The sequence below is a fragment of the Papio anubis genome, chromosome 3 (genome assembly GCF_008728515.1).
Source record: "Papio anubis isolate 15944 chromosome 3, Panubis1.0, whole genome shotgun sequence".
NCBI lineage: Eukaryota > Metazoa > Chordata > Mammalia > Primates > Cercopithecidae > Papio > Papio anubis.
Window position 1 is genome coordinate 99,183,120 of NC_044978.1, and position 243,793 is coordinate 99,426,912.

General features: G+C 39.3%; 1 protein-coding gene and 1 long non-coding RNA gene across 2 annotated transcripts; both read right to left on the minus strand.

Annotated features, from left to right (window-relative positions):
* Positions 1 to 50,664: 50,664 nt before the first annotated feature.
* On the minus strand, positions 50,665 to 97,839 carry KDR (kinase insert domain receptor). Its single transcript, XM_031664458.1, has 30 exons — positions 97,462 to 97,839; positions 93,292 to 93,385; positions 90,783 to 90,979; positions 87,459 to 87,589; positions 87,052 to 87,220; positions 86,295 to 86,434; positions 85,476 to 85,653; positions 82,845 to 82,959; positions 82,594 to 82,757; positions 79,912 to 80,068; positions 78,862 to 78,985; positions 78,014 to 78,122; positions 76,828 to 77,169; positions 74,510 to 74,656; positions 74,045 to 74,176; positions 70,882 to 70,988; positions 70,323 to 70,458; positions 69,848 to 69,952; positions 68,417 to 68,530; positions 67,744 to 67,832; positions 66,972 to 67,125; positions 64,781 to 64,878; positions 62,103 to 62,225; positions 61,838 to 61,949; positions 61,518 to 61,617; positions 61,007 to 61,112; positions 59,741 to 59,892; positions 54,683 to 54,782; positions 54,104 to 54,189; positions 50,665 to 52,357 (listed from the first exon to the last, which is right to left on the minus strand). Exons 1-30 carry the CDS (start codon positions 97,526 to 97,528, stop codon positions 52,135 to 52,137), a joined length of 4,071 nt encoding a protein of 1,356 aa, XP_031520318.1. The 5' UTR covers positions 97,529 to 97,839; the 3' UTR covers positions 50,665 to 52,134.
* An 11,653-nt stretch (positions 97,840 to 109,492) lies between these two features.
* Positions 109,493 to 224,242, minus strand: LOC108585992. The gene is made up of 3 exons (XR_004182759.1): positions 217,626 to 224,242; positions 114,723 to 114,778; positions 109,493 to 110,378 (listed from the first exon to the last, which is right to left on the minus strand). It is a non-coding gene; the product is annotated as an uncharacterized LOC108585992 (long non-coding RNA).
* Positions 224,243 to 243,793: the final 19,551 nt, after the last annotated feature.

Here is a 243,793-nt window from a genome sequence, read left to right on the forward strand (position 1 = left end):
TGGTAGCATCATAGACCTCAAAAGCATGTCGGAAGTTGACCCCAATTAACACCACTGGGCATACTCAGTTTAGCTGTAATATCATGTAACTGCTACAACATCCTTAAGACCCCAGGTTCTGTTTTCCAGGGAGACTGATGACAGTTTTGTTTTCAGAACAAACAAGTAGAGTGGGATAAGGATTCCCAGGGGATATTTAGTCTCTAGAGATGTCTATGACCCACATTTTAAGCCCTAGAAAGAAATACAGTCCACTTGCCGAAAGGTCTTCCCGTGATGTTGGTTCACAAAAAGATAAACCCAATTAGGTATAACCAACAAAGTGAGGAGGGCTGCTGAGCAGAGGAAAATTCCACACCATTAAAAAGGCAGTAAGACAAATCTAGTTTTCTATGGGTTTAAGAAGGCCTGGGGTGACTGGATTAACTCTGACATCTGTGCTCAGATTCAAACTTTTGGTGGAAGAAAAGCTTATAGCTTAATTTTGCAAGACCCAGCATGAAACCTTTGTTGGTCAGTAGGGAGATGGGATCTGAGAAAATTGGATTAGAGCTCCTGAAATAAGGACTTGAGCAATGGAGAGGAAAGTGCAATTATAAGCAACTGTATCAGACAAGACTTTTTCCTGTGTGATGGATGTTTCAATTCCAGAAAAGATCACAAGCTGGATAACCAAGTCTTTGCTGGTCTAGATTTCAACTGGATTCACAGTAACATATGCTGGCCTTGTGATTAAAATGTTCTTAATGAAAATATTTTGAACATACATTTTTATAAAACTAACAGAACCCTGCAAGTTTTAAGCTATCAATCCTTTTAAAAAAAATAAAATGTGATTTCCAGGTGCTGATTTTTTTTTAAATAAAATAAAATAAAATAAAAATGAACATGTATATTTGGGGGAAAACAGACATGGAGACTACAATTAAGAGATGTACCATCTATCGTATCAGAGTATAAGAAAGAGGTAGTAGAGAAAATGTAGAAGAAGGCAATATTCAAAGAGATGGTGACTAAGAATTTTCCCAAATTTATGAGGAAGAAATCCTAAGACATAGAAAACCAAATAAAGCAGAATAAATAAAAAGAGATTCAAGGCTAGACACTAGATACATTGTAAGATACTGCAGAATATCAAAACAAAGAAACAAAGAAAAAGGGAGGCAAATAGGGAGGGAGGAAAAGAGAAGGGAATATAATTTTTTTAATGAAAAAAAGAAAGCAAATCACAGAAGCAGCCGCAGAACAAGTCAGATTGCCGGTAGAGGTACAAATTTGATTGACATCTAACTGCTCAATAGAGAAAGTAGGGCCTATTCGCAATAGTCACAAGAAAAATCAGAAAATAATGGATTTTTCTTAAGCAGAGAGGAAAAAACCATCAACCTAGAATGGTATTGTTACAGAAATGATCTTTCAAGAACAATAGCAAAATAAAAAATATTTTTTAGAAAATAAAAATTGAGAGATTCTTTTTAAAGGAACGTCTAAAAGATTTACTCCAGAAAGAGGGAAAATGAGCCCCCAGGGAAGCCTGAGATGTAAGAAGAAATAGTGAGCAAACAAAATGTTAAGTGAGCGGATTAATCTAAAGCAACCTTGTAATTTGGGGGCTTAAAGACGACAAGAACTAAAATTCTGGATAATAATAGCAGTTACTCATAAGTTAGGATGGAGTGAACAGAATTAAGGGTGTCGTAAGTTGTTTATATTATTTGGGAAAAGAATAAGTGAATGAATCAACTTTAGCCTTTGCTAAATTAAAATACATTCTAAATTTCTAGCGAATCATTTAAACAATAAAAATAAAGATACAATTTGTAATTAATTGAAGAGGAAAATGAAATGGAAAAACAAACTCAATTCCAAAGGAAGTATTTAAGAAGAGGAAAAGACATATGAAATACAAATAGAAATAAAGACAAATAGAAAACACAATATAAAAAGTAAAATAAATCTAAATATAGCTGTAATCACAATAAATGTAAATTCTTAAATGCTCCAGTTAAAAACCAAAGGCTGTCAGACCGGATTTAAAAAAACATTCACCAGTATGTTACTTACAAGACTGCCAATTAAAAACTAGGGACATAAATAGACTGAGACTAAAAGGATGAATATTATCATGCATATACTAAATTTCTAAATTGACATCAGACAAAATCAACTTAAAGGAGCAAAACATTGTTTAAGGTAATAAATCACTACACAGTTTTTTAAAAGTTAAAGTTGCTAACAAGGTGTAACAAATATAAAATTGATACATCCATCATTATAGTAAGAGATTTTAATATATCTCCACTGGTAACTGAGTGATCAGGTAGACAAAGAAACCAGCAAGAATATGAACTTGACTAATATAATTAATTAACAGATTTGATATAATGACGATATATGAAAGAATGTATCTAAAATTTGGTAAATTGGCATTTTTTTCAAACTTACACAGAACATATATGAAAATTGAATATGTGTAAGGTCATTAAATAAATCTCAAAGAATTTCAAGAAATCAGAATTTACACAAAAGTTATCTGACTAAAATGCAATTATATCAGAAATCAATAATGAAACAACCAGACTTTTTTTAAAAAAAATTAAGCACATGCTTCTGAATAACTCCAGTGAAAAAATAAATCATTTAACAATTATTTTTAATTTTTAGTATGAAAAGAGAATAAAAACATACGTGATACAGCAAAACCAATGCTTAGGGCAAAATCTGCATTTCTCTGCTTACTTTTCTAGAAAGAAAGACTAACAAATCAGCAAGCCAAATATATAACTTAAGAAGTTAGTAACAGAATATATATATACAGTAGAAAAATAATAAATATAAAAGCTAAAGTGGAAAAAGTAGTAAATATAAAGCTAAAGCTAATGAAATAGTAAACAGATTAACTAGAGATATCATCAAAGCAAATGTGAGTTCTTTGAAAAAACTAATAAATTAACAAACCTCTGAAGATATTGTGAAGAAATGAAAAGGAAAAAATAAACAATATTTGAAAGAATTAATCCAACTGAATTACCAATGCAGAAGAGTGACAGGATAACAAGTGAACATTAGTAACAAGTAAATTTGAAAACGAAGATATATAAACACATCTCAGGGAAAAAAATGAGAAAACTAATTCAGGAAGACAGAAAATCTGAATAATCCTACATTTACTAACTAAATAAAATCAATAATTTTAAATATTCTTGCAAAGTGAAACTAATTCTTGAACATTTTACCGGTGAGTTCTACCAAACACTCAGAGAACAGATACCGGTTGAGTATCCCTTATTTAAAATGTTTGGTGGCTGGGGGCAGTGGCTTACACCTATAATCCCAGCACTTTGGGAGGCGGAGGTGGTTGCATCACCTGAGGTCAGAAGTTCGAGATCAGCCTGGCCAACATGCTGAAACTCCATCTCTACTTAAAAAAAATGTTAGCCAGGTGTGGTGGTGCATGCCCATAATCCCAGCTACTCAGGAAGCTGAGGCAGGAAAATCGCTTGAACCCAGGAGGCAGAGATTGCAGTGAGCCGAGATCACACCACTGCACTCCAGCCTGGGCAACGGAGTGAGACTCTGTCTCAAAATAAATAAATAAATAAATATATTTTTAAAATACAATGTTTGGGACCAGAAAAGTTTCAAATTTTGATTTTTTGAGGTGGAGGTGGGGGGAGTTTCAGAATATTTGCATTATACCAGTTGAGCATCCCAAATCTGAAAATCCTAAATCTGAAATGCTCCAACGAGCATTTCCTTTGCATATCATGTCAACACTAAAAAGTTTGGATTTGGAGATTCTCAGATTTGGATTTTGAATACTAGGGCAATCCCTCACTGTCCAGCATCATGTTAGGGATACTGAACTTGTGATGCTAATCTTACACAACTCTCTCAGGAACAGAAAAAAAGAAAAGAAAAAATCCACCCACCTCATTTCATGAGGTTTCATGAGGCTAGTATAACCTTCATACCAAAAGCAGTCAGGAAATAAATCTTAAATATTAAAAGTAGGAAAGCAGGAATGAAAATTTAATAAAATGTCTGAAAAATAAAATTAAGAAAAATTTTCAAAAGACATAAAGGTATAAAACGTGAAAGATAATGTTAGAAAAGATTAGAGAATGTAAAAAGTAAAGTAGAGGTTCCTCTTCAAAGACTTTCCTCTCCATTTAATTAGAAATAAATAATAACTTCTCTTAGAAGCAAAATGTATTCAAAGACCCGTGCTAACATTCCTAAATATCTGCTAGCTGTAATAAAGAAATCAATGTCTTTATGTTCTTAGCTCCCACAATTTAGCCTACATATTCATGCTTATACTGGTCCAAGCAAGCATTAGGTCATAACCTGTTCCTCTTCCTTATTTAAAGGTGTTTCTGCCTTTCTCAGCATTCCACAAGTTACTTCCTCTTTCCTTTATTCTCCTCTACCTTTGCCTCTTTTAAAAAGTTCTAAGTTGCTAGCCAATCAAGACAAATACAGAATGTTAGGTTCCGTTCCAGCCAATGGAAACTGGACACAGCAGTAGGGTGGACGTGTCAGGTTATAAATGACCCTGTCTCCTTTATTCGGTGGTATACTCTCATGGCAAAATTGCTGGCAAGTGTACCCTTTCTGCAGGAAGTAAAAATGGCCTTGCTGAGTAAATTAATGTTCAAGTGCTTTTTCTTTACGACACCAGGGAACAAGCATTTCAATCAGAAAACCAAAGAGAATATAAAAGTTATTACTAGAAAATTGAAAGAAACAGTCTACTATATACTACAGATAGAAGTTCCAAAACAGCAAACACCAAGAATGGTGGGGAAAATATTATGAAAGAAATAAAATAAGGAAATTTCCTAGAACCACAGAAACAAGTTTCCAAATTGAAAAAGCCCACTGAATATTCATTATAATGAACGAATATATAAATGAAGACACCACCACATTGCATTATTGCAAACATCAAAACACCAAGCTATGCTTAATGCTATATCCCCAATGACAATAACAAATATCGAGCTTTTTGTGAAGTGTATCATTTTAATATACAGGATCAGGAATTATAATGACATGGGATTTCTCGCAGAGACCCAGCTTCTGTTGATCCTTTCCTTGTAGTAGATGGTTTAAAGAAACAAACAAAATAAGTAAGATGTAGCTATTTTAATCTCTGGTTGGAGAAAAGTATGTTCATTGCAGCACTATTCACAATAACAAAGGCATGGAATCAACCTGAATTCCCATCAATGATAGACTGGATAAAGAAATGTGGTACATATATACCATGGAATACTATGCAGCCATGAACAGTATGAGATCATGTCCTTTGCAAGGACATGGATGGAGTGGAAGGCTGTTATCCTCAGCAAACTAATGCAGGAGTAGAAGTCCAAATATCGCATGATCTCACTTACAAATAGGAACTGAATGATGAGTTCACGTGGACACATGATGGGATACAGCACACAGTGGGGCCTGTGGGAGGGTGGTGGGGGAGGAGCATCAGGAGGGAGAGTATCAGGAAAAATAGCTAATGGATGCTGGGCTTAATATCGGGGTGATGGGATGATCTGTGCAGCAAACCATCATGGCACACATTTACCTATGCAACAAACCTACACATCTTGCACATGTACCCCCTGAACATTTAAAAAAAAAAATTAAAAAAAGGAAAAAGAAAATTATTGCTATGATCTATAAGGCTGTATGTTACAGTAAATTTTTGAAATCATAAAAAACTACATGCAATAAAAACATTAAAAATGTTAAAAAAGATATGACATACATGTTGAATTTATCTGACAAAGATTTTAAAGCAGCTATCATAAAAATATTTTAATGTGTAATTACAAGCACACTTAAAATAAATGAAGAAAACAGAATGTCTCAGCAAAGAAATAAAAGATACAACAAAGAACCAAATTGAAATCTGAACTAAAAACCACAATAACTGAAATAAAATATTCATTGGATGGGTTCAACAACACAATAGAGAGGCGAGAGGGAAGAATCAATGAACAGGAAAGTAGAACAATAGAAATTACCCAATCTGAAGAACAAAGAGAAAATAAACTGAAAACATAAAATCACATACTTAAGCCCTAACATTATTAATTACATTATCATAAATGATCTGAATGCACCAATTAAAAGGCAGAGGTTGGCAGAACAGTTTTTTTTTTTTTTTTTTTTTTAATGACCCAACTCAGTGCTCAAGGGCATTTTTGTCAGTGAAAAAAGCCAACCTCAAAAAGTCATATACCAGCCAGGCGCAGTGTCTCATACCTGTAATCCCAGTGCTTTGGGAGGCTGAGGTAGAAGGATTACTTCAGGCCAGGAGTTCAAGAACAGCCTGAGCAACATAGTGAGATTCCTATCTCTACAAATTAAAAAAAAAAAAAAATAGTGTGGAGGCGTGTGCATGTATAGTCCCAGCTAGAGGCTGAGGTGAGAGGATCACTTAAGCCCAGGAAGTGAAGGCTGCAGTGAGCCATGATCATGCACTGGGTGCATGCTTCGGTGACAGAATGAGACCCTGTATCAAAAATAAAAAAGAAGTCATATACCATATAATTCCATTTGCATTACATTGTCAAAATGACAAAATTACAGAAGTGGAAAGCGGAGTAGTGGCTGCCAGGGGCTAGGGATGATGGGGGAGGGGGCTGGATATGATTACAAAGGGATAGCCTAAGGAAGATATTTGTGGTGATGGAACAGTTCTGTGTCTTGACTTCAGTGATGCTTATGTGAATCTATATACAGATAAAACGATAAAACAGTATGAACTATGCACAGGCATTGTACCAATGGTAGATTCCTGGTTTTAATATTGCTTTATAGTTGTATAATCATTGAGAGAAACTGAGCGAAATGTAAGTGGAACCTCTCTGTATTATTTTTACAACTTTCTGTGAATTTATAATTATTTCAAAATGAAAAGATTTTTTAAAACTTATAAAGCACATCTTTTTTCCAAGTCTTAGGCACACAGAGATGAATAAAACAGAGTTACTGCCTTCAAAGTCCTGCCATCTGGTTAACTATAAAATCCTTTTGGGAGGATGGGTAAAACCCAAAGATACAAAAGATAGAAATAGCCATTTTAAAAGGAGTTGTAGCTATATGAGTGATTATAAAATCTAAAGATGCCAAGACTCCAAGCACTGGGTCTTTTAATAACAATTTAAAATTCAAAGTGTTTGCTGGGCTTAGTTGCTCACGCCTGTATTCCCAGTACTTTGGAAGGCTGAGGCAGGAGTATTGCTTGAGGCCAGGAGTTCGAGAATAATTTATTATGAAACAGTCTGTGCCTACAACAGAATATGTGCAAAAGTATGAACTCACTCTGACCCGCCAGCCGACTAAAGAAGTCCCACATTAACCATACAATTGAAGATCACCCAACTCCCATCCTCCTCCCCTCAGACATAACTGCCACCCTGAATTTTGTGTTCATCATACCCTTGCTTTTAAAAATTAGTTGACTACAATGTAAGTATTCCCTGACAGCATTTGTTTAGCTTTGCTTGTGTGTTTGTTAATACACTTTTTTTTTCCTTTTTTTGTTTTTTTTTTTTTTTTGAGATGGAGTCTTGCTCTGTCCCCCAGGCTCAAGTGCAGTGGTGCGATCTCAGCTCACTGCAACCTCCGCCTCCCAGGTTCAAGCAATTCTCCTGCCTCAGGCTCCTGAGTAGCTGGGAGTATAGGCAAGCGCCATGACCATGACGCCCGGCTAATTTTTGTAGCTAATACACTCCCATTAACAGTCTGATACGTATCTCCCGGTGCACATGTGCAAGAGTTTCTCTAGGGTACATACCTAGGAGTGAAATTGCTGGGTCATAGGAATGTCATCTTTACCTGTGATTGATAATGCCAAATTGTTTTCCAAAGAAAATGTACTAATTTACAGTTTCAACAGCAGTACATAAGATTCCGTTTTTCCACATCCTCATTAATACTTAATATTGTCAGACTTCATAATTTTTTGTACATCTAGTGGGTATAAAATGATATCTTATTGTAATTTTAATTTGCAAATCTGCATTTCTCTGCTTACTAATGAAGTTGAGGGACTTTAAATATGCTGAATAGTCATTTATATTTCTTTTGTGAATTACCTAATCATGTTTTGGGCGCACTTTCAATGGGTTATAGTCATTCTTTATATATTCCAGGTCCTAGTCCCTTCTTTGTCAGTTAGATGTAGTGTAAAGGTTTTCTTGCACTTTGAGGCTGACCATTTTACTCTCCTTGTGGTATTTTTGGTAAACAGAAGTTCTGTATTTTAATGGCATGAAATGTATTAATCTCTTCGTCTTGGTTTGTGCTCTTTGTGTCTTTTAATTCCATAGAGAAGGAAGAATTTTACTTTAGAAAAAAATATAGGGGAATATCTTTATGACCTCTGGAGAGGGAAGGATTTCTCAAACAAGATCCCAAAAGTACTCCTCATAAACCTTTGCTATTTAACAAACACTTCTAAGGATTGTGAGGATGAATCAGGAGGATACGCTGAGCTCTGGCCACCTTTATTTTCATTATTTCCTTGGAGAAGTAGGTTGCCCTGTGTTGCTGTTGAATGGGGTGGGCTCACAACAAAAGACTGTTAGCACAGCCAAGGCAACTGCCCATGCCCTAGTTGCGTCCATCCGGCCTGCGTGGCTACCACCGTTTCAGGAGAGAGGCAGAGGGACCCACCACAGTTCGTTCACCTTTAGTTCTTCTTTGTTACTAGCTTCCATGGGGGTCTGTTTCCGCTAATCTTAACTGTGGCAAAAATGCTCCAGGATGTCTATTCTTCTAGTTATATATGGAATTTCCTGGACTTCATCTGATTGCTTGGGATGGGGGCTGAGTAGATGCAGCTATTTCCAGGCATCCTTGCCTTTTCTTTCCTGAAAAACCATTGTGTTAGCAACATAGTTCTAGGTGGGGCAACACTATTCACATACATTTTGTTTTTTACTATATCATTTCAAACCAAGTTTTCTTTTTAGAAATATGCATATACACTTGCAGCTAATGCTACTTTCAACAGTCCTCTTTGTAATACTATTTGTATGTTTCTTTTAATTGTTTTTATCATTTTAAGGCCCATTTTTTTCCAGTGCAACTTCAGGAGGCTTCCTCCCCCTCCCCCACCACCCCCTCCCCACTTTCCCATATATCTGTTTATGGGTCATTATCCTCTTCTCCATCAACATCTTCTCAGCATAACTGAATGCCCTAGGGAGATTGGGTTGGTGAGGCTCTGCCATGATGAATGGATTTCTTTTCACTCTTCGGTAATTGGCTGGCTTCCACTAAGGGCAGCTAATGTCTCTGTAGCTAGTTGGATTAAGTAGATTAGGTTACCAGTATTGCTGCTTATCTCATTCTAGAATCAATGATCCAACTCACACGTTCACCACCTATAAATCTGGGGAAACTATTACACAGAAGCCCTAGTAATTGATTAGTGGGTATTTCCTGAAATGAATCATTTATAAGGTGATGCCTTGGTTCTCAGCCTATTTCTGAGGCAATTAGGACCTACTGAGTTGCTTATTTGTTTACAGTTTGATGACAGCCATTTTTTTCTGGTCTAATGTCTGAATCTCACACCCAGTTTCTTAATGTTCTGGCCACCAGCTCTTTCTCATTTCTTTGTTTGTGCTTCTTTCTGAAACCTTTTCAGCCAGTTGCCCAGTTTGTGACACAGCTGATCCCCAGTATCTATCTGTCTGTTGATTTTGATAGCGCTGAAATAGGATCATTTTGATCCTTGGAGCGAACTGTAGCCAGGACCCACCTCCTTCTGCCTTTGACTTCCCAGGGCTCACTGGCCATGCCAGAGGAAAAGCCTGGAGGGGATGTGTAGGTAGAGGACACTTGCAGAGTGCTCTGACTCTCCCTCCCAAGACCTTTATGTCAACAGAGCCTGCCAACAGAGAACAGCTTTTCTTCAACATGAGAGTCTACTTCAGGCTGGAATCCTTTTTTACAATTTATTACTTCAAATATGCCAGGCACTAAATTACAGACTGTACCTTAAAATCCGGGTGGGGTGGGAAGTCAGGTAATAATTGCTACCACACACTGAGCACTTCTATGAGCAAGGTGGTTTGTGCTAAGAGTTTTTCCTACAGTATTTCATTTAACCTTATAGCCATCATGTGTCCTGGGTGTTATCATCTCATGCAAGAAACCTAAAACTGATGGAGGTTATGTACATTTTCTGGGTCATTCAATTAATAAGTGAAAAAATTCAATCAAGCATTGACTTAGCTAACTCGAAATGGTGCTTTCAACCAGTACAGCATCCTGCCTCCCTCTTGAAAACATAAATGATTGGTCAGAATTACATGGCATTAACTAAAAGGAGGTCACAGAAAGGAAAGTTCATGTAGGCTGGATAGCCCTGGGCTATAGAGTAGAAGGAAAGGAGTCCTAGAAAGCATATAATCCCATGGTTCTCAAACTTTTTTTTCTTATTCTGGTTAAGAAAAACATAACATAAAACAAAAGATGGGATGCTTCACAAGTTTGTGAAGATACAGCAAGACAACTGTGCATCTTTGCACAGGGGCCATGGAATCTTCCCTATATTGTTGCAGTTTTAGGATATATGCTGCCAAAATGAGCGCTCCCAAACTTTTTAACTTGCAACTCACAACATGAAACACATTTTACATCATGACTCCATAGACACATCCATCTATAACCAAAATGAAATTCTACTTTATAATCCTTGCACTTCTTCCATGCAGTACACTACATTTTTCTATTACATTTTCTATTTAAAAAAACAAAAAAATCTGGCCGTAGCCTATTAAGTGGACTTTACAACTTGCAAATACTGATCTCTAAACATCAATGGATGGGGAAATGGAGGCTCCAGGATGTGTTGGATACCTGGAGCAGCGCCTGGCAAATAACAATCCTGAGTGTCTTTGCTTTATCTCCCTGTGTGACACAGCAAGCCTGTGTAGTACCTCACTGGCAGAGCTGGGATGGAATCCAGGTTTCCCAATTCCCAATTTAGGGTTTCTCAATCAAGGAAAGTTTGTCAAAGAGGAGGGATTCTCTCGTGGAAGAGTTTCTTCACAGGGGTGGGCAGAAGTGGGAAGAAACAGTGACGTCATGGAAGACTCACAGTGCCCACCATGGGCCTTGCCCAAGGGCACAGGATACTACCACAGAACTGTCTAATTCCAAAGCCCACTCTTTTTGTGGTTGTCTAGCCCGGTTGCTCCGTAAAACCACCTAGGAACTCATCAACAATACCAATGCCTGAGCTACATTCATCAATTTAATTGGATTATTTAGAGGTGGAGTGTTTTCTAAGGATCCCCAGCTGATTTTAAAGCAGAGCTACCATCTCAGTGCAGTGTAGAAGACGCCTCATAAAACTGTTCTCACCAAACTTTCAAGCCTCAGCTGCAAGGCTGCCTTCTGGACCCCAGGGAGTCCTGACTTAAAGCAAAAGACAAAAGTAACTGCCCTTCTCTTGTATCTCTCCAGCATTCACAGGTCCCTCTATCTGGTGCTTATCTCCCCTGCTACATGATGCCGGGCTTATGCCTTACTCACTGTTGTATCCAGTGTGGAATAAATATTTACAGTATGCCCTTTGCTCAGATGGCTCTTCTTTTCCAAGTCATTCAGGCTTTTCAACTCTCCTATGATTTAGCTGTAACTCCTAAAGAGGGTGATTCAATTCTCCCTATCGAAGTACTATCTCGGGTAGATTTTTTTTTAAATTCTCCCCAGGATCAGTTCCACAGAGGACAAAAGGAGCTCTCACTTCACAGTTGCAAAATCTTGACCAGTGAGGACCTGTCACTGAAGGCAGAGAGACTGCAGTGTACCTTCCCACGTGGCTGGGTTTTCTCTCCCAGTCTCTCCCCATCCAGTCATCTCCTCTAGGTTTTCAAATCCTCCAGGGTTTCTGACAAGGCAGTGTTCCCGGGGTGCAGCGCTCTGGACAGGAAGTAGGGAAGATGGACTTCCTGTCCAGGTCATGACCATCAGTGTGTCACACCTTGAGGCCTCACTTTTCTGTTTTGTTAGCTGGGAGTGAAAACATTCCTAACTCAATTGTCACCCTCCGCTCTTTTCCCCTCGGGGATTATATAAGAACACTTATACATGAAAACAAGCTTTGTTCGGGTCCTTGAGCTTTTCTGAGGACAGCTTTGTATAAATATAAGATACCTTTTGTTATTGTGTGTGGCCCAAGGGATTTCCAAAAAGAAGTCAGGAGCCAGCAATGCTCATTTTTGTAAGCAGAAAATAGCTGTTGGAAAAACAACCTGATGTGTGGAGCACAATGTTCTTATCGAGTAGACAGAATTATCTTTCCCAGGCAGCCATGAAGACGAAACACCTGGTGCACACGTTTCCTGCCTCTTCACATATTTTGAAAGAAAGAGACCTTTACCCTGCCCTGTCAAGCAATGATCTTCATGAACTTCTGTTCACAGACTCTGACTGTTATCTTGGCTTGCTTCTGTGGATTTAAATGGTAAACATAACTGATCCTCACTAATAGGGCATCTTCTCCAGATATCACCCAGACCTTATCAGATCCACACATGCATTTCTTCTTCCTTAAAATGCAGCCACTGGACAGGGCTCACCTCACTGATGTCAGGGGCTAAGAGCCAGGGCCTTCCTGCTTTCAGCCCAACACAGTGTTGGGTGCTGGTGAGGAGATCAGGACCTTGAAGACTTGACCCTGACCCGACAATGACTGAAAAATATTTTGGGAAAGAAAACAAAATAAAGCCACTGAAAACATTTAGAGAACTATACAAACCTGTAATAAAATTTACTGTCTACCTTGAAGGCTTGAAAGTGTTTAAAGAGTGTAGAAATCAGTGTAGGAAAGGTCCATACAAAAGCACCAATACATGTAGAAGGTTCTCAATAATATTAGTTAAGTCAATGAAGGAAACCTGAAGTGGATGAAAAGCATTTGAAATGGTGGAGGAAGGAGCCAGCAGCTGCAGAAGGCATGGAGCACAGTAGTTTAAGTGTTGATTGTGAAACAAGACAGATTGGCCTGAGTGTGCCACTCACCAACTGTGTGATTCTGAGCAAGCTGTGTTACCTCTCCAAGCTTCACTTTCGTCTTTCATAATAAATAACTAACAATAATAACTCCATCATAGGCTCAGGGGGATAATTGAGTGAGATAAATACAGGCAAAGCTCTTAGCACAATGCCAAGCATGGAGTAACTGTTCAAACAATGTTGAATATTATTGTTGTTTATATTATTATTAGGGAAAACATGAACAAAGGCAGGAATTACTTAGTCTGTGCATGGGAAAATCTATTTTCCTTACAATAATAAAATAACCAAAATACTTGGTACTATTATTTAAAACCCCATCTCCTAGGCTAGATGAGATGCTATAAGCCATGATGCCACAGGTCATTGGGGCTCATAGGAACTGTTGCAGGGAACATAACATGGAATTTGAGCAGAAAGAGCCTGCCCACTGCAGTATTGTGAAGGAAAGAATGTGTATATTAATGACCTCCTTCCAGCTCTGATTTCTTGCCTCTTGCCTTCTTTCCACACTCTTCCCCATCCCCACTACTTCCGTTTCCCCATGGTGCCACAGTGACCTCACATTGTCTCTTCTCAGCTCTCCCCTCCCCACTCCCTTTCCACCCTTCCACCCAAAGTTAAAATCTCATCTCCCAGGCTGGATTGACAGCCTGGTGAGTCAGGGGAAACAGGACTGCCATGGAGGCCTCTCAGGCGATGGTGATAGCATATGGGGTCAAGGGCAGAGATTCCCTTGGTTATTTCTTGATCTATCGGTAGTTGCTCACCTCTTATAGATGGAGCACTCAGCAGGAAAACTTCCAGTTCCCTTACAAATCAAATTTTCAAGTGAGAACTTAAGGAATTCTTCATTTTTCTAATAGAAGAAAACAAATGTCATAAGTAAGCCATGATATCACAGGTCATTAGGGCTGTTACATACTGTTGCATTGTTTGTGCACTGCACACAAAGGCCTGATGTAGACATCTGCTTGTCAAGCTGTGCACTGATGGGGCTATGGGCATCCACCCTGCTTCATTCCCAATTTGTCCTATGGGTGACAGTCATGGTCCCACTGAAATGGTCTTGCCCACATTTTTAGTTTCATAAGGCTATCTTGGCTCCAAGTTACCTACAGGATAAAACCCCAATTTTCTAGCCTGGCAGAGAAAGCTCTTCCTATCCATCCCTGCCTTCCTCTCCTCATCTCCTGCAACGATAAACTCCTCCTCAGTTCCAGTCCCCCCGCCGAACACTGTATCTTTTCAAAACATTGTCCTTCAATCTGAACACTATCTGTAACATTCTTCACTGATAAACTCCTCCTCCTCTACTAGAACCTCCTCCGGTATCGTTTCCAAAGTAAAAGTTTTCTGGTCTTCTCCAGCCTTTGGATTCTGCAGTTTATACCTCAAATATTTAGCACATAGTGGATGCTTAGAAATACTTCTTAAATGAGGAAGTTCTAACTTCAATAATAGCATTTATCGAGAGGTATGGGAATCGTCCTATTTTCTTACTGGTTTCCTCATCAGACTGTGAGGTTCTCAAAAGGGTGAGGGGAGGGGAGATTGTGTCTGTTATTTTTGTTTCCTCAGAACTAGTACAGTGACTCATATCATAGACTTTAAAGCAAAATTTGACAAATGAATGAAATTCTAAGGTATCTTTTGCAAAATGATTTTTTTCTCATTCTACATTCTTTCATGACTAGGCTTCTCTTGTCTCTTAATGCTGAGTTGGAAGAGAGGGAGGAGACTAGGGATTTTTTGTTATCTTACCTCTCCAGAATATAGGTGAAAATATAAAACAGGCAGGGACAGGAAGTCTCCTGTCTTAGGTTAAGATCCCTAACATCAGACGCTGCAATGGCAGAGTTGGGGGTCTTCTGCAAGCACATGCAAGTGCTTGTAAGGCAGTGAGGGAAGCAAGAGAGGGCAGGGAAGAAGCAAAGTGAGGATATGTGTTGAGCTGCAGTTCAGTCTCTGTCTGGTCCCACATATAGCACTGGAACAAGGATGGCTTCACAGAATTGTCCCAACTTGAGGCAAGGGGGCTGGGGTTTTATACCCCTGTATTAGTGATTGACTGCAAGCCATACCCAGAGGTTAGGGAACAACCTCTCACGTATTTCTGGGTGGATCAGCTCCTGTAGGCTAAGGGCAAGGCTTCAGTGAAAGGTGCAGCTGCAAGCCATTGATCACCAACACCCACAGAGTTGAGTGACAAGAGAGCTCATCTGGTAAACAGATATGAACAGCACTGCAACAGCCCCTATCAACCCCTAAAACTAAGGAAGATGATAGAAAGTGTTTACTCCAGAAGGGTCATCCAGCCTTTATTTAAAACCTGTCTGCTCCTGCTTGATCAACATGTCTAACCAACCTGGGTTATCTGAACTGGTTCCTCACTTTTTAACAAATTCGAACCAACAAGATAGAAGAGGGAGCAGAAATTCTTAAAGGTAAGTGCACAATAGAAGCAACTAAGAAACAGGAACTCCAAAAAGCACAGCAAACTGGAACCTTGTAGTGTAGAGCTTCAGAGGGTTGTGAATTAAGAAAAGACTAAAAAAATTGAGATTTACAATGATGCACTAAGAAGAAAATGTTAAATAAGCCAGATTTGGCATTCTATGCTTAAGAATACAAGGTGATGTGCAACATAATTTTAAATGATGTCATTTAAAAGTCAGAAACTTTAGCCAGGCTCAGTGGCTCATGTTTGTAACTCCAGCACTGTGGGAGGCCAAGGCTGGAGGTTTGCTTGAGGACAGGAGTTCAAGACCAGTTTGAACAACATAGTGAGACTCTGTCTCCACAAAAAATTAAAAAATAAAAATAAAAACTTTGGAAGTTTTAGGTATGCAAACAATCACGTAGACATTTTATTGTTGCAGTATATCTCCTTCTCTGCCATCCTGGATAAATGAGGCATTACTGATCTATATCTTTGAGAATTTCTGAGACCCAGGATCCCACTGAAGCTTCTCTCTTTTTTTACATATACCAAGTTCTAGGGCCATGCACAACGTAGGTTTGTTACATACACATGTGCCATGTTGGTGCATCCATTATTAAATCGTCATTTACATTAGGTATATCTCCTAATGCCATCCCTCCCCCGCTTCACAATAGGGACCCGTGTGATGATCCCTTCCCGTCCAAGTGATTCCATTGTTCATCACTCCAGCTATGAGGAGAACACGTATATTTGGTTTTCTGCCTCAAATAGCTTCTGTTGAGAATGGTTTCAGCTGCATCCATGTCCCTACAAAGGACACACAACCATCCTTTTTATGGCTGCATAGTATTCCATGGTGTATATGTGCCACATTTTCTTTTAATCCAGTCTGTCATTGATGGACATTTGGGTTAATCGCCCTTTAAGTATTAGGAATAGTGTCATGAATAAACATACATGTGCATGTGTCTTTATGAAGCAGCATGACTTACAATCCTTGGGTATATACCCAGTAATGGGATGGTTAACAATGGTATTTAGTTCTAGATCCCAGGAATCACTCACACTGTTTTCCCAATGGTTGAACTAGTTTACAGTCCCTCCAAGAGTGTAAAGTGCTCCTACTTACATCCTCTCCAGCACCTGTTTTTCCCTGATTTTTAATGATTGCCATGTTAACAGGTGTGAGATGGTATCTCATTGTGGTTTTGATTTTGCATATCTCTTGATACACATGAGCATTTTTCAAGGTGTGTCTGTTGGTTGTATGAATGTCTTCTTTTGAGAAGTGTCTGTTCATATCCTTGCCCAATTTTTGATGGGTTGTTTTTTTCTTGTAAATTTGATTGAGTTCTTGTAAAGTTCTGGATATGAGCCCTTTGTCAGATGAGTAGATTTAAAAATTGTCTCCCATTCTGTAGGTTGCCTTGTTCACTCTGGATGGTAGTCTTTATTGTGCAGAAGCCTTTAGTTAAATTAGGATCCCATTTGTCAATTTTGGCTTTTGTTGCTGTTGCTTTTGGTGTTTTAGATATGAAGTCCTTTCCCATGCTCTATGTCCCAATGGTATATTTAGGTTTTCTTCTAGAGTTTTTATGGTTTTAGGTCTAACATTTAAGTCTCTAATCCATCTTGAATTAATTTTCGTATAAGGAGTATGTTATCCAGCTCTCAGCTTTCTTACTGATGGCTAGCCAATTTTCCCAGCACCATTATTCAATAGGGAATCCTTTTCCCCATTTCTTTGTTTCTCTGGTCAAAGATCAGATGGCTGTAGATGTGTGGTATTATTTTAGGGCTCTGTTCTGTTCCATTGGTCTATATCTCTGTTTTGGTACCAGTACCATGCTGTTTTGGTTACTGTAGCCTTGTGTAGTATAGTCTGAAGTCAGGTAGCTTGATGCCCAGCTTTGTTCTTTTGGCTTAGGGATTGTCTTGGCAATGCGGGTTTTTGGTTCCATATGAACTTTAAAGCAGTTTTTTCCAATTTCAAGTAAGAAAGTCATTGGTAACTTAATGGGGATGGCATTGACCTATAAATTACTTTGGGCAGTATGGCCATTTTCACAATATTGATTCTTCCTATCCATGAGCTGCATGTTCTTCCACTCTGTTTGTGTCCCTCTTTTATTTCACTGAGCATTGTTTTGTAGTTTTCCTTGAAGTGAGGTCCTTTTGCTAATCCCTTGTAAGTTGGATTCCTAGGTATTTTATTCCTCTTTGAAGTTATTAGAATGGGAGTTCATTCATGATTTGGCTCCCCTTGTCTGTTACTGGTGTATAAGAATGCTTGTGATTTTTTGCACAATGGATTTGTATCCTGAGACTTGCTGAAGCTGTATCAGCTTAAGGAGATTTTGTGGCTGAAACGATGAGGCTTTAAATATACAATCATGTCATCTGCAAACAGGGACAATTTGACTTTTCTTTTCCTAACTGAATATCCCTTTATTTCTTTTCTTCTCTTTGCTTCGATCCCGTTCTAGCCAGAACTTCCAACACTATGTTGAATAGGGAGTGGTGAGAGGGTGCATCCCTGTCTTGTGCTAGTTTTCAAAGGGAATGCTCTGCCTTTGCCCATTCAGTATGATATTGGCTGTGGGTTTGTCATAAATAGCTCTTTTATTATTTTGAGATACTGCCCATCAATACCTAATTTATTGAGAGTTTTTAGCATAAAGGCTGTTGAATTTGTCAAAGGCCTTTCTGCATCTATATTGAGATAATCAAGTGGTTATTGTCTTGGTTCTGTTTATATATGTTGATTTACTTATTGATTTGCATGTTGAACAACGAGCCTGTAATTCTGTGGGATGAAGCCCACTTGATTAATTTGATCACAGGATAAGCTTTTTGATGTGCTGCTAGATTCGGTTTGCCAGTATTTTATTGGAAGATTTTTGTGTCAATGTTCATCAGGGCTATTGGTCTAAAATTTCTTTTTTGTTGTATCTCTGTCAGGCTTAGGTATCAGGATGATGTTGGCCTCATAAAATGAGTTAGGAGGACTTCTTTTTTCTATTGATTGAGAATAGGCTGAATGGTACCAACTCCTCCAGTACCTGTGGTAGAATTCAGCTGTGAATTCATCTGGTCCCTGGACTTTTTGGTTGTGTTATTAATTATTGCCTCAATTTCAGAGCCTGCCATTGGTCTATTCAGGGATTCAACTTTCCTGGTTTGGTCTTGGGAGAGTGTAAGTGTCCAGAAATTATCCATTTCTTCTAAGTTTTCTAGTTTATCTGCATAGAGGTGTTTATAGTATTCCTCTACGGTAGTTTGTATTTCTGTGGGGTTTGTGGTGATATCCCCTTTATCAATTTTTTGCACTACCTATTTGATTCTTCTTCATTCTTTATTAGTCTTGCTAGCGGCTCCATCAATTTTCTTGTCTTTTCAGAAAACATGCTCCTGAATTCATTTATTTTTGAGGGTTTTATGCCTCTCTATCTCCTTCAGTTCTACTTGATCTTAGTTATTTCTTTTGCCTTCTTGCTAGCTTTTGAATGTGTTTACTCTTGCTTCTCTAGTTCTTTTAATTGTGATGTTAGGGTGTCAATTTTAGATCTTTCCTGCTTTCTCTTGCGGGCATTTAGTGTTATAAATTTCCCTCTACACACTGCTTTAAATGTGTCCCAGAGATTCTGGTATGTTGTGTCTTTGTTCTCATTGGTTTCAGAGAACATCTTTATTTCTGCCTTCATTTCATTATGTACCCAGTAGTCATTCAGGAGCAGGTTGTTCAGTTTCCATGTAGTTGAGTGGTTTTGATTGAGTTTCTTCATCCCAAGTTCTAGTTTGATTGCACTGTGGTCTGAGAGACAGTTTGTTATAATTTCTGTTCTTGTACATTTGCTGAGGTGTGCTTTACTTCCAACTATGTGGTCAATTTTGGAATAAGTGTGATGTGGTGCTGAGAAGAATGTATATTCTATTGATTTGGGGTGGAGAGTTCTGTAGATGTCTAGTAGGTCTGCTTGGTACAAAGTTGAGTTCAATTCCTGGATATCCTTGTTAACTTTCTGTCTCGTTGATCTGTCTAATGTTGACAGTGGGGTGTTAAAGTCTCCCATTATTATTATGTGGGAGTCTAAGTCTCTTTGTAAGTCTCTAAGGACTTGTTTTATGAACCTGGGTGCTCCTGGATTGGGTGCATATATATTTAGGATAGTTAGCTCTTCCTGATGAATCGATCCCTTTACCATTATGTAATGGCCTTCTTTGTCTCTTTTGATCTTTGATGGTTTAAAGTCTGTTTTATCAGAGACTAGGATTGCAGCCCCTGCTCTTTTTTGCTTTCCATTTGCTTGGTAGCTCTTCCTCCATCCCTTTATTTTGAGCCTATGTGTGTCTCTGCATGTGAGATGGGTCTCCTGAATACAGCAAACTGATGGGTCTTGACTGTTTATCCAATTTGCCAGTCTGTGTCTTTTAATTGGACCATTTAGTCCATTTACATTTAAGGTTAATATTGTTATGTGTGAACTTGATTCTGTCATTATATTAGCTCGTTATTTTGCTTGCTAGTTGATGCAGTTTCTTCCTAGCATCGATGGTCCATACATTTTGACATGTTTTTGCAATGGCTGATACCTGTTGTTCCTTTCCATGTTTAGTGCTTCCTTCATGATCTCTTGTAGGGCAGGCCTGGTGGTGACAAAATCTCTAAGCATTTGCTTGTCTGTAAAGGATTTTATTTCTCCTTCACTTATGAAACTTAGTTTGGCTGGATAGGAAATTCTGGGATGAAAATTCTTTTCTTTAAGAATGTTGAATATTGGCCCCCACTCTCTTCTGGCTTGGAGAGTTTCTGCTGAGAGATCTGCTATTAGTCTGATGGGCTTCCCTTTGTGGGTAACCCGAACTTTCTCACTGGCTGCCCTTAACATTTTTTCCTTCATTTCAACTTTGGTGAATCTGACAATTATGTGTCTTAGAGTTGCTTTTCTTGAGGAGTATCTTTGTGGTGTTCTCTGTATTTCCTGAATTTGAATGTTGGCCTGCCTTACTAGGTTGGGGAAGTTCTCCTGGATGATATCCTGCAGAGTGTTTTCCAACTTGGTTCCATTTTCCCTGTCACTCTCAGGCACACCAATCAGACGTAGATTTGGTCTTTTCACATAATCCCGTATTTCTTGGAGGCTTTGTTCATTTCTTTTCACTCTTTTTTCTCTACACTTCTCTTCTCACTTCTTTTCATTCATTTGATCTTCAATTGCTGATACTCTTTCTTCCAGTTGATCAAGTTGGTTACTGAAGCTTGTGCATTTGTCACATAGTTCTCGTGTTATGGTTTTCATCTCTATCAGTTCTTTTAAGGTCTTCTCTGCATTGATTATTCTAATTATCCATTCATCTATTCTTTTTTTCAAGGTTTTTAGTTTCTTTGCGCTGGGTACGTAGTTCCTCCTTTAGCTCTGAGAAGTTTGATTGACTGATGCCTTCTTCTCTCAACTCATCAAAGTCATTCTCTGTCCAGCTTTGTTCCGTTTCTGGCCTTGAGCTGTGTTCCTTTGGAGGGGGAGATGCGCTCTGATTTTTTTAATTTCCAGATTTTCTGCACTGCTTTTTCCCCATCTTTGTGGTTTTATCTACTTTTGATCTTTGATGATGGTGACATACTGATGGGGTTTTGGTGTGGGTGTCCTTTCTGTTTGTTAGTTTTCCTTCTAACAGTCAGGACCCTCAGCTGTAGGTCTGTTGGAGTTTTCTTGAGCTCCACTCCAGACCCTGTTTGCCTGGGTATCAGCAACGGAGGCTGCAGAAGATAGAATATTGCTGCACAGCGAGTGTTGCTGTCTGATTCTTGCTCTGGAAGCTTCATCTCAGGGGTGTACCCTGCCATGTGAGGTGGGAGGTGTCGGTCTACACCTAGTGGGAGATGTCTCCCAGTTAGGCTACTCAGGAGTCAGGGACCCACTGAGCAGGCAGTCTGTCCGTTCTCAGATCTCAACCTCTGTGCTGGGAGATCCACTGCTCTCTTCAAAGCTGTCAGACGGGGGCATTTACCTCTGCCGAGGTTTCTGCTGCTTTTTGTTTAGCTATGCCCTGTCCTCAGAGGAGCAGTCTACAGAGGCAGGCCAGCCTCCTTGAGCTGTGGTGGGATCCACCCAATTCAAGCTTTCAGGCAGCTTTGTTTACCTACTTAAGCCTCAGCAATGGTGGGCACCCCTCCCCAAGCCTCACTGCCACCTTGCAGTTAGATCTCAGACTGCTGTGCTAGCAATGAAGGAGGCTCCATGGGCATGGGACCCTCTGGGCCAGGTGTGGAATATGTGCTGTTTGCTAAGACCCTTGGTAAAGCACAGTATTAGGGTGGGAGTTACCTTATTTTCCAGGTGTTGTGTGTCTCAATTTCCTTTGGCTAGGAAAAGGAATTCCCTTCCCCCTTGCACTTCGCAGGTGAGGTGATGCCTTGCCCTACTTCAGCTCTCGCTGGTTGGGCTGCACCTGCGGACCAGCATCAACTGTCTGACATGCCCCAGTGAGATGAACCCAGTACCTCAGTTGAAAATGCAGAAAGCACCCAATTTCTGTGTCACTCACGCTGGGAGCTGGAGGCTGGTGCTGTTCCTATTCGGTCAATTTGGGCACACCCCCCTGAAGCTTCTTAAGAGTAGCATAATTTCCACCTTGTTCGAAAGTTTTGGTAGTTTGTAATCCACCTAGTGTAATTAAATAATCAGGACTGATTGAAACCCTCTTGAGTCCCCACATACACCCACACATGCATCAGTCTGATATGGAGAGGGCTTTAGACTAGAATCAGATAGACTTCAAGTTCCTCCCCTGCCATTAACACATGTTACCCTAACCAAATCACTTATTTTCCCCAAGTCTCAGTGTCTTCATCTGTAGACAGAAAATAAATATTAATATTTATTATATTATTAACATTTATTGTGTTATCTTACATATACTATATATCACATATATTTACATATATATAGTCACATGTATAATCACATATTAATATATATTATTTTATACAATATATTAAATACTTATATTATAATTCTTAATACACAATAATCATATGTTACATTATTAGATTTATTATATTCACAATATTAGTGTGTCTCATCAGTATCTTGTGATGAGCAAATAAGATAATGTTTATGAAGTCACTTTGTAAGGGGCAAAATATAATCTAAATGAAAGTGAAGTATTTTGTCCCTTTCTTCCTTCCAATGAACTCTTTGACAGTTATTCTACATCCATAAAACTGGTGAGACACACATGGATGCCATTTCCTATAGATTTGGTCTGTCCCAGTCCACTACCACCTGGCCTCTTATTCTGCCATCCCAGGGGGTGGCCTGGACCCCCATTTCTAGCTGTAGTTTCAGAATGACTGTCTTTGGAGAATGGGGTTTCTCAGGAAGGACATTGCACAATCAGAAAAAGGCTGATCTGCCAAGTCTGTAACATTTTTTTTCCTGGAGCACTTTCAGGAATGTGTCACAGGAGGTGGGGGAGATAGGCAATGGAACAGAGAGTACTAGACACCAGCAACCAGGTAATAAAATGTTCAAGCATTCCTTTTCAAAATCTAATGAAGACATCAATCTTCATTAAGTCAAAGGGTCTGGGGTCCACAGTGGTGAGATGTACTGAGCCGCTTCAAAAAGCTGGAGAAACAATGACCAAAATGAAGGCCATAGAGCAACAGGCAGTGGATTCTAGAACTCGATGATGTCTATTTTCAACAAGTGTTGAATTTGCCAATAGCTATTAGCCCTAAACACAATCCTGCAGCTCAGTGTGTGCTGCAGTCAGCTTGCACTGGCTCAAGAGAACTGACTCTTCATGGCTGTTTCCAGCCATGCTCAGTGATGTCATGGTGGAGCTTGTAATTGGCCATAGTGGCACTATTTGCATCATGAAAGTCAGCAAGTGCCACAAATTTTCCCCCAAAGGACCCTCTTACCAGCACACTACTGCTTAACTGCGTATCCAAATGCCAATAAGATGCATGGAACCCTGAAATCACTTTCAGAAGAACAATGTCATTCTTGAATTTTCGTGTGACCCTCTGAAAAAAATGTATGTGTGTGTGTATATATATATAACTTTTGTGTGTGTGTATATATATATATATCTTGTGTGTGTGTGTGTATATATATATAACTTCTTTGCATTTACATTCCAAATTCACCTTCCTCACATAGCCGCTCTTCTAGGCTGAATATGGAAAGTGGCTGCTACTGACCTGAGAAAATGTCTGAGGCACTGTTTTATCCTTGACGTTGTCAACTTCTTTGCTTTTTCCATGTTTCCCAGGCTCTACCCTCTACCAGTACAGAGGACACCTCCAGAAAGCAGTTTTCTTTCACAAGGAGTATACCTTGAGGTGTCCTATAGATCAGTGTGAGCAAGATGCTGTTCTTGCTTGCAGGAATTTTGCAAAGCAGATTGGATCCAGCTGAAAGAAACCAACCTTACTACAATATAGTTTTCTTCTTTCTTTTAATATCAAGTTTGTAACATACATGTAATTACAGTCTTAGAAGGGAAAGAGAGAGAGAGAATCGGGCAAAAACAATGCTTCAAAAAATAATGACTGGAACTTTACAAATTGGATGAAAACATGAACACATGGCTCTAAGAAGTTCAACAAGTCTCATGCAAGATAAATACAGAGAAAGCCACTCCTAGACAAATGACAGCCAAATTGATCAAACATAAACAGAAAGAGAACATCTTAAAAGCAGCCAAAAAAATAAAAACATATATAGCAGGAACAATGATATGAATGGTGGCTAATTTCTCTTTCTTTCTTTCTTTCTTTCTTTTTTTTTTTTTTTTTTTTTTGGAGTCCCACTCTGTCACCCAGGCTGGAGTGCAATGGTGCAATCACGGGTTCAAGCGATTCTCTTGCTAAACCTCCAGAGTAGCTGAGATTACAGTCCTGCACCACCACACCCTGCTAATTTTGTGTATTTTTTAGTAGAGATGGGGTTTCACCATGTTGGTCAGGCTGGTCTCAAGCTCCTGACTTCAAATGACCCACCTGCCTTGGCCTCCCGAAGTGCTGAGATTATAAGCATGAGCCACCACTCCCAGTCCAGTGATGGCTAATTTCTTATTAGAATCCATGCAAGACAGAAAACATATCAGAAGACAATGGAATAGTATTTAAAGGAAATAAAACTGTTGCCATAAAATTCTATATCCACCTAAGAAAAATTCTTCAAAAATCGAGGTAAAATAAAAACATTTTCAAATGAAAGGCTGAGAGAATTTACTACAAACTGACCTACACTGCCACAAATGTTTAAGAAAAATGTTTAGACTAAAGATAAATAATACCAGATAGAAACTTGGGCATACAGAAAGAAAAAAAAAAGAGAAAAATGATTAATGAACTTCCAGTTTCCTGTGAATTATGTGAGGAACTTTGACGTCACCATTCTGTCCTAACAAGTAAAAAGCTGGACAAACTGTTAAGTAAACAACCTTTCTTAGATCCATCAGAGAAATGAAGTCACAAGGCAAATCAATGCCCTCAAAATTGAAGAAACAGGCAAATACAGAGAACCACAGCTTATTAAAGCAAAAATTCTTGAGCAGAAACCACCTTGGGTACAAGTACTGAAGTAGAAAAACCTAAACTGTAATGGATCAATTGCTGGAAACTCAGTGCAAAACAACTCTGAGAGTTAAAAACCAGCCACAGGAAGGCTCCCACACTTTTGTGAGTTTGATCTCCAGGAGATCTAGTTGAATAGAGAGGGGATCTACTCCTCCTAAGTAGATCTCCTGGAAGTCAAACTCATACAAGTGAATATTGAATATTGGGGAAAAACAATGAATATTGGGGAAAAAAATCCCCTGTGCTCTGGCAGCAGGGAGGGGAAAAGGAGTTATTTTGTAATATGTCAGAACATTCTATTCTTCATAACAAGGCTTGCCCTCAGGAGAAATTATTTTACCAGAGACTAACTTGCTGAGGTTTTATCATTACCGTAATACCAAAACCAGACAAAGACATTACAAGAAAAAAAAACCCTGCAGACCAATATTGCTCATGAACATAAATGCAAAAATCCTCAACAAAATATTAGCAAGTCAAATCCAATCAGGTATAAAAAGAAGTATACATCATGATCAAGTGGGATTTGTCCCAGGAATGCAAGGCTGGCTCAACATTTGAAAATTAATTAATGTAATCCATCACATCAACCAGCCAAAGAAGAAAAGTCGCATGATTGATCATATAAATAGATACAGAAAAAAAGCATTTGAAAAATCCAATTCCCATTCATGATAAAGCATTCTCAGCAAACCAATAATGGAGGAAAATTTTCTTTTCTTAACTTGATAAAGAACATCTAAAAAAACCTACAGCTAACATTATACTTAATGGTAAGAAACTTGTAGCTTTCCTGCTAAGATCAGGAACAAGCCAAGGATGTCCTCTCCCCTCCATCTCTGCTTTTCAACATTATACTGGAACTCCTAGCTAATGCAATAAAACAAGAAAAGAAAAGAAAACTTATATAGCGTGGGAAGGAAGAAATAAAATTGTCTTTATTCACAAATGACATGATTGTGTATACACAAAATCCAGAAGAATCAGCAAAATCTTAGAATTAGTAGGCAATTAGAAGAAGTTGTAGGATACAAAGCTAATATACAAAAATTCAATATATATCAGCAATAAACATGTGGAATTTGAAATTAAGAACACATCACCATTTACATTATCATTAAAACATATACTTAGGTATAAATATTATAAAATGTGTTCAACATTTATATGAGGAAAACTCTAATGAAATATATCAAAAAACTAAATAAATGGAGAGCTATTCCATGCAAATGAATAGGAATACTCAATATTACCACAATGTCAGTTATTTCCAACTTGATCTGTGAATCGAATATAGTCACAATCAAAATCCCAGCAAGTTATTTTGTAGATATTGACAAACTGATTGTAAAGTGTATGTGGAGGAGCAGAAGACCCAGAAAAACCAACTCAATATTACAGGAGAAAACTATGTTGGAGGACTGACATTACCTGACATCAAGATTTACTATAAAGCTGCAATAGTCAAGGCAGTGTGGTATCGGTGAAAGAATAGACAAGTAGAACAATGGAACAGAATAGAAAGCTCATAAAGAGATCCACATAAATATAGTCAACTGATCTTTGACAAAGGAACAAAGGCAAATGGAGCAGAGATAACCTTTATCATAAAAAAATTCAAAATGGATCACAGACTTAAATATAAAATGCAAAACTATAAAACTCCTAGAAGATTACACAAGAGAAAATCTGTATGTCCTTGGGTACAGTGATGACTTTTTAAATTCAACACCAAAGGCATTATCTATGAAAGAAATAATTGATAAGTTGGACTTCTATAAAATGTAAAGCTTTTGTTCTACAAAAGACACTGTTAAGAAAGTGAACAGACAATCCATAGAATGGAAGAAAATCTTTGCAAAAGACACATCGGATAAAGGATTGTTATCCAAAATACACAAAGAACTCTTAAGACTTAACAAAAAGAAAAAGAAACCTATTTTAAAATGGGCAAAAGGCCCGAACAAACACCTCACTAAAGAAGATATACAGATGGCAAGAAGGCAAATAAAAAGATGTTCAACATCATATGTCACTAGGAACACCAATGAGATATTATTACATACCTATGAGACTGGCCAAAATCTACTAACACCACCAAATACTAGTGAGAATGTAGAGCAACAGGAACTCTCATTTATTGCTGGTGGAAATGTAAAATGGTACAGACACTTTGGAAGACAGTTTGGCACTTTCTTACATAGGTAAACATACTCTAACCATATGATCCAGCAATTGCATTTATTTGTATTTATCCAAATGTATTGAAATTTTATATCCACACACAAGTCTGCACACAGATATTTACCTAATTTTTTTCAGAATGCCAACACTTGGAAGCAACCATGGAGCAAAGAGCAGCCATTGCCACTGTGCCCTGTCTGAATTCCTGATCTATTCCTGATACACCATTAGCCTTTGGAATAATTTTTTATGAAGAAATAGATAACCAGAACACTAACCATATCAATAATTATATTAAACATGAATTAACTAAACCCTTCAAATAAAGGCAGAGACTATCAGATGGATTTAAATTAGGCCCAACTATATACTCTTTACAAGAGAAACTCTTTGAATAAAATAATATTCATAAGTTAATGAAAAAGAAAAATGTATAAACATCAATCATAAAGATAGTGTGAATATATTAATATGAGGCAAAGTACACTTCAAGATAAGGAGTATTATTAGATGTAAAGAAAGATACTTCATAACAATAAAATGGTCACTCCATCAAGAAGACAAGAGAAATTTTAAATGCCTATGTGTCTAGTAACAGTTTTACAATACAGCAAAAATTGGTGAAATTAAAGGAAGAAATAAAATCACAATTATAGGTGGAAATTTTAACAGTTATTCCTTAGTACTTGATAGAACAAATCAATATAAGTAAAGATACAGGATATTTGACTAACATTATCAACCAAGAAGAAAACGGAGAAACAAACTGTGGCATATTTGTAAGGTGGAATACTACTCAGTAATAAAAACAAATTATTGACATATACAGTACAGATGAATCTTAAAAACATTATGCTGAGGTTTTTAAAGCCTCACATACAAACAGTATATGCTATATGGTTTCATTTATACACAGTTCAAAAACTGGGAAAGCTAATATAAGGTAGAAAAAAATCAGAACTGTGGTTGCCTTTGGTGAGGGAGGGAGTTGGCAGTGACTGATTGTGAAGGGCATAAAATAACTTGCTGGTCTTGATGGTACTATCTTATACTCTTAAAGTGGATTGGGTTATAAGGCTGAATGAGTTGTCAAAATCAGCAAATATACACTTAAGATTTATGCATTTTCTTGTTACTAAATTTTACATTAAAAGAAGAAACTACAGTAAATACAAAACTCAATGTTATGCATGCTGAAATATTTAAAAGAAAGCATACTGATGTCTGCAATTTACTTTGCAATACAATAAAGAAAAGATGAATTAATAGAGGGATAAATAGATAGATAGATTAATGATAAAGCAAACACAGTTTAATGTTAGTAGACTTGAGGGGGAGGGTATACAGGTGTTTACAATTCTTTCACCTATGCTGTAGCTTCAGCTTTTTCATAGTAAAATGCTAAAAACTTAAAAAAAAAAAAAAAAAGCCAAAAGTTATTTAGGAAAGGAGTAGAGGACAGGGGGTGAGTAGCTAGGGAGTTTCTTGCTCCTTTTTCTTGGCTGTGACTCTTGCTTTATAGATAGAAGAAAATGCTTCTATAAAAACTGAGTAAACAAAGAACCCAGTAGAGTGGAATTTTACAGGATATCTATATTAAGTGGTTTTCAAATCCTTCCAGAATATGTCGGAAATGCCCAGGTTCCTGAAGTTGTAGGAGATTTCCTTGCCTGAATTTGCCATGGTGTGTTCATGGCCTGTGGTCTGTTTGGGATTAACTAGAATTCCCAAATGCAACAAGCATTTGCTTCCAAAAACACTCAGATCGAGAGACCTGTTTGGAGTATAAGGTCTATAAATGGACATCTCAAAGGATCTTGTTGTTCTAATATAATCCAAAGAATGTTTCTTATATAGCCCTAAAAAGGATACAAGATGTGGGGTGAGGGAAGTCTCCTGTAATATAAACTCCATGAAGGCAGAAACATATCTACCTTGCTCACCATTTTATCCCCATACATAGTACAGTGTCTAGCACAAAGAAAACTATTAAATATTTGCCAAAAACATAAATGAATGATGATCCCTCCTATTGGAAATCGTGTGGAAACTTTTAAAATAAGTGATCACATTTCAACTGTTCTCTACTCTGAACCAGTAGAAACAACTTGCCAGCCAGCAGGATCTTGATCAAATACAGAATTTTATATCTTTGTCTAAATGGTTAGTATGTCTTCCCAATGAGAGAACAACCAAAACAACAATTCTTACTGCTATTACCATTTATTGAGCAAGTACTCTAAAACTAGTAACTGTGTTAAGCTGCTTACCTTGTTGCCAGTTCTTACAATAATGCTGAAAGGTACATATGAGATGAGAAAAGCAGCGCTTAGCCAAGATATTAATTCACCGAATGATATACTGCTAGTAAGACTCAAAGCATTCAAATATAAGCTGCCTATCTCTAAATCTTTTTGCTACAAACATCTAGCATAGCATATGGTATGCATGTTCTGTACAATATAATAAACAAATGTAGAAAGGCTACTATATCTACATTGCTTTTCCCCATGTGCATATGTGGACAGTTCACTCTTGGCAAACACCTACTGTAGACCATGGTGTGTGTGTGTGTAGTAACTGCCTAAACAATTAGAAGGAGGAAGGAAGCACATCCTCCCTGGCCTTTAGCCTCTCTCTTCCTCACTCCCTGGTCAACACAAGCCCATCTAAACCAGAAAGCTCTTTCTGCCTCTAGTAGAATTAGTGGCTCCAGAGTTATTATTCTCCACCCAGCACAGTTGTGTATTTTTTGGATACTTGTTCTCAGGAGAGGACTCCTCCTGGGGTTTGTTGTTTCTCCGTGCCCTTAATGGACACCCCAGAACACAGTTCCCCTTCTCACAGAAACTCTATCTAAGCACTGAATGTGTATGAATGCTCCTGTCCTGATCATGACCATTCCTAAACAAGAGCACAAGAATAGCACCCATGTGGGGACAAGAGACCATAGACCTGGGGAAGAAACTCATCCTGCACAGAATTGAGAAGTACTTAAAATATGTCTTCAGTGCAATCTACCACTCTTTCACTAGTGCCCCTCTTCTCCATGTTGGAAACTTTCCTATCCAGCTAGAGTCTATTAATACATGGGCCTGAATTAGGACAAGCATTATGAGGCCACTGTCAAAATGCCAAGCTATTACAAGTAGACACTCTTGGTTCATTTTATTTTATTTTATTTTTATTTTATCCAGCCTGGGTGACAAAGCGAGACTCTATCTCAAAAAAAGAACTATATATTAAAGCCTTAACCTCCAGTGTGGCTGTACTTGGAGTAAGGAAGTAATTGAGGTTAAATGAGGTCTTAAGAGTGGGATTCTGATTCAATGGGACTAGTGTCCTTGTAAGAAGAGACATCAGAGCTCTCTCTCTCTCTCTCCATCTTTGCTCATGAATGCAATGAGGAAATTCTGTGTGAAGATACAACAAGAAGACAGACATCTACAAGCTAAGAAGAGAGCCCTCACAAGCAATTGAAGTGTCCAGAACCTTAATCTTGGACTTCTATCCTCCAGAGCAGTGAAAATAATAAGTTTCTGTTATGGTGGCCCAAGCAGACTATACAATGCCTAAGTTTGCCTCCCTGAACTTATCAAACCACATGTGTCAGTTCCTTAACGCATTTTGCTCAGGATGATAACTTCTTCCTTTGATACTTTGCCACTGGTAAAAGAGAAATAATACGTTTACTTAATCTTCTCTTAGTATGAAAGTGTTTGAATTCACTGTTGTGATCATGCATAGAAACAATCAAAGTTGTACATCTCACAGACAAGGCCATACATTCTCATCTCTGTTGACTGCATTAATTTAATGCCAACAGACTTACAATAGTTATTTCATTTCCACTCTCAGGCAGCCATCAAGAGGTTTGGGGATTGACTGGATACACCTCACCTGAAACCTGTCACAGGTATTTCAGTTTCAGTCTTTTCCATAGTGAAAAATATGTAATCTTAAAACAATCCTTTCTATTTAACATTCAAGTTTCCCTCAAAGATGGAAACATTTTTCTGCAATAAGACACAGTTGTAGGTCAATGTAATATGCCACATAGATATAGATAGCCTCCTCCACCTCTCAAACACATGGAAATGATGAGTTAGAAAATATGGGATCCACAGAAGATATCTCAAAGAAAGCAAGAAAATCTTTAGGTGCCAGTACCCTGACAAGTAACTAAAGCTTAATAGATCACAGGTATTTCTGACCTGAAGGTCTTTAGAGCCTGGAATGTGAATGCCTAACAAGGATAGGAGATAAAGTACTCACATGTCAAGGAGGAAGACCTGGGTTCCCTCATGAAGTTAGGGGACAGGAGAGGTTATCTTGGTGCTTGGGAACACCAATAGAGTAAGCTGGTCATCTAGTTATGAGTGAAAAGGAGTGAAAAGAAAGAAATCACTTGTGAGAAATTAGAACCTAAATCTGCTATGAGTACTACAGGAATTTCAAGCTAAGAAACTGATAAAAATGGTCCTGGTCTAGAATATCTATAAAAAGCTGTCAGAGGCATATGTGAAACCATCATATAAGACTCCTCTACAGCAATCTTAGACTTGAACAAAAACCACAAGACAAACAAACCACTAGAGAAGATAGGTTCACAGAAAATAAAATTACTTATATAAGAATAATTCAGCAAATGGAGCAAATGGGAGAAATCACACCTAAAAAACAGAAAAAAAAAATGGAATAATCTGAAGAATAATCTGAATAAGACTGCCACAGTCTGATGTGATCTCCCTAAATTCATATGTTGAAATCCTAACCCCTAAGGTGATGATATCAGGAGGTGGGGCCTTTGGAAGGTAATTAGGTCATGGGGTGGAGACCTCATGAATAGTTTTAGTGCCCTTATAAAAGAGGCCAATGAGAAAGTGCCATCTCTGAATCAAGAAGAGAGCCCTCGCCAGACACTGAATCTGCTCATCTCGATCTTGAACTTCCCAGCCTCTGTAACTATAAGAAATAAAGTTTTGTTGTTTGTAAGTCACACAGTCTATAGTAGTTATAGCAGCCCAAACAGACTAAGACAGAGACCCCTTCCAAAATAAATACATTGATATCTACTTATCTATATTATACAACAAGATAAGTATAAGGAGACTGCTAAGGAAAAATAACAGATTTGAACAGGAATGAGATAGGAATTCTAGAAACATAGTCAAAAGCTTAATGATTGGGTTAGGTAGCAATCAGCTGAAGACAGAATTTATGATTTAGAAGATATATCAAAGTAGAATGTAATAGCATTAGAATTACTACTAGTAAGAATATTAATAACTAGCTTTTTGGAAGATTCAGTCATTATTCTAAGTGATTTATGTACAACAATTCATGTATTAGTTACCTATTGCTGCATAAAAAAATCACCTCATAACTTAAATACTTAAAGCAACAACTATTATTATCCCACAGTTTCTTTGAGTCAGAAATTCAGTGTGGCTTAACTGGGTGCCTCTGCTTCAAGTCTCTCACAAGTCTACAATTAAGATGTTGGCTGGGGCTGCAGTCTCATCTAAAGGCTCAATTGGGAAAGAATACATTTCCAGGCTCACTCATGGTTATTGGCAGATTCAGTCTCTTGTGGGCTATTGGACAGAGAGCCTCAGTATCTTGCTAGATATTGGCCAGAGGATTTTCTCAGTTCCTTAACACATTTTGGGCCCATCCATAGGGCAGCTCACAACATAACAGCAGGCCTCCCTCAGAGCAAGTAAGCAAGAGAATTAAGGACAGCAAGCAAAATGGAAATCACAGTCAATTTGTAACCTAATTTAAGAAGTGACATCCCATCCCTCCTATCATATTCTATTTATCAGAAGCAAGTCACTAGGTCCAGACCACACTCAAGGGAAGGGGATTACACAAGGGTATGAACACCAAGAGGTAGGTTACTGGAGGCCATCTTGTAGGCTGCCTACCACAACCCATTTAACTTTTCCATAAACCCTTGGTATGTGAGAACTATTTGATCTACAAGTCACAGATGAGGAAATTAAATCAAGAAAACCTCAAAAATAAAATGAAAATCTCCAGCATCCCATACATCTAATAGAAATTCCAGAGAGAATAGAAGAGAGGCAATATTCAAAGAGATTACAGGCAAAATTTTTTCTGAAAATAAAGAAATAAGACCTCAGGTTGAAGGAGAACACTATGTCCTAAATAGCATAAATAAAAACAAATTTACAACTAGGTTCATTGCAGTAGAATTATAAATATTAAACTCAAAAAGAAAAATCATGAAGTTGCAGTTAACAGTTAAAGGAAAACCAACTATCTCCAAAGAAATAGCAATTAGATAGGCAGCAAACTCTTCATTAGCAATAATAGGTACCAGAAGACAATGGAATGATAGTTTACATTATGAAAGAAAATTTTTAACAAAGAATTGTGTAACAGGCTAAACTATCACTTAAGAGTAAAAGTGAAATAAAAACATTATTAGATTAACAAAGGTTAAGGAATTTTTTTATGTGTAAATCCTCATAGAAAAGAATGTATCCAAAAAGAAATTGAAACCAGAAGAAATGTAATGTATAAGTAATGGGGAACAAAGAAAACATGGTAAATGTTGTTAAGTTTAAATAAAAATTAATTTTTCAAAAACAAAACTAATTTTAGATTTTTTTTTAATTTTTTTTGAGACAGAGTCTCACTCTGTTGAGCAGTCTGGAGTGCAGTGGCTTGATCTCGGCTCACTAAAACCTCTGTCTTTCAGGTTCAAGTAATTCTCCTGCCTCAACCTTCTGAGTAGCTAGGACTGCAGGCACGTGCCACCACACCCAGCTAATTTTTGTATTTTTAGTAGACCAGGGGTTTCACGACGTTGGCCAGGCTGGTCTCAAACTCCTGACCTCAAGTGATCCACCCACCTTTGCCTCCCAAAGTGCTGTGATTACAAGCATGAGCCACCATGCCCAGCCTAGATAATTTAAATTCTAGTTAAAAAGGGGATATGGTTTGGCTGTGTTTCCATCCAAATCTTATCTCGAATTGTAGTTCCCATAATTCTCATATGTCATGGGAGGGACCTGGTGGGGAGTAATTGAATCATGGAGTTGGTTACCTTCATGCTGTTCTCGTGATAGTAGTAAGTTCTCATGACATCTGATGGTTTTATAAAGGGCTTTTCCCCGTTTTGCTTGGCATTTCTCCTTCCTGCCCCCATGTGAAGAAAGACAGGTTTGTTTCCCCTTCCGCTATGATAGTAAGTTTCCTGAGGCCTCCTCAGCCATGCTGAGCTGTGAGTCAATTAAACCTTTTTCCTTTATAAATTACCCAGTCTTGGGTATGTCTTTACCGGCAGTGTGAGAATGGACTAATACACATGGAAAATGGATAAGGAATAGTTTAATGTTAACTTATTCTGGGGCCAGGCACAGTGGCTCATGTCTGTAACCCCAGTACTTTGGGAGGCCAACGAGGGAGAATTGCTTGAGGCCAGGAATTCAAGGCCAGCCCAGGCAACACAGCAAGACCCCATGTCTACAAAATGTAATTTAAAAATTAGCCAAGCATGGTGGCATGCACCTGTGGTCCCAGTTACTTGGAAGCCTGAGGCAGGAGGGCAGGAGGATTGCTTGAGCCCAGGAGTTTGAGGCTACAGTGAGCTATGATAATGCTACTGCACTCCAGCCTAGGTGACAGAGCAGGACCCTGCCTCAAAAAAAAAAAAAAAAAGAGAGAGAGAGAAATACATTTAGATTGTTTCCAAAAGTTTACTATTTTAATAATGCTACTAATAAAATTTTCATACAGATAGCCTTCTCCCTACTTTTGTTTAATTCAGTTTAATTCCTCAGTATAAATTCCTAGGAATAGGAATTCATACACATAAATATTTTTAAGGTTTTCAATACAGCTGGACAAATCCATGCTCTACCTAAGGGGCTTTCCTAAGGTATTGTACCACTTGCTGATAAATTAGCAATAGTTGTTAAGGATTTAGAAATGCTCTTAACCTTAATTCTGCCTCCAGGAATAGATCTCCAAAAGAAAATAAATTGACACAGTGAATGTTTATCTAATCACTATTTATAATAAAGAAAACATAGACAAGAAATAAATGTCAAACAACAAAAGATAGGTTATTACGGCACATTTCACAATGGAATCCTGTGTGACCATTGCACAGTGGCATGTGCCTGTAGTCCCAGCTACTGGTGAGGCAGACTTGAGCTGGGAAGGTTACTTGAGCCCAGGAGCTCTGGGCTGTAATACACCGTATGATCATCTATCTACACCAAGTTCAGCATTAATATGGAACAAGGACCACCAGGTTGCCTAAGAAGGGGTGAACCAACCCAGGTCACAAACCAAGCAGGTCAAAATTCTCATGCTGATCAGTAGTAGGATCACACCTGTGAATAGCCACTGCACTCCAGCCTGGGCAGCATAGTGAGACCCCCATCTCTTTAAAAAAAAAATCAGAATTTAGAAGAGTATTTAATGTTTGCATTGTATCTTTAGTGAGAAAGTAGATTTATAAAACATCATATATATTATTATCTCATGATATTTATACATATATGTGTATATATGTATGTATGTGTGTATATGTATATCTACGTGTGTATTTATATAAAGATATATATAATCATATATAAGCATATAAATATTAAATAGCTATATGTATAGTATAATGATATATATGGTTAGATGCCAAATATTAATAATGTTATCTCAAGGTAAAAAGTAGTAAGTGATTATAATATCTTGAATTTTTTTTTCTCACAAAGAACATATAGTACTTTTGTGGCCGGAAAACAAAGCAGTGAAAAGAAAAATGAAACCAAACATTTCACTCTAGTTCAACTCATCCTCATAGAAACGATACCCTGGTGAGCACTGGGTTGCCTAGTCTCATCTGTACTTCCTTTTCCTTCACAAGGAACCCCAATTTGTTTAGGCACACAGTCAAGGGCTTCATGGTGAAGCTTTAGGCTTTGGCCATCCCATCCCAAGTTCCAAGAGAAACCCTGATTGGTCTAAGGATAATCCCATTCTCCTTGCTAGTGGCAGAGTTAGCAATGGACCACCTCTGACCAGTGAACTGTGAGGTGAGGTCTGAGGTAGGGGTGAGAGCTTCTGGGGATCATTTGCTTGCTTCTGAGAGAAAGCTCAGGATGAGATGATATCTCTTCTTCCTCCAAATTTATGTGTTTTGACGAAATGCAGCCATTTTGCTCCCTGTGTGATGCTGAAACTGCCACTGAAGGCAGAAAAACAAGAGATCAGAAAGCCTGGGTCCTTGAAGGTTTCACAGAGCTGCTGATTTCAGTAAGACTGAAGCCCGCTCTACCTCCAGACTTCCTGCTTTGTGAGGTGATAAGTTTTCTTATTGTTAAAACCAGTGTTTCCCAACTTTTGCTATGACTCAGAATCCCTACAGGGATTTAAATAACACTGATCCCCAAGTTTTCCTAATGTAAAGTCAGGGTCTTCAGAGGCCAAGCACTCTGAATCAGGCTTTTCTGTTAGTGACATCAGAAAGCATCTTGACTGATATAGACACCTTTGAGGATATCTCCACCATTTTTGTTGTTGTTATTATTGTTGTTTTGGGTTTTTTTTTTTTTTAAACCTTCAAAGCAGAGATTTGCTTTGAGATTTTCACACCTAGGTTCCTCCTGGAACTGAGACCTTGGCTTCTAAAGTGCAGCATTATTGATTTCTTCTGTTTCCCGGGCCTTTATAACAAAACCCATCCAAAGCCAATTCCAGGTGACTTTGGATATTTGTAACACATTAAGGATTAAAGATGTGAAAGAACCTGCTCAGTCATTTAATAAAAGTATATATTTTATGTTTTCCAGAAATACTTTGTAAAGAGTTACCTTTTTACTGTATTTTTAGCAAATATTGAGTTTGGGTAGGACTGTCAAATGAATACAGTATTTAAATATCTCATGGTTTTGGTTGGTACATTGTGAAAAGTACAGGCCTTTACAATCTTCATACCTTGGGTTTCTATAAATTTCCAACAAGCTTCAAAAAGTTTTTTTATGCAAGTACATCCTTAAAATCATGTTTAGCAGAAGGCTATTATAAATAGTACCTGTTTAAAAGAGGGTTCAACAAGCTCTCGGATATCTACTGCAGCATCACTTCTTATTAGACACCATTGAAAGTACCATATCTAAAGAGTTGGTGGGTGCAACGGCATAACAAAGCTGTCTCTTGAGATAAATAGTGAAAAAAAGCAGAGAATCCCAAATGAGAATGACAACTCCAAACTGGTCCGCCACTCTCTCTGCCCTGGCCCCGGGAGTACACTTGCCTGAGGAGACAACCATGCACCTTTCAGGCACTAACACTTCCCAGTCACGGCTGTACCATCAGCACAAGCTGTGTGCTACCAATAAAACATAATAAGCCAGATCCCAAAACCTCACAATTACTGTGGGAACCCGGTCAAGCCCACCACACTACGGATGGTTTTTGTGCCATTAAACAGCAAGTAAGTTAATAATTGCAGCAATTTATCTCAATGCTCCCTGCTGCTTTTAGTGCTTAACTCAAATGTAACGTTCACCAGCTTCTGCCAGTAGGCAAGAGGGAGAGCTTTATCAGAAAAAGTAAAGATTGCTTTGTGATTATTATTTTGCCTTAGGGCAAAGCTATCCTTAAGTGTCCCCACACAGCTCCTGGTGGGACGTTATCTCCTGAAGGCTCTGGAAATGAGCACCATGGCATTTAGAAGATTTCCATCCATGCCTGCCCCACCCCACCCCCAACACACTTTTAAAAAATTGAATCCGGTACTGTCTTAAATCACAGAAAATGGCAATTGATAAGATATAGAGTAAGCTATATTTTCTTCCCAGCAGAGCCTGGCTGACCTGGGCACTCCCTGCTCCAGACCTACCTGGTCCTTGCTTAGCCGCAAAGGCCACTTACTGTCTTGCCATCCTATGTGTATCACTCACCTGGTGTGTAAAATGTTCAGGACTGTCATACTGTCTCCACGTATGGACTCAGTGTTTTACAATACAGAGCTTAGTTCTTGCAGACTAAGAACCCAGCAGGTTGTAGAGGCCAGGAGTAGCCTGGGACTAACTTTTAATTGAGTGTCTGGTGGGAGAATCTTTTGTTGTTTAAGAGAAATCATTTAAGCTTCCACTTAAAGTGATTCTGCCCCTAGGCATTTTTTTTCATCACATGTCAGTGGATTGAAAATTCAGATAGCATCTTAAAGAAAGCAGTGACATCACAGTTTGCCTCTCGTGAATGTAAATTGTATTTGCAAAGCAGATATTTTCAGTAGTCAAATATTTCTGAATGAAAGATGCATGGAGAAGACCAGAAGAGAAAGAGAATGTCAACTTGCGAAAAGGTCTTATCTGTGTAACAACCATCTCCCCAGAAGCAACTGCTGCTGCTCAGGCTCCCACACTCTCCAGAGAGCCTTCTACTGGAGGGCTAACTGGCCAATTCAAAGGAAAGAACCTTTCTCAAGATTTTACTTTTTTCTTTTTCTTTCTTTCTTTTATTTTTTCTGAGATGGAGTTTCACTCTTGTCGCCCAGGCTGGAGTGTAATATCATGATCTCGGCTCACTGCAACCTCTGCCTCCCAGCTGCAAGTGATTCTCCTGCCTCAACCTCCTGAGCAGCTGGGATTGCAGGTGCCCACCACCATAACTGGCTAATATTTGTATCAGTAGAGATAGGGTTTCATGATGTTGGCCAGGCTGGTCTCAAACTACTGACCTCACGTGATCTGCCCGCCTCAGCCTCCCAAAGTGCTGGGATTACAGGTGTGAGCCACCGTTCCCAGCCAGATTTTACTTTAAAATCCTGAATTTTAACTTGTGATAATCTCCCCAGCATCCCATTCCAACTGTTGGTTATTTGTTTGAGAAGTCTCATTTCTATAAAATATTGAAGAAATCCAAAGATATGATAGCAAGTGCTTTTCACAACTGCTCTGTGCTTTCACCATCTCCAGAAGTTTCCCAAATAATGTAAAGTTAATTATGACGTAAAAGCCCCAGTGAATTTCCAAAGATCAGGCTAGACCAGGCAAAGAGAGAATATATAAAAGAACATATTGTTATAAGCTCTGTCAATACATCTTTGTCACTTATTTTTGGTTAGTCTTGATATCAATTGGAATCTGAAGAATGGCAGATTTTTCCACAAGGCACTGAGAAATGTTACTAATGAGCCCCAAATTATTTGTTACCATCATAAATTCTGAAATCAGTTTCTAGAGTTAAAACCCAGATCTACTACTTACTAACTGTGTAAGTTCGGACACATTAAGTTAACGTGTCTAAACCTCAGTTTCTTCATCTGAAAAGTGGTGATAATATCAGTGGCTAGCTCATAGGGTTGTTGTGAGAAACATATTAGATAACAGGTATGTAACTGTGTATTACTCTGCCTAGTGGAATTAGCTCAATAATCTTAGGTTATTATCATTTTTGTTATTATTATTAATATTAAATCAGTGGAAATGACATTGGCTCATAAGGTGAAAGCCATTTAGTAACTGCTTGGCTAGAAATGAGACCTAGAGCCTCCAGACTGTTAACCCCATGCAAAGCTACAGCTTTAATGGGCTTGCCCGGCATCCATTGGCTGTTCTGCAGGGGAAGCAACCTTCACCAGGATCCCCTAGCACTTCCATGCAACCTAACATCACAGTGCCAAACCCTGGAATTAGCAGAAAACACTGAGTGGCTGCCATACTGTGAGTTCTTCAAAGCTGACTTTATTATGGAAATAAAAGTCCTGAGGGCCCTTGGTCATTCATGTCTGTGGCTCCTCCATGTCCTGTTTCCTTAGGACCCCGTAAGTTCACCCTCCTGATCCATCACTAGCTGCCATTCTAATGATCTATCAGGATAAGATACCTGCCATTGACTCGATTTCCCTGGGGTGTTCTCACAGTAATTTATGAACCAGCCAGAGTGCCCTCTCCTCACGGACTTAATACGCTTAACAGCTAATTACATCTGTGTAGGGATTACACTTTACATTGTCCAGCGTTATGAAAACAAACCCTGGGCTTCCTCAGATTCCCTTAAATAGTTCCTTATCTCTAAGGCTGTGATCCTTATCAGTGCCATATGTTTGAGGGCCTGTGCAGTTTCCAAATGATCCCAGGAACGTCTTCTGGGGTCTCATTAGTCTACAGGCTGAAGGACAGGCCTGAACAGGGTCCTATCCTGAACTAGAAACCAGCAGGCCAAAGCCAAGGGGGAAGATTCCTTCCTGCCTTCTATCCTCCATAAACCAGTCAAAGGTCGAGGGTCCAGGCCCAGATGACCACATGTCAGTTCTACTCACAAAGTGACCAGCACGTCCGACGTCAACCTTCATGCAATGTGGAGCTTGGGTGCTCAAGTCCCAGGGGATCATGGGACATCTTTAGCCAAAGTCAAAGTGAAGTATTTCTCTTTCCCAAAAATGCTGTGGGAGGACTATTACAATAGTAACACTTGTGTTTAAAGGATAAAAGTCTTTGGCTTTTTAACACAAGCTAGCTAAACCCTTCAACCCCCAAGGAAACAAGTCAATGCTGCTGGCTTCCTTTTGCCATCATGGCAAGGGAGGTCCCCACAGGGAAGCAAATTTGCCTCACATACTATTTTCTCAAGGCTTGGGAGATTCCCAGGCTTGGCAGACACTAAAAACACTCCTTCCCTTGGCTTATAACAATTCAGCTAAAGACCTTGTCTTAAGAAACTCATGCAGGGAGGTGATGCGGAGTGCAAAGGGCAGGAAATGTCTCCCTGTGTGAAGAGCCTGGAGCAGAGGGGCAGGCTGTCGCTTTCCAGCCTGTGACTCACAGAGTCACTTCCCTGCTTCCCCCATCCTGGACTGGGCTCCTCGGCCACTGTGTCTCAGCTCCTCTTCCTGTCTCCATTCCGCCCAGACCCCTGAACAAAGCAGAAGTCTGGAGTCCACAGCAAAGACTGAAGTGTTGTGTATATATTTGGGCGTCATCTGTGGAAGCAGCTATTTTGAACACAAAAAATAACTTTCCTGCCCTCAGAAGAATTTGGTGAGCTCTTAGAAGTGTTTCATTTAACCATTTGAGACAGAAACGTTGGTTATCACTCAATGGAAAAAGAGAGGTAGACACCCTGCATTCATTTTCATTGATCTGTAATAATAGGTAAGGCGGCCTCTAGGGTTGGCCTGGTGGATAATTGCTCCACTCTAGAGCCAAATGGCCCTGGATTTGATTCCCTACTTGTGTGCCCTAGTTCTCTCATCAGCAAAGTGGAGAAAACACATTTTCCTCATAGAATTATAGCAGAATTGACATCTTCACCACAGTGATTTTGGCTGGGCACTGTGGCTCACGCCTATAATCCCAGCACTTTGAGAGGCCAAGGAGGATCACTTGAGGCCTGGGCAACATAGCATGATCCCATCTCTACAAAAAAAAAAAAAAAAGGTAAGGCATTTATTGCTTGTTATGTGCCAGGCACTGTCCTAAGTGCTTTACATATAGTATTTTATTGAATCCTCACAACAATCTTATAAGATGTGTACTATTATTATCTCCACTTTATTAATGAGGAAACTGATGCTCTGAGAGGTTGAGTAAGTTGCACATGACCACACAGCCACTAAATGGTGGATTCAAACACAGGTCTGTCTCACTTGAGAGCCCAGTTGCTTGGTGTCCAATATGCTAATGTAAAAGGGAACTTGAACTTGGAGGCCCCCTGGTCCAAATGCCTCCCTGACTCCTTAACTCCTGGCAACTTCTTAACTCCTTTCCAGCAGCCTTACAGAGCAACCTCCTCTTACTCCAGGAGGGGAAGAACCTGAGAGACATAAAGGAAAGGGCATGTGATTGGGAATCACATGATCCAGGGTCTACCATTCTCATGGTTTCTATCCATTGTCTAACTTCGCCCTTTGGGAAGACCAAAAAAAGCCAGAATGCTTTCCTTGAAAACCTCTTCATATATTGAAAGAGAGCTCTTGCCCTCAAATCTTCCCCTTTTCTACTTCCAGCTTCCCAACCATTCTTTCTGTAAGATCACCCCGGTCAACCTCTACTGGGTATGCTGCAGCTTGTCAAGTTAACTTCTTAAATGTGAGTGCGAGCATTGAGTATCAGAATCCAAGGGGGTCTGACCAGCTTGTAGACAAATAGGATAATTCACTTTCTTGTCTCTACTTGTTTATCTAGTTATACAGTTGAAAATTTCCTTTGCTTCTTTGGAAACCCAATCATATTCTGAAAACACATTCACCAAAAGTCCATAAGTATTTTTGTTCTTGCTGGTGTCAAGGAGAGCAGCTTAAAGGTACTAAAAATCAATTTGCTGAGGGTCAACTAGCTACAATTCAGTTCACCAAAAGACCAATTTTATCATTGCATTCCACAGCTATTTATTGAGGGCCTACTATTGTTAGGCACTGTTCTAGGTCCTGGGCATAAAGCAGTCAACACAATAGACAAAACTTTCTAGAATTTCTCTAGCCACTTTTGAGTTTTTCTGACTCCTTTGGAATATCATTTTAAATTTTTTCAATATTTGCACGTTTTTACCATTCTTTCAGTGATGCCTCAACTGGTAAATAAGACTTAATTTTGCATCTCTACCAATTGGTGAGAAAAATTCAGCACTTCAATTGATGTGATCAGTTTGAGTCCTTCTATGGAATTTTCATATTAATGGAAAATATGTAACATAATTTTATATGAAAATTGATAAATTTGAATAAGTCATTGAAAATGATAAAATATATTTATGAAAGGTTTAAGGCTACATTCCTCAACTTTTGGAAAATTGAAACTTCCATAAATCCTGCTATGAAGGCAGAGTGAAAATCAGTCCATAAAAACTTCATAGAACTCTTCAATTCAAGTTGCTATAAACTTTATAAATAATTTTGAAGAATTTTGGTTTATTGATCAGTTTAATTTGTTGAGTTAGTCATTAGGCAAATTGTTCATTTGACAACCTGATCTTTAGTAAATTGATCATTGGCTAATTGATTTTTGGCAAACTGACATAACTAATTAGCAAACTAATCAACTTAAATCTGTTTCTATGCCTTGTGTCCCACTAGTGAGCTCTTTCTGAGTCTTGACTATTATACTTCAGCCTCCCCTGGCACCTGTCACCCAGCAATTTGTTCTTCATGCTATGAAAGTCTTTGTGCAGGTCTTTTAACCAAAGGAAGCAAGAAGAGCAGTATATTTCTTTGAAGGCCTCCATGCAGTTTGTTGAGGGTAGGTTAACTGACAATCTTTGAAAACTGTTGTTCAACAGGATATGTCTACCACACTTCGCTACTGCTAGCATCATCACAAGAATATAAAAGTAGCTAAGCTTTCTTGAATGCTTGCCACATATGAAGTAGTGTACTACCTGCTTTACACGCACCTCATTTAATCTTCATCCAGATGAGGAACATAAGGCACACATAGGTTAAGTAACTTGCCCAAAACCACACAGCTAGTGAGTAACACACTTTTTCCTCTAGAAGTTAGATGTTTATTACAATGCTGAGCTTTTGTGTTCAGTCATTTTTTAGTGGAATTATCTCATAGGTAAAGCTACCCTAAAGATGGGAATATTGAAGCCAAGACATATTGACTAAGACAGTTTAAGGTCCGGGTCACCTTAATACGTACCTGTCATTTGGCTGGTTGATTTATTACAGGATGCGTCTGCTCACTGCATGCCATCAAGAGAGATCTCATCCTGGCTTTTATCTCAAGTAAGAACATGTGCCCCATGTCTGCAGTAGACTGGATTCAATCCTGGTATGTGTGACCTTTCATACTGAGGCTTCAAGCCTTAACTGCCCATCTTCACTTGTAACATGGTGATAACGGCACCTAATGCAAGGGCCTTTGCAAGGATTTAATGAGAAAATATATGAGGCTCAATGCTTAGCGTGTGGCAGATGATCAATAGCAGTTCTCCACCCTTCCAGCTGCTCACGCCTGAGTGATTGCAGAGCTACTTAGATGCCTATCACCATGAAATAGAGAAAAATAATGCAAATTAAGTTCATTATATATATTTGTTTTTAAATTCTATTATGCTGTGATTAAACTTGCTCCAGCATATCTGTTGTCCAAAATTAATGCTCACTGGTATTTTTTTAAGTGAGCATTATTAACTAATTAACTAATTTTGTAAGAGCCAACTTAGGAATGGATTCTGGCATAACATCTTGCTCGTTTGTCAAAGAAGCACTAAGCCTTCCTCCAGTACAAAAGATCACAGGAAAAAAAAGCTGGACCAAACTCTGAAATTCACTGATGAATAAGATGATAAGAGAAGAATGAGGATGCTTTTTTCTCTCTTCATGACAGATCCTCAAGGTAATTTGCCAACCATATTAGACAGAGGAACAGGGGAATGGCACAGCAATACATCATGATCTATCCACAATGATTGAATTGGGGGAAAATTCATTTCTGTTGACCCAAGTACAGGCTGTTGAAAAGATTCTGAAGGTGATTTATACAGGAGTACAATTTGGTTGGTTAAACAGGTGTATTTGTGAAGTGTTGTGTGTTCCTTGATAATGTTTTTGAAATCCCCAGGAAAAAAATCATTATATGAAACAATCCCTACTGAATAATTCCTGGTAAAACTAATGAGATGATAGAATGTATTCTTTCTGTACTCTGTATGTTCATCCATTAGAAAAGTAAAATGCAGCACGAGCACGGTGGCTCAAGTCAGTAATCCCAGCACTTTGGAGGGCAAGGCGGACGGATCACTAGAGGTCAGGAGTTCAAGACCAGCCTAGCCAAATTGACGAAACCCTGCTTCTACTAAAAATACAAAAATTAGCTGGGTGTAGTGGCACACACCTATAATCCCAACTACTCAGGAGGCTGAGGCAGGAGAATTGCTTGAACCTGGGGGGCGGAGGTTGCAGTGAGCTGAGATCACACTGCTGCACTCCAGCCCAGGTAACACAGTGAGACCCTGTCTCAGAGAAAAAAAAAAAAAAAAAAGTAAATTAAAATGCAGAACAGTAGTATAAAGGACAGTACAGCACTACTTAACGATTACACCAAAGATTCCTTCCATGTTTCCATTCAGTCCCTGCCAACATAGAGTTCTTCCAGAGCAACAACATAATCTCATCTTGCTTTACAAGTGAAATGCAAATTTTGCAACATGAGGTGAACAATACAATAAGCTTAATTTCCTCAGCCTTCTGTAAGAGGGTTCTTACCTGGGTTTTTCCCATGAGCTCCCTGACTCTAAAGTCAGCTTAGGTGCCTCCATGGTAAATCTATGCATTCCGATACCTAAAGAGGTTCCTGAACTCAGATCTTTACGTAAGAATGACTAAATAAAGAATAACTGAGCCAATAGTGAGAACTATGCTCGATTCATCAAAGTAAGACCATAAAGATACGTAGACTGTTCTGGAATAAGAGTGGCCTTCCTCCTCTCTGTGGTTTTGCTGATAACCCTTAACCCATGAACCTAAGGAAATAAGTTTGACCACTGCCTAATAAGTTGTCTGGCACATAGTAAATCCTTAACAAACACTTGTGGAAATCATTAATGAGACTCTTTTTGTGCATCCTACTCTGGCCTACCCACCTGGTCTGCACTGTGATACCTACATCTTGCTTGGGGTCTCAATTACTTAAATGAGTTCATATTAATCAGTTTTGTAAAAGAATGTCTGACACATTTAATCATGTTATAGATGCAATTAAATATAAGCGAATAAATATATATACATTAAATATTACTCACTGAAAGTTTAGTATTAAGGGCTGAATCTGAACGTGACACTTGGTTTCTATGGAAGGCCTTGCTTTTCCCCACTATGCGTTTTGGGATGTCTGCCAGTTTTCTTGTTAACCTGGGGAGTGACTGTGAGATATTGCTGTTCACTTCTGTCTGGCTTGAGTTCTCTGCCTTCTATCTGGGTTTTCATTCCAGTTATGTTCTCTCTGTGGCAATGAATGGAATGTTTTCAATCCCCTTTGTCAGGATAAGTTATTTCAGCTTAAAGAGATCTCCCATGCAAAGCACCAGAATCTCGTTAAACCTCTCCTGGTAACGTTTGTTCAGAGGGCTCCTGGTGAGTCATTCCATGCCTGGATCCTGTGAGCTGCACATAGACCCAGAGTCAGACATTGTGAAAGTATCTTTAACTGGAAGAACTCAACCCACAAAATGATCTTTCTACAAATACGTGTGTTTTCTAACTAAAATCTGAAATCATGAAAAATGTAGGAAACAAGCTAGTTTGGCATTATTGCAAGTATAGGTCCTGCATCATGTGATTAAGAAAGGATAATTTTATGAGTCAGTGAGCCTTGATGGCATGCATTTCTTTGTTCTTATTGTGCTAAAGGAAAATAACGGGTTAATTTCCAGAGATATAGCTAAAAGGAAATGTGGCCACAAGTGTCTAGCTGTTCATGTCCCTGCCCATTAATTTTCTTTAGAGATAATCAAAGCTTTTGTATACATTTACACTGAACAGTAAATATATAATGAAATTTTTTTTGAATCGCTGTCTTTCCTGAATTTATTCCCTCAAAATATTATTTTGTGAAGAAAGGAAAAGATAAACAGGGCAATAAAGGAAACAAACTTGGAGCAAAAACCACTTTCTTATTGTTTTTCTACTGCAATGTCTAAAAGTTGACAGCTTCAAACAATTAAGGTATGAGGGTCCTCCATCACCAGTTTTTGGTAAGTACACTGATTATATGTTCTAAAGTGCTTGGCATGAACAACAGGTGAGTATAAAGTAAAAAATTAAGCCACATATTTTCTTTTCATGTTTTTATTTTTAAACAAAAAAAATTCAATAAAGTGCTGAATTTAATATCTTGGAGGCATTAAGTAATTACAGGAAAGTCATATGTGTGTTATAAAGCAAATAAAATCTACGGTGCAATTTGATGTCTTCTCAGTAACATTGACTTGATATCAACCACAGTTTACTGTAAACCTTGTCTTATCAGTAGTTTTCATTAGAATACTTTTTCCTAACTCAGATAATTCCCTCCTTATCTCTGAGTTAGACCTCTCCTGGGGCCAGTGTGTTCTACTACCAGAACTTCAGGTCAACTTGACTGTTAATTTCTCTCTGGGTTACTCCTCCCAGATTCTGCCACTTTTCTCCATTTCAATCAAAAGACAGAGTAAACCATATTTTACCATTTTAATTTCTTTAACACCTAAGAGCAGTCTGTAACTTTTCCGAGAGTTAAACTTAAATTTGCTTTCACAAAAACACTACAGATTTTTACTTATGCGTAAACCCTTAAATGGAAGAGATTCATTTAGAAAATGCAATCTTATAAAAATGTGTTAGAACCCCCTCTGAGCTGTGTTCACTCCATACCCAAGAATACATGGACTTGCCCAGTGCCCTTAAGGGAAAGGCCCATGCAAATGAGGAAAGATGTATATGAACAGCTATTTTTTTCAAAGACTTTAGCTTTCTGGGTTTGCCTGCATTTTATCATCTGCTAATAAATATCTGAGTCAAAGGTAGAAAGAAAGACATGCTGGGGGTACAGGAAAATTGGGTTAAGTCAGCAACTAGAAAGTTGTGGGTTGTGGTTTTTTGCTTTTCTTCCTTCCTTTTACTGAAGAGGGCAAAGGAATGTTCATTGATAGGAAAACCTAATCTGGGGTAATGAACTGAAACCCTCCCATAGCTCTCACCTCTCCTGCTGGGGTTGGGGGTGCAGAGAAGAAGGTGAGTGGAAAGAGAAATGGAAGGTGAGGAGACAAGAGGGTTTGAAGGGAGGGAGAAGGACAGAAGTGGATCAAGGGAGCGAAGGAGAGAGGGCAGGAGCCAGAGGGAGAAACAGTAGCCTCACCTAAAACACATCAAAAGCCTCCAGGGAAAGCTTTGAAAATAAGACCCTGCAGGAAGCACTTTTAGAAACCACAGATTTTTTTCTTCAATACAGGGGCAAATGAGGAGAAAAAAAAAATGCTAAGAACAAGAGGCATGGAAGACAGAAAAGAGAGGAAGAAGGCCAAACCTCACCTCCTAATCATTCTGCCTGAGGTGCTGAAAGCATTTCTTAATAAAGTGTGAAGTTTCAGCTAAATCCAAATTTCTGGCATTGGAAGCAATGCCAGGAGCCACTTATGAAAAAGAAAATCTTCTCTTTTTCTTAAAGTGAAGAAAACCCTGGGTTTTCGTACAAGATCTTCTCCATCCCAAATAACCTAGACTCTTCCACTCATTTACTGAAAGAGACTGTAACAACAGTAACAGATGAGGAACTCTCTGCAAGGACAGCCTGACCCACAGTTTACCGATGTCCTTCAGGAGACCCTAATGTTCTCATCCTCGATCTGGAAGTGCCATCCCCAAGAACACACAACAGCAACAGCCCCACCCTTCATAACATAGCTGTGCAGAATATCTCAGTAACATGATCGTTCTGAACCATGATACAATAGGGTTGTTGCCAACCATGGGGAAAACAGAGATATTTAATAAACGGTGCTGCCATGATTGATAATCTGCTTGAAAAAAAGAATAAAGTTAGACTGCTATTTCCCTTTGCTCCATATATGAAAATAATCCCAAATGGATTTAAATGCAATAAAAGAAGAAAATTTAGAATTGGAGGTTATTTTGGAATTGGGAAGACCTTCCTTAATAAAATTTTTTTAAACCTAGGAGCCATTTTTTAAAAACAGAGAGAGGCATATTTGATTAGACAAACATTTCAAAATCTTGTATTAAAAAAATCACAAAAATTTGGTCAGGCGCGGTGGCTCACGCCTGTAATCCCAGCACTTTGAGAGGCCAAGGCAGGCGGATCACGAGGTCAGGAGATCGAGACCATCCTGGCCAATATAGGGAAACCCCGTCTCTACTAAAAATACAAAATATTAGCCGGGCACGGTGGCAAATGCCTGTAGTCCCAGCTACTCCAGAGGCTGAGGCAGGACAATGGCGTGAATCGGGAGGTGGAGCTTGCAATGAGCCGCGATAGCGCCACTGCACTCCAGCCTGGATGACAGAGTGAGACTCCGTCTAAAAAAAAAAAAAAAAAAAATCACAAAAATAAGGTCACTTATTTGGGCCAATAATTTATTAAATAACTCCTCCTACTGAAGTCGGGTAATAGTCATTCATTCAAAATGGCAATAATGGATCTTATGTTCTAACTCTGTGAGTGCAGTGTAGAATATTGTTAGAGACTGTAAATCTGGTCCATGCCTCCCTGCACTGCCATGGGTCTGATCACCTGTCTCTGGGTCTTTCACCCTGAGTTTCATGACTGGCTATTCTAACAGATATGAAGTGCACATATCTCTGTTTTAACAATCTCAAAAGTGCTCAGAATATAAAATGAAAAAGTGTGGGAGTGTGTGTGTGTGTAGGGGTGTGTGTGGGAGTGTGGGTGTGGAGGTGTGTGGGGGTGGTGTGTGAGTGTGTGGGGGTGGAGTGTGGTGGATGTGTGTGGGAATGTCTGTGGGGTGGGTGTGTGTGGGGTAGTGTGTGTGCAATGCGTGGGGGTGTGATTGTGGGAGGGTGGATTGTGTGGGGTGTGTGTGTGTGGGGTGTGGGTGTGAGTGTGTGGTGTGTGGGTGTGAGTGTGGGGGGTTGGATGTGTGGGTGTATGTATGGAGGGTGTGGGTGGGTGGGTATGTGGAGGGGTATGTGTGTAGAGGTGTCGTGTGTAGGTGGAGTGTAGGTGTGTGTTGGTAAGGTGTGTGTATGTGTGTGGAGGATGTATGTGGGTGTGTGTGTTCAGGTGTGTGTAGGTGTGTGTGTGTTGAGGTGGGTGTGTATGGGGTGTAATGGGTGTTGGTATTGGGTGTGTGTGTGTTTGGTGGGTGTGTAGATTATTGTGGGGGTGAGGTGTGAGGGGGGTAGATTTGTGGTGGGAGTTGGGTGTGTCAGTATATAAAAGTCCTAAAGAAATGTAAATTATTAGAAATTATATACTTAGTGATAAATTGTATCTATGTGTATATGCATGTGTGAATTATTTGTGATGAAGAAGAGGGAAGGAGCAGTTAAACTTTAAACCAGACATACTTATCCTCAAAATAGTTGTGGTGATATTATACCCTCATACTTTGTACTACAAATACATTTACTGGTTTGTAAAATATATAACCAGGTTATGAAAATATCCCTTATAAGAAGAGTAAGAAAACCAGTAAAAATGTAAAACAACCGCATGGAAAATATGTCTGATTGCTTCTTCTCCATTTTATTTTATTTTTACCTTTTTTCTTTAAGATGGAATCTGACCATGTTGACCAGACTGGTCTTGAACTCCTGAGCTCAAGCGATCCTCCCACCTTGGCCTCCCAAAGTGTTGGGTTTTTAGGTGTGAGCCACTGTGCCCGGCCACCCCTCCTCCAGTTTAGAAATGATGGGTACGGTAATGCAACCTTGCAAAGGGATTCCTTCAAGTTTTTCAATGTTTTTTAATAAAATGACATCGATTGCTGAAAGCATTATGACCTTTGTTATGCTACATAATACTGATACAAAATGTGAATAGTACAAAGTTCATTATATATAATATAAGGCTTTAATATATTACATTTGTTTCTACATAAACAGACTATAAATATATGTGCCATAGCATGTCTTATAGTCATTGTTCCCAGCATTTCACACTATGGTACCAAACAAAAAACACATTTTCTTTTTTGAATAAAAGGACAGAAGAAGGGCAAAAATCAGTAGAAATAGCTCTATATGTTAAAAGTCTAAACAATACAATAGATGTTATAATTTGGGCTATAAAGTAATTTTGAAGTCTGGCTAATAATCATTCAGAGAGTGAACAAACTCTCTGGAGTTTGTTTACTGGAGTGTAGAGGTTTACTGGAGTGTAGAGGCCAAATAACTAAAATCCTGATGGGTTGTGGGGTGACAGTGGGTTGGGGACGGGGGGAAGAACAAAAGGGTAAAATTCTTCCTGAAGCTTTGACACTACACACAGCTTGACATTGAACCTCCCGCCTTCAGTCTCAGACATATCACATCAGGATAGATATGAGGGTATTCATCCAGAAGAAAGCAGAAGCTGGTTTGTGCAGTCAGAACTCTTCAACACGGCAGGGAGCCTTGAGCTGAATGTCCTTACTTTGTGGTGCCTGAGAGACAAGGAGCCAGAGCTGCATAATTTCCTTCCTGGGGCTTGGCCAGGAGACACGTAAGGGTCTGGAAGGAACTCTCATTAGGAGTCGGAAACAGCACAAGGAACTCTCCTTCAGCCCAACTGCGAAGAACACGCAACCTTCTAAAACCAGAAACCCCATCTGAAGCCTTTACATTTCAGAACAGACCCCATGCCCACCTCCACCGGAGCCAACACAATGCATTTGCAGGCTCCAGTACTCTCTCAAAGCGAGCTAATGTTAGTCTTCCTTTCTGTCAATCTGAATTCCACACTTAAGGCTTGGCTTGGGACCGACGTCCTAAACAAAGCCTCTTGGATAGACTGAGCCCTGCGAATCCTTCCCATCTGCAACACCCCAAACACTTACATTGCCTGGTTTTTCTTCTAGTTTTACAGAAGTGTCAACTCCCCAGGTACTGCTACTTCTTTGAGGATGGGGCCATTTCTTGAACGTCTTTGTTCTAACCCATGGTGAGACCCGCAGTAGGCGCATGATAAATGCTTTTTAAATGAATGAAAAAGAGGATCAGGTTAACACTGGGAGAATACACAGACACATTCTTGGGTCACAAGCCTCTTCCAGGATATGCCTAGAAGACTAGCTCCCTGCAGTCCGAGGTCCTTTTTTTGTTGTTGAAATGAAAATCAAATGCGGCTACTTCCTGCTGGTGGAAAGAACAACACTTGAAAATCTGAGCAGCACCTCTTATGTGATGTCCAGGAGTTGGGGGCGTGGGTGCTTCCTTTTAAACAGGAGGGGAGCTCAATGTGGTCCCCGAGTCAGGCTGGAGAATCTGGGCTGTGCTGCCGGTTTGCACTCCGATCTCTATCAGCTTTAAAAGTTCTGCTTCCTCACTGGAGTACACAGTGGTGTCTGTGTCGTCGGAGTGATATCCGGACTGGTAGCCACTTGTCTGGTTTGAGCCCTCAGATGCCACAGACTCCCTGCTTTTGCTGGGCACCATTCCACTGTGGAAGAAATGGCAAGCAAATGAGTTGGCGGAGAGAAGACAGTTCTTTTGCTGACCCCAGCCCCCTGTCTCTCCCAGTTGTTAATCAGCATATCAGGTTTACAGGGACAAGGTCTATTTTCAGGTACTCGCATGAATTAGTAGTTGCAGATAAATCCTCTTATTCAGGTCCAAGTCTTTCAAGCCTCAAATGAGATGAAAGGCAGTTCTCCCGAGTTATGCAAAGGCCCCAACCGATGGAACATGTTTATGGCCTTGCAGATTGACAAGTTTGTATACAATGACAGGCGCAAAGGGCCACTTGCATGATATTCAAGGAAACTGGGATGTTCTGAAATTTCACTTGTGCTTTTTCCATTGTGGCAATTTGGGAACTACGGGGCATGTGTGTGGTGGTAATAAAGTTCTTGAGCAACTTTAAACTTTAGTAACTTGAAGCGTGTGTGCAGTCAAGCCAGATATGTCAAACGCTGCTTTTTACTCATCAAAACCACATTCCTTGGAAGGACTGAGGACCCCAGTCACTCAGCAGCAACTAGAAAATATTTTCAATGGCATGGAATCCTGACAGATGGTAATCATGTCAAAGCCTAGAAATGTAGGCTGTGTTGATCTAAAATTTCAGGATTTACATTTTCACAAACCATTCTAAGGTGTTTTTTCCCGGTAATAGGTGTTTTACCCAATTTCTTCATGTTAAAACTGCAAAAAGGAATTTTAGTAACTCGTGTTTATACATAGTTTAAAAGTTACTTCAAATAATGAGAAATACAATTTTTTCTTTCAATTCAACCCCAACAAAACTAATGTAGGTGTCTTAAGCAATGGCATGGCGCGCTGCACATGATACTTGCCGAATAAACATTTTTTTAATTAATGAATGAAACATACCATTGACTTTCACAACTTTTTACCTTGGACCTTAAAGAAAACAATAAAATAGCACAATGGCACCTTTTAATGTGGTGGGTTTTCTTTTGTTTGTTTTCTTTTTGGTATGAGCATTATTCAAAAACCCATGAGTATTCCCATTTTATATAAAAGTTAGATAATAAGCAGATCAAAACCTCCTCTATTCTTGCCTTTAGGTAAGAACACTCTAGCAAATAAACTCCAGCAAATACATAACTACACTTATCCTATTATTCTTAAAAATATAGATTTTCAATTACTTGGTATGTTAAGAGAACATACACGTATTCAAGACAACTACAAATTCCTACTGAACCATAGAGTGGAGATTATATTTAAAACTCATTTTAATACTTTTCCCACAACGAAATACTTACGAATTCAGACAATAATATTTAAATGTCTCAAACAAATAGATATTGGCTTATTTATATATCATACTTCTTAAGCACAGAGGCACCCATTTGTATACAGACTTAAAAATTCTTCAGAGTCCACAAAGATTGCAATCATATTGACAGCTTTAGGGATCACATCCAATCACCTTTTTCATTTAGCCATTACTGACTACAGTAACTATACTCAGAAATTCCCTAGTATTCATGAATTCTCATAAAAATTGACCAAATTCTCTAATTTATTTCAGATTATTTTTAGATTTGTCACTTAATTTTATCATGTGGTTTGTTTCCTTCTTTATTTGTTAAATTGATGTTAATTTCTCCAAACAACAAAGACCCCATAGGGAAAATTCTGCACTTATATTGAAAGTCCTAAGTTGCTTCCAAAAATTCCTATTGAAATTTGTCTTTTTAATGTGGCTGAGTCTTACCTAAAAGATGGAGCTAATTTGGTTCTGTCTTCCAAAGTTTTCAGCTCTTCTGAGGCAAGAACCATACCACTGTCCGTCTGGTTGTCCTTTTTCAGAGACAATGAGATGGCACAGTTAATTGAGCATATAAAATGACCAACTATTTAATTAAGGTGATTTCTCAACCCATCTGTCATGACTATCAAATAAGGTCCTGTGGAAGAACATAAAGGTATAATAGCCACAAATTGTCCAAGCTACAAAAGGAAGCAACTGCTTCCTATGAGTAGACACAGGCCAGGGAGAAGAGAAAATGTTCACATCAGCAGCTGAGAATGCCTGTTACCATCGCTTTCTTCACCATGACACTACTGCACTTTAGTGAAATTGGTCAGAAAGCTACATTGTCTTGAACCTTGGACCAAGGACTTTACTTATGTAAAAAACAGAGTTCCATCTCCATAATGACCCCATGATACACACACTCGAGGGCAGCCTTCTAATGAGGCTCCAAGACTTTAATGCTTAGGCTAATATTTATCTAACCAGTGTTTCATCCTTTGTATTATTTCTAAGACTATTTTTAAAAGATGTACTTACATCTGGGATTACTTTTACTTCTGGTTCTTCTAATGGGATGTCTTCAAATGTTTTTACACTCACAGGCCGGCTCTTTCGCTTACTGTTCTGCAGATACTGACTGCAAAAGAACAAATATTTATATTTTAGTGGTGGTATATTTGACTGCAGATACCACAAGTGATACCTAAGTTCATTATCTTTCAACCACAAACTTAATAGCAACCTTCAAAACATCCTTTAGAAAAACAAAACAAAATAAAAATCTTTCTCTGCTAGCACACATGGAAGGCTTAATTTCCTGAGAAAGTCCATTTAAAAGTATAATATAACTGAGGAGTCTCGATGAGCCTGTTCTTTTGAACCCTACTTCTGAGGTCCAGTCCTGGACCAAAGACAACAATAGCAGAGGGAGTTATCAAGTGCCTTCTGCTTGGCTTCCTGATTGCATGGGATTCCTCCATCGAGCTCTGGATATATTACCGAGTGTTTCACATCTGTCTGGCCATCTCCCGGGAAATTTTTTCTGGATAATGCTCACAGAGCAACCATTCAATGAAAGATAGGCAGAGGAATCATCTGAAGGTCTCCTTAAAGGATACTGAACCCAGCAGTGATTTGAAGACAACCTCTTCCTTTTCTGTGTAACAGAGGCTTAGTGTGCAAAGGGAAGGTGGACTGAGTCTCACTGTCCCCTCATTTTTGCCCCCAGAGTTGCTGTCTCAGGAAAGAGCAGTGGTTTGAGAGTAACAAGATATTTTGCCTATTTCAGAATCTACCACTGACTGCAGAAACTTGAGAAAGTCATGAATATTTCCGTGACCCTCTTTTCCCATCTGTAAGATGTGTTGGCAGTAGCACTCCCTCCCTAGCTCACGGAGATGTTGAAAAAATGAATGACATGGAGAATGTTGGGCTTATTGTTCTTAGGAAGAATAATGCTCTCTCAAACAAAGCTCATTTTTCTCCTTTGACTTCCAAAGCTTCCTTCACGAGTCCAAATAATAAGACTTTTCGAACAACAGATCCTCTCCTTCTTGGGAAGGCTCCTTCCCGGCCATGTGGCTTTGGGTGAGTCTAGTTGATGCTATCAAAATCACTTACAGCCCAAGTGAGGGAAGGGAAGTCCTACTCACTGGGAGGACCCAACGAGACAGAAAATACACTCTTCATTCCTATACCAGCCTACTTCCCACTACAAGCAGCCTTCTGGAACATGCTGCATAGACCTTGGGCCACAGGAGAAGAATGGAAATTAAATCTCTCTCCCCTACCCCAAGAGGCTGGTTCCTCCCTGTACAGAGAGGAGAGAATGAGATTTACAGGTGACACCCTCACTCAGGAAACTCCACAAGTTAGAGGATATGATACACAGGGTGCGATCGGAGGCTACTTTCTTGTAAGTCCAACCCCTAAAAGTAATGGTTGTCAAAAACTACTGGTACCATAGTCAATCATTCCTGCATTCACTTGTTCAGGAAGCCCTCACTGATAATCTGCCACATGCCTGGCACTGTGCCAGATGCTGTCTAAGCAGCATTTCATGACGTGTTCACCACGGTACCACTCTAGGGGTGAGTATTACTATCCCAGCTTTTCAGATGAGGAAACCAAGGCATAGAAAGGTCAAGGAACTTATCCAAAATCACATAACTGGAATGTTTGGATTATTATTTTGAGGGCAATGAGGAGCCACTGAAGGATTTTAAGCATGGAATTGACAAGATCAGATGTGCCCTTTAGAGAATTGACTGTGGATTGAAAAGAATAAGACTAGAGGCGTAAGACCCATGAGAAAAATACTGCACTTCCTCAGGAGAAAGAAAGGCAGCTTGGCTAGAAAAATGGAATGCCCATGAGGTTTGGAGACATGGGTTCATTCTAGAGATATCTAGGGGATAGAATCAACTAGGGTTGGCAAGTTTGGAAAATAATTTAGCTGCCTTAGAAAGGACAGCTCCTTAAATTCTTAATCCAGTAATTTTTTAAATGGCATGATCCTTTCATGATTGACAAAGCATTTCCACAGATCATGGTGCATCTGTTCCTCCTAAAACGGAGAAATAGGTCTTTTAATTATTTCCCCTTTAGAGATGAGGGAGCCAAGAATTAGGGAGAAAATGGCTAATAAAGCGTAGAACTGGGACTCAAACTTAGGCCTTCAGACACCAAAGCCCATGTGAAATTTTTGTTTTTGTTTTACTCTACTCCATACAGACTCCCTTGGAAGAGTATCAGGAGGGAAAAGAAAGAAGAAAACAGCAGACACAATTGTTCAAGCCGTTATTAAGCACCCAGTATGTGAACGGTGCTGTTCTCTTGTCATGCATGCACTGATCACGCAGTAGCAGGGTCAGGGGTGTAAGTATGGGATATGAAACAGACAAAAAGTGCAGAAAGGACAGTCCCACTTCAAGCAGTCTAATGGTAGAGCCAAATTCAGGAATACCTAGCTAGCAGGCTATCCCAAGCATCAATCTACAAGAGCCATTTAATCATCACTAACAATTAACCAAAATGAAGAAAATGGTATGCACCAAAACCTTTCTCTAAGAAAGTACTACAAAGAAATTTTTGATAAGCTGCTTGATGTGGGAGGTGAAACTCCCAGAGAAAATGACAGCGATTGCAGATGGTCCCCAAACTGCCCTCAAAGAAAGACGAGTCCAGTGAGTATGTGCTTTCTTGCAGGAAGCATGCAAACTTGAGGCCAGAACTGATCCACAGGGGAAATTAGAGGCAAAGCTAAGTCTAGACATGAGTGGTCCCTCTCTAAATAAATGCTAAGTAAATATTTTTCAAATGGTTTAAAGGGGCCACAAATCATGAGGCTAGCTCCCACAGTGATGTCTCTGTCCGGCTCTATTTATAATGCAATAGGATTGAAAATTAGAAGGAGAAAGACTGCTCAGCTTTTGTACTTGGCCAGAAATGCATAAGAGGATGGAACAAGCCCCCTGAGAAGTACCCCAGCCTCAACTCATTCTCCCCAGAGAAACAGAACCCCAGGAGAGCAACAGAATGAAGCATGCCATGTGCAAATGCCTCTATCTGCTTCTCTTCGAAACCAGATGACTAAAATGTGACCATGAGTTTTATTTTATAAAAAGGAAAAAAGGTGGAGGAGGTTGAGAGGAGATGCAGACAAAAGACTCCAATTTTCATTTTATTTTTTAAATTGTGGTAGGATAAAAGAGAAACTGGACTGGAAAAACCAATTCAAAAATCACAGACAGAAAATAGGAGCCAGGCCTGTGCTGGGAGAGTGGTGTCACATTGGTCCACGCTTCTGGGGATAAATGTTAGCAGCCCTTTTATATATCCAGCATCGTATTTGGTGCTTCCATTACACAAACATGATTTCTTCTCCTTCTCAGCACCATATGCAAAGCACCCGGCGAGCCAGGAGGCTGCTAACTCGGAGCATCACTTTACTTGGTCACAGAAAACACAGGGAATATAGTTCATGATCAAATGGCTTTCCGATAAAGGGGGAGGCAATAATGGTGTGTGGGGAACAACTGTCACACTAAAAGGCTGGCTGAACTTGAACTGGAAATGTGTAAACACAGGAGTGGAACTGTAGTCTCATTTCATTACTGTTTCTCTCTGAGGGCCCTCCTTGGCATGGGAGGAAACAACATGGACTCAGGTGTCAGAGGAACTGGATTCATCTCAAGGATGTGATTTTAAGCAGCTCACTTAATAGGTATCTTTTACTGAGAGCTTTCAAGGGTCAGGTGCTTGGAAATAGATTATATCTTACAACTCTCAAAACAGCCATTTTCCAACAGCACCACTGACCTTGTGTCATTTCACAGATAAAGAAACTGAGGCAGAGGGTAGATGATTTGCCCCCAAGTTTCACAGTTGCTACAAGGCAGACTTGGGGGTCCTACTCAGTTTTATCTGACTCTAATACCTGATCTTTAGCCACAAGTTTGTACTGCCCTCAGGTAACAGAACTGAGCCTTGCATTCAATCATACATCAAAAAAAAAAGATCATTGTTTCTACCTTGCCTGACTCTGAGTGTTATGATGTTGGCAACATCTGATAATATATGGCAAAGTTCTTTAAAAATATGCCTAACGCTTTTGACTTCGGTGGAACAGTCAGCTCACTTGCTGGCTTCTAAGCTTTCTTCCTTCCAATCAGTGTTTCTGCTGCCCTGCACAACTCTAGGAGGCAAACTGTCCACCAGTTTCTCCTTAGCATCCCTGCCATGTGGCAACCTGGCCATGCTCTGGACATGAGAGAGCTCCCTGCCCCTCCCTGCAGCCCGGGCACACTCTGGCTGGCAGGCTGGACCCATGCTGTCAGGGATTCCATTAAAGCAGGAAAACATCCAAAGGGGTTGGGAAAGAAACAAAGCAAAGTGAAGTAGTCCCAGCCTTAGTAAAGGGCAATTTTAATATCATATTGTAGAAAACCACACCAACTCTTTCCTTATGCACAGGTGCTGGGAGAGAGAAAAAAGAAAGCTGCCTTCAGAACCCCTCTGCAAACCAGGAAAGGACTGCAGTGCATGTGTTTTAAATAAGCCCAGACTTCCCACTATGCAAATAAAATACTGAAAATCAGACGTGGGAGGGGCTCCTGAGATGCAGCATCCAGTCTAATTCAGGACACAGACCCATGGCATTCTGTATCCTTGCCAGAGAGCCATAAGTGTGTTCTCATGCATGCACAGAACTCTTCCTTTCTGAATCTCTCCTAAGCCATTTAATTCACATTAATAAAAGCATACATGGGGATAATTTAAATGCAGATGTCTTTGTAAAACTGGTCTCTTTATTCCGGAGATTAGCAAACTGTGGCATTCCAGCTATTGCAGCTGCAGGGCTTGGAATTCTTAAAGGCAATGCTGTGGCAGCAGCGTGGGCTACAGATGGGAGGAAGCACACCTACCCAGGCCGTCTTCTAGGAGCATTCCCCATGATGTTAACCTCAGGGCTAAGGTTATGTGGAAGTAGGATGCAGCAGCCTTAGACATGGTCTTCCTTCCACTTCCAATCCCCCTCCCCGAGATGGCCTTGAAGTTACCCTCCCCCAGGGGATGTTAGGCCATATACTGTACCTGATTCCTGCTGTGTTGTCATAATGGAATTTGGGGTCACATACTTCCTCCTCCTCCATACAGGAAACAGGTGAGGTAGGCAGAGAGAGTCCAGAATCCTCTTCCATGCTCAAAGTCTCTGATATCGGAAGAACAATATAGTCTTTGCCGTCCTGAAACAATAAACACAGAAGACTGTTGTTATGGCTTCAGTTCTTCAAGTGCCTTTTCATTAAAAACAAAGGGCACAGGGGCTTCTTGGCTACATAGGGCATGTGGCTTTCATATCTGAACACAGAACTTTAAGACAACATTACAAATCATGTGTCAGAAACAAAAAGCCGTTGAAATGGAAGGTATATTAAAGGAGAGAACTAAAAACGAGATGGGTAAGGAGCCCACAGGGAAGTGCAGTTACAAAGAAGAGAAAGCAGGCTGTGGTCACAGAGGTAACAACAGAACACACGGAGCTACATAGAACAAAAAAATTACTCCTTCACAGAGCCCTAACCGCACGAGCCAAGCCCTTCAAAGGGCATGGCATCCAGTTTTAGCTACCACATTTCAAGGCAATGGAAAAACTGATGACAGTCTAAAGAAAAGCAATAAATGGATACGAAAATGGGTCTTTTGAGAAAAGGTTGCACAACTTAATATTATTGCATCAAGAAAAAGAAATAAATGACTATTTGATATCTGTAAATGTTTGGAAGGTTTATTGATAAAAATAGAGCTGACCTATTGTCCCCTAGTTGTTCAAAAGAAAAGAAAGAGGAAATTCGCTTCCATTGTAGTAAGAAGCATTGACTGGAGATTAAATAACATTCCAACAGTAAAGACTACAACTCTAAAATCTTCCAGTGGAAGTTATAAGAACCTGGGATGATACCAAGACAGAAACCATCTCTTTTGCATAGCTTAGATGTATTTTCGCCTGCAGAATTTACTAAAAATTTCTTGAAATTTCTTCCATTGTTGATCTTCTGTGGATCAACCAGATTTTTTGTTTGTTTGTTTTAGCTTTAGAAGAGCATTTGAAGATATAACAAAAAGATAAGTAGGTAGAAATCAGAGTGGTCCGCTCCCAGGTCATAAATTAGAATCTTATCTGCCTAAAAGGGTAATTGCAGCTTTTAGAAAAGCATTATTGCTCAGATGTAGAAGAATACAGTAGATTATTCAATGGCTGAGAGGATGGCATGGTAGCCATGAGACAGTTCAGGCAGTAGGGAAGTCCTTGACATCTAAGTACTCTTTGTAGGCGCTTCTTGGATGGAGGTGACGAACCTGCTGAGCATTAGCTTGCAAGAGATTTCCCAAATGTTCCACCAACTCTGAAAACGTGGGTCTCTGACTGGGCTCCCCGTGCCAGCAGTCCAGCATGGTCTGGTACCTAGAGAAGCAAAGCACTGATTTCATTAAATGCCTCTTTCTCCCTGAATGATGAAAATAAGCACTTAAATGAGTACACATTTATAAAGAGCCCACGAGTCGAGATGCTAAATAGGGATACAAAACTGTGTAAGACACAGAGTCCCATACTCCCGAGGCTCAATGTGTATAAAAAACAAAACACTTAAAGCAACATCTAATAAAAACTAACTGGTTGCTTTGAATAATAAAGTACTATCTTTTCAAAAAGTGATAACTCCATGCTTGAAATTATCAAGAAAGGCCCCAAAGTAAAAGCAGGACACTAACTGGGCAATGAAGAAAGTCTATATAATGGAAAGTCTTCCAGGCAAGGAGAATTTGCGAGCAAAGAAAGAGAACAGAGGAACACTTCTTAAAGTCTTACATTTCTGGTGTAGTATAATCGGGGGCCCTCATTCTAGTTCCTTCTTTCAATCGCCTACAAAATTCTTCATCAATCTTTACCCCAGGATATGGAGAAGCACCTAGAATAAAACAGGGAGGAGACCTTCTTTAATTTGATTTTCTCTTATAGAAAACCCTGCGCCTGAATCTTGCATATCCTCATCACCTACGTATCTTTTTTTTTTTTTTCCAAAGCTTCCTAGAAGTTTCGCCTGATAGACGTGAAGTACAAGAGAGGAAAAGACAACTTTTGTCTTCCTCTTTGGAGTCTGGATGGAAGGACAAAGAGAAATGACTTACCCAAGGAAAATATTTCCCACAGCAACACACCAAAAGACCAGACGTCACTCTGGATTGTGTACACTCTGTCAAAAATTGTTTCTGGGGCCATCCATTTCAAAGGGAGGCGAGCCTACATGGGTAGAAGACAAGGATTCAGAACCCAAATTAGCAAATATCTGAAGAAAAAAACTTCCTTTGTTCCTGAACACAGGTCCTGAAGCTCTCTATGAGGAGTTTTAATTCTGTTACTTAACCAAGCACTGGATTCATGTTTGAAACTTACATCTCCTTTTCTGACATAATCTGGATCTTTATAAATATCCCGGGCCAAGCCAAAGTCACAGATTTTAACCACGTTCTTCTCCGATAAGAGGATATTTCGTGCCGCCAGGTCCCTGTGGATACACTGCAAAGAGAATCGTGTGTGCATTAGGTCTCGGCACAGCTGATCTCTTTCACATCTGTTGTGACCTCATGCATCAAAAAAAATCCCACATCAGAAAGCCAACTGATTAATAAGGACTGGGTTAGTATCTTTTAACAACACTTCAGGAAAAAACTCTGTGAGCTTTGCTGAGACACACATCTGCTCATTCCATAAACAGCCCCAGCCTTTGGAGTTAAATAATTAAGTTCTAATATGATGATGGAATCATAAATAGGCTCCTCTAGGACACAATTGAAAGTGTGTTTCTGGTCACATCCACACATCCCTTTTGCCTGGCCCCATATTTGGTTAAAAACGTGTTATTCTAGGGAGGTCCCAGAATGGGATTTGTTTTTTGAATGAATGCACGGAAATCAGAAACAAGGGGCTCTCATTGGTTTAGTGCTCTTTGTTGGCTTCCCCCTTGCGTATGAGGCTGAAGCCAGACTGGCTCTGATAAACAATTCCCAGTGGGGCTTCCCCTGATTTCAAAGTGCTGGGCTATCATAAATGTCTATTAAGGCAATTTCAGCCTATCACAAGTCAGGTTAGTTCTCTGGTGCATTAATAATACAATGAGATTAATCTTGACTTTCTTTCTCTTCCTTTTAGCCTCTTAGTTTCTCCTTTCTCTGTATCCTGCAAACTTCACCTAACTTCCTACTACTCGGCAGCTTTAGCTCCATGTGATATTTTGTGAGAAAATGAGTCTTGGGGAGCACAAGAAATGAATCAATGGCTTAGAAGAAAACTTTTTTCTTTTTTTTTTTTTGAGAAGGAATCTCACTCTGTCACCTAGACTGGAGTGTGGTGGTGCAATCTCAGCTCACAGCAACCTCCACCTCCCAGGTTCAAGTGATTCTCCTGCCTCTGCCTCCCAAGTAGCTGGGACCACAGGTGTGCCATCACACCCAGCTAATTTTTGGTTTTTTAGTAGAGAAAGGGTTTCACCATGGTGTCCAGGCTGGTCTCAAACTCCTGACCTCAGGTGATCCACTCACCTTGGCCTCCCAAAGTGCTGGAATTACAGGCATGACCCAACATTCCCGGCCAAGGGGAGAATTCTTAACTCATTGGAGGAGTGATCGTGTAAGCCAGGCATTGCTGACCTTCCCACACCTCAAATCTGTATGGCAGTCTCCTCTGAACAAGGCATATTCAGAAGCACATTGTCTAACACAATTGAGCAACACTGGGAATTCCGAAAAACAGACAGTATTTTTTACTTTTCCCCCCAAACAAAAAGTTTCCTTTTTTAACCCAACAACCAAGTAGATTCAAGAAGTCATCTGGTAGATATAAAACAAGTTAAAGGATTCTCACATTCATGTCCATTCTCTTCCTAGTCCCCAAAAGGAACCCTGAGTAAGTGGCAAATTCCAGCCATAAAAAAATAGTAATAATAAATCATAATCTCCAAGCAGTGTAAAGGGCCTTTCTCTTTGGGAAAACCCTATAAGGCCCCAGTTCTCCTCCTTCCCCTTGGGAGAGAGAACACAAGAGCTACCTAGCAGAAACATCAAAGAGCCTGAGGCCTTGAATGCTACGAGAAGCTTTAAACCTCAGGGGAAAACATGGGCGGAAGATTTCGTTCTAATTTAGGAAACACAAAATATATATATACAACTTAAGTCTTTCTTTCTTCATTAGGCTGCACGAATACATTCTGTCAACTGATAGTTCTTCCTGATCTTTAATTTGAAGTACTGCTACTTAATAAAAAATTACACATTTTACCCTTTCCAGGGGAGTCACTGCCACCAGCCTTGCTCCCTGCTTGGTGTTTACAACCTTTGGAATAGTTGTAACTTGTCACGTCCCCACCTCAGCCTTTGTTTGGCCTACTTTTCTAATTTTAGCTCTTTTAATCGCTCTCATCTGAAGCCTGTCCTTCCTCGTTTCTAATTATACTCCTAACAAATACTTTTTGATGGATGTTGATGAATGTAAAATAAATTAAAAATGATTCTCATGCCAAGATATCTGTAGGGCTCAGCCCCTCCCCTTTCCAGGTCATTGCTCAAATGTCAAGTTCTTAGTAAAGCCTTCCTCGTCTACCTTGTTTAAAATGGATGTACACACACAGAGAGAAGCATAAACATACACAAGTGCATTGCTCCTGTATATTCTATAACCCTTTCTTGCTTTATTTCCCCATAACATTTACTCCCATCTAACCTACAACATGTTTTACTTGTTTATATTGCTTATTGTTTGCTCTACCCACTAGAACTATAAACTCCAGGAAGGTGAAGAGCTTTGCCTGATTGTTCACCCCAGTATCCTCAGTGCTCAGAAGACTGCCTCACACTTAGTAGATGCTTGACAAGCCTTTATTATACAGCTTAATTTCATGAACTCCTTAACCACTCTTACTTAGCAGAAACAGAGCCTCCCCAGTAGAGGTCTTCTAAGAGCCGCAGAAGTGGTGAATGAATTACAATCCCAAAAAAGCACCAATGGCTGACACTGGACATCCTATTTCCAAACCTGTGATCTGAAAAGATAGCTGATTTCCCCTCAACCTGTCTTACCTTTCGTGATGCCAAGAACTCCATGCCCTTAGCCACTTGGAAGCTGTAACAGATGAGATGCTCCAAGGTCAGGAAGTCCTTATACAGGTCTTCAGGAGCTGTCCGAAGAGGCAGGAGGATGGAGATTAGTATTTTCATGAATTGGTGTGATTTGTTTCTAAGTTTGCTAGAGTAATAATCTTTTTAAGACTTGGGAGTTAAATTTTCAGGAAATAGAAACAGAGAGTCAATGCTTCTATCTTCTATAAATCTCCTGAATCCCAATATCATTAGCTTCTATCACATCCTTTAGGAACAATACTGGTTTTTCCATTTTAGCCAAATTGAACCAGTAAATCCGGGAGGTAGAATAAGGTAATATTGACCTAGATAATCTGGGAAAGAAAGAGGACATTTCCAAATTTGCCACTTACACTGTTTTTTGTCATGTACCCAGAGGGATAAACAATAGTTTAATATCAAGAACTCTAAAAATAAGACAACAATATTCAGGGTCATTGAATTGCTTCTCTCCAGGATTTGTCCTGGGACAAAGGCCAAAAGTCAAACTATAATCTGCAATAGATAACTAAAAATACTAGAAATATATTTAATTCATTTTCAAACTTTAAAAGTGCTGTAAATACATTAAATCTGGCCTGGGAGGATGTTTTTTCCTGAGAGATAACAGAAACATGGAAAGACACATTTACGTAAATTGGTGTATTTACTTCAGTGCAACTGGTACAAATAAACACTAAGATATTAAATGGGTGTTTCAAAATCATCTCTTTGGTCAGATAAGACTTATGGCTTCTTTCCTGGAGACAAAGACCAGAGTAAACAAAAACTCAGTTGTAGTAATAACCTCATAAGTACTTAAAAGGCTGTGAGCCTTTTTCTCAACAACTCAATCTCTTAGGTTTCTGGCTCACTGGCCACTGTTTCTTGAAAGAGAAAGAGCAGGGTAGAGGCAGCACCACTCGATGTGGGCCCCGCTAAATGAAGCCTAGATCACCTCCCCATGTGCTTCTAGACCAAGTCCCAGCCTCACACTGCCTTCTCAGCTACTAAGGAAAAGGAGTTAAATGCAAATTCTCTCTGTAGCCTCATGTCAAGGGAAATAGAGTGGGCTTCTTTCACTATTCCTCTAGACTTATGCCTCAAGGGGAGCCAGCCTGTCACCCATCTCTATATCCACGACGCTATCTCTGCTCCTTCTGAAGGAGGTAGAAATACAGTGTGTCCTGGAGCCGGCTGAAGTCCTGGAAGTTAGGCTTGGGACCACAGCTCGACCCATAAAGAGCACTAAAATATCACTGAGGCCGGGCGCGGTGGCTCATGCCTATAATCCCAGCACTTTGGGAGGCTGAGGCAGGCAGATCACCTGAGTTCAGGAGTTCGAGACTAGCCTGGCCAACAAGGTGACGCTCCATCTCTACTAAAAATACAAAAAAAAAAAAAAAAAAAATTAGCTGGGTGTGGTGGCAGACACCTGTAATCCCAGCTACTCAGAAGGCTGGGGCACAAGAATCACTTGAACCCAAAAGGCAAAGGTTGCAGTGAGCCAAGATTGCACCGTTGCACTCCAGCCTGGGCAACAGCATGAGACTCCACCTCAAAAAAATAAAAATAAAAGCAAATAAATAAAATATCACTGGAAACATAACTTAAAGGCCAGGATATTTATCAAGACTCCCCTGAGGAATAATGGTTGGAAGGAAGACTTGATAAGCCACTTGGCCTAGGGTAGAAACAACAGATGGCTCCTAAACTGCCTTTGGGATGGTTAGGTATAATGAAAAGAAAGACTTTTGCACAGGTAAAGCATGCAACGTGGGGCAGCTGAGCCACTCTGGGGCTCTCCAGTGCAATGGAGAGGCTACTCAACTACCAGAAAACTTGTAGCCTCTCCCGCTAATAAATGCCGAACCAGTATTTTAGGAACACTGCTGTGGTTGTAACTGACAGCTTATCCCACTTGGACCACCTAGATTTCTCAGGCTAGCCTTGCTTTGCCTCCCGGTCTAGGGCTTCCACACTTCACTTTTGGGGAGACAGAATGGAGGCAGTCTATTATAGAAATTCAGGTCTCTTTCAAATTATGAGGTAGTATTGGACTTTTCCCACGATCAAATTCCTTGTAACACCCTATCACCCTGTCTGCTCCGATGAGAGTATGCCATAGCCTGCAGGAAGCACTGGCTGGTACCTTCCTCTTCTTCTACATCACTGAGGGACTTCTCCTCCACAAATCCAGAGCTGGCTGAGCTCTGGCTACTGGTGATGCTGTCCAAGCGCCGTTTCAGATCCACAGGGATTGCTCCAACATAGTCTTTCCCTTGACGGAATCGTGCCCCTTTGGTCTATAAAAAAGCAAAGGAAAAAACAAACTCCTTGAACACAAAATAAGTCTTTAAAAGTTTACAACCTTTAAAATGTGATAAACGGTGGAGATAACAGAAACTACTAAAAAGCAGACAAGGAGGACATCAATTTCAGGATTATGCAATCTCTGAACTGAAATTTGGTGCAAGTTTTGTGCATAATAGGATTTCTTCCACAAAGCCTAACTCCTTCTTTAGCTTAAAGAGACAAATGCCACTTTGAGTTGCATTCAGACACACTCTCAGCATTAGGGTGCTCTTCACAGAGGGATTTACACTCCAGGGGCCAAATATGGCTAGGGGAGAGACAGAATAACCCAGAGCTGTCCTACCCTTCCCCCTCCCCTTTCCTCGATCATACCTGCCTTCTCCCCCATGTCCACACTCTATAATGGGTCAGTAGATTAAAATCACAAAAATAGAACAGAAACATATGGCCCCCAGAAGGTAAAAGAGGAAGTTATAACAGCCAATAGGTAATATGAGAAGACTCCTCACAAGTTCTTCACAAAATTTCAACTAAAAAATTAACCTGTACCATTTCTAGTTTCCCTTCATTTTATAATGTGGCCAGAGCAGGATTAGGAAATGACATACCTTGTAGGGGACAAATTCATTTCTCTTGCTCCTCAGGTAAGTGGATAGGTTTCCAAACTTGCAGAATTCCACAATCACCATGAGTGGCCCTGCAGGCAGCATGTCCAGGAAGGAAAATGGATATTCACTGGTGTTCCTCACTAAGTGTTTAATACAGTGACGAACCCAAAAACACCTTAGAAGAAGGCTACAACCTTTCATTGGGACAGGAGTGTAGAAATCAGCTGGTCCCAATCCCCTTATATAAACTTGTTTATATTATATATAGCTTTTCTTTTTTCCAGAAGACATTTTCACAAGATTAACCAAAATTTCAAAAGAAAACCCACCCATCTACTTGCTTTTCAATGCAATCACTTGATATCATTCCATTTTGGGGGTAACTACCCTTAAGCTTTCAAGTTTTAGGGAAGTTTACTCTTCTTCTCTGGACATCTGTTACACAAGTAGCAAACTGAATCATAGTGGCATGACATTTCTTAATTCTGAGAAAGTTTTATAATAATTTAATTCTAGTGCCAATTAAACCGCCGTGAAATATATTTATTCCTAGGAATCCGCAAAGTATTTTAAGCTAAGAAAATAAAGTCCATGGGAGTTGACTGCTTTCCCTCAAACACTATCAGAGAGGCGTGTTAAAATTGGATGACCAAAACCATCCACAGTTACTCACCTCCTGGCTTGGTACAGGCACCTAGAAGGTTGACCACATTGAGATGGTGACCAATATGAATGAGGATCTTGAGTTCAGACATGAGGGCTCGATGCTCACTGTGTGTTGCTCCTTCTAAAAATACATTACAAGGAGGGAAATCTTAGGTGTGGACATTTCCTTCGGATAACTGGGGTCCCTCCTTCCCTGCATGCCACCATACAACTTACCCTCCAGGGGTAACACAGCTGTGACCTAGTTTACAGATCACATGCATTTCCCCAAAAGTCAAGTGTAAATTCTATTTTCTAATTTAAAATAAAATTCATATTTTAACTGAGCCAGAATGTTTGATATTTAAAGGAATCCACTGTGAAATCTTTTGCAAAGTGGAGAATACATCTGCAATGGAATAATGCCCAGATTCTCTTCTTTTACAAAACTGTATTTTTGCATTTCAGGTTCACTACGATCCTGAGGGTCTGATCATTTCAGTGCTTCCTCATAAGGAAGCGACACCATGTATTAAATATCTTCATGTGTTAGGGGCTATACCGAAGGTTCCAGCCAATCTGTGCCAATCTGTGCAGGCAAATTAAGGCCAGCTGGAAAGACCAGTTGACACATGAGGCTGATGGCACTAAGACTATGTGTTTGATCCCGTTTGGACGGCTACATTTCCCTCTAATTCACAGGCATGGTCCACATCTAAGGCCCTGATGAGCCACCTCAAAATTACATACTCCCTTGGCCACCAGAGAAAAAAGGCAAATGGAGAAAGATAGCTTTGAAATGCACAAAACCTATTGGCAAAGGGTCAGTGGCACTGCCTTCATCAATGAAAGAACATCACAATTGGAGAAAGAAGCTTTATTGTCTATCCTCTTGAAATGAAAATGGCCAGACCAGAATTCCATTACTATTAGAAATAACAATTATTTATAAAGCTTTTCATTTAAAAAATATAACCCATTATATTTTATTCTAACACAACCATTCTTGTTTTGCAAATTATCTTTTACATATGAACATCTTTTACATATTCCAATTCTAGAGAACATGCTATTTTTGCATTCCACTATTTTCCTTTCCATGTCTGTAGATGGTCTATAATTATCTGATTCCACAATATATTAAGAAACAATTTTAATATAACCACAGTCCTGTTTTCCTGTAACCAGAACCACTAAGTACAACTGTGCTGGCTGAGCCCTGCACAAGGATAACCAGGCAAGAAGGTGAAACCCATCCCCAACTTTACTTGCCAGACCGTGCACCCTGGCATAAAGCTACAAAGGAGGATCCTTTTTCCAATTTGCACAAGGACATTATTTAGGCTGGCTGCATGTGTGGCTAGTAGGCCCACCTAAGCATAAAGCTACTGATACAAGCCTTGCAACATGTTTAAAGACTAGATAAAACAGAAAGATCACCACATAATTTTGCTTTTACCTTTCAGCATTTTGACTGCTACTGTCCTGCAAGTTGCTGTCTTGTCAATTCCAAAGGCATCTGCTTCAATCACTTGGCCAAAGGCACCACGGCCAAGCGGCTTACCTAGAGTCAACAACAATAGCAACAAGAAAACGGACTTGGATTACTATACAACCAAAGTGATATGCAGAGATGTCAACTAGATAGGGTGACCACACATCCCAATTTAACATGGATAGTCCAGTTTACTCCTTTGTCCTGGCTTAATTATTTAATAACTCCCCCTTCACTCTCCAAATGTCCTGCTTTGGATGATTACATAGGGACCCTACCTCTAAGTGGCTAAATGAATGACTATCCAAATTCAAGAGATGGAATTAATATTTCTAAACCAGAATCCAACATCTGAATACACCACATTTGTCATCGTTCTAATGGAGGAAGAGACGGCCTGGTAAATACAATATCAAATTAATAGCAATTGAAAATGCACCTAGCTTCAGCCGGTCTCTGGGGAATTCCCATTTGCTGGCATCATAAGGCAGTCGTTCACAGTGTTCGTCCAACGGGAGTTCATCAGGATCCATGACGATGGACAAGTAGCCTGTCTTCAGTTCTCCTCCATTGGCCTGGAAAGCATCAATCCTTCCAGTCATATACACACTGTCGTTTGGCTGTTGTTTTGTGTGCTTGTTATTGCTGTTTATTGGAGCCTCTTTCCTGTCTCATTTTCCAACAAAACTCATGGAGTTTGAGAGTGGTCCTATTATAACCCTGCTTCTAGTTTCCCTTGTCCCCCAAAGGAGCTCAGAATTAAGGTTTTAAAGTTTAATTACACTAGACAGTTCAAGCCCTTTTCCTCTCTAGTGGCTTCTATCAATTAAATCCCTGAGATCCAGCCAAAAGAAAGTGGGCAAGAATGTTATTGTATTGAAATAAAATGTGCCCATTGAGCCAATAACAATGGGAAGAAACAACTCAAAGAACCCCAATCAGTTTTCATTAATCATGAAAACCAATGTGCATGGGCAGAAGGGAAATTATTTTGTTACCCGCTTAACGGTCCGTAGAATGATGACAAGAAGTAGCCAGAAGAACATGGCAATCACTGCCGTGCCTACTAGAATAATGATTTCCAAGTTCGTCTTTTCCTGGGCACCTGGAAAGACACAATTAAATGGTATCAACAGTTGGAAACTTATATTTTTGTAAGATGACAAATTTTAGCACTAAAGCAAGATCCCAAGCTTACCAACTTGGAAAAAGCCTAGAGGACAGTAGTCACACACCCCTAACTTGAATGGAGTCTACAGAATTCTTTCTTTTAACTTAATTTTATTTTATTTATTTATTTTTAGAGACAGGGTTTCTTTCTATGCTCCAGGCTAGAGTGTCATGACACAATCATAGCTCCTTGCAGCCTCCAACTCCTAGGCTCAAGCAATTCTCCCACCTCAGCCTCCCAAGTAGCTGGGACCACAGGTGCATACCACCAAGCCCAGCTAATTTTTCTTTTATTTTCTGTAGAGACAGGGTCTCATTACATTGCCCAGGCTAGTCTCGAACTCCTGGCCTCAAGCCATCCCCTGGCCTTGGCCTCCCAAAGTGCAGGGATTACAGGCATAAGCCACCATACCTGGCCTACAGAATTGTTAATGGAAAATGTAAAGCTTGCAAAACACTGCTCATGTAAACTTCCAACAATAAAATTCTGAAGTAATTAAGCATAGAAATAGTAATGCCTTAAAAGTCAAACATAGAAAGTGTTTAGAGGAAGAGCAGTCTTTGATGGAAAGAAAACAGATCATTCTCTACAGAGAAAAAAAAAATATTTCTATTTGAGGAAAACAAAAGTCTTCTTTTAAACTGATAGTCAATATATTCATCTGTGCAGAGTTTGCAAAAGGATCATATTAGAAACCAAGTAGGGAAATAAAGTTTTTTGACCTGAGAGCTACTAATGACCACATATCTACTATGTGGTTATCACTTTAAACATGCCATTCCACTTAATCTCCTCAACAACTCTCAGTTTTCAAATGAAGAAACAGATGATCAGAGAGCTTAAGCTACTTGACTGAGGGCACATAGCTATTCAGTGGTTCAGTCAAGAGATAAAGAGGCCTGTCCAACATGAACTAACCATTACATGCACTACCCCGTCCCTTGTGGCAGAAGCCTGAGTGAGGAGAAAAGGAAGAGTCAAGATGAGCACATCATGCATGGCCTGGTAATGGGAGTTTCAAACCACTCATGAAAGGAAAGAGAAGCGGAAACTAGAGGTCAGCAAGCAAAGCTGCAGATGACCAGGGCTTCAGAGGACAGCTCTGAGTGGAAGAAACAAAATGCAGAAGCAGGCTTTCCACTAAGAGTGATTAGCAAAGAGATGATAAGGAAGCAGTCATCACTTGGGGCCTCCCATCAGAAGAGTGCAAGGAGAATCAAACCGGGCCACAAACTGTGCGGATGGCCCATTACAGCCTCAAGAGAGCAGAAGACAAGTAATAAACTGGTTTGCAAAATAAGTAATACATTGGTTTGCAAAATAAAAGTTAAGTTAACCATTGAGAGACAAGCACAATTATGCTTGGAGTAAATTCTGTTTCTCTGGTGGTCCTAGGGAAGTAATTCTCTATTTATACACACAGATTTAAAAGTCCAGTTGTACATAGAGGATAAAAAGTTCAAAGAGTCTATTTTCTATGTATTTTTATATTAATATTCTCACATAACATTTGGGAAACTAGCAGGAGTATTAAATATCTAGCTCTGCCTTTCTTAGCATTCACTCCAGGTAAGAAGTAACTATAATCTCTGTGCCAGTGTTACCTAGTTAGGCATCTGTAACTAGCTGCGGGCCTCCAACAAGAGGTAATGCAGAGCACTGGAGACAATCCAGAAGTCATTCTGTGGATTTGCCCTAAAACATGAATCACTTTGGAAATGACAAAACTGCCAAGGTCTTTGAAGTCTTTATTTGCAAGTGTAGTTTATGAAACACTAATAAGCTTATACATTTGAAAATATGTCAACCTATCTCGATGCAATACTTGGCATCATAGATTTGACAGAGTAAAGGGACCAAAATCTAGACTTTGAGAGACACGTTAGGATGAGTTCATAGAAATCTATCGATCCCTTCTATCACCATACTTCTTTCTTACTCTTGCATACCGTACTTTTACCCACACAACACAGTTTTATTCTTCCCCTGTGGGCTACAAAAAAAGTCATAGGGATGTACTTCTTAAGATAAAATATTCTGCCACAAATTACTTTTCCTAGCTAAGAAAATGACAGATTTCACATCACTCCTGCATACACACATATTGAGATAAAAACCAAAAATTTTCCATTTCAGAAGAGCAATGGTCTATTGTTCAGAAGGGAATCTTAATTATTTCCAGTCCAATTAAAACTCAGAATCCTTGTGACTATCTGGATAGCATTGACTGCCATGATTAGGCAGCAATTCTAAAGTTTTTCCAAATAAATATAAAGGCATCATTTCTATAAGTTAATCAAGCCATTCAAACAAAGACAGAATCAGGGAGAGGAGGCTATTCATCCTGCCTGGTTAAGAATTTTTCCACAATAAGAACTGCAGGGATAGGAAATGTGATGCAAGCAGAATTATAACAATATTAATGATGTTCACTGTTTAAAAGAACACATACTTACTGAGAAAATTTACAAAGTTCAAAGAATATTAAAAATCATCTGTAGTTGCCCTACTTAAAGTGAATGTGTGTCTATAAGATACAATCTAATCTTTTACAAAACCACAGGATGTATCTATGACTTCCCACTGACCTTCTTTTTTTCTTTTAAGTTCCGGGATACATGTGCAAAATGCTCAGGTTTGTTACACAGGTAAACATGTGCCATCGTGATTTGCTGCACCTATTAATCCATCTTCTAGGTATTAAGCCCAGCATGCATTAGCTATTTTTCCTGATGCTCTCCTTCTCCCCACCCCACAATAGGCCTCAGTGTGTGTTATTCCCTTCCCTGTGTCTATGTGTTCACATTGTTCAGCTCCCACTTATAAGTGAGAATGTGTGGTGTTTGGTTTTCTGTTCCTGTGTTAGTTTGCTGAGGATAACGGCTTCCAGCTCCATCCATGCAGCTGCAAAGGACATGATCAGATTCCTTTTTACAGCTGCATAGCATTCCATGGTGTATATGTACCACATTTTTTTTTATCCCACTGACCTTCTATTATGAAAAATGCCTCCACTTTTGCACAGCCAAGAACACTGCATGCCTGGCAGGTGTAGAGGCCTTCGTCTTCCTTCCTCACTCTGCGGATAGTGAGGTTCCGGTTCCCATCCTTCAATACAATGCCTAAGAGAGGAAGAAAATGATCATTCTCATTTATGATGATGTGGTCTGTGAAGTTTTTTAGGGAAATTTAGAAACTATAAATGCTGCCCTTCATCTTGTTCTATTGTCTAACTTCGTAGAGTCACATGGGATCTACTGCTGACTAATCTCCTATACGGCTTTCATGAAAATTCAGCAAGGCCCCATACTCCAATTCCAAGTCTATGAAATCAGCCAGGCCATGGACACCAATACTGCTTTTTTTCTACATTATATCAAGAAATAACATAGCTTTTTATGTCATATCCCTGGGAAAGTTCTGCAACCCAAGAGTAATAGCCAAGTTCTATTTACCTGAGTCTTCTACAAGGGTCTCATTATCTTTAAACCACATGATCTGTGGAGGGGGATTCCCAGATGCCGTGCATGAGACTTCAATGGTTTCCCCAATACTCGTCGTCTGATTCTCCAGGTTTCCTGTGATCATGGGTGCCACGCGCTCTAGACACACAAAAAGAAAATCACAGAACATGGAATTATAACTTTTGAAATGGCTCTAGTATCACCAAACTTTTAAACAGTTTAAATTTAGTAAAAAGAAACTTGTTGATTTATTAGGTTGAACATACACAGAAGTTAATAACGGCACCATTGGTCACCGGGTAAAGTTAAATGAAACAAGTCAGTCAGGACACTGCAAACAGATTAACGGCTTTTAACATTCATATTAGTGATACTAGCTGGTAATCCCATCACAAAAGAAAGGTTCAGGGTCACCTTTATGGATTTTTCCCGTAATCAGGCACAGCCTCCCCAGCTGAAAACTTCCCTCCTGTGAAGGTTCTAGTCAATGACACCCTAGAATCCCTTCAAATTTCTCTTGGAAGTGCCAAATTTTAGTATCATTCAACAAATAATGCCTTACATTTATTTGGCAATTCTTACAAAGTTTGTTTATACAATTTGTGTTCCTCACTATTGATCTTACGTAATGAGCAGAATAGGACTGTTAGCGTTATCTCACAGATGAAATAAATGATGTTCAGTGACATTAAACTACTTGTCCATGTCCCTACAACTAAGTAAACACTTGAACTGTTTACTGAATCTGGTGAGGCTAAAAGACCAGTTCAGTGCTATTTCCACTAAAACACAAGCAAAACAACAATACCCTAAGGGAAGTCATGGATTTAAAGAAAATGAAGCCCATGAGTATTTGTGTAAATGTACAAGAACACTTTAGATTTATTCTTTCTTCAGATCATCAAAGTGCTGTGGAAATATCTTGTCCCAACCAACTGAACATCAAAAGGAATCATGCTGAAAAAATCCACTTCAACGCTTAGCAAAATGAGATTACCTCAACAGCGTACTACATTGAAGTCTAAGCAAATGTACTGGATTCTAGCCTATTTCTAAGAATAGATTTTAGGAAAACAAGTTAGGAGTCCTTAAGGAAGCAAACCAGCTAACTGTGAGCACATATTTTTCTGGGCAAAGCTAGGCCAGGAGCCTACTTCACATCTCTTTCTCAATTCTTCCATAACCTTGAAGCCAGACCAGCCAACAGAAAATCCATGGTGAACTATGTGGTGTGACTTGAAGGGTCCTGGGGATGACTTGACCCCAAAGTATCTCTTCTTATGACACCTGAGTCTTAAAACTAGCGAACTTTATGCTAGTGTCTGTCAGAAGCTGCCTCTTCAAATACGTCAAGGCCTCTGATGAAGACATTACCCTCAAACAGTGGTATAGATGAATTTACTTGGGCAATTTCCTTTCTAACAGTTAAAAAAAAAAAAAACACAGAGGGCACATATATCCTAGGAATTGAAAGGGACACCAAAAGAGAAGAAAATAGAGAGAAGTGGCGCAAAGAGACGCTCCCCAAATTTGCCTGATTTTCCCACAGACAGAGCCATGGCTGCCCAGTTTTTCCACAAGGCATGAGGTTAGACAAGGGGTAGAGAGTGCCCCTATGGAGGAATTTACAGAGCTATCTGCTCACTGAAGTGATCGTCCCATTGACCTTGGACTATGCTGGACCATGTAGGTTGACCCAGAGGTACAGACAGACCCAGAGGTACAGACAGAATGTAGCTTTCTTCCCATGGAATCTTCTAGGTCTTAAACTCAGCCCATCATCCCACTCTTCATGAAGCAGGTGCCTTTTTGAGCACTTAGTGTATGCTGCTATGCTGTATGACTAGAGCTACAGCAGGGAGCAAAACAGAGAACAATTCCTGTCCTCACGGACACAGAGACCTCACTGTGCTGTGACTTCCCAGTGATTGCCTATGTTCCCCTCCTTTCCTTCATGTTTACCACTGTGAATTTCTGACACTCTCCTAGCTCATAACAGGCATTCCACAAATATGCATCTGTTTAAATAAATAGATGCCCAAGATAAGGCAGAAGTTTCCCTGGTTCAAGCTAATCCCTTGCATATACTAGTGAATTACTCCATCATCAGGTTTTGTTATTTTCTCTTTTCAATACATCATTTCATTATTAGTAGCTTCTTTCTGCCTCAGGGACTTTCAGTGAAGAAGTGTGCACCAGTTTACAACACAATCTCCTAGAGAATAGTAATCTTCACATAGCACCTGAATTGCACTACATTTAAGGCATTCCAACTGCCCCTACACAATGATCCAGAATTGTCTCCCTACCGAGGACTGTGAGCTGCCTGACCACGCAATGTCTTTTCTTGGTCTTCCTGTCTTGAGCAACGCAGACATAGTCTCCTTGGTCCTGCAAGGATGCATTCTTAAGCTCCGTGATCAAAATGTCATTTGTGCTATTAGAGAATATAGTGGCATTCAGTTTCCAAAGAGTATCCAAGTTCTTGCAAACAGGTGTGGGCAACTCTCCCACGTGGACTGGCAGAGGCTGTGGGCCAAGCTTGTACCATGTGAGGTTCTCAAATGTAGATTTGTCTGCAGTGCACCACAAAGACACGCTCTCCTGTTCAGTGGGCTGCAAGTCAGGTTGCAAAGTAATTTCAGGACCCCCTAAAATGTAAAGACCATTGTTACTGAATGGTGATTTAACTTGGTACAGCTCACTATCATCTTGCTGCTTTCAGACTACTACAAAGTACCAAAAGAAATGAAGCTCTATCAGTTCCAGGTGATGTACTACAACTTGACAAACAAACTAGACAATTCAGGTTCCAAAATATCTTATTTGGCTAAAACATATTACTTGAAAATGTAAATGAATTCCTCAGATATTTACCACATCTCCAATGTGAACTCTACGCAATGTTTAATATTTTAAAAATCCAAAGCAAAATCTCTAATCCTAACAGAATTTTTAAAATTAGGTCTTCATTAACACTAACACTCAATGATATGACAGCTACATTTATGCCAATGAATTAGCCCTGACTATAATATTCCATTCAGCACAATCAGCTAAAGCTTATCCATCAAACTAAGATGCACAGGCAGAATCAGCAGCATTGGGAGGGCACTGCTCCTATGTCATTCTGATTGCCTCCAGAAAGCCCACCCTTATCAACTGCTCCACAGCAAGCCCACCAATATGTACTGAAGCTCAATAAGCCATGCACTGTGCTAGACTCTGAAGACTGAGATGTAAATAATGACACAGAGCTTGTGGTTTAAAGCATCTGTGAAACCATTCTCTCTGCAGTGAAGTTAGAAGCACTGACTTAAGCCCAGGAGATACCTGAGGAGTTTTAATTTATGAATGAAAGCATCAATGATCAATCCAAATCCTCTTTCCTCAATGCCATGCCACTCACATGAATGGCAAAAACAACAGGAATTACACAGCTTAGTACCCACTGTGTGAGTGATCCAACCCAACCCTCCAGAGAAGAGTACTTACTGGTCACATGGAAGGAGATCACCCTCTCTCCTCTCCCGACTTTGTTGACCGCTTCACATTTGTACAAAGCTGACACATTTGCCGCTTGGATAACAAGAGTACTTACAGTCTGTAGGGGGAAAAACAAATCTCAGGCCATAAACAGTGCAGCTTGTTTGTGCACAAGTACTCAGTCCAGCAGTCTCCACAATCACTCCAACCTGCCTATGCCATTCCCACTTCCGCAGTGATTGGACACTTTTGAATTTATGCAATTACAGGTTGAGTATCCCTTATTCAAAATGCTTGGGACCAAAAGTGTTTTGGATTTTGGATTTTTCTTGATTTTGGAATATTTGCATTGTATACTTACCAGTTGAGCGTCTCTAATCTGAAAATCCAGAATCCAAAATCCAAACAAGCATTTCCTTTGAGCATCAGGTCGGCACTCAAAAGGTTCAGAATTTGAAGCATTTTGGATTTGGGGTTTTCAGGTTTGGGATACTTACTCAATTTGTATAATTATGCTGCTGTGCAGCTTACACATTATATAAAAAGGGCTTTGGAAACCATGAAACTATTGATGTGTTTTAATATATGATACACATTTTTTCATTCTCATGCTTATAAAATTAGAATCACCCTACACAGACGCATAGATTTAATGTCATAGACTTTTTATTTTTCTCTAATAAGCTATTAATAAGTTAATGGTATGGCTAAAAGTCTATGGTATTTTCAAAGTGACTTAATATGCTATTATTTTATCACCTAGACTATTTGATTATTAATCTCCAATATACCTCACATATTATTGTAGCATCCTTCCGTTAAAGAGAGATTTTCAAATTTTAAAACTTCAAACTCACTTTGTTTTTTCCTTCAATTAGAGCAAATTGATTTTTATTGACTTCAATTTTATTTCCTCCCTGGAAGTCCTCCACACTTCTCCATTCTTCACAAGGGTATGGGTTTGTCACTGAGACAGCTTGGCTATAAGAAAGAGATAACAGAGCATATTATGATTTAATTTTTCTTGAATTCTAGTCAAGAGTAAGGAAAAGATTCAGACTTTGGTTATTCTGTTCTTAGAAATAACTTCCAATGCAGCCTACCACGGTACAAGACTTGGCGCCAATTAAAAATAGGCATTGACTATGAAGGAAAAGGCTCTAGGTAGATTCATTCAGGATACGGGAGGGAAGCCGCTATTCTGGGAACAAACCTTCATTCATAAATTGGATCGACAAGACAATTCAAGTTAATTTAGTTCAAAGGAAGGCAAGGAAACTTAGAAACCACTGGGCTCCTTAAAGTAATTTCTCTTGGACCATAGTCTCTGTGAAGGAAATGATCAGCAGCTGAGGAAGAAGCTCGTAGTGGCCATTTCAAAAACAACAACAGGAAGTGGACTGCTTAGGGTGGTAGTGGGTTGGCTGCTGCTGTTGTGTTTTTCCCTAAGGATGTCTGGACATGTGTCAGAGCATGATAAGCTGGGCCTGAGACCCTGAGGACTGGGGCTGGGTCTATCACTGCCTCTCATCTACCAGCATTTCCTCTGAGAGATGGATCTTCACACAGACAAGAAGGAGCGATGTGATATTCACCAGTTGATTGGTATTGGGAAAAAAACCAAAGACTGGCAATTAGCAAACTGAGCAAATAGCCTGTGTTTGGAGAAGTGTACCTCAGGGATAACCTAACAAGGCTGAGCTTAGCTAATCCCAAAGTAGGATACTCCAAGCAAAGACATCCCTTAAAATGTAAGACACAGAGAAAGATGGATGGAGATTCAGGCTACCTCTTGAGAGAAAACTTTCTTCGGTTTAGGCTTCTCCATTTAGAATGGAGTCATATCATAGCTCAGCTGTAAGAAATGCAAGACGGCAGGAAAGCAAAGAGCGTGTGGCCTTACTCACCTGGGCTCGTTGGGGCACTCTTCCTCCAACTGCCAATACCAGTGGATGTGATGCGGGGGAGGAATGGCATAGATTGTACACGTCAGCGTTTGAGTGGTGCCGTACTGGTAGGAGTCCACAGGAGAGATCAGAGATTTCTCACCAATCTGGGGTGGGACTGAAGATAGGAAAAACAACCTTTGAATTGTCAATCAGCTTTGAAGAATGGGAAATAGAGGATTTCAGCAACTAAAGCTGACTTTCTTTAAGCATATGATTTTGCTTCCACTTCCTTTTTTGAAGAACACTTAGATGTGGAAACAAGAGACCTGAGTTCTAGTGATACTCATAAAAATAACAACTAGCCAGGCATGGGGGCTCATGCCTGTAATCTCAGTATTTTGGGAGGCCAAGGTAGGTGGATCACTTAAGCCCAGGAGATCAAGACCAGCCTGGGCCACATGGTGAGACCCCACCTCTAACAAAAAAAAAAAAAAAGAAATTGAATAAAATAACAAAATAAAATAAAAATGGCAATAAGCTAATAAACTAACAAGCTGAATGACTTTATGCAAGTGTTGGAATCCTGTGCCTCTCATCTGCATTACAGAGATAGTTCTCTCTGTCCTCTCAAGTTCACGAGATCAAGGGAAGGCTACAGAAAATAGCTGAAATAACACAGTAAATACATTTATTATGTGCCAAGCATTGTTTGAAGTGCTTTGCATGAATTCATTCACTTAATCCTCACAACCACTATTACTATCCTCAGCTTTATACACGAGAAAAAATGAAACACAGAAAAAAATGACTTGCCCAAGGTCACTCCGTTAACAAACGGCAAAACCTGGAACAAACCTAGACACTCTGACTTCTGAACCCAAACACGTAAACCACCTCATGTTAAAGGAAGGCCTAAATCTTTACAGAATGCATTACTGCCACCACCATCTGAGTCTTTCATTCCCTCTCCCTCTTCCTCCCTCCCTCCCTCTCCACTCCCTTTCCCTCTTCCCCTTTCTTCCTTCTCCCTTCTCTCACTTCCTTCTTTCTTCTCTCCCTTTTTCCTTTCTTTCTTTTTTGACTCCAAAGTCAAAACTATTTCGTTACTACTGTCAACTTAAAGCCTCAGGTTATGCTTTCAAGACTTGACTTCTTTTTTATGTTTATTTCACATAGCAGAGTATATGCTAAAGTGAATAGAATATTTAGTGGCTTCATGAACTGATGAAATGGGCTATTTGCTGTCCATGTTTTGTTTTTATTTCCCGTTCATTTTCTCCTCCCATCCTACTTATACACTTTCCAGTTTCTCCTCTCCCCAGTCCCCTACACCTATGCTGCTTCTGAACAACCTCTGTGGAACCTGTTATCTTGTTTGTTTGTTTTTTTTTTTTTTTTTTTTTGAGACGGAGTTTTGCTCTTGTCGCCCAGGCTGGAGTACAATCTCGGCTCACTGCAACCTCCACCTCCTGGGTTCAAGTGATTCTCCTGCCTCAGCCTCCCAAGTAGCTGGGATTACAGGCGCCCACCATCATGCCTGGCTAATTTTTGCATTTTTAGTAGAGACAGGATTTCATCATGTTGGCCAGGCTGATCTCGAACTTCTGACCTCAGGTGATCCATCCGCCTCGGCCTCCCAAAGTGCTGGGATTACGAATGCGAACCACCATGCCCAACCTATCTTTAAAATATTCCCTGAAAAAAAAAAATAACGCCAAGTTCAGCAGCCTACAGAAGAGTATTAGGACACATAGGGAAGCACCTTAATGTCATGGGAAAATATCCTGAAGTTTTAATATGCCATACCAGAAGGGGGAACAAAGAATTACAACAGAGAAGCATTTCTCAAACTGTTTGGAGTGAGAGATTAATGAATTTGCTCAGGGGAAAAACGATGCTCCAGTCAAATAGGTTTGTTAAACCTTGAATACTCTATGTCTCTCCCCCTAGAGAATACCAATATACATTAGTATATAAAAGGTTCTGAGAAGTCCCTGTAATAAAGAAACCTGTTACACATCTACACATCACCTTAGCACCTCTCACACTCACTTGACCATGGCACCCTTCTCACCACTCCACTCCAAACACTTATTTGTACCTTTCAGTTTCAGAAAACAAAGTTCAAATCATCTTTAAATCAAAAACGTACTATTTTGCCTTTACAGACTCAAAATCAGATCCTGAACTCCTGTCAAAAAGGAAAAAAAAAAAGCTCCCAACCAAGCCAACAATGCCAACTTCAAAAGCCTTCAGAGTTGGAATCTGCCTGTACCTCACTGATACATCAACTATAATATCAAACTAGAAGCTTTGCACAAAATCTAAGGAGAAGGGTCTTACACATCTGTGTGCCAGGTGGGCAATTCCATGAGAGGGGAACATTGTAGTATAACTTAACTTGACAACTGTCCCTGTGGGCATTATTTTTTCACAACATTTAAACTATCGAGGGTATCACTACTTTAATCTTGCATTTGACCACCACGAAGCTCATTTACATGGCCTCTTAAACAAACATGGCCAGAGCACACAGTCCTACATTTCACTTCAGCTTCACCACCCCAGATGACTTTTGTACATAGGCCCAGCCATGATGTGAGTGAAGCAGCTGGAGGCAGAGGAATGGTGGCCTGGATGATTAGGAAGACAATGTATCATAATAAATCTTGGGCAGAGAGGAAAATTGAATGGACTCACCATACACAACCAGAGAGACCACGTGACTCTGCTTCTCCTTTGAAATGGGATTGGTAAGGATGACAGTGTAATTTCCTGTGTCTCTTTCGCTCACTTCCATAATCGTCAGTACATGCCCCACTTTAACTGTGTGATTGGACTCAAGGGGTATTCCATTTTTATACCTACGAAAAAGAATTCTCAGGAATTAGTACAGTCGAAGGATCTGCTCTCACATGAAATGATGCTTTGTGTTTATTTCTAGTAGTTACCATTTTATTTCTGGGGGCGGGTAACCAAGGTACTTCACAGGGATTCTGACACGCTCCCCCACCGTGGCTTCCACCAGAGATTCCATGCCACTTCCAAAAGCAACAAAAGGTTTTTCTGCAAGAAATTTTTTTTTAAATGTCAGCTTATTGTAAATGGTCGTTTGGTTTAGTTTTTCATTTCAAGTGAAACATCAAAAACATTGAGGGTCTGAGTAGCTGCAGTTCCAAGATTCCATGTACTACCTTTTAGTGGGTCACATTTCAGCTTCTCCCACACCTCCCGTGTTTCTCCCACACCTCCTGTGCTTGCATTTGCTTTTCTCTCCCCACTAGTGCACTCCCATAAGCCTAGTGATTGCTCAAGTCTCAACTCAAACACTTGCTCCTCTGTGCAGCTTTCTCTAAGTCCCCCAGGGATGCTTGGGTGCTCCTTCTCCTCTGCTCCCAAGACACACTCCACACACCTCTTCCACCATGTGTTAATAGGCCCGAGGACTCAGTCCTCAGACCTCCTCTTTATTTACACCTTCCTCTAGCCTCAAGTTTAAAGTATCATTCACATACCTCCTAAATATGTGCCTTCTGCCCTGACTCCTCTGGGTTCCAGGTTGATATATTAAACATTTCCACTTGGATGTTTCATAGGCATCTCCAGAGAAACATATCTAACACTGTTTCCCTAAATTTCACTGCCTCCTCGATCTTTGCCATCTCAGTAAATACCACCACCATTTACTCAGTTGCTCATGCTAACACTTGGTTCAGCTTCCACTCTTTTTCCCTTATACTCCACAACCAGTGAATTGATCAGCAGACCCTGTTGACTCTACCTTTGAAATATATCCAGAAGCAGATCACTTCTCACTGTCTCTACCTCAACTACCCTTGTCCAAGCCACTCCTCAACTCTCACCTGGATAAACGTAATTAGCCTGACCTCCTTGTTTCTGCCCCTATTTCCCTGAAGTATCCTGGAGAACAAGAGTACTTCTATCAAAACATAAGCCAGAGCACGTCTCTCTCTGTGTATTTTGGCAAGTGCATCTTGGCAAGTGAAATAATTTAAATAAATTTAGGACACTTAGCGATTTCTATTTTGTTCATTCAGAAGAAACTTTCAAGTTCTTGCTAGGGATGCCACATGACCTAGAGGTCAAGAGCATAGCTTTGTAGTCAGGAACTTGAGTTCCAATCTCAACTACAAGATGAGATGAGCTAATAAAGTAAGGGCTCACTAAATCATACTTGTTGTAGTTGTTGCCACTTTTATGATTACAACTCTAATAAATAATATTATCTAAGGTATTTTTACAATTCCACTTTATTGATGCATTCTCATGATATAAAATCCAAAATCCTTTCCAAGGCTTATAAGTAGGATGCCACACAAATTACCATGTAAACTCAGACATTTATGTAAATGAAAGAGAATTAACAAAAAATTAAGGTGATTTACTCAAAGCCAGTTCAATTTAATTCCAGTTCAATTACAGTTGACCCTTAAACAACATAAATTTGAACTACATGAGTCCACTTATAAGCAGATTTTCTTCCACCTCTGTCACCCCTGAGACAGCAAAACCACCCCCTTCTCTTCCTACTTTTCCTCAGCTTTCTCAATGTGAAGACAAGGATGGAGACCTTTATGATGATCCACTTACACTTAATGAGCAGTAAATATATTTTCTCTTCCTTATGATCTTCTTAATAACATTTTCTTTTCTCTAGCTTTATTATAAGAATATGGTATATAATACATATAACATATGAAATATGTGTTAATTGACTGTTTATGTAGCAGTAAGGCTTCCAGTCAATAGTAGGTCATTATTTACATTTTGTGGAAGTCAAAAGTTATACCTTGAATTTTTTTTTTTTTTTTTTTTTTGAGAAGGCGTTTTGCTCTTGTTGCCCAGGCTGGGGTGCAATGGCACAATCTCGGCTCACTGCAACCTCCGCCTCCTGGGTTCAAGCAATTCTTCTGCCTCAGCCTCCTGAGTAGCTGGGATTACAAGCTCCCACCACCACGCCAGGCTAATTTTTTGGATTTTTAGTAGAGATGGGGTTTCACCATTTTGACCAGGCTGGTTTCGAACTCCTGACCTCAGGTGATCCACCCACCTCCACCTCCCAAGGTGCTGGGATTACAGGCGTGAGCCACCACGCCAGGCCTATACATGGATTTTTGACTGCAGAGGGAGGGAGAGTTCCCCTAACCCCTGAATTGTTCACAGGTCCAACTATATATTGCTAAATGTTTCCCCAGTTTGCAAAGCTCATGCTTATTCAAGTAGGCCTCTCAGCCTTACAATAAAACAAAAATTTTAAAACTACCCTAGCTAATACTATTTATCATAGTAATAATCCTAATAGCAGCAACAACTATAATAAGTAATACTAAGTGAGCTCTTACTATATATCAGCACATCTCATCTTTAAAGTTGAAGTTTGAACCCAAGTTCCTGACTACAAAGCTACGCTCTTGACCTCTAGGTCATGTGGCCTCCCTAACAAGAAGAACTAGGAAGTATCTTCTGAATGAACAAACTAGGAATCACTAAGTGACCTAAATTTATTTAAACTATCTCACTTGTCAAGGCACAGAATAATTTCCAAGGAGACCATAACTTACCATGGACCCTGACAAATGTGCTGTTCTTCTTGGTCATCAGCCCACTGGACGCTGCACAGGTGTACAATCCTTGGTCACTCCGGGTTACACCATCTATAGTTAAGGTGCTCAAAAATTTCTTCATCTCACTCCCAGACTGGGTTTTTAGATCACGGTTTACAAGTTTCTTATGCTGATGCTGAAAAAAGAGTTGACTGAACTTCCAAACACAGCATATAACATTACCCAATAACTTCTAGTAACACAGAGAATTAAATCTTGGCCTTTGGTAAACATTATTTAATGCTAATAACAGGGACACCAGAACTTTTAACCTCATGCAGCCAACGATGTATTTGGTTTCAGGAGAAATAAATGGAACCAACTGAATTAGGATTTTTAAAACCTCACATGGCGAAAATGAGATGGATATAAACTGCAGAAACACAAGTAAATGTGACCGCTGTTTAAGGAGCAGAGTATCTCGTGCCACCTCTTAAAGAGAAATTCCCTTAAAAGGAATGTAGATCAAAAACTTTGGAGAAAAGAGAAATGACATAATGTGGAAAGATGTAATCACCTAGAGAAAACTAATATTCATAGACTGGCTGTTGCAGAACAGGACAAAATTCCTGGTATTTCACCTTTTTGTGGGTGCTATCTGTTCTGCAATTCCCTTAACTTGTGTGTGTGTGTGTGTGTGTGTGTGTGTGTGTGTGTGTGTATGTTCTAAGACTTTTAAATTTTATCTGGCCAAAGAGGCCCCTATCTCTCAAGCAAACTTCATTGGGGCTTATTATCTAAGTATTTGGAGGTCTGGCTTTGAATCATTAGTGTTACCTTCGAAGAAGGGTATTCCCAGTTGAAGTCAATCCCCACATTTAGTTCAGTTCTTGCTGTACAATTTAAGACAAGCTTCTCTCCAACAGATAGTTCAACTCCATGAGACGGACTCAGAACCACATCATAAATCCTATACCCTAGAGCAAGTAAATAGAAAAAGCAGAACATGAGAGAGAAAATAAGCCTATAACTTTGCACAAATTTATTTTTTAAAGTAATGCAACTTTAAAACACGCCACATTGTTTTTCCCTGCAGGCCTCACCAATACTTGGTAGCTCCCAGGAAAATGGCCAACAGAGATTTACAAAGCACTACCTTCACAGATCTCAAAGATGTTGTAACCCAGTGGATAGAAAAGTAGCAAACTTTCAGTGGTCAGTAGCCCTAGGCCAGTAGGGCCAGCTTTAGCAAACTGCTGAAGTCTCCATAAAATAGGTATAATTGAAATAATTGATAGCAAGCAATGCTCTGAACATTGAGCATAAATGAGCTCCAGTAATACCATTCATTTTCATCCTTTTTTAAAAAAAAATTTCTTTTTCATCCTTGATCTTGGCAAGAAAAGAGACAACCTCAATTGCACATGGGTTTATTTGGTAGAGAAGAGCAGATGAATTGCCCAACACCATATCCTGAGTTCCTATACTTTTCAATATCCTTCTTCACTGTACATCGTTATCTCCAAGATCTTAATACAAGGAGTTACTCTCTACTATCTGTTATTAATGATATGGAAAGGAACTTTCCTCTTACCTACAACCACAACTATGTACATAATAGACTGGTAACTTTCATCATTAATTTTTGCTTCACAGAAGACCATGCCAGCATAGCTGATCATATAGCTGGGAATAGTAAAGCCCTTCTTGCTGTCCCAGGAAATTCTGTTACCATCAGGAACAAATCTCTTTTCTGGGTACCTCTGGGTAATAAAAAGAAATACCAAATATTTAATCCAGTACCAAAAATGAGAGCTATGTACAATGATCACTGAAGAATTCATCTTATTTTTAAGAATACTAATTAGTTTTATTCAGTGTATTTCGCCCTTCGTAAAGGATCCTGAAAACTCATTGTGAATATTATAAACAGGCTACCCGTCTTACTATTAGCTTAAAAATATAAAAACTTAAGAGACGATTGGAGGAGATGCAACTTACTGCACAAAGTGACACGTTGAGATTTGAAATGGACCCGAGACATGGAATCACCACAGTTTTGTTTTTGTTCTCAGTAATGTACACGACTCCATGTTGGTCACTAACAGAAGCAATAAATGGAGATCTGTAATCTAGAAGAAAATTTAGTTTTATTAATGAGTTAATGGTATTTACTAGAAAAGTTGGTCATTTTTCAGGTTCCTAAACTCTAACCAGACAAGTGAATGACTGGAAATGACACCTCACACAAGCAAAGGCATCCATAGCTTATTCTACTGATAGACATCTGGCTTCAAGACATCTGGCTCCACATTTGGATGGGTGTGTGTGTGTGCGTGTGTGTGTGCACACATGCACGTGTATGTATTTGTGTGTATAAAAATTTTTTTAAAAACTCCCAGTTGAGATTGACTCCTTTCACAAGGTTTATTGACAAGTAGAATATATTTTTATAGATTTCACATTTTAAAAGATTAATCATTATATTTTTTTCAAAAAGAAGGATAATATTTACTTTAAAATTTAAAGTTAAATCTATACACTTTACCAACAAGTTTTACTGATGTTTAAAATACTCATGTGCTCTCTCTTTAGGTAAATAATGTAAATTCCATGAAAATCAATGAATGGATCCCAAAGGATCTTTAGATTAACAGGAAACAACTAACATTTTTGAATTTGGTTATTCAAGAGGACCTTTTATGGGAGCATTTTAAGATTCTGAAGACTAGGGATATGATTCTTTCTAAAATCATGTTTAATTGTTTTTGCATTTAGTTTAACATTTAGCAGTCATTGATATCTTCAGTGACAAACATTTGAAAAGCTACTGTTCCAAAGACTGAGAAAACTGAAGAGATTCTGACCGGATTCAGTGGCTCACGCCTGTAATCCCAGCACTTTGGGAGGCTGAGGCGGGCGGATCACTTGAGGTCAGGAGTTTGAGACCAGCCTGGCCAGCATGGCAAAACCCCATCTCTACTAAAAATACAAAAAACTAGCAGGGCATGGTGGCATGCGCCTGTAGTCCCAGCTATTTTGGAGTCTGAGGCAGGAGATTCGTTTGAACCTGGGGGACAAAAGTTGCAGTGAGCTGAGATAGCACCATTGCACTTCAGCCTGGGCAACAAGAGCAAAATCCATCTCAAAAAAAAAAAAAGAAGATTTCACAGCCATTCATTACTCATACAATGTTAATATGCTGTTGGAAACTTAGTCCATTCCCCAGAGATAGAGATGATGTGGTATGGAGTCATGCTTGAAATCTCAGAGAGATAACATTTCACATTGCTATGCCCAACACATCTGATCAAGCATTTTCAGAGCGCTTCATAATAGTCAGTCAAAGTGAAGAAAGAGTTAATTAAACCACAGGGGACAAAGGCAACTAATTCCCTGCAACAGCAGAAGTTTGATTTCCTTCCCAGCTGGAAAGCACAGAAAAGCAGCCAATCTAGCCCACCACATGCCATAGTCATTATCTTATGAGGCCAGGGCTCACTTCCTGGCTCCATCCATTGCTAAAGAGAATAGGGTCAGAAGATTAGGGAAGTAAGGTGGGGACCAGAGGGGACATTAAACACCTATCCATAGAGAATACTTCAGTGTTTCCTTTCCCATTGTTTAACTTCGTGGTCAAAATCTTGGACAGCCCAACTCCTAGAACTTTAGGCTTAGACAGGAAGCAGAATTTAATGGTATACCCAAAGACAGGCAGTATACCAATAAACAGTGCTAGGGATTGCCACTTCTTAATGTTGTCTACCTTTCATCCACATGTTAGGAAATATTACATAACTTGCTTACAGAGCAAGCCTTTGGAAGCTAAATTAACCCTTTGACGTAAGACTAAACCTGTTTAGTAAATCAGTTCTATTTCGGTATCTCAAAAAAAGGAAATAAACAAAAGAAACCCAAACAACCACTCAGCCTCTCAAAATAAAATATTTACTGAAACTCATGAAATGAATTTTCACATGTCTCCAAGTTTCCTGACTTAAGAAGAAGTAAATAATGAGATATTATGGGGGAGGTTCATCTTGTAGTATTTCTAGACAGGCTGAAAGCAGGAAATCCTTGCAATCTTCTGACCAAGCTGCATCTCTCAAGACTGCCAGGTCAAAAGGAGCCAGAAATTCTCCAAGATGTGAGACTTGTCTCTTTCAAATCCTGTGGAGGGAAGGAGGAGGGCACAGAATTCTATCTTGGACAATGCTTACTCTGGGCAAAGATATTTCTCAAACGTCATGAATCCAGTGGCACAGTTTATTTTCTTATGGTCTCCACTTTTTCATTGCACTGACCATATTACACCACTGAAATGTAAGCAGAGATATGCAAGTGTGTTTCCCAAAGCTGGTGAAATTCTTGCCTTGTAAAAGCTTTTTTCTGAGAAAAAAGTCTAAGTCATCTTCACCTGTCTCAAATACTCTGGGACGTAAAGAGGCATATACATAAATACATAAAATGTCTGTTTATCTTCACTGAAAGGAAAAATATTTGGTACATGCAAGCAAACTATGATGCAACCCTTACATTCCTCAAATTCATATCATAGGGATCTCATTAGTTAAGTCAGGTTTTCACAGAAAAAATAAGATAGTGTACGATTTTTGAAACAAAAGAATGCATAACTCATTATAAATGCTGAATATGTGTGATATTTATTTTATACTATATGGACGTTAAGTCAGCCTTCATAATATCAATCCCAAATTGCACATCCTAGAAAGATACAGCGTATCATCCAAGATCTCAGACCAAACAAGCAAAGGAAAGAAACATTGTCCTGAAAAGAGTCTGAAGCAATGTCTTTATTTGCACATGAGTATGGGAATTATTTTCTATGAAGTATTAGTAAGAAAAAAGTTCCTGTGTGCAAAAAACTCCAGAGCCCTTGGCAAAAATGCTTTCCTATGCATTCTTGGGAAAATCTCCTACTCTGCTGTAGATAACTTATCTCTCCACAGAAATTTCTCCAGAATTCACCCCCAAATCTTCCTCGATTTCAAGAATTTTCAGTTTTCTTCTCAAACATAAGAAGACTTTTTATAAGTCTCAATGGCCAATAGTGAACACAGATTTACCTTAGAAACAAAGATCAGACCCAAACTAATTGGGCAAAAGAGAGATAACACAGCCAAAGCTCCAGAATCAATCAGTCTTATTTCTCAGAGGAAGCCTCAGGAGAGAAGAATTTTGTGTATTCCTCTTGGCAAACAGCCTTTAGACCAAGCCCTTTGTAGTACTCAATTCTTCTTTGAGCCTATTGTCTTTTATAACTGGTAAAGAGACGTGGGAAATGAATTTTATTCCACCACTTACCTTGAACATAGACATAAATGACCGAGGCCAAGTCAGTTTCCCGGTAGAAGCACTTGTAGGCTCCAGTGTCATTTCCGATCACTTTTGGAATTGTGAGTGTCTTACAGAAGAGGCCATCACTGCACTCAGTCACCTCCACCCTTTGCTCACTGCCACTCTGATTATTGGGCCAAAGCCAGTCCAAGTCCCTCTGTCCCCTGAAAAATTAATTTCAGGGAGGTATTAATATGAAGTGCCAGACTGTGAGGCTATTTCTAAGAAAAGAGAAAATTTGGTTTTGAAACTTAAATAAACTCTTTAACAGACACAGTCAAAGTCTTCTACCAGCCAGGCATGGTGGCTCATGCCTGTAATCCCAGCACTTTGGGAGGCCGAGGCAGGTGGATCACCTGAGGCCAGGAGTTCGAGACCAGGCTGGGCAACATGGTAAAACCCTGCCTCTACTAAAAATACAAAAATGAGCCCGGTGTGGTGTTGCATGCCTGTAATCCCAGCTACTCAGGAGGCTGAGGCATGATAATTGCTTGAACCTGGGAGGTGGAGGTTGCAGTGAGCCAAAATCACGCCACTGCATTCCAGCCTGGGCAACAGGGCAACCCTGTCTCAAAAAAAAAAAAAAAAAAAAAAAAAAGAAGTCTTCTACCAACAAGTCAGATTGACATATGATAAAAAGTTATAAACTCAGCTTCAGAAGTCACTTTTGGCATTCCTGAGTTTTCCACTAATTAATGCATTCTTTCATTCAACAAATACTTGTTAAGCATCTACTATGTGCCAAACTTGTTAAGGACTAGAGAAAGAATAGTGAACAAATCAGACAAAAATCAATGCCTTTATGGAACCTCAGTCTAACTGGAGAAAACAGGCAATTAAAAAGTAAGTAAGATTTATTGTATAAAAGATGGTATTTAGTACTATGAAGAAAAATATAGAAGATGCAAAGAAAAGGGGAAAGAATTTTGCAGGAGGTGGTCTTGATAAAGCCAGCCATAGGAACATCACGAAGAGCAGTATTACAGGAGCACAAATAGCACATGGAAAGGCCCTGGAGCAGGTGCATATCTGGAGTATTAAGGGAACAGCCAGGAAGCCAGGCCAGCCAGGTAAGAGTGGGCAAAGTGGAGTAAGAAGTGAGGTTAGGAAGGAAGGCGGTGGAAGTAACAGTCCCTCAGGACCTTGTCAGGGCCCCGCATTAAAACATAGATGGCTTGTACTGCAGCATTTCTCTACAAGGCCCCAAGGAAGATAAGACAATAGTCAATATCAAGAAGAATGTAATATTATTGGCCCTTCATTCAAAGAATTTAAAATTTCCAGGAAGTTGCAGCTAAATCAATGAAGTTACTTTTAACACACTCCATGGTTTTTTTCAGAACATAAGAAATGTTTATGCAGAGTTTTAAAAAGGGAGCGTGGGATCCTTGGGGATTTCAAATAGCCTTTGTTATCAAGGGTTGGTAAAAGGAAAATCTAATGGGAAATGTGTCTTGAACGAGTAAAGCTAGAGAAACAGCACCTGCTACTGTATTTTTTCCCAAGTGCTGGGTATTGGTAAGGGGCTAGGGTATTCTTTACACTGCAGTCTAAAATAGATGTATGTCATTCGGTTTAATGCTTAGTATTCAACAAGCATGAAGCAATGGCAATAAGCTACCCAAGGTCCTTTGTGGACCCCCAGCAGTCTTCCAGGAGGGAAACATCACCTCCTCTTTTCACAGTCTCTACCAAAAACACACAGGTCCTAAGAAGCCTCCATGCCTTTCATGTGTGATCACTATGTTAAACCCACGGGTCTTCTGTCTTTCATCCTGGGGGAAGGGCTGAAAGGCAAAATGTAAAGGCCTCTTCCTCTTGACAAAGAAGTCTATTCCTCCAGTTATCAAAAATCAATAGCATGACTTCTTGCTAGCAAATGGGGAAAGATGTATTCCAGAATATCAAGGCAGAGCCTGAGCTCCATTATTTATGCAGATCATGCACTCAGTAATATTACCCACTAGATATTAAATTACTATTAAATATTACTGCCTAAATATTAAAATTAGAGTAATAAATTTATTATAAAGCAAAGTTTTTGGAAAGGGATAATAAGATGTTCAAGAGTCATACTGAGCATAATAAATATAGTCCCCAATTTTTTCAACTCTGTTCCTTAAATGTATGCCCTCAACTTCATTTATTCATTCACATTTATTGAGTGTATGTCCAACATACGCCAGGTGGCTGTGCTGGTTATTGAAATGTGGGCGTGTGTGTGTATTCATGTGCATGTGTGTCTGTGTGTATGCATGTTAGCAGAGAATAGTATAAAAACACCAGCAAAATGGTACAGAATTTTTGAGAGAAAATTCTTCTCATTTTTCATTATTACATCAGTTCTTAGAAACCTCACCACTTATGAACAATTACTACAAGCTCTATTACAATTCTACTCTACTGGAAATTATTTCCACTCAATAAACAATCAGTTACTTAACACAAGAAATCTAGATCTAGAATGAATCCTTACCTGCAAGTAATTTGAAGAGTTGTATTAGCCTTAATTGTAAGTATGTCTTTTTGTATGCTGAGCCTGGGCAGATCAAGAGAAACACTAGGCAAACCTAGAAACAAATTAAATAAATGAATGTAGTTGCCACTGAGTTAGACCTAATAGGAAACACCTTCCATAAACAATGCATACTCTATACTTTAAAAGGCCTCTTCAGCAATTCATTGTATAAAACTGGGAATTTACTTTTACCATTCTCAGTAAAAGTTCACAAGCTGTGTCATAACAGGAAGAATGGGCAGATGGTCATAAACCAACACAACAGTTCTGCAATTCATGGAGCTAGGGTGGAGTTCCTGTTTTCCTGCATTGCCAACTTCAAGGTCTTACAAAAGGATATGGGACATTGAAACCAAATGAACCTTCATCTGATGATCTCACTCCCTTGGGAAAGGACCCACTGACATTTCTTATAAAACATAGGATGTACACATTTGACTAAATTGCTGATTAATGAATCCCACTTAGAGGGATTTCTATATAGTTCATCTATGTACCCTGAAGGGAGTGAGAGAATCTATGACCTTGTCTCATTTTCCTTTATCGATTTTCTAGTGTGCTTCCTCTGGTAACCAAACTACCACAGCTGAAATAATGGCTCAATAAAGACTGTACATTAAAAGCATGGGAGAGAAATTGAGGAAGAGAAAACATTCCCCAATTCCACACATACACGCATGTTAATATACTTTTATATATGTGTGGAATTTTCCCAATTTCACACATACATGCAAATTAATGTACTTTTCTCTCTACTGTAATTCATTAGCATTACCCTTTTTTAAAAAAGCATATGAATTTTTTGGTGAAAAATTTTCCCAATTTCACACATACGTGCAAACTAATGTACTTTTCTCTCCATTGTAATTCATTAGCATTACCCTTTTTTAAAAAAAGCATATAAATTTTTTTAAGTGTAATGCTAATGAATTACAATTGAGAGATCTGAACTTATTCATCAAAGCCCTGAACTCATCCTGACATCAAGCTTCAGACATAAGAAACTTGTCTTTACCTAAAAGGGATAAGAACCAGAAAAGTACCACGGCATAGATTCCTCATCACAGGTCACTCTACAGCAAGATAATTGAATTCTCTGTCAACTAAATGTGAAGAGCTATGAGGTGTTGAAAAAGCATGAGAGAAAGAAAAATTGTCCACTATGCTAGAGTCTTAACAAATATCAAGACTTAGAAAATACCAGCTTTAAAAAAGTAATTGATGCTGGGCAGGCACCCAAGCTTTCTAAGTCATATCAACTGAGAAAAAATGACTCCCTAGGCCTAAACTGGCATTGACCTTGCTGGGCAAATAAGAGAGTATGAACAAATATGAGGAAGTATGAGACGGTATAAATAGAGAGAGTATAAGTAAATATCCAGTGCAAACATCCAGTGCATTGAATCTGAGAACCCCAATGTGAACAAATGCAGGCAAAATGAATAAGTGACTGCACATGTTCTCACACACTGCACAGATGTGCAAAATAAGTTACTGACATAACTGGTCCATATCATGGTTTTTAAATCAATAATGTGGTTTTAAAATAACTGAAAACTAAGTTATATCAATATATCTCAGAAATTAACTGGCGTTGGTACTGACTTATGTTTAGGGCAGTTTTGTTCTTAAGACTTTAGACTGTGTCAGAATATCCCTGGGTCTACAAATCTGCATTTTTAACAAGCATTTCAAGTTACCCTAGCACAGATGGTCTATGGGCCACTCTTGGACTGCTGCTGGTCTGGGTGGTCATGTTTAATTAATTTGCACAGTACTTTGTGAGTGGAAGGGGGGTTATATTTATGTTTTAAATAGAGAATGGGATCTCACTATGTTGCCCAAGCACTTCTTGAACTCCTGGGCTCAAGCGATCCTCCTGCCTCTGCCTCCCTAAGCACTGGGATTACAGGAATGAGCCACTGCACCCAGCCTGCACAGTACTTTTTAATATGAAAGGAATGACTGCCCCCAAAACAGGCAAACAAAAAACCAAAGTGTTTAAAAGCAAAATGAAACCATCCCACTTTGTCTAAGAAAAGGAAAATGAAAACAATTCATTTGGATAACACAGATTTCAAACTTGACTGGGGAACACTAGGTTGAGAAAGATGCTGAAAACGTGATGTACAATTCACACTACAATCCAAATGAGAAAGAATCCATTATTTGGGCACATTCTTGTGAGAAAAAAATGGCAGTAAAAATAACTCAATAAGCTGTGCCCACTCGGCTACCAAAATGAGAAACTCTTGAAGGTCCCTCATCATTTATTGCCACAAATCACATTCTAGACACACTTTCCTATGTAACAAATATTTTAAAAAAGAAAAGGTATGTCCTTCATTCATAGAAAGCTGAGACAATGCCATACTACTCTAGAGACAAGTCTACGACAAAAATCTATTCAACAAGGCTCTCGATAACTTCACATTCATATTTGTAGACCAATAGTTTTTTTTGTTTTGGTTTGGTTTGGTTTTGGTTTTGGTTTTTTGGGGTTTTTTGCTCCATTTAACTTCATTCATTTCATTGGCAAGCTTGAGCTGGACTCTTCAGAAAGTTCTAAAGAAATAACTGTAAGAGGTACATATGCTACTACTCAATAAAAAGCCCTTCTATGTTCAAATCCCATAACCAATATTAATTAATTTGTGCACTGTTTCCCTTCCAGCTCAAAGACGGGAAGGAAAAACAACAGTGCCTCTGTCTCTAGAATTTGATGGCACCAATTACAGCCCAATCCAATTAAGCAAGTAATGCACTCCAAAAGGGCAAGTTCACCATTATATTCAGGGCGACCCAACTGCCGACTGCCGTTACTACTGCGCTAGGAAACACCCCAGGCTTAAAAGCAACTAACTTATTTGTGGACTACAGAGAAACCACATGTTCCAGACCTTCATTCTCTTTCCATAAAGGGGAAGAGAGAGGGTTTGTCAGGGACAAATGAATGTCCATGGTGGACTGGCCCCATTGAACCAAGTCATTATAAAGAAAATTCAATAACCATGGACAGATGATCTTGGTACTGTATTTGGGTGTGAGTGTCTTTTAAGACATGTGATTCTTGCCTTAGGAAGTAAGAAATTTTTTTCCCTGAATTATTAGACCTTTTTTTTTCTTTCTCTGACCCTTTCCCCTTTCTCACCCTGAAAGGGTGGAAATCTGGACATCAGCAAACTGGCTGCAGGAAAGAAATATTATCTAAGAGGTGGGGAGAGAAAGGGAAGTGAGGAAGAAAAGACAGACAGCTATTGCCTCAAGAACGTGTGTGTTCCTAATTGAAGGAGACAGAAATTTTAGGTGGCAGGGAGAGGAAGGAATGGCACTAAAGCTAGGTACCAAGTACCACAGGAAAGGTTTTCGGAGCTTGAACTTCTGACTATGCGCTTACTCCAAGGACCACGGCGCTTTGGAAGATGTGCAATGCTTTACGCAGGACAGTTGGCTGTTACTTGGAGACCCTTAGGGAAGCTGTCACAGCCCCCAGGACAAGTCCCTATTTCCCTCCTTCTTCTCTCTGCAAGGAGAGTGGCGTCCTGCACCAAAGAAGGAAAAAAGGTTTCTCTCCTCTCCAGACCCCACTTCACACAGTGGCTGTGCAAATGTGTTCGAGCATAAAGACAACAACGGGCCGGTTCGCGGCTCTACTCGCAAAGAGGCAGAACCGAGTGTATGGTGCGATCCGGGAGACCCGGCTTGAGATTCCTGCAAGGTTTCCTTCCTTAGGCCCGGACTAGGATGTTGCGCGCAGCCAGACAACTTTTCACCGGCTATTCTCGCCTGCGGAGGCACCTCCTGCCTGCCAGCCCGGGCACCTTCCCACCTCTGCCTGCCAAGAGCCTGACGGTGTGTCGGCATCTCAGGACACGCTCCAGCCGAGGTCCCTGTCGCAGACCAGAGTCCTGGAAAAGGAACTGGGCTAGAGCACAGGAGACCACAGACTCGCTGGATAATCGGGCCAGTCTCTGAGTCTCAGTTTCCCTACTGGTCAATGAAAGATCGCAAAGTGTCAAGTCCCCTCCAACTCTCCAGCTCTACGATTCTGGAGTTAGATCGGGCTTTCAGGTCCTCTCCGCCCTCACCCGACCTGTCCTCCTTCCTCCTCGGGAGTGGGCTCCTTACCCACAGAGGCGGCCCGGGTCTCCACGCAGAGCCACAGGGCGACGGCCAGCAGCACCTTGCTCGCCATCCTGCACCTCGAGCTGGGCAAAATGCTCAGAACTCTGGAGCCGATTCTTTCTCCCAGCGCCTGTCTAGAGAAGGAGGCGCGGAGACGGAACCCGCGCCACCGCGCAGCGCAGGACCGTTGAGCGCACACGGCTTGGGAGCCCGGGTGCCGACCGCGGCTGCAGGGGCGTCTGCGGATGCCAGTAGGAGAGGATATCCCGGCTGCCAGACTGGCTCTCTGCGGCGCGCAAGTGATGCCCGGCGCAGGCAGAGGAAACGCAGTGACCACACACCGCCTGCTCTCCCGGGGTCCCCGGACTCAGTGCGGGGTGGGAGCTGGGGCCGAAACTCTAGAGCGCGGGGGCGGGGCCATGCGGGGCGGGGCCGGGGCGGAGGAGGGGCTCTTCCATGCGGCCAGCCCCTCCCCTCGCCCGGGTGCGCAGCGGCGATCTAGAGCTCCCCAAGCTTGTTTACATCTCCCCATTTCCCCACACGCACGGACTGCGCCAGGCCTCAAGTCGCCCAGGAGAGAACATCCCGGAGCAACGGCTTTGTTTCTGGTGTAAATAAAAAGTAGTAGGTAACAGGCGCTGAGCCACTCCGAGGCTTAATCGCTTGCGGGTCCCGGAAATTTGGGGAGCATCACCAGGAGCGCAGCGAGAGGCACCGCGCCCTCACCAGGCGCGTCAAAGTGCAGGACCCTCTTCGCCATCGCTCGCGTCTAAAGTGGCCGAGAATCTGCAGCAGTTTGGAGCCACAAGGGAGAAGCGGATACTGAGCCAAATACGCCGGGTCGCAAGCTGGCAGCGGCTCCAGTCAGTAGTTTTGGTTTTTATATTAGGGTATTTTGTTTGGCCAGCATAATTGTAGTTTAAAAAGCTGAATCTGGTTGCTCTTAATCAGAAAACGCACTCGCCCTGTTCGCCAGCATTCCCGCTATTTCCCAAAATATTTGGCGGCTCCAAGTTTGAAGTGACCTGCCTAGCCCCAGGAAGGCATTTTGGTTTGGGACCCCTGCCTGGCTCTCGCCAGAAAACCTATAGCAGGGCTCCAGGGAACTGGAGTATACTGGGCCCGTCCCTGGCATGAGGCTTTCCGTAAGAGAGGGTTTTGTCCATCGTGTTCCCCAACGAAGAGCCCTAGTGAAACTGGCCAGGCCCCTTTTCAGAACAGAGCTTCCAACCAAGATATCCTTAGGCCCAGGGGAAGGAGGCCAGCTGCCAGTGGGCTTCAGTGGAGGAGCAATGAAGCAAAAGCACCTAGGACACTCTGTGACCAAATTGCACAACTGTCTCCACGTGTGTGGACTTCTTGCGGCAGCTGTTCGGAGGGGAACTCCAATTCCTTCCTGACCACATTCGTTCCTTCTTGTTTTCTGTCCGTATCTCCCCACACCTGGGGAGTGACATCAAATGTCCCTTTACTTCATTAAATATGAATCTTGCAAATGCCTATGTCTCTTACCTCCCAGAGGAGCTTTTTAATGACAACCTAAAGGACCATTCTTCACCAAGATAAACACACAGAATTATTATATCTACACCTAATTCAAACTGGATTGACTGTATACAATTAATGTAACCCGTTACTTATCTTCCTCTGTTTTTAAATATTTACTGTATTCATCCTTCTACCTTTCCAAGTTGACAGATGAAATATTTTAACACTGAAATATAATGAATGTATATGGCAAAAAAAATTTTTTTGGAAAAACACAAAAAGGTTTAGAGCGAAAAGACTTTCTTTCGGCAGAGGAATTTTTATGTTTCCTTTTTTTCCCAAGCAGATTCTTAAACACAAGTATGTAGATATGTCACCCTCCTCTTTCCACAATTGCGTGGTATAAACGCTGTTTGAGCCTTGCTTTTTTCCCTTTAAATTTTATTTATTTATTTGAGACAAGGTCTCATTATGTTGCCCAGGCTGGTCTCCAACGCCTGGACTCAGTCCATCCTCCTGCCTCAGCCTCCCAAAGTCCTGGGATTACAGGCATGAGCCACCCTGCCCAGCCTTCACTTTATAATATACATTGGAGATTCATTCTACATCAACCTTAAAAGCTCCATCATTTATTTATTTATTTATTTATTTTTAAAGAGGCAGAGTCTCACTATGTTGCCCAAGCTGGCTGCGAACAAAGCTCATCTTTCCATGTTTTCAATGTTGGCATGGTGCTCTACTGTATAGATGTACTCATATTTATCTGGGAGGTATTTATTTGGGGAGGGGAGAGAATCTTTAAAGAAACTCCTCTCTTCCTGCTAGTAAACTTAGCAAATAAAATAGGATGGACTCTGGCAGTGTTGGATAAAGTGGTGGGAGATGGAACCTGGTAAGGAGAGGGCAGTTTTTATCCATCTCCATCACCAAACAATTCCCTATCAGCCTTATTTACAATTCTTGACACTTCCTCTTCCATGTCTCATTTAAGAAGATAGCGTCTCCTCTGAATGCAAACCAGAACCTGCAGGCCGGTGGTAATAGCCCCCTTTAGAAGTCTTGGAGGAAATGATGCGTCTTTGATGGTCGCAAGACCAGAATTTGGCAGAGTCTCAATGAAATCAGTCTACCACTTTCCCTCCCACACAGCACTTAGAAGTGCCTTAGGTTCACACACACAAAAAAAAGGCAAAGTCTGTTAAAAAAAAAAAAAAAAAAAAAAGGAAAAAGAAAGATAGAAAAGTCTGTTCCATGTGCAGCACCCTCTCATTAGCCAACATTGCAAAGGAGTGACTTTTGTGAGTTAACCCAACAGTACTGCAACCACCTAGCAAAGTGCCCCAAATGTGTTGAGTGTTCCACAGATGCTATTCAGATGCGACAGCAGAATAGTAGCTAAATGCACAGACTCTGGGGCCACTGCCTGGATTTTATTCCCAGATCTACCACTTACTATCTGGGTGGTCTTTACCAACTTACTAGTAACTTATCTATGAAACACACAAAAAAATTATAATAGTACCTTTTTCACAGGGTTCTTACAAGAATTAAAGGAGTTACTGCATGTAAGGCACTTGGAATAGGCCCCAACACAGCTAGTAAGCACAAGATCTTGGACATAGTAAGTACCAGATACACGTTAAGAAATATTCTGCAAAGGTTAGTTATACTACAATGCATGGGCTTCTTCATGCTGTTGAGATCTAAACTGCAAAGAAGTTTCATTCATTCAACAGTTTTTGAGCACCTACTACATGTTAGGCTCTGAACCAGGAACTGGGGTTATGATGGTGAAAATAATGGCAAGATGAGCTTAAATGAGGAATCATTGTAACAGCCTCACCCAAGACAAATTTAATTTAATCTTTAAGCACTTCTTGTCTCCAGCTACTTTTCTGGGTTTGTACATACAGAATATACATTGTTCATATTCAAAGCACACTGCATAAATTACTCTCCATGATCTCCAAATTTGGTTACATTACCAACAGTATTTTGGACTCCATGTCTTAGCAAGTTATATGAAGATTGGTCAAAAGTTAATAACTGTGGAAGTTGAACAGTGGGTACTTAAAGATTCATTTGACTGTTCTCTCTACTTTTATGTGTTTGAACGTTTCCATGACTTAAAAAAAAAAATCGATTTTAAATGACTGTAATCAAAGGGATGCCCAGGCCAATATACCTCTAATTTTCCATTGTCTTTTCCTTGATATGGTGAAAATAAGGATTTGGAATATCCTTGAGCATTATCTTTTAATCATTTCAGTCAGAGGCTTCATCATTTGTCAATGAAAATAATAATTCTTACCTACCTTAAGAACTGCTATGAGACTCAAATGAGATCATCTCATGAAAGTGCTCTATAAACTGTAAAATGCTGATGATGGTAATAAGGATTCAATAGATGTTTAATTTTTTTTCATTAAAGTACTTGTTACCAAAGCCTTTAATTAGGTGTCTTCCACGTATACCTTCATCACCTAAGAATATCAACGGTTCAAAAATATTTCTGGCCAGGTGTGGTGGCTCATGCCTGTAATCCCAGCACTTTAGGAGGCTGAGGCAGGAGGACTGCTCGATGCCAGGAGACTGAGGCTGCAGTGAGCTGTGATTGCACCACTGCACTCCACCCTGGGTGACAGAGTGAGACCCTGACAAAAAAAAAAAAAAAAAAAATAGTATTTCCCATATTTCTTTGAGATAAAGATATAAATATAGAGAAGAGATACATGGAGACATACATGATTAACAGAAAATTTTGCAGAAAATATCTAGAAGGGTACACACCAAAAAAATACCTACCTCGGGGAAATGGTTGAGGCACAGAGGCAGAGGGATGAGAACTTGTACTTTTTGCTTCATATATTTCTATAATTTTTTTCAAACCAAGAAAGTACTACTTTTACAAATAAAAAATACTATAAAAGAGATCAGCTCTCTTTTCTAGGGGTTTTTGTATTTTTAAATATGACCATTTATTGATTATATGTTTGCATTGACACTTTCTCATGTTTACTATATTTTTCTTTCCGTGTTCATTTATTTTCAACTTACCAGAGCCTATGACTACCTCACCAGATGCTGGCTCAGTTTCATAGCCCATCCATACTTACAACTATTGTGCCTTGGGAGATCATAAGCATACCCTTTTTTTCTCATTATCTACCTTCTTTAAACGTCTAACTTTATTTTACTTCCTGTGTGATTTATACATTTAACTTAAGATATATTTGTATGTTCAAGAAAAAAAAGGCTATGTCACCACAAAGCCAAGCCTGCCTCGAATGTGTCCAACAGTGTTCGATTTTATTTATAAAGCCTTATATTCTAGTAAATATAAAGCAAATTCTCCATCTTCTTTGAGAAAGAGATTAAAGAGAACTTGATTACTTGCTCCCTGCAAAGGAAAAAAAATCTCAGTTACTATAAATATGTATAACTATGTTCCAGTCCCAAACTCTCCCATATAGTTTCTTGGAATATGTCACATAAGAATAGATATAGTAATTGTTAAATGTGTAAAAGATGCAAAGAATTTAAATAATTAACTGAAAGCCCACACAGCACCAGAGAAGGGTACTAAAAACTAATAAGAGCTAACACTTTTTGAGCACATCATTTCAGCAGGCTCTGTCCTGAATACTTTATTTCTCATTTCATCCTTATAACATCCCATGAGGTGGCAAGCACTATTAGTATTCCTTAGAAAGAAAAGAAGTAAAGAGAAAAAATATTTATTCTCAATTTAAGTAAGTGTCCCTTTGCCTTCCTAAAAGTCTTACCAAAAAAAAGTTGTTATATTTCTTTGTAAATAATCAATGAAGTTTTTCATCATTAATTAGGAATATGATAAAAGGAGGGCATTCTTTGCTTTTTTCAATAACAATAAAAAGAAGGGGTAGATTTTGGAGCACTTACTATGTGTCAAGTATTTTCCTTGGATTATCTTATTTAATGCACATAATAACTCAATAGAAAAGATACTAAAATTATTCCCATTTAAGGGAGATGGGAAAATGAGGTTTAGAAAGTTTAAGTAACTTTTGCAATGTCCCATGACTGTAAGTGGTGGAATCAGGACTTAAAAGCAGAGAGGTATTAAGCACCCAAAACAGACCCCTCCAAGCACATACAAATAGCTTTTTGTTTTTGGTTTTTTGTTTTTGGAGGACTAATCTCATTCAAGGCATGAGGCTGAGTGAATTGATGCCACTGACTTCCTCTGCCTCTCCATAACAATAGCTTCCATTTTCCTAGATGGATGAAAAGCTAAGTGACTTAGAAGAGGCACTCTGAGATGGCTGACCAAGGAAGAATGCAAAGCAGGTAATTAGATTTTGCCCTCCCCACCTGCAGAATCCCAGCCACATTGAATATTTACCTTCCACCCAACCCCCAAACCACAGATCTTCTCTTCCAAAAAAAAGAGTAGTTGCTTCTATACAAATAATCACTTGCGCATTTGGGGCATTTCTTTTCTACGATAATTTTTTGCCATTTGTTCTCCCGGACATGCCTTCCATACCCAGTGCAAATATCTGTCTGAAGTGATATGTTTTGTTTTTTTATTCAGCTGTCTGCTTCAATTCAGACGCTTCTAGAAGAAATAGGCAAAGACAAATCTTACTTGAGCAAGTAGTTAAGTTTGGAAGGATAGTTGGTAAGATCTAATAAAAATGGTTAAGGACATGATGATGGTGCCTATTAATAAAATCTATTTTGTGTACTATAGACTTATTGTGTTATGTCTAATTAAGCAAAGCTATTGTAAAGATACTTTGGGGTTAACATTATATGTGCTAGCTATGTAAAATGTACTTTATATGATTATTCTCAAATTCACATTTAGATAATAGTCATCCATTTAATAAATATATCCAGAGTTATACTGAATTTATACTTTACCATTGACAAATTAATGTGGACTATTTTGTTATTCACAGAACTAAGAAATTATTTTCCTTTTCCTGTACACACATAGCACTTATGCAACATCTGATAACATAATCACATGTTTATGCAAATGTTTCTCCCTCAAATCAGGAATTAGGTCACATTGATTTTGTATTCCCAGTGCCTAACACAGTCCCTGTGCATACTCACCTCTCGACACATTAATGATGTCCAAGTTATTTTTGTCATTTCCATTTCTGCTGCTCTTTGTTCCTCCTTTGCTTTTTATTTTTTCAGAATCACATGCCTCTGGAGTATCCATTTCAAATGTATTTACAGAGAGCAATTTGTGGGAATAAAGAGAACTATGCAATGTCAACATAGACACAACGGAATGAAAGAGTTAGTTCTTAATTTTTTAAGCAGTAGGGATTGAAGATTTTTGTTTTTGATTTTGAGTACAATGAAGAAAAAGAAATAAAGCATTTATAAGAGTTGCATGTATTCTACAAGAAATGTGTGATTGAAATGTTGCATCTGTGTCATTTGCAGACTTGTAACCATTTTCCAGTGAATTAATACCATCTTCCTCCTTAAAGCCTATCAAGTTTTCGAAGAACTGAATAGTGCAAAAAAACACTTTTAGTTCCCAGAGAAGTGCTACAGATTACCATTCCCTTACAAGAAGAATGTGTACACTTCCAGGTTAATTGTATTAGTTTGCAATACTGTTCACATTTTTATAGACTAAAGATAATGTTTCCCGGTAATGCCACTTCACCAGTGTTGAGAGCAAGATAACGACAGCAGAAAAGTTTTATGTTCTTTGTATATAAATTTAGTCTCCAGAGTTTCCAAAACATTGGTGAAAAGTTCCTGGAGGCACAAATAAAAATTTTTTCTTTGAGCAGTGTTTCTGAATATTCGTTTGTAATATATCACTGCCTTGCTTCACTTAATTAAAAAAAAAAAAAAAGAAAGAAAACTCACCAAGGAATGCCTCACAAAGAGAGAAATTTTTAAATAAACTGAAAAATACAACTTAAAATCTAATTGATAATGATCCAATAATTGGTCAGGCTGGTTATAGGCAGATGAAAGACTGTAAGGGAGTCATTTCATGCATCTCATCACACAATATAAATAGAAGATCCAGCTGTGGAGAAAATGATTCTAGTAACAAAGCACCACATCAAAAATATTCCACATTAAAATTGTCTTTGGATATATACAAAAACACTATATTTCGTTATCCTAAGAAAACTTGACCTTGCTGCTCCCTAAAGCTACTTAGTAGTCTAGTACTTTGACCTTTCCCTCAAACGAGTTCTTGAAAGATAAAATGACATCCCTCACCTTCTCTCCTCATGTGCAATAACTTCTTACTCGACTCTGCCCAGCATCTCCACAACAGCCATCCCATTGTCCACCCTCTTCTTGAACCTCCGTCTTTGCTGAAGCTTGAAATACTCATAGGTATACTCCTGCCTACCAGCCAATGCCCTTCACTGGCTGACGTTCCTTTGCTCAACCCTAAACATAAGGATCACCAAATCCATTCTTGGTCACCATCCCTTGTACTCTTCCATAACTTTCTCAGGAATTTTATTTCCTCTGTGCCTTTGACTGTCTTCCTTACGGAGAAAACTTGAAAAATTGTGCTCTTCAACTCTGATTTTCTACCCTAGCTCCAGCTTCTCATCTCTAATTCTTCCTGGACATCTCTGTGTATGTTCCACCAATTTCCTAAATTCAAAGTGCCCAAAACCGAATTCTGCCTCCTTAAGCCTTCTCAAGCTCGAAGTCCCTCTAGATGCTTATACTACATTCCATGCTGTCCCCTGCCTTTTATTTTCCTCTCAAATCCAATTTTGTCTACATTCTTTACTTCCCTTGTATCCGTCTCCTATTTTCATTCATCAGACTGCCCTGACTTATGACCAGTTTGACTTTTTCTTGGAATATTCCAGTCCACTCATCACTCTGCTGCCAAAGTTATCTTCCTAAAACACAAAGTTCATCTGTCCTTCACCTTGGACAGTTGACGACTGTACACAGCATAAAGCCCCACATCCTAAGCCTGTGTTTAAAGGTTCTGTTCTTTGCTGCTTCCTATTTATACAACTTACCTCCAAGTATACCATGGACATACTATTAGTCCAACTTTCTAGATTTCACTGGCCACCTCCAGAAAATGTGTTACATTTCGTCTCTTGCTTACTGTGTTCTCTATGCCTTGAATGTGCTTTATTCCAATATCTGCCCATACACAGTTGGTCCCTCTTTAAAAAGAGGCCCCAAGAAGTCTCTGCAATCCCTACTCATCCTCATCTCCCCATCTGACTTACTCTTTCCATGCCTGCAAGAGTAAGGATTCCTTAAGTTGTAAGAAACAAGAAAACCAACTCAATTTGGCTTGAATGTATACGATCATGTTGTTGTAAGTTATGGTCTGGCTTCAGACAGTTTTGTCCAGAGTCTCATTGTGTCATCCTACTGTTTTTCTCTGTGATTTTCTCAATTCTGCCTTCAGGCTGTCTTCATAATAGAAAAAAAAAAAAATGGCTACACATTCTCACTCCACATTGTCCACAGAAAGACAGTGTCTCTTAAGAAATAAAGGGGAAGATCCTTTGATCCTTTGACCTAAGCACATCTTAAGTCTCATTGCCTTATCCCTAAACTAATTACCAGAGGCAGGAAGGATCTAATAGGCTATGTCAATCAGAGTCCACCTTTGCAATGAAGAATAGGCTCAATAACACCAAAACTACATAATTGAAATCGAAAAGGGACTGTTCCTCAAAAAAATCTAAATATTTTTCTAGGAAGCAGGGGGAAATGCATGTTAAAGAGACAACTAACCAATGACCATTATATTCCCCATGCTCCAAGAATATCTGTTGTAGCATATAGGATATCATGCCTTATAACAGGTTTATTTGAATATGTGTGTCTGTCTTTCTCATTATATTGTAAGATGAAGGACAAGTTTAATGTGGTTTACATAATCGTTTTCTCTAAACTTCCAAATAATTGATGACAAGCTTTTCATTCTTCTTCTGAAATAGTTTTTTCTGCATCCAACAGTATCATCATAATAATGACTAACATGTATTGAGTTACCATGTGTCAGGCCCTGTTGTAAGCATTTTACGTATGTTGACTCCCTTAATTCTCACCATCAGGTTACACATTTCATAGATGCAGAAATTATGGCTAAGGGAGGTTAAGTAACTTGCCCAATCCTAAGCAACTTATGTATGGGGGAGCCAGGACTTAAGTCAAAGCAATGAGAATACAAAGTCTACACTCTGAAGCTGACTCTTATGCTGGTTATATTTATTAATCTCAATAAAATGTACCTGTTGGCAAAACAGTCACTAAAAAGCTATTTATCTTTCAGCCCACCCATTTAGACTACTACTCAATCTTGCCAATTCTTTTTTAATGTATCTGTCCTTTATGGTTTGTTCTTACATTAAATTGACCATTCAAATTCTGACCATCTCTTGGCTAGAATTCTAGACTAATATATTTAAGAATCAATCCATCTCATATTTCCACCCAAACTATACGCTTAGCCTCAATACTTTTCTTCCTGACCTGATCCCCAATATAAAGGTGGAACGTCTTTCATCTCATAATCAGAAGAGAATAAGACCATCAGAAGTTAAATATCTAGAGTGGCTTGTGACAACAAGTCTTATGGGACAGCATGGTAATTGATTCTTTGATGTTGTCCTGACTCTGAGATGGAACCCATATAACTGTGAGAGCCCTTCAGAGATTATACAATGCAGTGCCTTCTCTTCAGTCAGGAATCCATTAACCATTAAAGATTAATCTTGATTATTAGCATCTTGAAGAGGCATTGAAAAGTATGGTTGTGGAGACAAAACCATACTTGGAAATACAGAACTTCTCCCCCTAGCATGTGCCTGTGACGGGGGCGTGACATGAGGTTTCACCCAGTGCTATGTACCCAGTAGCCTGCGGCAGCGCCAGAGGCCTGCTCCTTGAGCACAGATCACAGATTGCCAAGCAGTCTCTACCAATTCATTACCTTGCTTTCTAATAGCAAGGTAATTATGACATATCTATGCAAACACCAGCATTTTAGATGTTTTAAAAGTATTACCCATGCACTAGATACGTTGTTCCTTTTCTTAGAGAATTTATGGATATGTATCATTTTATTTTTAAGTTTTAACTTTATTATTTATTTATTTATTTATTTATTTGAGATTTATTAGTGTTAAATCAGTGGTTCTCAACCCTGGCTACACATTAGAATCTGCAGAGTCTGCGGAGCTTTGAAAACCTGGTACCTGGCACCTTCCTACATCATAAATCAAAATCTTTAGGAGGAAAGATTTGATCAATAGATTTTCTTGTTGTTGTTTATTTGTTTTCTACTGTGATTCCGTTGTGCAGCCAAAGTAGAGAGACATCATGTGAAACTCTTGTTCATGAGAACAGAAATATCTTTCCAAAATTTAGAAATAAAAACTTTATAGCTTCAGGATGATTCCGTCCATTGGGTACAAATGCCACAGTGAGCTTTCCAAAGAGCACCAAAAATACATGAGATTTGAAAACCATAACACATAAGAGCAAAATAATTTATTCCTAACAAACTCAAACTTATGAAGAATACTTTTAAATACATTTTACCCCACAATATCTGTTTCATGTGAATGAATGTTAAGGTGTTTGGCATGATTCAGGGTGAGTCGTCCACATGTAAGGGCACTTGTAACAAGTTCTTAAAGCATTCTTGAGTTTTTCAAATTGCTATTTAACATTTGACTAGATGAAATGTTTCTATCTACCACTCGGAAAAAAAGTAGAAGTAAAAAAGTCTGAAGTCAACAGTCTGGTACTAATAATTCACTTTGATAAGAAGAATTACAGCTTTCCAAGTCTTAGCTTCAAACAGAAGATAAGCTTTTTATGTTTGTTGAGGCAGCTGTCTCCTTTTTTTCTGAGTTATGCTTTTTGTTAAATGCTACTATGAATGAAAGAAGACCTGCTTGAGGGGGATTGAGTGGGAGGAAAACACCAAAATTAAGTTTCAAGAAATATAGATCATCTAAATCAGTTAATCTGATCTACAAACATTGCTGAACATAATGGAGTACGTGGTGTCATCTTTTGCCCTTCCTGACTCCTAAAATCTAAAGTTAAATTCTAATAAACTATATAGAGCTAACTATATAGTATAAAATATATAGAGCTAATAAAATATATAGAGCTAACTCATATCCAGTTAAAAGAATTCTTTAGGGTCTAGAATAAGGACCCCAGAGTACAGCCACCTTTAAAATTCTTGGCCAGGCGCATGGCTCATGCCTGTAATCCCAGCATTTTGGGAGGCCAAGGTGAGTGGATCACAAGGTCAGGAGTTCAAGACCAGCCTGGTCAAGATGGTAAAACCCCGTCTCTACTAAAAATACAAAAAAAATTAGCCAGGCATGGTGGCAGGCGCCTGTAATCCCAGCCACTCAGGAGGCTGAGGTAGAGAATTGCTTGAACCCGGGAGGTGGAGGTTGCAATAAGCCGAGATCGCGCCACTGCACTCCAGCCTAGGCAACAGAGCTAGACTTGTCCCCCGACAAAAAAAAAAAAAAAAAAAAAAATTCTTTATAAGCTTATGTTTCAGAAAGTTTTAAAACATCTGTATATGTGTGCTTGTGTACAGAATACACACTAAAACCATACCCATCAGAATTTAACAGCCATTATTCCTCAGTGAGAAAAATATGAAAGACTCAAATTTTCTTCAACTATCACATAATACTTTTTATATGTATATGCATAGAAGAAAAGTCTTGAAGGGCTCATATGAAACTTAATTACTCCTGAGGAACAGAATGGGGTAGTAATGATGGAAGGGATCTCATTTATTACTCTATATTCTTTCATATTATTGAATATTTTTATTAATAATTTGTAATTGAAAATGATAGTTTAATAATAAACATATGATAAGAATTTGAATTTTAAAAGAGCCATTAAAGACCATACTCATTCTTTCCAATTGGGAAGTGTCTTTATTAATATCTCATCTGCCCAGGTGGGTAAGAGAACGTGAACAGAAGTGCTCTCACATTTTTAATATTTATTATGGCAACATCTCACTTCCAGGTACCAAAACCTGTGTTCATTTTCCATTACTGCATAACAAATGACTCCAAAACCTAGTGGCTTCAAATAAAGAGAATTTATTATCTCAGTTTTTGTAGGTCAGTGAGGGCAGTCAAACCGGGTTGTTCTCATTCTGGGTCTCTCATGAGCTTGCGGTCAAGATGTCAGTAAGGGATGTGGTCATATGAAAGCTTGACTGGGGCTGAAGAATACATTTCTGGTGCAACTCACTCCCACGACTATTGGCAAGAGGACTCAGGTCTTCACTGAAGATTGGGACTCTCTATAGGGCTGCTTGAGTGTCCTTATGTCATGGAAGCTGCCTTCCACAGAGCAAGTGACCCAAGGTAGCAAGGTGGAAGCCACACATCTTCTATGACCCAGACCTGGAAGTCATACATATACCGTTATGTCCACAGTAACCTACTAGTTCACAGTTCAGCCCTCTTCAGTGTGGGAGAACAGTAATTCCAGGACTTTCATACCAGGGGCACGGGTCACTGGGGGCCCTCTTGGAGTTTATTACAATTTCTGTCATTAGTGTTTTATAGTTTTCAATCTCCAAATCCTGACCATATTGTTATAGATGTATTCCAAAGTCTTTCATATTCTTTGATGTCATTGTAAATGGTACCATTTTTAAGTTTTAATCTCCAATTGTTTTTTGCTATTATATAGAAATACAATTCATTTTTATATTCTCCTTGTAACCTGTGCCCTTGCTAATCTCACATATTAGTTCTAGTAGGTTTTGATAGATTTGGGGATTTTCTATGTAGATAATAATGTTACCATTAATAAAGACAGTCTTAGTTCTTCCTTTCCAGTCTGTATGCCTTTTATTTATTTGTTGGCTTGTCGCATAGACTAGGATCTCTAATATAATGTTAAATAGAGGTAATGAGAATGTGCATCCTTGTCTCATATCCAAGCTTGAGAAGAAAGTATATAGTTTTACATCATTAAGTATGATGCTATAGGTTTTTCATAGATACTTTTTATCAGGCTGAGGAAGTTCCCTTCTATTTCTAATTTATTGGAATTTATGATGAATAGATGTTGAATTTAGTTAAATGCTTTTTCTGACTCTATTGAAATAATAATATGGTTGCACTTTTTTAGTCTGCTGCTATGTCAAATTGCATTGATCGATTTTTGAATGTTGAGCCAAACTTGCATTCCTGGAAAAATAACCACTTAGATATAGTGTGCTTTCTTTTTTTTAATATATGGCTAGATTCAATTTGCTAATGTTTCATTAAAAATTTTTGAACTTATATTAATGAGGGATATTAGTCTTCAGTTTTTTTTTTTTCTATTTCTGTTTTGTTATCTTGGCAATGATAGCATCGTAAAATTAGTTAAGAAGTATTCTCTTCTATTTGTTGAACCATATATATTTGCAGGTAAAATGATATTCCCTCGGACTTGCTTCAAATTATTTTGGATGAAGAGAGGGATGGATGTGAATATACATGATACAGGATAGACCAGGAGTTTATAATTATTGAAGATTAGTAATGATTATGTAAGGATGTATGACACTTTTCTCTGTGCCTCTGTATATATGTGACATTTTCAATAACAAAATGTTTTCTTTCCTTTTTTGAAACACAATATTGCCCCGTCGCTCAGGCTGGAGTACAGTGGGCATGATCTCAGCTAATTTTTATGTTTTTAGTAGAGATGGCGTTTCACCATGTTATCCAGGCTCATCTCAAACTCCTGACTTCAAGTGATCCACCCTCCTCGGCCTCCCAAAGTATTTGGAGCACAGGCATAAGCCACCATGGCTGGCCAAATATTTTCTTTTAAAAATAAACCAGTGTCGCCGGGCGCGGTGGCTCACGCCTGTAATCCCAGCACTTTGGGAGGCCGAGGTGGGCGGATTACAAGGTCAGGAGATCGAGACCACAGTGAAACCCCGTCTCTACTAAAAATACAAAAAATTAGCCGGGCGCGGTGGCGGGCGCCTGTAGTCCCAGCTACTCAGGAGGCTGAGGCAGGAGAATGGCGTGAACCCGGGAGGCGGAGCTTGCAGTGAGCCGAGATCGCGCCACTGCACTCCAGCCTGGGCGACAGCGCGACACTCCGTCTCAAAAAATAAAAAATAAAAAATAAAAATAAACCAGCGTCCTTTCCACAGCTCTATCCTACTTTCCAATTAGTATGCTAGTAGAGGAGGTCATCTCAAAAGTTCAGCAAAGGGAGAAGTAGAGATTTAGACAGAGTTCATAATCCTTTTAATGACTGTACTTAATCCTTTTAATGACTGTACATTAGCATCCAAATGTGTATTAAAAGGAGGGTAGGATACACTGAGTACAGCTTCAATTCAGAAGTAGGATTTAAGACCATCTTAATTTCTTGGCTATTTCTTCAACTTAGTTTTGAAAAACTCTATCCTATAATGCAGTGGTTGTCAAACTTTAAGGTGCATGGGAGAGCTTTTTGAATTACACATTGCTGGCTGGGTGCGGTAGCTCACGTCTGTAATCCCAGCACATTGGGAGGCCGAGGAGGGCAGATCACTTGAGGTCAGGAGTTCAAAACCAGCCTGGTCAACATGGTGAAACCCTGTCTCTATTAAAAATACAAAAATTACCTGGATGTGGTGGTGGGCACCTGCAATCCCAGCTACTTAGGAGGCTGAGGCAGAAGAATCACTTGAACACAGGAGAAAGAGGTTGCAGTGAGCTGAGGTAGCACCTCTGCACTTCAGCCTGGGTGACAGAGCGAGACTGTCTCAAAAAATAAAATAAAATAAAATAAAATAAAATACACATTGCTTAGGACAGTAAAACTCTTTTGTATGACATTACAATAATGGATTCACGTTATACACTTATCAAAACTTATAGCATATACAACACCAAGAGTGAACCCTAGTGTAAATTTTGGAATTTGGATAATAATGATGTGTCAATGTAGGTTTATCGACTGTAACAAATGCACCATTTTGGTGCAGGATATTGACAGTGGGGAAGCCATGCATGTGTGGAACTAGGAGAGTATGCCAACTCTGTACTTTTCACTCAATTTTGCTGTGAACCTGAAACAACTCTAAAATATAAAGTCTACTTAAAACAGCAGAACAAAAACAAAAACCACATTGTTGGACTCCATCTTCAGAGTTTCTGATTCAGTAAGCTTGAGGTGGAGTGTACGATTCTGCCTTTCTAATGAGTTCCCAGGTAATAATTATGATGTTGGTCCATCAACCACTGAGAACTTCTATTCTAGTATAATGCTTCTGATCTCAGAAATTTGAAGCCTTCTCACAACTTAAACTCTGGCTTCAATCCAAATAGAATAGCATTTAGTTCACAAGCTGCATTGACTCTGAATTCTGTTAGATTCATTTTAGCAAACTTTGCTTGGACATCGACTATGTACCAAGGCTCTTGTTAATCTCTATAGATTCAAGGCCACATATTAATGCACTGTCCCTGCCATTAAAGATTTTATAGTCTTATGTTCTAATCTTCAGTCTTGTTTAGTAATTTTAGAAAATATTTATGTTCAATTCTAATCTGTTTCACTTCTAATGGATTATTTTTAACTTTGCTTCTGTAAAAGAAATTAACCATTGATTTCAGCTTATAGTATAAAACATTACGATTTTTTTCTACGTCTTGCTCTATAACATAATTCAGGTCTTCCTAAGTGTCCCCCAGAAGGGACCTGAGAAATCATCCTATTCATTCACTTATTCCCGTTTTACAGTTGAGGAAAGAGAGGCTCAGAAAAGGCAACTTTTCCAGGTCACTGAGCTACTAAGTAAGAGAACTAGAACTAAATTCAAGTTGTAGGATCACTAATGCTGTGCTCTTTCCATGACATCAGGCCTCATGACTTAAATTCCAATATCAAAGAAAATTATGGATCCCCATATCTAGAAAATATTACAAATTTCAGTAGAATTTCACATTTAAATTAAATTATTGAAGATCTTTGTGAATTAAAGAAGAAAAGGTGGGGGAAAAGATGAAGGGATGGGGTAGGGGTGGTAGAAGTCATAATAGTAGTAGTATAGTAGTCATAAATAACTTTCCATGTGTTACGTAGTGTGACTTTCTTAGAATATTCATTCTTCTCAATAACTCTTGAAGTATGTACAATTATTATATCCATTTTACAGATGAGGAAACTGAAGCACAAGAAGTTTAGTAATTTGCCCAAAGAGACATGGCTTTTCAATTCAATTTCATTTAGTTTTCTTGGGTATAGTTAATCCCCCAAATGTAACCAAATTCTGCTAGGAGGGAGGTGTAAGTAATGTTGAATCATTGTGTAGAGTTTTGTACAGTTCTTCAAAGCACCAAATCTCTTTTGGGTAGCTTAGCAAATCTCAGTGAGGTAGCTGAAACATAAGGAAATTTAAAATTCTTTCTTCTGCACTTACTAAAAATTTATTTAACAGTTCTAGTTTTCTTAACAGGTCAAATATTTAAAAAAATTTGTTCTTTCCACAATCGGATTCATGAATAGGTCAAAAGGCTTCGTTGGAGTGGATGATGCAGAAGGTATACACGCATTCACACACGTAGACACACACACCCTCATTCAGTCTCATGCATAAACAAACATTACCTTATACCCTGGGGGAATATTTTTAGCTATCTTTAGCCAAACTGGTTTCACTTGGCAGACTGCAACCCCCTACAGGTGGCACCTATTTTCTGTGTAGTGTTTCCTTTTCCCAGAACTGAGACATTGGCACCACGTACCTCCTTGCTCTTCTCAACATCTGTTTCTTCTTATGTACCAGATAGTGCCACCTGACCTGTGAAGGGAAACAAAACAAACGTTCATGGCTATTGTCTATCAAAATGTCATGTTTTGGTCCACCCAGATTGGGAAACTCAGTTGGAATGCCCAGCACTGGTCTACCGTAAGAAGGGGCTATGGGAAAAAAAATATTTTCCTCATTCAACTGTTCATGTTCATTAGAAAATAAGGTAGGACTCTAGACCTTGAAGTCTAGGGAAACCAATTCATAGAAAGATTAATCATTCACTATCATTTCTAAGGCATTGCATATTGCTGCACAGAGGGTACAAAGAATATAGAAAGGCATAAAACTTGCCTTGAAGAGGTTTATAAGATTAGGAACTCAGAATTGGTACATTAGAAAATAAGTATGTAAAGCTAGATAGTGTATCCAATATACAGGACAAACAGTAAGTATCATAGGCATTCCTTGGAAGGAGCGATAACCAAGGACTGGGGTGATAGGAGAACCTCAGTGGTGATGAAACTTGAAAAAAGTAACTGATTTCATTGTCATGATAAATGAAATCATTTTCTTTTAAAAGATTACCAGGATGAAAATGACCAAGTCATAACTGTCCTAAGACCCCAATCCCATAACACCCGAGAAAATCTGTGTCCATGTTTGCTAAATATGTTTATTTTCTGCTTCTCTTATTTTTCTATAGTCAACATTCAATTTATCTGCAGTTGAGGATAGAGACTGGCAAGAATAAATCTAGGGATATAGATAGTACCCTCTATTTTTGCCTTCAGGTTTCATTTCCAGTTTTCAAAACTTTTACTAGCGTTGAGTAATATGCACCCAAATGTAATTACTTGAATATATACATGCACAAGTCTACAAGTTGCCTGTAATGAGGATATTCATTGCAAAATTAGATGATTAAAAGGTTAAAAAAATGGAAACAATCTTAATACCTACCAGTAGGGAGGAGTTACATATATTGCTCATGGAGAAAAAGCAAGCTGCCAAGCAGCAATGTCTATGATTCCATTTCGTTAAAACAACAGCCAATAAGAATACCTGTACCCCGTGCATGTACCTCACACACAAACCAATTCTGGGATGCAATATGAGAAATTGTTAATAATGCTAATATCTGTGGGATTGGCATTTGGCATTTAGTTTTTTTACTTCATTTTTTCTTTGCTGGTCAAGATTTTAAAATATATGTCACATTTATAATTTTTAAAAATAATATACATGTATATATATGTAATATTTAAATTTTTGATTTTCAGATCTTCTGTTTAACCAACAAATGACCTGGAGACTCAAAGTGAAGCAGACTCAACAAACGGTTCAGAAAAGTCAAACATTAAGCAGAGGAATGGCCAGTAGGCAGAGGTTTTTTTTAATTTAAGGGTATGGGTCATTGCCTCACAGAAAACCAAATTGTCTTCAAGCAATAGATGATAAATATTTTGGGCTTTTGATATTAATAAGTAGTTCAAAGCTTCAGTAGCTTGAATTTCAAAACTGAACAGGGCTCATGGAACTACTCATAAATTGTGAGAGGCTAATGGTTTAAGAAGTGGGAAAGACATTGCTAAGATGATCTGTTTGCTGATGGCATTCTGTGACAGCTGCCAGCCTCAAGCAAGGTTGAAGAATGCTAGATGCTGAAATGGCCTTTCTTCTCCTTTGCCTGAAGAGCTCTGAGCAAGGCAGCCAGATGACCATGAACTCTGTGTTTGGGATCTGGAGATAAGTGGGAGAGGCTCAGAGCATCCTGCTGATGCACCAGTTCAGGGAAAGTTAGTTGACGCAGCCCTTTGCCTTCCGCTTGGCTTGAATAAAATCAGGAAAAGTGGCTTAGACTCAGTACTTTCTCTGCCCTCCTCAGGGTCCACATGTTTCCTGACCCTTAACCTTTTTTTCTGTGCAGGGGCAGTCACCTGCACATGAGCTTAGCTGACAATGACATCCTGCCCATCTCTATGTCCTGTACCCATCCTTGTGGTTCATTGGGCTGCCCATGTCTTCTGCAGACAACTCACTTCACGTCTAGCCATTGTCTAACCTAAACATCACCTAACCATACAGCCAAGATGGTTTTCTTATTTAACAGGATTGGAGACCTTTGAAATGGGCAAGTTGGAGGGAGTCCCAGTAAAAACCAACTAGCTAATTTACACAAACACAACTCTTAAGAAATAAATTGAACCGCCTTCTTTTTTCTTTTTTTTTTCTGATTCCTGTTAAGGAGGGTATAATGGCCAAATCTTTTAGGCTGATGATAAAACATCTGCTCAACACTAACTGTTCTGTCTTTTCTTTCCTTTTAGAAAAATATATACAAATTTTGGAGCTCTAGTGACAGAAATGGGTCAACTCTGTGTGTCCACTTTTCTGGTTACACCCTACAGGAAGTAAATGCATATCATAAATGACACAACTCCAAATTATGATATAGTGGAGAAAGCACTGAGCTGAGGGTTAGAAAACCTGATTTTTATATCAGTTCTGCCACTAAATACTCTGGACCCTGTTTCTTCATTAGCAAAATAATGGAGATGATTGCTGTCTTATTGTTATGAAATGCTTTGCCTCCGTGGATCAGCGGCAAGTCGGAGGCAGGAATCACACTCAGTTGCATTTTCTGCTCCATCTGGAGATCTACAGTCAGTTTGTCACCTGTCACAAGTGTCCTGGAATGAGGCAAACTCCCTCATTCTAGTAAATAATCTGAATCAATTATATCACTTGTCATGTTTGCTACTCTCTGAGAGACTTAGCTTTTTTTCAGAAATTATATTGTATGGTTAATTTTCCCCACGGTAGCCTGAGAACTTTAGTGTGGCAGAAGAGAAAGGAAAAGAAAGAAGGAAGGAAGGAAGGAAGGAAGGAAGGAAGGAAGGAAGGAAGGAAGATGATAGACAACACATAAATGACAGGTAGGTAGGTAGATGAATAGATGATGGATGGATGGATGGATGGATGGATGAATAGACAGATGAATAGACGGATGGATACATGAATACATAGATAGACAGAATCAAGTTTCTAAGCATGGTCTCTAGAGTCAGACTACCTTAGTTCAAACCACAGTACTACAACTTTCTGACTGAATCATCTCAAGCAAATTATGTCACCTATTTGTGACTCAGTTACCTTAATGGAAATGACAAAATTCAGATAACAATATTTACCTCATAAGGTGGTTGTCAAGATTAAGTAGGATTATTTATGTAAAGCTTTCAGCATAGTGCTGGATGTATAGTTAAGTACTCCATAAATATTAATTATTATTGTTATTATTATTATTTAGGAAATAGTATATATGTCTCCCCTTCACCATCATTCCAACCACTAATCTCCCCGACCCCACACACACACCCACAGGTAACCACTGCTAGTGTTTTCTCTTACGTACATACATATATACACATGCTCATGCACTCACAAACACACATCCCTTACACTTTTTGTGTTACTGTTCCCAAAAGTGGGTTATATATCATATATTGTTCTGAGATGATTGTTTTATTTTGCTTAGCAGTATGCCGTATGGAGCTTTGTATGTCATGTATAGACATTATTCATACACCAAAATACACTAACTCATGCCTCTATTGATGAACAGTTAAGTACTTCCAAATTTTTCAATGGACAGCCTTTAATATGTCTTTTTTCTCCTGTGTAACTATTTCTATAAGATTGATTCCTATCTTGCTGAGTTATAACATATGTGCACTGAAATATCTTATATGTATCCTGCCCTATTATCTCCTAAAAGGATATTATGAATGTATATACTCCCATTGACAATTTATGAGTCTGTTTTTCCACACTTTTACTCTGATTGAATACAGTTGATATTTTAAAATCTGTAAATTTTATGAGCAAAATGTGCTACTTTATTTTAACTTATAATTCTCTATTTATTTATTTATTTATTTATCTATTTATTGAAATTGACCCAGGCTTTTTGTAGACATTTACTGTGTTTTCCTTCCCCCAATCCAAACATTTTTCTGAAAATGTTGCCAAAAATGTGAACAAGACACTGGACAATGCCCAAGAAGGGTATCTCCTTCCTTGTGTTAGAGCCAAGAAGATTGGAAAAAAAGAGAGAAGTTTTCCATTAGAGAAGTTACATCCTTATTCTCTTTATTTATTTCTTTTGCATTCTTTCAATAGTTTGACTTGGAAATCCAACATTTGAAATTGGAACTATTCTAATACTATCGTTTGAACAGTTTGCTTAATTACATGGGGAAAATCAAAATCCAAATGCTCTTACCATGGCAAATTTCCTTAACGATCTCATCATCAACGCTCGGTGCTAATGGGAACATGAAGAAAGGGATATTCTGATACCCTGCTGGTAGAAATCCATTGTGCTGCAGTCTTTAGGGGAAGCAACCTGTTAAGGCATCTGTTAAAATTAAAAGTATAAATACCCTTTGCCCCAGAATTTTACTCCTTGAAATCTAACTATAGAAACGATAACATTAATATGAAATGGCATATATACTAGGTCACTACTCAGTCTTCAATGTCAGTTTGAATTTCCTGAGGATTCAATTCAGTAGGCTGGGATAGAACTTAAGATTCTGCTTATCGAAGAAGCTCCCAGGTGATGGTAATGCTGCTGGTACATGGACCACACCTGACTGGCAAGGATGTTAACTGTGGTATTGTTCATTAACAAATTAAATTAAAAAACAAAAACAATGAGTGAATACTCATCAGGAGGCCCAGGAAATTATCAAATATCCACATCATTGAGTATTATGCAGGGATTTAAGGTAATGAAGTAAAAGTTTATTGGTTGATTTGGAGGGAGTTTTGTGTGTGTGCATGCTTGCGTGTATGACTTTATTATACAGAAAATATGAGAAAATATTAGTCAGGTTGTTAGTCACCTGTGGAGGGGATAAAGGTAATATAGCAGGAAAAAGACAAGCAAAAAAAAAGGGAAGGGAAAAATCCAAAAGTTTATTTACTGAAAATAGCATAGTTGTAATCATATATATATATATATTTTTGAGATGGAGTATTGCTCTTGTTTCCCACGCTGGAGCGCAGTGGCACAATCTCTGCACACTGAAACCTCCACCTCCCGGGTTCAAGCGATTCTCCTGCCTTAGCCTCCCGAGTGGCTGGGATTACAGGCATGCACCACCACACCCAGCTAATTTTGTATTTTTAGTAGGGTTTCTTCATGTTGGTCAGGCTGGTCTCGAGCTCCGGCCCTCAGGTGATCCGCCTGCCTCCACCTCCCAAAGTGCTGGGATTACAGGTGTAAGCCACCACACCCGGCCTATAATCGTATTAACATATATATTAAGTATATGTGTCAAATTTTAAATGCTTAATACAAAAAAGTTAAAGAAATAAAAAAAAAATGTGATAAAATTAAACTAGATCAAAATCTAGGTTCTGATCCATGCTACAGGAAACCTTGAAAACATTTTACTAAGTAAAAGAAGCCAGTCACAAAGGACCACCAATTGGATGATGCCATTTATATGAAATGTCCAAAGTTAAGCAACTTTATATATAAAGTAAGTAGATTGTTCCTTGCCTAGGGCTGGGGCAGGCGAGAGTAGGGATGAGGAGGTTAGGGGATGAGGTGGTGGCTAAGAGGTGCAGAATTTCTTTTGAGGGAGATGAAAATGTTCTAAAATTTATTGTGGTGATGTTTGCACATATCTGTGAATACTAAAAACCACTGAACTGTACATTTTAGGTGGCTGAATTGAACGATATGTGAATTATATCTCCATAAAACTATTTAAAACTTCTGTGGGTGAAAACAATTCTTCTAATGTGAAAGAGCAACTAACTCCTTCCATTTCTTGAGATTTTTTTTCCTAATTGTTGACTTAATAATTTTTCTCCTTCGAAAGGCAAAAATCCTAACTTCAACTTTATCAGGAATTTTTACCCATTTTTGACATAGTTTCTGGTGCACATGCCAATCTAAAAAGTATATAATGCTTTCACTGTAAACTTATGCTCACCAATCTTAACTGGACCCTGGAAACCACACTATGTCTCACTCATCCATTCTCCAGGAAACCCTCGCCAAGCCTTTTTCACTTCCCTCTATCCTTGTACCCCAATGCAATGGAAAAAAAAGAACAACCATCAGTGGGCTATCATGTAACCTGTCTACATCTGTTTCTGTCCTACTTTCGTTTCTTCTGACCCAAAAATAATCCCCTCTTCTGTGCTTTGGGCCCCATTCTCTGCCATTTCTTAGATTCCTAATGCTAACAATAATTGTTTCTTACTCCCACAGATTTTATTAATGCCCACTCTGCTTCATTTATATCTACCCGGTTTCCACAGTCATTGAAGCTTATGATGCTTGCTTATGTTATAATAGTGTTGTATATAACTTCGCATACTTTTTTCCACTTACATAATATAAGTATATTTAACAGGAAGCTCTTCATATTGTGTTTTACAAAATAAAAGGGACTGTAGAGTTAAAATATTCTTTTAATCCATTCATCTGCTGATGGATACTTAGTTTGCTTCCAAATCTTGGGTATTTGGAATACTGTTGCAATAAACATGGAAGTGCAGATACATCTTCTATACACTTACTTCTTTTCTTTTGGGTATATCCCTAGCAGCAGGATTGCTGGATTATAAGGCAGCTCTGTTTTTAGCTTTTTGAGGAACCTCCAAACTGTTCTTCATGGTGGTTACACTAATTTACATTCCCACCAACAATGTATGAGGGTTCCCGTTTCTCTACATCCTTGCCAGCATTTATTGCCTGTCTTTTTGATATAAGCCATTTTAACTGGGGTGAGACGATATTTCTTTGCAGTTTTGATGTGCAGTTCTCTGATGAAGGATGTTAAGCACTTTTTTACGTACCATTGGCCTTTTGCACATCATCTTTTGTGAAATGTCTATTCAGATCTTTTGCTCATTTTTAAATCAGATTATTAGGTTTTTTCCCTACAAAGTTGTTTGAGGTCCTTGTATTTTCTGGTTATTAATCCTTTGTCAGAAGGGTTGTTTGCAAATATTTTCTCCCATTCTGTGGGTTGTCTCTTCACTTTGTTGTTTGTTTCATTTCCTGTGCAAGAGCTTTTTAACTTGATGTGATCCCATTTGTCCATTTTTGCTTTGGTTGTCTATGCTTGTGGGGTATTCCTCAAGAAATCTTTGCCCAGGCCAATATCCTGGAGAGTCTGCCCAGTGTTTGTTTGTTTGTTTGTTTGTTTTTAGTAGTTTCATAGTTTCTGGTCTCAGACTTAAGTCCTCAAACGATTTTGATTTCATTTTTGTATATGGCAGGAGATAGGTGTTTAGCTTCATTCTTCTACCTATGGATGTCCAATTTTCCCAGCACCACTTACTGAAGAGACTGTCCTTTCCCCTCTGTATATTCTTGGCATATTTGTCAAAAATGAGTTCACTATAGATATATGAAATTATTTCTGGGTTCTTTATTGTCTTCCATTGGTCTATGTATCTGCTTTATTTGTCAATACATTGCTGTTTTGGTTACTATAGCTCTGTAGTATAATTTGAAGTCAGCTATTGTAATTCCTCCAGTTTTGTGTTAATATGCTTTGCTTTGGCGTTGGCTGTTCTTATTTTGTTTGTGTGTGTGTGTGTGGTTCCATATAATTTTTAGAATTTTTTATTCTATTTCTGTGAAGAATGTTCACTGGCATTTATTTACTTATTTTTCTGTGTCTAGCTTATTTCTTTTTTCTTTTTAATTTTTGTGGGTACACAGTAGGTGTATATATTTATGGGTTACATGAAATATTTTGGTACAGGTATGCAAAGCATAATAATCATATCAGGGTAGAGTATCCATCACTTCAAGCATTTATCTTTTGTGTTACAAACAATCCAATTATACTCTTTTAGTTATTTTTAAATGAAAAATTAAATTATTTTTTACTATATTTTCCCTGTTGTGCTAGCAAATACTGGGCATTATTTATTCTTTCTAAATATTTTTTGTACCCATTAACCATTCCCCCTTCCCTCCCATCCCAGCTTCTGGTAATCATCATTCTACTCTCTATCTCCATGACTTCAACTGTTTTAATTTTTAGCTCCCACAGATAAGTGAAACATGCAATGTTTGTCTTTCTGTGCCTGGCTTATTTCACTTAACATAATGATCTCTAGATCAACCCATGTTGTTGCAAATGACAAGATCTCATTCTTTTTTATGGCTGACTAGTATTCTATTGTGTATATGTACCACATTTCCTTTATTCATTTGTCTGCTGATGGACACTTAGGTTGCTTCCAAAGTTTGGCTATTGTGAATACCACCGCAATAATCATGGAAGTGCAGGTACCTCTTCGATACCCTAATTTCCTTTCTTTTGGGTGTATACCTAGGAGTAGAATTGGTGTATCATATGGTAGCTATATTTTCTATTTTTTTGAGGAACCTCCAAACTTTTCTCCATAGCAGTTGTACTAATTTACATTCCCACCAACAGTGTACGAGCACTTCCTTTTCTCCATATCCTTACCAGCATTTGTTATTGCCTGTCTTTTGGATAAAAGCCATTTTAATTGGGGTGAGATGATATCTCATTGTAGTTTTCTTTTGCATTTCTCTGATGATCAGTAATGTTGAGCACTTTTTCATATACCTGTCTGCCATTTGTATGTCTTCTTTTGAGAAATGTCTACTCAGATATTTTGCCCATTTTTAAATTGGATTATTAGACTTTTTTCCTATAGAGTTGTTTGAGCTCCTTCTATATTCTGGTTATTAATTCCTTGTCAGATGGGTAGTTTACAAATACTTCCTCCCATTCTATGGGTTGTCTCATCACTTTGTTGATTGTTTCCTTTGCTGTGCAGAAGCTTTTTTACTTGATGTGATCCCATTTGTTCATTTTTGCTTTGGTTGTCTGTCCATGGGGCATTGCTCAAGAGATCTTTGCCCATTCCAATGTCCTGGAGAGTTTTACCCAGTGTTTTCTTTTATTAGTCTCATAGTTTGAGGTCTTAGATGGAAGTCTTGAGGAAAATTGGAAGTTCCTCTACACGCTATTAACACTGCACATATTGCCACTATTACATATTTCTTGATCATTTGCATTTCATCCCCTGTGAATTGCCAGTTCATATGTTTTTCCCACTTTTAAATTGGACTGATTTTTATGTCATTTTATAAAAGGTTTTTGTACATTACAGATACAAACCCTTCTTCTAACAAATGAGTTCCAAATATATTTCCTTTTGGTCATTGAAGTTTTTATTTTTGTTATGGTATCTTCTCAACAGAAGTTTTTGAATATTTATGTTGTCAGATCAATAATTTACCTTCATTTTTCTGGGGTTCTTGTCTTGCTTAAGGAATTTTCTTTGATTTCAAAGTTATATAAATGTACCTCTGGATTATCTTCCAATATTGTAATGATGTTATAAAAACATTGTTTTATGCATGCAACTTTTTAATTCATCTAGAATTTGTTTATATACCATATAAACTAGGTAAAGACCTAATTTTATTGCCTGATTCAAATCCTAGCTCCACTATTTAATAGCTGTGTAACTTTGGACCAGTTACTAAATCTCCCTGTGTTTCAGTGTTCTCATTTGTAAATAGGAATAATAATAGTATCTATCTCAAAGGGCTGCTATGAAGATTGAATACATGAAAAGCCCTTAGAATAGTACCTGGCATGTAGTAAGTGCTAATTAAATGCTAGCTATTAGCTAACCCAATCCTGATACCATTTATTAAACAATGTTTATATCAATAATGCCCCTTTTAGCAATATAAAGTTAGCATATATACCTAGATCTGTTCCAGACTCTATTGTGTTCCATTGATGTATATATGAATACCACACTGTTTTATTATTAGCTTTGTAGCACACTTTAAAATCTAGGGGTAGAAATCCCTCTCCCTAATCCTTTTTCAAAACTTTCTTGGCAATTTCTCATCTATATAAGCTTTAAAATAATCTTACCCCATAATATTTATCTATATAAACTTTAAATAACTGAAAAATAATTTTGGACGGAGGAAGAGAAATAAATTATCAGCTCCACCTTGTCCAAAGGGAGCAAGTGCCAAACTTAGTACACTCTTCCATTACAAAAATCTAAAAGTTTACACTGTGAGAGGGCACACAGGCAAAACGAGCCACTTAGAGGCAACTATTTCACCAGATTGCTCTTAATCTGGAAAAGTGTTAGCTTCTTCCTACACTCTACCCATGGGGTATGACACAAGGATCCTTGTGTGTTTTCTTTAAACTGTGTTTGGCACATATGCTTTCTAGGATAAAATAGTTTATCTGGATTTGCAAAATCATTTCCTGTCGTTCCAAGATCAAGCACCATCTTAACTTGTAAACATGTACTCTTCTGTCCGCCCAAGCAGCTTAGAGGGCACCAATTCAGGTTTCCCTTCCGATCGTGACCAGGAAGAAGCCCAATAAATATTTCAAACATAAAAGGATTGTTATAACAAAGGGGTCTTAAAATCCTCCTGGGTTATCTGAACAGCTTTCCGTTTCATTTTGTTTTCACCTCTATCCCCTTGAAATTAGAAGAGTTTTTTTCTCAGAATGAAATACAAGTTTATGTACAAAAGACTGAAATTATAAAAGAAAACAAACAACAACAGCAACCAAAAAAAATGTGGGGCTCTCATAAATGAAGGTATAGATATTAAGGGGGAGAGAAATGTTATATCAGGAAGATAATCTGACCACAGGCTAGCCTTGGTAATCCTATTCAGGATGTTACTCCTGATAGCAAGCAATTCCTGCCTCAGTGACAACTCCATATATATGTGTTATAAACATAAACCCTATCAGAGCATGCATTACATACACCTTACCGTGACATGGCAGATGGTGCCTGGCTTCCAAGATAAGCTTTATGGAGAGTGAAGAAGAAGGGACAAAAGAAGGCGAAAGGCGCAGAAAAAAAACCACTTGCCTTAATCTTTTGATGTTACCAAAGTGATTCTTGATGAAAGAAGCATCAGTCTTACTTTTCTCCCTTTCCATAGACTGAAATCGGAGGCTAAATATTATCAAAAGATGGCTCCCTTGGAGGATACAGCTTCCTAGAAGCCTCAAGCCAAAACCCAAAGCAAACAACAGTGGATACATTGGCTAGACATAATTGCAAGGCATTTGTCCATCTTTAGTTCTTCAAAGTCACTCACAATGAATGCCACACCGAATGATCTCAAAGAGACTTTATTCTTTGACTCTTACATAGGTTAAAAAAGGCAAGTGATAACCCCCTGGAAATTGTTACAGAAGCCTGGCAACCCAAGGTAATTTATAAGAAGTTTAAATTCACAGAAAGTACAACTCCACAGTGGAGTATTTAGCTAACTTAGGTATCTGACCCAAATGCAGCAAATTACATTACAATGAAAGCAATGGAACAATTAATCAAGTCATCAAGTCAAAAGCATATATTACGAACAACTTTGGGCTCAGTTCTGTGAAAGGCACTGGGTGGAGAAGTGTAAGAATAAGCCCCACAACCTCACCCCTTGTAACTGTCTTTCTGGTTACAATAATACACAAGCAATAAATTCAAGTAATATGAGGCAATACACGATTACACTTTTACAAGTATGCAGAGACCATGCATGCAATTAGATTTCCAGTAAGGGAGAAAATGTTCTTTGAATTTCATTGGGATGAACTATAATGTAGAACTCAAGCTATAGGGTCAGTTCTTTAAATGTATGAATTACTCTGATTAAATACTTCTTTTTTGTTTTTTTGGAAATACAACTCTGGGCTTTTTCCTCCTCTTAGCTCTGTGATGTAGTTGTTTGGGGAGGAATTTTCTCTTTAGACTTCTCAAGTTTATGTACATATTGAATATATTTAACTTTAACTATTTGAAAATAATCTGACCTCAAATAAAGTAAATAATAAAATCAGATTTTCCCTGCTGAATAAAGTTAGTCTTACCTTGAACTATGAGACACCCTATTAAACTGTTTAATAATGTTTAATTACAGTTCTAAATAATAATGAATTAGGTGTAGGACATAGCATGGAAACAAAGCCAATTCATCGTAACACAGATGGCTTTTTCATCATAAAAAATGGAAGGTTGACAGGCAATCACAAAGAAAACGAAGTGAACCACTGGAGATGTGTCAATAATATATCCCCAAACCTCTCAAAGCTGTTGATAAAATTAGATAGGAGGTTCATGTTATTCAGATCAGTTGTCTACACTGATTACATCAGATAGACAACTCCTTGTGATAGGAATCATTCAATACATTATTAATGAAATTGTACTAAATAATTATTCAACTCTCCATTTGGGATATACTATAAATTATGAGCAGGTGGAAGAATAAATTTGAAATTCATTTAATAATTGCTAACGTTTATACCACATTTGATCATACATAAAGAACTTTCACTCATAAAAATTGCCTCATTTGGCCGGGTGAGGTGGCTCACGCCTGTATTCCCAACACTTTGGGAGGCTTAGGTGGGTGGATCACCTGAGGTCAGGAGTTCGAGACCACCCTGGCCAATATGGCAAAATTCCATCTCTACTAAACACACAAAAATTAGCCGGGTGTGATGGTGCAGACCTGTAATCCCAGCTATTTGGGAAGTTGAGGCAGGAGAATCACTTGAACCTGGGAAGTAGAGATTACAGTGAGCCAAGGTCACACCATTGCACTCCAGCCTGGGAGACAGAGTGAGACCTTGTCTCAAAAAAAAAGAAAAAAAGAAAAAAATGGAAAGAAAAAAAAATTGCCCCATTTGCCTCTAAACAAGCCTCTGGGAGGTAGCTAAGGGGTTATTGTCATCCTTACTTTATTTTTTTTTTCTTTTCTTCTTTTTTTTTTTTTTTTTTTTTTTCTGTGTACTCTTCTATAAGCATCTTCACTTTAAAGAGGAAGAAACTGTGTCCCAAAGAGATTAAACAACTCTACTCATCTGAGGTAACCCAACAACTGAGTCCAGCTGTCATGACACTACCAAGAACTCTGGCTAAGTGAGTCACAAAAGCAACCCTTAGATTTCACACATTCTGCATGGGTAATGGTTGAGTGAAGGATCTCAGTGGATCCACAGTGCATATACATGAAACGTTTGTCCTTCAAATAACTGCTACCAACTGCTTTGTAGACAGCCTCCCTCCACCTTTCCATCCAGAAAGAGCCTCCACTTAATCACTTCTCAGCCTGATTCTGTAACTTCTCATTACTTTTTGGTTAATAAAATCTAATTTCAGTTAGCTCCCTTCCTTCCTAGAACAGGCAGTCTGGGATGGCCCTGGGTTTGGAGTTGGGGCGCGCGGTCAGGTGGCGATCTCCTTCTCTGGGCTGTCAGGGTTGCGGGCGGCTGTAACCTCCTGGAGGAGGTCTCGACAGAGGGGTCCCAGGCGCAGCGCCCCCGGGCTCCTCTTGCCTCAGCGGAGCGTCCCACTGCAGGCCGGGACGCGCGCCTCTCCCGCCCGGCTCCTGCACGCCCAGCGAGCCTGCAGCCTGGGATCCTCCGCTCCTGCACCCCGGCTTGGGATGGCTGCCAGCTCTCTACCTCACGCCGGCGGGGCTACTCCGCCTCCATCTGCTCTCTGGTCTGCGCTCGCTCCTTGGAGCTCCTGGAGTATACACTCCAACTGGGACAGAAGATGTCAGTCTCGCTTTCTCTCAGACGCCCGCGAAGTTGAGACTGCATTCTTCTAAAGATTCACTACTCCCTGGTTGAGGGAGAAGTACCAGCCAGTGCGCTCGCCTCTCATCTCCATTCCTATCCCCACTGCGTCCTTGACCCAGGCGGACATCTGTGTCATATCTGGGGCCTGCCCTGGGGCTCCACGTCTTACCTGCATCACTTTTGAACCTAGTGCTGATGTCTATTTCCCGCACACCCCGGGTAACCTCTGAGAGTAGGAAAAAAAAAGATCTCAAAGTGTCTGCAGGACAACCATATGGCAGCATACATGAATATGGACGTTGGCTTAGGTAGAGGGCTTACTTTTGCCATTTATTATTTTAGCTTTTTTTTTTTTTTTTTGGTCTAGCAATGTGCATTGCACAAAAGAGGTTCTCAATAAATTGTTGCTTTTTTTCTTGTAAACCTAGGTCAGTTTTGTATAGCCTCTTTTTAAAGAATGTGACATAATTGCAATCTCTCTTTTTAATCCTACATTTTTTAGACCTTTCACCATGGATTTAAAGCAGTTCTTTAAATAGTAGGTAAGTGTTTCCAACTTTCTAAAGTAAAAATTAATTGCATCAGATATTATTAAAGTTAAGGTAATGTAAACCACAAGTTTCAGGGTGTGGATACAGTTGTTGTTGTTGTTTTAATTTTTTGTAGAGATAGGGTCTTGCTCACTATGTTGCCCAAGCTATTCTTGAATTCCTGGCCTCAAGTGATCCTCCCACCTCAGCCTCCCAAAGTGTTGGGATTACCAGCATGAGTCACCATGCCCTACTAGATACAGTCCTACTCAAGTGACAAAGTCATAAGAGCTATTAAAACATATTGCAATAATAGTATCATAACCTTCCACCCACCCGCATACTCCTTACTGTGTGCCAGGCTCTGTTCTAAATGCTGTAAGAATGTTAACTGAGTTATACAGGTTTTCTCAAAGCAGGATTTGACTCCAGGATGAGTGCTCTTAACCACCGCACAATATTGTCTCTCTGACTTTATGTTTCTGGAGAGTATGAAAATAATGCCTTACATAAATTTCTGTGATTTCAATCATAGAATTACCAGCATTTTTTAAAGCATTACCTTTTATACTGCCACTGTGTAACAGTTTTGAGAGCATTATATCATTTTATCTCAAATTCTACCCCTTCCCAGCCCACCCAAGAGGCAGACATGGAAACCACAGCTCCGTTTTACAGATGTGAACACTGCAACTTAAAGACATTAAGTTTTTTGGCCAAGGTCATGACATTAGTAAATGGCAAAGCTAGGCTACAAATCCAGGTAAACCTGACACCAGAGTCTATGCTCTAAACCACAACACTCTGGGTTCTGTTCAAAGTGAACTAAATTAGGTCTAAACACAACCCCATATTTAGTCACCTGGCACAATCATGATGCTGTATCAAATCAGAGGTTGCAAACTGATGACTCCTACTCCTGGGCTTACAGCCTCTCTGCGAAGCGCTAAAGATCTGGCACACAGGGCCCATGCTGCACCAGCAGGCACAATTGCCTCAGCTGGGGCCATTTCAGACATGCAGGCACTCAGGTCCCAACCAGTCCACTTCACCAAACTGTGCCAGTGGCCCCCACAGGCATTTGAGTTTTTGCTCCCTGTCCCAGAAATGTTCAGACCAGTGCTGCATCTCCTCTGATCATTGCAAACTGGTGCAGATTTTGAAATAAATTTATGCCAGTTGAGCAGGGGTTTCCTACAGTGTCAAGCTAGACATCTGGAGTTGGGGAATTCCAATTTTAATGCCCTCCTGGCTTTAGGCCAACTTGAGATTTTACAATCCCACATCAAGGTCTATGATATGGCTCCCAGTGACAGATGTGTGCACTAGCTCTGCTCGCTGGGGAAAATAACCTGTCTAACATAGGGCTAAATTCAACCTCTGTTCGCCATTCACTGTCTCAGCAGTCTCATTTCTCTCTGTGTAGATTACCACTGCATATCTAAGCCTTTCAAGTTTTCTCTTTCCCTCAGGACCTAGAGGGTCCCTGGAGGGTTAAAGACTGTCTGCAAATTCAGTGTGAGTCATGTTTTAGTTTCTGAAAAGAGAAATTTGGCATCCATAGAGCTGCAGATAAGAAACGGGATGTGTAGTATGACGACAAAAGAGGCAGAAGGGACACCTAGTCTTCACAAAACAGAGATACAGCTGTACATAATAAGATTGGACAGATAGAGGATTTGCACAGAAACGTTGGCTATCTGAACACCATGTGGTTGTCAGAAATACATTTGGGAAGGAAGAGAAAGAATAATGTAATTTCTCTTCCTAACATATATTGGAGACCAGTCAATAAGGAAACAGTCTCATTGCTGAGATATTTTTCTTTCTTCAACACCACGAAAGTTAATGAAATATTATAACATTTTATTTCTCTAGGCTATAAATTTGTGTATTGATAGAGTCTTCTTTTCTGGTGATATGGTTTGAATTTTGTCCCCTCCAAATCTCATGTTGAAATGGGATTCCCAGTGGTGGAGGTGGGGCCTGGTGGGAGGTGATTGGATCATAAGGGTGGATTGCTCATGAATGGTTTAGCTCTGTCTCTTTGGTGATAAGTGAGTTCTCACTCGGTTAGCTCAAGCTAGATCTGGTTGTTTGAAAGGGTCTAGGACATCCCCATTCTCTCTCTCTCTTGCTCTGTCTCTTGCCATGCAATGCACTGACTTCCCCTTTGCCTTCCACCACGAATCTAAACTTCCTGAGCCTCACTGGAAGCAGACACTGGCACCACACTTCCTGTACACCCTGCAGAACCATGAGCTAATTAAACCTCTTTTCTTTATAAATGACCCAGACTCAGATATTTCTTTAAAGCGGTGCAAGAATGGACTGACACATCTGGGTATAGAATACTTAGATTTTAGATTACTGGAGATTAAAAAGCTCAAACTGGCTTGAACAAAAAAAAAATGAGCTTATTTATTAATAAAAGAGACATCCAATTTAGCTTCAGATGTGGCTGCATCCAGATATTAATATGGAGTCACCAGGAGTTAGTATCCATCTCCTGGCTCTTTTTTCCTATATATTGGCTTTATTCTCTGGCAGGCTATCCTGTGGTGGCAAGATGGCCTCCAGCAGCCCTATATATACATTCTGCCAGGTTATCAATCCCAACAGAAAGAAATGATCTCTCAGAAGAATTTGAGCAAAATCCTCAGGACTGTCTCTGTTTGATCTGGCATTGGTCATGGGCTCACCCCAGAATTCGTTACTGCGGCCAGAGGGATGTGATGATGTGGTGTTCTCATTGATTGGTGCTGAGTCCCCACTAAAGGCAAGGGGTAAGGCCATCTTCATCCAAACCATAATATCAATGTCAGAGAGATGTGATTTTCAAGACAGAGAAAGGGTGGGGCAGGGATTCTGTGTGCAGAAGGGCAATGGGCAGGCCAAACCACAGATGGTCAATAACATTCTTCACTCAGACCTTGAGGCAGAGGGAAGGAGGAGCTTTCATTAAATGATTTTTTTCCTAGTCCTTTTGAAAAAGGACTCAGTATTGAGTTTCTCTACTTCTGGGTCCAACCCACAAATAAACCAGAAGAGTAAAAATTATTATTTTCATTGGATCACTGCACCAAATACAATCAAACAGAAACCAATATATCAGCAAAGGAACTCTTCATGAAATATCCTGGCTATCCTTAGTGACCCAATAGTTATCTCCAGGTAATATTAAGCATCAAAATGTTATTCACCCAAACTCCTACATATTAATTCTGAGGCTCCCACATTATTGGCATAGAGCCAACTCTTAATTATTGGCAGATGCAGAATATGGAAATTATGGATCAAGCCTAAGGTCTCGTTTTAGCCAAGAGATTCAGACTCTTTTCCAGATAAACCTTTACCCCAGTTGCAGCAAGCAACAACACTGACTAATTTGACTTTCACATCTGGCAAAATGGCTCCCATACATACCCAGATAAGGATGTGGGTCATACACTCCTCAACCCACTTCACAGAGTCTAATGAATTCATATCAACTCATACCAAATGCAAAAGGGGAGCATTTTTATAATTTTGGCAAGAAGATTTAATTAACCAAGAACTCAAAAAGCCAATGGTGAAAATCAAATCCAAAGCTGATATTTTCAACTTAATTCCTTCCTGCCCTACCCCCATCTAAAAGGTAGAGAAGACCCTCAACCATCTTCCCCACCAAAACATAAAATTTCTTCTTTCTCTTATATTCTTAATTATTCTGCAAGTTTCTGTAATTACCTAAGCATAAATCTTCAGGGAGAAACTGTAGATGAGAAACGGAAAAAGTTGAAGATAGAACCTTGAAGGCAGGAGGGGTAAAGGAATCAGCTCAGGAAAACAAGGAGTGATCAGAGAAGCCATGGGAGACATGGAGGGGTTTTCACAATGGACGCCAACTTAGGAGCTGGCCAGTGGTGTCCTGCTTAGGGGTCAGTTTTATTTCATCTTAAACTCTTCTCACTCCATCCACTCCAACTGCTGAATAACTTTCTTTTATTCACTAGAAGCTTGCTCCATGCTCTTTGGAAATCTTCATATGGACCACACCTTGGACCCAGCTTGATCACTAGCTACATGTCCAGTCTTGAAGGTGGCTTGTGCCACTGCCAACACTATCTGCTGATGTGTATCCAGGCCTCCTGTGTGCCAGGTATAGTATCAAACGCCATGCATGAATTATTTGGTTTAATTTTTAAAATAATTCCACAGAATAGGACACTTTTATTATCCCCATTTTCCAGATGAGGAAATTTGGCTTAAAATGATAAAGTATCTTGCCCAAGGTTAACCCATTAGTAAGTATCAGAGCAATAGTATGTCATAAAAAATGGAGGGAAGAAAGAAGAAACCTGGGAAATCTACACATTTGTCTATTCTATTATTACATGGCCAGACTGTGTTTATATTTAAGTAAGGCTATGATTCTTTTTTTAGAATATTCACCAAGCAAATGCTTGATGAGAAGATATAGATTGTATTCTTTAACATAAAGCATGCTAAAACACGAGAAATAATTAAAATTATGGAAATCATTTTTCAGGATCAAGACATTCTAGTAACACTGAGCTCCAAGGAATACTCGGGTTTTGTTTTGTTTTGTTTTCCCTAGGAGCATAAATCCCTCTTTGATTAGAGAGAGCCCTACAGTGGTGACTTTCTTGGTGGTTTACTCTTAATTCTGACTCCCAAGAATAAAACACACAAAAGAAAACCCATCGTGATTACAGAACTAATAGCTAGCATGCAGTAGAATTCACACAGGACATGGAGTCAGGCTGAGTTGGGATTTTATGTACTGATTAGCTGTGGGATTCAAGACAGGTCCTTAACCTCCACAGGTTATGAGGACGATCACAATACATATGCTCACGGGAGTATCCTCTCTATATAAATGTGTAGGAATTTTAGTTAAACTAATTTCTAGGATAATATTTGAGGAGCCATGAAAGTTAAATATGATGGTAAATAGGAATATAGGTCTGACACCTAGGAGATACTAAAAAAGGAAATTTAATTGAAATTTTAAATACACCTATTATTTGACCCAGCAATCCCACTTCTAGGAAATAACTACTCAGAAAGGAAACCACAAGCAAATAAAGGTACACGTACAAAGATATTCATTAAGCATTGAAATAGCAAAGAAGGAAAAATTAGAACGGCTGACTAAACAGTGGTCCACACATGGCAGTGGCTGCGAGTGTGGGTGATGGCAACCAATTGTATGCGCAGTGAAGCTAAACTGTGTGAGCAACAGAGCCAAATGACCTCAGTTGGGATCCTGGCTGCATTAATGTTGTATGATTCTGGGCTAATTACTTAACCTCTCAAGGTGTCAGTCTCTTACCTCTGTAAAATGAAAATGATAAAAGTGATTACCACACAGGTCATTGTGAAGATTAAAATGAGTTCATACTTGTAAGGTATTTAGAAAAATAAGTAGTACATAATAAACTGCTGAATGTCAGCAATCTTGTAACCATTTTAATTTTAATTCTTAAGTTTTTAACTTAAGTTTTTGTTTCATCAAGGTATAATTTACATATTCGCCAACTCTAGGTGTACAGTTTGACGAATTTTGGTAAATTCTACAACCAGCACGATCGAGAATGTTTTCACAGTCAAGAAAAGTTACCCGTGCCCTTTTGCAGAATATTTCCTCCTCCATTCTCAAGGAACCATTGATCTGCTTGTGGTTTTGGCTTTTCTTTTCTTTCTTTCTTTTTTTTCTTTTTTATTATACTTTAAGTTCCAGGGTACATGTGCACAACGTGCAGGTTTATTACATAGGCATACATGTGCCATGTTGGTTTGCTGCACCCATCAACTTGTAATTTACATTAGGTATTTCTCCTAACGCTATCCCTCCCCCAGCCCCCAACCCCCTGACAAGCCCCAGTGTGTGATGTTCCCCACCCTGTGTCCATGTGTTCTCATTGTTCAACTCCCACCTATGAGTGACAACATGTGGTGTTTAGTTTTCTGTCCTTGTGATAGTTTGGTGAGAATGATGGTTTCCAGTTTCATCCATGTCGCTAGAAAGAACATGAACTCATCTTTTTATGGCTGCATAGTATTCCATGGTGTATATGTGCCACATTTTCTTAATCCAGTCTATCATTGATGGACATTTGGGTTGGTTCCAAGTCTTTGCTATTGTGAATAGTGCTGCAATAAACATACATGTGCATGTGTCTTTATGGAAGTATGATTAATAATCCTTTGGGTATATATGCAGTAATGGGATTGCTGGGTCAAATGGTATTTCTAGTTCCAGATCCTTGAGGATCGCCACACTGTCTTCCACAATGGTTGAACTAATTTACACTCCCAGTAACAGTGTAAAAGCATTCCTATTTCTCCACATGCTCTCCAGCACCTGTTGTTTCCTGACTTTTTAATGATCGCCATTCTAACTGCTGTGAGATGGTATCTCATTACGGTTTTGATTTGCATTTCTCTGATGACCAGTGGTGATGAGCATTTTTTCATGTTTGCTGGCTGCGTAAATGTCTTCTTTTGAGAAGTGTTTGTTCATATCCTTTGCCCGCTTTTTGCTGGGGTTGTTTGTATTTTTCTTGTGAATTTGTTTAAGTTCTTTGTAGAGTCTGGATATTAGCCCTTTGTCAGATGGGTACATTGCAAAGATTTTCTCCTATTCTCCCAGAGTGAAGGTTGCCTCTTCACTCTGATGATAGCTTCTTTTGCTGTGCAGAAGCTCCTTAGTTTAATTAGATCCCATTTCTCTATTTTGGCTTTTATTGCCATTGCTTTTGGTATTTTAGTCATGAAGTCTCTGCCCATGCCTATTTCCTGAATGGTATTGCCTAGGTTTTCTTCTACGGTTTTTATGGTGGGTTTTATGGTAGGGTTTTCGGTCTTACGTTTAAGTCTTTAATCCATCCTGAGTTAATTTTTGTATAAGGTGTAAGGAAGGGATCCAGTTTCAGCTTTCTACATATGGCTAGCCAGTTTTCCCATTATCATTTATTAAATAGGGAATCTGTTCCCCATTTCTTGTTTTTGTCAGGTTAGTCAAAGGTAAGATGGTTGTAGATGTGTGGTGTTATTTGTGAGGCCTCTGTTCTGTTCTGTTCCATTAGTCTATATATCTGTTTTGGTAGCAGTACCATGCTGTTTTGGTTACTGTAGCCTTGTAGTATAGTTTGAAGTCAGGTAGTGTGGTACCTCCAGCTTTGTTCTTTTTGCTTAAGATTGTCTTTGCTGTGCAGATTATTTTGGTTCCATATGAACTTTAAAGTAGTTTTTTCCAATTCTGTGAGGAAAGTCAGTAGAAGATTGATGGGGAAAGCATTGAATCTATAAATTACCTTGGGCAGTATGGCCATTTTCATTATATTGATTCTTCCTATTCATGAGCATGGAATGTTCTTCCATTGTTTGTGTCCTCTTTTATTTCGTTGAGCAGTGGTTTGTAGTTCTCCTTGTAGAGCTCCTTCACATCCCTTGTAAGTTGGATTCCCAGGTATTTTATTCTCTTTGTAGTAATTGTGAATGGGAGTTCACTCATGATTTGGCTATTTGTCTGTTATTGGTGTATCAGAATGCTTGTGATTTTTGCACATTGATTTTGTATCCTGAGACTTTGTTGAAGTTGCTTATCAGCTTAAGGAGATGTTCAGCTGAGATGACGGGAGTTTCTTTTTTTTGGGGGGGGGGGGGACGGAGTCTTGCTCTGTCACCCAGGCTGGAGTGCGGTGGCCGGATCTCGGTTCACTGCAAGCTCCGCCTCCCGGGTTTACACCATTCTCCTGCCTCAGCCTCCCAAGTAGCTGGGACTACAGGTGCCCACCACCTCGCCCAGCTAGTTTTTTTGTATTTTTTAGTAGAGACAGGGTTTCACTGTGTTAGCCAGGATGGTCTTGATCTCCTGACCTCGTGATCCACCCGGACATGACGGGATTTTCTAAATATACAATAATGTCATCTGCAAACAGAGAAAATTTGACATCCTCTTTTCCTCATTGAATACCCTTTATTTCTTTCTCTTACCTGATTGCCCTAGCCAGAACTTCCAACACTATGTTGAATAGGAGCGGTGAGAGAGAGCATCCTTGTTTTCTGCTGGTTTTCTAAGGGATTGCTTCCAGTTTTTGCCCATTCAGTGTGATATTGCTGTGGATTTCTCATAAATAGCTCTGACTATTTTGAGATACGTTCCATCAATACCTAGTCTGTTGAGAGTTTTTAGCAAGAAGGGCTGTTGAATTTTGTCAAAGGCCTTTTCTGCATCTATTGAGGTAATCATGTGGTTTTTTTCATTGGTTCTGTTTATGTGATGGATTATATTTATTGATTTGCATATGTTGAACCACCTTTGCATCCCAGGGATGATGCCCACTTGATCATGGTGGACAAGCTTTTTGATGTGCTGCTGGATTTGGTTTGCCAGCACTTTATTGAGGATTTTTGCATCGATGTTCATCAGAGATATTGGCCTAAAAGTCTCTTTTTTTTTATTGTGTCTATACTATGCTTTGGTATCAGGATGCAGCTAGCCTCATAAAGTGAGTTAGGGAAGATTCCCTCTTTTTCTATTGATTGGAATAGTTTCAGAAGGAATGGTACCAGCTCCTCTTTGTACCTCTGGTAGAATTTGGCTGTGAATCTTTCTGGTCCTGGGGTTTTGTTGTTGTTGTTGTTGGTATGCTATTAATTATTGCCTCAATTTCAGAACTTGTTATTTGTCTATTCAGGGATTCCACTTTTTCCTGGTTTAGTCTTGGGAGGGTGAATGTGTTCATGAATTTATCCATCTCTTCTAGATTTTCTAGTTTATTTGCATAGAGGTGTTTATAGTATTCTCTGATGGTAGTTTGTATTTCTGTGGGAATGGTGGTGATATCCCCTTTATCATTTTTTATTGCATCTATTTGATTCTTCTCTCTTTTCTTCTTTATTAGTCTTGCCAGTGTTCTATCTATTTTGTTGATCTTTTCAAAAAATCAGCTGCTGGATTCACTGATTTTTGGAAGGGTTTTTTGTGTCTCTATCCCCTTCAGATCTGCTCTGATCTTAGTTATTTCTTGCCTTCTGCAAGCTTTTGAATTTGTTTGCTCTTGCTTCTCTAGTTATTTTACTTGTGATGTTAGGGTGTCGATTTTAGATCTTTCCTGCTTTCTCTTGTGGGTATTTAGTGCTATAAATTTCCCTCTACATACTGTTTTAAGTGTTTCTCAGAGATTCTGATACATTGTGTCTTTGTTTTCATTTGTTTCAAAGAACATCTTTATTTCTGCCTTCATTTCATTATGTACCTAGTAGTCATTCAAGAGCAGGTTGTTCAGTTCCCATGTAGTTGAGTGGTTTTGAGTGAGTTTCTTAATCCTGAGTTCTAATTTGATTGCACTGTGATCTGAGAGACAGTTTGTTATAATTTCTGTTCTTTTACATTTGCTGAAGAGTGCTTTACTTCCAACTATGTGGTCAATTTTGGAATAAGTGCGATGTGGTGCTGAGAAGAATGTATATTCTGTTGATTTGGGGTGGACAGTTCTGTAGATGTCTATTAGGTCCGCTTGGTGCAGAGCTGAGTTCAATTCCTGGATATCCTTGTTAACTTTCTGTCTTGGGGATCTGTCTAATATTGACAGTGGGGTGTTAAAGTCTCCCATTATTATTATGTGGGAGTCTAAGTCTCTTTGTAGGTCTCTAAGGACTTGCTTTATGAATCTGGGTGCTCCTGTATTGGGTGCATATATATTTAGGATAGTTAGCTCTTCCTGGTGAATTGATCCCTTTACCATTATGTAATGGCCTTCTTTGTCTCTTTCGATCTTTGTTGGTTTAAAGTCTGTTTTATCAGAGACTAGGATTGCAACTCCTGCCTTTTTTGCCATCCATTTGCTTGGTAGATCTTCCTCCATCCCTTTATTTTGAGCCTATGTGTGTCTCTGCACGTGAGATGGGTCTCCTGAATACAGCACACTGATGTGTCTTGACTCTTTATCCAATTTGCTAGTCTGTGTCTTTTAATTGGAGCATTTAGCACATTTACATTTAAGGTTAATATAGTTATGTTTGAATTTGATGCTGTCATTATGATGTTAGCAGGTTATTTTGCCCATTAATTGATGCATTTCTTCATCGTGTCAGTGCTCTTTACCATTTGGCATGTTTTTGCAGTGGCTGGTACTGGTCATTCCTTTCCATGTTTAGTGCTTCCTTCAGGAGCTCTTGTAGGGCAGCCCTGGTGGTGACAAAATCTCTCAGCATTTGCTTTTCTGTAAAGGATTTTATTTGTCCTTCACTTATGAAGCTTAGTTTGGCTAGATATGAGATTCTGTGTTGAAAATTCTTTTCTTTAAGAATGTTGAATATTGGCCCCCACTCTCTTCTGGCTTGTAGTGTTTCTGCCAAGAGATCTGCGTTAGTATGATGGGCTTTCCTTTGTGGGCAACTCGAACTTTCTCTCTGGCTGCCCTTAATATTTTTTCCTTCATTTCAACCTAGGTGAATCTGACAATTTTGTGTGTTGGGGTTGCTCTTCTCGAGGAGTATGTTTGTGATGTTCTCTGTATTTCCTGAATTTGAATGTTGGCCTGCCTTGCTAGATTAGGGAAGTTCTCCTGGATAATATCCTGAAGAGTGTTTTCTTATTTGGTTCCATCAAGTTTCAAAGAACATCTGAAACTTTCTTCCCATCACTTTCCAGTGCATCAGTGAGATGTAGATTTGGTCTTTTTCACATAGTCCCATATTTCTTGGAGGCTTTGTTCATTTCTTTTTACTCTTTTTTCTCTAATCTTGTTTTCTCACTTTATTTCATTAATTTGATCTTCAGTCACTGATATCCTGTCTTCCACTTGATTGAATCAACTATTGAACCTTGTGCATGTGTCGCGAAGTTCTCATGCCATGATTTTCAGTTCCATCAGGTCATTTAAGGTCTTCTCTACACTGTTTATTCTAGTTAGTCATTCATCTAACCTTTTTTCAAGGTTTTTAGCTTACTTGCAATGGATTAGAACATGCTCCTTTAGCTCAGAGAAGTTTGTTATTACTGACATTCTGAAGCCTACTCCTGTCAACTCATCAAACTCATTATCTGTCCAGTTTTGTTCCCTTGCTGGTGAGGAACTGTGATCCTTTGGAGCAGAAGAGGTGCTCTGTTTTTTGGAATTTTCAGCTTTTCTGCTCTAGTTTCTCCCCATCTTTGCAGTTTTATCTACCTTTGGTCTTTGATGTTGGTGACTTACAGATGGGGTTTTGGTGTGGATGTCCTTTTTGCTGATGTTGATGCTATTCCTTTATGTTTGTTGGTTTTTCTTCTGATAGTCAGATCCCTGAGCTGCAGGTCTGCTGGAGTTGCTGGAGGTCCATTCCAGACCCTGTTTGCCTGGTTATCACCAGCAGAGGCTGCAGAACAGCAAATATTGCTGCCTGATCCTTCCTCTGGAAGCTTCATCCCAGAGGGGCATCCACCTGTTTGAGGTGTTTGTTGGCCCCTACTGGGAGGTGTTTCCCAGTCAGACTACACGGGGGTCAGGGACCCACTTGAGGAGGCAGTGTGTCCTTTCTTGGAGCTCGGATGCTGTGCTGAGAGATCCACTTCTCTCTTCAGAGCTGTCAGACAGGGACTTTTAAGTCTGCAGAAGTTGTCTGCTCCCTTCTGTTCTACTATGCCCTGCCCCAGAGGTGGAATCTATAGAGGCAGTAGGCCTTGCTGAGCTGTGGTGGGCTCTGCCCAGTTCATACTTTCCAGCCTCTTGTTTACACTATGAGGTACTCAAGACTCAGCAATGGTGGATGCCCCTTCCCCCATCAAGATGCAGCATCACAGGTTGATCTCAGACCGCAGCACCAGCAGTGAGGAAGGCTCCGTGGTCATGGGACCTGCTGAGCCAGGCATGGGAGGGTATCTCCTGGTTGCTAAAACTGCAAATTATGAGTAATAATTTTTAAAGAAAGAAAACAACTCTTAGCTTAATAATTGTGCTTTGGCATACAAAGCCTTTCAAAACAGAAACACAGAACTCAAGGGATTAATAAAACGGGGACCAACAGGTCGACAAGCGGTCACTGTCTGGTGGCAGTGCTGCCATTTTTAAGCTTTCAAAAACCCCTAGGATATTCCCTTTATCAAAGGAAATGAAGGCAGCTCCTCTTGGCTGTTCCTGCCTGACACTACAAACTTTTTAAAGGCTTCAAGTCAGGTAGCAGTTTTTGCCAATTAATGACTTGATAATCTCCAGGTCTAATGTAACCTTGCCATAATCTCTCTTTTATTTTCACCAGATAGGGAGTAATAAATAATATATGTAACCTAACTTATTGGCTTTGTCTACTCTAATAAGTCATCCTGGTCCCTTCTCCCCACTGCGGCCCCGGTCTTGGCCCCTGCCTATTCAGCCCAGCATGTCTGAACATTTAGTCATCTCTTCAGAGCCACTCTTCCAGGAAAAGGCTATTGTTCCTGCACTTCCTGATCGCTTACTTCCTGTCATTTTTTTCAAAAGAGAATCAAAACTATTCTAAAATCACACAAAGGTTCTTCTTCACAGTTATAGTTTATTATATTGTCATCATTTACTTGATTTGGGGGCCATTTAAGTACACCATGACCTGCTGGACCTGATCAGCAGTGTCCCTGAGTCACAAGTAGTTTCCACATGAGCCCCAGGATGAATGCTGCCTTGTTTTCAATCACACGTGCATGTGGCTTAAACTTGTTTTTCTCCAAGACCTCAAAGAAATTTCCAAGGGTACCCACATTATTGACATTACACCAATGACCCATCTGATGAAGAAAATGATCAGGGACAGAGAGGGTGAGCATCTTCCTAAGCTGGGGAGGAAGAGGCAGGCAATGAAGACATGAAAATGTCTCCTCTCTGCTCCAGCCCTTCCTCAACTCACACAAAGATAAGAACTGATCAAAATGAGTTTTGCTGCCCAGAAGAGACTGAGTCACTAGAAGGGGGAAAATGACAGGGAGGGAGCTCAGGAAATCAAAAACCTGGGTTTTGACTGGCACACACATGTACAATACACACACATGTGAATATACATGTACACATATACATACATACATATGCACATACATAGAGACACACCACACACACATACACATTTAAGAGCTTCCTTTGGCCAAGGCACTGTGCTAAGTATTTACATACACTATCCTGATTAATTTTGACACCTTCCCATGGGGCAGGTAACTTTATTCTCCACATATTACATGTCAACATTACATGTGAATGAACTCATCCAAGTTCACACAGCTAGTACAACAGCTGAGCCACAGTTAACTCATGCTTTATCTAACAGCAAAGTTGCATAACTAACACCTCTGTTTGCTAGCTGTGTGATTTCTGGTGAGTCACTTAACTGTTCTGAAGTTCAGTGTCCTCATCTATAAAATGGCAATAACAAAGCCTACAAAATCTGCTTCCATATTGTGTTGAAGAATTAAATGAATTTATGTGTATATTTACCACACACAAAGATGTATTTCCCCTCTTTACCACAGTTTTGGTTTGCTTTTGGTAAAATGCTTATTATGACTGGGTTATTGTAAAAATTAAAAGAGGAAACATGAAAACACTTTGGAAACCATAATTAATAATTGTTATTCTCAGATATGGTTTTTCAATTTTTTTGTGGTTATTTGTGTGTGTGTGTGTGTGATGGAGTCTCGCTCCATTGCCCACGCTGGGCACAATCTTGACTTACTGCAACCTCCACCTTCCAGGTTCAAGCGATTCTCCTGCCTTACCCTCCTAAGTAGCTGTGATTACAGGTACCTGCCACCCGCCTGGCTAAGTTTTGTATTTTTAGTAGAGACAGGGTTTCACCTTGTTGGCCAGACTGACTCAAACTCTTGACCTCAAGTGATCCATCTACCTCAGCCTCCCAAAGTGCTGGAATTACAGGCGTGAGTCACCACGCCCAGCCTCAGATATGTTTTAAACAAAGATATATGACCAGGTAGTCTAGATTAACCATGTATCCTAATTTATCAGTTGTCAGATGGGCAAAGATAAAAATGTTTGAGAATACACTGTGTTAGAAGATGGAAGGGAAATGAGAACACTTATACATTGCTTATGGGTGTGTAAATTGTTACATCCTCTAAGGAGAGAAACTGGATTAATTTCTCAAGGTTAACCACGTAAATAAACATTCTTTTTTTCTTTTTTTTTTTTTTTAGATGGACTCTCACTCTGTCGCCAGGCTGGAGTGCAGTGGTGTGGTATGAGCTCACTGCAACCTCCAACTCCCTGGTTCAAGCGATTCTCCTGCCTCAGTCTCCTGAGTAGCTAGGATTACAAGCACGTACCACCATGCCCAGCTAATTTTTGCATTTTTAGTAAAGCCAGGGTTTCACCATGTCAGCCAGGATGGTCTCTGACCTCATGATCTGCCCACCTCAGCCTCCCAAAGTGCTGGGATTATAGGCATGAACCATCACGCCCAGCCTTAAATATTATTTAACCCAGTTTTTCCAACTGCTTAAGTGTGAAAAAGACAAGTTAATTTATTATAGTATTGAGAAGTGACAATGTGCTAGCAGCCCTGGTTCTCGGGACCTCCTCGGCCTCAGTGTCCACTCTGGCAGCACTTGAGGAGCCCTTCAGCCCACCACCGCACTGTGGGAGCCCCTCTCTGGGTTAGCCAAGGCTGGAGCCAGCTCCCTCTGCTTGCAGGGAGGTGTGGAGGGAGAGGCGCAGGCGCGGGCCAGTGCGAATTCTAGGAGGGCACGGGCTTGGCGGGCCCTGCACTCCAGGCAGCCAGCCAGCAACGCAGGCCCTGGGCAATGAGGGGCTTAGCACCCGGGCCGGCAGCTGCGGAGGGTGTGCCAGGACCCCTCGCACTGCCAGCCTGCCTGCACTGTGCTAGAATTCTCACCAGGCCTCACCTGCCTCCTCCAGGGGCAGGGCTCAGGACCTGCAGCCCACCATGCCCCAGTCCCCCCATGGTAGGCTCCCGCACAGCGGGAGTGAAGCTGCAGACCCTGGCAGTGAGTGTTGTGGAGGCGGGAGCCTCCCCAAGGGACGCCACCCCCTGCTCAGTTGTGCCAGTCCCATCCACCTCCCATGGGCTGAAGAGTGTAGGCCTTCTGCAGGGTACTGGCAGGCAGTTCCCCCGGGCCCTGGTGCGGGATCCACTAGGCAAAGCCAGCTGGGTTCCTGAGTCAAGTGGGGACTTGGAGAACTTTTATGTCTAGCCAGAGGATTGTATATGCACCAATCAGCACTCTGTGTCTAGCTCAGGGTTCGTGGATGCAGCAATCAGCACTCTGTATCTAGCTAATCTGGTGGGGACTTGGAGAATCTTTATGTCTAGCTAAAGGATTGTAAATACACCAATCAGCACCATGTGTCTAGCTCAAGGTTTTTAAATGCACCAATCAGTGCTCTGTGTCTAGTTAATCTGGTGAGGACTTGGAGAACTTTTGTGTCTAGCTAGAGGATTATAAACGCACCAATCAGCACCCTGTCAAAATGAACCAATCAGTACTCTGTAAAATGGACCAATCAGCAGGATGTAGGTGGGGCCAGATAAGGGAATAAAAGCAGGCTGCCAGCGTCAGCCTGCACAACCCCTGGGGTCCCCTTCCACAGTGTGGAAAGTTTGTTCTTTCGCTTTTTACAATAAATCTTGCTGCTGCTCACTTTTTGGGTCCATGCCACATTTGTGAGCTGTGACACTCACCATGAAGGGCTGCAGCTTCTCTCCTGAAGCCAGTGAGACCACAAACCCACCTGGAAAATCGAACAACCCCAGAGGCGCTGCCTTTAAGAGCTCTAACACTCACCCTGAAGGTCTGCAGCTTCACTCCTGAAGTCAATGAGTCACAAGCCCACCAGAAGGAAGACACTGCAGACACATCTGAGCATTTGAAGGAACAAACTCCGGACACACCATCTTTAAGAACTGTAACACTCACGGCGAGGGTCCGCGGCTTCATTCTTGAAGTCAAGGAGATCAAGAACCCACCAATTCTGGACACAATATCATGTGTAAAGATTTAGAGGGAAAAGTTGGAAACAATCTGAAAGTCCATCAACAAGAGCTGGTTCTATAAATGAAGCTTTTTACAACAAAATACCATAAATCATTATTTTTAAAAATCTCTTCAGTGACGTAAAACAATTGCAAAGACACATTGCTAAGTGGAAAAAGAAAGGTGCAGAACAGCGTTTCTAGTACGCTATGGCACACGCCTGTGTGTGCGTGCACACACACACTCGTGTATGTGTATTCTTATTCATGTATAGACCAGGACTGTGTGATAGAAATATAATACAAGCAACAAATGTAAGCCACATGTGTAATTTTAAATGCCCTAGTAGTCACAAAGAAATTAAACAGATAAAATGCGTTTAATGATACCCAAACTATTATTAACATGTAATCAATAAAAGAATTATTTATGAGATGTTTTACAGTCTTTCTTTCATAAGACTTTAATACGGTGTGTGTTTTACACTTGTAGCACGTCTCAGTTCAGATTAGCCACATTTCAAGTGTTGTATGGCTACACACAAATCCGCACATATGGGCACAGCTACCTTATTGGAGGTTAAAGGCATAGTCATCTCCACAAGAAAATGGTAACAGCAGTAACCTCTGGAGAGAAGAACCTCTCTGGGGATATGGGTAAGAGGGAGAACTACTCTTCACTCTATGCCTCTTTGAGCTTTTCAAATTTCATGCCTTGTGCATGTTTGCCTTTTCGGAATAAAATGAATAAAACAGTTTTACAGCAATTCTTTACAGTAACTTCTTATTCACTTTGCCATACAAATAGGAACGGATGATTCATGCAATGTGAGGACAATTATCAGCAACGAATGACTCTTTCTTATTCCCTGGAGTCTTGTCATTGCTTAGTAATTTAAGGAATCAGTGTCAGGGACAAGCAATGGTATGCCACTGAGAGACTGGAGTCAGGCTGGGGACCTGTTCCCAAACTGGAAGTTCATCAAATTAGAAACAGGGTTTTGTAACTAATTTATAGCTGAGAAAATGAAATACGAAAGGATCCGAGCTGGTGGGGATCCTCTCACACACCCCTACCATGAGCTCAGAGAAGCCTCCATGTCAGGACACAGCCGGAAACTGCAGGGGGCACGTGAAGGCAAAGACAGGAAGAAGAGGACAGGAAGGCGAGGTGAGGAAAGGGGAGGTTTCCATAAACAGGAAACCACCAGGTGGCCTTTTCACCTCTTAAATCTTGGAGACAAGCGGAGAACCCCACTCCCAACTGAGAGAGAGGACCCACCATTTCTCAATCAGCTGAATGTGGAAATGCTCAACAGGACTGAAGTGAGGTTAAATTCTCTTCCTCTAATTCTTGCCTGAGAGGCAAGGTGGGTTATCAGGAGGGAGAAAGAGCAGGGTGGGTGGGTGGGTTGAGGGGAAGGGACATGGGATGCATCCGTGGGATTTCACAGACGCTGGCAGGACATCGGATGGAGCGGGGCAGTAGTCAAGGCAAGAGCTGTGGCTGTGTAGAAAGATTAGTGATCAGGTCACTCATCAAGGCATTGTTCATGACCTGATTACACTGAAGACTGCCCCGATGTTTTCATTTGGAGGGTATTTGTGAGGTAATTCAGGGGTAAAAGCAAATTTTAATACAATAGGACACTGTAAGTTCACTCGTAGAAATAAACACACACACACGACACCTACACTCACATGACTGGACAGATATTTATTAAAACAAAAAGGAAGTGGTAGGACTAGAAATGTTTGCGAATTTTCCTTTTAGCTTTCCTGTATTTTCCAGAGTTTTCACCAGTGAGTTCATATTCATTAGCAATAATGTAGACGGGGTCACAAATTTCTCTCACAACCGTTGGGCATACAGAAAAGAGGGAGTTTCCTTATTTGAACTGTAAGTAACCCATTCTTCTTTACAACCCCCACTTGTTAGAGGAGAAACATTAACTTTTCATCCTATCTACTTTAAAATACAGCTCAATCCGGTACACCAAATAGTCCATCTAGAATATGCAGTGTCCGGTTTCACAGCCACCAATGCCTCTTTAATTTTAAATGTGAACACCTAAAATTCAGTTCCCCACACACTTATCCTATTTGACTTCCCTTTTATTTCTTAAAATAATTATTTTAAAAATGAGGTTTATTTTCACTGCTCTTTACTCAGAAATAGTTTAGCTGTCTTCCAAGATGTGCCTAGAAGTTAAATAATTAGAAGTTGATTTTTACCTTGTATGTGTTCTACGATTTTTAAAATGTAAAAATAGATATACAAGGGAGTTGTGACTCAGAGAATGTACAAATAACTTTGTGTTAGTGTGTAGGGATTAGGAGGGATACTGTTTTTATATTTTAAATTCTCTTTTAATGTTATATTATTTTTACAATTAAAAATAATGTTTAAAATAAAAAATAATAATAATTCCTATCACTGGCTACGGGTCTAGATTTTCGTAGCTACACGCGACTCATGGCTACATATTATATATTCAGAACGTTTGTATCATCCCAGAATGCCCTATTGGACACAGCTGCTCCAAACGGTGCTGGATCTCAGATTTCTCCACCATCACCCTTCCCTGGCTCGCTAGATCTGGGTAAGGTCTGGATGTGTGGAGAATGAATGTAGCTCTCCTTCCTCCCTTCCTTCTGGCTTTGGCGGGCAGGAACCCTGTGGTCTGGTGCTGGTCTTTAGTAAGGCCAGGTGCCTCAACCTTGGAGCCCTTTAGTGGTCTTTGCTAGCATACAAATATCCCTGTCTCAACTTCCTGACTTCAGGGACCTTGCAGAGGCCCAGTCTGTATGTGTCCCATTGACATAGCTCCCTAGTCCCCATAAGAAGGCCTGGGGCTTGCAGAAGGAAGTGAGCCAGGCTTGCTCACCTGACCACCTTCTGGGACCTATGCAATAGTCTAGGCCTGTGGGCTTCTCTGGACTCCCTGTCACCCCAGCCTCAGCATCTCCAGACACTGGGAACTCTATTCCCCCGGAAGCCTACCACAACCATCTCTGATCTTACATCTGCATACTACCACATTTTTTCCCGAGTCTGATGCATTGAGGGACTCTAAAGAGACTACAGTTTTCCCAGGCTGTGCCCAAGAAGAAAGGGCAAGACCCCCGCCCTCAGAACCCCTGAGACTTCTCTGGCTGGTGATGGGCATCTCCTCTTCCAGAAGTTTCAGCGCAGCGGGGGACAGGCCCAAGTGCCTGCTTCTCACCTCCCTCCCTCTCCCTTTTTTTTCTCTTAACTACTTTTCTTCTTCCCATAGCTCCTCAAGGATGAAACAGGATGGGATATTCATTGACTATCCAGTGTCACACGGCAGAGCAACAAGCCTGGTAACCAGGCTTTCTCATCCCTAGTTGAAAAAGCAAGGCCTTTTCCTTTGTGTATTTTAGAGGGAAATCAAGGAATTTTAAAAATTCCTCCTCAAAACAATGGCTGGCTTGTAAGGCCATTGTCTTCCCTCAGAATGCCGTTTTATTTTCAGTGGAGGCGAGGATTATTACTTGCACCTTTGTCTTTGCATTCTATATGTAAGATTTCTAATCTCCACATCCTCCCCTTGTGTTTTCCCACCCCACCCATGCAGGCAGAGGGACGCCCTGATCCCATGAAGGCACAGGTCATTTCCTCAGAAAGATTAACCAGAAACAGCACATGAGCAAGTTTCAAATCATCACACCCATTACAATAAGGAAGACACAATTTTCATTTTTACATTTTTTATGATAGTTGTTGGCTTAGGCTAGTCAGAAACTGTCTTTAGAGAGGAGGTATTTCCCAAGGTCACGTGTTTTATATAATTAGCGTGGGATCAAATAGATGTTAAGGAGTTGGCATCCAAAATCTCTGCCACACTACTGGCCTTGTGATCAAAAAAATCCAAATTCCAAAACACTTTTGGTCCGAACACTTTCAGATAAGGGATACTCAGCCCTTCGTGACTCAGGAAATAATCCATGATAATAATATTACTATACTACTACTTACCAATAACAATGACAACATAAACAGAAGAAGTCTTAAATCAGAGGATAACAGTAATAGTTTAGTTTTTGTTTCTAGGCCCAGGATTATGGTTTAAAATGGACATAAGTCGTGCCATTAAGTGGTTTTATTTCATAGAATCTCTAAATGCAGTAGAATCACAGGGATGACAGAAGCCTTAGAGACCACTTCCCCAACTCCCCGTGAAACATTCATATGTCCTGACAGCAGTAACAAGCTCTTCTCCAAACTCTGCTTGAACATCTCCACAGAAGAGAAGCTCACCACTCCCACAGGTGATTTTTTTTTCTTCTGAGTTTTGATGGTTCTCATTCTCTTCCTTACATTACATATTACTTTCTCTCATTATAACTTTTTCCCATTTACTCATTTTTTAAAAAGTTGTTCATGACTAATCAAGCACAGCAGTTTGTAAAGTATTATGAAGGTTTATAAAGTAAAAATTAAGGTTCCCCCACTACATCCCACCAAAGTCTATTCCCCAGAGGTGATCAGATTCTTTATAGAATTCGTTTTTTGTTTTTTTTGTTTTTTTGTTGGTTTTTTTGTTTTTGTGTCTTTGAGACAGAGCCTCAGGCTGGAGTGCAGTGGCATAATCTCGGCTCACTGCAACCTCCTCCTCCATGGTTCAAGTGAGCATGTCCAGCTAATTTTTGTATTTTTGGTAGAGATGGGGTTTCACCATGTCGGCAAGGCTGGTCTCGAACTCCTGACCTCAAGTGATCTGCCCACTTCAGTGTCTCAAAGTGCTGAGATTACAGATGTGAGCCACCACCCCCAGCCAGATACTTTATATACTTCTGACAACAGGGCTTGTTTCCTTTAGTATTGCATTGTGGACATAGTTCCACATCCCAGATTGATAGCTCTGAACGGGCAGGCTACAATTCATCTAACACATTCCTCATCAATGGGTCTCCCCTGGCCCTGGTTTGTCCTTCTAGTGTCACTTGGAAGAGTCTTAGGTTTTTTTCTGTTGTTGTTTGTTTTTTTTTTTTTTTTAGACGGAGTCTCACTCTGTCGCCCAGGCTGGAGTGCAGTGGCCAGATCTCAGCTCACTGCAAGCTCCGCCTCCCAGGTTTATGCCATTCTCCTGCCTCAGCCTCCCGAGTAGCTGGGACTACAGGTGCCCGCCACCTCACCCGGCTAGTTTTTTGTATTTTTAGTAGAGACAGGGTTTCACCGTGTTAGCCAGGATGGTCTCGATCTCCTGACCTCGTGATCTGTCCGTCTCGGCCTCCCAAAGTGCTGGGATTACAGACTTGAGCCACCGCGCCCAGCCGAGTCTTAGTTTTCAAAACATTTAAAGTCAGCTATCATGTCGTCACTGAACTTTCTCCAGGCCAAACATCCTGCGTTCCTAACATCATTTCTTATATGATGTGGTTCTAGATTCCTCCACATATACTGCACCTTTTCTGGGTCCTGAGACCCCAGCAGCAGACTCCAGGGCAGCAGCTTTGGCCTTTGCAGAATGAGAGAGGCCGTGCCTCAGTTTCTGCTGGAAGACCTAAGGGACTACTCATTTGCTAGACGGCTGGGTTCCCTCATCATTTGCAGTTGGGTGACCAAATCATTTCTTTTCTAAACCTCAACACTTTTGAGAGTGGGAGGTACACCAGTTGGATGGGACATGGAGAACCCAGGACCTTCCAGGGTGAAATAGGTATTTTTGATGCAAAAGTTGAAGTCAGTTAAAACTTGAAGGAGTTTCTTTTTTACACCAACTGCTTTTAAACTAAGCTCTCAGGTTAGTTTAGCAGAGTGCTCGATAGAGGCAAAAATGGCCTAATTTGAAGGTAGATTTGGTTTTTGAAAACAGTCAATCTTTATCACATAGAGGATACATGAGAGACCAACTGCTCTAGCTTCCTTCATGGATAAAGAACAAGACCCAGAGAGGTAAATGGTCCTGGTTTAAGGTCATTCCATTGATTAGTGACATCTTTATTTAAGAGGGAAAAATGTATTGGAGATGTAGAACCAAAATTCAAACCAGCACCTATGATGTGCCTGTCACAATGCTAGTGTTTTTAAACATATTTTTGTTAAGTCAGTATTAATTGAGCACTTACTATATGCAAGCCACTGTGTAATATGCTTGGGAGGAAATCCCTGTTCTCAAACAGTTCGCCAACTTATTGACCCATGGAATCCATCAATAAACCAGCAGAGTCAATATTCACATTTCATTTTGGGATATATGTGAAAGGATAGGGGGAAGGCACATGCATGAGAAGAAATGGAGACTCAGTAAAGTGAATTTATCTGCCAAAAGTCACAAAACAAATAAGTGGGAGAGCAGAATCCTGACTCCCTGCTTTAAACCAGAAATCATGCTACAGCCTGCTCCGTGCTAGCATCGAGTTTGGCCTTGGGAAACCTGGGGGAGTCGCAGGATTGCACCTTGATCAGTGCATGGGGTCTATGAGTCACAGCAGAGGGGGTGATGACCTCTACAAATTCTTACTACCAATGACTACACCCCTCAGACAGGGATTGTCTACTAGTGAGAAAAACCATAGTCTACTTTAGATTCCTGATGTTACTGTAAGTAGGGCAAACCATTACACAGTGTACGAAGACATATTTAACATAACAACAGCCAGCATTTGTAAGGATCTTTGCAGATTTCTAAGTGCTTTCACATGCCTCATTGCGTTGAATCTTTACTACCCTAACAGATGGGCAGCCATCATCATTTTCCCCTACAGACCAGCCAGTGAGGCTGGAGGGTGAGGCAACCTGCCCACAATTCCAGAAGCAGCGGACAAGAGCCAGTATACCAACCCAGACCTTTTCCTCTATTGTAATTAATTAACTATCTCCAGCTATTTCATGAGCAACACAGTATGGAAGGTCCTTATAGAGGGACAGCACGGAATACCCTCATGTTATTTGGTTGATTGTGGTTTATGGGAGTAATGCTATTCCTTCTTAAGATGCCTTCAGGATCATTTCAACTGTAAGGGCATATTCAATCCTCCCATCCCAGGCTGAGCGCACAAGCAGCCTGGCTCAAGTTTCCTTCCTTGGTGTTTTCTTATCTGTCTCCCACCAATGGCTTAGCCTCTATGGGTGAATGAGGTCAGGAAGTGGCATACAGTCTCTGTTTTTATTCTCTGTTTGGAAATTTTCTAATTATAGGTCACACCAAGAGTTTCCATTCCTCCCCCCACAACCCCCCATGACACTTCACCCTGTTTATGTAACTTAATAAGCAAAGACCCAAGGCTTTTTTTTTTTTTTTTTTTTTTTTAAGACTTAAACCATGAAGCTTTTAATGAGGAATCAAACTCATTCCCTTATCTTTCTGGCTAGTAAATAGCTGCCTGTTATCTGCTTAGTCTGTAGCTGAACTTACGATCTCCTTTCTGGTCAGGGGTTTTATAGTCTGATTACGCCTTAGGCTTCCTGTGCAAGCCATCAAAAGAAGGACCATTCACACACACACACTACAAAAAAGGTAGATTTAAGTTAAAGTCCTTTAAAACTCCAGCCTTCACAAAATAAAGAGATGATATATCAGAGAAGCAAGAAACAAGAGTCACAGATTCGAGATAGATCTATAATGGCACCCGACACAATGAAGGTGCCTAATCAGGGTGTAAATGAGAGCAAGATTTTAGTCGATTGTCACACTTTGGAGACTGCAAGCTAAGGGCCAACACTTAAACAATTTTATTCCAATTCTATCAAGATATTTTTCCCTAACTTAACTGCCTAAAAAAATTATAAAAGTTATGTCATCTCAGCCTAGGATCCTTTGGAATTATATTCAATAATAGTAACTTTTAGACAAAATTTGACCAGTAGCCATAAACCAAATCCATAGAACAAAATGAAAAAGATCCTACTTTTAAGAGGCAAAAACACATTCTTAAGCCAAATGTCATTAAAACAAAAAACAACTATGTAGGAAATATTCTGTGCTTCTCCCTACCAGCAGTGTTCAAGCAGAAATGACTTCTGCAGAACCACTGAACAATGAAGGCTGGAAAGGAAATATAAAAGAAGAGGCATTTTGGTAAAAAGATCTGACCCTGAGGATCTGCACTAATATTAAATGTGATAAAATCAACCTTACAACTATCATCTGGGGTCTGAAGAACACACCTAAATGAAGGAAAACTAATTCACGAAACAGGCTGCCAAGTAGGATCAAGGAAGGGGCTTGCTATTCAGGAAGCTCAAGAAACAGCACCCAAGCAGGGATGCAGGGCCCAGAAAGAAAAGATTTAACTGATTCCAGAAAAGTCATTGAGCTTTGCTAAAGAAGCAGCCGTGGCAGCCTCACCACCAAACATTTGTCCCTACCTCCTCCTCCATGTGGTGAGGAGGAGATGAGGCCTGGCACAAAAGCAAGGCCATCACCAGCATCATTATCGCTATGATCTGGGAATCCCCAGGCAATGTCCATTCAAGAGATGTCTGAAGCCTTACGCAGACATTTTCCAGACTTTGAGTTTTTTGACCTCTTTTTTTCTTTAACCTTTGTTCCATTTTGATACGTGGAAAAATCTTACTCCACTGTCTCAACTACATTTCAGTAGGTTTATCTGTGTGGGAATGTCTCTAAGTATCTCTGAGAAGTCTGTTTTCTGTTAGGTGCACCAGCAGCAAGAATTTGTTGATCTTTATTATTGTAAAATAAATATATATTTTTATTATTCAGTATAATACAGAATATTTTATGTATATAATGTTATGTTGCTTTATATTTTATTGCTTAATATATTATTGTATTGAGTACCTTTTTTCCCAAGCATACACAACTTTCTCCTCTCCCCAAAACCCTTTACCAAGCCCTTTATAAAAATCACTACGTTAGGATTTAGTCTAGGAGAATTATCTCATTTGTGATATACATTGTAGGGTGATTTTCTAAAGAAAGCAGGACTTTGTAAGCTTGTTGAATTCCTGTGAAAAGAAGTAAAATAGGAACATAAGGCTAATGTGGAGAAAAGTTGGAGGAAGGGCTAATGAGATGAATTAGATAGATAGATAGATAGATAGATAGATTGATTGATTTTAAACATAAATAAACATCAGGCTCTTTAGTCCCTCAATACATAAAAGTGGTCACTTGAGCCACCAGAGCTACAATGAATGAATCCAATACACTTTAATGTAATCACCATGTCCACCAACAGCCCACACAGTGCTTTTAGACAAATTAGCAAAGGGCACCCCCTTGCTCAAGGCACTTTACTTTCGTCTTCTGGATATCATTGTAATATACTGATATTTTTTAAGAGCAAGAAACTCCCATCTGCTTTAAAACTTGCACGTAAATTTGTACAAATCTATATTTATGATGCGAATCATGCTCTGTAGAAAGTCCTCTGTTCAGTCTACAACTTGCTCAGGGACACCCAGCTCCCCTGGCATCGCTTGTGTAATGCCCTTCACCACAACCATGAGGAGCTGTGTTTGTTTTATGCAAGGCTTCATCTAACTCAGTTCCTGGTACACAGTATGTTCTCCAGATAGCAACTGAATGATGGAATGAATGTGTGAATGAACAAACGAATGAATGAATGGCCCCTCTTTAATACAAAAATCTATTACAAAAGTGAAAAATCGGTACAGCAAATGTTTGCTGAGCACCTACTATGCATCAGGCCCTGTGCTAAGCATATATGTGCATTCTCATTAAAACCCTGCGAGGTACAGATTTTTACTCTTCACAGAAAAGTTAAGTAACTTGCTACAGTCATTCAGCTGGTGACTCACAAACCACGGGACCACGTAATCACATTCCTAACCACTACACAGGCAAGTCAGCCTGTATCCTGTCCTGCTCCAAGGGGGAGCTACACCTTTTGGAAACACAGAGTTCCTTTGTGTGGCCAGGCCAAGGAAGAGAAGGTATCCGAGATCCCATGGCCACGATGACTTCCTTTTCTGTCTGTAGAGACAAAGTTACTGTCTTCATGCAACTTAACCAGTAACGAGGTCAGATCACACAATATTCCTAGTCCTGGCCTGCATGCCCAGCCCTCACCTTTGAAATCAGTTAGCAGTGATTCATTAAGCTACAGAATAAGAGCCCTCACATCACCTGTGGGTGCAACACCTGGGCTTATAGCACCTTCTGAAATATCCTGGCCACTAGATGGCACTGAAGCTCAAATGTCACAGAACTACAGGAAACACCTCCCACCATGTTTTAGGTACGACAGTAACAGCAATAACCAGAGCAGCAACATTATTAAATACTTACTATAAGCTAGATACTCTTCCAAGGTCTCTATTTGCATTATCACTTTGAATCCTCACGACTCTATGGGGTAGATTCATTATTATCGCCATTTTGCAGATACAGAAACAGATTTAGAAAGTCAAGTATCTTGGCTTAGGTCACACCATTAGTAAGAGGCAGAGCAGAGATTTTAGCTCAGGCAACCTGACTCCAAAGCTCAACATTCTTAACACTCCACTGCCGTTTCCTGCTACACTATCATTGTCCTTTCACTTAGCTGCTGAGCACATGTTTAGTATCCACCACAGATTATTTTTAAAACTCCTTTTGGAAAATCCTCTCTCGTGGGGGAAAAAGAAAACCTGCATTCAGGCCACATAAGCACATCAGGCTCAAGCCAAGATTCAGATGTACTGGAGCTATTTGCTCAAGGGCGCAACCTCAAAAGAATATCATCTTGGTGGTGAAGAAATGGGTCACAGCCTGTGGTGCAGCAAAGCAAAGTCAGCTGGATCCAGCTGCAAGGTCTCACATGTTAGAAAGAGCCCCCAGGGGCCGGGCGCGGTGGCTCAAGCCTGTAATCCCAGCACTTTGGGAGGCCGAGACGGGCGGATCACGAGGTCAGGAGATCGAGACCATCCTGGCTAACACAGTGAAACCCCGTCTCTACTAAAAATACAAAAACTTAGCCGGGCGAGGTGGCGGGCGCCTGTAGTCCCAGCTACTCGGGAGGCTGAGGCAGGAGAATGGCGTAAACCCGGGAGGCGGAGCTTGCAGTGAGCTGAGATCCGGCCACTGCACTCCAGCCTGGGTGACAGAGCGAGACTCCGTCTCAAAAAAAAAAAAAAAAAAAAAGAAAGAGCCCCCAGGAAGATGGCCAAGTGCAAGCCCTGGCTCCTTCTTACTCATCATGGTATCTAGAGCATGACACTGAAATATCTGGAGCCTCTGGTATTGTATCTGTTAAAAGGGGGAACAATGCATGCTTTGTCCTCTCTACTGGGTAAAAATAAAATGTATAAAGTGTTCGCCGTGGTCATTTTAGAGTTAAGTAAAGCATAATATCATTAAAAGCCTTCATTCCCCCTTTTCACCTAAGCAAAATCCTTTACCTTCTTGCCCCATATTTCCTTTTATAACCCAAGTCTTGTTTCCAGAGAACTGTTCTCTGGAACAGTTCTTACCAGATCTGCTTCTCCCAGCCCTGCCAATGACTCTATCATCAATTCCAAACATGGCAGCTAAGGCCTTCCATAACCCACTTGCAACCTGCCTCTTCTTCCTCATCTCTCCCAACTTTACCCTTCCTTCACCTTATGCACAACTGGACCTGATGCTTTGCTGTACCCAAACATTCTTATTTCTCTGCCTCTGCCTCTCTGCTCAGATATTCCTTCCACCTGTCCATGGTTTGTGCTGCCCAATGCCAGAGTAATTGGGCTTTTAATTAGAGCTTATGTTCTTCCTTTAAGGAATGACTCCCCTGGCATTGCATTGGCCAGAGATGGGTATGTGGCCCATCCCCCTTACCTTGAAATTTGTACCTTAAAAGAAGTGACCCAACCCAAAAGCACTGGAGTTGACTCATCCTTATAGGCCATACTCTGGAAAAAAAAAAAAATTTCCATCAATCCCTAGTACATCAATCTATAACATGTTTCCTTAAAGGCACAGCTTTTTCTGTCAATTCAGGAGCTACTTCCACAATCCCCAACAGATTCCCCTTCGTGAATTTTTTTTATATATTTTTTCCAATTAGCCAGGGTTCATATCTACTTCTTGCAGCCACTAAATAATCCTTCAACGTTCAGTTCAAATGGCAATTCCTTCATGAAACTTTATTTAGGCACATTTTATAGCAGTTATTTGTATACATTTTTTTTTCCTCTACATTATTAGCTCCTTAAAGACAGGGATCAGGGCTTGTTCATCTTCATACCCCAACTGCCCCCAGTAGACCAGACACATGGTAATTTTTTGATAAATATTTGTTGACTTGAATGGCAAGCCAGTTAAGAAGGAGAATTTAAAGTACTTTGTAGGATTCAGTGGTACTTTAATTCTGTGTTTTATAGTGTTCTTGCATGCTGTTATCAAATAAAATTTGTTTTTCTAGAGAAATCATCTATCCAAATTCTACAACCATTATCACATTTTCAAGACAGCCTGAGGCTTACAGTGAATTTGAGAGTTCTCCTCAGATCCAGAGACTTCTAACTTTTGCCCTGTTCCCCTCTCTGCTGAAATGTCAGGGCTCTGGCAGCTGCCACTGTCAGATCCCAAACAAGCGTGTGAATAACAATGGGAAGTGTGACAATTCCCTAGGTTGTTTTTTTCTTTAAGCCTTCACAGGAAGAGCTTGACTATGGCGAATTCTATGTTTAGACTGTAGTCTTTTGTATTTAGTTTAGTAAACTGCATTTCAAGGCCGCTAGGATGCAAGTTATACTCATTATAATGCACGAATAATTTCCCCTTCAACATGATTTTCACATCAGAATGATGAAGGATAACCAAAAGATGCGAACAAACTGTTGCAGTATGAAACTGACTCACAGCTTATGTAAAACTGTAAATGAGCACAACTGAATTGTTTATTAAAGCATATTTACAAATACTGTCGAACCAAACATGATTCCTGTTATCTCTAATGAAAAAAATGATACTTTTCCTTTTTCCTGACAAGGAATCAGGGGAAGGGAAAGGGAGAAGGGAAGCTGACAGCAAGGTTTACCCTACTGCTCCCTCTCCTCCTAATTAAGAAGTCTGTTGATTGGGGCAGTCCCCATGGCAGCAGCCACCTAGCAGAAGTGCAGGGGAAGCCTTAGATCTGCTGATTACCCACTGCATTAGGCACCCCTGCTTTACATTCTATGAGTTGTCCACTCCCAATAATTACTTCTTCCTGAACACCCATCTTGATAAGAATTAAAAGCCATCACAAAAGGCTGTTTCCCGAAAGAAAAAGTTCAAATATCTTCTCTCTTCACATCCCATACTTCCAAACATTGTGTTTTAACACAGCAAGTGATAAGGTTAGACTTGGCCTATGCTCCAAGTATAAAAGCCAAGGACATTACCTACACATAAAAATAAAATGAACAGTCTGGGAAGATGAAGTAGATGTACTTTTCCCTATTCCTCCCACTAGCTACAACTAAAAACCCCAGACATTATGTATAAAGCAAATATAAAAAGACTGAAAGGTGGAGAGAAGGCAGACTGGCTGGGGATCTTAGGACCCAAGGAAAGACATGGTGGTGAGTTGCCTTATATATCGCAGACTTGGAGCTAAAGAGTTCAGCAGCCCAGAAATGCAAATGGATTCTGATTTTTTTAAACGTCTCGACAAAAGCCTGTTCTCACTAGCCAAAAGACCAGGAAAGGGACAACCTAGCAAAACAGAAAACCTTTAGACAATAACCATTCTACTTCAACCAAACACCACAAACAAAGCTGTGACCCTACTCCCACCCACACCAGCAAAGGCTGAGAGGGAAGCCTAGACTTCACCCTTAAGAGGCTGTAACACAGTGGCTGCTACGGTTTGAATGTTTGTGTCCCCTCCAAAATTCATATTGAAACTTAATCCCCACGGCAAAGTATTAAGAGATGGGACTTTTGAAAGGTAATTAAGCCCTGAGGGCTCTACTTTTTTTTTTTATCCCTTATAAAAGTGCCAGAGAGAGGTAGGTAGGCCCTTTTTGCTCTTCCATCTTTCTGCCATGTGAGGACATAGCATTTGTCCCTTCCATAGATGCAGCAATAAGATGCCATCTTGGAAGCACAGATGGACCTCTCATGAGACATCAAACAGGCCAGCATCTTGAACTTGGACTTTCAACCTCCAGAACTGTGAAAAATAAATTTCTGTTCCCTATAAATTAGCCTGTTTGTGGTATTTTGTTATAGCTGCACAAGCAGACTGAGACATTGGCCCAACACCCACTAGGGTAGTATCACAGAAAGCCAATCAGGAAGCCAGATTTCTATCCCTGCTGACGGATAGCAAGCCTCTGCCCCAACAGGGTCAGTGGAGGCCATGTGGGAGCTTGGATTTCCACCACAATCCTCTTTGCTATGTGGTATCAGAGAATGCCTAAAAAAGGATCAAGACTTCAACCATCACCAAACAGCAATAAGCCAGTTGCAGTGCATTGTCAGTGGAGATCATATACAAAGGCAAAATTTCTACCCCTACCCAGCAGTAATGAGGAGCCTCCACCTCAGGTGTCAAAAGAGGCCAAGTGGGAAACTTAGACTTCTACCTTTGTAACAAAGCAACTCCTCTCCTTCCCTGCTGGACTTGTACCACAAAAATCCAGGTAAAGCAGAAAACTTAAATAAGATCCAGAGTCTCATAATACAATATAAAAATATCTAAGTAACACGTTATAATTAAACTTTGGAAAACTAGAGACAAAGAAAAAGAAAAAACATGAAAGCAGTCAGAGAAAAACCATACCCATAGTGAAAAAAACAATTAGATTGACAGTGAACTTATCATCAGAAACTATAGAGGCCAAAAGTAATTGGCACAATATTTTTCATGTGCTGAAAGAAAAGAACAGTTGACTCGAATTGTATACTCAGAAAAAGTATCTTAGGGAATGAAAAAGAAAGAAAGACATTCTCAGATTCTCAAATGAAAGAAACCAAGAGAATTTGTCACCAGCAGACCCATTATAAAAGATTAGCCAAAGGAAGTTCTTCTAAATAGAAAGGAAACAATAAAAAAAGAAATCTTGGAGCATCAGACAGGAATAAAGAACATGATAAGGAAAAACATGCATAAATACAGTAGGCCTTTCTTCCTCTACTGAGTTCTCTAAATTATGCTTGTTAAATTAACACAAGGTGGATTAAAGACTTAAAAGTAAAACCCCAAAACATAAAAACCCTGGAGGACAACATAGGCAATACCTAAGTTGTCATAAGCATGGGCAGAAATTTTATGGACATAAGCATGGGCAAAGATTCCATGATGAAGAAGCCAAAAGCAATTTCAACCAAAAAAAAAATTGACAAATGGGATCTAATTAAACTAAAGAGCTTCTGCAGAGCAAAAAACAAACAAACAAATTATCAAAAAGTAAACAGACGACCTACATAATAGGAGAAAATGTCTGCAAACTATGCATCTAACAAATGTCTAATATTCCATATCTATAAGGAACTTAAACAAATTTACAAGCAGAAAGCAAACAACCCTATTAAAGTGGGCAAGGGACATGAACACTTTTCAAAAGAAGACATAAAGGCAGCCAACAAACATATGGAAAAAAACTCAACATCATTGATCATTAGAGAAATTCAAATCAAAAACACAATGAGATACCATCTCATACCAGTCAGAATGGCTTTTACTAAAAAGTCAAAAAATAACAGATGCTGGTGAGTTTACAGAGTAAAAGGACACTTATACACTATTGGTGGGTGTATAAATTAGTTCAAACATTGTGGAAAACAGTGTGGCAATTCCTCAAAGACCTAAAAACAGAACTGCTATTCTACTCAGCAATCCCATTACTGGGTATATACCCAACAGAATATAAATCATTCTATCATAAAGACAAATTCATGTGTATGTTCATTGCAGCACCGTTCACAATAGCAAAGATATGGAATCAACCTTAATGCCCATCAATGGTAGACTGGATAAAGAAAATGTAGTATATATGCACCATGGAACACTATGCAGCCATAAAAAATAATGAGATCATGTCCTTGGCAGGAATATGGATGGAGCTGGAGGCCATTATTCTTAGCAAACTAACATAGAAACAGAAAACCAAATACCTCATGTTTTCACTTATAAGTGGGGGATAAATAATGAGAACACATGGACACATAAAGGAGAGCAACAGACACTGGGGCCTACCAGAGGTTGGAAAGTGGAAGGAAGGAGAGGATCAGGAAAAATAACTAATGAGTACTAGACTTAATACCTGGGTGATGACATAATCTGTGCAACAAATCCTGAGTTCTAATTTGATTGCACTGTGGTCTGAGAGACTGTTATTATTTCCATTATTTTGCATTTGCTGAGGAGTATGCCTGTATAACAAATCTGCACATGTACCCCTGAACTTAAATTAAAAGTTAAAAAAACAATTTAAGGAATAAATCAGCTACTTCTATTGTCAATAAAAAAGTTTTAAATAAATGATTACGTTTGTTGAAGCAAAAAATTATAAAACTATCTGATATTGTCCTAAATGTTAGAGAAAATATTTAAGACAATAATATAAATATGGGAGGATAAAAGGAGATAAGATTTCTGTACTAGAATTGGTAAAATGATAATACCTGTAAACCTTGATAAGTCTTGTATATATAAAGTCACACCTAGAGCAACCACTTAAAGAAAAAAGAATGAAATGGAACAAACAAAGCCTCCATGAAATATGAGACTATGTGAAAAGACCAAAGCTATGACTAATTGGTGTACCTGAAAGTGACAGGGAGAATGGAACCAAGGTGGAAAACACACTTCAGGATATAATCCAGGAGAACTTTCCCAAGAGAGCAAGACATGCCAACATTCAAATTCAGGAAATACAGAGAACACCACAAAGATATTCCTCAGGAAGAGCAACCCTAAGACACATAAGTGTCAGATTCTCCAAGGTTGAAACAAAGGAAAAAATGTTAAGGGTAGCCAGAGAGAAAGGTCAGGTTACCTAAAAGGGAAGCCCATCAGACTGACAGTGGATATCTCTGTAGAAACCCTACAAGCTAGAAGAGACTGGAGGCCAATATTCCACATTCTTCAAGAAAATAATTTTCAACCCAGAATTTCATATCCACCCAAACTAAGCTTCATGAGCAAAGGAGAAATAAAATCCTTTCCAGACAAGCAAAAGTTGAGGGATTTTGTCACCACTAGGCCTGCCTTGCAAGAGCCCCTGAAGGAAGCACTAAATATGGAAAGGAAAAACTGGTACCAGCCACTGCAAAAACATGCCAAAATATAAAAACCAATGATACTATGAAGAAACTGCAACAACTAATGTGCAAAATAACCGGCTAGCATCATGATGACAGGATCAAATTCACACATAACAATATTAACCTTAAATGCAAAAGGGAACCATGCTCCAATTTAAAAATGCAGACTTGCAAATTGGATAAAGAGTCAAGACCCATTGGTGTGTTGTATTCAGGAGACCCATCTCACATGCAAAGACACACATAGGCTCAAAATAAAGGAATGGAAGAATATTTACCAAGCAAATGGAAACTAAAAAAAAACAAGGGTTGCAATCCTCATCTGTGATAAAACAGACTTTAAACCAACAAAGATCCAAAAAGACAAAGAAGGGCATTAGATAATGGTAAAGGGATCAATGCAATAAGAAGAGTTAACTGCCCTAAATATATATGCACCCAGTACAGGAGCACCCAGATTCACAAAACAAGTTCTTAGAGACCTACAAAGAGACTTAGACTCCCACACGTAATAGTGGGAGACTTTAACACCCCACTGACAATATTAGACAGATCAATGAGACAGAAAATTAACAAGGACATTCAGGACTTGAACTCAGCTCTGGACCAAGTGGACCTAATAGACATCTACAGAACTCTCCACCCCAAATCAACAGAGTACACATCTTTCTCAGCACCAAATAGCATGTATTCTAAAATCAGTCACATAACTGGAAGTAAAACACTCCTCAGCAAATGCAAAATAATGGAAATAATAACAGTCTCTCAGACCATAGTGCAATCAAATTAGAACTCAGGATTAAGAAACTCACTCAAAAGCACACAATTACATGGAAATTGAACAACCTGCTCCTGAAAGACTACTGGGTAAATAACAAAATTAAGACAGAAATAAATAAGTTCTTTGAAACCAATGAGAACAAAGAGACAATGTACCAGAATCTCTGGGACACAGCTAAAGCAGTGTTGAGAGGGAAATTTATAGCACTAAATGCCCACCTGAGACATCTGGAAAGATCTCAAATTGATACCCTAACCTCACAATTAAAAGAGTTAGAGAAGCAAGAGGAAACAATTTCAAAAGCTAGCAGAAGACGAGAAATAACTAAGATCAGAGCAGAACTGAAGGGGATAGAGACATGAAAAACCCTTCAAAAAAGTCAATGGATCCAGGAGCTGATTTTCTGAAAAGATTAACAAAATAGATAGACTGCTAGCCAGACTAATAAAGAAGACAAGAGAGAAGAATCAAAGAGACACAATAAAAAATGATAAAGGGGATATCACCATTGATCCCACAGAAATACAAACTACCATCAGAGAATACTATAAACACCTCTATGCAAATAAATTAGAAAATCTAGAAGAAATGGATAAATTCCTGGACACATGCACCCTCCCAAGACTACACCAGGAAGAAGTGGAATCCCTGAGTAGACCAATAACAAGCTCTGAAATTGAGGTAATAATTAATAGCATACCAATCAAAAAAAGAGCAAGACTAGATGGATTTACAGCCGAATTCTACCAGAGGTACAAACAGGAGCTGGTAGCATTCCTTCTGAAACTATTCCAAACAATAGAAAAAGAGAGACTCCTCCCTAACTCATTTTATGAGGCCAGTATCATCCTGATACAAAATCCTGGCAGAGACATAACAAAAAAAGAAAATTTCAGGCCAATATCCCTGATGAACATCGAGGCAAAAATCCTCAATAAAATACTCGCAAGCAGCACATCAAAAAGCTTATCCACAACCATCAAGTCAGCTTCATCCCTGGGATGCAAGGTTGGTTCAACATATGCAAATCAATAAATGTAATCCATCGCATAAACCGAACCAATGACAAAAACCACATGATTATCTCAATAGATGCAGAAAAGGCCTTTGATAAATTCCAACACCCCTTCATGCTAAAAAACTCTCAATAAACTAGGTATTGATGGAACATATCTCAAAATACTAAGAGCTGTTCATGACAAACCCATAGCCAATATCACACTGAATGGGCAAAAGCTGGAAGCATTTCCTTTGAAAACCAGCACAAGACAAGGATACCCTCTCTCATCACTCCTATTCAACACAGTACTGGAAGTTCTGGCCAGGGCAATCAGGCAAGGGAAAGAAAGAAAGGGTATTCAAATAGGAAAAAAGGAAGTCAAATTGTCTCTGTTTGCAGATGACATGACTGTATATTTAGAAAGCCCCATCATCTCAGCCCCAAAACTCCTTAAACTGGTAAGCAACTTCAGCAAAATCTTATGATTTTGCACAAAATCAATGTGCAAAATCACAAGCATTTCTATACACCAATAACAGACAAATAGCCAAATCATGAGTGAACTCCCATTCACAATTGCTACAAAGAGAATAAAATACCTAGGAATACAACTTACAAGGGATGTGAAGGACCTCTTCAAGGAGAACTACAAACCAGTGCTTGAAGAAATAAGAGAGGACACAAACAAATGGAAAAACATTCCACGCTCCTGGATAGGAAGAATCGGTATCGTGAAAATGGCCATATTGCCCAAAGTAATTTATAGATTCAATGCTATTCCCATCAAGCTACCATTGACTTCACAGAATTAGAAAAAACTACTTTGAATTTCATGTGGAACCAAAAAAGGACCTGTATAACCAAGACAATCCTAGGCAAAAGAACAAAGCTGGAGGCATCATGCTACCTGACATCAAACTATACTATCAGGTTAAAGTAACCAAAACAGCATGGTGCTTGTACCAAAACAGATATACAGACCAATGGAACAGAACATACACCACAAAAATAACACCACACGTCTACAACCATCTGATTTTTGACAAACCTGATAAAAACAAGCAATGGGGAAAGGATTCCCTATTCAATAAATGGTGCTGGGAAAACTGGCTAGCCATATGCAGAAAACAGAAACTGGACCCCTTCCTTACACCTTATACAAAAATTAACTCAAGATGGATTAAAGACTTAAATGTAAAACCCAAAACCATAAAAACTCTAGAAGAAAACCTAGGCAACACCATTCAGGACATAGGCATGGGCAAAGACTTCATGACTAAAACACCAAAAGTAATGGCAACAAAAGTCAAAATTGACAAATGGGATCTAATGAAACTAAAGAGCTTCTGCACAGCAAAAGAAACTATCATCAGAGTGAAGAAGCAGCCTACAGAATGGGAGAAAATTTTTGCAATCTACCCATCTGACAGCGGTCAAATATCCAGAATCTACAAGGAACCTAAACAAATTTACAAGAAAAAGCAAACAACACCATCAAAAAGTGAGAAAAGGATATGAACAGACACTTCTCGAAGAAGACATTTATGCAGCCAACAAACATATGAAAAAAAGCTCATCATGACTGGTCATTAGAGAAGTGCAAATCAAAACCACAATGAGATACCATCTCGTGCCAGTTAGAATGGTGATTTTTTAAACTATTATTATACTTTAAGTTCTAGGGTACATGTGCACAACGTGCAGGTTTGTTACATAGGTATACATGTGCCATGTTTGTTTGCTGCACCCATCAACTCGTCATTTACATTAGGTATTTCTCCTAAAGCTATCCTTCCCCCAGCCCCCCACACCCTGACAGGCCCAATGTGTGATGTTCCCCACCCTGTGTCCATGTGCTCTTGCTGTTCAACTCCCAACTATGAGTGAGAACATGCGGTGTTTGGTTTTCTGTCCTTGTGACATTTGCTCAGAATGACGGTTTCCAGCTTCATCCATGTCCCTGCAAAAGACAAGAATTCATCATTTTTTATGGCTGCATAGTATTCCATGGTGTATATGTGCCACATTTTCTTTATCCAGTCTATCATTGATGGACATTTGGGTTGGTTCCAAGTCTTTGCTATTGTGAATAGTGCTGCAATAAACATACGTGTGCATGTGTCTTTATAGTAGTATGGTTAATAATCCTTTGGGTATATACCCAGTAATGGGATTGCTGGGTTAAATGGTATTACTGGTTCTAGATCCTTGAGGAATCACTACACTGTCTTCCACAATGGTTGAACTAATTTACACTCCCACCAATAGTGTAAAAGCATTCCCATTTCTCCACATTCTCTCCAACATCTGTTGTTTCCTGACTTTTTAATGGTCGTAGAATGGTGATTCTTAAAAAGTCTGGAAACAACAGATGCTGGAGAGGATGTGCAGAAATAGGAACGCTTTTACACTGTTGGTGGGAGTATAAATTAGTTCAACCATTGTGGAAGAGAATGTGGCAATTTCTCAAGGATGTAGAATAAGAAATACAATTTGACTCAGCAATCCCATTACTGGGTATATACCCAAAGGATTATAAATCATTCTACTATAAAGACACATGCACAGGTACATTTACTGCAGCACTATTCACAATAGTAAACACTTGGAACCAACCCAAATGCCCATCAACGATAGACAAGATAAAGAAAAGGTGGCACATATATACCACGGAATACTATGCAGCCATAAAAAGAATGAGTTCATGTCCTTTGCAGGCACATGGATGAAGCTGGAAGCCATCATTCTCAGCAAACTAACACAGGAAAAGAAAACCAAACACTGTATGTTCTCACTCATCAGGGTGAATTGAACAATGAGAACACATGGACTAACGGAGGGGAACATCATATACCGAGACCTGTCAGGGGGTGGGGACAAGGGGAGAGAGAGCATTAGGACAAATACCTAATGCCTGCGGGACTTAAAACCTAGATTATGGGTTGGTAGGTGCAGCAAAGCACCAAAAGTACCTGTATAACAAACCTGCATGTTCTGCACATGTATCCCAGAACTTAAAGTAAAACAAACAAACAAAGCTATAGGAACAGATATACTCTAAAACGTCATAGATAAATGAAAATGGAATTCAAAAATCTTTAAGTAACCCTTAAGAAGATGAGAAAAAAATACAGAGGAACAAAAAATATTTTTAAAAGCACAGAAAACAAAAACTGAAATGGAAGACTGAGCCCTGTCAGATCAATAGTTACATTAAATGTAAATGATCTGAATACACCAATTAAAAGTGATAGCAGAATGGATTAATAAGCATGTTTCAACTATATGTTGTTGACCAGAGATTCACTTCAAATACAATGATACAGGCAGGTTAAAAGTAGAAAGATGGAAAAAGGTGTATTATGAATGGTGACTAAAGGAAATCAGGAGTGTCTATATTAATATCAGATAAAATAGATTTCAGAACATCAGCAGACAAGGACATTATATAACGATAAAAGGGTCAGTCCACCAAGAAGGTATAGCAATTGTAAATATGTCTGAACAAAACAATAAATCTGCAAATTATATGAAGCAAAACCTAATAGAAATGAAAAGAGCAAATGACAAATTCACAATTACAGTTTGAGAATTCAACACTCTCTCAACAACTAATACAACAATAGCACAGCAAATCATCAAGAATATAGAATAAATCAACACCATTAACCAACAAGATGTACTCAACATTTATAGAACACTCTAACAATAGCAGGATGCATATTCTTTGCAAATGTCCGCAAAACAGTACTTAGACCATATATTTGATCATTTTTTTAAAAAACGCAACAAATTAAAAGAAATGCAATCATATGGTGTATGTTATCTTACCACAATAGAATCAAACTGGAAACCAATAACATAAAGATAACAGGAAAACCTCCAAACACTTGGAAACTTAGCACCATACATCTAAAAAATAATCCATGGGTCAAAGAGGAAGTCTCAGAGGAAATCAAAACTGAACTGAATGGAAATGAAAACACAGCATATCAAAATTTGTGGGACATAAACTAAAGAAGTACTAGGAGGGAAATATATAGCACTAAATGTACATATTAGAATAAAGAAAATGTCTCACATCAATATACTAAGCTTCTACCTTTAAAAAACTAGGAATAGTGGAGCAAAAATAAATCCAAAGCAAGAAGGAAAAATATAATAAAGATAAGATTAGAAATCAATGAAATTGAATATAGAAAAATGATAAAGAAAATCAACAAAACAAAGAGTTGGTGCTTTGAAAAGATCAATAAAATTAACAAACCTCTAGCAAGACTGACAAACAGAAAAGATGGAAGACACAAATTGCCAATATAAGTATTAGAAATGATAAAGGAATAATATCACTACAGACCCTGCAGATGCTAAAGAAATAATAAAAGGATACTACTCAAAACGCTACACACATGTTTAACAATTTAAACAAAATGCATCAATTCCTTGTAAAACACAAACTATCACAATTCACACAATAAGAAAGAGATGATTTGAATAGCCATATTACTATTTAAGAAAACTGAGTTCACAAATCCTGGAAATCCCAACAGTCCCACCTCTCCAGGCACAGATGGTTTCACTGGAGAATTCTACAAGACATTTAAAGAATTAAGAGCAATTCTTCCAGCAAAATAAAAGAAGGGAATATTTTTCAATTCATTTTATAAAGCTCTGATATCTGACATCAAAATGATAAAAAGACAGTACATTAAAAGAAAACCATAGGCCAGTATCTTTCATGGATAAATGTAAAAATTCTCAACAAAACATTAGCAAATAGAATTCAGAAATACATTAAAAAATTTGTACATCATGACCAAGTGAGGTTTATTCTAGTGATATAATCTGGTTCAATATTTTAAAATTCATCAATGTAATCTACCATATTACAAGTTAAGGAAAAAAGTTTACATGATCATATCAACCAATAGAGAAAAAGCATTTGACAAAATTCAACACATTTGTGTTAAACACTTTCCTAAAAAAATAAGAATAGAGAGAGACTTTCTTGATAACAAAACTTATGTACAATATGTATGTGATGAAAACTACACAATACTGATGAAAGAAATCAAAGAAAATTTAAATAAAAGGATAAAAATAACATGCTCATGGATCAGAAGACTGAATATGGTAAAGATGCCAATTTTCCCAAATTGACATAATGGCTTAAAGAAATTCCTAGCAAAACCCCAAGATTGTTCTGTAGATACAAGACTATTTTAAAATTTATATAGAAAGGCAAAAAGCATTAGAATAACCAAAATAATTTTTCAAAAAGAAGAATAAAGTAGAAGGCTCAGTCTACCCAATTTCAAGGCATTATATAGCTACAATAATAAAGACTGAGAGGTATTGGATAGGGATAGACACATAAATCAAGGGAACAGAACAGCAAACCCAGAAACAGATCCACAAATATGTCCAATTTGTTTTTGACAAAAGTGCAAAACAATTCAATGAAGGGTAAATAGCCTTTTTAAGAAATAATGTTTGATAAATTGGATATACAGAGACAAAAAAAAAGAAGAAAATACCTTCACTGAAGTCTAATATGTTACATAAAAATTAACTTAAAATGGATCATAGACTTATGCATAAAATATAACACTATAAAACTTCAAAAAAAAAAAGTTAGGATGAATCTTTGAGATCTACAGTTACTCCAAGAGGGACTTGAGTCATAATCCCAAAAGACTCAATCCAGAATGTCATGATCCTGAATGCTGAAATCCCTGAAGATTAAAATTTATAAAGTCTAAAATCCCCAAAATCACAATCCTGAAAGATCAAAATTCTAAAAATACAATTCTGGAAAAAATAATTTTAAAAATTCTTTAAAATATATTTATTTATACTTTTAAAGGGGGATTTATTTCAGAAATATTTAAAAACACAACAGAATACTTTATAGGTCACTTTACACAAGAAAAAAGGCAATAATAACATGCATGTTTTGCAAACATATACACTCAGCACACTAAAAAGACAGTTGTACATGTATAACAGTTATAAGCAGATAGAACATATTTATAAAGGAATCCCTTATATAACTGTGGTCATGTGAAATACTGTGACAGACAAAAAAAACAGAAGAAAGGTCTCTCCCAGCTCTCAGAGAGAGATCAGTTCACCTTCTGTATTTGTTATCTTCAACCCCCTTGCTGATTGAGTAGTGCTTGCCGAGATTGAGGGCAGATCTTTCTCACCTAGTCCACTGAGACTCACACACTAATCTCTTCTGGAAACACACCCAAAATATGCTTTACCAAGTGTATAGGTGATTCTTAGTCCAGTCAAGTTGGCAACTAAAATTAAGGCCATGAATTCACCCCTTGTCAGTTTGGCACTCAATTGCATTTCCTCAAACCATGACTTCCAAATAAAGACAATAACAAAGTAATCGTTCTGCATAACATAATGCAACTAAAATGATGCAGCTATCCTGCAGACAATCTAAAATGCACTAACTGTGATTTTCAGGATTTAAAATTTTAGGGATTTTAGGTGTTAGAGGTTTTGACTTTTGGAATTTTGATCTTTAGAGATTTCAACATTCGGGATTATGGCATTCAAGACTGAGTCTTTTGGGATTACAATTGGTATCTCTCAAAGAGTTCTTAGACTTAACACAAAAAGCATGAGCCATGAAAGAAAAAAGCGATAAATCAGACTTTATAAAAATTAAAAACATTTGTTCTATTAAAGATCCTGTTAAGAGGATGAAAAGAGTAGCTACAGACTAGGAAAAAATGTTTGCAAACTACGAATTTATTTAAAAAAAAAACAAAAAAAACCTTCAATCTGGACTATATAAAGAACCCACCAAACTCAACAGTAAACAAAAAAAAATTTTAATCCACTATTCAAGGGACACTTCACTTAAAAATATACATAGATGGCACTAAATACATGAAAAGATGTTCACCATAGAAAATTATGCTGAGTGGAAAAAGACAATTCCAAAATGTTACACACTATATAGTTCCATTTATATAACATTCTTGAAATGACAAAATTATAGAAATGTAGAGCAGATTAGTGACTGCCAAGAGTTAATGAGGAAATGGAGGCAGGAGGGAATCAGTTGTAGCACTAAAAAGGCAACATGAGGAATCCTTGTGCTGATGGAAATCTTCTATATCTCAACTGTATTAATGTCAACATCTGATAATAATATTGTGCTATGGTTTTGCTAGATATTATCATTGGGAGAAACTGGGTAAAGCATACACAGAATCATTAATATTATTATTATTTTTTTTAGACAGAGTCTCACTCTGTCGCCCAGGCTGGAGTGCAGTGGCATGATCTCAACTCAATGCAACCTCTGCCTCCTAGGTTCAAACAATTCTTCCGCCTCAGCCTCCCAAGTAGCTGGGACTACAGGCACCTGCCACCACACTGGGCTAATTTTTGGATTTTTAGTAGAGATGGACTTTCACCATATTGGCCAGGCTGGTCTCAAACTCCTCACCTTGTGATCCGCCTGCCTCGGCCTCCCAAAGTGCTGGGATTACAGGCATGAGCCACCACATCCGGCCCAGAATCATTCCATATTTCTTACAACTGTATGTGAATCTACAATGATCTCAAAATAAAAAGTTCAGTTAAAAATGTTTTTAAGTAAATAAAGAGAATTGAAGAAAAACAAAAGAAGCTATCACAGATTAAATGTAGTTCCTGCTAACTATACTATATGGTTCCTACTCTATTTTCAAACTACTTAAACTTTTTTCTTCAGGATAACACTACAAAGCACAGTAAAAGGAAGACTTTGGAAGACAGTTTCAGACTAATTGGTTAATTGTAACATGAAGAAAGTTGAAAGTTATAGTAGGATAGGATATAGACAAAGGTGAGAAAAAATATTCCACAAAGTCAGTGGAAGGGGGGACACCTCACTTTGCCGGTTACATTTGGCCAGTGAGCCTACAAGGCCTGTGAGGGATAGTTATCACAGACAAAAAAAACCAGAAAACAAATATTTTCAATTAAGAGATTAAAAAGGAGACAGAACAGAGAAACCAAATTTCAGATTGGCATGTGATTTTCAGAGTCTTTTCTATTCTTGGCCTTTACACTTTGTTGAAGATTATGATTTTGTGATTTGAACATCTCAGTTAATTCTCAAGATTATGGCAGACAAAAGTAACTGGCTCCAACTTCAGAAAACTTGTTGCTTTCAAATAAATATTTAAAATTTTTTACAGTCAGCCTGGGAGAAAAAAATACTGTTGGTCTACGTGATGGTTAATACTGTGTGTGAACTTGTTTGGATTGAATGATGCAAAGTATTGATCCTGGATGTGTCTATGAGGGTGTTGCCAAAGGAGATTAACATTTGAGTCAGTGGGCTGGGAAAGGCAGACCCACCTTTAATTCGGGTGGGCACCATCTAATCAGCTGCCAGTGCAGCTAGATTATAAAGCAGACAGAAAAATGTAAAAAGACTAGACTGGCCTAGCCTCCCAGCCTACATCTTTCTCTCACCCTGGATGCTTGCTGCCCGTGAACATTGGACTCCAAGTTCTTCAATTTTGGGACTGGGACTGCTCCTTGCTCCTCGGCTTGCAGGTGGCCTATTGTGGGACCTTGTGATCATGTGAGTTAATACTTAATAAATTCCCCTTTATATACAGATCTATCCTATTAGTTCTGTCCCTCTAGAGAACCCTGACTAATACAGCCTGTTTTATAAAAAAGTCACCAACTCTTTCCCAGTAATCTCATTTCAAATGTGAGACATCTGAAAAAGTGTAGCTTAAACAGCTTATAAATCCTTCGTCACAAAGAAAGGGAATTAATTTATTTATTTGTGAGTTTTGGTAGTTTAACATGATTTCCCTTAGGCCATTGGTCCAGTATTCTTTCACATCACAATTCACGCAGTGGGATTTTCTCTGGGAATTCAAACAAAAACTGTTAACAACAGCATCTACAAATTGCTTCCAACAAACTTCATGAAAAATTATTACTTAAAAAAAAAGCAAATATTTTCCTTAAAAGCACCAAAAATGTTCCCTGTCATAAATAATACTGTTAAGAACTCAGCCACAGTAGGAAGACAAGATAAATGGAAAAAGGAAAAGAATATTGAGTGACATTATTTTGAGTTTATAGAGATGAGACAGCCTAGCATACAACAGTTTAATTCCTAACCTTAATGTAATCTCTGAATAAAGCAAATAATTTTAATCAATCTTTGTTTGCTTTAGGCTTCGTCAGAATTGTATTTCTGTTTCATTTTATGATGTTCAATGAGTTTGATTTTTCTATTTCAAATGAATTTAAAAATAAATACCTGAGTCTTAGTCTTAAAATAATTGTCCTATAAATGCTATCTATGATATTTTATGTGTTTTTAATACCTTACTTCATTTGTCATATATGTGGATCAGTTTAGATTTCTTACATGAATAAAGCATTATCAATGAGGAGAAATTTCTTTTCATGTGGTAGTACCAGATAAACCTGCAAGACTCTGTTGGCCTGATTCATGGTCATTGATTATAACCGATACTAAAGAACCCAGAGTTCCATGTCCCTTCACACATTTTAAAATAAATAGAGACTAATGAACAGGTGAAGAAAATGGAATCCACTTGGCCTTCTGCAGTGCATGCCTATTGTATGAGTAAAAAGAAAAGTCAGCCATGATTCAGGTAATTTCTTAAATGTCATTTTCTCAGTGTTATTTGGGACTGTATGTAACAAAAACTCTAGTGAAAAACATCTAAAAAGTACAAATCTTCTTGTCTCCCACATAAAAGAAGTCCAAATATAAGCAGTTTAAAGCCGGTGTGGAAGTACCACAGATATCAGAGATCCTGATTTCTTACAACTTTCTGCTCCACTGTCCCTTTCACATGACTTTCATGGCTGTATTAATCAGAGATCTCCAGAGAAACTGAACAAATATATGTGTCACACACAGTGGACAAAGAGGGTGGGGGAGAGGACAGACTGATTTATTTTGAGAAATTGGCTCACATGATTCCAAAAGCTGGTAAGTTTGAAATCTGCAGGGTAAGCCAGTGGGCTGTAGACCAAGGGAAGAGCTGACATTGCAGCTTAAGTCCAAAGGCAGACTGCTGGCAGAATTCTCTCTTCCTCAAGGAACGTCTTTTTTCTCGCAAGAATTTCAACTGGTTAGATAAGGCCAAATCATAACCAAAGCAGACTGTAGGTGGTAATCTGCTTTACTCAAAGTCTGCTAATTAAAATATTAATATCATCTTTTAAAAATACCTTCACAGCAACATCTAGACTAGTGTTTAACCAAATATTTGGGTAATGTGACTTAGCCAAGTTGACACATAAAATTGACTATCACAATGGCTTAATACACCAATATAGCTGCTGAAAACTCGGCCATCATGCCTATTTCAAGAATCAGGAAGGAGGTAGTGGGCAAAGATAAAGGGTGTACGACAGTGTCTATTTCTCTCCTGAGGAATTTTCCTGAAAATCCTAATTGACAACTTCTGCTTACATCTCAGTGGACACTTCTTATTGTCAAATAGCCCGAAAATTGCAATATTTTAGTTAGCTAAACTAACTGTCTGCCAAAGTAACTAATCCTCACTAAACCAAGCCCCAGAGAGAATCTTTATATTTATCCTGCTTGGGGTCCATAGCACTTTTTGTAGATGTGGCTCCATATATTTTCATCAGTTTCAGAATTCTTGGTCATTATTTAAATGTTGTTTTGCGTTATTCTTTCTTTCCTCTCCTAATCTAATCACACACATTAGATCTTTTTATTATGTCCCTGTGTCTCTTATATTCTCTTATATTTTCCATACTCAATGCTTCAGTTTGGATATTTTCTTTTGATCTATCTTCCATTTCCTTAATCTTATCTTTGGCTCTGTCTAATGTGCTCTTAAATCATCTATGGAGTTCTTCATTTCAATAATTGTAAAATTTAGTTGTAAAACTACTATTTAAGACTGGTGCCCAAGATGGCCAAATAGGAACAGCTCCAGCCTCTAGCTCCCAGTGTGAGTGACACAGAAGATGGGTGATTTCTGCATTTTCAACTGAGGTACCGGGTTCATCTCACTGGGGAGTGCCAGACAATCGATGCTGGTCAGCTGGTGCAGCCTGATCAGTGAGAGCTGAAGCAGGGCAAGGCATCACCTCACCTGGGAAGCGAAAGGGGGAAGGGAATCCCATATCCTAGCCAAGGGAAACTGAGACACACAATACCTGGAAAATCGGGTAACTCCCACCCTAATACTGCACTTTACCAACGGTCTTAGCAAACAGCATACTAGGGGATTATACCCCACACCTGGCCCAGAAGGTCCCACACCCATGGAGCCTCCCTTATCGCTAGCACAGCAGTCGGAGATCTAACTGCAATGTGGCAGCGAGGCTGGGGGAGGGGTGTCCACCATTGCTGAGGCTTAAGTAGGTAAACAAAGCTGCCAGGAAGCTCGAACTGGGTGGAGCTCACCGCAGCTCAAGGAGGTCGGCCTGCCTCTATAGACTCCTCCTCTGGGGACAGGGCATAGCTAAACAAAAAGCAGCAGAAACCTCGGCAGAGATAAGTGCCCCTGTCTGATAGCTTTGAAGAGAGCAGTGGATCTCCCAGCAGGGAGGTTGAGATCTGAGAACAGACAGACTGCCTGCTCAAGTGGGTCCCTGAACTCTGAGTAGCCTAACTGGGAGACATCCCCTACTAGGTGCAGACATACACCTCACACCTCACACGGCGGGGTACACCCCTAAGACGAAGCTTCCAGAGCAAGAATCAGACAGCAATACTCGCTGTTCAGCAATATTCTACTACCTGCTGATACCCAGGTAAATAGGGTCTGGAGTGGACCTCAAGCAAATTCCAACAGACCTACAGCTGAGGGTCCTAACTGTTAGAAAGAAAACTAACAAACAGAAAGGACACCCACACCAAAACCCTATCCGTACATCACCATCATCAAAGACCAAAGGCAGATAAAACCACAAAGATGGGGAAAAAGCAGTGCAGAAAAGCTGGAAATTCAAAAAATCAGAGCGCATCTCCCCCTCCAAAGGAACACAACTCATCGCCAGCAATGGAACAAAGTTGAATGGAGAATGACTTTGATGAGTTGAGAGAAGAAGACTTCAGTCGATCAAACTTAGAGCTAAAGGAGGAACTACATAACCAGCGCAAAGAAACTAAAAACCTTGAAAAAAGAATGGATGAATGGATAACTAGAATAATCAATGCAGAGAAGACTTTAAAAGAACTGATAGAGATAAAAATCATAACGCGAGAACTATGTGACAATTGCACAAGCTTCAGTAACCGACTCGATCAACTGGAAGAAAGAGTATCAGTGATTGAAGATCAAATGAATGAAATGAAGCAAAAAGAGAATCGTGAAGAAAAAAGAGTAAAAAGAAATTAACAAAGCCTCCAAGAAGTATGGGATTATGTGAAAAGACCAAATCTACATCTGATTGGTGTGCCTGAAAGTGACGGAGAAAATGGAACCAAGTTGGAAAACACTCTGCAGGATACCATCCAGGAGAAATTCCCCAACCTAGTAAGGCAGGCCAACATTCAAATTCAGGAAATACAGAGAATGCCACAAAGATACTCCTGGAGAAGAGCAACTGCAAGACATATAATTGTCAGATTCACCAAAATTGAAATGAAGAAAAAAATGTTAAGGGCAGCCAGAGAGAAAGGTCGGGTTACCCACAAAGGGAAGCCCATCAGACTAACAGCAGATCTCTTGGCAGAAACTCTCCAAGCCAGAAGAGAGTGGGGGCCAATATTCAACATTCTTAAAGAAAAGAATTTTCAACCCAGAATTTCATATGCAGCCAAACCAAGCTTCATAAGTGAAGGAGAAATAAAATCCTTTACAGACAAGCAAATGCTTAGAGATTTTGTCACCACCAGGCCTGCCCTAAAAGAGATCCTGAAGGAAGCACTAAACATGGAAAGGAACAACAGGTACCAGCCATTGCAAAAACATGTCAAAATGTAAAGTCCATCGATGCTAGGAAGAAACTGTATCAATTAGTGAGCAAAATAACCAGCTAATATCATAAAGACAGGATGAAGTTCACACATAACAATATTAACCTTAAATGTAAATGGACTAAATGCTCCAATTAAAAGACACAGACTGGCAAATTGGATAAAGAGTCAAGACCCATCAGTTTGCTGTATTCAAGAGACCCATCTCACATGCAGAGACACACATAGGCTCAAAATAAAGGGATGGAGGAAGAGCTACCAAGCAAATGGAAAGCAAAAAAAAGCAGGGGCTGCAATCATAGTCTCTGATAAAACAGACTTTAAACCAACAAAGATCAAAAGAGACAAAGAAGGCCATTACATAATGGTAAAGGGATCGATTCATCAGGAAGAGCTAACTATCCTAAATATATATGCATCCAATACAGGAGCACCCAGATTCATAAAGCAAGTCCTTAGAGATTTACAAAGAGACTTAGACTCCCACATAATAATAATGGGAGACTTTAACACCCCACTGTCAATATTAGATAGATCCCCAAGACAAAAACTTAACAAGGATATCCAGGGATTGAAGTCAGTTCTGCACCAAGCGGACCTAATAGACATCTACAGAACTGTCCACCCCAAATCAACAGAATATACATTCTTGTCAGCACCACTTTGCACTTATTCCAAAATTGACCACGTTGTTGGAAGTAAAGCACTCCTCAGGAAATGTAAAAGAACAGAAATTTTAAAACTACTATTTAGCTTTCTTTCATAGTGTTCAATTCTCTGCTCAAATTATCCACCTTGCCATGTAATCTCTTGAACATTAGTCTGTATCTATTTGTTTTTTCTTGAGTTTTGATCACTGGTTTTGTTTGCTAGTATGTCTGGTACATTTTTATCACATACCATAAATTGAGGATAAAAAGCTATGGAAATTACTTGAGGCTCTGCATAATGCTGTAGTCCTTCCGATATGATTTACTTTTGCTTCTGGCAAGCACTGAGTAAACAGATCACCTTAATCCAATCAATGGTGGAGCTGGCATGAAAAAAAGACTTTTTTTTGGTAAGGGCTGTCTACATGTGTTTCATCATTGCTCCTAAAATGCAGTATTTTGCAGATCCCAAATGAAAGCCCTTGCAAGATGTTTTCCAGAATCCCTCCTTCTTGGTAGACCCTATATTCCAATATGTTCATTCAGCTATATAATATTAGTAAAAACTAAACTTAGATTTTAAACCTCTCAGACACCCTTTTCTATTCAACTTTTTCATATTTTATTCTCCATTTATCAATCACCCAATGCCTCTAGAGAGAAAATGGCAACAACGATTCGGTTCATTTTTGTGCTTCTCATTTCTCCAGGATTTCAGCCCTGCAACCACTCTCTGCTTTGATAACTCACAGATGCCTTCAAAGACATATTTTTTAAGTTTATCCATCATTTCTTGTTATTGTCAATTGAAGAATTAACACATGACTCAGCATAACCAAAAGTGTCTTGACTGATGACTTTTGAAGAATTGTCCTAGCTTGAATTATAATCTCTCATAACCTTCGCTTGTCAAATCAGCCTACTGATTGCCAGATCTTCACTTCATTGTGTGTTACTTGAATAGCTGTCCCTGATGCTGTAAGGTGCTTAGGACATTCAGACTTCTTTTAAGTTAATAGAGAACAAAAGATATTACCTATACTGTTGTTACAGCACATTAACCCACCTAAATTCACTTTCAAGTAAATAATTTTATCTTGATTTTGAAATTTTGTTTTGCTTTGTGTCTGATAACTCTATCTTGTTCCAGAAACAGAGATACTTACATGTTAGCAATGTGTGGAATATAAAACAGCTTGATACGTCCATAATAATACTTGGATTGCTTTCTTTATTTAAGAGTTCCTCTCCTGTGCAAGGCATATGTGCTTCGGGTTGTAAGAGATACAAAGATTATCAAAACATAGACTTCCAGATCTGAAAGAAACTTAGAGACAATCTAACTAGATTCATTCATTTTATGGAAGAAATATTTGCTCCAAAACAAGAATTTTGGCTTCTTAACACCTACTCAATGTTCTTTTCATGATGTAGTGCTAGTGTTGATTCCAAGAAAAAAGATTCTTGATGGGTGGTTTCAAGATGGCCAAATAGGAATAGCTACAGTCTATAGTTCCCAGTGTGAGCAACACAGAAGATGGGTGATTTCTGCATTTCCAACTGAGGTACTAGGTTCACTGGGGTTTGTCAGACAGTGAGTGCAGCCCACAGAGTGTGAGAAGAAGCAGGGCAGGGCATCACCTCACCCAGGAAGTATGGGGATCAGGGAATTTCCTTTCCTAGCCAAGGGAAGCTGTGACAGATGGTACCTGGAAAATTGGGACACTCCCACCCTAATACTGTGCTTTTCCAACCATCTTAGCAAACAGCACACTAAGAGATTATATCCTGTGCCTGGCTCAGAGGGTCCTATGCTCATGGAGCCTCGCTCACTGCTAGCACAGCAGTCTGAGATTGAACTGCAAGGTGGCAGCAAGGTGGGAGTAGGGGCATCCGCCATTGCTGAGGCTTGAATAGGTAAACAAAGTGGCCTGGAAGCTTGAACTGGGTGGAGCCCATGCAGTTCAAGGAGGCCTGCCTGCCTCTATAGACTCCACTTCTGGGGGAAGGGCATAGCTGAACAAAAGGCAGTAGAAACTTCTGCAGACTGAAATGTCCCTGTCTGACAGCTTTGAAGAGAGTAGTGGTTCTCCCAGCATGGAGTTTGAGATCTGAGAACGGACAGACTACCTCCTCAAGTGGGTCCCTGACCCCCAAGTAGCCTAACTGGGAGACACCTCCCAGTAGGGGCTGACTGACACCTCATACAGCTGGGTGCCACTCTGAGACAAAGCTTCCAGAGGAAGAATCAGGCAGCAACATTTTCAGTTCTACAATATTTGCTGTTCTGCAGTCTCCACTGGTGATACCCACACAAACAGGTCTGGAGTGGACCTCCAGCAAACTCCAACAGACCTGCCACTGAGGGTCCTGACTGTTAGAAGGAAAACTAACAAACAGAAAGGACATCCACACCAAAACCCCATCTGTACGTCACCATCATCAAAGACCAAAGGTAGACAAAACCACAAAGATGGGGAGAAACCAGAACAGAAAAGCTAATAATTCTAAAAATCAGAGTGCCTTTTCTCCTCCAAAGGAACACAGTGCCACACCAGTAACAGTACAAAGCTGGATGCAGAATGACTTTGACGAGTTGAGAGAAAAAGGCTTCAAAAGATCAGTAATAACAAACTTCTTCGAGCTAAAGGAGGATGTTCCAACCCATCACAAAGATGCTAAAAACCTTGAAAAAGATTAGATGAATGGCCAACTAGAATAAACAGCATAGAAAAGACGTTAAATGACCTGATGAAGCTGAAAACCATGGCACAAGAACTATGTGATGCATACACAAGCCTCAGTAGCTGATTTGATCAACTGAAGAAAGGGTATCAGTGATTGAAGATCAAATTAATGAAATGAAGTGAGAAGAGAAGTTTAGAGAAAAAAGAGTATAAAGGAACGAACAAAGTCTCCAAGAAATATGGGACTATGTGAAAAAAACCAATCTATGTCTGCTTGGTGTACCTGAAAGTGAGGGGAGAATGCAACCAAGTTGGAAAACACTCTTCAGGATATTATCCAGGAAAACTTCCCCAACCTAGCAAGGCGGGCCAACATTTCAAATTCAGGAAGTACAGAGAATGCCACAAAGATTCTCCTCAAGAAGAGCAACTCCAAGACACATAACTGTCAGATTCACCAAATTGAAATGAAAGAAAAATGTTAAGGGCAGCCAGAGAGAAAAGTCAGGTTACCTACAAAGGGAAGCCCATTGGATTAATAGTGGATCTCTTGGCAGAAACTCTATAACTCAGAAGAGAGTGGGGGCCAATATTCAACATTCTTATTAAAAGAATTTTCAACCCCAAATCTCATATCCAGCCAAACTAAGGTTAATAAGTGAAGGAGAAATAAAATCCTTTACAGACAAGCAAATGCTGAGAGATTTTGTCACCACCAGGCCTGCCTTACAAGAGCTCCTGAAGGAAGGACTAAACATGGAAAGGAACAACAGGTACAGTCACTGCAAAAACATGCCAAATTGTAAAGACCATCAATGCTAGGAAGAAACTGCATCAACTAATGAGCAAAATAACCAGGTAACACCATAATGACAGGATCAAATTTATACATAACAATATTAACTTTAAATGTAAATGTGCTATATGCTCCAATTAAAAGACACAGACTGGCAAATTGGATAAAGAGTCAAGACCCATAAGTCTGCTGTATTCAAGAGACAAAGAAGGCCGTTACATAATGGTAAAGGGATCAATTCACCATATATCTAAATATATATGGACCCAATACAGGAGCACCCAGATTCATAAAACAAGTCCTTAGAGACCTACAAAGAGACTTAGACTCCCACACAATAATAATGGGAGATTTTAACACTCCACTCTCAATATTAAACAGATCAATGAGACAGAAGGTTAACAAGGATATCCAGGAATTGAACTCAGCTCTGGACCCCTAATAGACATCTACAGAACTCTGCATCCCAAATCAACAGAATATACATTCTTCTCAGCACCACATCGCACTTATTCCAACATTGACCACATAGTTGGAAGTAAAGTACTCCTCAGCAAATGTAAAAGAATAGAAATTATAACAAACTGTCTCTCAAACCACAGTGCAATCAAATTAGAACTCAGGACTAAGAAACTCACCCAAAACCACTCAACTACATGGAAACTGAACAACCTGCTCTTGAATGACTATAAGGTACATAATTAAATGAAGGCTGAAATAAAGATGTTCTTTGAAACCAATGAGAACAAAAACACAACATACCAGAATCTCTGGGACACATTTAAAGCAGAGACAAATGGGACACATTTGTCACTACCAGGCCTGCATTTAAAGCAGTGTGTAGAGGGACATTTATAGCACTAAATGCCCACAAGAGAAAGCAGAAAAGACACCCTAACTGTATAATTAAAAGAACTAGAGAAGCAAGAGCAAACACATTCAAAAGCTGGCAGAAGGCAACAAATAACTAAGATCAGAGCAGAACTGAAGGGGATAAAGACACAAAAAAACCTTGAAAAATCAATGAATTCAGGAGCTGATTTTCTGAAAAGATCAACAAAATTGATAGACTGCTAGCAAGACTAATAAAGAAGAAAATAGAGAAGAATCAAATAGACACAAAAAATGATAAAGGGGATAGCACCACTGATCCCATAGAAATACAAACTACCATCAGAGAATACTATAAACACCTCTACACAAATAAACTAGAAAATCTAGAAGAAATGGATAAATTCCTGGTCACATACACCACCCAAGACTAACCCAGGAAGAAGTTGAATCCCTGAATAGAACAATAACAGGCTCTGAAATTGAGGCAATAATTAATAGCCTACCAACCTAAAAAAATGTCCAGGAGCAGATGGATTCACAGCCAAATCCTACCAGAGGTACAAAGAGGAGCTGATACCATTCCTTCTGGAACTATTCCAATCAATAGAAAAAGAGGGAATCCTCCCTAACTCATTTTATGAGGCCAGCATCATCCTGATACCAAAGCCTGGCAGAGACATAACAAAAAAAGAGAATTTTAGACCAATATCCCTGATGAACATTGATGCAAAAATCTTCAACAAAATACTGGCAAACCAAATCCAGCAGTACGTTAAAAAGCTTATCCACCATGATCAAGTTGACTTCATCCCTGGGTTGCAAGACTGGTTCAACACATGCAAATCAATAAACGTAACCCATCATATAAACAGAATCAAAGACAAAAACCACATGATTATCTCAGTAGATGTAGAAAAGGCCTTTGACAAAACTCAACAGCCCTTCATGCTAAAAACTCTCAATAAACTAGTTACTGACGGGACATATCTCAAAATGATAAGAGCTATTTATGGCAAACCCACAGGCAAGATCATACTAAATGGGCAAGAACTGGAAGCATTCCCTTTGAAAACTGGCACAAGACAGGGATGCCCTCTGTCACCACTCCTATTCAACATAATGTTAGAAGTTCTGGCCAGGGCAATCAGGCAGAAGAAATAAATAAAGGGTATTCAATTAAGAAATGAGGAAGGCAAATTGTCCCTGTTTGCAGTTGACATGATTGTATATTAGAAAACCCTGTTGTTGGCCGGGCGCGGTGGCTCAAGCCTGTAATCCCAGCACTTTGGGAGGCCGAGACGGGCGGATCACGAGGTCAGGAGATCGAGACCATCCTGGCTAACACGGTGAAACCCCGTCTCTACTAAAAAATACAAAAAACTAGCCGGGCGAGGTGGCGGGCGCCTGTAGTCCCAGCTACTCGGGAGGCTGAGGCAGGAGAATGGCGTGAACCCGGGAGGCGGAGCTTGCAGTGAGCTGAGATCCGGCCACTGCACTCCAGCCTGGGCGACAGAGCAAGACTCCGTCTCAAAAAAAAAAAAAAAAGAAAACTCTGTCGTCTCAGCCCAAAATCTCCTTAAGCTGATAAGCAACTTCAGCAAAGTCTCAGGATACAAAATCAATGTGCAAAAATTACAAGCATTCCTATACACCAATAACAGACAAACAGAGAGCCAAATCATGAGTGAATTCCCATTCACAATTGCTACAAAGAGAATAAAATACCTAGGAATCCAACTTACAAGAGATGTGAAGGGCCTCTTCAAGGAGAGCTACAAACCACTGCTCAACAAAATAAAGAGGACACAAACAAATGGAAGAACATTCTATGCTCATGGATAGGAAGAATCAATATCGTGAAAATGGCCATACTGCCCAAGATAATTATAGATTCAATGCCATCCCCTTCAAGCTACCAATGACTTTCTTCCACTTTAAAGTTCATATGGAACCAAAAAAGAGCCCGCATTGACCAGACAATCCTAAGCCAAAAGAACAAAGCTGGAGGCATCACGCTACCTGACTTCAAACTATACTACAAGGTTACAGTAACCAAAACAGCATGGTACTGGTACCAAAACAGGTATATAGACCAATGGAACAGAATAGAGCCCTCAGAAATAATACCACACATCTACAACCATCTGGTCTTTGACAAACCTGACAAAAACAAGTAACAGGGAAAGGATTCCCTATTTAATAAATGGTGCTGGGCATCCCATTACTGGGTATATACCCAAAGGATTATAAATCATGATGCTATAAAGACACATGCACATGTATGTTATTGCAGCACTATTCACAATAGCAAAGACTTGGAACCAACCCAAATGTCCATCAATGATAGACTGGATTAAAAAATGTGGCACATACACACCATGGAATACTATGCAGCCATAAAAACGGATGAGTTATTGTCCTTTGCAGGGACATGGATGAAGCTGGAAGCCATCATTCTCAGCAAAATATCGCAAGGACAAAAAACCAAACACTGCATGTTCTCACTCATAGGTGGGAATTGAACAATGAGAACACTTGGACACAGGAAGGGGAACATCACATACTGGGGCCTGTCGTGGGGTGGGGGGAGGGAGGAGGGATAGCATTAGGAGATATACCTAATGTAAAAGACTAGTTAATGGATGCAGCACACCAACATGGCACATGTATACATATGTAACAAACTTGCATGTTGTGTACATGTACCCTAGAACTTAAAGTATTAAAAAAAAAAAACTCCTATAAGTTAAAATGTTTTCAACTGATGTAAGCAAACTATATGAAAATTACAATTTTTGGCCTCTTCAGTCAATCATTATTCTCTTATTTTTGTTTTAAATAATAAATGTTGGCTGGAATTTTTATTAAAAAGTTAGATAAATAAATAGGTAAATAAATAAACAGTGCTGGGAAAACTGGATATCTATATGTAGAAAGCTGAAACTGGATCCCTTCCTTATACCTTATACAAAAATTAATTCAAGATGGATTAAAGACTTAAATGTTAGACCTAAAACCATAAAAAACCCTAGAAGAAAACCTAGCCAATACCATTCAGGACATAGGCATGGGCAAGGACTTCATGACTAAAACACCAAAAGCAATGGCAACAAAAGCCAAAATAGACAAATGGGATCTAATTCAACTAAAGAGCTTCTGCACAGCAAAAAAAAATTACCATCAGAGTGAACAGGTAACCTACAGAATGGGAGAAAACTTTCATAATCCACCCATCTGACAAAAGGCTAGTATCCAGAATCTACAAAGAACTTAAACAGATTTAGAAGAAAAAGATCAAACAACCCCATCAAAAAGTGGGCAAAGGATATGAACAGACATTTCTCGAAATAAGACATTCATGCAGACACAGGAAAAAATGCTCATCATCACTGGCCATCAGAGAAATGCAAATCAAAACCACAATGAGTCACCATCTCACAGCAGTTAGAATGGCGATCATTAAAAAGTCAGGAAACAGCAGGTACTGGAGAGGACGTGGAGAAATAGGAACACTTTTACACTGTTGGTGGGATTGTAAACTAGTTCTACCATTGTGGAAGACAGTGTGGCGATTCCTCCAGGATCTAGAACTAGAAATACCATTTGATCCAGCCATCCCATTACTGCATATATACCCAAAGGATTATTAATCATACTACTATAAAGATACATGTATATGTATGTTTTTTGAGGCACTATTCACAATAGCAAAGACTTGGAACCAACCCAAATGTCCATCAATGATAGACCGGATTAAGAAAATGTGGCACATATACACCATGGAATACTATGCAGCCATAAAAAAGATGAGTTCTTGTCCTTTGCAGGGACACGGATGAAGCTGGAAACCATCATTCTGAGCAAACTATTGCAAGGACAGAAAACCAAACATCACATGTTCTCACTCATAGGTGGGAAATGAGCAATGAGAACACTTGGACACAGGGTGAGGAACGTCCCACACCGGAGCCTATGGTGGGATGGGAAGAGGGAGGAGGGATAGCATTAGGAGACATACTTTATGTAAATGACAAGTAAATGGGTGCAGCACACCAACACGGCACATGTATACAAATGTAACAAACCTGCACATTACGCACATGTACCCTAGAACTTAAAGTATAGTGAAAATAAAAATTTAAACATTTAAAAAAAAAAAAAAGATCTTTATCTTATCTCTCTGCTGTCTTCCACTATGGACCCAAAGTTTTGAAAGACTTTATAAAATAAAGTGTACTTGTGAATGATGGTTTATGTGATCCTAACATAAGAAAAGGATAATTTTTCTACCAGGCTTTTAAAAATAATTAACATAACTCAAAAGAGGACACATTATTATATTCAAGAAATTAGGGGTATTAGAAATTATCCCTCCTCACCAGAAGTTTACAATCTCTTCATAGAAAAACATAAATGAATGATCATACTCTAAAGTAGTATATGTTATATTAGGTATATGATATATGATACACGTAAACCATATGTAGTCTTTTGACACATTCATGTATGTGATATATATTATTAAGATAGTCCTGTACATCTGCCTCCCCCGATAAATTAGGAGCTCTTCATGAGCAAAAATTATAGCTTTTCATCATTAGTCTGCTTGGTGTTTACAATATTAACAAACCGTTAAATGAATGAGATCCTTTCAATCTACGTAACTGGTCAAGATAATAAATGCATCAGGAATTCCCAAAGGATAGGCAATTTGGGACTGAGATCACTGAGTAAACATGAAGATGCAGGTTGAAGTAGACTTCTATTAAAATTTGAGCTAAAGTGGATAAGGTTCAGATCAACTACAGTATGGGGTGGGATATTGTATTAGTTTCCTGTGGTTGCTATAAGAAACTACCACACATTTATCAGCTTAAGAAAACAGAAATTTATTATCTTATACCTCTGGAGGTCAGAAACTGAAATCAATCTCATGGTGCTAAAATCAATGCGTTGGTAGAGCTGTGCTCTTTTTGGAGGCTCCCAGAGAGAATTCATTTCTTTGTCTTTTCCATCTTCTCAAGACTGCCTGAATTTCTTGGTTTATGACCCCTTCCTTCATCTTCAAAGTGCATTACTCCAACCACTGCTACTGTCATCACATCTCCTTTTCCTGCCTTTGAGCCACAGATTTCCCTCTCATAAGGACCCTTGTGATTATACTGGGCCTATCCACATAATACAGAATAATCTCCCCATCTCAAGGTCCTTCACTCAATCACATCTGCAACGTTCCTTTTCCCATATTAGATAACATATACACACGTTCTGGGGATTAGATGTAGGCATATCAGGAGGGCCGTTATTCTGCTTACCACAAATGTTTCAAGCAAAGGTCTCATGCAGTGATCCTTAAAGTGCGGTCCCTGGACCAGCTAATCTGCATAACTTGGTCATTCCTTAGAAATGGAAATTCTCAGACCTCATCCCATATCTACTGAATCAGAAGCTGTGGTGAGGCCCAGCAATCTGCATTGTAACAAGCCCTCCAGGTGATTCCGATACACACTAAAGTTTGAGAATCACTGCCCTACAGTTTGGGAAAATGACAGAGCAAGGTCAGAGGTCTGTGAGTCTATAGATTTCACAGGGACAGAGAGTTTCGAAGAGCATCAGAACACAGAACACAGAGAATATGCAGCGTCAGAGCATGGAGAGTCTGGAATCTCAGGTTAAGGATCACATCACAGTTAAATGTCTGGCTCTAAATGTGAATTTGGTAATCTTCTTACACATTTCACAAAATCAATGCTTAACTGAAAATCCTCACTGATTTTATGAGGCATAAAATTAATCTGTTCAAATTCACAAATTTAACAGATTGACCTAGAAAAATAATTTCTGTTACTTTTAAAATTGTAAATCAAAAATTTATTATAAGGATTTCCAAAATAAAGACATGATCTTTTACATACTCAAAGTATTCATTAATATTTTAATTTCTAAAAGTCTTCCTCAAAATAGCTACAGCAATAGCTGTAATTCATCAGCAATTTTACTATTTTCATTTTTTTCATCTAACAAGCAGCACAGTAAGGAATTCTTAACTGTTATCTCTAGAAGGCGAGGCATTATGAAGAAAAGAATTGCAGGTGACTTCCCATGAGGGTTGATTTAGAGCAGAGGACAATTGCCTTTCCAAGGCAGAAAAGTGGGGCCATTTAGAATTGTGCTCTCCTAGAGGCAAACAGGAAACAGGAAGCTCTCTGTCAGCCATTCTTACCCTGCCCCCAGGGCAGGAAAGGCAGGAGGATGAGCCGTATCAGTTACTTTGACCCAGTCTAGGAAATAAGATGGCTTATTCAGCCTGTAGACCTGGGCTGATACGGGGGGGCACAGACAGCATCCACAGCCCACCGTAACTCTCCCTGACAACCAGATAACATCCAGTCAGCTTAACACTGAACACTGAGGAAATGAAAAGGAATGTATACCCAAAACACATTAATTAACTTTTAAACAAAAGGGAGATAACAGTTTTGTCAGGAAGCGGTAAACAAGCAGAGGACAAGCTACCTTCCATCTCTAAGAGACTTTTATTGGGTCCAAAACTCCTCTGGGCTAACATCACCCTAAGCTACCATAGCACTCAACTACAATAACTCAAAATGGACATAAACAGTCAGATGAATTACAGCAACCCCCAGCAAATTTAAGCAGAAAAGAGCTAACCTATGCCCCTATACATACCATTGTACCTAGCCTCCTGAATTTGATAGAAGACTGTAATCACAGCTTGGAAATTTGCATTAGCATTTCTTCACAAAATTAACAATACTCCAGAGTAAATCTGAGTTTGTAAAAGAAGATTCAAGTGCAGAATATGCCAAAATATATAAATGTATAAATATCATCACAATTAAACATTTTGAAACTTCTCTTCAGGGCACTGAAAAAGATCTACATAGGATCTACATCAAACAGACATAGTATAAGGGCTCTATGCTGTAAGATTATATTTGTAAAACAAAATGAACCAGAATTGAAGTCATGTATGAAGTGCTGTTAGTTAATGTAAACGCTGGTTCTGACTGCTGCCAAGTCAAGCCAACTGATCATGTGATTTAAGAAGGCTCCAAATATGTTCTTCCTTCAACCTTCTCTAATAGCAACATCAGCAACCCAGTCACCCAAAGAAGAACACGTAGAGCCATTGTCTTCATCCTCAACCTTTCCTCTACCCCACCCTCCACACACACACACACACACAGTTTCAATCACTTGAGACTCTTACTCATTCTACCTCTGAAAAGCCCTTACTTCTGTCTCTCTCCATTCCCACTGTCCTACTTTTGGCCCCAAACAACTCTTTAGACCACCTCTTGACTCATGTCCAAATCCTCCAAATCTTGACCAGATGGCTCAAACCCCTTCAGAACATTAGGTAAGATGTCTCTCGTGTATGTATCTCATTCTCCCAGAAAAAAATCTATGGTTACCTCATCAGAGTTACTGTATCACTATTTTATTTTATTTTATTTTACTTATTTTTTTAGAGATGGGGTCTTGCTATATTGCCTAGTCTGGAGCACAGTGGCTATTCATAGGCTCAATCCCACTACTGATGAACAGAAGAGTTTTGACCTGCTCTATTTCTGACCTGGGCCGGTTCACCTCTCCTTAGGCAACCTGGTGGTCCCCCGCTCCCCAGAGGTCACCATATCAATGCTGAACTTAGTGTGGACACCCAATCAGCATAGTGCACTACATCCCAGAACTCCTGGACTCACGCCATCCTCCCACCTCAGCCTCCCAAGTAGCTGGGACTATATCATTGAGCCAGTTTATTTCATTTTTAATGTAATCATTGTATACAATTATTTTATGAAAATATGCCTTACATATTGTAAAAGTACAAATCTTAAGTGCTAGAGCTTGATTAATTTTCACATGTGCACACCTGTAACCACCACCCAGATCAAGATATCAAACACTCTCAGCATCTCACCAGACTTGCGATCAATACTTGGGCACCTAAAGGTAACCACTATTATAACTTCCATCACGATAGATTAATTTTCCTGTTTTTAGGCTTTATATAAATGGAATTGTACAGTATGTGCTCTTTTGTGTAGTATTCCATTTGATGAATATGTCACAATTTATTTTTCTATTCTCCTGTGAATAGACATTTGCGTTGTTCCCATTTGAAGATTATTATGACTAAAGCTGCTATGCACATTCCCGTAAATCTCTTTTTTGTGAACATGTGCACTGAGTTCTGTTGGGGATATGTCCAGAAGAGGAACTGCTGGGTCACAGGACTGATGTATGTTTTATGTTAGCACATACTGCTAAACGTTTTCCAAAGTGGTTTTACCACTTTCTAAGTATCTGAATTATTCTAATAGTTATGCTTTTTTTTTTTTTTTTTTTTTTAAGATGATATCGCGTTCTTTCGCCTAGGCTGGAATACAGTGGCACCATCATAGCTCACCGCAGCTGTGAACTACTGGGCTCAAGTCATCCTGCCTCAGCCTTCTGATTAGCTGGGACTACAGGTGCATGCAGCCATGCCTGGCTTCTTTTTTTTTTTTTTTTTTTTTTTGGAAACATGGGGTTCTCACTATAATTCCCAGGCTGGTCCCGAACTCCTGGTGTCAAGCAATTCTCCCACCGTGGTCTCCCAATGTGCTAGAATTACAGGCATGAGTCTACGCACGCACGCAGTCAGTTTTACTTTTTTATTGTTCATTTTTGTATGTGCCCATTCCACAACCACACTTGAGCTCCTGAAACACAGGTCCCTATGTTGTCTTACCCCACACACCCAATATATGGATTATAATTACAATTAAATGTTGATATTACATACAAGTAAAAGAGTAAATGCATTTATAGAGCATGGTGGGACAGGGGCTTAGGAATGTCATGTTCACTCAAAGGAAAATCTATCACCTCTCTTCTGGACCAAGTCCAGGGATGACACATGCTTACTCCAGCCCTGCCAACACTTCAGTAGTCATCCAAAGTGTGGTGGAATATTCATATCAGCTGTCTATATTCCCCAGTCCTCACTGAGTTGCTCAAAAACCCAGTTAGGTCTATCTGCCCAGTGTTCCTGGGTTTTAAACTTGCTAATATGTATTTAGTCAATCATTAAACTGCTGGAAAATTTAGCAAGCCAGAAAACCTTCAAAGTTATACTCTTTTTTTTTTTCTGTAATTTTGTGCAGCTTCATTTTGAAATGTGCTAAGGAAACTGCACTCGTTAACTATCCCATTCAGCCTTCTAAGGTGGAATCAATTAGTGCCAGTCATCCACGTCAACCCAGAGATAGACACCATCTCCCAGAGAAACACCCTAAAGATGCGTGTCCCTTGATCTGTTTGCGCAGATGGTGGGGATTAGTTACACAAATACGGGGAGAAAAGATAGGATTACGGAGGAAGTCCTCCAAAGTCCTCCAGCTCTCCCTGAAAGTGAATTTCTTGTCCTTCCTGTTTTTGCTTCTGAGTACTAAATTTTTCACTGCTCTTATATTTCTGCAAGCGCCACGGCATGAACTACTTTCTACTCCTTTTGCAGGGACTATTTTCTGTTTTTTAATGTCTCTTTTAATAAAACACAGGCTCCAGACAGTTTCAGCAAGTACATCCAACAGAAGCCCTCTCTGCAACCCTGAAACCATAACCCTCCCTGGGCTGGAAGTAAAATAAAACTCCCAGAGATAAAGTTTCATAAAAACTGTGTGGAAAAGAAAATATATATTGCTATTATTTTCTTTTACCCAAGAGGTAAAATTAAATTAAAATGTCCTTTTGGTTTTAAATAAGGGTTTCTTTTTAATTGAGAAAAGTTCCATGCTTCCAAGTTACTTGCTATTGCTACCCTCCTCAACAAGAGAGGTCTTATGGGGAAAATTCTGATCTGGCAGCAGGCAGTCATTCTGTGAAGTAGGGGCACCTCAGCCTTCCATTTTAAGAGATGCTTCTAAAATGAGTCCAACAAATAAATGTTTCTGAACAATTTAAGGCTTTTCGCCAGCCTGTACCTCTGGTCTCCTCTCAAAATCAGTTAGTGAAATTACTGCTGTTGGAATTCATTGAAACCTGGCAAATATTGTTACTCACCTGGGCCAGGGTCAAGTTACCGTTGGCAGGGCAGGATGCACAGCGTAATAATCTGGCTGCTTCATTAGGAAAACCTTCGGCAGTTTAAATGGTTATTTGTCCTGTGACATTTTTACAGGTTTTACAAATGTCCTCCTCAATCTCCCCTGCCAAGTCACTATGCCACTCACCCCTCAGGCTTGCCAGTGGAGATGGCATGTAATCTCTAGCTGAAATACTCCTTTTTATTTAAATATCAAGAAATGGTGGCAAAGGAAATATAGATATTTGTAGAGAGGATATATTATCATTTAAAACAGTATATGCAATTCATAGCTGTCTAAATGTTTGCTACACCTTATGGTTCAAGGAAACTTGCCCTCCTGAATGTCTCTTGTCTTAGATCTTGCATCCTCCACCTCTTCCTTTTGACCCTACCTGTATCTTTTCCTCTTCCTCCTTCCCCTCAACACACATTCCACCCTTTCCTGCCAATGGAATGCTAGTCTGTGGGTGCCACGATACCACATCTAACTGATACTACTGAACTGCACAACCTCAGGATATATACCACCATGGCTCCATTTGCTCAAACTAACCCAACACTAAGCTTGTGAGTACAAGGCTGTACCAAGTGCATAGCACCTTTGCAGTTCTTCACATCTTCCTTCCAGGCCCATGGTACGCGGGAATAGCAGAGTTCACACTGTCATCAGCCATGGAACAATTACGATTTAACTGGGCACCATGTTTTTAAAAATAAATTTGACGTAGGAAGGTTAAAATAACAATAACAACATTAATAATAAGGCTAATAATAATAACTATAATAAATTATACACAATCCTACCCCACTAATAGTAACTTTATTTTGCACATTTAATTTTACATAATTGTATACATAGCATACACATGTTAATTTTACTTTCTGCCTTTCTCACTTAACACTATCTTAAACATTTGTCCATGTTTCCAGTCTGAATGTTATTTTTATGATTGCCAAATGTTTTCACCAAAATTTGTCAACTGCATATCTTATCAATTCTAAGACTACACTACTAACTTGCATAGCTTAAGATATACAATTATTAAACCTCTATAAAATGTGAAAACAGTTTCAGCCCTAGCAAAGGTGCACCATTAAACCCTGTGAGCCCACACTTTTTTTAAAAATGAAGAAATTAAGGCTTAAAGGCCTACAGTGTCAGCTGCAATAAGTGGATGGATTCAAATAGCCAGGCTACTTCTAGAATAGAACCCGGCCAGGGTGTATATTTAAGCCTGTGTGCTCTATACAATCCACTACACATGGGATGACATTGAAATTAAAGTGTCTGCAGATCTAGAACATGGTGGTAGGGTGCTTAGCATCCCAGCTACAACGGTAGGAGCAGGGTTGTGGTTGTATTGGACACAGATGAAGATGCATTGAAAATGTTTAATAGGAATGTGGAAGAGTTTGACTTAGTAAATGTTGTCATGGTTTACTGTGATACGTGCTCACAATTTAAGAGAATGTCCAAGTCATTAGATACAGTAATCATGAATTCTCACTTTGGGACCAAAAATACTAAAGTTATATTCAAAGATATAACTTCTCTGAAGACTGCTTTGGAAATGGCAAGGACAGTTGTATATATTTTGCACAAATCCTCAACTAAAAAACACGCTCAACAGTAAGTTGCAGAATAGAAAACCGAGATAGATGTTATTACAGAGTTGAGATATGACCTGCCGGCATCACGCAACTGTCATAAAAAGAGATCAGTGGATGTTGAAGCGAACTAATTCAGTTTTCTTTTCCTACAAAGACAAAGCAGCTTAAAACACAATTTAAATGAATTTTTAAAATTGTTTATTTTAAAAGCTGTGAAAACAATAAAAGTAAATATATCAAAATATTAACAAGTGGTTGCTCTGGAAGATGGAACACTGGGTGATATTCTTTTTTCCTGTTTTTGTACTTCTTAAATTTTCTATAATGAGCATGTACTTTGTATTTTAAAACTTTAATAATAAGAATAATAGTTCCATTTATCAACTATTTACTGTGTAGCAGAAACCCTTCTAAGTCCATTGTATAACTGCCAACCATTTAATCTGTATAACAGCCCTTAAAACTGGGTACTACTACTGTCTCCATTTTACAGATGAGGAAACCGAGGCATGGAGCAATTAAGGTACTTGCACAAGGTTTCAGAATTAATAAGTGGAATAGCAAAAATTTTTAACTTAGGCACTCTAGCTCCAGAGTCGCTACACTCTTACCCTATACGCTTAAAAAGACACAAGCTACATTTAAGCTATAACCATTTTTAAATAGTCCACTGCCTGGCTTCATAGTGCAATAGATGCCATTATGTTTTTGGTAATCTGAAACTGCAATATGGCCCAGTGTAGCACTATCGCTATCATTCATCACCACCGTCACCATCACCATCAATCCTAACAGCACCACCATTTAAAAACTTCCATTAAGTTTTTAGTGTGGCCGGGCGCGGTGGCTCACGCCTGTAATCCCAGCACTCTTGGAGGCCGAGGTGGGCAGATCACTTGAGGTCAGGAGTTGGATATCAGCCTGATGAAACCCCGTCTCTACTAAAAAAAAAATACAAAAATTAGCCAGGCATGGTGGCCCACACCTATAATCCCAGCTACTCAGGAGGCTGAGGCAGAAGAATCGCTTGAACCTAGGAGGCGGGGGTTGCAGTGAGCCGAGATCGCGTCACTGCACTCCAGCCTGGGTGACAGAGGGAGACTCCACCTCAAAAAAAAAAAAAAGTTTTTATTGTGTACAGAACACTGTACCAGACACCTGAAGAGATACAAAGTATGTAAAACACATGCTCTTTACTCGTGAGAACACCAGAGCTAGTCTGAGAACACCTTCAAAAGGAAAAGACTGTTAAGCATCCATGAGATGTGAATTGAGAATTTACATAAATATCTAGAAATTATGGGCAAAAAAGAAAAACTACTTCTAGCTGAACTACAAAGAAAATGGAAGGTAATGCATAATGGAGAGCTTTGATTTATGTAGTATAATAGCTTCAGATTCCCTTTCCACCCTAAATATATAGACATAAAATTTTACAGCAGAAAAAAAGTGAATATTGAAGTCAGTTGTATATTCTATACTGCTTTCTTTATGATATTTTCAGTATGGGTCACATAATCCCCTAGTTCTTATGTCAAATTTAATTTAACTATTCTCATATGTAATATATAATTGTGCTCAATGACTTTAATGAAATAAGATTCTGAGGTTTTATCTTTCAAAATATTCTGAACTATATTAGCAAAAGGAAGTGTCTAGTTCTAATCAGCAGATACTAATTGCAAATAAATGAAGCAGGTGGCAAGTCTAAAAATCAAGTAATGACTGCCAATTTATTCATATGAATGTGCTTTGCTCTTATAACCTTTTTTCATCTTTGAAATGTATCTAATTTACTTGGTATAATATACCAAAATATACATATATTTGAAGTTTATATCCATATATATAAAAATCTACTACTTTGTTACTAATTGAGAATATTTTGAAAGATTTCACAAACGTAAATTTACCTTAAAATGTATGCTAAAACCAAACTAATAAAATGAAGCTTCGTAGATGTCCTTAGGAAAGTTTTAGCAGATAATAAAAATCATCTGTAGGCTGGACACGGAGACTCACACCTATAATTTCAGCATTTTGGGAGGCTGAGGCAGGCAGATCACTTGAGGCCAGGGATTCGAGACCAGCCTGGCCAACATGGCAAGACCCCGTCTTTACTAAAAATTAGCTGGCATAGTTGTGCATGCCCATAATCCCGGCTACCTGGGAGGCTGAGGCACAAGAATCTCTTGAACCATGTAGGTAGAGGTTACAGTGAGCCGAGATCATGCCACTGCACTCTAGCCTGGGCAACAGAGCGAGACTCTGTCTCAAAAAAGAGTCATCTGTGAGAGTATATAAATTATATATAAGGTGTTTTTCTGAAACACATGGAGCCACTTAATTACGATTTGTGCTCCCAAGCACTTTAAATATCTTTTCAACATCTTTTTCAGGCTATTAAATTGTTTGGCAGTCTTTTTTTCATAGATAATCCAAAGTAAACTTCTGGGAATGTGGAATTCACAGTGTCCAAATCAGTGAAAATGACTTGAGATTAAAGTAAAATCCCAATTATATAAGGCTTTTCCATCATTTACAGCCATGACTTTGTAGGTATCCTTGACCTTGGTTCTACTGAATCCTCCCTAAGGGGGGCCCTTCCTTAGAGCTGATATATTTTCCTTTCATATTGAGTCAGTATTTGAGTCAAAAACTAGCATCGTAGTTTTTGCTGTGACTTTAATTATCACAAATCCATATAGCCAGCTTCTCATTTATTTGACTCATAAATCTCACCAAAATACTGTTTTATTCTCTTTTATTATTTAAATATAATGATGCCTTTAAGAAGTTTTCCTTATGTGAAAAACTGAAAACATTTTCACTTATTCACTTATTTTTGTAATCACCTAAGCTGCTTTTGTCTGCACAGTATGATTTCTCCTGGAAAATAAAAACAAAAACCTACAGGGTTTACAATGACCTCTCAGATACAGTCTATACTCCTTCATTTAGTATTTAAGTCTTTCCATAACCCGATCTTCATTCTGCCTTCCTAATCGTACCTTCTACTTCTTCTCAAAACTATTCTCTTCAGTACCAGAATTCAAGCCCATATTCCAGGGTCCTCATCTGTAAAATGGGTTAATAATCTTTATTTCTACTGTCGGTAAATTAAGCGTGAACACGCCTAGCACAGAGGCTAGCGCACAGCAGGTGTTCAAAAATGGGAGAAGGAACAAAAGTCATAAGAGACTGGGCTTGAGTCTGAGAGAACTGCTCATGGGAACATCATCACCCTCTCTGAACTTGGTTCCTCATCTGTAGAACTGTGTTGTGCTACCAGGCAGTGTTCAACATAGAGTAGCTAGCACAGATCTTGGCACAAAGAGGCTCAAAGTAGACACATGGTATGAATGAAAAAATGAATGCTATTGTCTTCCATGTAAAGCAAGACAAATAGATGAGAGGTTCCCAGAGATTCACTGTAAATCCCACTGAGATCAGTTCACCTCTCCAAACCAGAGAACATGTGCTCTTGAAGGGCAGAAATGAAACAACTTCATTGGAATTGCCTTCCAACATTTATTCCAGAGCTCAGTTTTGCTCAGAATAGCAGACCTGAAATCCGGCCACCTGTGAGTACTGGGCGTGAGCACAGTGAAAAAATGGACGGGGAGGTGCCATGGCGAAAGTTAGCCTGGCCAATTATCCTGTAACAATAATCAAACACAGATTAATACATTTATAAAGTTTACTAGGGCAATTCTTATCTCCAGCAGACAAAGGGATGGACCTTTCTTCACTAGGTCACCTCTCCAGGAAGAATGGGAGATGACAAGGCTAAATAAAATAAAAGATACCACCATGTTTCTTGAAATTAATATGAAACATTACATTCACTTGTAATTTAGAATTGGGAACCTAAGAATTTATGTGATAAACACAACGGTCTTAAAATGGAAACATCAATTCCCTATTTGAATCAAAAAAGACAGACATTTAGTATCAGGAAGCAGAGGAAAGGATAAATCAGAAGTCAGCTGGGGAAGGTAAAAAGGGAAGAGAAACCATCAACAGGGGAAGAGAAAAAAGACCAAAGAAAACAGAAAAACAGTCTGGGTGCAGTGGCTCACGCCTGTAATCCCAGCGCTTTGGGAGGCCAAGGCGGGCGGATCATGAAGTCAGGAGAGCGAGACTATCCTGGCTAACAGGGTGAAACCCATCTTTACCAAAAAAAATACAAAAATTAGCCGGGCGTGGTGGCGGGCGCCTGTAGTACCAGCTACTCTGGAGGCTGAGGCAGGAGAATGGCGTGAACCCGGGAGGCGGAGCTTGCAGTGAGCCGAGATCGCGCTACTGCACTCCAGCCTGGGTGACAGAGCGAGACTCTGTTTCAAAAAAAAAAAAAAAAAGAATAATGCCATGGTACCTCAAAAGAAATAATAAACTCATTTGAGAAAGTTGTGACGCTAAAGAATCTGACCCACTAGGAGAGAAAATAAACCTAATTTATTGAGTCCCAGGGGCCCAGACTGGGCACATTCACATTTGTAGTTATTACCCCCATATTTCAGATGAGAAAAATAAACTTTACAGGGTGAACAGAACAAAAATTCAGCCAAGTCTCTGACAGCAAAATAGAAAAATAATAATAATACAAATAAAATAACTCACTACCATTATTTCACTTCACATCCTCCCTCCATGATTTTTATTTCATCAGCAGTAGGACAATGAGAAGGTTTCTAATCAAAAAAGATGTGGAAGTAAATGCCTCTGCTCTCCCATTTATAGGAAAAAGCCAAGTTAATTTCTTGTTCATCTTTTTACTCTAGAACAGTGGCTTGTGCATAATAGATACGCCACAAAAAAAAAAAAAGTTGAATTTAATTGAATAAGATACACATTACTAAAGAATGTTCATATCCAATTTTATATAACAACAAAGACTTAAGTCCTTGGATATGGCCACTGTGAACTTCCGAAGGAGTCCTCTGAAAATATTCAACCTCTTCTTCTGCCTTTGGCTTCCTGCCTTGAGTTTTTGAAGTCATCAGGGTTAATAAAGCTAACAGAATTCTTCTTATTTAAAAGAAAAAAAAAAAGGATTGAGGAAAACAACTCTCCTGGAGCATTTTCTTATCAAAACCCCTTATCATGTGTAGGGCGTGGTATCCTTGGTTGTTTTCTTATGAGACTATGTCTGGTTCTTCAAACTTAACTGGGGCTTGCGAGGTCTTTTTTCTTCCAGATAGGCCTTGCAAACTCTAGCTGTGCCATAAATGCCTCGTTGATACTAACAGTCTAACGGAGTTTATAAATGCCCTTCTGATGTCTGCTTTTTAAAAATTAAATTGGTGACCTCATTCTTGAAGTATTTCTGGAAATCATCCTTTTCTAAACTAAAGGAAAGGGGAGGAGGGTGAGAGTGGGGTGAGGGATGAAAAATTATTTAATGGTTATTATGTGCATTATTCAGGTGATGTTACACTAAAAGCCCAGACTCAACCACTAAGCAATATATCCATGTAACAAAACTGCACTTGTGACTCTTAAATTTATACAAATAAAAAAAAGAATCAAGTTGATTAGGTTGTTAGAATAGTCTTTTTTCTCTTCTATAACATTCATGTTTACTATACTTGCTCCTATCTATATAGACAGTGAATCTGCATGGTCACGTGTTTTAAAAAGTAGAGAAGGGCTTACCCTGCAATTGGACTATCCCCAAATTTAGCAGAAAAAAAAATTATAAGTGGCTCAGGATTTGATAAAATAGTCTTGAGTCTCCTTTTCCTTATCTCTTGTTTGGATAAGCTTCTTACTGGCTTTTTCTGCCCACAACTTCACCCATTCTTTACAGTGCAGCCAGAATGATGTTTGTAAAACATAACTCATTCAGGCGACTGCCCTCCTCAGAAAACTTCAGTGGCTCTCCCTTGTGTGGAGAATTATGTTTCAATGTCCTTGGAATTAAATGCCTTCCAAAGTCCAACACCAGCCTACCTTTCCTGTCTCAACACCTTAAATCTGTGTATATGCCCCATGTTCCAACCTCAACTGACCATAGCAGAAGATGCCATGCATTTTCAAGCCTCAGTTTTAAGTTCATTCCATTTCTTATATCTAGATGTCCCTTCTCCCCATTCTTCAACTATCAAAATACAACTCATCTTCTAAGACCGAAATTAAGTTTCACCTCATTATGAAACCATCTCAGAGATTGTCCAGGTAGAATTGATTATTCCCTTTCTGGGTTCCCATGTACTATATATTGCTAATAAATACCTATTTTCTATGTATTTCTGTAATGCTTTGTTGTTTCAATGTATGTTTTTGCTGCTGGCCCAGAAGCTTCCTGAAAGTCAGGATCAGAAATGTACTATTTATATTTGTTTTCTTCACAGTGGTGAGCCCAGGATCTTGCACTGAATGGTGGATCGATAAACAATGGATGAATGAATGAATGGCATAAAGTAGGCAATGAACCATCAGCAGCTTCTTAAATGGAGTGAGACACTTAGAAGTTTAAGAATTGGAAAACTTATCTCAGCCCCTTCAGAGCCAAGACAGCTTAGGTGACAATAGACATTTTAAGGGAAAATCTTCTCCTGGTGAAGATAATGGCTCATCCTTATGACTGGGCCCCTCAAATATTTTTTCCTCTTTTTTTAAAGTTTAATTTTATTTTTAATTTACCAATAATAATTGTATCTATTTCTGGGGTAAAGTGTGATGTTTTGATATATGCATACATTATGGAATGATCACATCAGGCTAATTAACATAGCCATCAACCTGAAATATTTATCATTTCTTTGTGGTGAGAATATTTAAAATCCATTCTTTTAGCTATTTTGAAATACACAATGCAGTATTGTTACCTATAGTCCACGCTGTGTAATAGATCACTAAAACCTATGCCTCCTGTCTAACTGAAACTTGGTACCCTTTGACCAACATCTCTCATTTTCCTGTCCATGCCACCTGTCACCCCCACCCCCAGCCTCTGGTAAACACCATTCTAATCTGTACTTCTATAAGTCAACTTTCTTGGATTCCACATATGAGTGAGATCATGCAGTATTTGTTTCTCTGTGCCTGGCTTATTTCACTAAGCATAACGTCCACCTGTGTTGTTGCTAATGGCAGAATTTCCTACATTTTAAAGGCTGAATAGTATTCCACATTGTATATAAACCACATTTTAAAAATCTATTCATCTGTTGATGGGTACTTTGGTTGTTTCCATATCTTGGCTACTGTGAATAATGCTGCAATGAACACAGGAGTACAGACATCTCTTCAATATACTGATTTCAATTCCTTTGGAAATACATTCAGAACTGGAATTGCTAGGTCATATGATAGTTCTATTTTTAGTATCTTGAAGAACCTCCGCACTGTTTTACAAAATAACTATACTGCTTTAAAATACCACCAACAGTGTATGAAGGTTCCCTTTCTCCAAAATCCTTGCCAACATTTGTTGTCTTTCATCCTTTTTTATAATAGCCAATCTAACATGTATGAGATAATATCTCATTGTGGTTTTGATTTGCATTTTTCCAGTGACTGGAGATATTGAGCATTTTTTCATATATTTGATGCCCATTTGTGTGTTTTATGCCTCTTTATGAGAAACGTCTACTCAGGTCCTTTGCTCTTTCCTTTTTTCTTTTTCTTTTCTTTTTTTTTTTTTTTTTTTGATATGGGGTCTTGCTCCATCATCCAGGCTGGAGTGCAGTGGTGTGATCATAGCTCACTGTAGCCTCAAATTCCTAGGTTAAAGCCATCCTCCCACCACAGCCTCCCAAGTAGCTGGGACTACAGGCATGTGCCACTACTTCTGGCTAATTTTTGTATTTTTTGGTAGAGACAGGGTCTCATTATGTTGACCAGCTGGTCTCGAACCCCTGGCCTCAAGCAATCCTCCCACCTCGGCCTCCTAAAGTGCTGGAATTACAGACACGAACCACCTTGCCTGACCTTTTGCCCATTTTTTAGTAGGGTTTTTTTTTTCCTTACTATTAATTAGTTTGAATTCCTTATATATTTTGAATATTAGCCCCTTATACAACATGCAATTTGTAAATATTTTCTCCAAATCTGTGGGTTGTCTCTTCACTGTTAATTGCTTGTTTTGCTGTGCAGAGACTTTTTAATTTGATGCAATCCCATTTGCCTATTTTTTGCTTTGATTGTCTATGTTTTGGGGGTCATATCCAAGAAATCTCTGCCCATACCAATGTCATGGAGCTTTTCTCCTATGTTATCTTCTAGTACTTTTACAGTTTCAGGTCTTACATTTAAGTCTTTGATTCATTTTGAGTTGATTCTTGTATAGGGGATGAAATAAGGGTCCATTTTTATTCTTTTGCATGTGAATATCCAATTTTCCCCATACCTTTTATTGGAGAGACTGTCCTTTCCCCATTGTGCGTTCTTAGAATCTTTGTCATAAATCAATTGACCATAGGTGTGAGGGTTGATTTCTTCCAGCTCTATCCTATTCCATTTGTTGATGTGTCTGCTTTTATGCCAGTACCATGCTGTTTTGATTGCTCTGGCTTTCTAATATATTTTAAAATCCAGTAGTGTGATGTCTCCAGGTTTGTTCTTTTTGCTCAAGGTTGCTTTGGATATTTGAGGTCTTTTATGGTTCCATACAAATTTTAAGATTGTTTTTTCTATTTCTATAAATAATGACATTGGAATTATGGTAGGGAATGTATTTAATCTGTAGATTACTTTGGATACTATGGACATTTTAACAATATTAATTTTTTAAGCCATGAAGATGGCTTCATTTATTAGTGTCATCTTCGATTTTTTTCATCAATGCTTTGTAGTTTTCACTATACAGATTTGTCAACTCTGTGTTTAAATTTACTCTTTAAGTATTTTATTTCATTTTTATGCTATAGTAAATGGGACTGTTATCTTAATTTCTGTTTTATTATTATTATACCTTAAGTTTTAGGGTACATGTGCACAACATGCAGGTTTGTTAAATATGCATCATGTGCCATGTTGGTGTGCTGCACCCATTAACTCGTCATTTACATTAGGTATATCTCCTAATGCTATCCCTCCTGTTCCCTACCCTGTGTCCAAGTGTTCTCACTGTTCAATTTCCACCTATGAGTGAGAACATGCGGTGTTTGGTTTTCTGTCCTTGCAATGGTTTGCTCACAATGATGGTTTCCAGCTTCGTCATGTCCCTACAAAGGACAAGAACTCATCCTTTTTTATGGTTGCATAGTTTTCCATGGTGTATATGTGCCACATTTTCTTAATCCAGTCTATCATTGATGGACATTTGGGTTGGTTCCAAGTCTTTCCTATTGTGAATAGTGCCGCAGTAAACATATGTGTGCATGTGTCTTTATAGCATCATGATTTATAATCCTTTGGGTATATACCCAAATAGGATGGCTGGGTCAAATGGTATTTCTTGTTCTAGATCCTGGAGGAATTGCCACACTGTCTTCCACAATGGTTGAACTAGTATACAGTCCCAACAACACTGTAAAAGTGTTCCTATTTCTCCACATCCTCTCCAGCACCTGTTGTTTCCTGACTTTTTAATGATTGCCACTCTAACTGCTGTGAGATGGTATCTCATTGTGGTTTTGATTTGCATTTCTCTGATGGCCAGTGATGATGAGCATTTTTTCATGTGTCTATTGGCTGCATAAATGTCTTATTTTGAGAAATGTCTGTTCATATCCTTTGCCCACTTTTTGATGGGGTTGTTTGATTTTTCTTCTAAATTTGTTTAAGTTCATTGTAGATTCTGGATATTAGCCCTTTGTCAGATGGGTAGATTGCAAACATTTTCTCCCATTCTTCAGGTTGCCTGTTCACTCTGATGGTAGTTTCTTTTGCCGTGCAGAAGCTCTTTAGTTTAATTAGATCCCATTTCTCAATTTTGGCTTTTGTTGCCATTGCTTTTGGTGTTTTAGACATGAAGTCCTTGCCCATGCCTATGTCCTGAATGGTATTGCCTAGCTTTTCTTCTAGGGTTTTTATGGTTTGAGGTCTGGCATTTAAGTCTTTAACCCATCTTGAATTAATTTTTTATAAGGTGTAAGGAAGGGATCCAGTTTCAGCTTTCGACATATGGCTAGCCAGTTTTCCCAGGACCATTTATTAAAAAGGGAATCATTTCCCCATTTCTTGTTTTTGTCAGGTTTGTCAAAGATCAGACGATTGTAGATGTGTGGTGTTATTTCTGAGGCCTCTGTTCTGTTCCATTGGTCTCTATCTCTGTTTTGGTACCAGTGCCATGCTGTTTTGGATACTGTAGCCTTGTAGTATAGTTTGGAGTCAGGTATTGTGATGCCTCCAGCTTTATTCTTTTGACTTAGGATTGTCTTGGTTGTGCAGATTATTTTGGTTCCATATGAACTTTAAAGTAGTTTTTTCCAATTCTGTGAAGAAAGTCATTGGTAGCTTGATGGGGATGGCATTGAATCTATGAATTACCTTGGGCAGTATGGCAATTTTCACGATATTGATTCTTCCTCTCCATGAGCATGGAATGTTCTTCCATTTGTTTGTGTCCTCTTTTATTTCGTTGAGCAGTGGTTTGTAATTCTCCTTGAAGAGGTCCTTCACATCCCTTATAAGTTGGATTCCTAGGTATTGTATGCTCTTTGAAGCAATTGTGAATGGGAGTTCATTCATGATTTGGCTCTCTGTTTGTCTGTTATTGGTGTATAGGAATGCTTGTGATTTTTGCACATTGATTTTGTATCCTGAGACTTTGCTGAAGTTACTTATCAGCTTAAGGAGATTTTGGGCTGAGATGATGGGGTTTTCTAAATATACAGTCATGTCATCTGCAAACAGGAACAATTTGACTTCCTCTTTTCCTAACTGAATACCCTTTATTTCTTTCTCCTGCCTGACTGCCCTGGCCAGAACTTCCAACAGTATGTTGAATAGGAGTGGTGACAGAGGGCATCCCTGCCTTGTGTCAGTTTTCAAAGGGAATGCTTCCAGTTTTTGCCCATTCAGTATGATATTGGCTGTGTGTTTGTGATAAATAGCTCTTATTATTTTGAGGTAGGTCCCATCAATACCTAGTTTATTGAGAGTTTTTAGCAGGAAGGGCTGTTGAATTATGTCAAAGACCTTTTCTGCATTTACTGAGATAATCATGTGGTTTTTGTCTTTGGTTCTGTTTATATGATGGTTTATGTTTATTGATTTGCATATGTTGAACCAGCCTTGCATCCCAGGGATGAAGCCTACTTGATCATGGTGGATAAGCTTTTTGATGTACTGCTGGATTCAGTTTGCCAGTACTTTATTGAGGATTTTTGCATCAATGTTCATCAGGGATATTGGTGTAGAATTCTCTATTTGTTGTGTCTCTGCCATGCTTTGGTATCAGGATGATGCTGGCCTCATAAAATGAGTTAGGGAGGATTCCCTCTTTTTCTATTGATTGGAATAGTTTCAGAAGGAATGGTATCAGCTCCTCTTTGTACCTCTGGTAGGATTTGGCTGTGAATCCGTCTGGTCCAGGACTTCTTTTGGTTGGTAGGCTATTAATTATTGCCTCAATTTCAGAGCCTCTTCTTGGTCTATTCAGGGATTCAACTTCTTCCTGGGTTAGTCTTGGGAGGGTTTATGTGTCCAGGAATTTATCCTTTTCTTTTAGATTTTCTAGTTTATTTGTGTAGAGGTGTTTATAGTATTCTCTGATGGTAGTTTGTATCTCTGTGGGATTGGTGGTGATATTCCTTTTGTCATTTTTTATTGTGTCTATTTGATCTTTCTCTATTTTCTTCTTTATTTGTTTTGCTAGCAGTCTATCAATTTTGTTGATCTTTTCAAAAAAAAAGTTCCTGGATTCATTGATTTTTTAAAGGGTATTTTGTGTCTCTATCTCCTACAATTCTGCTCTGATCTTAGTTATTTCTTGCCTTCTGCTAGCTTTTGAATGTGTTTGCTCTTGCTTCTCCAGTTCCTTTAATTATGATGTTAGGGTGTCAATTTTAGATCTTTCCTGCTTTCTCTTGTGGGCATTTAGTGCTATAAATGTCCCTCTACACACACTGCTTTAAATGTGTCCCAGAGATTCTGGTATGTTGTGTCTTTGTTCTCACTGGTTTCAAAGAACATCTTTATTTCTGCCTTCATTTCGTTATGTACCCAGTAGTCATTCAGGAGCAGGTTGTTCAGTTTCCATGCAGTGGAGTGGTTTTGAGTGAGTTTCTTAATTCTGCGTTCTAGTTTGATTGCACTGTGATCTCCGAGACAATTTGTCATGATTTCTGCTCTTTTACATTTGCTGAGGAGTGCTTTACTTCCAACTATGTGATCAATTTTGGAATAAGTGCGATGTGGTGCTGAGAAGAATGTATATTCTGTTGATTTGGGGTGGACAGTTCTGTAGATGTCTATTAGGTCCGCTTGGTGCAGAGCTGAGTTCAATTCCTGGATATCCTTGTTAATGTTCTGTCTTGGGGATCTGTCTAATGTTGACAGTGGGGTGTTAAAGTCTCCCATTATTATTTTGTGGGAATCTAAGTCTCTTTGTAAGTCTCTAAGGACTTGCTTTATGAATCTGGGTGCTCTTGTATTGGGTGTATATATATATTTAGGATAGTTAGCTCTTCTTGTTGAATTGATCCCTTTACAACTATGTAATGGCCTTCTTTGTCTTTTCTGATCTTTGTTGGTTTAAAGTCTGTTTTATCAGAGACTAGGATTGCAACCACTGTGTTTTTTGTTTTCCATTTGCTTGGTAGGTCTTCCTCCATACCTTTCTTTGGGGCCTATGTGTGTCTCTGCACATGAGATAGGTCTCCTGAATACAGCACACTGATGCGTCTTGACTCTTTATCCAATTTGCCAGTCTGTGTCTTTTAATTGGAGCATTTAGCCCATTTACATTTAAGGTTAATAAGTTATGTTTGAATTTGATCCTGTCATTATGATGTTAGCTGGTTATTTTGCTCATTAATTGATGCAGTTTCTTCCTAGCATTGATGGTCTTTACAATTTGGCATGTTTTTGCAGTGACTGTACCTGTTGTTCCTTTCCATGTTTAGTCCTTCCTTCAGGAGCTCTTGTAAGGCAGGCCTGGTGGTAACAAAATCTCTCAGCATTTGTTTGTCTGTAAAGGATTTTATTTCTCCTTCACTTATGAAGCTTAGTTTGACTGGATATGAAATTCTGGGTTGAAAATTCTTGTCTTATAGAATGTTGAATATTGGCCCCCATTCTCTTCTGGCTTGTAGAGTTTCAGCCGAGAGATCCACTGTTAGTCTGATGGGCTTCCCTTTGTGGGTAACCCGACCTTTCTCTCTGGCTGCCCTTAATATTTTTTCCTTCATTTCAACTTTGGTGAATCTGACAATTATGTGTCTTGGAGTTGCTCTTCTCGAGGAGTATCTTTGTGGCATTCTCTGTACTTCCTGAATTTGAAATGTTGGCCTGCCTTGCTAGGTTGGGGAAGTTTTCCTGGATAATATCCTGAAGAGTGTTTTCCAACTTGGTTGCATTCTCCCATCACTTTCAGGTACACCAATCATCCGTAGATTTGGCCTTGTCACATAGTCCCATATTTCTTGGAGGCTTTGTTCATTTCTTTTTAGTCTTTTTTCTCTAAACTTCTCTTCTCGCTGCATTTCATTCATTTGATCTTCAATCACTGATACCTTTCTTCCAGTTGATCAAATCGGCTACTGAAGTTTGTGCATGCATCACATAGTTCTTGTGCCACGGTTTTCAGCTCCATCAGGTCATTTAAGGTCTTCTCTACACTGTTTATTCTAGTTAGCCATTTGTCCAATCTTTTTTCAAGGTTTTTAGTTTCTTTTCAACAGGTTCGAACATCCTCCTTTAGCTCAGGAAGTTTGTTATTACCAGTCTTCTGAAGCCTTCTTCTCTCAACTCGTCAAAGTCATTCTGCATCCAGCTTTGTTCCTTTGCAGTCAAGAAGCTGTGTTCCTTTGTAGGAAAAGAGGCACTCTGATTTTTAGAACTTTCAGCTTTTCTGCTCTGGTTTCTCCCCATCTTTGTGGTTTTGTCTACCTTTGGTCTTTGATGATGGTGACATACAGATGGGGTTTTGGTGTGGATGTCCTTTCTGTTTGTTCGTTTTCCTTCTAACAGTCAGGACCCTCAGTGGCAGGTCTGTTGGAGTTTGCTGGAGGTCCACTCCAGACCCTGTTTGCCTTGGTATCACCAGTGGAGGCTGCAGAACAGCAAATATTGCAGAGCGGCAGATGTTGCTGCCTGACCCTTCTTCTGGAAGCTTCGTCTCAGAGGGGCATCCAGCTGTATGAGGTGTCAGTTGGTCCCTACTGGGAGGTGCCTCCCAGTTAGGCTACTTGGGGAGGCAGTCTGTCCATTTTCAGATCTCAAACTCCATGCTGGGAGAACCATTACTCTCTTCAAAGCTGTCAGACAGGGACATTTCAGTCTGCAGAAGTTTCTGCTGCCTTTTGTTCAGCTATGCCCTTCCCCCAGAAGTGGAGTCTACAGAGGCAGGCAGGCCTCCTTGAACTGTGGTGGGCTCCACCCAGTTCGAGCTTACCAGCTGCTTTGTTTACCTATTCAAGCCTCAGCAATGGTAGGGGTCCCTCCTCCAGCCTCGCTGCCACCTTGCAGTTTGATCTCAGACTGCTGTGCTAGCAGTGAGCAAGGCTCCATGGGCATGGGACCCTCCGAACCAGGCGCGGGATATAATCTCCTGGTGTGCCGTTTGCCAAGATGGTTGGAAAAGCACAGTATTAGGGTGGGAGTGACCTGATTTTCCAGGTGTTTCTGTCATGGCTTCCCTTGACTAGGAAAGGGAATTCCCTGATCCCTTGTGCTTCCTGGGTGAGGCGATGACTCACCCTGCTTCAGCTCATGGTCCATGGGCTGCACCCACTGTCCTGTTCCCACTGTCTGACAAGCCCCAGTGAGATGAACCTGGTACCTCAATTGGAAATGCAGAAATCACCTGTCTTCTGTGTCGTTCATGCTGGGAGCTGTAGGCTGGAGCTGTTCCTATTCGGGCATCTTGGAACCTCCCCAATTTCTTTTTTAGATAGTACATCATTAGTACATAGAAAGGCTACTGATTTTTATAAGTTGATTTTATATCCTGCAATTTTACTAAATTTATCAGTTCTAACAGTTTTTTGGTGAAGTTTATAGGGTCTTTCATTTATAAAATTAGGTCATCAGCAAAGAGAGATAATTTCACATTTTCCTTTCCTATTTGGATACTGTTTATTTCTTTTTCTTACCTCATTCCTCTTTAAGACTTCCACCCATATGTTTAACAGAAGTAGTGACAGTGGGCATCCTTATCGTGTTCCTTCCTGATATTTGAGGAAAACTCTTCAATTTTTCACCATTAAATATGATGGTAGTGTGAGCTTGTTGTATACGGCCTTTATTGTTTTAAGGAACATTCCTTCTATACCAAATTTGTTGAAAATTTTTATTATGAAAGGATGTTGAATTTTGTCAAATGCTTTTTCTGCATCTATTGAGATGATCATACAGTTTTTGTCTTTCATTCTGTTAATAAAGTTGAATCACATTTATTGATTTACATGTGTTGAGCCATCCTTGCATCCCAAGAATAAATCCAACTTGATCATAGTGAATGATCCTTCTAAGGTACCATTGCATATGGCTTGCTAGTATTTTGTTGAAGATTTTTGGATCTATGTTCATCAGTAATATTGGCCTGTAGTTTCCTTTTCTGGTAGTGTCTTTTTTGGGCTTTTATATCAAAGTAATACTAGCCTTATAAAATCAGTTTAGATGTATCCCTTCCTCCTCAATTTTTGGAAATGGTTTGAGAAATATTGGCATTAGTTCTTCTTTAAATGCTTGGTAGAGTTTAGCCATGAAACCATCTGGTCCTGGTCTTTTTCTTGATGGGAGACATATGATTACTAATTCAACCTCCTTGATTTTTATCCATCTGTTCAGATTTCTGATTTATTTGTGATTCAGTCTTGGTAGGTTATATGTTTCAAAGAATTTATCCATTTCTTCTGGATTGTCAAATTTATTTGCGTTCTTAGTAGTCTCTTACAATCCTTTGTATTTCTGTGGTATCAGTTGTAATGTCTCCTCTTTTATTTCTGATTTTGTTTATTTGAGTCTTTTCTCATTTTAAGTTTAGTCTAGCTAAGAGTTTGTCTATTTTGTTTAGCTTTTCAAAATACCAATCTTATCAAAAACCAATCTTTTTGAAAAACTAACTCAGTTTCATTGATCTTTTGTATTATTTTTCTAGTCTCTATTTTATTTATTTCTGCTCTGATCTTTGTTATTTCCTTTCTTCTGCTAACTTTGGGCTTAGTTTGTTCTTCTTCTACTAGTTCCTTAAGGTATAATGTTAGGTTGTTTATTGAAGATCTTTCTTTTTTCTTGATGAAAGTATTAGTGCTATGAGTTTTCTGCTTAGAACTGCTTTTGCCTGTATCCCATAGGTTTTGGTATATTGTTTCCATTTTAGTTTAGCTCAATATATTTTTTAATTTCCCTTTTCATTTCTTCTTTGACCCAATAGTTGTTCAAAAGTATAATGTTTAATTTCTACATTTTTTAAAATTTTTCTGATTCCTCCTATTATTGATTTCTAGTTTCATACTATTGTGGTTAGAAGAAGTATTTAATATGATTTCAACATTCTCATAAATTCAATAAGACTTTTTTGTGGCCTAACATAAGATCTATCCTGGAGAATGTTCCAGATGCACTTGAGAAGAATGTGTATTCTATTGTTGTTGGATAAAATATTCCATATATGTCTGTTAAGTCCATTTAGTCTAAAATGTAGTTCAAGTCCAGTATTTCCTAATTTCTGTCTTGATAATCTGTCTATAATTGAAAGTGGGGTATTAAATTCCCTATTATTGTGTTGAAGTCTGTCTACTTTCAGATCTCTTAATGTTTGCTTTATATATTTAGGTACTCAGATATGAATTGACTCCTTTATCACAATATAATGACCTTCTTTGTTTCTTTTTGCTGTTTTTGACTAAAAGCGTATCTTGTCTGAAATGAGTATAGCTATCACTGCTCTTTTTTGGTTTCCATTAGCATGGAATGTCTTTTTCTAGCCCTTTGCCTTCAAACTGTGAGTGTCCTCAAAAGTAAGGTGAGTTTCTTACAGGCAGCATTTAGTTGAGTCTTGTTTTTTTTTTTTTTTTTTTAATCCATTCAGATGCTTTATGCCCTTTGATTACATAATCAAATCATTTATATTCAAAGTATGTTACATTATATTCAAAGTAATTATTGACAGGTAAGAATTTACTAGTGCCTTTTTGTTAATTTTTTTTTCTGGTTATTTTGTAGATATTTTGTTCTGTTCTTCCTCTCTTGCATTCTTCCTTTGTGGTTTCATGGTTTCCTGTAATGGTATGCTTTTGATCTTATCTTTTTAGTGTTTATGTATCTATTATAGACATTTGTTTTGTGGTCACCCTAGGGTTTTCATAAAACATCTTATACTTAAAAGAGGCTATTTTAAGTTGATAACAACTTAGTTTTTGATTGCATAAACAAACTCTACACTTTTACTCCCTCTCATCTTATATTTTATGGTTTTGATATCACACTTTACATCTTTTTATAATTTGTAGTTTTAGTTGCTTTTAGTAGTTTTGCCTTTTAACCTTTATGCTAAAGATGTAATTGATTTACTCACTGCCATTATAGTATTACAGTGTTTTGGATTTAACAACATTCTTACTTTTACCAGTGAGTTTTATACTTTCATATGTTCATATGTTACTAATTAGTGTCCTCTTTCTTCAGCCTGAAGGACTCCCTTTGGCATTTCTTGTAAGGCAGGTCTTATGATGATAAACTCAGCTTTTGTCTCAGGTCTTTATCACTTCTTTTTTTGAAAGATGGGATTGCCGGGTATAGTATTCTTGGTTGACTATTTTCTTTTCTTTTAGAACTTTGAATATGTCATTCCATTCTCTTCTGGCCTGCAAAGTTACCGCTGAGAAATCTGCTGATATTCTTATGAAAGTTCCCTTTTATGTGACAATTTGCTTTCCCCTTGCAGTTTTCAATACTCTTCCTGTCTTTAACTTTTGATATTTGTTATGATGTGTCTTGGTATGGGTCTTTTCGGATTCATCTTATTGTGTGTCCTTTGGGTTTTCTGTATTTGGCTTTCTATTTCCTTACCCAAGCCTGTGAAGTTTTCTGTTATTATTTCTTTAAACGTGTTTTCTGATCTTTTCTCTCTCTTCCCCTTCTGGAACACAATGTGTCAGTTGTTCTGCTTTAATGGTGTCTTATAAGTATTTGAAGTTATCTTCACTCTTTTGAATTCTTTGTTTCTTTTTGCTCCTCGGATTTGTTGATCTCTAGTGACCTGTCTTCAAGTTCACTGATCCTTTCTTCTGTTTGATCTACTCTGCTGCTGAACTCCTCTATTGAATGTGTTTAGGTTAGTTATAGTATTATTCAGCTCTATGATTCCTGTTTGGTACTCTTTTTACTTTTATCTCTTTGTTGAAGTTCTCAGTTTGTTCTCACATTGTTCTTTTAACCTCAGTACGCATCTTTATGACCATAATTTTTGAATTCCCTGTCAGGTAAATCACATATCTCTAATTCACTCAGGTTGGTTTCTGTATCTTGTCCTTTTATTTGGAATATATTTTTCTGCTTCTTCATTTTACTTGTCTTTGTGTTGGTTCTGTTCATTAAAGAAAACAACTGTCTCTTCCAGAATGGTTTTGTGAAGAAGAAGGATTTTACCAATTAAGTTAGAGATTTTAAGGTGCCTCTCAAGTCTTTGTCCATACTACTGTCTCTGTTTTTGGTAGGCCCCTAGAGATTAGGATGTGCCATGTCCTGTAAGTACCCTATAATCATTAAAGTAGAAGCCAGATCCTCCAGATGTAATTGGGAAAGTTGAGGTTTGAATGCATGTTCCAGTGTTCCAGTTTCTTCTGTCTCAATGTTGAAGCCGAGTATAGGTGTTTTTCTCCCACTTGCTCTGCAGTAAGTTTGAGAGTCTCTGTGGCAAATGCCTGTACTTGCTTTCAGTCTTCATCCTCTAATCCTGGGGAAACAGCTGCTGGAAATCAGCCCATTATATGCCTATGTCTTTGTTTTCTGTGGCCTAGAAAGTTTCGGGAATGCAAAGTCTCATTGATTCCCTTAGGTAAGAGATATAGAAGTTGTGACTTTTAGTTCATGGACAAACTCCTTCCAGGAAGAATGGGTAAACCTGGATTTATCACTGAATTGAGCCAGAGGAAAGGCTAAGGATGCATTGTTTCTGCTCAGACTGCCTGAACACTACTGTTTGTCTGCCCAATTACCTCCCTAATGCAAGTTAGTTAGAGGCCAGATCATCAAGTAGCCACTAGAAGAATATGCAGTAAACTCCTTCTGGAAAGAAAATAAAAGATGAACATTCCCGCCCCTTTTCTTCACTGTTCCCATGAAATGTAGCCCCAGAAATGTCTGTGAACCTGTTATAACTACCTCTTTCTTCTGTAATCTAAGAAGACTCACATATGATTAGTCCTTTCAGCTCCAAGAGTTAGGAGGTTTGGGATGCAGTCCCATACTGGATGGGTGGATGTTGTAAAAGTTGAGATACTCAATGTATGGACAAACTCCTTCCAGGAGAAATTAGTACAAGTTAGTCACAGGAAAAGGCTCAGGAAGTGCTGAGCTGCTGCCCTGGCTGCCAGAGTGTTACTTGTTGACTGCCCCCGTTAAGTCCCAGTGCAAGTTAGTTAGCAACTGACTGTCATGTAGCCATTAAAAGAGTGTGCCATAAATTACTTCTGGGGAAACACAGAGAGCTTCACTTTTTAAGTACCTTCTTCACACTGTTCCCAAAAGGTATAGCCCCTGAAAGTATTTGCATGCCCATTTAAAACTGCCTCAAAACCACCTCTTTGTTTAATAATCTGGGAAGAGTTACACGTGTCCATTCCCTTTTGCTGTCAAAGCTAGAAGATTTAAGATGCAATCTTTTGGGCGGAAGCTGTAAAAGTTGGGGTGCTTAATATGCGAACAAACTCATTCCAGTAGGGCTTAATAGACCTGGAGTTATCACTGAGGTGAGCAAGAGAGGAGGCTTGGCAAGTACTGATCTACTTCTCAAGCTGCTAGATTACCAGCAGTTGTATACCCCTTTAACTCTCTGGTGCAAGTTAGTTAGAATCCCAGCCGTCAATTAGCCACTGGAAGAGTGTGTCATAAACCCTTCATGGGAGAAACAGTAAGCTGTATTTTCAAGCCCCTTCTCTACTCCAGGGGCCTAAAGCCCATGGATGTGCTTGTGCACCTGTATAAAACTGCTGCTTTTTTCCTGTGATCTAGAGAGGCTTGTGGATGCCTAATGCCCTGTGCTCCCAGAACTGGTGAATTAAGAGCCGAACCATGGGGCACCTTAGAGTTAGAATGTTATATGTGAGGTCCAAACCCTCCTCTCCACAGGAAGAAGCTGGATATTGGGAATTCATTTTTCAATTGTATAGCAAAGTACCCAGGACAGAGTCCATGCCCAAATGTGCCTCAGCTTTTCCTATTCATTCCATGTGGATGTTTTCTCAATTGCCTGGTGGGTAGAAGTCTCTCACCTGGTCTCTGACTTTCTCTCAGAGGGAATTGATTCAGGAATGGACGCTCATTCAAGGGAAGAAGAGTCAAGATCCTCCTCTTCTGACCTGTGACTGGCATCACTTTGAGCCTCTTAAATATTTACAATAATGAGGCTGTTATTCCCTCCTTTTGCCTCCATCTTGTACTGTGGTTACCCTTAGCCCAATTTGCTCACTGACTAGCACCTGGGAAGTACTTAATTAACACTCACTTCAGCCCCTGCCTAGGCCTGAAGCCCAGTCAGCTGTGACTCTCAGACTGAAAAGTTTTGTGCACAGCGCTCAGGGTTTTATGCAATAGGTCAGGATCCCAGTGCCAGGCACTGACACAGCATACTCAGGAGAAATGTTGGTGCTTAGAAGGGCTGGACATAAATGAAGGAATCAGGGAAAGTGGTGGAGACTTTTGAAGAGACGAGGATGGGTGGGCAGTGGAGAGTAGAGATTAGCAGACCATCCTCTATGAGGGTTGCTGAGCTGTGGAATATTCCACTTAGAGGATGACTCTGCATTTGACTCCTAAGCACACTCCTGTAACTTCTGGTGAGTCCTGGCAAGCTGAGGAGCTTGGAGCTCAGCTTAGACTAAGCCTTCCCTTCCTAGAGCCAAACACAGTTAAAGCCATGAAGGAAGAGAAACTTGTTTTCAATCATGCACCATACCTTCCTGGTGAGCACCCTGGTGAGCCAAAAAAGGAAGGTAAGGGAAAGGTTGGAGAAATAGAATGCCTTTATCTTCCTTATTGTGTCAACATATTGTAATGCTTTTAATAGCATTAATTTTAGCAATTTTTAAATTGGCATGATACAGGAGAAGATTTCCAAGAGGACAATGCCAAGTATAATCATGATCTTGTTACAATTGGGATGGCAAGGTATTCTAAACTGGATAGTGCCACGGATTAGAAGCTTAGCCCCTCTGTTCAGTTAACCTAAGCTGAATGTAAAAGGGAAAGTGTAATTCCTGTTCTACATTGTAGAATTTTGAGTATAAATAATTAAATTCACAATAAATAAATACCCATAAAACAGCCTCAGAGCTCCCTGATTATGTGGGGAGTGGCCACTTCTGCTTCCTCAAAATAGTCCCGGAAAATCAATCCTCTGGGGCAGCAGAAAGGAAGACCCTTAACATAACTAATGATCAAAGTATCTGGCTGCCTGTGTGGGGAAGCTCTCCAGGCTGTATTTACCGACGCCCTGCCTTTCTTCCTTCTAAACACAGAAGAAAAACAAAGAGGAATCCTGAAGTGCATTTTAGAAAACCCCAGGCAAATTTCAGGATTAAAATCAGGGACACTCAGAGCTATAGAAACAACTGAGTTACAAAGCTAAGATGGATGCTGACAAATAAGTACAGGAAATGTCAGAGACGAGATCCACAATGTGAGGAAAAGAAAAACAGGTCTTTTAAATGTTAATATTTTTGATTGAGTTTTCCCCAAACCTTACAGAATTATAGTTACATATTTAGATGAGTGTTCTCCTTCTCATTAAGGAAGACAAGTCATTTATAAAAATAACCGTGGGAGACCACATGGGGAGAAGATAAGTTCTCTAAGATTTATATGCAATGCGTGTTTGATGCATCTAAGAGGGAGAGACTTTCCTGGCTGGGGGAGTGGGGACGACTTCATCGAGGGGAAGACATATGGACTGTGTCTTCAGTGGTTTTGACAAGCGGAGAGGAGGATGAAGGGCATTCAAAGAGGAAGAGAGCAATATTAACAAAGGCGTAGAGGCAGTTCAGTTTGATTAATGGGTAAGATTCAAGAATTATGAGAGTAATACAAAATTGGAATGAAAGAGTGAACTGGGAACAAATTATGAAAGGCCTTGAACACAGTAACCAAGAAGCTGAGACTGTATTCAATAAGCAATGTGGCATCATTGAAGGTTTACAGGTGGCAATGTGATCCAAGCTATGATTTTTTTGATTGGTTGATTATTTTCCAGGTGAAAGGCCAAGAAATAGATTAGCCTAGAGAGGAGAGTAGGGAAGAAAGACCATTTGGGAAACTTTTGCAATAATCTGCTGAAAGGAGATGATGCTTTAAACTAGTGAAATAGAGACTTCTAATGATGCTGCTACTGACATTGATGGTCCAGAATAAGCAAAAAGACCTTTAAAGGTGATTGAATGAAGCAGAACTGTCAGTATAAGCATCTCAAGTAGGTATGATAGTAAGACACAAAATGTTTTTGTAGTTCAGGGAACTAAAAGGCAAAGTATGCAATGCTTGGTTATCTGAAAGGCTGACACAGCTATTAATGAAAGAGCCAAGTGCCTACTCCCAATCAGAAAAAGTTACTCTGGAAGCCACAGGGCTGGGGCAGCATCTTCAAATAAAAACAAATGTAAACATCAAATGTACTTAGAAAGAGAAGATTAAATAAAGAACTCTTCTAGAGGCCAGGCATAGTGGCTCATGCCTGTAATCCCAGCACTTTGGGAGGCCGAGGCAGACAGATCACTTGAGGTCAGGAGTTTGAGACCAGCCTGGACAACAGTGAAGCCCTGTCTCTACCAAAAATACAAAAATGAACCAGGCTTGATGGTGGGTGCCTGTAATCCCAGCTACTTGGGAGGTTGAAGCAGGAGAATTGCTTGAACCCAGAGGCAGAGGTTGCCATGAGCCAGGATCACTCCACTACACTCCAGCTGGGGTGACAGAGGGAAACTCTGTCCAAAAAAAAAAAAAAAAAAAAAAGAACTTCTCTGCCATTCATAAAAGAAGAAATAACAATGGCTTATATTACTATTACTTTTTTAAATCTTCATTCTCACTAACAGCAAAGAAAAACAAATGAAAATGTAAAAGATTTTGCCTATTAATTTTACAAAGATTTTTTAAACTTTTAATATTCAAGTTGGTGAGAAAACAAAGCCATTTGGCAATATGTATCAAAATTCTTAAAACTGTTTATACTCTTTGGCCCAATAATCCCACTTCTAGAAAATTATTCTAAGGAAATAATCATTGATATTTGTAAACACTGAATTTGTTTACATCATTGAAAATTAGAGGTAACCCAAATAGTTCATAATTGGGGATTTCTTGAATAATTTTTGGTTCCTCCACTATGAAATAGTAGGTAACCATTTAAAAATATTAATTTTACAACTGATGTATAATGAAACAATTTTGAAATCATTGCAAATATACTATAGTGATTTCAAACTTGGTTTATTTATTAAATAAAAAATTAGTGAGCAAAAGAATATATTAGATACAATCTCATTTTTAAAACATATGTGTGATACGTGATTGAAAACCATACCATTCTCTAAAGTTAACCATGCTTATCTCTGAAGGGTAAGGTAATAAGTGATAGGTTTTTTTTTTGTTGTTTATTTTTTTTTGTAAAGTTTCTATAGCAAATATTTACTACCATATAAGAAAAATGGATATCCTTAAAACACCTAGTCAATGGGCCTCATTAGTGTAATTATTGTAATAAACATTTATTGAGCACACACTGTGGGCCAGGCACTGATCTAGGTGATGTGACAGCAGGCACTATCCCTCCTCTCATGAGACTTACCATTCAGAAGATTTACTTCTCTTGTTCAGTCAGTTAAAATGGGAAAGATACGTGCCTTTGTATCTGGACTCCTTCTGTTGCAAATGACAGCATCCAATTCAAAATAGCCTCTGCAAAAAAATAGAAAATAGAGTATTTGGGAGTTCATGAAACTGAAGTCCATGAGTAACTGACTTCACACGTGGCTAAGATCATTTGGAATCTTCAGAACTTGGCATCTCACAAAATTTCACCCTACTTGTCTTTGTGTTTGCTCCATTTTCAGGATCTCCTGATAATGTCAAGACGACTGCCAGCAACTCCAGACTTATATACATTGTCCTCAACAGACAGTAAAAATACAGATACTTTCTTCCCAATTGTTTTTAAAAAAAATGCTCAGATGGTTCTAATGGGGTCATGTGCCTGTCCCTGAACCATTGTCGATGACCTGAGAAATGTGATGCACTAATCAGTGAGTCTGAGGTCATGTAGGCTCCCCTAAATATGAACTGAGGGTGGAGGAGAGATTTTCCCCAAAGAAAATCGTGAGGCAGGGACTGGAGGCTGAGACTGCAAAATAACAGATGTCCACTATGGTCTCATAGCAGAAGCATGGAGCCAGATGAGCAAGTTGGAGTCCGGGCTTCAAGTATAAAACTTAATTCAAAAAACAAGCTGCATTTTCACACTATATTTAGTATAAGTAGATGACTTGAGTGTCACTAGGCAAATTTGCTTTTAGATTCACGTCAACCTAATTGCAGAAAATATACTTACTTACATGTAGGAAATATGCTTACTTACATGTATGTTTTGACATATAAATTCTAATCTCATACATATTACAGGCGAAAAGAGAATTATCCATGTCAGAAATCTTCTCCTTTGGCAGGTGATGTGAGCGGGGCCCAAACAGCACACATGGTAGACCCAGTGTCTTGCAGGCCAGGGCTACAGCCCTGACTCATTTCGACTCCCAGTGATGCTGCTGCACCTTAAAGACTCTCTACTCCATATAACTCCAGCCAACAACAAACTCTACAGACTTTGAAGATTTCACTGTTTAAATGAAGCACACTTAAAACTTTAATAGATCAGCTCGTAAACACCTTGTTTTTGCTCTGGTGAACGATTAAACAGTGGTTATCTGCAGGAATAGCTAGCTAATTAGCAATATATGTCCCCCATTTAAGTAAGTGCTTCCTTATTAATTATTTTTCATAAATATTAACATTTCAAAGCTCATACTTAAGACTAAGAAACCAAGCTTACCAAGTATACTCATGGTAGAACATCTGTCATTCTGAATCTAGTTACACCCTCTGCTAACCACATCACTCCATAACTGAGCCTTTTGATATATTTTTTCCAACACTGCACATACACATACACACACACTCACTCACTCACACTCTCACAGACTCAGATTTATTACAGGCCTACTCCTACTGATTACTTGGAGCAATGTGTTGAGAACTGTGAAGCTGGATTCAATGGGAAAGGAGCTATGATCAGTTAATGATGCCTGCCATGAGCCCAGGAGGGGAATTTGGTATCATGTTCTCCTAGATTTCCAGTCCCATCCAGATTTAATCCTAATCTTAGACTTAAGAGACTCCCAGGAGGACCCATCCAGGGGACTCAGTGTCCAGTCTCTCCTCCCAGACAAGCAGGAGGCTGGGCCACTGGACACAGGTTACCCTAAGCCCAACTGGAATCTCCAGGGCCTGGGTGAGGCACAGGGAAAAGGCAGGGAAGGACTGGCCACGAGCTGCAGAACATATTATTAAAAGCCCGAGATGGAGCAAGGCAACCCAGGCAACTCAGTTATCAACCCAAAGGGAATAAGTAAAGAGGGAAAATCCAGATTCAAGGAAACAGGAAGGAACCAGGGAAACCAGACCAAAACAATAGGGTTCAAAGTAAAGAATGGGAGGTAGAACCTGAAGGAAGTCCCTGAGCCGTGGAATCATAGACGCAGCTGCATATAGGGTCTTTGACCAAGTGCACAGGTGGAAAGGAAGCTATTTATTTTTTAAGGGCAATGACTTTGACTGCCCTCGGCATCAAATCAGACTCACTGTTGGACCAAATACTAGATCTTGACCTTATTTCCAAAATGAAGCCCCTCTGTGTAAGCAAGTCCTGGAATCCAGCATTAGTCATGTTCCCAGCATCTGATTCCCTATCTCACCTTGCTTTGGCCAACTCCTCACCTTCACCACCCCAGGAACAGGAATTTTACACCTGAAGCCCAGCTCTGCAGCTGGAACCTGCTAGCTTCCAACTGTTAACCACACACCTTTGGTGTTAACAGCACACCTGGCTTCAATCATTTTTTCTACAAATTATTGACATACTGTGTTGAGTGTCAGGAATACATTAGTAAGTGTTCTTCCAACTGTGGAGCTTTCAGGCTATTGGGATAATAGACATTAATCAAAGAACCATACAAATAAATGCCAAATTATAACTGTGAAAAACGTTGTAAAAGGAAAGTGTATGATGCCTTTAACGGAGGCATCTACCCTAGACAGAGAGGTCATGGAAGCCTCCCCTGAGGAAATAAGACTGAACCAAACGAAGGTCAAGAATTCACTCATTCACTCAATTGTTCATTTATTCATTCAGTCAACAGACACTAATTGGGCACCTGCTATGTTCCAGACACCGCTCTAGGTGCTAGGGATATGGCAGTGGACGAAATAAGACCTCAGGCCTCATGGAGCTTATAGTCTAAATAGAGAGTGAGAAAAACAAATGTATAAGAAATTAGTCAAAATAATAATGATCACAAGTCAGGTTAGGATTGTGCTGTAGTGAAAATAAAACATGGTGATGTAGACAGATTCTGGGGAGGTCAGGGAAGACCTCTGTGAAGGCAGATATGAGTGACAAGAAGGCAGAGCTGGTCGCTGGTCTCCAGAAGATTTGGGGAAAGAAAATTTTGATGCAGAGGAAGCAACAGATATACAGGCCCTGAGGTAGGAATGAGCTTAGCATCTTTCAGGGATGCTAAAAAGGTCATCAGGAATGGAGCCCAGAGACAAAGCCATCATCAGCAAATAAATAATTGGCTTTAAACATGAAAGTGTCCTTAGAAAGCCAGCTTAAAAATGTGCAATTTTTCTTCCTGATTCAACTAGGACTGTGACTTAAATATGACGCATATTGCTACATGTTTGCTTGGGCACAAATCTTATTGGCAGTTCTGGTAAATAAATGTAGGACCAGTTTGGGTCTCCCTGACGCCTCTCACCACTGTGAACACAGCGTCTGATAACATTGTTTTGTCACTCTTCACTCCCACCAGCAATGAAGACAGATAAATGGCTTCCTGACAAATGGCCCCACTTTCCAAGGTCTGGGGCTCTGAAGGAAGGAGACATGAGCCTTGAAACACTTCTGGATTGAACTCCTTGGAGGGTTTGTGGCCGTGAGCTCTCTGGGGCTACTGCATAAGGAGTCACTGCATTATTTCTGCTGAAAAATTAGATTTTGCTTGCAACCCATTACAATTTCCAAAGGTTCATGAAATGGATTCCAGACTATGTATCATTGTAATTTGCAACATACAATGCCTGATCATAGAAATAATAGAGATTTAAAGTGAAATATGTTTTGCCTATGTCTAGCCACAATGCCCTGGAAAAGGCTGAAATATGTCCTTTCTGATGTATTCTCACCCAGGTAAAATTCATTCCCAGAGATAACGACTGAATAATGTCCCCCTAAAATTCACATCCATTTAGGATCTCACAATGTGACTTGATTTGGAAATAGAGTCTTTGCAGATGTAAGTAGTTAAGATGAGGTCATATTGGATTAGGGTTGGCCCCAAATCCAGAGACTGGTATCTTTATGGGGAAAAGGAGAAGGAAATTTAGACACAGACGCACACACAGGGAGGGAGCCATGTGGAGATGGAGGCGGCTACTGGAGTGCTGCAGCTGTGAGCCAAGATCTCCAAGGATTGATGACAACCATCAAAAGCTAGGAAGAGTCTACAGCTGAACCACACTGAACGTGCCTGATCTCAAAAGAAGCTAGGAAGAGGCAAGAAAGAATTCTTGCCCGGAGCCTTCAAAGGGAGCATGGCCCTGCCAGTACCTTGATTTCAGACTTCCAGCCTCCAGAACACATTTTTGTTGTTTTAAGCCCTCCAGTTGGTAGTGATTTGTTACTGCAGCCCTGGGAAACTAATACAACAGCCATGAGCACATATGACCTAGCACACAAGGAGAGAGGGAACCAGCCCAGGAAACTGCCAGATGATGAGAATCAATGGTACCTACTCTAGCAAAGCAGAAATGAAGCAGTTGTTTGATGAATTTGACTACTGATAATTTGGGAAAAAGTACTTCAATTGCACAATGGTTAAAAGTTGAGGCTTTGCAGCAATCCCATTACTGGGTATATGCCCAAAGCAAAATAGATCATTATACCAAAAAGACACATACCCTCATATGTTCATCACCAAGCTGCCCGTCAATGTTGAATTGGATAAAGAAAATGTAATACATAGACACTGTGGGATACTACACAGCCCTAAAAAACAATGAAATCTTGTCCTTCACAGCAACATGAATGGAGCTGGAGGCCCTTATCTTAAGCAAATTAATGCAAGAACAGAAAACCAAATACCACCTGTTCTTACTTATAAGTAGGAGCTAAACACTGAACACATATGGATATAAACATGGGAACAACAGACACTGCAGACTACTGGAAGTGGGAAGGAGCAGGAGACATGGGTTGAAAGACTACCTATTGGTTACTGTGCTCCCTACCTGGATGCAGTATACCTATGCAGCAAACCTGCACATGTACGTCCTGTATCTAAAATAAAAGTTGAATTAAACAAAACAAGTACACATCCATGTGCTGGGAGGCTGACACACCCCAGCTCCATGAGGACAGAAGTTCCTGTCTCCAGACACTTCCAGACCTATTCTATGTACCTCTTCATCTGGTCGTTCATCTGTATGATTTCTCATAAACCAGTAAACATTAAAAAAAAAAATGGGGGTTTTGGAATCAGAAAATTCAGGCTGAGTCCCCGGCCTGTCATTTACCTTGTACAAGTTACTAAATCTCTCTAAGCCTCTGCTTTTCATGGATAAAATGAGGACTTACCTCATAAGGTGGCTGTGAGAGGTAAGAGGGGAAACCCCTAAAGAGCTTAGTGAGTGCCTACCCCATAGTTAAGCCCCCAGTAAAGGGGAGCTGCTATTACCATTATTACCATTACCATTATTATCACTCTTCCAGCCTCAGAAAGGCTTCCTCTCCCTAGAAAAGGAATGACTGATTTTATTCAAATGTGCTTTTAGAATGTATTCATCGGCTTTTGTTCCACCACCACTAAGCTAAAAGCATTAAATGTTCAATTCTGAATGATAGATAATCTTGCTATGTTCATAGTGAGTCCAGATCCAAGAAAACATATTTTTAAACAATTTCTTGCCTATCCCAAGATATAAATTCTTTTCCAAAAAATAAATTTTAAAGACCGTAGTATTTTTTCACAACAAAATTTATTGAGAGCCCACCATCTGCCAGGTCCTTTCATCTAGGTTTTGCAACTCTGCAAACAAGGCTACAGTAATCTTGTTCTGCAGATGAAGAGGCTGAGGCTCAGAGAAGCTTCTGACTGAGGACTCTGGACTGACTCCAAATTAAAAGAGGAGATAAAAGCAGTACTGGGGAAAGGCATTAGGGAGGCAGGAATGTTGCTGCAAATGCTCGCTTCCCAAAAGGCAGAGTGAAATACTCACTCAGAGCTATAACTCGGTATCAGGGGGCCTGTCTGAGTTCTAGTCTGGGGTCCACCATCACCCAACTGGGCAAAGCACTGTCAATCTCTGGGCCTCAGTTTCCCTAGATGTGAATCAAGGGATGTGGACTAAAGGATTCCTCACAACACTCTCATCTCCAAAATTGTATGAATATGTGGTATCCTTCATTTTAGTCTTTTTAGGCAATTTAATGTGAAAAAAAATTAAAGATGCTGAAGTTGATGTTTTCCAAATTCACAATATTTACAATACAGTATTGTCATTTTAGTTTTCATAAAACTGATCCTACTCCTTTATTTCTGCAGCTAGCTCATAGCAAAACAATATGGCAACATTTTTCACTAAAACCATACATTTTTTTCTTCTTACATAGGAAAGTCTGAGTAATACCAAAAATAAAAATAATAATGTTTCACATTTAAACAGTATCTTCGATCCGAGGCCTTCCTGTACGGTATTTTTACAAGCCATGCATGTTGTTGTTTTTCAGTCACGTTAAAGCACTAGGATGTCTAGACCACTGATATTGTGGGAGCTCTTCAAAGTAACACATGACATTTAATAATAAACTCAGCTTTTTGCTTCATTGTACCTTACATCCAGGAAGTGTTGAACTTTTTAGTCTTAAGTAATGTTTCATCACCCTTTTTTACAGATAGGATTTTTCAGATAGGAAAACAGAATCGAAGCAGATTCTAAAGAAAAATCCATTTTGGCTTAACGTGATGCTTATTAGAAATAGCAGCTCACGCCTGTAATACCAGCACTTTGGGAGGCTGAGGTGGGTGGATCATGAGGTCAGGAGTTCAAGACCAGCCTGGCCAAGATAGTGAAACCCTATATGTACTAAAAGTACAAAAATTAACTGGGCATGGTGGTGGGCGCCTGTAATCCCAGCTACTTGGGAGGCTGAGACAGAGAATTGCTTGAACCCGGGAGGCGGAGGTTACAGTGAGCCGAGATCACGCCACTGCACTCCAGCCTGGGTGACAGAGCGAGACCCCGTCTCAAAAAAGGAAAAAAGAAAGAAAGAGTGGCAAGCATTTGTTAGGTATTTATAGCTCAGTTTTACAGATGAGGAACTAAGGCACAGAGAAGGGATAATCTGGTACAAGGAGTGACTGATGATCACTTACAAAACTGGGATCAACTCCAGAAGCCTGGCTCCAGAGCCCACAGTCATCACCACCAATCTGATGTGGGGAAACTGAGGCTGAGAATAGTGTAGTAACTCGAACATTTGCAGATAATCTGCATACACTCACTACCTTATGGTGAAATTCCATCAGCTTGCCCCTTTCAAGAGGAAATTATCATCCTGTCGAAACGCTCCACCAACTTGCATTGTTTTCCCCCTTAGCAAGTACCACGCTGAAGACTTCACCAGACCACATCCATCTCTGATGGTAACTGCTTCAGCTGTCACATACTTGATCCTCACATCTTATTAAAATATACAGCAAGAAAGAGCAAAGTTTGTGCTAGTCTTTATTTCTGAGCAGATTGAGTTTCACATCAAATATTTAATCTCCTTCCAATATATAAGCCAACCTCTTCCAAAAATCCATTACTGTTTTCATTGTATATTCATGCATTGTAAGAAATATAAAAATAAAAATAAAACTGAAAAAGCCCTAAGCATTGGATCAAATTCATTCTGTGCTATTTTTTATTCCTTGAAATCACTCTAGGTCACCTTGGCTAAAATTGCTATCATCTGTGAAACATTTTAAATCCCTTGACTCAGAAGTGCATTGGTCAAACTTGATTTTTACTGAGTTATTTTAGCAGACATTGCCTTATTTCTATGATGTCGACTCTAGTTCAGGGGAAACAGACCTCATTTCTTCCCCAGAGGAAGATGGAATAAACTTTGAAGCTGATGTAACTGCCACTAAGGAGCTGTGATAATGGCTGCTCTTTAATTAATAAGTTCTAGACCATTTAATTTTTAAAAAATTATTTGATCATGTATGTCTTTATTCTGTACCTGTTCCACAAAAGATTCAAACCTCATACGTTTTTAAAGATACATTGCTTAAGAATTTTTATCTTCCATGTGGCAGATTTCTTCATGGCTACAGACAATGCCCTCCTCTTATTTCTGACCTTCCTCTGTTCTCATGTCAGGTAAGGTCTTAGATCCGGAGACATGAATGTTCCTCCCAACAGAACCCCTCTCCTACAACCCACTCCCACCAGTTTCCTAGGGACCTCTTTAAAGGAGCCCAGAAATTATTTAGAAATAAACACAAAAAACAAAAAATGCATTTGTTTGTGTGTGGAAATTGGTTTTAGCTCCCATCCGTTGGCTTCTGTTATTAAGGAACCCATGACCCCCATCTTCTCCCCATCTGCTAAAAAGAGCTGACCTCAGTTTGAGGCATTCAAAGTTATCAAGGGGAGAAAGTGAGGGGGGTGGGCTGAGGGGGTGAATGTGCAAGCCTGGCGATGTCATAAGCATTCTTTCCAAAGGAAACCACGCTAAAAGGCTGATAAACCCCAATCTCTTTTCACAGCTGGCCTTCGGCGCCCCTTAATGTAACTCCCTCATTTGTTCATCAGCACTTTATGAGAAAATAAACAAAAACATGGCCTGTTTCCTCATTGTCAGCACATCAGACACTTCCTGCTCGGAGAGGCCACCATCCCACCCTAAGAGTCAGAAGCCCACTCCCTATTTTGCCTCAGCTTTTTAACAGCCATTTTTCTAAGCTGCATTCCAAGGGCCTAATCAAATCCGAAGGCCCCTCTGGGTGGATGTCATAGACTCTAGTGCTCTGCAGGGCACAAGGCTCATTTCAGGCCGGCCACTGCGGAAGAATAAGTGGGTGAGCTACACTGAAATCCTCAAAGTTGCTTCCCTTTTCTCCATTATCAGTTTACTTTAAAAAATAAAATGAAATAAGCTGAGGAAAAGGAGAAACATTTAAAATTAACTTTTCACCAAATCACTAGTTCTATCTATAGGGTATGCAAATTCTGTAATTTTTGTAACATTCTCAAATCAATCCAATCATTCCAGGTTTTTCACTAAATCTTTAAAAAGAAGATGAAAGAAATAGGGCAAATGTGAGAACTGAAGGGTTATGACCCCCATTTCTGGTTTTTGTTTTTAGAGAGAGGGTCTCACTCTGTCACCCTGGTTGGAGTGCAGTGGTGCAATCATAGCTCCTGGGCTCAAGCAATGCTTCCTCCTCAGCCTTCCAAGTAAGTGGAACTGTAGGTGCATGCCACCACATGGCTAATTTTAAATTTTAAAAAAAATGTAGAGAGAGTCTCGCTATGTTGTCCAGGTTGGTCTCAAACTCCTGCTCTCAAGGGATCCTTCCTCCTTGACCTCCCAATGCACTAATCACAGGTGTAAGCCACCAGGCCTGGCCCATGACCATCATGTTTAAATTCTCAATTGGCTCAATCATGCCCTAAGACAGGCTGGCATGGATATCTCCCTTGTTGAAAAGATTTGAAAGTTTGAAGAGGGAAGGCATAGATGCAGAGTCTGGCTGGGGGATGCAGCCAAGACTCTGGATGAATGTTGTAATGTTTCAGTGGCTCAGAGGTGTGTTGGACACCCACCATGCCAACTTCTAGGAGTCTGGCTTTTGAAATACACAAGTGGTATGGAGCTGCAGTTCAGAGCACAGGCTCTGGTGCCTGACTTCTTGGGTTCACAGCATGACTCTGCTACATGCTATCTCTGAGAACTTAGACAAGTTACTTAAACTCTCTAAGCCTCAGTGTCTGCCTCACAGGACAATTATGATGACTGAGTGAGGTGGTACGTGCAAACAGCAGAGGCCTGTGAGGTTGTGCTCAAAAAAAACTTAACTGTTAAATATCAGATGACATGAGTGAATTCTAGTACTTTTTACACAGTACAGATTATGGGCATGATCCTAAGGAGTTGTTTTTAAAAAATGCATACATAAAAGAAAGAGAGAGAATATAGTCACACAGTGGAACTTCAACATAGTTGCTAAGGAGTAGAATTCAGTATAAGTTGCATCTGTTTTAGAACTTATATAATAGAAGATTTATTATCACAAAACAAAGAGACCTCATTTAGAAATAAAGCAAACTCCTGCCATGAGCCTGAGGCTCTAGCATACTTTGGAACCAAAATCCTAGGGAAATGGTGAACATTACCACTGACTGTGTGATTTGTGATCTTGGCCAAGTCATTTAACCTCCCAGAACAAAAAACATTGAACCTCTCATCAGAACTAAAAAAAAAAAAAAAGGAATTGGACTGAAAGGCATCAAAGATCTCTGAGAAGTCCCATTTTACCCTAACATTCTATGATTTTACATAATGCTATGAACTGTTTGAAGCTGAGTCAATGCAGTTAGTGAGAGTAATAACCCCCACATCTAGGATAGACAATTTAACACTGTGTCATTTAGACTTCAGCAAATAAACTATTGTTGAAAGTGCTTTAGTCTTGTCTCCCCAGCTAGACAAAAAAAAACTCTTTGAAGATAGGGCCCATGTGTCATTCTTATTCCTCACTGTCCTAAGCATAGCATTTAACACAGAGTAGCCACCAGTAATGTGTGAGGTAGAACCTAGTTCCATAAACCTTATACATCCAACTATATCATGACTTTATAATTGTTTGAGGTACTTATTGATCAATCACAGCAAACTAACCCAAAACAGACTAGCCAGGCATGTGACTCAATAAAGCATATTTCTAGCCTTTCATTTATTCACAAATATTTATTGAATAACTATGACATGTCAGGCACTGTGCTGATTGTTAGGGATGCTCTGTGCCACCATCACAACTGAAGGTCCTCATGCACACAAATGGGTACCAATGGAGCATAACTAGAAACTGACTTGGCTCATCAATCCTTTTTCTCCCAAACCATGCTTCCCCTCACCAATGAAAGGACTCTGCAGCCATCCCTGGACTTTAACTGGTATTTTATCTTACTAGCAGGTGTGACGTTACTATATTTGAAAAACAACAACAACAACCTGCATGCATGCATAAGGTTTCCTACAGATCTAAAACCTAGAGTGTTTATGAAATAATATTTCAGCCTTTCTTAAAACAGAAATATTACACTGTAGGCTAGTGACTCTTATTCCTAGAAGCCTTCTGAACTTAACATTTCCTGCTGCTGTGTTTCTGGTCTTAAGTACATCAGCAAAATACTCTGTGGTCTGTAGATTATTTGTAAACCAACTGACAGGTATCCAATGCAGACCATGTGCAGACGTTTCTTTCCCATCTATCACTGCCCTCAGATGATGCTGTGAAAAGTAAAAGTTCATCAGATGCTGACGGGGTTCGTGATAGAGCTGCACTGTGAATTCCTAAGGCTGAAGGGCTGTTTGTGATTTATCACGGCTCCTGCTTATCTGCCGTGGAGTGACTTTCCTCCACTTAAATAGCAGCCTGCTTCCCTCCTGTGGCTCCATCTCAGTTGCCAAGGTTCTCTAAATGCTAATCAGGAGATAGAGGACACTCTGTGATCTTGTAAAGTGCTCACCCAGCAATTTGGTAAAAACAGAGTGCAAACATCATGCCTGGGTACCTGTCTTTGGTGGTCAAGGTTCAGTTCAGAAATGACCACCACTGAGGCTGTGTCTGCCATTGCAAAGAGAAATGGAATATTCAAACACTTTTCTAGCAATTTTAGATGTATTTAAAATAATAATAATAAGGCTAATACACCATAAAAAAGAATGAGTTTATGTCCTTTGCAGGGACATGGATGAAGCTGGAAACCATCATTCTCAGCAAACTAACACAGGAACCGAAAACCAAACACCGCATGTTCTCACTCATAAGTGGGAGTTGAACAATGAGAACACATGGACACAGGGAAGAGAACATCACACACTGGGGCCTGTCAGGGTATCGGGGCTAGGGGAGGGATAGCGTTAGGAGAAATACCTAATGTAGATGACAGGTTGATGGGTGCAGCAAACGACCATGGCACATGTATACCTATGTAACAAACCTACATGTTCTGCACATATATCCCAGAACTTAAAGTATAATTTAAAAAAAAAGAAAAAAAAATAAGGCTAATACGCTTACAGCAATGGCTATTTGTGGCACACACACAAAACGAAGAGACAGTTAAGATTATAAAGCTCACAGACCTAAGGCTAATATGCAGAGAAAAAACCTTGTTCTGTGGAAAATATTTGAGATAGAAATACATAAAAGTGTCCAAGCAATGTGAATAATGGTATCTGGGTTCTTGTTTAGCAACAAAGACAATCACCAATAATATGTTTGACAGTCTTTTTAGAAGGTTGCTGCAATTTAGTGGGTAGAAAAATCAATTTGTACTTGAGATGTCATTGTTTGATTCAGTAACTATTTCCTGAGGGTCTTCTTAGCATCACCACAAATACAATGAGTGACTATGATGAAGTCATACCCCCTCCCTATATGTTACTTTTTTCAAGTTGTCAGTGAAGAGATCCAGTATCCACCTCTTTTGAAGGCTCTGAATCATCAGTAGTATTTATAAGAAGTATAAAAGATAATCCACCAACACATCATTTCACTTGAAGGCTAGTAAAGAGTTCTGTCTGATGACTTTTTAAAAGAATCACCTGCTAATTTTAAATGTATTCAGAGTGTCACAGAATCTCCGAGCTGGAAGCATCCTCAAGGGGTCACCACATGAAGTAAAATTTGGAAGCCATCCATATATACATAAATCAACTGAGACAGAACAATTAATGTTCAGCATTAGTCAAGTAGGAACTCACGAGGGACTTGAAACTGTGCAGGAATCAAGATGAGATGGTTCCCTGAAGGAAACAACAAAGATAAGACATTGAGCCAGGATTACAGAATCAAAACTAATCTCAAAACCTTCAGAGAAATCTATCCTCTCGGAAGTGGTGGTAATTTCAATTCAGCACAACTTCTTTTGAATTTTTATTCATTAATGTCAGGCCTGGTTTTAATATTAATTGCTCCGGGTCAAGTTCAGATGCAAAAAGCACAGGCGTGCAAGTAGATACAACCTGATGTGTTTATCTTTTCAGTGCACACTTTCTGCTGTAGGTGTGTGCCAGATGTAGCAGCAGCTGTAGGAAGTTGTTTATCTATCCTCTTAACCTTTAAAGTGTTAAGAGATGGCAAAAATCTTGTTTTTAAATTATAGGCATCACCATCCAAACTAGCATCTTCTTAGTATTAGTCAAAACACATCAATAAAGGCATAAGAAGGTCAAGATTTGATTGTGCCCCAATGATATCTGTAAAAACATACTTCTGCTGTGATTTACATGCCCCAATAGCTCTCTGCTTATTTCCAAATGCATTTCACCCATTCAACATTCAGAAAATATTTCTTGAACTCCCACTGTGCGCAAGCCACAATTGAAAGGTACTGGTTAGGTAACTCTAATACCTGTAACATTTGTGTCTTGCCTAAAGTTTTACAAATGTCAGTTGTTCTTTGTAAATTTATCCTTTAAATTTTTCAAAATATATTAATAGTCCCAGAATGAGAGATAGTTCAAAATCTTCAGGTATTCTTATTAAGAAAGCATTATTTTGGGGGTTCATAGCCAAATATCAAAATTTCAGCATCACGGGACATTTTTCTTGCAGAGAAGAGAGCTTCCGCCAAGCTTCAGAGCCACGCAGCTTCTATACTGATGGGCTTCCCACTCACACCTGCAGGGATTATGCTAAATGCAAGTGGGATTGATCTATCAACCTAATCACTCATGAGAAATAATAACAATGTCATTAGCTATGTTTCCAAAACAACCGAGTTCCTGATTGAAAGTCAATCCTTCAGTAGCATGTTAAGCCTTACTTTTGTTATGACATTTGGATAAAGTCACAAAGGTTCCTTTGGCCTTTGTCTGTCAACGTCAATGTCCTCTAGGGAAACCAGTGTGACGATATCAAAAGACAAAGAGAAACAAGTCAGGATCTCCAAAGAGAAAGATGCAAACAGTAATTATTTTTAAGAAAACCAGTTAGTTTCTCATTTTAGTTCAGAAATAATTAGAAAATAAATTTCTTTTCCCAAAAACCCCATTTGCAATCAAAATCAAAGTGTACTCTCATACATCTTTGTTGTGTTTACTGATTTGCCAGACTTCTAAATAATAAAATATTTGTAAACTTGGAAGTTCACATTAAGCTATATTTAGACATATTTACTATGTGTATATGATTCAATTATAGAGGAATAGATGGATTTTTTGGAACTCTAAAAGAACTGACAAAAAAATTATTTCTCTTTGAGATGTATGTTTCTTCATTATGCATGTATGCGCGCATATGTGTGTGTGCAGGTGTGTGTGTGTATTTGCTGGGAATACCAGGATTGACATACGTGGCCCTTGCCTTCAAGGAGCTCTTAATCTAGTAGTTGCATTGTTAGCTCATGACGTTAGAGTTTGACATGATTTTCTCTGGAAATTTTTGTTTGTATAATGAAAGTACACTTGTGCACCGGGCAGTGAGATGGTATAAGATTTAATTTGCATTTTTCTGATGGCCAGCAATGACGAGCATTTTTTCATGTGCCTGTTGGCTGTATGCATGTCTTCTTTTGAGAAATGTCTATTCATATCCTTTGCCCACTTTTTGATGGGGTTATTTGTTTTTTTCTCGTAAATTTGTTTGAGTTCTTTGTAGGTTCTGGATATTAGCCCTTTGTCAGATGAGTAGATTGCAAAAATTTTCCCCCATTCTGTAGGTTACCTGTTCACTCTGATGGTAGTTTCTTTTGCTGTGCAGAAGCTCTTTAGTTTAATTAGATCTCATTTGTCAATTATGGCTTTTGTTGCCGTTGCTTTTCATGTTTTAGACATGAAGTCCTTGCCCATGCCTATGTCCTGAATGGTATTACCTAGGTTTTCTTCTAGGGTTTTTATGGTTTTAGGCCTACCATTTAAGTCTCTAATCTGGAAGGGGAACATCACACACTGGGGCCTATTATGGGGAGGGGGGAAAAGGGAGTGGGGAGGGATTGCATTGGGAGTTATAACTGATGTAAATGATGAGTTGATGGGTGCTGACGAGTTGATGGGTACAGCACACCAACATGGCACAAGTATACATATGTAACAAACCTGCACGTTGTGCACATGTAGCCTAGAACTTAAAGTATAATTTAAAAAAAAAAAAAAAAAAAAAAAGATTTAAAATGTTCAGCTTCCACAGCTAGCTTTCCTATTTTCCAGTCAGTGTGTAACCTGAAGTTACCCTTTAAACTCTCTGGGCCTGGGTTTTTCACTATCACATCAGCTTGCCCTAGAGAGCCGACCTGAGAAAACTTTCAAAATAACAATGACCAAACATTCAGCTTTGCAACAACAAAACCAAAGGATTTTTCCGGCCACAAAAATTACGTACACACAGAAACTGAGGAATTGACTGCAGCAGGACTAAAAGAAACATAAAAAACATTCTGAAAATATTTGCAGATTCTAAAGAACAAGACAATCATTCAAACATCCAATAAATATGTCCTAGATATCTACTTAGTGCTAGCTGTTATGACAGGAAGTTGCTTCCAAATGTCCTCCTAACTCACTTCAAGGCCATGGCGAATCATGAGGACCAAGGCTTGGTTTTGATCATAGAAAAATAGCCCAAATCCTTCCTAAGACATTCTTGTTAGAGTTCCTGTGACAGTATGTTGATGGGGAAAGTGTTGAGTGTTGCTGAAGACAAAAATATGTATACTATTAGAATGATATATGGACTATTTATATGGTGTGATACACATAAATATGGCATAATTTTAGCAAAATAAAAAACCATAGCGCAGCCAAGGTGACATGTAAAATTAAGCATTACAGTAATAATAAAGATTTTCTTTTAAACAAACATCTGTGTCTGTATACGTGAATTTTCTTTTTTCTTATTATTTTTTTCTTTTTGTAGAAATAGAGTCTGTCTGTCACCCAGGGCTGGAGTGCAGTGACTCAATCACAGCTCACTGCAGCCTTGAACTCCTGCATTCAAGCAATCCAAGCAGCTGGGACCACAGGTATGTGCCACCACATCTGACTAATTTTTCTATGTGTTGCAGAGACGAGGTCTGCTATGTTGCCCAGACTGGTCTTGAACTCCTGGGCTCAAGCAATCTGCCCACCTTGGTCTCCTAAAGTGCTGGGATTACAGGCATAAGTTGCTGCACCTACCCTGTGTAAGTGAATTTTCTAATTCCAAGTAGTCACCTTGGGAAGGTACACACTTACTCCATTGATGCACTCTTTGTTCCGTTTTGCAAGTCTCTTTTCATATCCGCCACAGAGCTAGTCACGAAGCAAAAAAGTAAATCTCTTCACTTATTGTAACTTTTCAAAACTAGCCAAAATGATAGTGTTTGGTTTATTGAATCATGCCACTGAGGTAACTTTATTCCAAAGACTTTGGGGCTATTTGTAAAAGTCAAGTTCACTTTCAAAGTTGAAAAGGTACTACCTTTGAGAATCTTTAAAAGCATGTGCCACTAAAAACCATTGCAAAGGAGTTATTTCAAAAACTTTCCCAAATACTCGCATCACTGAATTTAGTATAACATTCCCAAAGGTAAAATCTTCAAAAAGCTGACTACACTCTTCTAGATGTGTAAGCACTGGCTGTTTATGGTTCAACCTTAGAGCTAAGTTGTACCTATGAAGTTGTACTATTGGCAATTTCAAAGTGAAGGAATTATATAATGATAAACGTAGAAAACCTCAATCACATAGTTCATGACAGGGAAAAAATCTCTACAGGACTCTGAGTAAATAGATGATAGTATTAATTTAAATATTGGATGGAATACTGTGCAGCTGTCCATAATGGTACAAGCAGAGACAGGAAATATATGGACAATTTTCACTCAGTGAAACTCCTAAAATTTCTTGCAACATTATATGTGCACATTCATTTTCTAAGGAGAGAGACCATAACTTTGATACAATGTGTCATAACCCAAAGAGAGTTAAGAAGCTGTGTAACAGAATATTTAGTGTAATGGAAAAGTGTTCAAGTTATATTTCTGAGTGAAAAAGGCAAAATATAAAAGAGCAGGGACAGTATGCTGTATTTAAAGTATTTTTATGCATGCTTAGTAAATAACACTGGAAAAATATACACCAAAAGAGCAGTAATAATCTCTGAGTAGCAGGATTCCAAGTAATTTTTTTATTGTCTTATTTTGTTTTGCTGCTGGCTTTTTGATATTTTCTCATTTTTTATAGTGTTACATATTGCTTTTACAAAGGAGAAAAAAAAATTTAAGAAGCAAATGGAATACTGGAGAGAAAATCAATTTGATGAGAAATGTACTAAGACCATGAGCTCTTTTCTTCTAGAGCCAGTAAGTAGTCATCCTCGAGTGAAATAATTTTTATACTAATCAGCAAGGCTTAATTACAGCAACATAAGCATTTCTTTTATTAAATTAGTTATTAATCCAAGAATCTACTACTCCAAATCTATACCTGCAAAAATTTTATTCAAATTTCTAATTTTCTACCATCACAGATCACCAAGAATTCAAAAATATCGATCCCCCTTGACAAAGACACAGCTGAATCATATTAATACCAAGCAGAGGCCAGGCGTGGGTGGTTTATGCCTATAATCCCAACAATTTAGGAGGCTGAGGCAGGAGGATCACTTGAGCCCAGGAGTTCAAGTCCAATCTGGGCAACATAGTGAGGTCCCATCTCTACAAAAAAAAATTGTTTTAATTAGCTAGGCATGGTGGCATGTGCCTGTAGTCCTAGCTGATCAGGAGGCTGAGGTGAGAGTATTGCTTGAGCCTGGGAGTTTAAGGCTGCAATGAACTATGATCCTCCCACTGCACTCCAGCCTGGGCAACAAAAAGAAATCCCATCTCAAAAAAAAAAAAAAATACCAAGCATAAATAATTTTTCACAACTAAGAGTCAGGACTCAGCTTTCATTCCAGGCCACAATCCCTGAAATTCAGTTTACCTGGCCCTTTCTCACAGATAGAAAGGCAACTCACAAAATAAGAAGAGTGGACTTGGTCTCCCTGAAGTAGAAAGGAAAGGAGATGTCAAAACCACAGACGTTGATACAATTTTCAAAAATGCAGACAAACAAACAAAACTCTCAGTAGAAATCCACTTCATAGGCAGAAGACGCCACAAATGGTTTGAGCAATTAGCAGATGTATATCATTCTTTCATTCCATTATCAAGCATTTGTGTGTACCTACTATATGCCAAGCTCATCTGGGCTGAGCACGTGTAATCATACTCCAGGTTCAGGCAACCCAAACAAAACCACCCTACAAGCAATCAGTGTGGTGTGAATTTCAGGTTTGATTCATAATAACTCAGTCCCCCGTATGAAAATAGGATTCTTCTGCTGTAAAGTCAGTAAGAAAATAAATCATCTTCCCCTAATGTCTCAGACACTAAAATTTACTTCATTATTTCTCTGATGTATCTAAAAACCATAACAATTACGCTCATTAACACAGAGAGTTGGAAAGATGGTACCAGAGGCTGGGAAGGGTAGTGGGTACAAAAAAAAATGGAAAGAATGAATAAGACCTACTATTCAATAGCACAACAGGGTGATTATAGTCAATAATAATTTAATTTTACATTTTAAAATAACTAAAAGAGTTTAATTGGATTGTTTGTAACATAAAGGATAAGTGCAGGAGGGCATAGATACCCCACTCTTCATGATGTGACAATTACACATTGCATGCCTGTGTCAAAACGTCTTGGGTACTCCATAAATATACACAGCTACCATGTACCCACAACAAATTAAAATTAAAAATTAAAAAAGGAGATTTCTATGGTTTAAATTTCTTTCAAGTACAAATCAAAGACCTAAACCAGATATTTTTGTATCAAGTCCAAAAAGAAAAAAAGCAAAATGAAATGTAGCAAAATTTCTCCCTTTCCACCTCACCCACACATGTTGGTTCCTCGTGTGCACAAAATTTCCAAACATACGTCCTTAACATCTCTTCTAAAACATGTCCCGGCTGAAAAGAAACAGAGCAAATATTGAGAGAGGGGTTAGATGTGCAGTACACTGATCAGAGGGCTAAGGTTTTAATGCAATTTTGTTACTGAAGTTTGGAATCTAAAATATGAGTATTGGGGGAGGAGATAGAATTCAGGGTGGTCCTGGGATACCCTATGTCCTAGTTCACTCTGCCCAGCATTAACATAATCACAGGAGTTGTAAAGCCATAGAAAAATGTTTGCTATTCTGAAAAGCTTCATTCATTCTGGTATTTCAGCAAACCCCAGTATAAGTTTAGTTCCCTGTTATGAGAAACAGTATAATGCTCTGAGCCACAGCAAGTCATTAAGAAACCACAGAGGACAATTTAAGTGTCAGTTTTCATTTTCATCCCAAAGACCCTTGTTCTTGTCATCTTTATTAAGACATCAATTTCCCATTCAGTTCCCTCTACCCTTGAAGTAAGGAAAAGCAATTCCTTGGAGAAGACTAAAGGAAAAGAAAAACTGATAGGGTATTTGAAGAAGAGATAAAAATGGGTGAATAGAAGGTTCATAGACCCTTAGCCACCCAAAAACATAACCAGGTCTACTTAGAAAATCTGCCCTAAAGTGGAAACCTGTAGCAGAATAGAACAAGGCAGTTTTGTTCTGGAAGGTTAGGATTGGTGGAAAGGAGACTAAAACAAAAATAAAGAAAAATGTGAATAAATTATTGTGTTTTAAGAGAAACTTTGCTTCATTCCATAAAACCACTACTTTCAATAATTATTATCATAGTTGACATTTAATCAGTGCTTAGTAAATGCCAGGCACCATATTAAGCCCACAGATCATCATATTTAATTCTCACAAAAATCCTATGAGGAATGTACTATTATTATCCCCGTCTTACAGATGAGGACACTGAGATACACTGAAGTGGAGGAACTTTCACAGGGTCAAGAAACTAGTAAGTTACAGATTCTCATTCCAAAACCCTACTGATCAACTCTAGCCTAGGAGTTTGGCTTCTTGTCCCAGAGGAATTTTTCCAGTTATGTATTGTTGGTAACAAACCACCCCACAACTTTGTGGCTTAAAGCTGTCATTTGCTCTTCCCTCTTGTGGTTCTTGGAGTCTCTCATGTGGCTAAAGTCAGATGATGGCTGGGCCAAACCTTTTCCAGGGCTTGACAGGGCTGGGCTGGATGTCCAAGATGGTGCACTCACACGGCTGCCAGACAATGTGAATTAGGTTCCTCAGAGTATGGCATCTGGGTTCTGAAAAGTGTGCTGAGGAGGAAGCATCCTGAGAGTGAGTATTCCATGAAACCCAAGCAGAAACTGCAAGGCTTCTCATTCAGCCTCGGAGGTGAACCCCCCATTTACATGGAGTCTACCCCTTCCCCAGAGAAAGTGTTGGAGGCATGGATCACTGGTGGGAACAAAGGAAAACACAGTTCCCCTCTCTAAGGAAGCCCTCAGTATTAGAGACATACAGAGGTAGGTGAACAACATCTTTAGAATTCCCACCACATCAACTGTACAGAGACTCCCATACAGCAGCAGAAAGATCCAGGTAACATCAGACCCAACCCAAGGACAACCAGGGATTCCTTCCTACCACTGACTCAGATGCAGAAATCTAAGGAGATCTTGCTCCTGCATCTTTTCTCCTGGATCCAGCCCAGAAAGGTTCTAGTAGTTCCCAATCAGGGCAGCACAGCCCCTTAAGAGGTGTTTGGGATAGTCAGGGAAGAGGGTGGTTGTCATAAAGACTGGAGAGGGCTGGACGTGATGGTTTACACCTGTAATCCCAACACTTTCGGAGGCAGAGGCAGGCAAATCACCCTGAGGTCAGGAGTTCAAGACCAGCCTGGCCAACATGGTGAAACCTGGTCTCTACTAAAAATACAAAAATTAGCCGGGTGTGGTGGCAGGCGCCTGTAGTCCCAGCTGCTTGGGAGGCTGAGACAGGAGAATTGCTTGAACCAGGGAGGCAGAGGTTGCAGTCAGCCGAGATTGTGTCACTGTATACCACTCTAGGCGGCAGAGCAAGACTCCATGGCAAAAAAAAAAAAAAGACTGAGGGTACTATGGGAATTTGTGTTGGGGGAAAAGGGGGACAATATTAAATATTCTGAAATGTGCAGATCAGTTCCACCCTAAGCTTTGTCCCAGCCAAAATGAAAATAGCACACCCACACTCCACCAAAAAAACCCTGGTAGACCTGGGAGAGGAGGAGGTGTACATCCCAGGGCAGACTATTTCTCCTCCATCCTCCCATCCCCACCCACACCCAACACCTGCCTGTTACCACCCTCTCTATTCCAAGGCGCTTGATTGGGGGAAGAGTGAAAAGACTCTCACCTTAGATCTTCCAGGTCTCAAGTCAAACCTGCAGGAAGACGGAAGAGATTAGACTTAAACTGCATCTGAGATTGATGTTTTAAACCAAAACGGACTGAAATGTTTATAATTGAAAGAGAGCAGAAAGTTAGGGAATCTGCCAAAGGTGTCAAAGGGCGGGAAACGGGCATTCAACTGAACATCATAGAAATCAATAATTGGAAAAAGCACCAATATTTCATGTTTATCCCCCACTTAGTTAAAACTCTTCAGTTCACTCCGCCATACAGGGGAGTAGGGTCATGGTTTTCAAACATGCCAAGGAAGGAAGGTCACTGAGAACGTTTCTGTCTGCCTTACTGACCACTGCAGATAAGCAGCCGCTGCTCGGCCCGCTCGGAAACATTACATCCTGTTTCCGCCAAGGGTCCTGGGTGGAGCCGCAGAGCCTGCCGTCTAGGGCTGTGGCAGTTGGAAGGGAAGATCATTGGAAACCTAGCAGGGGTGCTGGACCCTAGGCACAGATGCTGCATCCCTGCTAAAGGAGAACAATGGGTAAGTCATCATCGTGAGATGGGTTTTCCTCTCTCCCTGCTGTGGACAGGTGCTTGATAGCAGAGCCCACTGCCAAGTGACCCCAGAGGGGAAAAATGCCCAGGTCAGAGCACGCTAGACTGGGATAAGCAGGCCTAGAGAGCATGTGCCTCTGATACAAATCAGAATTTACACTGAGTTTCCATCCATCCAGCTCAGGGCTGTCTCGACTCATGCGAAATGCGTGAGTCTAACCCCATCTTTCCTCAGCATTTTCCAGTCTCCCTTTCTTCCAATCCTTTTATCCACATTCAGAAAAACAAATCATTGGGAAGTGATTATTAACACCACATTAACCCTGTTAACACCACATCAAAATTATCCCACTTAATAAAAAATACCAGTTGATACAGATTTTGGAGGACAATTTGAATATTTATTAAAATTTTAAATGTGCTTTTACTCTGACCCAGCAATTCTCCCAAACCCAGATATTTCCAGCAACTTTATTCGTAATTGCCAAAACTCAGAAGCAGCCAAGATGACCTTCAGTAGATGAGTGAATATGTAAACTTTGGTACATCTAGACAATGAGATCGTATTCAGTGTTAAAAAGAAATGAGCTATCAAGCCATAAAAAGTCATGGAGGAGCTTTAAATGCTTATTACAGTCCTAAGTAAAGGAAGCCCATCTGAAAAGGCTATTTACTATATGATATCAACTACAAGACATTCTGGAAAAGACAAAACTACAAAGACAGACATTGACAGCGTGTGGGGACAGAGAAGGGAGAAGCAGGCAGAGCACAGAGGCTTTTTAGGGCAATGAAAATACTCTGCATGATACTGTAAGGGCAGGTACATGTCATTACACATTTGTCCAAACCCATAGAATGCACAGCATCAAGGGTGAATCCTAATGTAAACTGTTAACTTTGTGTGGTTACGACGTGCCAATGTAGGTTCACCTATTGTAAAAAATGCACTACTCTGATGAGAATGTTGATTATGAGGGAGACTATGCATGTTCAGGGGCAGGGAACATATGGGACATCTCTGTACCTCCCACTTAATTGTGCTATGACCCTAAAACTGCTCTAAAAGAGAGTCGAAAAAAAACTAAACAGAAAATACCAATTGGTCATGGATTTTTTGGAGGACAATTTGACAATATCTATTAAAATTATTTGAAGTGCTTACCCTCTGACCCAGCAATTCTTCTAGGTATTCATGTAATTTACAGCTGTATTCCCAGTGCCTAGAACCCTAGATCAGTGGTATATAGCAGGTGCTTAATAAAAATGTGTGATGAATATGCAATTTTAAAAGATAAACTGGCAAGAAAACCAACATATTAAGTTATGATTTTATTTAGGTTTATTTAAAAAACACATTTTTTTTTGACACAGGGTCTCACTCTGTCACCAGGCTGCTACTGCAGCCTCGACATCCTAGGTTCAGGTGATCCTCCCACTTCAGTCCCCTAAGTAGCTGGGACTACAGGTGCACCCCACCATACCTGACTAATTTTTTGTACTTTTTGTAGAGACAAGATTTCACCATGTAGCCCAAGCGGTCTTGAACTCCTGGACTCAAGCAATCCACCCACCTTAGCTTCCCAAAGTACTGGAATCACAGATATGAGACACCACACCCAGCTGCACAAATTTATTTTTCTGCTGTTTAAAAAGAATTTGTAAGCTTTTCCAGTTCACAGGTCACGCTTGGAGGTATAGAAGTTGGCACACTATCTGTACAAGGTAGCATGCTTCTTCTTCCCCTTCACATTCTTCAAATTCCCACTTTTGTTTTCTGCCCATTTTAATGTTTAAGATATATTAATTCAAAATGGATTAGAGACTTAAATGTTAGACCTAATACCATAAAAACCCTAGAAGAAAACCTAGGTAATACCATTCAGGACATAGGCATGGGCAAGGACTTCATGTCTAAAACACCAAAAGCAACGGCAACAAAAACCAAAATTGACAAATGGGATCTAATTAAACTAAAGAGCTTCTGCACGGCAAAAGAAACTACCATCAGAGTGAACAGGCAACCTATAGAATGGGAGAAAATGTTTGCCATCTACCCATCTGACAAAGGGCTAATATCCAGAACCTACAAAGAACTCAAACAAATTTACGAGAAAAAAACAAACAACCCCATCGAAAAGTGGGCAAAGGATATGAACAGACAGTTCTCAAAAGAAGACATTCATACAGACAACAGATACATGAAAAAATGCTCATCATCACTGGCCATCAGAGAAATGCAAATCAAAACCACAATGAGATACCATCTCACACCAGTTAGAATGGCAATCATTAAAAAGTCAGGAAACAACAGATGCTGGAGAGGATGTGGAGAAATAGGAACACTTTTACACTGTTGGTGGGATTATAAACTAGTTCAACCATTATGGAAAACAGTATGGCGATTCCTCAAGGATCTAGAACTAGAAGTACCATATGATCCAGCCATCCCATTACTGGGTATATACCCAAAGGATTATAAATCATGCTGCTATAAAGACACATGCATACGTATGTTTATTGCGGCACTATTCACAATAGCAAAGACTTGGAATCAACCCAAATGTCCATCAGTGACAGACTGGATTAAGAAAATGTGGCACATATACACCATGGAATACTATGCAGCCATAAAAAAGGATGAGTTTGTGTCCTTTGTAGGGACATGGATGCAGCTGAAAACCATCATTCTCAGCAAACTATCGCAAGAACAGAAAACCAAACACCGCATGTTCTCACTCATAGGTGGGAACTGAACAATGAGATCACTTGGACTCGGGAAGGGGAACATCACACACCGGGGCCTATCACGGGGAGGGGGGAGGGGGGAGGGATTGCATTGGGAGTTATACCTGATGTAAATGACGAGTTGATGGGTGCTGACGAGTTGATGGGTGCAGCACGCCAACATGGCACAGGTATACATATGTAACAAACCTGCACGTTATCCACATGTACCTTAGAACTTAAAGTATTAAAAAAAAAAAAAAAAAGATATATGCCCTCCCAACTGTATGTAGATAAAGAATGTTTTTCTGTATGTTTGTATTTTACATAAGTAATTTGCATATAACTTCTTGCATTCAATTTCTTGCTCTTTTCACTATGTTAAGATCAATCTGTGTTAATCTATGGGTACATTTATTAGGTTGGTGCAAAAGTAATTGTGGGTTTTGCCATTAAATTGTTTTTGCCTTAAAAGTAATGGCAAAAACTGCAATTACTTTTGCTCCAATCTAATAGTTCATTGAATTGTGACTGCTATATAGAACTCCATACTAGATATCCACCATCGTTTACTTATCTGTTCTCATGGTGATGAACAAGTTCCTTCCAACTCTCTGCCGCCACAAATGATATACCAAAAAAATGCTCTCCTATGCGACACGTTCTCGCCCCATTCTGGAGTGTCTCTGGGGCCAATGGCTAGGAAAGAGATCGTGGCTCAGATGGAATGTGCATTATTTTCCATTTCACTAAGAAATGCCGGATTGCTCACCAGAATGGCTGCACCAGCTCACACACGCACCAGCAGTGGCTGAAGGTTTCACATTCCCCAAGAAAAATTCTAAACAGGACAAAGCACAATAGGTCCTTACCTCCTATGATCTCTCCATAATTCTATTAATGCAAACTAAGGAGGCCTTCCCTTCTTAGCAGCACCAGCCGCCTGATAGCTCACTGAACTTGTGGCCAGCTAAATCCCCTGGTTTTTTTCGCATGAACGGTTGCTTATACCTGTGGAATTAATTGGCGCAGGGTGGGAGGCCATTTAGACAGTTTAGAATGCAAAATGAAATCAAAATATGTGGTTCAACCTGCGCTTCAAATGCTCTCACCCAATTTAATTAATTTAGTTCATGATTTTTCTCCCTTCTTGCCCCCATTCAGCTGTTATATGATTGATCAAACCAGACTTCAGAACTAGGTAGATCTGAGTTCAACTCCCACCTCTGCCTCTTACTAATTCTGTGACCTTGGAGAAATTATTTATTCACTCTAAATTTTTGCTGCTTTGATTTCCTTGGAAATAATAACATTGACTTCATAGTAACATGAAGTAAGTGTAGTGAAGATTACGTGACATGCATGTTATAAAATATCTGACTTGTAGCAGCCCCTCAGCATGCTCGTTCCTTTCTCCTGACTGTTTTCCTTTCCTGCCTAGACCCCAAAAGGAGAAAAAGCACCCAATTTATTCCAGATAGGTCTAGATCCCTGATTCCCACAATAAAATCTACATGTCTCCTTTCATGTTCTCAACTCTCTGCTCTCTGGCACAAAACATGTTAACCGATCTATGATAATGCAGTGAGAAGTCATAGTGGATCAAGGTGTTCCTCTTCCAGGTGACATTTGGAACTTTACAGAAGTTTCCCAGACTCTCAATGCCTTAATGCTTGTGGGACCAAAGGTTAAGAGAAGGGGATTCTCCCCACGTCAGGGGTTTGATGTTGGCACAATGTGGCTGTGATATGCATCAGTAGGAGTGGCAGAGATGCGGGCATCAGATTGAGGAAGCGCC

Coding starts and splice junctions, on each gene's coding strand:
- KDR (XM_031664458.1), bottom strand. CDS start 97,528: ATGGCGAGCAAGGTGCTGCTGGCCGTCGCCCTGTGGCTCTGCGTGGAG. Junction 93,386..97,461: donor GACCCGGGCCGCCTCTGTGG/GTAAGGAGCCCA, acceptor ATTTGTTTCTAG/GTTTGCCTAGTGTTTCTCTT. Junction 52,358..54,103: donor AAATTAGCTCCATCTTTTAG/GTAAGACTCAGC, acceptor TTTCTTCCACAG/TGGAATGGTGCCCAGCAAAA.